Below are 285,694 nucleotides of genomic sequence, written 5' to 3' on the forward strand. Positions count from 1 at the left end.
TTTTCCTAATCCCTGTCTCAGCAGTGGATTCTAACACTGTCAGCACTCACAGGGTGGGCTTCCCGGAGGAAGTGGTCACTGAACTGGGCTCCGGAGTGCAAGAGGATCAGTTTGTGACTTGAGAAACTTCTAGGAGCTTCTAGGAGCCTTCCAGGGGAGGGCAGAGGCTGTGAGTGGAGCAGCTTGGCCCCTTGTTCCCCACGGTCATGCTGACCCACAGATTTTCTTCGGGCACGTGGGAGTGGGGCTGTGGTTTGGGCCGCGGGGAGAAGGCAGGACTAGATTGAGGAGCTCTCTGTCTGTGGGACAAAGAATCTTGTCTGCCTCGTGGGATCTTCAGGCCTGGCCGCTGCCTGGGAACCCAGAGGGCGAGGGGACGGGGGTGGCCCAGAGCGGGAAGGGGGTGAGGCCGCTGCTCCTCACTGCTGTCGCCACCCTGAACATGGGCAGTGTCTGGGGCTCTCTGTAGCCAGGCACCCCTCCTCTCTTTTCCCTGGAGCCCCTGGTAATTTTAGGGTCAGTGGTGCCCACCCCCAAAGGGGCCTTCTCCCCACGTGGTGCTGCAGCAGGAGCCCAGCCACTGGTGCCCTGCGCAGACCCCCGCTGCTTTCGCCAGGTACACTGCGCGAGGGACAGCTGGTCGTCACCGACTTGTGACAGTTACAGTACCATGCGCCTCCCCCACCCTGCCAGTGAGACTGATGACTTCCTGAAAAGGGGTTAAATGGGGGGGCTTGTGACACGGAATATGTGATGTGACCTGGGGACTTCCTGTTCAAATCACCCCTGGGGCCCCTGACTTTGGGAAGTGTCCCACACGGCCGGAATGAGCGCTGGGAGCCCTGCTCTCTAAGCAGAGCTGTTTTCCGGCTGTGTCCACCCCGGGGCACCAGACTCCAGGCTCCCCTACTCAGTGGTCTTGTGTGCGTTGTTGCCACAGTGGTTGCTTGGTGGCCTGGAGGCTCAGGACGTCAACAGGGGAATCCCAATCAAAAGCGGATCTTCCCAGGAGATGTGGTTTCAGTGCCTCGTCCCCCCTCCTCAGGGCTCGTAGGAAAATGGATCCCGAGCAGAGCCCTGGGAGCCCAGGCCCTCCAGGATCCCACATGTGCAACTGGCGAGGACCCCTACTCAGGGCTTGTGGGGGCTCAGAGGGCTCCCTGAGAATGTTTGAGTAAGCCTGCACTCTGCGGGGACTGCTGTGTCCCCCTCCTTCCTTATGTGAGCTGAAGTCCACCCAGCTGCTCCTCTGAACTGTGTGACGATCTGATTTGACCAACCAGTTGGTCAGACCTGGGTTGGCGAAAGCATGAGCTGTCTGCCCGCTGGGCTGCCTGTGAAGCAGTTGGCTGAATCAGGCCTTGACTAGACATTAATGAATACCAGACCTGCGGGCCAGCGCTGGAGGAGGGGGCGGGGGGCTTGAAGGCAGGCTGGCTTCTTGGGAGGAGGGGACGTGGTAATTCACTGTGGGCAAACGCAGAGCAGCTTGTGCAAACGCCCGCCCCCTCCCAGGCAGTGGGAATAAGATGAGCCCTGTGCCCCACAGCGGGGCGGGAGCAGGGAAGCCCGCATGGCCGCCCGGGGCTGGGTACAGCACAGCTGTGTCGGAACTGTGAAGAGGCAAAGCCGGAGTGTTTGATTTCCTGGGAGAAGGCAAATGGAATGGTGACTCAATTGAGAAATATTCCATCAAGTGCTTGCTTTTGGAAGACCAAGGTAATGATCGGAAGACAGGCCAGTTAGGGAGGAGACGAAGGCCTGGAGAGGTCTGAGGGGGCTGTTCTGCCCCCACCCCCCCCACGTGGCTTTGCCTTGCCACCAGGACTCGTTCTGGAGGAAGCCCTGGCTCTGAGCTCCTGCCTCCTGCAAGCCACAGGGGATGGGGAGGCAGTTAAAGGGGAGGTTTATATCCAATGTCCCCCAGACAGAGGTGCCTCATCATTTTCAGCTTCCCTGGCTGATGGGCCAAAGCATCCGTTGTCAACGGCATTGGCTGGCTGCTCTGGCTTTAGGTAACACACGGATTCTCAGGGGATGGGGTCTCCCCGAACATTTCCCAGGAGCCCTGGCAGGCCCCCATTCCTCCTCCTGGTCGAGTTTACGCAGCTGAGAGCCCTCTCCATGCATCTGAAAGGGAAGGAAAAGGCCAGCCGCCATTTATCCTTTGACCACTTCCTAGGGCATCCCAGGCCATTACGGACATAATGGCTCATCTAGGGAAAGTGGGTGGTTAGAAAATCAAGGCTGCGGGTACACCTGTGCACTTAGCCACCTGGCTATCCTTCCTACAGGCTCCGCCTAAACTCAGCTTTTCCATTCCAAATACCTGCTTCTGCCCGCGGTACCCTCTCTCACCAGCCCCCTCCTCCCAGTTCCCAAGCCGGAAATGCAGCACATCCAGAGATTCCTCCCGCGGGCTCCTCATTCTACCCGTTTTTCTTCTAAAGATGCCTCGGTTCCAGCTCTTCCTTTCCGGTCACTTCCAATGTCCCGGTTTAGCGCTTCATCTTTCTTCGTGGAGACTGTGGCAATGGTCTCCCAGCTGGTATCTCTCTCCGGTCTCACACTCTTGGAATCAGTTACGCAGGTGGCACTGACGTTAGGATAAGTTGTGAAGAGTTTGTGAAGATGTGGGCAAGGGGTGGGAAGACCCCTGGAACTAGAGAGGTAGGCCTGCCCCGCGCCGTGGTGGTCCCTAAAGGATGCAGCCAGCTTGTGGGCCCCCTGCAGGGAGGGCTGGGGACTATGGCCTTGAACCTCACTCACTCTTCTCTCTCCCCTGCTCCTCCTGCTGGTCTCCCAGAGGCTGAGTCCCTCTGGCAGTGGGAGGGCAGGGGAGCCCTTTGATGCCGTCCACCAGGTTGGCTTTCCCAGCGCAGGGCAAAGCGGAGAGGGGTGGGGGGAGCATCTGGTGTCCACCTGGTGTCACTCAGATGCTGACGTTCTCCACAGGGTTCCCAGGGAGGTGCTTCTGAAACCCCTGTCTGAACAAGTTCCCACCTAAAAACCTCCAGAATAATCAAAACAATCTTACGAATTAACAAGAGCCGCCGCCTCCCCACCACCCCCACCCACCCACATCTGGCCCTTCTCGCAGGACTTGGCAAGGTCACTGAGGTTCGGAGAGGCGGACCCCTGGGTCTCACCACCAGGGCCTGGGACGCTGGGCCCTGAGCCTGCGGCTGGCCCGGCTGCGACAACACTTCCTCTCCGGGCCCTGACGGCGCCCCTGGCCGTGGCCCCAGCCTCCCTCAATCTTGCCCCAAGCCTGCCCCCACTCCTGGGGCTCCTGGGCTCTGGTCAGTCTTCACAATAACTAGTTCTCTGAAGGGCGGCGCACGCGCGCCTCTCCGCGCCTTTGAGGTGGGGTCAGCAAACCGCGGCCCATGGCCGAATCCCTCCCCGTGCCTGTTGGTGTATGAGCTAAAGACACTTTTTATATGTTACATGGTTAGAAATTTTTAAAGAATATTATTTTGGAAACCATGTAACGTTTCAATGTCCACAAATAAAGTTTTGTTTATACCCCGCCTCCTCTGTGCACATGCCATCCGTGGCTGCTTTGGGCTCCAAGGGTGGAGCTGAGTAGCTGTGACAGAAAAAGTATGGCCCGCAAAGCCTCAACTATTTATCGTCTGGCTCTTTACAGGAGAAGTTTGCCAACTTCTGCATCGGGGGAGTTGCTTTTTAACAGGCTACCCCTCTTTATTGCATTTGTGTGTGCATTTCAGTTTCGCCTGTAATACAGGGGTACAGGAGGTTCCCATGGGGCAGGGTGCGGGGGTACGGGGCCCCGTCCCCACCTCCCCGCTGCGGCTCTCACTGTGGGTGGCCCCCAGCCCGGCAGATCCCGCTCCTCCCTCTGTCCAGGTTGTCCCTTACAGCTTCCTTGACCATCTTCTGTTCACGCCTCCGGCCAGGTGGTCTAGCAAGCTGCCCCGACTGCCCTCCTCAACTCTGCTGCTTCAAAGGCGGCCCCGCGTGGCGGCTAAAGAACGCAGGTGCCCTGTCCTGCTACTTAACGCATTCTCGGGCAAGTTCCTCCGGTCCTCTGTGCTTGGTTTTTCCCTCATCGGCTACAAGGAGGGTCATGACATCATCTACTTCCTGTCTTGCTGTGAAGCCCACGTGACAGAAATGAGGAAACACACACACAGGAGCTGCTGAGAACAGGGCTTGGTACAGGGAAGGTGCTTTGTGGAAGTCAGAGCTCGTCAGCCCAGCAGCCGGGACGGGCCTGCAACCCGGGATGCCTCCCTTGCTCTCTGCCATTTTGTCACGTGCCTATCTCCCCCGTGAAGCCATGCTCCTGAGGGCGGCGAGCGTGTTCTGTTCCCCTCACGCACCAGGAGGGGTCAGGGCAGGGGTCTCGCGTGGCCCTGAGACGATGAGACCCTGGCCTTCTTGCCCAGGCCGGTGTGTGTGGGGGGTCCTATAAGAAACAAACAGGATGCGGTGCCCCAAGCACATGGCCCAGAACTTGGGGCTTTGGAACTTGCGCAGTGACTCTGGGACAAAACAAGGCCCGACTTGTCAGTCAGGAGAAGCCCACCCTTTGTTTACTGCTGAAAAGCCGTTGGGGTCACCGTGGCGCTAGGTGGTGAGGAGGGTCTGGGCAACCCCATTAGGCCTGCCAGGCCCAGGCCTACCTTAGGGCCCGGATGCAGCGAGGTTGGGGGCAGCTCTCTGAGGGGCACCCAGCAAGGCCGACCAACCCCCGCAGATGAGCTCAGACCCCTCATTGGACCAGCAGCAACGGGCCTTTGGGGAATACTGAGAAATAGGAGGGGGGCGGGCGGGGGGTCAAACCTGTCTGTGGCATCTGCCAACCCCCTCCCACCTTCAGAGAAAATGATCTTCTACCCCCAACACCACCTCCCACCTGCACTTTTCAAAATTCTCCAGACTTCTAGGGCAGTGAAGCTGGAACTGAAACGGGTGCAGAGTGTATTTAGGACAAAGGACTTCAGCTCTCCTTTCGACAAACATGTAGAGGCCCAGCCTTGCACAAGGGTGTGGAGACGCGGCCTGGTTGGTCGGCATGTGAGCTCACTACACCTCCCCTCCAGGGAATGGCCGCTCTGAGGGCTGGAGCGGTGGGGAGCGCCTCCGCCTGGAACATGCGAGGGACAGCGGAGGGAGCACGGAGGAGCAAGCTCTCTGGATCTTGTGTGGGGACCCCCTCCCTGGGCAAGCTCCCGCCTCTTCCAGTCCAGCCTGTGACATGCTGTTCCATGGCTGAAGCGGCCAGGGCAGGCTCCGGGGGCACTGTTGGAGAAAACCTCAGTGAGGCTGACCCCGCTGAGCACTGAGGCTGAGGTCTGCACCCGGAGCACACAGGAGCCCCGGGAAAAGGCTCCACGTGCAGGGAGGCTGGGGACGGACATGCGCAGGATGTGAGGGTGACGCCATTCACGACCAGCTGGGCTGTCCCTTGTCCTTCCCAGGGCCATTTCCCCAGCTTCCGGGAGCCTGCCTGGCCCTGCTCCCTGAGTCGCCCCCGAGCTGGCAGGCAGGTGTGGCCACCGTTGTGCAAGGGGTGAGCTCACCTGCCATGCCCGCCCCAGCCTGCACCGGCCTGTCCGCTGCAGTTAATCATTGTTCAAATGTCCTGCCAGGCGAGCAGGCTGGGGAGGAAGAAGTGATGGGCAGGGCTGCCGCTGCCAGGTCTCAGCAAAGCTCCCCAGTGGGCCGGGGGCCGGAGCCGTCCCCTAGGACCCCATGGGGGGGCTGAGACCACCGTCTCCTAATTCTTTAGTGGGAGCTCAGCAGACATTTTTGATTGCATCGAAGAACGTTTCTTTGTCGATTTCCCCCGCTTAGCACAAACCCAAAGCAGTTCAGGGGCGCAGCTTGGAGGGCGGGCACCAACGCCCCGATGCGTTGGTTTGAACAGCAGCTCTGCCACCTCCCAGCTGTGTGGTCTTGGCCCAGCCTCATAATCTGCCCGTGCCTCAGTGTCCTGGGCTATAAAAAGACATTGTTGATAATGATGATGATGATGCTTTCCTCAAAGGGCAATGGTGAGGATTAGGATACACATAAAGTGCTTCCTCTGCTATAATACAGAAACCCGGGTGCTGGGAACCAACACCAAACCACTCACTGCTGGGCCCAGCTAATCCCCTAGAGGAAGACGTGCAGCCACCAGGCCCCCGCCGTGTGTGCGTGTTATGTAATCACCCCCTGACATGGTCCCTTGGGTGTTAGATACAACTGACCGCCCCATTTCCCAGAAGAAGACACCAGGCTCAGGGGAGTGAAGCAACTGTCCAAGGTCACACGGTGTAAGTGACAAAGCTGGGATTCAAGCCCGGTCCGTCTGTGCCAGAATCCTGAGTTCTCTCCCCTACCCAGCTCAGCCAGGCTCTCAGATCAAAGATGCGGATCTGAACTTGTCAAGCAATTACGTTCTGCCCACACTCACTGCCGTCCTCCCAGCGTGGGGGTGGGGTGGGGGTGGGGCCCGGGCTCTTGCGCTGAGTTGTGCTGCGAGACAGAGGTCAGCAGTGCCCAGGCCGGTCCTCGTGCTCAGGGAACCCCAGGCAGAGGAGCAGACAGGAAGGGCCACGCACATGCTTCTGTGGGCTGGGACCTGGGTGGCAGCTGGTGGAAAAGGTCCTTGAAGGCGCCTCCTGGGTTTTTTGCACTATATGTTTATTTGTCAGGGTTTGGGGAACAGGAGCTGTAGAGATTGCTGGAAGCCTGGGACCCCTTTTTTGTCCCACCCCAAGCCTCCCAGGTGCAGCAACCAGCTAGGATGGAGGCGAAAACAGCCCGCACAGCGCTGTGCCCAGATACCGCAGAATAACCCAGCGGAGGAGCGTGGGCCTCCAGGGGGTCTCCGCGCTCTGCAGAGCCTTCTGTCTCCTTCAGGGGCGCACCTGGAGGGAGAGTCCTGGGAGGCAGGGAGCTTGCCCCTGGGCTGTGGGGGCATTTGGGGGACCCCCTGGGAGTCAGCACACCCTGGGGTGAGCAGCTAGGAAGAGTCCATGTCCTGCTTGTCAGACATGTAACGAGAGACCTTGTGAAGGAGAGGGCCACGTGGCCAGCTAAGGCAGCCCAGGGACCTTTGCGTGGGCATGCGTGCGTGCGTGTGCGTATGCGTGTACGCAGCGTTGAGGACCAGCTAGGGTAGCAACCCTCTTCCTCGGAGAGGAGAAGGTAGTGGAGCTTGTCACTCAGAAAGCTGCCTCTGGGTGCCCCCTCGGGGAGCTGGCCTTCTTCCCCTGCAGTGCCCACCTCCCCCCACTCAAAAGCGCAGTGCTGCCTGCTTCACCCTCCCCAGCCAGACCGGCCCTTGGACTAGGCTCTCATAGGCTCGCTTCCCCTGAGCTATTGATGGCTGAAAATAGGGCTTCTTTGGGGGCCCCTCCCAGATGTTCTTGCTGTTCACTGACTATCCCCCTTCCCCGAAATGCATGGCCACTGCCTCTGACAGGGAGCCCGGGTCCGGGCAGGACGTGTGGCACTGAGTGGCCAGGGCCTCTGGCTTTCTAGGACACAGAGGCAGCCTGTTCCTGCCTGGCAGCCGCTGGAGGCTGAGGAGAGGAGGCTGGAAACCGACGTTGGCGGCCATGACAAGTTGCAGCCCCAAAGGCCCGCCCCCAGCCAGGCAGCTCTCCCCCATGTTCGCCGTCATGCTCTGGAGGCCTGGGCACACGCTGCCCGTTCCTGGCTGTGGCTGAAGCCACAGATGTAGGTGTTAGGAGACTGAGTGAGACCCTGGCAGGTGTTGGTGCCAGGGAGCGGTGAGGAAGACCCTGAAGGAAATGAAAAAGTTCAAAGCTCCCTAATGTCTCCTTCACACACACCACGGCATCCTCCTCCTTCTCTCAGCCAGTCTGGCCGTTTAAATGATGATCAAGTTGTTAGGTGAACGCTGGTGTCCCCAAGAATTAGGTGGGGGCTATGAGTCTACCGGGGACACCCTTTTTTCAAGGAGGTAAGTTACAATGAGAGCAAATTTCAGATCAGATGCTGCCACAATGACTTATTTTTAGTAAGAAGTAGGCACAAAAGCCTACTTCTCCTTTTGACCTTTTCCTCCGATCTTGGGGACATCCCCTTCTTTGTCCCCAGGTGTGCTAACCAGCACTCGTGTAGAAGGCTAGTCCCTAAGGTAAGTCGCTCTTCCGTCAGCAGGGCCAGCCCACATTCTGGAGGGACCAGGAGACAGACCGTGTATCAGAGTTGGGGGGTAGCTAGGGCCCAGAAGGGGACTCGGCACCGCGTGGGGACGTGCCCAGAGCACTTGTCCCTGGGTCAGGCAACCAGGTTTGCTGGATTCTTCTCTCTTGCTGCCAGAGTGTGTCTGTGTGTGAGTTCACAGAAATTTATGCTCTAGGGGTGATTAGTTAACACTTAAAAAAATTCACACTCTCCGAGCGGGTCATAAGGGCTTCAAACATAGTTATCTAAATCTACACCCCCAAATGCATTCGTGAGCATAAGAGGTATTCCAGGGAATGGGTCACTGGCAAAGTAAGTGATGTTTTAAAGATGTGTTTACCTGGGAAGGTGGTGTAGGCAGGCACGTATGTCTTCGCTTGAGCAAGACAGCAGAACTGCATGTGGAGAACTGGTTTGTAAATGTTTGCCAGCACCCCGCTGCTTTAAGTCCTGGCTTTGCCAGGTGCTGGCAGGCAACTCTGTTTCAGGTGCGTCTCCTCCCTAAGCCCCAGTGCCACCATCTGTAAAATGCGGACTTAACGTGTGAGACGTGCTGACAGTTTGATAGACCACGAGCATCCATCTCTACCTCCTCTTGTGCCTTCCCGCTTCCTCCAGGTGAGAAAGGTAAGACCCCGCTAATAGGCTCCTTTGCAGCTACAGCTCTGGGGGTAAATTCCATTCCGCCAAGTCATCGCATTCTAGAAAGCAGAAGCGAGGCAGAGCCCTGGTCCTGCTGCTTCCGGCAAGGCGGTGAGGCGGGAGGTCGTGTGGCGGCAGCAGCGTCCTGGCACAGGTTCCTGGCATGCTGAGGGAGGCGTGGTAAGCTTTTCGCTGGCTCTTCTTACAAGCAGTGTTAGTCTGAGACCCCTGGGCTCTCACTGAGCCCCAAGAGAGGACCCCTGGGACACAAACACATTGACTGCAGGGGCACAGATGGGCACAGGTGGGCACAGGTGGGCTCCCAACTCTCGAACTGGCTCCCAGGGCTCCCAGGTCAGCCCAGGCCACACTTGGCACAATAGAGAGCCCACTGTCCTCTCACGGGGCTGCAGTGCCCTCCCAGGCCCTGAATCTGTCTCCCATGGGCAGATGTCCCCTCTCTGGGCACTTTGTCAGCCCTTCAGTCCAGGCCAAGGCTGGCTTCCCTTCTGCCCACTAGACCCTCCCGAGGCCACTGTTGGGTCTGAGGACAAACTTTCCCTCCCCTCTCATACTGGGAATAAAGTCACACTTCAGAAGCTGTCTATGCCAGTCCATAGGGATGTTTTCTTCCCTCGAAGAAGGCCAGCAGTAATCCAGTGCCTTAGCCACCAGTAATGCCACCAAAACCCCCACAGCAACCAAAGAGGAGCCCTGCAAGGTGTCCTTTAAGAGTCCTGGAACATTCCTGCAGGACCCTTACAACGCCCGTACTCAGAGCAGAGCATTTTCATGCCCCCAGAACACACCGCGGCAGGACTGCTGTGCCGCGCCCGCTTACCCGCACTGTGCCGCAAGGGTGTTCAAAAATGAGCCGCACCTGCTGGCACCCGTGTCACCTGCTCCTTCCGCTTCTTGCTTTCCAAAGTGACAAAACACCTGAGGCACCAGCCCAGGGCAGCCTTCCCTCACACCCCACTGGACTGAGCCCCACCTCAAGGTCCTTTCTCCTTCCAATCTGCATCTATTTTGCCAGCTGGGCATGAAGGTAAATAAGCCACTAATGACCTAGGCCTTCATAAAGCTCTTTATTTCAACATAATGAAATGAAACAAAGTTATTTTCAGTTTTGCCTACAACCCCTCTCTCCATACAGCTTCAAAACTTAGGTCAGGGGAAGGGCAGGGGACCGGATGCAATCACATCCTCTGTGGTCTGCAGGGTCTGATGCATGTGTTCCTTTTTCAGGCGTGAGCAGAAGGAAAGGAGGGCGGGGACCCACCATGCTACCCCTCCTGTGTCAAGTGCAGAACCCGAAACCTCCCCTGAGAGGCCTGTTCGTGACTGCCCTGGGGCCTGGCCCAGCGGCCCCCGGGTGGGAGAAGGCTGCTGGCAGCAGGGAAAGGAGTGTGCTTTCTGGGCCTCTCCTTCCGGGCCCCTGGCGTCTGCGCACATCAGTAGCAGGAAGGGAACTTCTTATTTTCCTTTGTGTGGTGTGTATGGGGAGGTGCCCCTGGCTGACAGAGCACCACGTAGACAAGCCCCCAGGCAAGGCCTTCCCCCGACCCTGAGGCTGGCCCCGGGAGAGGCCGCCAGGCTGCTGGGCAGGTGCACGGACAGGAACCTGCCCCTGGCTGCTTACTGGCTGCCTTGGGTGCGGTGGCTGTGCCGGGTGCTGCTGGCGGCCAGGCTTGGTGAGCCCGGCCTTAGGCTTTTGGTTCTATTGTTCTGCCACTCTACCAATACACCAAGATACCTTCAAGCTCAGACATTCTTTCCTCAGCCCTGTCCAGTCTCCAAACATGCCCGAGAAAGGCATTCCTCGTTTCTGTTGGTGTTTCTAATCTCTAGCGTTTCTTCTGGCATCCTTAGAGTTCGCGTCTCTCTGCTCACATCGCCCATCCATTGCTGCCCGCTGTCTGTTTTCTCCACCCGAGCCCCTAGCCTCTAGCGACAGCTGCTTTCCCTTTCCAGGCTGATAACTGCAGCACCCCAGCTAGTTCTGAGCCCCGCTCTAATGCTTGCTCTGTCTCTTCAGACTGCGTTTTTGCCCTTTAATAGCCCTTGTCATTTTTTCTCGGTCATCAGACTTGAGGTACAGGGTAAAAGAAACTGCTGTAAATAGACCTTTCATGGTAAGTGGTCAGATGTGTGGGAAAGGGAAGTGTTCTAGCTCTGTGATTAGCTCTGTGTCTTTCACTGAACCTGTGTCTGTGGGCTGTGAACTTCACGTGTGCTTCTCGGGATTTTCCCCGCTTGGGTGGAAAAGGACGGCCAGCGAGGGCTGGAGCTGGCTATCTCCAGCAGCCCAGGTCAGCTAGGCTCTGGTTAACTAGTTTCTCCTGAGGACAGGACTTGTTAAGAAGAACAGAGGGCTCTGGGCATTTAAAAATGGTTCCTTTTCCCCTCCCCCTCCAAGAAGCGCGAGGGGGGTTTTCTCTGCTATTGACTCTGGGAATCTGGTGAGCTCTTAGACACAGGAGTGTGGGAACCCCTGGTGACGGGGTTCCCCCCGCCCCAGGTTTTCTCTCTCAGCCTTGTTCTCACGGAGCCTCCAGCGGTCCGTCAATGACAGGTCAGGTTTCCCAGCCCAGCCCCGGTTCCCACGGAGGCTTGTGCCGTGGGTTTCTGCTCTGGCAAGCTGAGATTCTCTGCATTCACCTGTTGGTTGGTCTCTCTAATGGGGGTTGTGGTTTGCTCGTGACCCCACCCCTCTGAACAAGAGAAGAAGAGTTGTTTTTTCAGTCAGTCCAGCCTTTCCTTGCTAGGATGACTGGTAGCATCTTAACATACTGGGCCAGAAACAGGAAGTGCCCCTGAAAATTTACAGACACAAATTTTTATGTATTTATTTATTTTTTCTGGGTAAATTATCTGTAGATTTTATCAGATGCTCCAAGGGACCCCGAGCCCTTTGTCACTGAGCCCAGGTGGTGGATTGAAGGAGGCCTGGGCTCAGAGCCAGAAGACGTGGCATGGAGTTCTGGCCTGGCTTGGAATTTCTGCCTGAGCTGGACAGGCTGCTTTACCCTAGGCCCCTGTACAGCGGGGCCAGAGCCCCTGCCTTTTGTGGTGAGTTTGTAACATGTTCACAGTCATGTTCACACATTCTTTGACACACTTCCCAGCAAAAGGCAGACTCTAATTGTCCTCCTCTTATTTGGGCCAGCTTTTGATGAGATGCTTTTAATTAAAAGAGGCAGGAAATTTTTAATTAAAAGATGCCGTGTGACCCCAGATTCTAGGTTCGAAAAGGGGGTACAGCATCTGCCTGGCTTTCTGTCGCCCAGGAGCCCTGTGGCCAGGTGTCAGGCTGGCTACTCCGAAGCCAGGGTGCTGGCGAGAGAGACAGGAGGCGCGGCTGCTGGGAGACAGAGGGAGGTGTGTGAGGAGCCTGGCCATTCCTGTCCCCAGCCGTTGGGTCCTCCCAGGCAGGAGTCAGGTGGGGAGGCAGGGGGTCTTCAGGTGACCATTGCTCTGAGCCGCTGAGCACCAGCTGGGGAAGAGACAAGCTGGCCTTGCTGAGCCCTGCCCACTTTGCATGCCCACAAGCAAAATAAATGTGGCCGTTGTTTTAAGCCACTAAGTTTGGGGTAGTTATTCAGTACCAGATAGTAACACATTGCCCTACCTGCCTTCCAGGGAATTGTAAGCCTCACCTAGCATGATACCTCCACACGGTGGGCACTCAATAAAATGGAGTTCGTGTGACCTGAAAAGTGGGCCCAGGTGAGCGACTGTCGATCACATGACAGGGTAACCCAGCGGCTCCCCGGCAGGAGTTCTGTCTAGCTAGGCTAAATCACTCTGGTTTTCCGCAGGCACAGAGTTTGTCACTCTGCCCAGACAACCGGGTGTGTGTCTTCAGACCAGACACAAGCTCTGGGGGGGAAACTCTGCGAGCGAGGGTATTCTTTTCCCGTTGGCTGTTGGCCACTGTAGGCCTCCCAGGAACGGGTGGGGAGAGCAAGGAGCGCATGGGAGCAGCAGGCTGAGGGGGGCTGGGTGACGGTGGCTCCTATAGGATGCACCACCGGCGCTTCGCGCACACGCCGGCATGAGTTAGGGTCGGAGAGATGTGTGTTGAAGGCTTCTGAGCATCTCACCAAGGAGCGGGGGACCACGGCAGAAGGTGGACATGAGGTGAAGTGGCTCCGCCAGAGCTTGCTGGGCTGGTGGCTGAGGGGCCAGAGCGGGGGCCTCCCCCACCCTCCACATGGGGACAGGAGATCTAGAGAGGCCCTGTTTGGAGGTGTCTGTCCTGTTCTGTGCCCCACAGTCTTTGACCAACCCTCTGGCAGTAACCTGCCCAGCACCGCCAGTCCTGTGGGACAGAGGTCTCATGCCTGGGCTCCCTGACAAAGCCCCGCCCACTCCTGGGATGCCCGCTGCCTGCTAGGCCAGGCGCAGCCCACCCCCCCCCCCCTCACCCCCCACCCCCCCCCCTCGCCCGTCACAGCTGGTGGTGACATCCTCCTCCTGCCAGGCTGGCTGTAGAAGCCACAGTCTGAAACCAGCTCTGACTGCTGTTTTCCCAGAAGGGGGTTTGCCCAGATGCAGAGCTCAGAAACCATGTGAAGATGCTACCAAATAAAAGGCTGAGTCGCTAGAGACTCTTGGACCATAAAGGAAGGAACTCAGGCTGCCCTCCCCCCACGGCCTGCATTTCCTATTAGACACAGAGCTTTACAGCAGGAAGGCCTGCCCGCCAGAGCCTCAGGGCCGGCCCTCCATCCGCCCGCCTGCCCTGGGCCTGGATGTCTGCCCGAGCAGATGTGATTTAACTTGCTGCAGGAGGAATATCTATAAAACATTAACTATCAGCATAAAAGCAGCCTGTCAGAGCCAGGGCTGGGCTGTTGGAGGAGCACCCAGCAGCTCGGTCGGGCCCCACTGTGGAGGTCTTATCTCTAAGAGCCACATGTCCCCTCCTTCCTCCCTCCAACCCCGCCACAAGAAGACATCTTGGCCCCTGATGCCCTGATGGGAAGGCAGGTGAGCCTTGTGCTGTGTGTCATGGCCATGCCTCCTGTCCACGCCCATGTGTCCGCGACCACGCCTCACTGTCCACAGCCATGCCTCTGTGTCCACGCCCACGTGTACACACCCAAGCCTCATGCCCATGCCTTGGTGTCCACGCCCACACCCACGTGTCCATGCCCACGCCGAAAGAGCCCTGCAGTCATGTGCTCCTGAGACAGGAACCACATCTTTGTGGGAACAGGGTGGGATCCGAAGCCAGTGCAGCTGAAGTTCAAGGGGGCTGACTGACCCCGGTGTTCACCCTGGGGCCTCCGAGTGGAAATGGAGATGAGAGAGCAAGGAGGATGGCATTGCTGGCTGCCTGGGGCTTACAGCCGTGCCAGGGCCCTTCTTCTCCTGGCTGCGCCCCGGAGCTGTGAGCACCAGGCCCCGAGGGCAGGGACCTGAAGGTGGACGTTGGCGGGCATCGCAGGGGATCAGCTCCGAGGGGCTCCCCTGTTCCTCTGGGCCTCTGCTCCTGGCCGGCCTGCGCCTGGAATTTCTGCAGCACTTCCAGGAAGGGGGGTGTTGGGTGTGGGGGGAGAATTAGAGGCTGGGGACAAGTCTTCCGGGGCATACTCCTGTTGGAACACGGGACTCGGGCTCAGACCCAGAAGACCAGGCAGGATGAGCGGGGTGGGCTGCTGGGGCCCACCATGGCCAGGTGTCCTTGGTTATTTTCTTTCTTTCCATGTTGCCCACATCCCCCTTTCTGAGGCTGATAAACACCTGTATCCCTGGCAGAGATGGATGCCAAGGTGACACGTGGGGCACTGAACTCAAAGTGAGGAGAGACAGAGATGCTGAGTGAAACCCCTCAGGGGATCTGTGCTGCTGGGTGGGCCATCGTGGGAATGTGAGCGGGCCATTCGTCACTGTGACCCACATCTGTGGGACCTGAAGTCCGACTCCCTCCCTCTGGGAATATTTAGAGAACAGATAAAGAAGAACAGCTGAGCCCTGGCTGGTGCAGTTCAGTGGATCGAATGCTGGCCTGCGAACCACAGTTCGATTCCCAGTCGGGGCACACGCCTGGGTTGCTGGACAGGTCCCCAGTAAGGGGCGCACGAGAGGTAACCACACATTGACGTTTCTCTCCCTCTCTTTCTCCCTCCCTTCCCATCACTAAAAATAAAATAAATAAAATCCTTTAAAAAAAGTAATATATTTTAGAAAGAAAAGAACAGCTGACAACACAAGCCAGTGTTGAGGGACCACATATCAGTGTCCTGCTGGAGAGACAGGAGCGAATGGTCTGAGTGGCCAGAAGAGAGAGGGGACAGAAGAGAGAAGTCTGAGTGACCAGCTGGGGAGGGTGCCCTGAGGGCCCCCTGGAACCAGAGAGGAACGGAGAGGAGGCACCATGGCAGAACCTATCGCCCAGGCCTTGGCGTGGGCGGGTGGACACTACGCTGACATTAAAGGGCTGTTTGTGGGTCGCTGCGGGGCTCTCTGCGTGTGCCTGGCAGACGGACAGTAAGGCGTGCAATAATAGCATGACCGTTAAGAGCAGAGGTGGGCTCGACTGGGGGTGCGGGTTTGTCTGTGCATGTGCGCACCCCCCCACCCCACACACGCACCCTGTTGGAAGGGGATATGCTGGAGAAGCTCTGAACGGGGCAGGCAGCTACCATTATGCCCTTACTGTATCCCCTGGAGCCACACAGGAAGAGCATCTGTCCCACAAAGGGGCTTCCGTCTGTCTGGGCGGGACGCCGAGGGGATAAGAGGTGTGAGTAAGCACTAGACGCTGGCTGTGTCACCCTGGTCTGTGGTGTGAGTAATGGGGTTCAGCAACGCCATGGGACAAGCAGAAGACACACTAGGCTCATGAATCTCTTTCTTCTTGCTGTGGTGTGAATCACAGCCCCCACGTTCCAGACAGGAGCACCCACAGCTTTTTGAGGCCTTTCTCCCTGGAGACAGTGGTACTCTCCTGCTGCCCCAAGGGAGGCCATTTAAACCCAACTCTCCTGCAGTGTAGCTGGAGGTGTGGAAAGTCAAAGTGGGGTCTGTGAGCACAGAGATGCTGCAGGAGAGGGGAGGGCACCAGGTACCCGGGCCTGCACACTGACCACAATGTCTTCCTGCCTGGAGCGGCTGGGTATATTTCTGGGAATGACCAATGAGGTGCTCTGTCATCCCAGAGTTGTGGGTGATTGCTTAAAACTCCTGATTTGAAGATCCACCCGTCTTCCCCAAAAGGGCTGAGTTAGCAAATGGAAGTGATGAGGTATGCTTTGCTGGAGTTAACTCTGCGTGTGCATGTGTGTGCGTGCGTGTGTGTGTGTGTGTGTGTGTGTGTGTGTGAGAGAGAGAGAGAGAGAGAGAGAGAGAGAGAGAGAGAGAGAGAGAGAGAGTCCTGCTCAGCATGGCCAGAGAGGGTGGTGAACGGGAAAAGCGACACATCCAGAGTCCCCCGTGCTTCGGGAGTACATGGGCCAGGCTCAAACCCTTCTATAGACAGGACAGGCTCCCTGGCCTGGCTCAGTATAGACAGGGAGAAGGGTCGGGGCGAGGGAAGGGCAGGTTCAGCCCCAACACTCATAAAACCTCTTCATCTGAGTGTTTATGGGCTCAGGTCCCTGCGGTAAGCCTTTAAAGTCACAGAGCAGACTCCTGTGTGTCCATAAGGTCCTTTCTGTCTCTAATATGCTGCTCCAGCAACACTCCCCTCAGGCCCCCATGGGCCCCTCCCACATCAGAGCCCCTGGAGACGGGGCGCAGGGGACTGCAGAGTCCATCGCTGGGGCGGGGGAGAGGCGAGGCCATTTCGGGCACGGGTTCTCCAGCCTCCCTGATTAGCTTCAGCCTGACTCGCGGGTGCAGGGCAGGCAGCCCTGGTGACATCCCAGGGTCCTCAAGCTGCTTCCCAGCTTGTCCTCATTCCAGGGAAAGCAGGAGAGCGTGTGCGGCCATGATGAATCCTGAGCAGGACAAACAGGGAAGCAGAGAAGCCAAGGCTCACCCACAGGGTGAAGCTCCTCCGTCCCACTCCTGATACACCTTCTACTTCCCAGGTTCCTAGGCCATCCCGCCCCCCGCCCCCCTCATATCCTGGCGACTTCAGAAGCTGCTGGCCAAGCCCGTGGTGCCTGCTGCAGGCCTGCCTCCCACGCTAGGGTGTCGTCCTGCGCCCCAGTACGTGAGGTTCTGGTCTCCTCCATTCTTGGGCCCCTTTGCTGCCCAAGTCAGGCACTGGGTTCTGACCCTGCCCTTCAGGCTCCTCCACACTCACTGCTCACCTTGTCCTCAGGGACTGGTCAGTGGCTTGCCTCCTGTTACCAATCCTGTGGCGTAATGACCCTGTAACCTTCATTTCTCAGGTCAGACCCTTAGACCCACATGCAGCAGAACTTGCACACACAGTCAGGTGGAAGTGGATGGCCTTTTGAGAGGTAAGCTGCACAGTAGTAGGAAACGCAGGGTATGGGTGGAGGGGTCATGTGCTTCAGCTAAGTCTTCTTGTAGCCCTACTGAGAGGGAGGTCAAGGTAAACAAAGCCAAGAGCTGCCTGCTAGGTCTGCACAGCAATTAAGGAGACCCCTGCAGTAGCCCCCACCCCATTCCAAAGCTTTCTGGGAAGTGCTTGGCAATTTGGGAGGGGGGTGGGGGGGGTGGGATGGGGGTGGTGACTGAGGACTTGCATTTGGCCCCAGGCTTCCCTCTCTGAGCTCCAGTTCCTTCTGACATAAAAAGGTCCTTGTGAGTATCCTATGGGAACGCCCATGTGAAAAGGCTTTGTTCCTATTGACCAATTTGAAAATATATGTGAAAAAACAACCTCTTCATACCCTGACTGGTGTAGCTCAGAGAGCTGGGTGTTGTCCTGTAAACCTAAAGGTCACCGGTTCCTTTCCTGGTCAAAGTAGGAGCCAGGCCTGGGGACCAGGTCCCTAGCTGGGGGCGGGCGAGAGGCAATCTCCTACTTGGATGTTTCTCTCACTCTCCCTCCCTTCCCCACGCTCTAAAAATAAATAAATAAAATCTTTAAAAAAAAATCCTCTCCACAGCACAATTAAAACTCACAAAATATTTAAGATGAATCCTAAAAAGAATGTGAGAGACTTATGTGAAGAGAAGCATAAAACTTAATGACAAACGTAAAAACAGACCCAAATAAAAGGAGGTATATACTGGGAAGTCTCAATGTTAAGAAGGTATCCATTGTGGAAATTATTTATAAGTTCAGTGTAACCCCAATGACCATCTTGCTGAGATTTCTAACTAAAATTGACAAGGTGATTATTAATATTCACATAAAAAATGCACAAGAAAGACTATTTTGAAAAAGAAGAACAGCGAAGGGGAACTTATATCCTGCCAGATAGCCGAACATATTTTAAAGCTATAGAATAAAAAACATGGAAAAAAAGTGCTGCTGGCATAAATAAACATTTGATAAAAGAAAAGGTAAGTAAACAAGAAAACAATTAAAACCCCCAACAGCATAGGAATAGAAAAACAGACCAAAGGAACAGAACAGTGAGCGCAGAAACAGACTCTTGAATATATAGGACTTTAGTGTATAATGAAGTTAGAATTTCAGGTAAATGGAAAAGCATTCAATTAAAAATGTTGGGAGATAGGATGGCAAAACTGAAAATCAAGTTTGATCCCTACTTTGCACCATTCATAATACAAAACTGTAGGTTACTTAAAGAGCAAAACATTTTTTAAAAAATATGAAAGAATTAGAAAACACAGGAGATTATTTTTATGGTTCTGTGACAGAGAAAGCTTGTGAAATAAATATTTGTTCACAGATATAGACAAATTATTCTAAAATTTATATGGAAATGTAAAGAAACGAGAATAGGTAAAATAATTTTATTTAAAAAATTAAGTGGAAATTAGTCTACCCAATTTCCCAGACACTCTACAGTGACAGTAATTAAGGCTGTGTGACTTTGGCAGAGGGACAGACACACAGATCAATGGGACAGAAAAGAGAACCCAGCAGGAGCCCCACACAAACATGTGCAGCTGATTTTTGACAAAGGTGCAAAAGCAATTTAGAGGAGGAAGGGGAACCTTGGACATCAATGGTGATGGAACAATGGGACATTCATAGGCAAAAAAAATAAATAAATAAAATGTACTCTGACCTGGACCTCGTACCTTATACAAAAATTAACTGAAAATGCAATACAAACTTAAATATGAAACATAAAACTTAAAAAGAAAATGGAACAAAGGATATGAGAGGAAAGTTCATAAGAGAAATCCAAATGGGCAAGAAACCTCTGAAAAGATGTAACATCTCATGTTCTGTTGGAGAGAGTTTGCACTGGTAGAGTCACTTTGGAGAGCAATTGAAGACTCTATTGAACTTTAAAATGCATTTACCTTATGACCCAACATTCTGCTTCCCAGAACATCTCAGGAGAGTCTTCTGTGCCCAAGGCAGCAGGTAGAGGCCTGACTGCAGCTTCCTTATCAGAGTGAAAACTGGAAACCTGTCACAAGAGGAACGGTCACCTGAAATCCGGGGCCTCAGCTCCATGGCATACTGTGTGTGCAGCACACTGGAAGCTATAAAAACAAATTGCTAAATAATACACGGAGAATGACAGATATCAAGCATGTAAACACACACGCACACAATTCTTGTAGGTAATTTTCCTTTTAAATTCATGACCACAACCTCAAATGATCATGCAACACAACCTAGTACTCCTAAAATATTTCCTTAATAATGCGCATTCTCTTTCTGAAATGCATATTCTTTTTCTAAAATGATTATTTTGTGTCTTTTCTCTCCTTACATCTCCCACATCCCTTCCCTGTTTCACATTCTGTTGATAACTTTGCTTAACACTTCAACTAAAACAACATTTTTTTTAGAACTAGAATTACTGCATGATCCATGAATCCCCCTCCTGTGTATACATCCAAAGGAATTGAAAATAAGATCTCAAAGGGACATTTGCCCACCTCGTTTATAGCAGCATTATTCACAACAGCCAAAAGGTTGAAACAACCCGATTGTCCACCAAAGGATGAATAGATAAACAATATGTAGTGTTTCCACATAATGAAATATTATTTAGCCTTACAAAGGAATGAAATTTTGACACATGATACAATCTGGATAAACTTTGGAAATAGAATGCTAAATGAAAGAAGCCAGACACAAAATGACAAATATTGTATGATTGCACTTACATGAGGTGCTTAGAATAGAGGATTTCATAGAGACAGAAAGTAAAACAGAGGTTACCAGGGGCTGGGGAGAGGAGGACTGGGGAGTTATTCTTTAATGGGCACAAGTTTTCTGATAGGGATGGTTAAAAAGATCCAAAAATGAGATGGTTGCACAATATTGTAAATGTACTTAATATCACTGGATTGTAAAATAAAAAAGGCTCATCATGGTAAATGTTATGCTTTGTATATTTTGCCCTCTCTCACATACGCACAAAAGAGTGAGGGAATTTTATTATTGTCTTTCTTGCTTACAGAGTAGGACCTGCCCAATCTACTAGGGCAAGTTAAAAAACAAACCAACCAACCCTGCTTTGTATTTAAAGACACTCTCTTCCCAGTCTGCACCAAAACAGAGGTGACAAATAAGACATCTGACCCAGGAGCCAGTAGCTGGGTTGGAGGACTGGGGGCCTGAGCCCCAGCGAGCATCCGCAGCCCCCGCCCCCCACACTCTGCATGCTCTGGGCTGCAGTGGGTTCCGCCCATTCCCGGGGGCTCCGTAGGACTCAGAGCCACAGAAGACCCAGGGCTCCCTTGCCCGCCAGCTCCCCAGGAGTGAGCGTGTCCCCATGCGGGCACAGATGACAAAACTTTGGCCAGCAAAGAGGAAGGGGCAGGGTAGTCTGTGGGGGAATTTGTCAACTGACTGCTTGTCCCTGCCCAGCCTCTGGCCTCCACATGTCCCCGTTAAAAGCCTGCCCCACGCAGCTGAGGCTCCCCGCAGGGTCTGCCGGTCCGCCCTGCAAACTCACTCAGGAAAACGAAATGGCCTTTGGCTGCTGAGAAGACTTTAAACACCCTCCTGACTTCCACAGCCCACGTCTTCTGTCCACCAGCGTGGGCTTTAGGAAATGCATGAGCAGTAAATCAAATTAATCTCAGGAAGGTCCCATGACTTAATGGGGCTCATGTTCTCCCTCAAAAACGGCTACACAGTGATGGACTTTTAAAGGAACCGCATTTTCCCACTGGTTTTCATTTTAAAATCAGGAATGTGTCCTCCTGGAGAAAAATAATTGGCCATTTAGACATGATTTTTGTTCCCAGCTTTATTGGGGTATAATTAACAAATAAAATTGTATATATTTAAAGTGTACAACGTGATGATTTGGTATAAATACACATTGTGAAATGATTACCACAATCAAGTTAATTAACACATCTGTCACCTCATAGTTACTATTTTTTTTTTTTTTTGGTGGTGAGAACGCTGAAGACTTACTTTCTTAGCAAATTTCAAGTATACAATACAGTATTGTTAACTATGTTAGGTCTCAGAATTTATTCATTTTATAACCAAAAGTTTGTTGTTTTGACCATATATCTCTTCATTTCTCTCATCAATCTGCTCTCTGTTTCAATGAATTTGACTCTTTTTTTCTTTCTTTCTTTCTTTTTTTTTTTTAAGATTTCATAGACGTTATATCACATAATATTTGCCTTTCTCTGTCTGGGATATTGCACTTAGCATAATGCCCTTCAATTTCATTTACGTTGCTGCAAGTGCCCTCTTTTTAATGTCAGAATAACATTACCTTATAAATATATATTATGTACCATAAATGTATATTATATTATTATATAGCACATTTTCTTTATTCACCTGTCAACAGACACTTAGGTTGATTCCATATCCTGGCTATCGCGACTAGCGCAGCCGTGAACATGTGGGCGCAGATAATCTCTCTGAGATCTTTGTTTCCTTTGGATACACATCCAGAAATAGGATTGCTGCATCCCACGGTAGTTCTATTTTTAGTTTTTTGAGGAATTTCATACAGTTTTTCCACAATGGCCATACCAATTTATATTCCTACCAATAGTGTACAAGGTTTCTTTTCTCCAGATCCTTGCTGACGTTCATTATTTCTTGTTTGTTTCTTTAATAATAATAGCCATCCAGATGATCCCTGTTGATCACCCCTAATAATTAGTGATGTTGAACACATTTTCATGTACCTGTTGGCCATTTAGATGTCTTCTTTGGAAAAATGTCTTTAAATTAAAAAGGGCAGCTCCTTTGCCCATTTAAAAATTGGATTATTCCCCTGGCTGGCATGGCTCAGCAGATTGAGCGCCAACTTGTGAACCAAGGGGTCACCTGTTCAATTCTCAGTCAGGGCACATGCCTACGTTGTGGGCCAGGTTCTCAGTAGGGGGCATGAGAGAGGCAACCACACATTGATGTTTCTCTCCCCTTTCTCTCTCTCTCTAAAAATAAATACAATCTTTTTTTAAAAATCGAATTATTGCTTTTTTCCTCTGTTGATTCCTGACCCACTCTTTTTTCTCAGTTCCTAGGAGTACTTTATTATAAAAGAAGCTCAGAAAGACTGGACCTCCCTAAGCCTTGCACGGCCATTCACTCATCCACCACACATTCACAGAACACCTACACGGCTGCCGTCACGGACAGTTTCGTGGGAAGCAGAGCGTGTGTAGTCTTTGCCATCACAGAGGTCTTGTGGGAGAGTCGGGCATCAGACAAATAACCCCACGAACGTATGTATGCAATAAAGAAGAAGGTAGGCCAGAAGTCGGAGCATTTAATGAGGGGGATGCGACACAGAGGAATCAGAACTGAGGAAATAAGGTGCGAGCTGAAGTTGGAAACATTCTTCATTCTTCATTCTTTCATTATTCATTATTCTTCTTTCCCATATTTTGCCATACATTATTTGGGTGATATGCATTTCCCATGGTCACAAGTTAGCAACAGGAACTGTTAAATCAAGTAAACGACCTTCTCCCAAAGGAACGACACAGAAAAAAAAGTTCTGAGAAGCACTGGCTGGCACTGGGAAGCACTGTATTTTGAAATGCAAAATGCATACATAATGTATTTTACATACATTATGCACATTATACATGGGATTATCATACCCATTATTATACCCATGGTATGTAATCATAATACCCATATATAATGTGCATCCTTATTTTTCCTAAAAAATTTTGGCAAGAAATGTGTATTATACACAGTAAAATATGGTATTTATTGGGTGTTGGCTGTGTCCCAGGCTCTGCCAGACTGTGGAGGTGCCGTGGTGAAGGAGCCAGCTGGAGTCCCTGGCCTCATGGGGCTCCCCGCTCAGTCACAAGCACCGAGTGAAGTTGGGGCCAGGAGAAGGGCAGCCAGAGGGAGAGCAGGTGCCAGGGCCCTGAGGTAGAAAGGAACACAGTGCCTTCAAGGGACGGCCACATACAGTTCGGCCGGCACCCAGATAGGACGGGAAAGGAAGCGACGAATGAATATGGACCAGTAGATAGAGGCCCGGACCAGAGCCTTGTGACTTAGGCTGGCGATAATGTGATCACCAGGACACTTCTGTGCCAGCAGTGCCATTCCCAGGCACGACCCACTGGTGAAGGGGAAACGCTGGGCTTGCCAAAGGGCTGAATGCTTCCAGTGTTGGCTGACGAACTGGGTTTTGCTCTCCCCATACGTGCATAACTTACAGCAGCCTGAGCAAGCCAGCCAGCACAAGATGGACTCATCGGACGTCGGCGTTCCTCAGAAATTTTTTTTATCCTAGCCCAAGGACATTTTTTTTTCATTGTTTTTAGAGAGACAGGGAGGGAGGGAGAAAGCATCGATGAGAGAGACAAGAATCAGGAATTGAACCTACAACCTTTCGGTCACAGGGTGACTCTCCAACTAACTGAGCCACGCCAGCCAGTGCTTCCCAGAATTTTTTTTTCTGTGTCGTTCCTTTGGGAGAAGGTCGTTTACTTGATTTAACAGTTCCTGTTGCTAACCTGTGACCATGGGAAATGCAAATAACCACTCTGAGCCACGGAGGGCTCCTTCGCCGTCCTGGGGGGACAATAATTGGTGTTGTTATTGTGATGCTTGTTGAATGAAATGTGAAAACGGATGTGAAATCGCCCCGCACAGTACCCTGAACTCAGTAGGTGTGCATCACATGTGTTATTTCTGCTCACTTACCCCTTATTCAATTTGGAGTTTTGTTAAGTGAATTTATGTTAAGCAAGGGATGTCTGTTCTCAAGTTACATTAACTGCTAGTTTCCGGGGCAAGAGGTTATTAGCAAGACTTCCTCTTGCAAAGGTTCAGGACCAGCCAGGAGAGATGGTGAAGAGGGTCCTTTTTGAACTACTGGAGTGGGACTTCATTCTGGAACAAAGGAGCAACAATGATAAAAACACAAGCCTTTGTCTTCCCTCTTTCGTGGGGACCAAAGTCATGGGCGCGTCTGTGTTCAAGAGCACATCACGTGACCAAGTCAGAGCTTGAAAGCCGGTGCCTCTGAATGCTGGCCTCACAACAAAATAATTGCATACAGACATTCCTTTTGATCACACTCTCGTACCGATTTACAACTCTGCTTCCCTGTAACCCCAAAGAAAGCCCTAATCATGGAGCACATACCAAAAATTAGAATTCTGGCTGTGGAGGAGTCGCTGTCTTTAAGTATGCATTTGTACAGGGGTGGCGAGCAGCGCTTTCTAATGTTGTGTTCTCCTTTCCCAAATTAAGCTCTCCATGTGGCTCGTGGGATATTTTCATCTGAACAGCGCGGCTGAGCACTGGAGGCAGAAGACAATTTTTTTGTGGTTTGCTCGAGGCCAGGCAGTTTTTCCATTCTGTTCTTTTATTGTGATCATGATTACTTCATTACCTAGCCCTGATGGGCCTTCTTTGGGTCCCAGTCTGTTTTTAATAAGAAGCAGACTAAAAACAAAGTTTCGGTTGTGTTTGAAATCTTCAGCTTTTTCTTTTTTTCTGAAATAATAGGTTCAAGGATTTTATTTGTCTTCTGAGGTTCTGAGGTTGGCTCCTAAATGCTCTGACCCAAGTCTTTTGGGGAACAGGGAAGCGGCACTTGGAATATCACCCCTACATGCAGATTCCTGGGCTCTGCCCCCATCTGTTAAATCTGAAGCTTCAAAGCGAGGCCCAGGAAGCTGCGCTCTGAACAAACATTCTGGGTGATTCTGGTGAATATTGAAGTTTGAGAACAGGGTTAAGGAGGGAAAAACCACCAGCAATATTTCTTTTTAATTGCCATATAATTCAAATACCATAAAATTCATCCTTTTAAAGCACACAGTTCAGTGGTTTTTAGTGTAGTCACAAGGTTGTGCAATCTGCAATCGTCACCGCTATCCAATTGCAGAGCGTTTCTAACCCCCTAAAAAGAAACCCCGTACCTGCTAAGAGCTAGTCCCCCTTTCTCCCTCTCCCTGCCTCTGGCAACCACTGAACTGGTTTCTGTCTCTATGCCTATCCTGGACATTTGATAGAAATGTTATTGTATAATTAGTGGCCTTCTGTGTCTGTCTTGTTTCACTTAGCATAATGTTTCAAGGTTTATCTCTGTTGCGGTATGTATTAGTACTTCATTTTGTTGCTGACGAATATTCCATTATAAGAACATATCCCATTCTGTTTGTCCATTAATCAGTTAGTGTCAGTCAATATATACGGAGTACCATTTCTGTGCCACACAGTTGGATGGGCTGCCCAGGCATTGGAGGTTAGTCGTCCGAGAGACCAGGGAATCAAGAACAGGGGATGGGGAAGACAGCACCGGGCATAAAGCAGAATGACTGACTGACTGACTGAATGAATGGGAGGCCATGCACATAGGAAAAGAAAATTAACTTGGAGGGGCAGCAAGGGGCCTGGCGGGGTGGTGGGTGGTGCTGCCCAAATTCACGGTCAGCAGTGACGGTCGCTCAGCCAGGCGCGGGGACTTTTACTGCAAGCTGGGCCTGGGCCCTGTAGTCCCAGAGATGAATCAGATGTGATCTGCCCCTCGGACCTCACCGACTACAAAGAAGGCGACACACGAACCTAGATTATGGCTCAATGCGGCGTAGCCGTGGAGGGAGAAGGGAGAGAGAATGGAGGGGGAGGCCCCGCCCAGCTCGGGGGTTGGGACGGATGGAGGAGGAGGCAGCAGCATTGGAATTGGGCTTGGCGGCTTGGGTAGGGTTCAAGTGAGCAAGTTCTGGAAAAAGTCAGGGAGAGTACTGTCTGAGACAGGCTCAGGGACAGAGTTCCAGGACACCTGCTTGACTTAGGTCAATTGTTTTCAACCCTGGCTGCATGTGAGAGTCACCTAGGACTTTTAAAAAATCCAACACCTGGGCTCCGTCCCTAGAGAGTCTGTTTTAATGAAATTGCTCTAGGGTGAGCCCAGGCAGGAGTATTTATTGAAAAACTCCCAAGTGATTCTAATGAGCAGCTAGAGCTGAGAACCACTGGCTCGGAGGATTCAGGCAGAGACAGCGGGACACTAGCGCCGAGTGTCAGGTTGGGAGGGGACGGTGGACAGGTTGACCACATCATATAGTGTCCAAACTGGGACACATTTGTGCGTGAGAGGAGTTCTATTATTAATCGTGCCAGGTCAGCAGGTATATACTAGACTGTCGCAGACAAGCAGACCTTAAAATGCAGGCTATGGGATTTGAACTTCACCTCATCAAGAGTGGGAGCCAGTGCAGGGTTGGGAGCAGAACCCTGACACCTCATAAAAGTGGTGCTTTGAGAAGATTAAGGAAGCAGCAGGCTTGGCTAGATTGGCAGGGAGAGGCTGGGGGCCGGAAGGCAGAGGAATCTGGGAGGCCTGAGCTGGGAAAATGAGAAGGCAGCCAGAGCGTGAGAAGTCCGCGCAGCGCCCTGCGCGTTTGCTCACCGTGACGACTCCGGGAAGACTCCGGGCGGGGGTGCCGGGGGACGGCTTCCGCAGGTGGCCCCGTGCCCTGCCCCAGCTGCCCTGGGAGCCTCTCCCTCTTGGGGAGGCCCAGCCCTCCGTCCTCCTCCAGCGTCCAGACCCTTGGGAGGGGCTGCTTCTCTGTGTCGTTTTTCCTCCTTTGCCTCCTGCCTTGAGGAGCTTGTCAGGGGGGGTATACACCTGTCCACCCAGCCTCTGGCCAAAAGCTGGATGTGTTTGGCTTTGAACGTGAGGATTTGGGCTACCTCTTCTTTCCAGGAGCTAGGTGAGCAGGTGGCACCAGGTCTTTGCCTTCTAATATCCCCTGATCCCCAAAACAGAAGGTGTTGGCCCAAGAAATGGAGTGGGAGAGGGAAAATGCAGACCTCCCCCACCCCCAGCACTAGCTGTGCTTCCGAGTAGAATGCAGAGGGGCGCCCTAATGCCAAACACGTGGCCCGCAGCTGGGGCGGGACAGTGGGGAGAGGGGAGGAAGCTGGAGAGCAGAAAGGCCAGTTCCCAAGCACCCTGGCCCCCTTCCAATCTGGGAAAAATATATTTTAAGTTATCTCCAATACTCTCAGAACATCAATACATACAGGCATGCCCACTGCCCACCCTTTGCATTCACAGTAGCCAAGGAAGGCACTGAGCACATGGTCTGTCCCCACCCGGCCCCTGCCATGGCCCTGAGTTGACGAGATGTTTCCCTGGCTCAGGAAGAGGGGGACACAGTGCAGTCATCACTGGCCTGGACAGGAAATCCGCCCTCTCCTTGAAGCTGAGGGGTGATCCCGACTGCACCTGGAGCCCAGGAAGTAGGGCTGGAAGGTCAGCTGTGGTTGCACGGTCCTGGGGTTGGGGTAGAGGAGAGGTTGGTTCCTCCCCGCAAGACAGGGACTCCTGAGAAAAGCTGGTGATAAGATCTTCAGCACTGGAGGCTGGGGCTCTCTCAGGAAGCCAGCGGACGCTTCGTGGTCCTCTCCTGGAGAATGGGCGTGCAGCGGCCTGGTAGGTCAAAACATCCTCTTTTCTTTTTAATGCTAGCTGCTATCCGCAACAGTTTTTGTCAGGACAATTGATAAGAACTTACTTCTTTGTTCAGGGAAGCGGCCCTTGAGTGGCGCCTCTTGGTCACGCCCAGGCTAGGCGGAGCCACCTTGATTCCCCGGGGAAAGGATGGAGCAGGCTCCGAGGGCCTGACAGAGGCAGGCTCCCCTAAGGCCCGCGTGGAGGGGCAGCGAGCTCTTTGGCTTGGGGCCGAGGAACATGAGGGAAGAAAGGGGTGAGGACAAGGCCCTTCACGTTGAAGGTGCAATTCCTGTGATGAAGTTTGGGACGAAGTGCCCCAGCCGGAGAGCCCACAGCCCCCGAGGGATGGCACCAGGAAAAAGTGGGGTCAGAGCCGGTGACCTGGTTCAACCTCAGGGCCTCGATATGCCTGGGCCCAGAGGGTGGCTGAGGGCAGAAGCCTCCCTGGAGTCAGCGGCCTCTGCCACGGCCACCCTCAGCTTGAGGACGTGGCTGAACTTGGAAGTGTGAGGTGTAAGAGCAGTAACCTTGGAGCCCGACTCTGGGCAAGGGGCAGGCCCAGCGAGGCACGATCCCAGCAGGCTCTGCAAGACCGTCTCCATGGCGATACCACAGGGCTGGGCCAGAGCGTGGGAGTCGGGCCCGCCGGGCACTCCAGCTCCTCTCCAGCCGCCACTTGCCATAGAGTCACTCCCCCGGGACCCCGTGTTCTAGAGGCGGGTATGTAACAGTAGGTGTGGGAGGAGGCCCCCTGTTCGTGTGAGCTTTGGAGTGCCAGCGATTACTGAATAAACAGGGGAGGCTGAGTTTGTGTCCCAAACTGGAAAAGTGTGTTTGGTTAGGAAAAAGCCCAGAAAGTTATTCACTGAAAAATCATCAGTCGTTGCCTCTAGTTGGTAAGGTATCAGGGGATACCACTGGAGCCTGGGGCAGGGCCGGCCCAGGGCCCTAACGTGCAGGAATTACGAGGGACAACACGCCAGGCCGGCCGTATGTGGAAGGCCTTTCCAGCACATCCGTGAATGGGTGTCTTAGGAGGAGCTGTAATGAAAGGACCTCGGACTTCAACCGACAGGGTGTCTTGTCTGCTGTGAAGATGCCGTCTTGCACAGGACAGGAGAGTCCCTGGGGGTGGGCAGTAAGGAGAGAAAAGCAGGACAGCTCATCCCGCCAAGGGGCTCCGCAGAGAGCAGACAGCTAGGGCACGCGTGAGGCCGCCAGGCGCGGCCAGTTTGGGAGGGTGGGGTTCCAGCTGGTGCAGGATGAGGCCGCAGTGGGGGTCGGGCTGGTGTAGATGTGGGGAGGGCGGGGGGCATGCGCAGCTCAGAACAGAGGAGCCTCGGGGAAGGAGGAGCGGGACCCTCAAGCACTAGGCCGTACTGTGCATCTGTGCAAATCACGGAAAGGTGCCCCCGCCGGGTGGATGCCTCCTTGCACTAGGAGACACGGGCAACGGAAAAGGGAGCTGGGGCTTCTCCCCGCACTGGCTCCTCGGCCGGCTCGTCGGTAGACAGCCTTTGCACGGAGGCCCCGGGCGGCCGAAGAACAGTTATGGATGGCTGTGTGTCCGCAGACGAGCCGGTCAGCACTGGGAGGGACAACAGCAAGATGTGGCACCCCAGTGAGGAGACCAGCACAGTGCATAACATGGAACAGGGCCCACTGGACTGGCCTGAGGTCCTGGGAGAGTTCTAAGGTCAATGGTGAGCCGGAGCGTGAGGCAGGGAAACTGAGGCAGAATCCTCTTTCTGATACAGGGGCAACGCTGCAGGCAAATGGATGGGGATGTGCCTTTGGGTCTACCCGTGCCCCTAGGGCAGTCTCCAGACCCCTCTGGAATGTCCCGCCTGCTGAAGTCCTGCCCGATTTGGTGGGAGGGGATCACAGCACGGGCAAGCAGAGGGGGCTCGTGGGAGTCTGGGTGAGCCCCACTGGGGTGCCGGGATGGGAGGGCTTGACCAGGTAGCAGACCTACTAATCGCTTTGACTCTTCTTTATTCTTGAGCGCGCATTTGAATCCTCTGCAGGGCTCGCTGGGCCCCACCTCTGAGTGTCTGACTCAGTAGGTCTGGGGCGGGGATAGCAGATTTGCATTTTATAGCTCTACCAAGTTCCCAGGTGGTGCTGACGCTGGTGGATCCACAACCACACTTTGAAAACCACTGCTCCGTGAGCTGTTCCTACCTCCTGAAGCACAGGCATTCTCCCGGGACTGGCCAGCACTTGGCTGCTCCTCTTTGTCAGCCCTCCCTTTGACGGTCCTTGGAACGTCCCCTCGCCCATCATCCCTCCAGGCCTCTGTGATTCTGTGGTACAATCTCCTCTTCCTGGCAGGATTTACACCCTTCCTTCTATTCTCCCCTGTCTCCAAAACAATGATCTCTCTGGGGAAGGACTGGCCACTTCCCCTTGGGGCAGTGGGAAGGGGCTGGGTGATCCTTTGACCTCCTGCTGTCCCTGGGGCCTCAGTGGCCAAGGACAGCCACGCACGGGCACGGTCCGGGGAGTCTGGATCCTGGTTCCCAGACCCCTCTGGGCAGGTGGAAGGGGTCGGAGCCTGGTTACCGGCCGAGCGGCGATTGTTCCCCGACATCCTGATGGAGGCTGAAAGCAGCCCCTTTCAGTCAAAGAGCCAAGTTCTAAATCTGCCACAGCCTTTGAACTGCAACAATCTCCTAGCCCTCCCAGGGTCTCAGTTTCCCTGACTGTAAAGTGAGGCCACTCCAGATACCCCCACGTCTAGAGTCCTTGACTCCGCCGAGGAAGATGGATCAAAGGGAAGAGGAGACTCACAGGGTTTGCTGGGAAGGGGTGGCGGCGAGGGTGATGTCAGCTGTGGTGAGCTGGGCCCGGGAAGGCCGCTGAGTCACTGGGCATGACGGGGAGGATGGGGAGCCAGGGGCAGGCTGTAATGGGGAGACGTGCGGTCAAACCACTGGTGACAAGGCTGGGGCTGGCAGTGGGGCTAGGCTTTGGGGCCAGGGAGGCTGCCCGATGGTGCCATCTAGCCTCTGGCTGAGGGGTGGGGCCCGTGGGCCGCCCGGGCTCTGGCTGGCTGGTCCAGGCGCACGGCTTTGGAGAACTGCGGCCGCTTGTTGGGCGGAGCCATGCCGCAGAGATGGCTGGCGGGGCCCTGACCCGGGGCTGGGACTGGGGCTGGGGCCGGTGCCGCGTGACTGACCTAGGGGAGGCCTCCGTGCGACAGCAAGGGGCCTGCCAGACCCCTTCAGCTCTGGGCTCCAGTCCTGGGGCCACCACCCACCGGGGATACTCCTGCGTCTTTGCTGACGGTCCGTGCCTCATAGCCAGGGACCAGGACCCCCAGCCGCCCCGCCGTGGTAGCCCCCCTGCACAGCTTGGCATAGCATGGCCAGGGGATACAGCGGGGACCCACAGAGAGGCCACTCTCCAGCCCCGCCCAAAGGCTGTTGGAAAGAACGGTGGAGGCCGAGGGCCTGACTGGCCCTCCTCCTCCTCGCCGCCCCTGTCCTCTCTCCGCCCTCGTGGCTTTTGCTGAGACTCTTGGGTCTTCAAGGGCTGGTCCCCGTGCTGAGATGGGTGGGCCACCCCCAGGTGAAAGGCCCACCAGGCTCCAGCAGCTTCAAGGCTGCGCAGCTCTGTGCCCAGGGCCTCTGCCTCCCTCCCAGAGGGGCACCCTGCTCATGGCCGAGCGACTTGTTTACTGTTCTGACACCGCCACACACTAGCTCTGGGCTATTGATGTCCGCCCCCTCCCCCCGCCTTTTTCCTAGCGTTGGTTTCTTCATGAGTAAGTTAGGAGTAATTATCCTTGAGTGGCCAGGCTACCTGTGCAGGGTAGGTGTTCCATCAACGGTTCTATTGTTCCGGGAACTCTGACAGCAGGGGGCCAAGGGTGCCTGCTTTCCCGGATTCCTGGGGGCTGGGCGGAGCTGCACCCAGAGCCCGGGGAGAGGTTTGCGGGGCTTCAGGCCTCTCTGGCCCTTGGGAAAGGAGAGGGGTGTACCTGGAGGGAACTGGAGGTGGGGGATGGGGGCTTTGAGCCCAGTTTGGGCCCTGGCTGGGGGAGGCAGTGCCCAGCTTAGCGGGGGCTTCTGGTCAGGTGAGCGCTGGCTGGGGAGGTTATCTGAGGGCACAGGAAATATCTGGAGTCTATGGGAATGGGAACTCAGGTCAGAGGCCACCTCAAATTAAAATTTAAAAAGCCCTCTGTGTGAAGGGAATCAAAGGAGGTGAAGACATTTGCTCTTCCGGAGTCTCCTGAGCCCAGATGTTAGTGGTTAAAATTCTTGCGGGGCCAGGCAATGGGCACTGAGAGCTACTCCGGGGGCCGGTGGGGCAGGAGCGTTGTGAGGCCGCAGGGGGCCCTTCGGGTCCCCTCCAGGACACCGACCCCAGGGTGCACTGAGCAAAGCCAGGCGCCGTGGGGGACGGGGTGCTCTGGGGGGCCAGGCCTCGCTGGCCCCTCACTTTGGGCCGGCCGCCCCCGGGAATGAAACAGGACCCAGGCCCCCGCAGGCCTGGGGCAGAGCAGCTCGTTAGCTGGAGGCCTGGGTCCTGCAGATTTATGGTCATCTGGGGGAAGGTCTTTGATCTGGGCCCCGGCTGAGGGGCAGGGGGTTCTCGGGCCTTAATTGGCATCAGCCAGGCTGATGCTGACCAGGACCGCGTCCTGACCAACCGCAGCTCCAGCCTCAGTGACTGATGCTGATTGGGGTGCAGAGGTCTGGGGGGAGGACAGAGGGAGTGCGGAGCTTATTCGTGCTCTGGAAGCGGGGGAATTAGCAGCCCCAAGGGGTCCTCCTCCTGGCAGCCACTCCCCAGCCTTGACCCATCCCTGACCTTGACCTCTCCCCCTTCCCACTCTGACCTCACCGGTCCAAGGGTCACATCCTTCCTCTAGGGGTCACCATGGGCCCGGCCCTGTTTCAGGCACTGTGAGGATGTAAATCGAGCAGAGAAGCAGGTTTGGAACCCAACTGCTCATAACAGAGGAACTACTAGCCTGTGCTGTGAAGTCTTAGACTTGCTCAGCCTAGGGGTGTCCATTGTACGAGGGCTTTTTGATGTTTGTCCTTTTCTTTTGTTTTGTGAGTGAAGAGGAAAGACGAGGTGTGTGTGTGTCTGCGGGGGGGGGGGGGGCTTGGAAACAGTTAGAGGGAGAGAGAAAGACAGCAGGGAGAGAAAGGGGGTGGGGAAAGAGGGAGGGAGGGAGGGAGACACCCTGAGCTGGGGAGGGGCAGTGAGAAGCAGGAAGAAAAAGACCGAGAAGCCAGGCTGAAAGAGAGCGGGTGGGGCCGGGGGGAGCTCTAGAGAGGCTCCTGTGGCGGGGCTTGTATCCAGCTGAGTCTAAGTGTAGCCGAAAAGGCCAGGACTGTGTGGTCCTGTGGCCCCACACATTCTCTTTGGGCTGAAACGAGATGGAGCCGGGCCTCCCCCGAGAGTACGAGTGAACCGCAGAGCCAACAGGCATCAGGGAAGCATCGGGGCAGCGTCCCATGCCCATGCCGCCCTGGGCTTTCGTGGGAGGGGACGCCAGAAGGAGAAAAAGTGTGGTCGCTAGGACAAAGCTCCTGCTCTCAAATGTTGATCTTCTGTCTAAGAGCCAACACGTGGAAGTGAACGTTGCTGCAAGGAGCTGCCATTCCTGGGATGGGGAAGGCTGAGGAAGAGGCGGGGGATAGGGTTGCCAGCCGCACAAGGCGGGAGGGTGGCCAGGCCCAGAGCACAGCGGGGACCCCCTGGTCCTTGGTGGCCTGGAGAAGGCTCTGGAGCAGGCCGAAGAGAAGGATACCACCGTGTCCTGGTTGGGGACTCCAGGGACCAGCCGCTTCCCCGTGCTGAGTCAGGGTGCACAGAATGTTATTTTATTAAAGGACAACCTTTTCTTATTCAGGCAGATGGATGAGATTTCTTCAGGCAGAACAAGGAGTGGTGAGGATGCCAGATGAAGAATCAAGGCGGCACTTCAGGCGGAAAAGCAGTTTCAAGGCACTGAGACTTGAGTCTCTTTGTCTGTGGGGTCTACTTAGGGCCAGCAGTTCCCTGATGCCTGGTGCTATATTTCTTCAAATCCACTCTCCTCTTCCCCTGTCACTCAATTTCTTATTTCTGTTAAGTACAGGATGCATCTTAAGAGTTCTCTAAGCAGAATATGAGCCAGCAACATAGAGGCTGCATCTCAGATCCTGTTTTACAAACTCGAAGATCTTTTCCCGCCCAGCTCTATGGAGGTATAATTTACAGACAGTAAAATGCACCCATTTTAAGCATATAGTGGGATAACTTCCACCAAATTAAAATAGCCATGGATCTACTAGCAAATAAGATACTGAATATTTTTGTCGTCCCACACAAGCCCTTCACGCCCTGTTGCCGCCCATCCCCACTCCTGCGTCCCACCTGCGGCACCCACTCCACTGCTTTCTGTAGCTAGTTCGGCCTTTTCTAGAGTTCGCATACATGAATTCACATTGTATGTGGCCTTTCATGTTTGTCTTCTCTCATTTTGCTTCTAAATTGTAGCACAATTCTCTTGAGGTTCCCCCACGTCGTTGGGTGTATCGCTGGTGTGTTCCTTGTCGTTGCTGAGCATCATTCCCTTGTATGGACGCACCCCAGAATGGCCGTTGCCCAGCTGACGAATGTTTGTTTTTCCCAGTTTTGGGAGATGATGAATAAAGCAGCAGGAAGCCAGGGCGTGTGCCTTCCACGGAGGGGCCCTCTTCATTCTCACCCTGCCCAAGATGGGTGGCGCGCGAGAGGACAGAGCCTGACCCCAGAGCATGCAGGAGACAGTGACAACTCTGTGTGACCCCAGGGAAGGACAGGACCTGGTGACCCGAGGGCTGGGGTGTCCTGGGGACTCCCTAGACATCTTCGGTAATCACAGCCAGCTACGTGCGTTCATCTCCGGTCCTCCCTGAGACCATGCGGCGGGGTGGGGCGGTGCAGCCCCCCTTGGCAGCCTGAGGAAGCTCATTCATAAAGGCCAGGTGGCTTGAGATCACAGAGCCAGAGGTGGCCATTGGGGTGCAGGCCTCCACAGCCTCTGCCTCCCCACGCCGTCTTCCTGGAGGAGGTGCGCTTACGCTGGGAGTTCGGGATGGAGGTCCAAGGCCCTGAGGCCGCTGTGTTGGGACGCTGGTAGCAGCCCTCCGAGGTTGGTAAGGGCCCTTCAGGAGCCCCGAGGAACGGCGTGGTGGGAAGGCTGTCTGCGTCCACGGCCTGCCAAGGCGGGTGGGAAGCTCCCCTATCTGCTGGCTGCCCTGGGGTGTCCGAAGTGAGCTCTGAATGGGGGCTGGGGCTTTGGAAGCCCTGGGGCATAGGGTGCTGGGAAGCTGGCCCTGCAGCCCTCTCTCCTCCACTGATCGGGGAGGAGGGGGGTTGGCGACGGGCCATTCCCGGGGGTCTGATGGCCTCAGCCCGAGGCACCGCACGGGGGAGAGTGGCTTCTGCTCTCTCACAGCAGCCAGGGAGGCCCTGAAAATCTCATCTCATTTCCTTCCAGGCTTGTTCCACAGAGGCCCAGGGACATGAAAGGGGCTGGAGTTCGGAAATCTGAGCAACATCTTGGCTCTGCCACTTCCTGACTTTGTGACGGCTCCCTTCCTCTTTCTGGGCCTCAGTTTCCCCATCTGTAAAAGAGAACAGTTTCAGAGACCAGAGGACATCTGATTCTAGAGGGAGTGATTGGTGACTCAAAGGGGCAGAGAGCAGATGCCAAAGGGGGTACAAGGTGCTGTCCCCTCTCTGGACACTGCGGGCCTCCCCTGGGAGAGCCTCACTGGGGAAGGGGCTTTTGGAGGCACCCCTCTCAGCAAACCCCTTTGCTTTCTTTCTGTGGCTCCCTGGGGACTTGGTGAAGGCCTGGCCCCTGCAGAGAGCGCATGGGGAAGGGAGGGGAGCAGAGCAGCAGCAGAGCCGCGCTGCGAGGGAGCCGAAACCAGGTCAGCCTCCCGCAGTTCCTATTATCCCAGCGAAACTGGGAGAGCGCACACCTGGGGCCCTCTGCGCAGCATCAGAGCACCCAGAGGAGGAAAGAATGAGTTCATCCTGCTGCCCCGCCTCTCTGGAGGGCTGGCTCTGGTGGCCCATGCCAAGCCCTCTGGGCTCGCAGCCTGGCCTCGGGCACCACATCCCTGGAATGCAGGAGTGGGCGTCTCCTCAGGCCCAGCCGGCCCCGCCTTGGCCCGTGGGCTGTGGTTAATGGGGAGAGGCTGCCCGCAGTGCCCGCCCTGGTCTAGGGTGGGCTGGGGAGGCCTGTGGAAGTGGCAGGAGAGAAGAGCTCGGTCCCTTCACCCCCCCCCTCCAGGACCTGTCTCAGAGTTGGGGACATGCAAGTCTCCACTTTCTCTCATAGGCTGGGTTATAGTTAGAAATGGGCTACAGGTGATTCCTACCTCTCCTTGTTTCCTGGAGGTTCCTTTGGAAGTCCTTGAACCTTCTGCATTCTCGAAGGTAACCTTCCCTGCCCACCCTCTCCTGTCCCCACCAGGTCACCCTCTCTCTCTGGGCCCTGACTCACTGTTGTTGTACAAAAGCCCCAGAGGACAGTGATGCCACAAGCACAGATAGGCTTCGGGGAAGCGGCGCACAGCAAAGCTTCCTGGAAGCTCTGTGCACATTCTGGCCCCGCAACGCCCTTCTGTTGCCATTGGGGGCTGCCCCTGCCGGAAGGGGCCACGTGTGCTCCCGAAGCTCTGGCTGCACTTGCCCCCAGCCCCCGTCTCGGGGACCAGCTCTGCCCCAACACCTCACAGACTTGTCCTCATACGCCAAGTGCTCTGTCACATACAGAAAGCCTTTCTCCCAGCTGTGCCATAGCCTCTATCTGCTTCTCCATTGTGACTGTTCTCAGGCGCAGTTCCCTCGCGGGGGGCCTGGGAGAGGCTTCTGGACCTGAGGACTCACCCCAGTAGTGGGGAGGGGGCAGCAGCATGAGATGGGAGTTGCGAGAACCCCGGCCGTGGTCGCGGTCCCTTGGGGTGGAGGGCCTGGTAGAATGAAGAAGGGTGGCAGGGCTGCAGGCTAGCGGAACAGCTGGGGTGGTCTCGGAGCCGTGGTCCCAGAATAAGAGAGTGAATCCAGGCAGGACCTGAGGATGGGGAGTAGGGGCCAGCCCCCCTTCGTCCTGCTCCGACCCCGGCCACGTCCCAGAGTCCGTGGGAGCCCAGCTCTCTTCAGCCCTACGTTTTAAGCTGCTGCTTTGGGCTTGAAAATAACTCCCTGCACCCAGCCTCCCTCTCTGCCCTTCCAATAGCATCTGTCTGTCTGTGGCCTTCCTGCATCTTTTGCACATATTTTCTATGTCTGGAGAGTTTTCCACATTGTGAGTCCCTCCCAGTCAAGGTAGAAGCTGGAAGTGCCTCCTTCTCTCTCCTTCCTCTCTCCTGCCTGCATGTTGCCTCCTCCATGCAGCCCACCCTGATCTTTCCCTGCCTCGCTGGCCGATCTTGCTTCAGCCACAGCCTGAGTTCCTCTGGCAGCAGGGCCTCAGACAGCTCACTGTGTGTTCTGGGGCCCCCTGGGCAGAGGGCTGGTTCCCCTGGGGCTGGGGGTGTTTCTGAGGTGGGGGCCACCTCTGCTTCCTTTCTGCCTCCTTTCTGCCTCCGTCACAGCGACTCAGTGCCCCTGCCCGAGGTGCCCAGGTATGGCCCCACGCGGCCTCTCTGATGCTGGGAGACTCCGGGGGAGGATCCGGGCTCCAGGGGAAGGCTTTCTGGCCTGGCTCCAATCTCGCCTAGACAGACATTCGCAATGTCCTGTGGTTGGTGCCGGGATTTGGAAAGTACAGGATGAAGTGGGAGCCCAGAGAGGGTGTGGCTCAGCCACTGGGAGTGGAGAACACAGGGAAATGTCCTGGACGGACAAGAACGCGCAGCTCTCATTCAGGTGGAGGAGGGGCAGAAGTGGGTGGGCCTTTCAGGCCGCACCTCTGCTGGCCCCTGAAGCACCTTCCTGCGAATTAGACCAAGGTGGCCCTTCTGGGCAGAGGTGGCCCCACGCCTGTGGGCTTGGTGGGGAGCTGAGCCCAGCATGGCCTCTTGTCATTTTCCTGCCTATCACAGTGCCAACGTTCACAGGGATAAATGCCCTCACAGGATGTCCACATCCTAATCCCTGGAACCTCTAGATGCGATTGGATGAAGGGTCTTCAGAGGGGAGATGTCCCGGATCAACTGGGTTGGCCCTAAACGCAGTCACGAGGGCCCTGCCAGAGGAAGACAGGAGTGTCAGAGGGGGAAGAAGTGACCGTGGGAGCCCAGGTCAGCAGGGCAGACTGGAAAATGCTGGGTTGCTGGCTTTGGAGGTGGAGGAAGAAGACAAGGACTGAGGACTCAAGTGGCATTTTGAAGCTGGAGAAAGTAAGGGGAAGAATTGCGTCCCAGGGCCTCCACGGGGAACACAGCGCTGCTGGCGTCTTGATCGGAGCCCCTGAACGCCCATGTTGGGCATGGGACGGCCAGAGCTGGGTGACGAGGACTCTGTGCGGTTGGGGCCACTACGTTTGTGGTAGTTTGTTACAGCGGCCATGGGAACTGATATGGGAGTCCAGGTGCTTTCTGGAAATGGCTGTGGGATGTTGTGCCTGGAGCCCAGAGTGAGGTGGGGAGGGGGACAGGTGAGGCTAGACCGGTAGGCTGGGGCGACAAACGGCCTCCTAGGTCATAGAAAACTCTTTACCTTAGTCACAGGCAGCCCAGGCAGAACTATGCACAGATGAGTGGCAGTTCAGAGAGACAGACTGGTGGGAAGTGACTAGAGATAGGGTCAAGAGGGACTGCTGTAGGTGTGGGGGACAGCGACATGACCTGGCCCCGCTAGTGGCAGTTCAGAGAGCCATCGTCTGCTCCCACTGCTGCCTGGAGACCTAGGAACAACACAGGGCAAATTCCTCTTCTCCCAGTCCCGATCCTTTCCTTTTCTGCCTCACCCAGCTCTGGGTCAAAGGCTCCGAAGGGCCCCTGAGATAAGGAAGTGACTTTGGAGGAATGGTAAATACCAGAGAATGTTCCTGAGGGCTCAGTTGGGAAGGGGTAATTGGCACCCCTGTGTGCGCATGCACACCCACGCAGGGGCACATACAGGCACACGGGAGGGGTTCTAGCACGCCCGCGACCTTTCTCCTTGGCAGCCTCCTTTCTTAGACACCCCATTCACAGGTGGCCTAGGTGTGGCCCCGTCGGGCCCGTCTGATGCCAGGTCTCCAAAGGACTGCTTTTGGGGTGGCCAGGCCGAGGAGCCAAGGGGTGAGTGTCAGAGAGCTGAACCCTGGGTGGAGACAAACGAGGGGTACAGAAAAGTCATTTTGTAGTCACACCTGTGATCACTGCCAGGGTGAAACTCTGGTCACTTCATTAGAGAGCTCAAGATGAATCGCATTAATCACACCGCTCAGCGCCTGCGGTGTGCACGCCCTCCCCACCCTGCCTGGCGAGTGAAGCACCAGACCCCGCCCCCACCCACAGCAGTCCTTGGAGAGCCTCCTGCTTCCTCACCTCTCAGACGTCTGGTTCCTTCCCTGGGCACCTTTCCCCGTCCCGGGCTGCCTGGCTGACCCCCCAACCCCCCCCCAGGGGGCACATCCAGAAACATCGCTTCCCCTGTGCTCAGTCTGGATGCCCCCTCCCAGTTGTGGCCTCAGGCAGGCTCTCCTGATGGCAGTGCCAATAAAAGCCCGACCCAAGCGGGCAAAAGCCAGAACGCCACATGTTGGCGTATGACCCTGAGCAACCCAAGGCTGGACTTGCTGCAGGCGAGACTCTAGCTGGGACTTAGACACTGGCCCGGGTGTTCTGCCCTCCTCTCAGGCAGAGTCTGTCCTGTGTCCCAAAGCAGGTACACAAGGTTCTGGGACCACGTGCCTCCTGAAAAATTTTATATATAAATTATGTATATATATACTTCATATTCATATTATTGTATCACTAAATTTTATTTCTATTTAAACTATACATTTAATATACAGATATGAAATTTATATATAATTTGGTACATTAAGCAATACTACATTTAAAAGATAAAGAAGGAAAGAGAAAAGCATTGTAGAATGAAGTGCTGTTCTCATTTGTGCTTCTCCCCTGCTTGCCGGGGTCTTCCGGCCACAGCAGAAGGGCGTTCCGGTAGGACAGGAGCAGAAAAGCTTTGTAAATCTTGGCGGCGTGTTATTAAGAACTAAACGTTAGATGGAGGGTAGCTAAAATTTAAAGCACGCCTACCTTTGACCCAATAATTCCACAGGATATGAACTTATACCGTAAATATATGACACATTCAAAATCACATAAGCACAAGGTTATTCATTGGAGCATTATTTGTAATAGTGAACAGTTAGGAAAAGCATAAATAACTACTGGTATGTGATTAGTTAAGCAAATTATAGTTCATTCATATGATGGAATACTACGACACTTTGCAGTCATTAGCCAAGAACGAGGTATCTCGAGAGTGATATGTTACGTGAAAACAAAAACAAAGAACAAGATGCAAAAGATTGTATAACCATTTATGTAAAAATGGGGTGTGTGTGTGTGTGTGTGTGTGTATGCACATGCGCATGTGCAGACTCATGCATGCAATACAAAGCGTCAGCAAGGTGCCACATACGGGCAAGGACGGACCCTCTAGGCAGGCTCAGAGGTGGGGTGGTATTAGCACCTCTGATGTTGTGTACTGTTTATATTTACCTATTCTAAAACAATAACAATTTACTCTTTTAAGCACTTCAAAAATAATGAAAACAGATGTGTGAAGTGCTTAGAATACAACAATCACTCGTGAATTTATCTGATGTGAGTATTCTCTGTGTTCCCACTGCATGGCACACACCCCCCATGCTTGTATTACATTACTGTGTAATCATTGCCCATTTACATGCCTGTCTGTCCAACTGGACCAAAAACGACTCCAGGGCAGGGATGGTAGTTTTCACTTTACGTCCCTATAATGAACAGAGACAGCAGCCCATAGTAGACTTGTTGAATGACTGACTGACTGAGTTCATAACGAATGTATTCAAGGGAAGATGAAGCCATAGTTCCTGCTCTCTAGAACCTCAAGGTCCGGTAGTGGGACAAGAGTCATACATGGCACATTTAGGCCTCCAATGGCAATGGCCCTATAATCCTGGAGCTCTCGGGGAAAGAGAAGGAAAGCTTCCCCAGAGCGGAGAAGTGATCACAGCTGCAGAGGTGGCATTCGGGCTGGCAGACGATGGGAGCTGGGTAAGAGCTGGGTGCAGCGCGGAGCCTGCAGCAGAGCGATGAAGTCTGCCGCGGCAGAAAGCACGGGGAACCTAGGCGAGGCCGAAGGGGCGGGGCTTGGCCCCGTTGGACCCCTGCACCGCGAACCGGGTTGGGAGGTGGCTCAATCCTCTTGTCCAGTCATACTGCAGGTGTCGATCTCAGAGCCACGCAAGGGTATTGGGACGATACCCGAGCCTTGCCATTCTGCTTCTAGGGTCCGCACCCAGAGACGGAGCTGCGCAGACATCCAGCCTCCCCCACCCCCGCCCCGCTTGGGTCTGCAGCCCTGGGGGACCTGGGTTCTTTGTATCTTTTGGAAGCTCAGTCCTGGAATCTGAGAGCATGTCAGGTCCCCTTCCTGTTTTTGTCCTAAAACTGGCCTGCCCTCTCAGCATGGTTATCAATGTGATTATTCTCTTGTTCATTAACCAAGACCTGGATTACTTAACTATGTCAGGTTTGAGGGCTAGGAGGAAGGTGGCACAAGACTCAGGCATGTCAGCCAATCTTCTCTGCAGGGACATTGCTTTTGTTATCTATCACTGAATAACAAACTTCAGACTCAGTGGCTCTAAAACGACAGCTATTTTACTGTCTCTCGTGGTTCGGTGAGGTGGCTGGGTTCAGCTGGCTAGTTTTTTGCTGGTCCTGCTTGGGGGTCTCTCATGAAGATGCATTTACATAAAGGCTGCGACTGGAGGTTCAGCTACGATAATGGGTCAGTTGGGCCCTTATGGCCTCTCCGCACGATCCTTCCAGCAGGATAGCCAGACATCTTACACAGCGACGACGCAGGGATCTCAAAAGTGAACCTTCCAAGAAAGAGGAAGTAGAAGCTACCGTTCCTCTCGAAGTCTTAGAGGATCACTTCTGCCACTTTCTGTTGAATAGCGTGTGTCACAAGTCAGCCTAGATTCAGCGTGGAAGGGGACTATATCACAGCGTGAGTGCTGGGAGGTGTGCATCCCTGGGGGCCTGTGGTATGTTAGTGGTGGCAGCTCAGACACCAAGGAAAGAAGAGATTCATGGTCACCGAGAGATCCAGGTCTCCAGGTCCCCTCAGCTGGGCTTGGGAGGTCCTGGGCCGGTCTCAGCTCTCCTGGGCACAGAGGAGGCAAGCGAAGGCTGATTTCCTGGCTCAGGGCTTTGGCCCCACTGGCCCCCAAATGGACGCTCACTGGCTGACCACTTTGACACACAGGCTAAAAGGAGCTCTTGGTATGGCAGTGGCTGTCTGCCCATTGCAGGGGAAATGCCAATCTTATATACCGATCTGCTTCCTGGTACCTTCTCCTGGGGTATCCCAGAGGCACCTCAAATTTAGTGCGTCGAGCACCAATCCCGCACCTACTGCCTGTCCCCATTCTGAGGGAACCTCACCCAAGAGCTGCACGGTCATTAGTCCTTCTAAAGGAGATGGTCTGACGGACTCCATGGCGATTCTCTGGAAATCATAGAACAGAAAATTCAAGTTCAATGTCTGTAAGTGCTCCCACTCTGTAGTAAAACAAAGGTGCTAACCATACCTGGCTTAAGATTATTTCCTGATCAGAAAACAGAGTACGTCGTGCAGAATTGTTAAGCATGTGGAGCACTATAATCGAGGGAGGGGGTCATGTTTAAGGCGGGGTATTTGACCTCTGCTGAGTACCCATTCTCTAATTCTTATAACAGAGACCCCCTTTCCCTTAGGAAACCCATTCCATACGGGCTGGGTGGGGCTGGGTCAGTAGTATCACGCTGGCAGAGAACTCCATATCTGTGACCACGAGGGTTGGTTCAGGAGCGGGCGTGTGACCTCCAACGAGGCTGATTAGAATTGTCCAAACCTTTTCTACGAGAGCTCTTGGGGAAGACAGTTCCTGTGCACTCGAATTGATAAGGTCAGTCTGGCTTCCCATGCGGGGAAACCCAGTCGGGAAACATCTACAGAGGGAGACAGAGCCTTGTTGACATCATACTAGCCTCTGGATCCAACACTGCCTGAAGCCAGATCAACCCTGACTTTACAATCCCATGAGTCAATCAGTACATTATCTTCTTTGTAGCCCAAAGAGCCTGACTAATTCAATGTCTTCAAAAAACACAAGAGAACAAAACAAAACACTCTTCTCTTCATCCTCACCATTCCATGACTTTCTTCAAGCCTGGCTCCAATCCTTCTCTTCCAAGAGGCCTCCTTGCATTACCCCATCACACATACATAGCTCAGATTACATTACCTTGTACTGGTTTGTCTGTGATATCATAAACGTTTTGGGGAGAGAATCTTTCTGGAACCCATGTGGTCCTGCCTGGTGGCACAGGAGCTTCCAGAAGGCAGGAGGGCATGTGCACCCTGTGAGTATCTCCAAACTGGGTTCACCGCCTGGGGTGGGTTTGGGTGAGTGTGTGTGGACATACGTGCCTGTATCAGGTCATGAGGGCAAGTGTGGGTGTGTGTATGTGACCAGAGCAGAGGTGACATGCGTGTCTATATGTGCACCGAGGGACTGTGTGAGTGTATGAGCAGTAAGACAGGTTCTTCAGGCAGCAGGACCAGTTCAGGGACAAGTCCCTGCAGGGCTGGCAGGAGTGTCCCTGCTTCAGCCTGGAGGCCCAGGCACGCGTGTGACAGAGGGACCCAGCAATGACCCCGGCACTTGGTGGCTGGGGTCTCAGGGCGTGGTCCTGGGCTGGCACGTCCTCCGCCCTCAGAGCCCAGCTTTGCCCCTTCAGCCACAGAACCCTGAGCCCTTTCATGCCTGCGCCCCCAGCACACAGCTCAGGCCCTGGCACGGGGTAGGGGCCCGGTGGTTAGCGAGAGTGTGGAATAAAGGAAGGATGGAACGCTCCGATCCGGATGAGGGCCTCCCCTCCTGCACGCTGGCCAGAAAGGAAGTAGGACTGCCCTCCTCCAGGCGGGCGGGCCAGGTGGTCTGCAGCTGCTGTTTCGGGAACCCCTCCCTACGCTCTCAGCCACTTCTGGCTCTTTGTCAGGTCAGGTATTCCCGCCGGAGACATCATCCTCTTCCTCCCCTATGCCTGCTTACTGTCTGGTAGGTCTCAACTTGGACATGACTTTCCCAGGAAGCCCGCCCCACACACGCTCACAGCCCCTTCCAGGGGCCCCACAGCGCCAGTCCTGGCATCCCTGCAAGTGCTTATCACATTGTGTCTCCGTTGCGCCTCCAGAGTTGGGCCTGCAGGGCTGGGGCCGTGTTAGATTCTATTTTGCGTTATCCCCGCTGCCTGGTCTCCGTTTGTTCTTTTATCCATCAGCTATTTATTGAAAACCCGCTAATGTAGCAGGCTTAGTGCTGGGTACAGGAGATGCGGCAATGAACACGACTGAGAAGTTCCCTGCTCTCATGGAGTGTCCACCTTAATGGGGAGGGGAAGAGAAAGCGAGCAAGAAGCCGATACATGAAAGACATCATTTTGGTGATGATAAGTTCTATAAATAAAACCAATCAGGCTGACAGAGAGAGAGCCTAGAGGGGTCAGGGAATGCCTCTACGAGGAGGCAGCGTTTGAGCTGAGACAGGCAAAGATCTGGGGGAGAATATTCTAAGCAGGGGGCACTCTGCCCTTCTCTCCAAGTGGGACTACAGGACAAAGGTCAGTGCAGAGGAGAAGAAGGGAGAGCTGAGGTCAGAGTGGCAGGTAGGGACCCTTATTTGTTTTGAAATTTTAGGCCATGGCAAGGCATCTCGGTTTTATTCAAACAATAACAGGAAAGTGACATGATGTTATTTCAAATCTTCAAAGATCACGCTGGCTGCCGTGGTAGAATGGACTGTAGGGGACACGAGGAGGATTGAGAGTGTCTACCAGCCACGTGGGTGAGACGGGCGCAGTGATGGAGACGGAGAGCCAAGTTGGGGTCGGAGGTGCCGAGCTGGGCAGGCAGGACTGGGCGGTGGAGCTCACGGGGCTGGGAAGGGAAGGGGGTGGTCCCGGATGCCTTCTAGTCTTGGGAAACGGAGTGTGTGCTGGCGCCAGTTCTCAAGATGGGAAAGACCAGATTGGGGTGGGGACAGAAATCAAAAGTTTTGTTTTGCCTGTGTGAATTTTGAAATGCCTGGTAGGTGTCCAAACGGAGATGATGAGTAGATATGAGCCTGTAGCTCAGCGGAGAGGCATCAGCCTGTGTTTGATTTTAAAGCCTGATGACATCATCTAGGTAGACACTGTCTACACAACAGTAGGAAGCCTGTGACCAGGCCCTGGCCCACGGCAACATGGAGAGGTTGATTGAAACCAAGAGAGGAGCCTGAGATGGGGTGGGATGGGGCAGGGAGGGAGAGAAGAGGGCGGTTTTCACTGAAGTTGGGAGGACATTCAATGAGGAGACACAGCCAACCATTCCAGTGCTGCTGGGAGACCCACCAAGCAGTCAGAGAAGTGACCACTGGCTTTGGCAACGTGCAGGTTGCTAGAGGCCTGGACAAGAGTAGTTTTGGCGGCGTGGCGGTGATGGAAGCCATGCGGGTGGTGGGTATGCTGGGAGCGGCAGTGGGGAAGGAGACAGAGAGGCATGGGGAGAGCTTCTTAAAGAGATGGCACTGTGGTGGGGGGCGAGCATTTGGAGCAGTAGCTGCTGGAGGAATGGGGCATCAAGAGGGAAGTGTTTTGATTTTTGTTTTTAAAGAGACAGGAACTCCTATAGCTTTTCTGTATGCTAATGGGAAAGATCCCATAGAGAGGGGGAATTATAATAAAGAAGGAAAGATAATAAAATAATTTTTTTTTGATCCTCACCTGAAGACATGCTTATTGATTTTAGAGAGAGGGGAAGGGAAGGGGGAAAGGAGAGGCGGGAGAAAGTGAGAGAGAGAGAGAGAGAGAGAGAGAGAGAGAGAGAGAGAGAGAGAGAGAGACATCTATATGAGAGAGAAACATCAATTTGTTGCTTCTCATAGGTGCCCTGACTTGGGACCGAATCTGCAACCTAGGCCTGTGCCCTGACCAGGAATTGAACTGGCAACTGTTCAGTTTACGGGATGATGCTCCAACCCACTGAGCCACACCCGTCAGGGCAATACAATAATTTCTTAAACAAAGATATCAAGAAGGTAAGAGGGATGGGATCCAGAGCCCAAGGCAGAGTTGGCTTTAGGCAGGCACTGGGGTGGTGGGCAGGCGGGTGGGCACAGATGCGAGTAGATTTATGGTTTTGGTGGTGGGAAAAAAAAGGAATTCCTTCTAATATTTTTAATTTTCTCAATGCAATATGAGGCCAAACGATTAGCTGAGGTGCCAGGGGCACTGGGGGACGTGAAGGGCGGACACCATCTGGGGTGCCCACTCAAGGACTCTGCTGGCTGAGTGAGGTCAGGCAGCCTGGTATGCGTTCCCTCCAGCCACACCCAGCCACGTGGGTGCCGGCACGGTGGGGACAGTTAAAATACGCGGTCCCTGGGCAACCCAGAACTTGGGCCCGACCAGGAGGAGGAATTGTCTCAAGCGTCCTGGCTGACCTGGGCCTCTCCAGCAGAGGAGTCTGTCCCCCACTGCGCGGCTGGCGTCCTCAGCCCTCGGGAAGCATCAGCTCATTCAGTGGCGGGGGAGCCACCTGGGGGTGGGATGTGGGACGGGGTGACATCATTGCACGGGGTGCTCGTGCCTGCTCGCCCAGCCCTCCTCACACCGCCCCCCTAGCATGACGTGGAGCAACGGCTCCCACGTGGCGGACCTGGGCACACAAAGATAACAAAGTGTGGGGCTGGGCCCCTTTCTGGCCCACGGGCTGCCCTGGGACCCAGCCCAGCCACGAGGAGCTTCTCAGCGTTTTATTGGGGTGCGTTTGTCTGCCTCTGCTTCACTGCCAGGCACCCACTTGCCTCCAGAGAAAGGGCTCCTTCATCCCTCACATTAGTCATCCGCCCCTGCACAGACAACCAGTCCTCACCACCCTCCCCAGGCCAGAGCCGAGTGCCGTGGATGCCACAGGGAGACCCTTCATACGTTCTTAGTGAATTAATGACTGTGCGGACACATCGCAACAGCCATCTAGGCAAGGGAAGAAAAGCCTTGCCTTCCCCCTGGCCAGATGGAGCGGGCCCTCCTTCGCCTCCTTCTGGCAGCGCGGCTGGGTGATCTGGACCAACCTGGGCAGAGCCTGAGGTCTCCAGGTTCAAAGAAGTTCCCTCTGGGAGGAGGGGGCAGAGAGTTCTCGGGGGCTGAGGAAAGAGAGCAGGCCTTTGCCTTCCTTGGGTCTCGTACAAAAGGGCCTGGTCTCAGCTCAGCTCTGCACACCCTGGTGGGTACCAGCTGGACTGCCGTTTCTCGTGACCTCCTGGCCATGACCCCTCGGTGGCGTGGGCAGCCCCTCCCCCACAGCAGTGAGGCTCCTGACTGCAGGCGGGGGGCACTCTGCACAGAATGGCCCCTCCAGGGACTGCGGGGCCAGGAGGTCACCCCGTCCGGGGTCGTGCCAAGAAAGCCGGGCCTTTGCCAGCAGGGCTCCCGTTCTGGTTTGGGCTGAAGGGAAGACCTGCCGCTGGGCGTCCAGGCCTGAGGACAGACCGGCCGGCACGCCCATTTTCCCACTCCTCAATCTGCTCCCGCCGCTCCTCGGTGCCCCGGGCCTCCCAAACGCCCTGGGCGGCCAGACCAGGCATAGAAACCCCACTTGGATGCCTGGAAGAAGTCTGAGGGGCCGACCTCAGGGAACACTTGCCGAGCCTTCCCAAGGGGGTTCTCCATCTGGCTGGGAGCAGGAGAAGGAACAGGCTGAGTGGGCTGAAGGCCCAGAAGTGGTGTCTCTGGGTTTGGGGTGCCCACACCCCGCTCTGGGCTCCTGCTGAGGGGCTGACACAGCTCTGCTGGGCTCTGAGTGGCAGGGACGCTTGAGGGGGCCAATGGCCTGGCTGGGGCTGGCCAGGAAGCAGCCCGCCTCTAGGAGATGGGGAGGGTGGCCCCACCGCAGCTGTGGGGTGGGAAGCGCGGCATCCAGCTGGACGGGCCCCCTCACGGGCAGTGTGGAGGAGGAGGCCTGACGCCTCCCTTGCTCCTGGCGGGTCTCCAGGCTCGGCAGTGTCGGTCTAGAAGGCTGCCAGGCCGCTCGGTAGCCACGGGCAGGACGGGGGCAGACATTTGAACACATTTGTATCTGTGGAAGGAATGAAGGAATTCAGGTCCCCAGACAGTTCAAGTCTTCCCTCCCCTGCCCCCCAACGGCGCCCCATCCCACCAGGGGTCTCGGTCAAGGACGGGAGACGCAGGTCATCGGTGCGGGGGCATGGCAGACGCGGCCCCTTTCCGCCAGGCGCTCACGGGGGGGCTCCCTGGATGGGAAGAGACCGCGGGTCTGCCTCAGGCAGTTGCCGTCGTGAGGAGCTCTCCAGGAAATAAAGAGGCATTGATTTGGGAGCCCTCTCAGCAGGTAATTGAAACTGACTGATTCCCCTCAGACCAAACCCTGAGGTGCTCCGGGCTCTGAGCTGGCAGCCGGTGAAAGGCGCTGCCCGGGGCCTGGCCTGGCTCCAGCAGGAGCGGCGTGGGAACGTGGCCTTTAGCCCCCGCTGGGCCCTGCGTGGGGGGAGCTGGGTGTGGGGCCAAGCGCCAGGGCGGCCTCTGATGGACACTTCTGGGCACACCAGGGCCCGCGGCAGCCACTTCCCCTGTGTCGTGCATCCCTCGCTCTGAGGGCTTCCAAGGCTCCATCCTTTGGTGGGCGGCGGTGAGGGCCCACGGAGCTCCCTCGTCCCTGTGAGCGGACCTGGGCTGTGCGGCTGCACCCGGCCGCCCTAGTCTAAGAGTGACGCTGGAGCGGATGGAGTAAGGCCTGCCAAGGGTGGCCAGAGACCCCTGGATCCAGCAGTCCCATCTTTCTTTCTTCTCTTCGGGAGAGGGAGCCTGCTGTTTGGACACCTCAGTGACTATAAGGGTGGGGGACAGGGGTCGTGGGGGTAGGTGCTCCTGTCTAGAGACTCTGAGAGGAGCTGCCGGTCTGTGAGTGGCAGCTTTGGGGGGCAGCGGCAGCGACAAATGGACCTGCTCTGCCAGAAAGTCTTGGTCTGGCCTGGCTGCTCCCGAGCCCGAGGCTGGCAGAAGCCTCGCCTTTCCTGTCCTGGGCTCCCAGCCCCCCGAGTAAGGGCAAGGGGCTCTCCCCATTTCTCACAAAGAGCTCTCCTGGGTTGGGTTCCCCACAAACTAGATCTTGCCCTGTGGGGCCCACTCACTTTTTCCTTCCCTTCTTCCTGGTTCAGCCGAAAATGACAGATGGTCTTGGGTTCAAATTCTGGCTACAGATCTTCCTGACTGAGGCCTCAGGCGAAGCCATTGATGATTCCTAAGCCTGTTTTCCTCACCTCTGAAACCAGCATGGCAGTTGTCAGAACTACCTGAGAAGATGCAGGTGAAAACAGCTGGCCTATTGGAGACAGTCCTTAGTTGGCAGTCCCCACCCTGCCCCGCCTCCCTTGAGTCCTGAGCCCTGGGCGTGTCTGTGCCCAGAGCCTGGCCTGGCCCCGGTCCCCCCGCCAGCTGCTTGGGTGCTCTCCGCGCATCCTGCTGGCCTAAGTCCCACCTCCCAGCCTCATCGGGGCTGGACCCTGCTGACTGGGGCCGCCCTGCTGCCTGCCCTTCCCCCGGACCCTGGTTTGGCTGGATTCCCAGAGCTCTCAGGCTTGGTACTGGGACCACGGGGCGAGGGGCTGGCAGGTGACAGAGGACATTTCCTCGGGCTCCGGCTGACTCAGGAACTTCAAAAGCAAAATCACCTCCTGCTTTTGTCTGCATGAAAAAAGCTGGTGTGGGGAGGGTTTAAGATTTGCCGGCTGTTGGACAGGGTCAAGGGCACACAGGATTTCCAGCCAATGGATCTGTTCCAGAGGTGACCAGGCCTTCCCACTCACATGCCCTGGCAGCTTCGCTGGTCACAGCACGGCTGCAAATTACACGTTGTTAGAACAGTCTGAATGATGAAGTCACCGCTGCCCTAATCCTATTTATTTCAATGACAGCTTTGGCAGAGCAGTTAATCTTGCTTCCAACCATGTCCCTTGTGGCCGATTCCCCGAAGAAGCTATTGTCAGACGTGACTACAGGGAGAGGTCATTGTTAGAGCCTCAATTTACCATTTGCCACTTTTACCCTTCAAATGGAAAGTTCTTCCAGGAAAGCCTGCCATGTGCCCGATTGTACCTTTTCAAAGAAGGTTTATCTTATGTCACATATTCTTCTTGACACTTTCCCACTGAGGAGTAGTCTACGCCCTCTCTCCTTGAACTGGGTGGGACTTTGTAACCATCTTGATGAGAAGTCACTGCAGAAGTGGCACTATTTTAGGTGAGAAAAATGCCCTGCATTTCCACCCTATTTTGGGGAGACTCTTGTTCTGAGAATTCAGCGGCCATGTTGAGAGGAAGTCCAGGCCACATGGAGGAGCCACAGCAGGTGGTCTGGCCCACAGCTCCCCGAGGTCCTAGCTGACCACCAGGATCAGCCACCTGCCAGGTGAGTAGTGAGACCCTGAAGGTGACTCTGGCCCAAGCCAGCATCTTACTGCAACTACATGAAGGACCCCAAGGGAAGTGTGCCTGGCTGAGCCCAGCTGGCCCCCAGAACTGCGAGAGATAGTAATAAAATGGTGACAGTTGTTTTAAGCCACTAAGATTTAGGGTGATTGGTTGCATCGCAATAGATCCCCAGAACAGCCCCGAAGAGCCCAGAGTGATGACAATGGACAATCTTTGGCTCTCAGGCCTCTCTGTTATTGAAAACTGGGAGTGCACTCCTTCCTCTCAAACTGTCTTCCCTGGGTTCTTCGGAAACCTATAAAAACTGGGTGACTCAGTCCCTCCGAGCAGGATGGGGAAGTAGGGATTCCAGTTTCCAGAAGCCGTAAGTAAAGCTGTGAGCTTTCCTACTCACTTTCCCAAGGAAGTTCTCGGGGTGTTCCTGCTGTGAGGGGCTGGAGCGACGTTGTGGGAAGACCGGGACTCAGATGTCAGGCAGCCCTGCGTCTACGTCTGCGCAGGCTGATGGAACAACAGTCCGGGGGCGAGAGGCCTATAAACAGCAGACGTTTACTTCTCACAGTTCCCGCGGCTGGGACAGCCTCAGTCCGGGGGCCACAGACCTGCTGTCTGGCGAGGGGCTGCCGCTGGCTCGGGGATGTGTCCACGCTGCAACCTCACAGATGCAAGAGACAGTGAGCCCTCTGGGGCCTTGTTCACGGGCACTGTCCTGGTTATGAGGGCAGAGCCCTTGTGACCTCATCATTTTCCCCAGGGCCCACTTCCTAATGCCCTGTCTTGCAGGGGTGGAGGGGCAGGGACATTCAGAGCAGAGCACCCAGGTGCAAATCCCGATTCTGCCACCTCCTGGCCCTCGGTCCTCGAGTCAGCCACTTTACTTCTCTGTGCTGCAGGAGCCCGAGCTACAAAGTGGGAAAACTCACATCTTCCTTACTGGGTTGGTAGGACAATTTGAGATCCTTTATAACAAGTCCTATTCTTTAAAAAAAAAAAAAAAAGAAAGAAAAGAAAAAGGATTTTAGACAAGTCATGGAGATGATCCATGTGAATTGCCTTGCACTAGCAATAACAACTGATATTTGTCAAACGCTTACTCAGTGCTTCCTTGACTACTTAAACAGAGTCTTGAACGTCGTTTAGCTTTCTTCGTGACTCAGGGTTAGCCCATGCTGAGCTGTGAAGGGACGTGGGCTTAGAGAACACTGCCTTGTCTAGGTGTGGTCCCCAGGCCGATGTCTCCCAGCTGCTGGGCTCTCTGAGTCCTTATGGGAGCCCTGGATACAGCATCGGGCCCATCCCTCACTGAGGCTGTCAGCTGTCACCTCTCTGAGCTGTCAGAATGTCGGCCAAAACAGTTTAACGACATTGATTTGTTGCTCCTAATCTGTTGCGGATTTGCGGACCAGATGCCTGCCTTTGTTAGAAATGTTCATAAAGGCAGGGATTCCTGAGTATATAGAGCCGAGGGTTGAACTCAGGGTGAAGTGCGTGGGGTTTGTGACACCCTGGCTACTCAGGCCCTGTGGGCTCCCTTCATGGGTTTCGACAGGTCCAGGTCGGGGTGGGGGGTAGTGTTACCGTAGCTGGTGACTTGTCAGCGATCCTCTTTGGTTTAGTTTTTTATTTTTATTTTTTACATAGAACTGTTTCTTTTCCTTCCTGCAGTTGGTGTTTATGGTCATTCACAGTAACCCCAGGGCCACCTCTGCTCGCCCAGGCCCGCAGCCTCGGTCCCTGCCCTTGACCTAGCCTCTGCAGGCTCCACCTGGCAAGCTCTCTCCAAGTGCCTCCACGTGCCCAGCACTCGGCCAGGCGCTCGGGGGGACTGCCAGGGCTCATTCTGGCCAGGGAGGCCAGATCAATGCATGGGAACAGTTAGGGGATGCGCGGGAAGGCTGAAGGTAGAGGCTGGCTATGACCCTGCGTGACCAGTGTGTTCGTGCTTGGGCCGTCGGGAGGGAGGGCTGCTGGGAGTTCTGGGGACGGGTGTTGGGAGACCTGCAGTGACAGACGCTGCAGGGACAGCCGATACTGACCAGGTTCCAAAAATGCTGACAGACGTGAGGTGCGGGCCACGCCAACCCAGGGTCCCCTGAGAGAGGTGAGCAGCGGGGAGGTTGGGAAGCATGCCGGTAGCCCCTCGGGGGTACTGGCCAGTGGAGAACTTGTGGGCAACATGGGCGCCGTCCACAGAGCCCCTCCAGGAGATTTGGGGTTGGGAGTTGGGGCGGGGAAAACACCAGGAAACAAAGAGCAGGAGTGGAGGAGGGCGGGAGAGAGGAGGGCAGAGTCCAGGCTGGCGGAGTCCGGGTGTGGGGAAGGCTCCGTGGGAGGGCGGGAGGGAGCTGTGGGGGGGGGGGCAGGGATGGGGGCGGGTGCCCCAGCTGCCCAGCATCCCGGGGTTCTGGCTGTGGGGCCCATCACTCCAGCTTGTTTTAATAGGTGCTTATCAAGGTGAAGTGTAAACAGGAAGCCTCTCATGCTGTCCCCTTAAAATTGGTTTCAAGCAAAGCTGCTGGGAACGCACACACTCCCTGGCACACCTCATCCACAAACACCACAACAGAAGAAAGTTTTCTTCTTTCCAAATTTATAAGCGGGAGGTGAGGGGCGTGCCTCTTGCAAGGAGGGCGCGAGGCCATCCCTCCTCCAACGAAGCAGCTGGTTTGAGGGCAGAGATGACCCAGGACACAGGGTCGTCAAAGGTCTCAAGGAAGGCCCTGCGAGGGCTTCAGGAGGCGCCTTGCACATTCCAGACTTCGTCGGAGCCCAGATTACCGGTCAGTGCCCCTGAAGCCTGGCCTTCTCGTCACGCCAGGCTCCCCCCACAGCGCTCTGAGAGCCCACCAGGGAGCGCACTGCAAGCGGAGAGTGGTGGCCCCAGTGGGGACTCTGGGAGAGCAGGGACAGCGGGGGTCTCTGGCCTTTGCTTCAGAGACCCACTGCACCCACACACCCTGCACCTTCTATTAAGTCCTCTGGGCAGACAGTTGCATCTCTGCTTTGTTCAAACAAGGCCACCTCGGCCCAGAGTGGTGCAGCCACTTGTCCAAGGTCACACAGATGCTAAATAGCAAAGGGCAGAGTCATGGCAGCTTGCAGGCCCAAGATGAGGTGGAGAGGCCTTCCTGGTGGGGTGAAGGAAGGGGGCGCTTGCCAATGGCTATTCTCACAGTTCAGTTTGGAAATGTCCAAGTACTGCGTTCTAGAAAGCCTCCACAAGATGTGAGGGCCTCTGGTCATCCCGCATGCCCCTCACTGAGCCCTACCCAGGGAGGACTGCTTCCTCAGGGGTCATGCCCGCCCCCCTCCCCTGCTACCCCGCTTTCCGGAGACAGCGCCTTGCCAGGGGAGTGGCCAGGGCAGGCAGGACGCGTGGAGAGGTCAGCCGCCTTGCGGAGCCCGGGGCGGAGCCCGGTGCCCCACCGTGCGGCCGGAGCAGGAACTGCAGCAGCGCGCCCTTACCTCCCGGCGGGCCCCGCAGAGCCCCGGCCGCGCCGGCCTCTTCATTCCACGGACCCCATCTTTACAGAGCACCACTTGACGCCAGGAATCTGGCATCTTTCCTGCTGCGTGCCCTCCGGCATGGGTGCAAACTCGTAGGCACATGGCAGAACGGGCCGCAGAGGGACCGATGCCAAATAGGGGCAGGGGCAGGAGTGTTGGGGTGGGGGGTAGGCCCCAGAAACTCAGGAGGACCTCTCTCCGCGGAACAAGAGCCTTCCTGGAGAGATCAAGAGTGGGTGCAAAGATCCGAGGGGCGAGGCCCAAGGGTCCAGGGCAGGGTGGAGCCTGGGAGGCCCTTCTGCGTGCTGCGGAGGAGCTGGGTCTTTTCCTGGAGATTGTTGTTTCTCCAAAGAAAGGGAGGTGTGGCACCCCACTTCTAGTGACATGCACGTAACATATACTTTGCCATGCCCGGCTGTCTGCAATTGATACTGTGTGAAAGCTGGGAGGGTGTGGTCTTTCGGTGTTCTCAGGGGCCAAGGGTAATTTTGGGGTTGGGGAGCCAGCCTGGGGTGGGGAATTTCACCTGAGCCTCCGCCCTTTAACTACAAAAACATTCCTCTCTGTCTCCATGTCCCAGCCTGGGGGGCAGGGGGAATCTGCCACAGACCAACAATCTCACTTTATGTCACTACACTTCACAAAGGTTCTGAATGTGACGAGTTTGCTTGGCTTGCAGTAGCCCATTAGTTCTTCATATAGTTAAATAAAACGGTCTACAAACTATTTTTCAAACAAACAAAAGGATGGCACGCAAGGAAATCCAAAATTCCCAAGATAAATGTGGCTTGCCTTTCTCAAGTTTACTTGAGTACATAATTAAACACATAAATTTAAACCTTAAAATTTAAAAAATGGCAATGTTATAGAACCTACAATGCAAAATCCCCATGCACTGAAAGCAGAAGCAGGGGACTTCCATGCCACATGCGCTGGGCTGGGCTGCTTCAGGATGTGTCCCAGGGAGGGGACCCATTCTCTCTGCGCTGCAGAGAGATGCCTGGGGAGATGGCAGCAAAGCCCTAGGAAGTGCTGGAGGTGAAAGGGTCAGGGGACCTTTGACAAAGATCCCCCAGGCTTCTCCAATGGAGGAGAAGGCCAGGAGTCGAGGAAAGGAGTTGTGGGGATGTTTTCAGGGCCAGGGACCAGGTAGATGGACGAGGGGCCTCTGTTTTAATCCCAGGGCTCCCTGAAAGGGTCTAGAGGACCCTCAAGAGGTGCAGACCACCTTGAAAACTACTGGATTAAGAGTATGGTCCCATGGGCCATGGACCTGGTTATAAATCTGGAACCTAACTTTTTTTAAAAGGGTTGTCTTTGGAGCTCAGGTCCCTTTTCATTGCTCATTCAAACAGCCCTAGAGACCTGCCCACAGATGGCCAGGGGCCGTGCGCCCGTGGTATTCCTCACGTTGAATCCGGAGACCGTAGCAGGGCTCTCGATCATGGTGGGCAATACTTCTTCAAACGCAGGCAGACAGACAAATGCACAGACGCCATTTTGTCTGAGATCTGTGCCCAGGCCTGTGCTTTGCGTGAACTTATTCTTAATCCAGCAGTTCACAAAGTGGTGTGGGGACCCTGGGGGGTTCCCAAGACCCTTCCCGAGGGTGTCGAGGTCAAACCGTTCTCATTCTAATACTAAGGCAGCGAATGCCCCTTTTGCTCACCCTCTCATGGGCGCCGGTTTTTTCCAGAGGCTGTGCGATGTGGCGAGGCCCTGCATGCGAGCGCTGATAGGAGAATCAAGCCCTCTTCTACAAAGCCAGGCACAAAAAGGATTTGCGGAGGTGTCAAAACAAGGCCACCCGCCACCCTTTTTACTCTTTTCATTTTTAAAAGTTTAGTTATTTTTCATTAAAACATTGTGTTATGATGGGTTTATTATTGCTATTTTAAATGGATTAATACATATTTAAAAAATTCTCAGCTTTAGCTTCTAATATAGTAACAATCAGTGGATAGCACCCACATGAACATACTGGGATCCTCAATAATATTAAGAGTATGACCGTGCGTGGAGTGCAGCAGGACAAAACCTTCAGTCTGGCTACAGGAGCTCTCTCACCTGCCGCCCGCTGCTGCTCTGACCCAGAGGGGCCTCCGCAGCCTCGTGTTTCCCAGAGGACACCAAGTGGTGCGGCAGGTCAGAGGGAAAGACACAAACGTCAAATGCAGGGAGGAGACAAGCACCCTGGGAATTATTACTGCTGCAATAAACCTAGTTGACATTGCACTGTAGTGACACACGAGGGCGCCCTTACCAACCGGCAGATTTCTTGCAAACGGTTCGGTACAGGGATTACCCACATAAATATCAGTTTTATCCACATTTAAAGAAATTTGGTCAAACAGTCAATGGCAAGGATAGAACAAAGACTTTTCCTAATCACTACACCATATACCTGAAACTAATATAATATTGAATATAAACTGTAATTGAAAAAAAGATTTTTCCACATATTCAAGTGCCAAACAATTTGCCTCAAGTGTACCTTTTCTCAGGATGCTACTAGGGAGGCACTCTAACAAAATGTGGGGGCAAAACAAGAGGGGAGGGAGGCAGAGGAGTGCTGACCCAGGAGAGAGGAGCCCCGGGGGAATCTTCTAGAAGAGATCTGGGCTTCAAGGAGGACTCGCAGGAAGATCAAACTTGTAGGGAGCCAGAGGCTTCTGAGTATTTGGAAAGGAGATTTGCATACTTGACAAAAACTTTGAGGTTTAATTAGTGGTAAGTACTTCAAAACCTAAACAAAGCAAACCAACCAAATAAATAAACCAAAAAAGGTTAATTTCAGCAAAAGCATGAAAATAAGCAAGGAAGAAAAACTTACCATAGTACACAATATCATTCAGTTGAGAATATTACTGGACGGTAATAATAATGATGATGATGTACATGCAAAATAATGATCTAACTGAAATTATAATGGAACTACATTGGAAGGGATAGGAAACGTGTTACATAGTGGAACATAGTGGGAAGGCATGAAAGCCTCATCTTCCATAGTGGAAATACAGTGAATGACATTCAAACTCGGAAAATCAAATAGTGGTAATGTAAGTACAATATTTGGAGCTACAGAGGGACACACCGAAAGAAGCGGCTGAAAGCGTGGGAGGAGGGAAGGCTGAGAGCTGGGCCTGGGGACAAGCGTCTTTAAACTACAAGCATGTGCATCCGATCATAACTCAGTCTAAAGTCAAGCACACATCCTACTCTGTCACGCTCTCGATGTTCTTTGTGATTTGGCCACAAGCTGTTTTCCTAAGCTTATTTTCCACTGCCCTTGGCCTTACTCACATCCTTTTGATATTTCAGCCTTCATTGTATCTCCTCTGTCACCTGACGCCTGTCACCTCTGTGTACAATGCATTTCCTTGCCAATCTCCTGTCAGATTCCTTACCAAAGACAGTGTAAACCCAGCCTCGTCCAAGAAGCTTTCTAAGGTCCCATAGGCTCTGCCCTGCCTCCCAAAACAAGAATCGATTTTTCAGACTTCCTTATCCACGAGTTGGCCGTCCTGCCCAGCGCAGCCTGGGAGCGCACGACGCTGCCTCCCCACTGGGCTGCGGGCCCTGAGAGACCCTGGTCCTTGTCGGTCTCTCCTGCAGGGCGCAGCACACTGCATCTGGCCCCCCCGGACTTGTTCAGTCTGAGCACTGGCATCGGGCCCGGATATATGTATATGTGGGGTGATTCAGGCGCTGCAGAAGCCCGAGCTCTGGGCTAGGAGGCTCACTGTGACTTTCTCCTGCCCCTCCTTTCCTTGAACTGACCAACAAGCTCCCCCGCAGGTGCCCCCATCTACTGACCAGTCCCAGCGCCCAGCGCTCCCCCATAGCTCTGGCCCTGCACCTCCAGACTCTCGCCCTCATTAGGAGGCGGGTTGGTAGAGCATGAGGCAGATTTCCCAGGAAAAGAAAGAGGGACAATTCATTGGGCTGTTAGTATGTGTTCGCCTAGCATTTTCTTCTTCCTGTTACAAGCAGGTTGCCAGACCAGTGGTGTGTCCTTCCTTGAGAAAATTTTGCAAAGCAGACCTGAGGTGTCACAAATAACAGCCGAAGCTCGTGGAAGAGATTGCACTGATGTCCTGCAGGGGGCGACCTGAGGGCAGTATCTCCCCTCAGCCTGGGGGACATCAAATGAGGCCTCTGTTAACACAGGGCCGGCCTCAAGGCGCACCAGGCCTCCTGGACCCAGGACTCTGCAGCTCCAGCACTGCCAGGATTCCTGCACCGGGGAGATTGTTCAGAAAGCACAGGGCCGCCTGACCTGAAGGGCCCATGCCGGGCTGCCGAGGTCAGCGGGTGTGTGTCCCAGGGATACACAGCGTGGGCGCGGGACTGCCGCCAGCAGGAAGCTCCCGAGTGCCCACACAGTCCTAGTGGGGGCGTGAGAGTGCCCGGGGTAGATGAAAGCTGATTTGGAGGAATTGAAGATGTGAGTCAGCGGGGCCGTGCGCACCGCATGGACCGCAGGGCCAACCTGCGGGGAGGCCGACGACGGCTGGACCAGGCCGCAGACTGGGTGTCAAGGACTCCCGGGACCATGGTCAAGGGGAAAGGGCTTTCCACAAGTGCTTTAAGCAAATTACGATTCACCTGCTGAGTCTGGGGTGGGGTCCTTGACTTCATGGCCACCTGATGCCTGACCAAGAAAGAAAGGTGGGCAGAGAAGGCTGTCGGATGGGAAGCTGCCATGTCTGCTCACACCGGTTTGCATGCGTTCTACCTGGAGACTTCCTGAAATTGGTTGTATGGTGCCATTTAATCTGGAAGGAAGGGAAGGAAGGAAAGGAGACCAACCTGTTCTTTGTGATTATAAAAGTAACACAGGAGGGAACAGCATGGCTGTCCTCAAGCCGGGGTCAGACGTGCGTGTGCGGGCCTGTCCGGGTCACTGGTAGAGAGGACCCCAGAAATCTGTCTGCCTGGGGGACGGAGGAGCCTCTCGAAAGGACTCAAGTTTGAGATGAAGCACATCCTCAAGAAGACAGCCCAGCCACGACAAGTTTGAGTCAGTCACAGCCCCCCAGTCCTCAAAGAGGAGGTCACCGGAGTTGCTCCGCACCTCCGCTCTCAACAGAGAAGTCAGTCCCAGAGTTAAGTTAGAGTAGGACGCGTGGTCCTGGCTGGTGTGGTTTAGTAGTTGGCTGGAGCGCCGTCCTGTAAACCGAAAGGTCGTGAGTTCCATTTACAGTCAGGGCACATACCTAGGTTGGTCCCCAGTCAGTCGGAGCGCATGCAGGAGGCTGCCATCCATGTTTCTCTCTCCCTCTCTTCCCCTCTCTCTAAAAATCAACAGGCATGTCCTCAGTGAGGATAAAAAAAAAAATTAAAAAAAGAAATACGATGTGTGGCTCAGCGAAGCTCTGAGTAATTGAGGCCTGGGCTTTGACGTCGTGTGGCAAAGTGTAGCCCTTTTCTTCAAATAACGTGGCTTTGAGGGTCCCCGAGAAGATAGGGCTGCATGGCACCTCCGGGAGAGCCCGCTCATTGCCCGCTGGTGTCCTGGAGGAACAGCCGTCCTTCGTGCGGTGGCAGGGGCCTGGCGGAGGCGGCGCAGCCCCCCCCCCCCCCCCCCGCCGCACCCGGGACCTGACCGCGCAGCCCAGGGGTTGCTCCCCAGGGCGCGTCTGCCTGGCCTTGATCGGCTGCGCGGTGCCCTCAGGAGAATTCGAGACAGGCGCCCCATCCGGCACCCCTCCCTTGCTCTGAAGCAGAGCTGCCCAAGTGGGACTCAGGCGGAACCCTGGCCTCGAGGCCGGGCACTTTCGCCCCCGGACGTCAGGGGAACGTCCCAGGAGAGCCAGGCGCGCACAGAAGAGAATGGGGGATGTCATGAGAGGGGTGCGGGCTGGTGAAACACCCTGGTTAGAGCAAAATGTTTGTAAAATTCAGAAGCCTGAAGAAGAACATTGAAATCACCCAGCAGTTCAATATTTGACGTTCAAGCCTCAGAAAATGAGACGCAGAGCTAAACCAGGTCCGGGGGTGGGGGCCCTGTAAGGCCCTTCCTTTGGACAATGATGTTCTGTCTTGGAGCCAAACCAGGGTCTTTGCTGGATGCGGGATCCAGCTATTCCTCCGCCAGCCGGGGCCCAGCCACGGCGACATGCAAGTCACGCCGTAAACGGTTATTGCCTCCCCCGCAGCCCAGACTCCGGAATTCCACTTCTCTTCTTAAGACGCTACGCCTCGGAGTCCTGGGGTTCGCGGCCCCTGGCAATCCCCGGACTTCTGGAAAGGTGTTCATTAATTCATGCGCATTCACGAATATTTCTTGAGCACCTTGTCGGGGCCCCATTTCTACCCTCAGGAAAAGCAATCAGTGTGTAAACCGACCCACTGAGACCCTCCCCTCCGCGTGCGGGGACAGCTGCTCCCCTCCTTGCAGCTGCCGCTCCTGCTCAGCGCCTGGGCTCCCATCAGAGGGAGGATATTTTTGGCTCAGGGGACACGTGGGCAGAGCAGATGGACCCTCGGGACATGCCAGTGTAACCCTGCACAGGGTTTGAACACACTTACGCCGCCTGTGCAAGCTACTATCACACCCCTGCACGCCCACGGCCGCGTACAGGGCTGCTTCTCCCTAGGGCTAAATCCTAACCCTTCAACACTTCTGCAGTGGCCAAGAGATGGAAGGTAGCTTCTGACATCAAAGGTGACAGCTTCAAGTAGCCTTTAGGGTAGATCTTTCTTTCTCCCTTCCCCTTCTCCCTTCCTCGCTTATCCAGAAGAATGAGTCCCACAAATATACTATGACCATTGTTGTTGGGGAAAGCGGTAGTTATTAACTTATAAAGGGTTGCACATGGATGCGTCTGAACTATGTCACCAAAATGCTGGCAATGTGCGTGTGTGTGAAGGGGTGCAGAGGAAGGGAAAAGAAAGTTTCTGGAAGCATGTAGAACAGATGACAACACTGTACCTTGCTTGTTCCCAAGGAAATAGGGGATATATTGTAAGAGATATTCTGTGATCTTTTAGTCTTTATTTTTTTCCCCCAGGGATATAAAAATTCACAATCTATAAACACATGCTAACAGATAGTTGCATAACATTGTTTTGAACTAAAAGAACTGTTTCTAAAAAATAAAAATATCATAGAGGCTGCACCATCCACAAACGTAAGTCAATAGCTGATATGTATATTAGGCGTTTAACCCCACCCCGGGCTGGTGCTGTGGCGCCCCCACGTGCAGATGAGCAGAGGGAAGAGGGGAGGGGCTGCCGTGGACACTGAAGCCCGGCCTCCTCTATGCTGTTTAAATGAGTCAGCCAGGGACCCGCATTAAGAAGAGCGAAAGCTCAGGAAAATGCTTTCGTCTGTGGAAAAAGCACATAACTTATGTGAATCAACACGGTGCTGTAAGAAAAAAAAATATGAAAACTATGTTGGGTACCTTTGCTTTTAATTTAAGAATTAAATCTTATACTGAAAATTCATCCCACTCCAATGCCATCATGTCCTAGGGGGAGCTGTACAGAAAGCCGAGGATGTCAAACATCCATCAGAAAGGCCCTCCCTGTACCCGCGCAGGACACTGCATCCTCAGCCCTGCGCAGCCAGCCCTTCCAGCTGCAGCAGGAATTCCTTTCACCCGAGTAAATTCAGCAAGATCTTTTGGGGAAAAAAAAAAAAAAAAGAAAAGTAAACAAACCCAGGTTATCTGATTCCAAAGCTTGTGTTTTTGTGTGATTTTTTTTCATTGTTACCGCAAGTACCAAATTAGGCAGATCTTTAGTTGTTTAATAACTATGATTAAATTGTTGAACTGTAATCAAAGGATGTAATTTAAAAAGAAAATCATTGGGTTTACATTCCCAAGACTGTGCTGAAGGGAAAGCGTAGAAAGAGAACCTTGTATTCTGGTCGGGGAAAAGGGACACCGGGAGACAGGCAGCAAGTGGGGACAGGCAGCCTGTGATGAAAGGGGCGAACCACAGCCGGGCAGACCGTGGCAGGGCCCTTGGAAAGCCAGGGAAGGTTGATGGGCTGGAGAAGCAGCTTTGGGAATGTCTTTTCTCTGGCCAAGCCTGAAGTTTCCTGTCTGGCCCATGGTGGGGTGGGGTGGGGTGGGGTTGGGGGGGAGTTGTGAACAGATTTCCCTGAGGACTTTTAGCCACCTCCAAATTCCATGACTGCCCAAGGGAACAGCATAAGCAAAGACCCTGAGGCTGGACTGAGCCACAACAGAGCCATTGTTCTCCCAAGAGTCCGGCTCAGAGCAGGGCTGTGTTTGGGAGGGAGAGAGGGGAGGCTCCCTGAATGCCAGAGATTGAAGTTGGTGCTATTGGCAGTGGGAGCATTGTAGGTCCAGAGGGAGCTACATTAATTAAAATTAAGTAAGTCTGGATTAAGTAAAATTAATCCAAAATGCGGAGGATACATGAGAGTGGATAGAAGTCTGCATGTGAGCCACGTTGTATATTTTCTGTCCCTCTGCCCGGATTCATCCTCTGCCCTGCTCTGTGTCAAGGCTCCCCAGAGGACTGCATCAGGGGACCTCCTTGCTAAAGGGAGGAGCAACAGGAGATCAGAGGTGGGGTGTTTACATCTCCCCCCAACCCCTCTGCCCACTCCCTCCTGTCTTGCTGAACGCTGGCGCTGGCTGGCTGCGGCTCTCTGCCTCCCGGAAGCTCCAGCGTCACCAGATCCTGGAAGGGATGGTCCCCCATCGCCAACCGTCCCTCCCACCACCTACAGTCCACAGGTGTCCTTACCTTATTGTTGCCAGAAAAAAAGTTACAGGATACTCAGCTAGATTTGCATGTTAGATAAATAATAAATAACTTTTAGTATAGGTAGGTCCCAAATATTACAGCTAAAAATTGTTTATTGTTTATATGAAATTCAAATGTATCTAGTCATCCTGTATTTTTACGTGCTTCAGCTGGGGAACCCCATTTTTATCTCCCAAATCGCGCTCACACGCGATAATGGGTCTTTCACGAAACCTTTCCAGGGGAAGGCTTTGGCGGGGCCCTCCATTTCCTGCCGTTTCTGGCCCCCACCCAAGCCTTCCCCTTTCCACTGAGGTGGAGCCCCTGCCAGGCTCTGAGCCCCGGTACCCAGGACTGCCAGCAGGCACCCCCTTTTCCTGCTGCATCTTGAAGTGCAGGACGCGTGGAGGCCCTGAGGGAGCCCCACGTGTGACTCAGGCGGCCCCAGCGACTGGCACAGGCGGGGCCCATGCTGGCCTGTGCCTGAGAACAACACCCGGACAACCAGCCTCTCACACAGGACTGGGTGACTGGGAGGAGACCCCATGATGCCTGAAGCATTGTGGCAGGAGGAGGTGCAGGTGGCGGGGTGGGGGCAGCCGGGGGCCTACACTTACTGGCTGGGTGGTCCTGACCGCGCTGAGCTTCAGCGTCCCTCTCTATAGCTTGAAGATATAGTCATCCCTCAGGGTAGTCAGGAGGAATAGAGATACTACATGTAAAAACTTTGGCACATACGAAGCATTCCCCAAATAGTAATTATCGTAATTATCCTTGGCTGTGCACGCCTGCCTCCCCTCCGAGCTTGTGAGCCCTCACCTGCCGCTGTGTTCTCAGCACCCGCCCAGGGCCTGCAGAGGGCAGCGCTGAGAAATGCCAGCGGGTGCGAGTTAGGCTGCACTGCCGTCTGACAAAGGCTGTACGGTCAGCGGGCAGAGCGAGCGTGGCCGCTGTGGGTCAGGCTTCTGAGAGGGGAGAGCTCACAATGAGCTTGGACCTTTCAAGGCCCCAAATCCTATTGTAGAATGAACAGAGTTGTCAGGACTATTTTGATGGTTTTTTCCAACTACCAACGCCCCTCATCCTCTTTGTGTGTGCATGTGACCTAGCTTTGCTGAGGCATTAAGCGCAAGCTTCATGTATGATTATGTGATTCCTGGGAGGCAGGCCTGGGGCAGGGCGTTTCTGGGGCCGGGAGCGCGGGCTCAGGCGGTAGGTAGCCGGGCCCACCCACAGCCCCCTGGCACGGACTGCTTTTCAGCAGAGCTGGGAATTCTCCCCAGGGCCACAGCCTGGCAGCCCCAGGCAGATCTCAGCTGGCTTCTCCTGGGCCACGGTCACTGGCCAGCTCTGGGGTGCCCTGGGACAGCAGCCCAGGGGTTTTGAGGTGGAGCTGAAGGGGTCCATTTAGGAAGCCCAGAAGCACAGCTCATACATGCCTACCCCAGGGGACAGTGGGGCTTCTGAGGACCTGGGGCCCGCCGACTCCTGGTTTGACGCTGGGCTGGGTGTGGGCTCCGTCACAGACCACCCAGCACAGGCCTCGCCTGGGCTTTTCAAAATAAACACCTTAGCAACAGCCGGCCACACAGATGCAGGCCCCTCCTGGACGCAGACCTCCAGAGCTCCCCATGAGCCCCCCTCCCTGAAATCACATGCTGGGAGCCAGGCCAGCCCAGGACAGAGGCAAACCTGTGGACGCCAGGGGGGATCAGAGCCAGCTGGCCCGCCCCAGGGCCCATCCCCCTGCCAGGGGACACAAACCACAGACCCACCCCTGTCCCTGTCCTAGATGCCCTCCTGCAGAGAAGCAGAGGAGGCCGATCACAAGCTGAGGCCCAGCTGCCTGGAGGACACCTCTAGTGGGATGATGTAAAGGCAGGTATCAGACAGACTCCCTGGAATGGATGAAACGCGGTTTGCATTGCTTCCTGCTCCATGGATGGTAGCTTGTTAGGAAGCTTAGGCCTACCCTAGGCAAAATTTACCAAGCTGTTTTCTCTGCAAGCCTGAGCTGAGATATAGGTGTACTATGTACCCTGTGGCAAGGGGAGAAAACCTTTAATAAAGTCGAGAATTAGAGCCAGTAGGCCACCAAGGGAGCTGAGAGTGATTTGAGGACAAGGTTGCGGCTGACCTCCAGGCCGGCGAACTTTACAACTGTTACAAAGTGGGCGTGAGCCATGATATAGAGATCTTCTGACTTCTCCTCACTCAGTTGTTTCAGCGACCAGCTGTCTCTCTATGGCCACATGTCAGGCCCAGGAGCCTGCGCTGTGATTTCCAGTGGCCACCGCTCTGGGGAGGAGGGCACCCGTGTGTGGCTGTAGACCTGCTGCTGACCTGGAAAAGTCTTCAGTTTATGAAGGTCAGCAGAGGGGGTCCCGCTGACCACGGCTGAACCCCTGGACCCGCTTAGGTGTCTGGCAGGACCTTTGAGAGATACACGTCATCCTTTTTCAAAGGATGGGAGGACTTTAGGAGCGCAGCCTCTGGGCTTATTTTAGGAGGGACCTTGGAGATCATGTGGTATCTGGCCCCGTCCTCCACCAATTTGTGAGCTCTCTTACCCAGCAGTGGCTTCTTCTCCCAACCTTCCCCATTCTCTCACTTTTCAATCCCATTTGTCACCCCTTTTCCGCCCTCATCAGCCCTGGAAGGCTGACAAGTAGGATTGTGTCACCTGCGTGCCTTGCTTTTTGGCTTCTACTTGGGTGTGGTCAATGAGCTGGGCTGGAGGAGAGTAAAAACTAGGTATTCATCCCTGTCTACACACACACACACACAGACACACACACACACACAGGCACGCACAGACAGCCCTTCCTTGCAGATGACGCAGCTCTCTCCCCCCCTACCCCGCCCCCCATCCCTTTACTTGCTCTGATGCTGGCCCTAGGGCGCTTCAACATCCTCCGGCTCCCTTACTCCGCCTACACCTCAGGCCCTGGTCCAGCTTCTTAATAATTTCCAGGTAAATATCACTGAGCCGTTTCTGGGAAGACAGCCCCAGAGAGCCCCTCACTGCTCACCTAACACCTCGGACACCCTCTGTAGGGTGTCCAGGTGTGGGCAGTGTCCACGCCCTCTGTAGCAGTTCTCAGCTTCCCCCCTCCCCTCACTGTGGTGGTTTGGAGAAGCTGAGGATCTGGGAAGGCTGGGCAGTTGTTGTCTCTGCCTGGGCCTGTCTGCACACAGAGGCCACCTTCGTTCTAATGCTGGGACCCTCCTGGTCACCGGAGGCTGTTGCAGAAATGCGCACAGTCTTTCTAGGAAACAGACCTGCTGGATCTATCCTAGGACCCTGGGGACATACTACATCACCTTTACAACCACCAGCACCACCGCCACGTCCCAAATATGAGTAGGCCGGCACTGGGGTCAAATCTGGGTCACATGTGGCCGAGGCTAAGGCGCACCAGACTCCAGAACAACTGAGGGAACTTTACACCTTGGGTACCTGCCAATTAGAAGCTGAGACTTTGCTCACTTTCCACTTGACAAAATTATTCTAGATCCAGCTCAGTTCTCAGATGTCGACTCCTCTGTGAGGTCTCCTTCCCTCAGCAGAATTAATTAGAGGTTGCGTTGCCCTGATGGTTGGGTACATGTCACATCGTGCCAGTCGTTTGCCTGCCAGTCCCCCCGCCCAGTGCCAGCCCCAACAAGGCGGGGAGTCCTCAGGGACAGGCCTCATCTCAGTCATTCCTCACTGCCAGTCGAATGAAACAAGGAGTTAATTAATGACTTGTTTCCACTTACGAGATAGAAAAACTTAACCAAGGATACTTAGGACCAGGCAAGTCAACGTTTTCTAGATGGCCACTGGGTAGATATGACCAAACATGCCTCAAATATGATTTTCCCAGGATCAAGAGCAAGAAATTTGCCCCAACAGTTTCATTCGCTTTCCCTGAAGACCGGTGGGAACCAGAAACATCCTAGAGTTTTCAATGGTTGGGAAAGTGATTCACTACACAGCCTTTGCTGAAATGACTTAAGTAAGTGGAAGGAACGCTTCACCTCAAGACAGGAAGCTTCAGCTAAAACCAGGTTCTGTGCTTGTAGCTGGGTAACCCACAGCAATGACCTCAGCTCTCTGCCCCTCAGCCTCCTCATTGCAAGGAGAACCGAACACCTTCATGGATTCAGAACCCCCTTGGCTCTGGCTGGTGTGGCTCAGCGGACTGAGTGCCGGCCTGTGGGCGATTCCCAGTCAGGGCACGTGCCTGGGTTGCAGGCCAGGTCCCCAGTTAGGAGCATGCGAGAGGCAACCGATCGATGTATCTCTCGCATACCGATATTTCTCTCCCTCTCTCTCTCCTCTCCTTCCCCCTCTCTAAAAATAAAAACACACACACAAATAAAAACAAACCCCGGAGTCAGAGAGCGTGCCCGTGAGGAGCCGTGGTGAGGACAGGAGTCCAGTTAAGCAAGTCCCAGTGTTGCACGTGCTGCAGAAGCTGCGAGACTAGAAGGGATTTGTGGTCCTTCAGGAATAAGTTTGGCAAAACAGCAGATGGACTCTTTGTTCTGGTTTTGGACTTGCTGAGTGGTGTGCACAGGCGGCCCTGGATTCAGAGATAGAAGAGTTGAGGAGGGTGCCTGAGCTATTTGGTTTGAGAAGCCAAGAAAGGAGATTTGGGAAGCAGAGAGAGAGCGAGAAAGGAAGAAGGAGCTGCTCTGGGGAGAAGAACTCTGGGGAAAGAATAGACGTCTAGTGGGCTTTTCTGAGTGAGTCAAAGTACCATCGTTTCCCCATGGAGTCTTCAGGGAGCCCTTCCCTGCATGCCGGTGCCTTGGGGGTGGATACGAGGGGCCACGGTGATCACTGAACCCGGTCACAAGGCAGATGCGACGAAGGGCAAGACTGCCCCACAGGGCCCCGCTACATTGGGCCCCACGGGGCTGGCTGGTCTGGGAAGGAGCAGATAACTCAGGGCATGGCCGCCCCCTCCATGTGTTCGAAGCCTGGCCCACTGGACCCGCGTCCTCCCAACGCCTCCGTGGCTGCAGAGTCCTCCTGCATCTAGATTTTTGTGCACCTGGAGGTCCTGCGCAAGCTAATTAAGAATGAACTTCCAGGTGCAGAACTGAGACCCAAGTGTGTAGGTGATAAAAGTTGTTCCGGAAACAGAAGAAGCCAGTTTCAGAAAAAATAGGTCTGATTCCAGATTAATCCAACTGTTGTAGCTCTAGGAGGAGGGAGGATGAAGAAATGTCTTTCTCAGAACGTCCCTAAAACACGAGTTCATAATGGTTGAATAAGTCAGATTATTGCTGATTTAAGTTGCAAGAAAATGATTAACAATATAGATTTAACTTCCATAGGAACTTAGATAAGTGTCTTGACATTTAAATATAAATATACAATATTCATTTTCCTGGGAATGGTCTTGCCTCGGATCAAATAGTGAAGTGACGCAGTGTAGGGCCGACATAGAACGGGCCGTTCTCTAGCACCGTGGCGTCCCATGCGCCTACGTCACGTGGGGCTGGACAGGACCATCTCTCAGATGGGGATTTTTAAAAAAAATATTTTATTTTATTTATTTTTAGAGAAAGGGGAAGGAAGAGAGAAAGAGAGGGAAAGAAGCATTGACGTGAAAGAAAAACATCAGTTGGTTGCCTCTGGTACATGCCCCAGCCAGAGACCAAACCCGCACCCCTGGCATGAGCCCTGACCAGGACTCAAACCAGCGACACCTCACTTAGTGGGACAACACCCAGCCCACTGAGCCGCACCAGCCAGGGATCAGACGGTTGTAACCCTCGTTTCTGATTTCTGTTCACCTGGCTCCTTTCTCCCCTGTGGCTGCTGACTGTCCAAGGAGGTGAGAGGAGCGAAGTGAGAGGCAGCGTGTACAGTATTAAATGTCTTTCCCATGGCCGGCACCGTGCTAGGTAATTTGTACATGTTCCATGTATTGCTTGAGAAGATGGTCTATTGTCGCTGTTGGGTGCAAAGTTCTACGTATCAAGAACTGTGAAGGCTGTAATATTTTATTCTACTTGTAATCTAATAGCTTAGCTTGCTGCAGTTTCATGGCTGCTGACAGACGACATGAGACTCCTGGATCAAAGACAAAGGACTTTATTACTCACAGCACAGTAGGTGGCAGGGTCTTCATCGCTGGGCCGATTCTTCTTGCCTCTCAAGTCCCACAAGGGTGATATGGAGGGCCCAGGTGGCTGCTGGACATGTAGTGGGTTTGTCTCACAGCTGAGGAACCCAAGCTTAAGAAGCCCCCCAATCTTTTATAATGGGCTGCAAGCAAATCTGCTTAAACTTTCCCTGGAGAGACATTTATTCTATTATAGTGGACAGTAAAAAATGTTCCTCTACTCCAGAGTGACACCGTCTCTCTATTCCAAGGTTGTTTTACTACACAAGGGACAAGGGAGGGGCCAGAGTAGATATTGGGAAAAAAAGCTGCACTTTCAAGATGTGCTGAAACATGAAAGATCAATGAAAAATTGTCTCCCGGCCCTGATTGGTGTGACTCAGTTGGTTGGGCGTCATCCCACAAAGCGAAAGGTTGCCAGTTCGATTCCTGGTCAGGGTACCTGCTTGGGTTGTGGGTTTGGCCCAGGCAGCACGCGTATGAGAGGCAACTGATTGATGCTTCTCTCTCACATCCATGTGTTGCTCCCTCTCCTTCTCTCTGCCTTTCTCTCTCTCCCAAAATAAATAAATAAAATCTTAAAAAAAATAAAGGGGGACACAGACAATAGAGAAGTACACAGACATGCTAATTTCTGCATGCGATAAGTAGTGTAAGTAGAGTAAAGAGAGTGATATGGTAGAGAGACTGGGGTCAGGGTGGAGGAAGCGCCTTAAAGGGCACGGCGGGCGCTGCTCATCGGAGCTGAGCTATGCAGGGGGGGAGCTGGTCTCGGGAAGGGCCAGGAGGATGCGAAGAAGGCAGAGCAAGCAGAAGCGACAACGCGCCCAAGCTGAGAGAGGGGAGTAGACCCGGCCTGTTGCGGGCAGAAGGGAGGCACGGTAGCCTCCACTGGGAGGGAATGACGCCAAGAGTGTCCGAGAGCTGAAGGAGGTAAAGATGGAGGGAAGAGAGATCCAGATCGCAGAGGGCTTAGAGGTCATGGGCAGGAATTTAGATTTGAGGAAGACATGCAACATGATCTGATTTTTAAAAAAGTTACCATGTTGTAGAAGAAATTTTGAATAGGGTAAACAACTCATCCCATATTGCTTTTTAGTACTAAACAAGTCCCATGTCCTGGGAAATCCCTTCAGGCCTGAGCAACCTGGCCCAACTGGTCATCCTAAGTGTATCATAGTTGTGAATCTTGGTTTGCATTTGGGTCATCAAGAAACATTATTTTACTTCCAATAGCTCAGCCTAATTCTGCCTTAAGCCCCTTCCTCCCTGACAGGTCACTGTTGAGACCCCGGGCCCTTTCAGGACCACAGAGGACTCAGGAGGCACTCAGAAAGCTGGGCAAGGGTCTCCAGTTGGCATGGTTACAGCAGGTGCCATGACAGTCAAGGGGAGGGTGACCGCCTCAATGACACCCTGCCCCAGTCATGAGTAGAGTGCCCCTTCCTCGGCACCCTGGGCTGCTGAGCTGTCTGACCTGGTTACCTTCTTCCCCAGAACCTTGGCTGGGCCCCTCACTGCTCTCAGGAGCCACAGAACCCTCTCTCTTTCCCCAGTCTGGGGAAATCTCATCGCTGGCTCTGCCGCGGTCTCCAGACACACTCTCCGCACACCCTCCAGGGGCGTCTGCAAAAATCCACCTCTTCTGTAAACACAGAGGCATCATGGGGCTGTTTACAGCCTTTCTACGATTCCAGGACCATCAGATTACAAAGTCTGCCTACCTGCTTGAAATATCAAATGGGGGACAGAGGAGTAAAGCACAGAAGGAAAAAATAGAGAATTGATAGATATTTTTTTTTTCTGCCCCAAGCAAAAGCTAAGAGACAAATCAGAAAGCTAGGGCATATTCCAGGTGACAGAAAACGGTGGCTTGGATTCGAGTGGGGACATTGGAGGTGGAGAGAAGGGGACACATAAAACATATTTGGGAGGTAGGACCACCACTCCATACTATGGAAGGTGGGGGATGAGGGGACAGGGACTCGAGGGTCATGTCTTGAGCAATCCTTCTGGCTGAAGCTTTCAGCATGAATGACTTTTGTCTGATTTGGAGGTTAGGGGCCTGTGTCCACACGCGGGACAGGAGTGTGGAGCAGGCGCCGTGTCTCTGCGTGAGCGGGAAAGCTCTGGCAGAGGTGGTGCAGTGGGGCTGCCCACCCAAGGGACAGCACTGTGGCAGGAACAGAGGGTGGCAGTTGTAGTACCGTGAACAAGCTGCCAATTCAGGTTTATGTCTTGGACGCTCTGGGGGGCCTTAGTCATATGTTTGCCTTTTGGAATGTGGTGCCCGACAGAGATGGTGCAAGATAGTGAAGATGCAAGTTGTCCTTTTCTCAAAGAAACGCATGAAAATGTGCTTAAACATCTTAAAAGAATTCAGGAAATAAATAGGATTTTCATTATAATTTACATTGGGGGAAAAAAAAAAACCCACCATACATTTTTAAAGACAGCTGGCTGAGGACAAACTCCTTTCTTAAACTTTTTCCCTTTGATTTTACTGGGACTTATGGTTGATTCTTGACAGGATCCTGAGCCAGGAAATGCTGGTTTTCTGGAAAGAAGGAAAGGGGAAAAAAGAGAAATCTACTAAAGAATTTCCATCCCCCCACCTCCCAAAAGAGACTCCAACAGAACAAAAACCCAAAACTTTACAATGTGCTCATGAGTCTACTAAGTGGGGAGGTGGGGGTGGGGGTGGGTGTCTGTTCACCGCTTTGAGCACATGTGACAAAGGAGTGGGCCGGGCGGTCAGGATGCGATGGGGAAGTAGCGAATCAAGTCAGCCTAGAGTTTGGGGGGAAACGGGGAAGTGGGGAAGGGGGAAGAGGGGGGTAGGGGGATGGGAGGGGGAGAGAGGGCTGGAGGGGTTTGGAATTGTGTGGCAAATGACAGCACGCCATTAACTACTACCATATGTTGATCATGAATTTGCAACACATGCTGGATTTTTTTTAAAAAGCAAAACCCTATTTTTGTGGAGTCTGAATTTTAAAGAGCTGGTAAAACAGAAAGTTTAAACGTCCATCCCACGCAGGGATTTTTTCCCTCTAGGCCCCCTGTGAGGAGGGGCGTCTCTTTACACAGTTTAGTGATCCCCCAATGTCGAGGCAGAGTCTAGTCTGTAACCAGAAAGAGATTTCTTCAGGGTGGGGTTAAAGGCCCCTGGACCCATGTCATCTTTCCTGTCCTTGGACCAAGAAGTGAGCAGGCCATAATTCACTGCAAAGCAAAAGGCGCTGTGTGTTGGAGCCTGTAGTGCTTCTCGGTGGCTCGGCTTCACCCCGGCTCTCACAGGCGCCCCCAGGCTCCCGCCCTGGCTTCCCCAGCCCCTGGCCGGGGCCATCCATCCCACAGTCGAAGGGTGAACTGCAGCCTTGGATGCTTCCCCTCGGGAGTGCACGCTGGCCTCAGCCCTGCCCACCCCACCTTGCCACCGCTTTTGATCTAAGGCCATCCTGTGCCTGCAACCCCCACCTCACGGGGCAAGGCTGGGACACGTGTCATCCATGGAGCTGGGATTTAAAGCCCAGTGCAGGACATAAAATGTCAACAATAAAAAAGGATATAGACTGAAATAAAAGAGTGAGTCTCCTTTCTTCCCTATTCCTTGACCACTTGGTTCCCTTTTTCAGAGGTGACCTCTTCCTTCTACCTTATACAAATATCTTGTGTGTTCTTTGAGATATATACCATGCACCCACAATAATAAACACATACCTATTTTTAATTTTTTATAATGATAGCATATTTGATATACTGTCTGTGTCTTGATTTTTTCACTTACTATACATATCTTGGAATAAATTTATTTCAGTACATATAGAGCTGCCTTTCCTTTTAAAAAAATTTTATTTTTTTTATCTTTTAGAGAAAGGGGAAGGGAGGGAGAAAGAGAGAGAGAAACAGCGATGTGAGAAAGAAAATCAAACGGTTGCCTCTCACATACGCCCTGACCAGGACTGGGCAGCAGCCTAGGCATGTGCCCTGACTGGGAACTAAACCAGTGACCTTTTGCTTATTTTAGGAAGATGCCCAACCAACTGAGCCATACCAGTCAGGGCATGCCTTCCTTTTCAATGGCTGCATAGTACTCCATTCATACCTGTGATCCTTGATCTTATGAGTCAACGTGGCTGGGCCACAGGGTGCCCAGATAGTTGGCCAAGTGTTATTCTGGATAGTCCTGTGAGAGTATTTTGGGGGTGAGATTTACATTTAAATTGGTGGACCTTGAGGAAGCAGATTACTTTTGTAATGTGAGTGGGCCACATCCAATCAGTTGAAGGCCTGATTAGAACAAAAGCTGGACTACCTGTGAGCAAGAGGGAATTCTGCCAGCCGACTGCTTTGAACTTGAACTGCAACTCTTTCCTGAGTCTCCAGCTTGCTTGTCTCCATCATCAGATTTTTGATTCACCAAACCTCCACAATTATATGAGTCAAGTCCTTAAAAATCTATCTATCTATCTATCTATCTATCTATCTATCTATCTATCTATCCATCTATCCATCCATCCATCCATCCACCCACCCATCCTATGGTTCTGTTTCTCTGGAGAACATGACTGATATGCTAATATAATCTATTTTACCAGGCCTCTGTTAATGGACATGGGTATGTTTTTTATTTTCTTGTTATTACAAATGATGCTACAAGGAATATTCTTGTGTATTGTCATTGTGCACATGCCAAGCCCCGTGTTTTAACCACTATGGTATTTTGCTTCAGTATAAAGGAATTTAGAAAATCCTCACCCCAAACAATAGCCAAGCTAGCTTGGGTAATGTCTTACTACAAATCTTATTTTGAATGTTATTAGTCACTAGAGAAGTGCAAATTGTGTCATATGAAACACCCCTATACACCCGGTAGAACAACTGAAATTCTCATCCCCTGCTGGTGGGAGTATAGAATATTATACTTACTTTGTAAAACAGTTTGACAGTTTCTTGAAAAGTGAAAATACAGTCATGATATGACCCAGCCATTTCACTATTAGGACTTTTCCCAAGAAAAATGGAAGCATATGTGCACAAGGGCTTGGGCACTAACGTTCACAGCGGCCTTATCTGTAACAGCTCAACGCTAGAAACAACCAAATGCTCATCAAGGGGTAAATAAACATATTGTGAGATACGCCTGCCATGAAATATTACTTAGCAATAAAAAGGAATGACCTCTTTTTCATGCAACATCAAGGATGCATCCCAGAATAATATGCAGAGTGAACAAAATCAGGCAAAACACAGGTAAATACTCCACGTATCTAAAATTCTAGGAAATAACAAATTAATCCGTAGTGACAGAAAGTCAGTGGTTACCTGGGAGCTGAGTGGGAAAACAAGGAAACTTTTGGGGTGATGAGTATGACCTCTGTCTTGATTGTGATGACTGTTTCACAGATGTGTACATGGAACAGGAAAAGTTGGCGTTCATGCTGCCTATCACTACTAGAACCAACAAGCAGAGACAAGGATGGAATCTTTATGGGCACTCTATTCAGATGGCCAATGGTGTGAGAAGATGGTGGGTTATGCACCCTCAAAAACCGTCTTCACATCTCATTTCACGCTGATCTTTGGAGAAGAAAAGGTAGGTAAGAGGTTTGGAAAAATGTTAATTGGATAAGAGTTACAGTCCAGTGATTTTCCTAGTCCTTCTTTATCTGTGGATCAGCAATTCTTTTTCTGCATGACTGGCATTCCCTCATAGCTCAGATATGTGCTCCATGGCTTAACGATGCTTGGGGCACAAAGTTTGAATTGCTTGTCGACCCCTTTGGAATCATGTGGCACACATTCCAGTTCCTGAAATAACAGCTTTCCACACGCATTGATCACTTAAGCCTATCAACCACAGCAAAGGCTAAAATCTTTAACTCTCAACTTCCCCTATCATATACATCTGTCAACACTCATAAAACTGTACTCTTTGTGCAGTTATTGTATTTCAATCGTATATCAACAAAGCTATAAAAATCTTATTTTAAATGTCAAAAGGTGAATAATAAGGAGTCTTTTTTCCCTTGTATTCCTTCTAAAATAAGCTTTATCTCCTCCACGTAAATGAATGCGTCAGGAAGACTAGAGGATATCACATACTCAAAAAGGCAAAAAGTAAAAACACATTAATATATTTCCAAAGTATCACCCCAGTGAGTTACAAATTTAAATTGTGATTATACCCCATACCCAACCCCACCCCCCGCCGCCGCTCTTCAGCCCCATCTCTTATCACACCCAAAATGTCAGTTAGGCTACGCCGTACTGAGCTGTCAGTTACATCAGCCGTGGTCACCGTGACCTGTAGAGTGGGCACAGCTGGGGCCAGCTGCAAAGTCTCCAGGGCAGGAGCTCGCTGCTACCTCGAGGGCAGGCCTGAGGATGTCCAGGGGGCCGATGCCCCTCCCTGCTCCGAGCTGAGCCGTGCTTGCCTGGCTGCAAGCTGTGGGAGGAGACAGATGAGTCAGTGCCACAGTGCTGCCTGCGAGAGGCCAGCTGGGAGGCTGGGGCAGCCCCCTCACTTGGCAGCCCTGCCAGGCCTAGATTGGCCCTCAGCAGCTGCCCCAGATCTAGGGCTAGAGGAGGAATCAGCAACTGCTGTGATGAAGCAGCCAGCCCCTCTCACGTGCCAGCACAAGCCAGGAGCAAGAAGAAAATGGATGCACCAAGTGAAGGAGGAAGAGCCGTACGCTGCAGGTAGGGCCCAAGTGTTCAACACTAGCTGGCCCAGCCCTCCTTCGAGGCTGCAGACCAGAGAGGGCCAGTGGCCTTCTGAGTCTCATGGTCGCTGTAGTCCCGAAAGCCCTGCACCACGTAGCCGGGGATTGTCTGAAGGCGGAAGACTCCAGCACACTTTGCTTGTGTCCTGTGTAATTTTCACTGACGTCTGTTGGTTAGTTCAAGGGACCCCTTTACTCCCCATCCCAGCCCCCCAAACCCTGAAAGAAGGGTCTGCTCATATTTCTCTTGGACTTCAGAGGACAATATTCTCCATTTTATGAGCTATGAGACAAAGGTCAACACATCCTGCTCACCTCCTGCTCACTCAGGAGGGACAAACATGAATGGAATCCACATTGTTTTTTAATTTTTTTAATTATAGTCCAGGTGTTTGGCACGTTCATATACGCAGGATGAAGAGAGAGATGATTAAAAGCTCAGTTCTTGAATAAAAAGGCAAAGGACTCAGTCCTTTGGTTTCACTTTTCCAAGGTTCCTTTCCAGCCCTTGGTTCCGCAGGCTCTCGTCCTCTGCTGGATTGCTTTCGCTTAGACACAGCATTCCGTGTTCTCTGGACACTCACAGGCTTAGCTAACTAGGCTGCTTGTCTTCATTTTAGATGTTCAAGAAGAGCTGTTCAATTAAATGGTCAGAGTGGTGGATTCCTCCATCCTCAGGAAGAGGTATTAAGAAGACTCTGCCATTAAAAGTAATACTGGGTAGCCCCGGCTGGGTAGATTCATTGGTTAGAGTGTCATCCAATATGTCAAGGTTGTGGGTTTGATCCCTGGTCAGGGCACGTATAAGAATCAACGAATGAACGCATCAATAATTGGAACAACAAATCTCTCTCTCAGAATCAGTTTTAAAGAAAGTAACCTCAGGTAAATGAAACGTACAAAGAACCCCAAGATCAAGTACTTGTGAGGTAGTAAAAACCCAACAAAGGCAAAAGAGTTCAAGAGCCTCATTTGCCTCAGCTAGAATGTGGCTCTACCTAGGTAGGACATGTTTGACATGCATTATCAAGGTCATGAGGCTCGGGACTAGAGAACTAGGGAGTCAAGTTTCATATTTTTCAGAAATAATCTGGAGATCGTAGGTCAGATCCGAGGTAACATAGAACAGTATATTGGCCAGGATTCAAACAGAGAAACAGAATGACTGGGAAGTACATATTAAGAGATGCATTGAAAGGGACTGGCTTTTGTGACTGTGGGGGCTGGCGGAGCAAATGCGAAGTCTGTAGGCAATGCCAACCAGAAGTGCAGGCTGGAATGCAGGGGCGTGGACAGAAGCTGCTGCCCACAGGTGGAACTTCTTCAGGGAAGCCTCAGCTCTGCTTTCGAGGCCTTTCAACTGATACAGTCAGGCCCACCCAGATCATCTACAACAATCTACTTCACTTCAAGCCTACTAATCATGGACTCGATCACATCTACAAAATACCTTCACTGCAACACTAGATAAAGTTTGAATAAATGGAGACAGTTACTCAATCAAGTTGACACATAAAAAAGCAATTATAACATATCGCACTTATTGGCCTCGACCTCACCCATTTCCATGAAGTCCTCCTGAGAAGTCTGGTGGCCCAGTAGGCGAGTGACAGCTGGGGCATCTGAGGGATGAGGGCCCCTGCGACGGGTGAATGGAGGGTCCCCACCCAGACTGTCCAACACTACCCCGCTGCGTACCACACGGGACTTTTCTCAGGGACTTCCAGGAAGACTAGAGCATCAGAGATGGGCACGCCTTTGGAGACTCTCTGTCAAATTCCTTCATTGCCCATTGAGAAAACTGTGGCTCTGATTATGAAATAGCAAAGGCCAGGCAGGAAAAGAATCGAGATCCCCCATCTGCAAGAGCAGGGAAAGGAGTGTGAAGACTGAGAGGATGAAAAAGGAAGAGTAAGCCTGACAGAGAAGGAAAGGACAGCAGATCCTCTAAGCTCAGAGCTGGGCCTCCCGAAGTCCACCCTCCTCATCGTGCAGAATGGGAACTGAGGCCATTCTGTGACTTAAGAGTGGAACTGGAACTGAAGCCAGACCTCCGCCTCCTGGGAGAGTGCTGGGTCCCCACTGTCCACCTGGCCCTCCGGCCCTCCCAGGGAGCCGGGGACACCAGAGGCTGCCCCTCTCACCCTCAGGCATTTGGAGTTTGGTGGTCTTGGCAAAGAAGAATCAATTCATTATTCTAGGTAATTAGTTGAGAAACCAGAGGGTTTTGGGACTGTGCCAGGAGAAAAATTGCAAACTCAGTCTCTGCCCTAAAAAAAATACAACCAACCCTGTCCCGTGTTCACAGGTGACATCCCCACTTCAGCCATCTAATCCAAGGGCACCGGGGAAGGGCTGAGTGGCTCCATGCAGGCCACCCCTATCCTTCCCTCCCCTGTTCTCATCCTCAGGAAACCCAAGGCTCTGGACAGGTGGCCTGTGGATGGCAGGCCAGAGGCACCTTCCCCTTGTTCCTCTCCTTCAACTTACAAATGGCGACAGGGAACGCAGACATATCGGCTCAAGGACATCCAACAGGCTACTGACTAAGAACTCCAGTCCTCTCATTCTCAAGTCATTGTTTTCCTTCTTGTTTTCTTCCCTCCTCTTTTTCAGTCATTTCAATTGCTTCCAGCAGTGTAGCCCAACAGAGAGGCAATGCCGTGGGAGTGTTCTTACTGCGGGTGAGCGGCCAGATGGAAGGTAGGCAGGCTTGATGGCGCCCAATAAGGTAGAATTTAGCTACTCAAATGCTTACATTAGAGGAGAAGTATTCAAATATGGTTTTGATGACTCATGCTTCCAAACAATCACAGAGAGAAATAGCGTGGGCCTCTGGGAGAAATATGAGCCCCGGCCCGATCTGAGGCTGCATAAACAGTGGTTATGACCGTGACTAATCCAGACCCTGTCCTGGTTTTTGCAGAGTGCGTCAATTCTCCCTGTGGCTCACAAAATCCCTGCTTAAAACGGAACCCTGTTAGGGAATAGGAAAACGTCTCGGTAGCAGGGACAGGAAGCCACCATGGGTCCCGTCACACCACTGCTCAGAGACACCCTGTGTCATGAAAGGTCACATTTCCAAATGACTGATGTAAGCCCCAGATGCCAAAGTGGGGCAGAATCAGGTCTGCCGAGCTCTAAAATAGATGCTCTTACTGGATAAAAGAATCCATTTGTCTGCGATTTGGGGTCAGTGACCCCATTTCTGGATTGCCCATCCATCAGCAAATATTTATCAAGCTGGGCTTGGTGCTAAGTGGGTTTGGTAAATGAAAAGATTTATAAATATGCCCAGGCCCACCAGGAGCTGTCCGGCCAAGGTAGTAAGACAAACTCATACACAGATACCGCAGAGAACCAGCCGGGGCAAGCAGGGAGGGTGCCCTCTGAGGGGGTCAAGGCCGAGTGCTCAGAGGGAGGACAGATCCCAGCGGGCAAGGATAGTCAGGGGAGATGGCTGCCCATTGCCTGCACACCTCCTCTCCCTCCTGCTGGCAGTCACTGGCTGGGCCTTTGGCCAGCGACAGAGGGTGGAGCCCAGGAGGGCACCAGCCAGACGGGAGGCCGGCTGACAAGCCATGTTCTCCTTTCACGCAGGTCTCCTTGTGTTTGTCCACAGCATCAGCCTGTCACAGCCGGCCAGCCTCCGGCCCACTCCTCTGGCCTTTTGGCTGGTGCCCACCTGCAGGCTTCCCCAGGCAGCTCTTCACGGTGTTTATGGAGGCCACTTGCCATTCCCCATTTTTCTAGCCTTCCCAAATACCTCCCCGAATGCCTTTTCAGAGGGGAAGTTTTGCCTACAAATTTTATGAGTGTAATTCTGGCAGAGTTAGGTGGCACCCTTCCCGCTTCCTATTTTGAACATCACTAAGGAGGTGGGGGGACTGAAGTCGTTGTTACCTTGGTGTGAACTGTGTGTTGAGCTTAGCTGTATCAGTAGACACGGGCTCTCCAGAAAGGCAGCTGGTCACCCCGCCGCACCTGTCTGGTCTGGGTCAGGCTGGGAGGCGCACCTTCCTGGAGGCGTTGACCTGCTGCCCTGTGCCCGAAAGAGAAGAAACAGGTGAGGTAGGGAGACTGAAATCTTCCCCTCGGGGGACAGGCTGAAGGAAATTTTGAACCCTGTGAGTGTATTTCCTGATGTAGAAAATTACACCTGAAACTTTTGAGACAAAAGATGTTACCATCACAATGCTGTGATGGTGACTGAACTGTACGAGCACAGCAGGCCCTTCGCAGACAAGAAGGCGTGGGAGCCCGCGGAGGCAGGACAGTGGGACCAGGTCACGTCCCCGTCCTATCACCAGGCTCACGGTAAGATTGACAGGGGGAAGTAAGGATGTTGAAGGGAAGGGCACAGCTCCACCCGAGAGCTGCTGCGAAAATGAGTTTCTCCTTTTTTGGCCCTCCAGACGCACCCTTGGCCTCTGGTTCCCTCAGTACTCTGTCCATTCCGGTCTAATCCACTCCAACAGGTGTACTCAGTGCCATGAAGACCTGGTGGCAAATGATGTGTGTGTCAACAGATGGTTCTAGCTCAGCTTCTCCAGAGGTTTCCCCAAGGCCGCCTCCCACCTCACGGGATGGCGTCGACTCTCACAGCTCAGAGGAGTCCGATTCCACTTGCCAGACACGGGTTTGTAATGCTGAGCTTTTATAACATTACCTCTGCTTTTCAGATGGACTTAGAAGCAGGCAGATCACATCCAGCTGCTTGCCCTTCCTCTAGAGGAAAGTCTAGAATCAGATGCTGACAAATCTCTGATGAAATAAGCTTTCATACTGCGTTTTTATATTTTCAGTTAGGTAATGCATTCACCTCATTCAACCCTCAGAACACCATAAAAGGACCCATTGAAAAGTCCTTCTCCCATCCTTGTTCTCCCCTATGCCTCGCACCCTATGCTCCACCCCCACCCCAGGTTATTAGTTACTAGTTTTTTATGTTTTGCAGAATATACTTATGCAAGTATACATAACAGCAAAGGTATATTTTATTCCTCCTTATTTTTGGTTTACAAAGTGATGTGATACATTGTTCTGTACATTTTTTCTAATATCTTGGAGATCTTTCCACTCAAAGGATGCAGCGCTATTTGGTAAACCAGTGTCTACCGATGGCAAGTTGAAAACAGCTCGGATGGTCTCAAGTGTTGCTATTATTAACACCGCTATGAGGAATAACATTGTTCATATGTCATTTCACACATGTACAAATGCGTCTATACTGTAAGTTCCCAGAAGTTGGATTGCTGAGCGTGAATTCATTTGGATTTCGATGTATTTTGTTAAATTGCGTTCCACAGGGGTTTACTTTCCTCCTAGAAGCACATGAGAGGGGCTGTTTTCCCACAGCCTTGTCAAGAGTGTTATTAACCATGTTTTGAATTTTTGCCAAGCTGTTAAATCAAAAGTGGATTTCAGTTTAATTATTTTTGGGGGGGCTTTTAATTTTGACATAATTTAAAACTGACAAAATTTGTAAGAATATGCAACTTCCTGTATATTCTTGGTTGAGCTTAATTGGCATTTTTTCTAATTGAGAGTGAAACTGTGAGTAAAGCCAAAGAACTGATCGGTGATGTCATCAACAAAACTAGATGCAAGATGTTCCTACGGCTGCCAAAATGCAGGCAGGTGGGACAAATTACTGCGAGCAACAAGACCTGCGTGGTACAGGTTACTGGCGGGAGAGGAGGGGCGAGGGACTGCTGAGGGCCCTGTTGGTTGGACAGCCCACACTTACCAGCAGGTACAGAAACCCTGCCGGCCACCCTGAGGAGAGCACCCAAACTGTGAAGGTGCTTTACAGGCTCCAGGAAAGTGGCTGGTAAGGTTGGATGGTGCTGGTAAAACCTGGGCCCTAGGAATTCTCAGAATTGACCAACCCAAGATCCCTTCCAAGACAAAGCCCCAATTTAAAGAGAACTGTTGGGATAGTATCAGACTGAGCAGAGCAGGGCCACTAGGGGCAGAGGAAGCGTAAGTTCCAATGAAGGGCAGAAACAGAGCCAGCGAAAGGTGTGGGGCCATATTTTTCAGCACTTTGTGTTACTGTTGAAGAGGAAGCCCAAAGACGAACCAGTAAAAACACAAAAAAATGTCTGCAAGGATAGTCACCGTGGCTCTATTTGTAACAGCAAAAACTGGCAACAAATCCAAAAAATCCATCAGTAAGAGGCTGGTTGAATCAACCATGGCACATCCACACAGTGGACACCTAAGCAGCTATGAAAAAAAACAGTGATATCTCTGTTTACTGATTGTGGTCTGTGAATAAACTGCTAACTGAAAAAAGAAAGTGGGAAGAGTTGAGTATGCAACTATTTACTCAATAAATGGGGGTGATGGGAACATAAGTGTGTATGTGCTTAGGTTAAAATTCTTTTTAACTAATATATGTATCTATGAAGGAGAGAGGGGATGGTATATGGGAACAGGAATAAAAGCTGGATACCTAAGAATATATTTTGTTTTGTAGATTTGACCTTGGACACATGACAGTTGTACTTAATTAATTTAAAAAAATCAACACGAAAAAGCAGTTCTTAAATGTTGAAAAAGTCATATGACCCAACAATTTCACTTCTGGGATTTTATCTGAAGAAACCCAAAACACTAATTCAAAAGAATATATGCGTCCCTCTGTTCATTGTAGTGTTATTTACAATAGACAAGATTTGGAAGCCGCCTAAGTGTGTGGCAGTAGAGGAGTGGATAAAACAGCTATGGTACACTTATACAATGGAATGCTACGCAGCCATAAAAGAGAAGAAATTTTTCCTCTTTGCAACAGCATGGATGGACCTGGAGAACACTCTGCTAAGTGAAATAAGCCAGTCAGAGAAAGACAAATGCCACATGATTTCACTCGTATGTGGAATCTAATGAACAAACTGAACTAACAAACAAAATAGAGACAGGCTCATAGATAGAGAGCAGGATGACAGCTACCGGGGGTGGGGATTTGTGGGTGGAGGGATCCAGTGAAAAGGAAAAAGGACTCACAGACATGGTCTACCATGTGGTGATTTCAGGGAGCGGGGGGATGGGTGGAGGTGGAAGAGGGTATAAGGGGGATAAATGGTAATGGGAAAAATACAACAGAAAAGAAATTACTTAAATAAATAAAATAAAAAATAAAAATACTGTTAAAAGATAGTTGAAAAAGTCGATAAATGTAGCTGTACCTTCAGTTGATGACATACTACTCAGAGAAGAATGGCTTCAAGTCCCTTTTAAACAGTAAGTGGACTTGGGAGAGGCCACAGGCAGTCCTTCAGGTTCTAGAGCCTGATGGCTCCCCTCTGCCATTGTATCCACAGGCTGCGGCCTGGACGTATAGTGCTATGGGTTGAAATGTGTATCCCCGAAATTCAAATGTTGAAATCCAAACCTCCAGTGTCTCAGAATGCGAACTTATTTAGAAACAGGGCCATTGCAGATGTAATTATTTAAGTTAACAAGAGATCATTAGGATGTGTCTTCATCCAAAGGGCCCTGCATCTTTATCGAAAGAAGAAATGTGGACACAGACATGCATACACGGAGAGTGCCACGTGAAGATGAAGGCAGAGATTGAGGTGAGGCTTTTATAAGCCAAGAAATGCCAAAGATTGCAGGAAAGCACCAGAAACTAGGCAAAAGTCACGGGACAGATCGCCTCTCACTGCTCTCAGAAGGAACCACCACGGCCAACACTGTCACAAAACTAAAGGAGTTCGTTCACCTGCACCTATCAAAGCCCAATCCAACGGGAACAGGTGTTTTGTGGAAATGGTGCCACACCTGAGTTACAGGTGAGCTAAAGCTCTAAGCCCGGGCTCCTGGAGGGCTTGCAGGGGGATGGGTTATATAGAGAAAAAAATCACTAATCATGATGAGTCAGGATTGTATCTCTGTGGGTGGGTTGGCGCAAGGGTGGGCGGGGGTTGGTCACGTCAGCCATGGTGTAGCTCTGTCTGGTTTTGCAAGGATGTGGTCGGAAGGGTTGGTGAGCTTTCAGGGGCCCGGGGCTGAGACACAACTGAAGTCAAGATGTTATCTTTAGTTTGACCAAAACCGTTTCTGTGGTCAACAGGACGGAGGCTTTGTTCTTTAGACAGGTTGCCATTGACCAGTATCTGATGTCCTAAGGGCTTACTGATCAAGGAAGAGCTTGGAGAGGCAGAAAGGAGAAATGGCATTTGTGAGTGGTTACACCGCCTTGATGTCAGACTTCTGGCCACTGGAAGTGTGAGTCAAATTTCTGTTGCTTAAGCCACCCAGTTTGTGGTACTTAGTTGGGAGCCCTGGCACACCAAAGCCTATGACTTCTCTATTCAACTATTTGTGTAGACCATGTCCTCAACTATACAATAGATCAGGTTCCTGGAGGACTCGCGCCATCCTTCCTGCTCACCAAAATCCATTGACATGAGGAGGCACAGACCCTCCCTTCAAGGTGAGGCCCTCACCTTAGGAAACATGTTTGTTGATACATTTTAGACTCTGCTGCTCCTTGGGCCTTTGTCTCTTCCTCACTTCCTCCTTTATGGCTGCTGTCTAAATCTCAGCTGCTCTTAGCAGCCCCAGTTTGCATTTTGAAGGCCATGGATATCCACTCCCAGTTTTGCTGAACATCAAGTTCACTGACTTGTCATTCTTCATGTTTTTGTAAGATTTAAAGGAGAAGACACAGGGAGATGCTAAACCTATGTTTGCATGTTCATACCAGAAGTCCTTAAGGTTAAAATTTAATTCCACAGTCCAAGCGGTGATTTTAGCCAAAGTGTATGGAAAGTAGTTTTCCCATGGCAATAATTACATAGTACTTTTCCTCTTCAAGATCCTTGGACAACACTTACCAATTACTCCTTCCAAAACCTTGGAAGAATTAAAAATAAAAACCACTTGTTTATTTTGTCTGAAGGAGATAATTATCAATATTAGCAGATAAGAAATACCTTAAGGGACTGGAGATGCATAATTATGGTAGAAATATTTCAAGGCATGATTGCCTTCTGCTTTCATACGAGTAAAGAAATTAAAGCATTAGGAAGCACATCGCATTTCCATTTTAAAGGTGAAAAAACAGATTCTGACAAGAGGCAAACATTGATTAGCCAGTAATCTCAACTGTTCATGTGAGAGTTGTATTAACCTACAGTGTTAAGAATTTTGAAAATCCTAAATACACTTCCCTTTCTGTTAAAAAGAAGTCTGCTGAGGGCAGCTCTTTGTACCTCCAAGTTCCCATTTCAAATATCATAACCATTGTCCACTGTGGTGGTTACAAGGCTTAGGTTAGTGGTTCTCAAACTTTTTAGTCTCAGAACCCTATACACTTTAAAAAATTATAGAGGACATCAAAGAGCTTTTATTTATATGGGTTATAGCTATTAATAATTATCATATTAGAAATCAAAATTGAGCTAGTTTAAAAATACTTATATTTGATTTAAAAATAACAATAGTAAATCCATTATGTTAACATAACATACTCTTATGAAAAATAACTACATTTTCTACAATTTACAAAAGTAATGAGAAGAGTGGCATTTTTTTATATTTACATCAAAATCATGTTTCTATCAAAATCTCTTTAACGTTTGGCTGGATGCAAGTAGCTGGATTCTCACATCTGCTTTTGCATTCAATCTGTTGTGGTATATTCTTTGGTTGAAATAAACTTAGCAGCACAGAGAATTGTAGTTGGAAAAAGGAGTTGTATTTTAATAGCCCTTTTAGATGTTTGTGGCCATTCCTCTTTGATTCTACACGAAAACTTAGTAAATGGTAACTCCTTATAGGTCAGTTACAATGTAGAATATGAACCAGAATACTGCCAGGTTCCCAGTTGGAGGCATGCCACAAGTAACCAATCAGCATGTCCCTAGAATATCTTTCTCTCCTTCTCTTTCTCCCTCTCTTCTCTAAAAATAAATAAAATCTTTAAAAAGAAAAAGTACCTGCCTTATAGGGTTGTTGTTATAAGGCTGAAATGATTCAAAATAAACAGTGATCCATGCACAGAACACAATGAGGGCCATGTAATTTTGTATTGGAGGGGTATTGTAGTCTACACCGTGTTAAGTGGAGAAGCATCCAAGTTCATTATGAGGTAAATTACTGCCACTCGACCCCATCCTTTAGTGTAGCTTCATTTTATAAGGGTCTCCCAAGTATTTTGAAATATCATCCAAACTAGGAAAATTGTCCACAGACAATTCTTTCACTGTTGCAGAAGAAGACAATGTCTCTGCTTTTCCAGAATTCACATTTTAGTAGGTGAGAAAAAATAATCAACAAATCAATATATAATTTCAAGCAGTGTTCACTGAAGCCATGCTAATGCAACAACCTTTACTCTGAATTCATTGTGGTCTCTCCAGCTAAGAATACATTTGGCAGAAGGGAAGGCCTGTCTATTCCCCCCGCCACCCTGCAAAAGTGTATGTACTTCCAAAGTGTTAAACTATAGAGTAGATGAAAAAGGGGTTCTAGAAAGAGTAACCCCAGGATCAGGTCATAAATTTCTTACTGGCAACATGATGATGGGTAATCATGAACAACTTTTTTTAAAGAGAGAAGGAAATCCACTTGCTGTACTACTTATTTATGCTTTATCAATGTGCCCTCACGGGGTATCAAACTCACAACCTTGGTGTATACGGATGGTGCACTAAGCAGCTGAGCTACCCAGCCACGGTCAGCTTGGAGCTTAAGTAAAAGGTTTCTTTTTGCCTTGAGCCCTGTCCATTGTTATCAGGCTCCTAGGTTATTCCACCTTTGAAAGCAGCGAAACTACCCTCAAGAGAACACGTGGTCTTCACTATCCTGTAATCCAATCCCAGCCTTGCTTTCTCCCACCTCCGTGTAATCTCCTTTACATTCCCTCCTTAAGGTCAAAAACAGGAAACTGCAAAACTGTCATTATCAGATCATTTGAGAGCTTGCTTCTCAGCAGTGTCGTTTGCTTCAAATAAAGTATTACAAAGACTCCTTACATGTTGGACATTTCTTCATTCAACAATATACTTTTTTAAAGGAAAAAGTCATAAATATCTTACCAATACAAAATCAACACGTGCCAAAGATTTTATTTACTCATTGAGACCACTAAGATGTAGAACAAGTTTACAGGACAATTTAAGTACCCACTTATTTTCCCTATAAAAATCACTCTGATGATCTGTAAACATCCAGCACCTAAGCAGTTCTCCTTTGTGTTGCTTGTCTTATCCTCAATCCTCTTTCTGCTTAGTTGCTTTTGGCAGTGTTGGATGGTTGTACAGGCTCCCACCAAGGAGGCTCAGGCTGAGGAACAAAGGAAACCTGATCTCTTACCCCTCCAGAAAGTCAATTTCCGCCCCAGCAGAGAGGAGGGCCCAGGAACCAAGCTTAGTCCCGCCCATTCTTCGCCACAGGCACCGCCCCCGGCCAGCCCAATAATGAGCTGCGCGCAAAGGTCACGTGAGCAGCCGCCCTCGCGAAGCCGTACGTGGTAAAGGTGTCACTCAGGAAGACCTTTAAACTCTTCCTGCCAGCTCTGCGTCCTGTCTCTCCCTTTTCCTGTTAAATTTTTGTTTTCTTGCCGCTCTCGACTCGGAGATGGTGACCTACCTGGCTACACCCAACCCCAAACCACCCCAGGCCTCCGTGGCAGCCCTCACCCTCACTTAAGAGCTGAGGCGAGTTGCACTTCTGATTGGGCCTGACGTCTTGTCAATCTCCGAGTTTTTCCAATCAGAGGTCGAGTCCTGCCAGTTTTGAGCTCTTCCATTGGCCTGGGTGCGGGGAAGGTGGAAGAAGAAGGGTAAACCGAGGTCGCGCGAGAGCGGCCGTCGGCCCTCAGTGCGCAGGTGCGAAGTAGCTGGCAGGGGCCCGGGCCGGGGGCGGGCTTGAAGACGCGTCTTTTGGTTTTGGACGCAGTGACAGAGCTAGCTGGGTTCACCCGTTGGGCGCGAAGCCTTTGTCAGGGTCCCAGCCAAGAACAAGGCCCACGAGATTCCCAATGGTGTCCATGACTTTCAAGCGGAGCCGCAGCGACCGGTTCTACAGCACCCGGTGCTGCGGCTGCTGCCATGTCCGCACCGGGACGATCATCCTGGGGACCTGGTACATGGTAAGGACGGGTGGGGCGGGAGGGTAGGGTCCGGGGGGAATGCGCATGAGCGGGAAGTGTGGGATCCCGGTCCTGAAGGAAGGGAGTGTTCCTTGGGAGGGGTGGGACTGAAAACGGGGTGTTGGATGGGGCGGGGAGTCAAAGGGGCGCTTCTTTTTAGGGTGCTCCAACTTGAGGGAGGAGACTGTCCAGGAATCGGAGTGGGGATGGGTGGGACTGGGGAGATGGTTTCTTGGCGAGAATGAGAGGAAAGCGGGGGTTGGGAAAGGCGGAGGCGTTGCGGGCGGAGGGAAATGAGGGTGTTGGGTTTTGGTGGGAAGTTCTGGAAATTACCAGGTTTCAGCTCTTTCCGAATTTCCTGGATCTGAAAGCCCCCTTCCCCTGCAACCCTTCCCTACTCCCTGGATTTTTGTTTTTCTCCTAACGAAACAATTAGAAACGGACAGAAGTAAACGCATCCCAGCTTCGCTGTTCTGTCTTGCCTGGAGGGAAAAGAAAAGGTCCCATTTGCAACGCAATCTGTGGCTTCTTGACATTATTTGTGAGGAGTGCTTGTGGTTTCGGCCGGGGGGCTTCGCCCGGCGGCAGTGCCGTGCGTCGGGATTTACGCTCCATCTGCTTCCCCGCAGCACTCGCTGCCTCGGCGCTTTCCCTAGCAGACCGTTCCGTTTCTTTGAGAGACCTTTTTTGAGAGTATTCGATTCTGGCTCCAGAGGCCAGCATTCCCTGCATTTCAAGAAATGTGTAATTCTGAGTCGTCACCAACTTGGCAGTGTTGCTGATTGATGGTGCATGAGTAATATTTTCGCGATTTCTTACCATCCTCTCCAGTGTAGGCGCACATGTTGCAACTAACTTGCGATTTCGAACTGCGTGGTTTTGTTGAGGCCGTTGGAGGTTGTGATGGATTTACAGAGGCTATGACAAACTCCTTACATTGTCGACCTGGCCACATTCCATAATGCCTTTGTGATTTATTTGTTTTTTTTTTTGTTTTTTGTTTTTTTTTTTTGGTGTGGGAGGTTGTGGCATTAGTGACGCTGCGCAGTTTCTGATGACTTCAGCTTCAGAGGGGGAGAACTTCATCACATTCTTTTTGCCTTTCTCTCTCCTCCTCGGTTCCCCTACCCAGTGCCTTGAAATCATTACTGTTTGGACAAACACCAGATGAGAAACATCTTCAGTTGGGCAGATAGTGTTGCATTCCCCCTCCCTCCCCCCGGGGGACTGTCTGATCTTATTATTTCTTACTGCCCTGTTTTTACAGCCTTGCTTCATTAGCAAACATTAGAAAAAACAACAGAACTTGAATGTGTAGGCTTATTTGCTTGTTTCCAAGTTTAGTATTTGCTGTACTTTTATATTCAGAAATACCATCTTAGTGATGTAGTTATATCATATTTCCCTGAAAAAAAAACCACAACAACTCCCTCCTTGTTCTGTATTTTAACTCATTTGTAATACTGGACATTTATCAGCTAATGACAATAGGAGGATTTGTATTTCTTTTTTTAATTTCTAATCCATTTTTCTAAGGATATGGGTTTTTTATTTCTTTTGTTTCCTCTTAGCTCTGCCTTTGTTCTTCTAAAGGAATGATTCAGGTCTTTAGAGTCCTCAGACCTCTTCCTCAGCCCTGGCTCCCTCATGCCTAGAAGATGATCTTCCTTCCCTCCTGCTTGAACTGAGGAGAGCCCAGTAGTCTAGCACTCTTGCCTGCGAACTCAGTGTTCCTTTTTCTTCTCAGTGTCTTTCCTCCATTCACAGAACAAAGGATTTTGAACTTCTCAAGAAGAAATGACTACCATCCCAGTTTCAGCTGTCTGAATGTAATTGGCTGATTGTCTTTCCAAGGGAGATTTTTTTGATGCTAAGGGCTCAGCTCGTAAAAATGTAAGGAAATAGCAGGGGAAAGTGGGAGTTATAAACAGCAGAACTGAAAATTCAGGGAGGAAAAACTTGATTGAGCGCTTTTATTCTTCCAAAATAGGGAATGAGGTGTTTAAATGTCTTCCCCTCAGAAGCAAATGATGTGGAAACTTTTTACGTATCTCCCCATTTTTTTTCTGTGCTCTAGCTGTAGCTGTTCTTACTTTGCATGGACTTTTTTGGTTCGTAGAATTTATAAGCTGCTTAAATCAGTTAATCTTAAATTAAGAGATTTATTGATCATCTACAGTGGACTAGTCTGTGGTGGATATACAAGAAGAATAAATCACAGGGACCGTGTGTCACCAATATTTTGTACTCTTATTACCTGCCACATAAAGGCTCTCACATGTTTCTCACCTTGAACATGGCACTTGTCCTCAAGATCTTTATGATATGACAAAGAACTTTGGAGCACATACACAAAATTGAATGTGCGCTACATTAACAAAGGGAAAGGAGAAAGCGATCAGATTCTAATCAGATTAAGGACTGGAAAAGGCCATTGTTTTATTATTGGTTGTAATATTGCTGGTGACTTTTAACAGTGGGGCTTCACTACCATGGCAATATAGGGACTAGTTGGGGAGGCATCTAACATTTAGAAAACAAGACCAACAAGAGAAAAGTGTAATATAATCCACTAAGCAAAGGATGTGTCCAAACAGTGCATTTTGTTGCCAGAAGCCTCTTTACTAAGATGAGGAAAAATATGGGAGTGAGGTAAAGTGTTAGCTTCTCTCTCCAACTACCTTGTCATGATAATTCCCTGAATTCCAGGTGGGAGAATATTTATGATTCTCTTTAGATTGCCTCTGTATTTGGAACCTAGAGATGCAGCCCCTCCCACCTGCTGGGCCCAGACAACATATCAGTGACTTTGTATCTGATACAGTGCCGTTGCTTTCTAGCAACTGCTTCTCCAGGTCTAGTGTTAAGGCAACTGTAACATTATATACTAAAGTATTAAGTGTATGGTTCTAAGTAGTGCAGTAGGATATAGAGAAGCCAGAGTCAGTTATATGCACCAGGCTTGAGGTGTTTTTAGTCTTTGCTGTTTTAGATTTGACTGAAGCACGTCTCATGTTTAATACTTGGTTAAGTGATAATATGAAATTTCAGGAGGAGCTCCAGTTTAAATTCTGGTGTTTCTAAAATTGCTTTCTCTACTATTTATTAAAGAACTTGAAGACATTATTAAACAATAGTTTCTTATGTGGTACATTTACCACATAGTGCTGTTTATTGAATGATTGAAACGGGCTTAAAATTCCACTGCAGGTGTCCTCCTTCGTTGTTAATGATGTACTACAAGAAGGCACTTTGAGCATTTCGAATAATTTTAGGTCTTGGGAAGATTTAATATGTGGCTAATTTTTTTTCATTTGGTGACATAATTTATTTTGAAATTACCCATCTTTCTTTGCGAAGGGATGAACCCTATTGTCTGTTTAACACATGGCTAGTATGTTCTGAGTGTCTCAGACATGAGCAATCTAAAGTTAGGTATCAGGGAGAGAAGTGAAGACAGATGTCCCCAAGCTGTGCTCCTTTCCAGCCGGCACCCCCACTCCTTTACACAAGGATAGCTTGTGTCTATTTCAGAGTTACTGTCTTTCCTCAAACACATTGTTCTGTGCCTCCTTGCCTTTGCATATGTTATTTCTTCTCCCTGAAATGGTCTTCTTCCACAGACTCTTAAAAAACTTCATGAAGGAAAATTTCAAATATACAAAAACAATGAAATAGTATAAAAATCTCCCATTTACTCATAACCCAGCTTCAACTGTTAATATTTGCCAATTTTGGTTAAATTTTTTAATGGTTCGTTAAATGGTTAACATTTTTGAAATTGTTTCTTGGTGAAACTTTCCTAGCTTCCCAGCCAGAGGGATCTGGTTTTTTCACTATTACCTGGAAAAGTTTCTACTTATCTCTTACATGAACTTTTAAATAATACTTACTACACATTAGTGTAATTACCTTTTTCTTATTTTTCTCCCCACACAAGATGTTTTCCTTGAAGGAGAAAGGTGGTATGTTTTACTGTATAAAATGTGTATAGTAGCTAACTTGTTAATTAGAACACTTGAAGTATTCACTAGATATTTGTTAAATGAATTGTCTCCTACAAAAAAAACAAACAAGTAGGAATAACTCATTTTTAATTGCACATGAGGGTAAACAACAACAAAAACATACCTATAATATACACTTATTATAATTTAAATTTCATAATTAAACTTTTTGTTTAATGTAATATGTATTTTATTTTTTATTGAATGTATTGGTTTGACACTGGTTAATGAAATTATATAAGTTTCAGGGGTAAAGTTGTGTAATAACATCATTTGTATATTGTATTGTGTGTTCACCACCCCACGTCTGGCCTCCTTCCCTCACCATTTGTCCCCATTTTACCCCCTTCTGGTAATCACCATGCTGTTGTCTGTGGGTGTCCTCCCCCATCCCTTCACTAATTAAAAATTCAAAGAAGTTAATTGTGACCTTCCTGTGACAACGTGGTCTGCCGACCTGCAGGGGGGTGGCCGTGGCTCCCCGTGGGCCCCCCTCTCTTGGCCCACGAGACCCTTGTTGGGGTGCTCCGGAACAGACGCATGGCTTTAATTACGGTCTCCGCGGATCCTGGGCTGTGGCAAAATATGCTGTGGGAAAAGTAAACAATACTAATTAAAAAACAAATCAGTCCACAGAAGAATCTGCCTGGATGATGTGGCAATGAAATGAGAAAGCGAAGAGGAATAACTCTATCAAGGCCTAGGGCTTACATGGATCTGATACTTTTTCTTTGTGACAAGTGAAACCTAATACATCTGGCATTCCATGTTTGTTTGCTTATAGAAGGCATGCAAAAGGCTTTCAGAAATAATGCAAGCCATATTGTTGGACCCACGGAATGTATAGCACCTTCCCACGTTGAGTGGCGTGTCCATTGCTCATGATGTTAACAGACTTGCATAGTTGCCGCATTCTATAACTCTACACGTTACTAGATCTAGAAATTAATTATTTTAATTACATTTTTGTTAGTTTTCTTTGTTAGGTACAATGAAGGGAAAAGTGAATGGGGACTACGTATTCTGGAATTGTACATATTATTTTCAGATCAATTTTATATGGCAAGACTGTAAAATTAGTCTTATGCACTTCTGGGAAAAAATGCTACATGGAACTTAGTAGAAATACCAATTGAAATCAAAAGTGGATAGCACAGGGTCCACATTTGAGCAGAGCATAATTGTGTACTGGTGAATCTTTTAAAGCCACAAGGATGGGTGGTTCAGATTAGTGTTTTAAAATATAAGTTGGGGTCCTAATGAAATATGATTACCTAATGGAGTATAATGAACTCAATGAAGATTTGAAAAATTGCATGAACTTTTAATGAAATTTATTATACCGTTTCTTGGTCCTTTTGATGAGACCTATGATTTGCTTTTTTTTAATTATTCAGGGGTATGACACTGAAATTTGAGGCATCAGAAATACTAGAAGATAATTGTGGATGATTCTGACTTCTCCATGGAAGAGAAGATATTTTGATAAATCCTCTATGTGATAAAAATATTTAAGCAGGGAATAATTAAATGTTTTGGGTGCGTTATTTCCTTCATTTAGTTCATTTAGTGATTGAGTTTGTATGTTTTTCTTGACATGGAAATGTTTCTCTGCTTAGAGCTTTTTAGCTATGACTATATTGTGTTTAGCAGAGAGTTTGCTGATTGATTCCAAGCTTATTTCCTTAAACAATATATAACTTCAGTAGAAGTATCTGATTGTTCAGTAATTAATTCATCTGATCATACTAACTCATACTCTTAAACCACGTACACGGGTCACACCTGTTGCAGTGGCCGTGGGCTATTAAAAAGGCAGCCTGTAACTGGGGAGCCGTCCTTCACAAATGTGATTTTCCCTTGTGAGGCCTTTCAGGAGTTGAGGGGTAAAGTACCCTGCCTTTATTCCTCAGTGCATGTTACTGAACATTTATTTGGAGAGTTAAGTATATGTCTATTATAGCCTTAGATAATGGGATTGCTTTTGGAAAGACCCAAAACAGGAGTTGCTTAGGAATGTCGTGTGAAAAACAGGTTGTCTTCTAAAGTACCAGATTTGTATCCTAGCTGCACCTCTGTCAGCTCAGTGCACTTAAATCATTGTGCTTTTCTGAACCTTAGTTCCCCCATCTGCAAATGGACTTGAGTAATACTTACTTCACTTATACTTAAGTAATATATGTCAGTATACTTGGTATATTCAGAAATATTAGTTGATTCTGTAGTTGATATTGTGGCATTGTTTAGAATGCCTAACCTTATCTTACTTAAAGATAAATACTTGGGTTGCTTGCCTAGAAATGTGCAATGCCTTCCACTGATAAACTGTTATTTATCATTCAGGGTGGACAGGAAAGAGCTACATAATAGAGTTCGTTTACAATACTATTGATAAGGCTCAAACATTCCTTGAAAATATCAAATGTCCAGATTTTCAAAAAAGAGGAAGAGGGGGAGTCTGTGACCTTCGGATAGGGAAGCCTTGCTCCCCAATTCTAGGTGAGCGTTCTCAGTGAGATGATTAACAGCACTGCTCTGAGCACTTAGAGGACACCGCAGGGGCTCAGAGCTAGAGGCAGGAATATTTCCTTTTTAAATGGAGTGACAAACCCTGCCCTCCAGCCCCCCAGATTATTACGGAATTTCAGCTAGGTTTTTTACAAGGTCTCCAGATGTTCCTCTGGATCAGATGAATTGTCTTCACATGTAGCTTTGTCCTCGCCCTGCTCGCGTGCTAGTGACTTGAGGGGAAATACTGATTACATGCTGATTGTATTTTCACCGGCAGGGTGCTGAGAGATGGGAAATCGGCGGAGTGTCGGAATCTAAACGGAAAAATCTGGACAGGCAAGAGTGTGAGGAGATGAAATTGGGTTGCAGATGTATGGGAGGGCTTATGTTTAGACCTTGGAATGCAATAGTGTAGGTACGGGGGGGTAGCTTAGTGGAATTGACCAAGTACGAAAAAGAATTGGGGGTTTTAGGGAGTTACTCTCATTCAAGAAATTTAGGCCAGAGTGATTTCATGCTGTATTAATTGAAGCTGTGAGCCAGGACGGGGGAAACTGAGACCTCCACGTGTTCCCTCCAGGCCCAGTTTAGCTCTCTTTTGAATAGTGTGTCCAACGAACTGGGGTATGTGCATAGATAGGTGAGCAAAGAGGAATTACTGAGGTAGCTGGGCAGTGTGCTAGGGAGAGAAACAGTTTAAGTACCTGGGTGTTTATTCTGGAAGAGACGTATTTGGAGGCACAGGTCAGCTGCGGTTGGGTGTTAGAGGAGCACTTACTCAGGCGGGAGCAGATTATCTCAAAGCTAGAATTAAGGCCAGTAGGTGCAAGTTAAGTGACCAAGTCAAAATCTTCGAGAGTCTCTAAAGCATTTAGTCAGGAGGAAGTAGTTCTCTATCCCTGTGAAGGGGTTTCAGGCTTATCTGATGGATAATTATACAGAGACAGGCAAAAGTAGATTTATGTTTTTAAGTGACATTTTTTGAGTCAATTAAGCTATTACAACGATCACGGCCTGAGTGTCTTTTACCAAAGGAACAACTGTAAACCCACCCCTTTGGCCCACCCCTCCGTGGTTAATCGGGTGGGTGAGTATATTGGGTGAAATAGCTTCTTCAAAACCAGAAATTCTGAGAGTAGTATACAAATACAGGAATACGAACAATTTGTAACGATCCCTTATTTTTAATTTCTCTTTTATTCTATTGTATTGAATCACATCAGTTATCTTTAATCTGAAACAGTTAAGTTTATACTTTATGAAATATGTATTTTAAAACTATTCTTAATAGTGGTATTGCGTATTTTTTCTCACAGTCTCCAGTTTTATGTCTGTCTTCAATGAAAAGTTTTACGTGTGGAAGACATCTAAAGATTGTGCTGAAGACTGGCTGCTTCCTGATTACTAATATAATTGATAAAATAATATCTTTCATAGGTGGTAAACCTGTTGATGGCAATTTTGCTGACTGTGGAGGTAACTCATCCGAACTCGATGCCATCTGTCAACATTCAGTATGAAGTCATTGGCAATTACTATTCAACGGAGAGAATGGCAGGTATGTTTGTAGTTGAAAATATTTTCTGTGAATTACACACGCATGTTATTTAAAAGAGGATTAGTTATGTTTGAGTTAATTGCTGAGGCAGAAAAGTGTGGGTTTTTCAAAGATACTCAGGATTATAATTAAGCTTTTCTAGTAAGGATATGGAACGGACTACTAGAAGATTTTTGAGAAACTGATATTGTATACTTTGACTTCTGTTGGGTGCTGTGGAGATCAGGGCAAAAGAAGGAATTAAAGAGGCTGTGAGCCTTCGACGGTCAGCTGACAAGTGTAGTAGAGGGTGGGAGGGTTCCTCATGGAACAAAAAGACATAATTAAATAGAAAAAGGGATTATGAATACTTGGTGATCTCTTTTGCTTAGGATCACAAGTCTAAATATATTTCTTTTGTTTAGATGAAGAAAAACTTAACATTGGAATTAAAAATAGACTAATCCTAGGACATTCATAGAAATTATCTTTTTAAACCTGTTTATTCCTGATAGCAATATTTTCATTATTTATCTTCTACAATACAGGTATAGAAAAATTGTAGATAAATTTTATATTTTAAATTATTTTTGAAATTTAATATTTGAACAGAAAATTATGCCTCAGACTTCTTAGTGCGAATAATTTCTGTGTTTATTAAAAAAAAAATTTCACTTCAGAAGAATGTCCCCAGTTCACTTGAATATGTTACACACATAATGTTATAGGATCATTTTTAGAATTATTAGCTTTCACTATAGAGTTCTGTGTTTCATCCTATTTATGACCTGCTCTGATCCATTTATGAAGCTGTTTTTTAAAAAATTTTGTTGTTAACTCAAATGAGTCATGGTCCACAGGGCTAACTTTCTGTCTCTAGGAACTCAGTAGCATTTTGTGGGCATCCGTCACATGTTGTGTGAAAACACTAACAATTGTTCACTTTTTTAAAGTGCCTTTAAAAAAAAAAAATGAGCCTGAGCCTCCTGACTGTCTTCTCAAAGATACAGTATAATCTTTTAATTTTGTCATCCACTATGATAGAAGAAATACCAAGAATGCTAGAAACATCCCTTCAGGCATTTGTTTATTTTGGGTAGTCTGTTTTTATTTAAGAAACCAAGATAGAATGATAAATAAAACTGTAGTTTCTGATGGCCATTTTTGGTGTTTATAAAATGTTACTTGAGGCTGTAAAACATGACTGAACCTACTCATGTCAGGCTTCCCCTTGTCATGTGTGTTTCTCTTAAAATCAGTGTAGAGAAAGGTGCTGGGCTGTTGAGATTCTTGTAGGTCTGTGCAAGCGGCTCTGAGCCTTGGCTAGAGCTGCCGGGGTGCAGCCGCCCGGCGTTTGCATGTTGGGTGAGTATTGTGGCTGCTGTCGAGAGGAGCAGATGCATCCGTTATCAATTTTTGTGGATGACATCTCCAAAAGCCCTATTGTTGAGACAATATAAAAGTATGTAGTTTGGGCCATGTGGCTTATGTTTCTTTGGGAGGTGAAATCTGGCTTTCCCACAGAGCCGGCGTTCTAACGGCGAGTTAACTTCTGATGGGTGGCCTGATGATCGATTTTCAATAGCAGGGTTTGTGATTAGTTTTTAATCCACTGAACAGGATGTGTACTCAGTGTATCTGAAATACTTGTGCAACATAACACAAACTGTTTTTCAAATATAAATATCATCCTTATTTTTACTGACCTTGAAAGTGGGTAAACACTTGGCCACCCCCAAAGGAGGTTCCGGAATGTGTTGGTGAGTGGGAGCCTGAGGTTCATATCGGGGCATCTAGCCTTCATATTTGTTTGCTTTATTGATTCACCAATGCTGGAGTATCTCTGGTTCCAGGTGTTAAATGTATTTTCTACCTGCCACCTGACTTCTCCCCATTTTACTGTTTGTTGCTCCAGTGGAAGACCTTGAACTTCACTTTAATAATCTTAATATTAAAGTGAAGAAATAAAATAAGCATGTAGTCTTCCATAACAGAGTCTTAAAAGCTGATTGTTTGAATAATGTTTTCTCTCAAGTTCTTACTGAATTTTTCCCTCTACATGCCATTTTGCAGCTGCAGCAGGGAAGTTCTTTAAATCCTTAACATTTAGCTATCCTGCGTCCTCTAGGAAAAGGTAAAGAGCGGAGTGCTAAATACTGATGACGTTTATACTGCCAGGTGACAGGGGGACATGGAACACTTACCCAGTAACGTGAATATTCAGCAGTTATTCTAGTCATTTGTCACTAGTGCCCTCCAGGTTCTTAATAGCTATCCACAGTCTCAGAATCCACATTAGGTCTGTTGTAAGAAACTCACCAAGTCACGTGTTGTTTAGTATTTTTTGAAACCACTTGGGTGTTTTGTGAGAAAATTCGTGAACATGGATTCATGTAGAGAAAGGGAACGATCTCTGAGGAGGAAAGGAGGATAGAGAGGAAACGGACCTGGTGTAGCGATGAAGCCAAGGCGAAGGAATACAGAGCACTGAGTTTGGGCCTTGGGATGGGGAAGAGGGGATTAATCGGCAGCTTTGAATTTCAGATTATGTATTTTATCTAGGGCAAGAGGGCGCATCTGTAGCCTATTCTTTTTTTGATTCATGTGTCTTTTAAGCAAATACCAGCCTTTCCCTTCTGATGAACCCTGCTCATTTCATAAGACCCAACTTGTGTTACTCATTTTATACATTTCTTTCCTGATTCTCCAGGCAAAGCTAATTGTTTCTGCTTCTGTTGTAGCACTTGCCACATTGGATTATAATTATCTGCTTGCACATCTTAGACTCTGGGCAGAGATCTGTCTCCCTAGCAGGGTGCCTGGTTCATGTGCCAACCTTAATAAGTGTCAGTGAGTTGTAGCAATTTAACAAGAAAACAAAGGTACGAATTTCTTAAACTTCATTACTTAATGCTGAGGCAGATATTTTTTGTTACCCTCTTGGCGTTAGGTTTTTTCATAGACAATTAAAAATTCGATGTTTGTAAATTAGCTTTAAAATGTTACTTTGTCATGAGCTTTGTTCTTTTTATGTAAATAGCTTAATTAGATTTTGGTTTTTGTTTTCTTAGATAATGCCTGTGTTCTTTTTGCCGTCTCTGTTCTTATGTTTATAATCAGTTCAATGCTGGTATATGGAGCAATTTCTGTAAGTATCTTGTGTTTTCAACTTTCAGAGTTTGATCATTACTGAACAGTAGTACATAGTCATTTCATATATTTGATGTGATGTTGTTATTTTTTTCCTTCAGTATCAAGTGGGTTGGCTTATTCCATTCTTCTGTTACCGGCTTTTTGACTTCGTCCTCAGTTGCCTGGTTGCTATCAGTTCTCTCACTTACTTGCCAAGAATCAAAGAATATCTGGATCAGTTGGTAAGTGTGGATGCTAATTAAACTTTTCATTCTGAGTAAAATATTTAAATTGATATTCTGAGTCAGTTTTAGGTTCTTTTCTTTTTTTTATGTTAACTAACCCTAATTATTTTTTAAAGTGTTCTAAAATAATACCACTACTCTTAACTACCATGTTGAAACTAGTAAGTTGAAAATAGAGTATCTTCTTACCGTACCATTTGGATAATTCAGTATTAAAAGTCCCTTAAAATGGTCATTGTGAAATTTAAGAAGTAGTTCAACTTTTGTTTTGAGTGAACTAGAAGTATGATAATTCGACTTGCTTGGCACTCCTTAAAGTATTAGCTTTTTGTTTTTGCAGGTATTCGTAACAAATATTTGAGTGCCTGCTCTATCCTTCATGTTATTCTGGGCAAACGGTCGGTGGATGGTGTAGATGTACAGCTGCCCGCGCTTGGCCCCCGGGCGCGCAGCAGCAGGGTAGCCAGGAGCTGGGGAGTCAGGGCAGGAAGAGGGTCCCTGAGATGGGGACCCGGAGCTGACGCGGCGCAGCAGTAGAGGAGGGGCCTGGGTTAAGGGCCGTGTGCCGGAGCGGCAGCAGCACTCTGGGCCAAGGGGAGGCCTCGAAGGAGCTGTGGGGTCCGGATAAGTGCAAGTCCATTTAAAAAAAATCTGCCTTTCAAGAATGTTCTCCCCACTTCCAATTTTTTTTTTGCCTAGACCATTTTGCAAGCCGCCAAATTTATTGTTCATGAAAAAAAAAAACATTTGTTGGTTGCTATTCATGTGCAGGGCTCTCTGCTGGATCCTAGGGATATATCAGCAGAACTTACTTTCTAGTGAAGGAATTGGGAAATCGACAGTTACTCAATTAAAATTGCGATAAAAGCTGTGAAGGAAAAGTGTAGGCCTCTGTGTAAGTGGCTCTCCCACTAGTGTCAGACCGATGCTGGGGAGTGAGATTAAACTCCCAAGTAGGAACAAAGACAGGGAAAGATCAAGAAATGATCCAGGGAAGAGAGACACCTTGAAGCAGGAGGGAGCGTGCTTCAAGGGGGCTGAAAGACGGCTGTGGCGGCTGGCACACCGCGGTAACGGACGGGTAGAGCATGTGGCGAGGCCGGCGAGGCCGGAGAGGCAGCCAGCGGCAGGACCTGTGGGTCTGGTCAGCAGCTTTCTGACCAGCCTTCTCTCCGATCCCGCCGTCGCTAGCTGAAAGATGGCAGGCCTTCTGCGTGAAATCACAGCATTCCCCCCATGCGCTGGTTCCGTTCGCGCTTGCCCTTTTCATTCATAGATGAAGGCTTCAGCAACAGTTTTGTCCCAGAAGGACACTTAGCTAGGGTTTGGGGTTGGTGTATGGATATTTTTTTCCTTTCTCTCTCTCTTTTTTAAGTCCTTTGGGATTTCTTTGTGCTGCTTTTTAATGAAAATACAAGATTATTTGTGTTGATTTGCCCACTAAAAACATTTAAGTTTAAAACAAATGAGCTATATGGAAGAACATGAAAATGAATTTTTTACTACACCTTTTACAGACTTCTCTGGTTTCTCCCTGTTTTAGTCACTTGGTCTCAGCCTGGAAGGTACTTCCTCTGTTGGCCAGCTTGTAAATCCTAAACTAAAAGGCCCGTGGAACTTAGATATCAGCATCAGCACTTCCTGACTTAGTGACCTAGGGACCAGTTTTGAAGTTCTGTATAGGAGATAGTATTTTTCCAAAGGCAGAAAGATGTTTAAAATAGTGAAAAGAAAGTGAGCTTAATTTAAACCTTTACGGATATTATGAGCATTCAAACAAATGTATTTTAAGTGATCAAAAGCATGCATTAATGATGAGGCTTAACAGTGCTTTGAATTAAATTCTGTTTATAAGTTTGTATTACAGTATCAGTTCTGTCTTTGTTGCCTTTCGTTTGTGTTCATGGCATGCTCTTTAGGTTATCACAAAACGCAAGTGCTGTGTGGCTGAATTATACGTGTGTGTATGTGTTTAGTAAAGTTTATTTTTTAGAGCAGTTTTGAGTTCACAGCAAAATATAACAAAGTACAGAGAGTTCCCGTATGTCCCCTGTCCCTACCCCCATAACCTCCCTCACTAGCCACATTCCAAACCACAGTGTTACCGTCGTGAACGTCATTGTAGGCTAAAATCTGTAGTTTACATTAGGGTTCATTTTTGGTGGACATTCTCTAGATTTGGACACAAGTATAATGACATGTATTCACAGTATTGTACAGAATAGTTTCACTGCCCTTAAAAACCCTCTCTGTTCTGCCTCTTCCCACCCCTCCTTTTTTAATAGCCCGACTTTCCCTATAAAGATGACCTCCTGGCGTTGGACTCCAGCTGCCTCGTGTCCATTGTTCTTTTGTTCCTTGTCTCATTCATCATTTTTAAGGTGAGTTGCTGGCTAACTATTTGGGGGCCGGTTAGACTGTGGCACTGTCCAGCTAAGCCTCCACATTGCCTTATCTCCCAGAGTTCACAGTAAGTGTCCATTCTGACACAGTAGTAGAGAGAACGTCTAGGGAATGTTCTCCCTCTTGTTTTAAGAGAGCGGTTGGAAATGCTGGAATCCTTACTAAGTGAGGGTTATCACGTTTTTAGAAGTGGTTTATGATTTGGATTGAGAATCTGCTAAAAAATTCCCAGGTTTCAGAAACAGACTTGTCTGCAGTACACTGGTTTTCAGTCCTGAAACCCCAACTCTGGTGTTTCTGTAAAGTGATGATGATAAAACTTGTGGCATCAGCCCTCGCTGGTGCAGTTCAGTGAGTGCAGCATCTTCCGGTAACTGAAGGGTCGTGGGTTCCATTGCCAGAGGGCACGTGCCTGGGTTGCAGGTTCACTCCCCAGTCTGGGCTCATCCAGGAGGCAGCCAGTTAGTATTTCCCTCTTACATTGATGTTTCTCTCTCTCCCCCATCCTCCCTTGGATGAGGATTTAAAAAAAAAACAACAAACCCCAAAACTTGTGACATTTAAGTGAGAGCATGTAGGGATAGGGCCTCGCCGGTGTTAGGTCCAAGTCAATGTCAGCTTCCTTCTCCGAAGAGAAAACGGTGGCGGGGTGGGGGCGGGGGGGGGGGCACGGGACTTTGAGGTCCCTTACCTTAGAGCATGCGGTCTATTGAATTCTAGTATATGTAAATTTTGTTTGAATCTTTTAGGCTTATCTAATCAACTGTGTTTGGAACTGCTATAAATACATCAACAACAGAAACACTCCGGAGATTGCTGTGTACCCCGCCTTCGAAGCACCTCCACAGGTGAAGGACCTTCTAATATATTAAAACTTGGCTAGCCATTATTGATTATTCCCAGGAACCTGGGTCTTGATTTTCTTTTTAATGCTATGACTGGTTTAAGGCATGAATAGCTTAAATCCACAAGATTGAGCATTTCCCGGTTGGAATCCTGGGTACATGGCCCAGAGACAGCTTCCACTACTAATCTCACTCAGTTTGGTTGTTAGTTTGATTCCTGAGTGGTTTCCAAGCGAATTGCATTTTGGGAGGAGGTTAGGCAGGAAACAGCAGGGTGACCCATGCCATGTTCGTGACTTCTAGAACTTCTGAGGATGGCTGTACCATCAGTTGTTTTGCTTTCAAAAAACATGCATATGATCCTGAAGAGAAACTGATTTTCTGTGGGGACATGAATAAATGGGTTCCATGAATCTTTGGGGATGGTTAATCCTTGGGCCCCTCTGGTTGCTACTTTACTCTTGCCAGGTTTTCGGCATGTAGAATATACACGGCCCATGTAGGGCTGGCCTGTCACACTTGGAATCAGTTAGGTTGAAATGCTATTCCCCTACATAGATGTGTCCTGTACCTTGGGGGAAATGGTGGAAGCACCGGATCCTGTGCCTGTGGATTATGATGGAATTCAGTGTCCAGCATTTTATTGGAGGTTCCCTTTAGCGTGGTTCAGTGGGGCCCTTAATCTAGATTCACAGCTACCTGAGGTATAGTTGGCACTGGTACATAGTCACCTGGGCGGGGGGCGGGGGGGAAGCAGAGGTACATACTTCCTCTCAAGGTATTTTGGTAGCCCCTCAGGGTCAGTTCAGAAGCAAAATTTTGCCAGCCCTTCCCTCCCTCTCACGCTCCCTCCTTCCCTAGCAGGCTTAGATCAGTTGCCTCACCTGCGAGTGAGGTTCCAGGTTCCTAGTCATCTCTCAGGAACTGCTCAGCTAACAGTTGCGTCAGCTCTTCTCTATGGATTCATATGCCCCCACTTGTAAAATCTGAAAGCTAAATTATTCCAAGTAGAATTTTAAAGGAGAATTAAGTCTGATAATTTTCTTTCTCTCCAGTATGTTTTGCCAACCTATGAAATGGCAGTGAAGATGCCTGAGAAAGAACCACCACCTCCCTACATACCTGCCTGAAGATGTTCTGCCTTTGTCAATAAATCCTATACCAGCTTTTTGTCTTGTTTATTTTACAGAATGCTGCAATACAGGGCTTTTCAAACTTTTGATATAAACTACGTTTTCCTTTGTTTAAGCATTTATTTTCAAACACTAACAAGCTTTTCGGACATCTATTAAAAGTCGGGTTTTTTTCTTAAGTCTATTACATCTTAGTAGGTTTTGAAGACAATCTAGGTTAAGCAAGAGCAAAGTGCCATTGTTTGCCTTTCATTGGGGGGGTGGGAAGGGGTGTTCTCTACACATTGTCTTTTTTAACTTTGCACTTTCTTTATATAATAGTTTGCATTTTGGTTATTTGCTGCCCTGAATACTTTCAGGAGGAATGAATAAGATATTCAGGGTGAGTGAGTTGGGTATAAGATCTGAAGTTTTCAGCTATGAAAACAGGAAAAATATGTAACATTTTAATTTGACTGTGGAAGATGATAGTTGCATGTTTCTAATTTGTATGTGTTTTCATCTTTGTGATAAGATGCTTTAATAAATCTCTTAAAATTAACTGTTGTCATTTTTAAGAAGCCTATTACTCTTTTTTTCGTAGACAAAACCTAACATTTTCCATTGTAATAAACTCAGACTGCCATGGTTTTTGATACTTTGAGACTACAATGCTGGACTTTCCATTAGAAAGCATTTCTTTAATCCAATAACTCAGAAGAATTGTTTAATGTTATAGAATATTACTTGAATCACAGACCAGAAATTAATGGTTTGATAGAAGAATTAAATGGGTAATGTAGCAAGCTGTGTTTTTATGTTGAGATCATTAGTTGGGTAATGAGTTCATCAAGAACAGAGAGTGTTAAAATGCATCATTTGACCTCTAGTGGAGAACCCAAAGAGAAAGCAGAAGCAAACTGCAGCGGAGGCAAACTGCAACTGATGGACTCCACAGCTAAAATTTTCTCTTGAAAATACTCCACTTTGCATCTTGCTAAGAATGCAGCCGTGAGTATGCTTATCTAATATATTGACAAATATATTGTATATATTTTTAAAAGGGAGACCAGACTTGTTTGGCTATAATCTCACTTTCAGGAACAGCCACCACTCTCACCTCCAAAATAAATGTAAACTAGAGTTGTAGCTTCTTTCTGACTAGTCTTAGTATTTCTGTCTCAGAGCTGCTGACAGCAAGATGTCTTCAGGAAGTGCTAAAACTGGGCACCTGTTCCCAACTTCAAAGCTACATCTGTTAGAATAAACGGTCAGATCAAAGATAGCAGCCTGACTACAGAGGAAAAGACGTGGCCTTCCTTTAACCTCTTGACTTCACCTTTGTGTGCCCCATGGAGGTCATTGCTTTCAGTGATAGGGCAGAGTTTAAGAAACTCAACTGCCAAGTGGTTGGTATGTCTGTGGATTCTCTCCTGTCACCTTGCATGGATCAGAACACCTAAGAAATGAGGACTGGGACCCATGAACATGCCTTTGGTGTCGGACGCCAGGCATGCCATTGCTCAGGACTGTGGTGTCTTTAGAGGCTGATGAAAGCATCTCAGTCAGAGGCCTCTTCATCACTGATGATAAAGGTTTCCTTCACCAGATTGCTGTAAATGACGTCACTGTTGGCCGTCCTGTGGATGAGAGACTAGTTCAGGCTTTCCAGTTCGGTGGCAGACGCAGTGGGCATGGGGCATCAAGCTGGCTGAAAACCTGGCAGTGGTACCATCAAACCTGATGAGCAGAACAAGGAATATTTCTTTAAGCAGAAGTGAGCACTGGGCCACTTTAGGGTCATGTGAAAGTGGACTGTCATGAGAACAAAACCTCTTAGGCTTAAAACACACACTCTTTAGCCTGGACGTGGTGTGGGTCGGGACAGGCGTTTCTTCCTCTAGCAGGGGTGTCTACCCTGCGGCCTGCGGGCCATGTGTGAGGACTTCTTTTGCTTATCTGTGGTGGCGGATGTCACGAAAATGATGCTGGGACCTTCTTTTTGCTCATTAGTTTCCATTTGTGTATTTAATGTGTGGCCTGCGAGGAATGTAGGGAGCAGGCCAGCTGATGGGTGCGATAGTGAGGCATCACCTTTTTTGTAGTTTTTATTAAACTTGGGGAAAACTAGAAAAATGTCATAGTATCTGGGAGTATACTCAGTTTTTGGTAGTGGAAGATGTTTCGGTGACTGGTAAAACATTTCAGTATCCTGGATGACTTCCGTGGGCTCGGTCTGGTCTCACTTTGTTTCTGCATAAAAGCTGAAATGGAAGTCTTCAGAAGAGATCCACCAAGTTTTCTTAGTTGTTTTAATTCTGTTGTCCTCAATGGTGGATAGGCTAAGCAGCATTTGGATATGAACCAAACTGTTAGTAATCCTTTCCCCTGACCTCATGGGGGCGCCTTTTTGTGTTGGAGGTGGGAGGGGGAGGGGGAGTAGATACGAAGGAGCTTGCCCACTGCCCACCATCAAGCTCAGAACTGGGCATTATCCTTACCCGTGGGGTGGAAATGATGAGCCATCATTACTTCATTGGAAGCAGATGTATCTTTTGGAAAAGGACACTGGCCTTCAACTTAATAGAGAACAGTCACGACGTTTTAGTCCCAGTCATTTCTTTCAAGGAGGGGAAAAACTGTGATGTTTAGGGGTCATTTTTCCAGTGGAGGAAAATCTGTTGTTACATAAGTTAAATGTACTAGTAAATGTGCCAAAATTGTTCGCCTTGTTAATGTTTTCCCTTCTGCTGGTGCTGGAGGAAATCTTCAGTAGGTTCCTTTGATTCTAAAATTCAGGTACAAGTAATATTCAAGGATAAATGTTTAAATGTTCAGTCCTTTTTCAAAAAATTTTTATTGATTTTAGAGAGAAACATCGATTTGTTTCACTAACTTGTGCGTTCATTGAGTTTTTTAAAAAACTGACTTTATTAGGATAACATCTAAAAATTATATCGGTTTATCCCTGGCTGGTGTGGCTCAGTCAACTGAGTGCCGGCCTAGGCGTCGCTGGTTCGATTTCCAGTCGGGGCACACGCTTGGGTTGCCGGCCAGGTCACCCGTTGGGGGCGTGTGAGAGGCAACCACACACTGATGTTTCTCTCCCTCCGCTCCTCTCTCTAAAATAAACCTACCTATTTTATTATTTTTTTAAAGGTGTACCGTTCTATAAGTCATCATCTGTGTGTTGTGCTGTGTGCTCACCGCCCTGAGTCAGGTCTCCCATCACCATTACCCTTCCTTTACTCTCTCCTGCCTCCCCCGACCCGCATTTCCCTCTGGTAATGACCATACTCTTGTCCAGGAGGGCCTTTTTTTTTTTTTTTTTTTTTTTAATCCCTTCACTTTTTCACCCAACGTCCCTAACCCCCTTCGTTCTGACAGCCATGATTGCATGTCTGTTTTGTTAGTTAGTTTTTGTTCGTTAGAGTCCACATATACGTGGAGTCATATGGTATTCGTCTTTCTCCAACTGGCTCATTTCACTTAGCATAATGTTCTCCAGGTCCATCCATGCTGCCGGAAAGGGTTTAGAGTTCCTTTGTTTTAAGCCATGTGGAATTCCATTGTGTGAAGGTACTGCAGCTTTTTGATCGGCTCATCTACTGAGCGGCACTTGGCTGTTTTATCTTAAGCCCTTCCTTCGTTTTGCCTCTCCCAGCCTTCATAAGCATACTCTCAAAACAACCCTAAATCACCTGGACTGGTAGTGAAATCTTTCCTGCACTAAGTTAAGAACCCACACATTCCAGCCCTTGCCAGCGGCAGACCTGCCTCAGCCTGATCCCTTTCCACGACATTCTGGAGCAGAAAGGACATTGGGAGGGAGGGAGCCTTTGAAGTCTCTGTGGGTACGGGCTGTCCTGCCTGTCCTTCGGCTCGCAGGGCGCTCTCCGGGGAACGCATGTTTGACTTTCTATTCTGGGTAACACACTTACTGTTGCCCGCCCCTGTAAGTTCGGTAGTGTTTGCAGATGTCTGAAGCGGGGATGAAAGCACTGCTATTCATCCTGCTAGAATCTGTGAGCCTTTATTGTTGTTATTATTTTTAACCGAGAGCCCACAGCAAAACGTGGGTTCCTTGGCTGGGGAAAGGAATGTGGTGCGCGGAGCAGGATGAAGGCTTGAGGCGGGCAGAGCCGCATGGAAAGGAAAGGCGGAGCCCGGGCCTCAGCGCTGGGACCCTGGGGACCGGCCAGAGGCGCCCAGGGGAGGGGGCCAGGCTGACCAGGGGCCGGAGGAGAGGGTCGGCCGCGCCGGGGCCCGCCAGGGCTTGGAACGGAAGGCGCGGGCGGAGACCACCTCCGGGCTGCAGGGCGGGGCCCGGGGGCCCCACGGAACCCCGGCCCCGGGCCCCGCCCCCCGGCCCGGCTGCCCAGACCTTGATTTGCACCGCTGGAATGCGCGGGGCAGCTCCGTGTGGCCGGGGGCGGGGCTGCAGGCCGGCGGCCGCTGGGCGGGGCGGGCCCCGGGCCGCGGGACCTTTAAATCGGCCGCACTGGGGCTGTCCCTGGCCCGTAACTGACCCAGCCAGCGAGCGACCACCCTTCGCCGGACACCATGCCGCACCGCCTCCCGGGACTGCTCCTGCTGCTCTGGCCACTGCTGCTGCTGCTGCTGCTGCTGTCGCCTGCAGCCCCGGCTGCACCCGGTCCCCTGGCCGGCCCGGGCTCCCGCAGGCTGGGGACCCGTGGCCCCGGGGGCAGCCCCGGGCGCCGCCCTGCTCCGGCCGCCCCCACCGGTGCGCCCTATTCGGGGGCCGGCCAGCCCGGAGGGACCCGCGGCGCAGGTACGGCCAAGGCTGACAGGAGAGGCGCACCTGGAGGGACACCCGTCAGGGCGCACGGAGGGAGGTAGAGCCTGGCACGGATGGTCTGGGGCATCTGGGCCTCGATGTTTCCCCCTCCGTCCTGGCCTGAGCTACCCGTGGTGCAGGAGAAAGAATCCCCTCCCGGGTGAATCCTGTGGGGAAATTGAGGTTCAGGGAAAGAAGAGAGTCAGAGGGCTAGGATTTGGGTCTCCTGAAGCCCAAGCTTGGATAACGGCCCCCCTGAGATCTGGGTAGGGCAGCTGTGCGAAGGTGGCGCCTCGGCCCCTGCTTTTGCTTCCGCTGAACAAGGGCCTCCTGAGATTATGCCTGGAGTTCTCTGGAAATCGCTCCATCTCTCTTGCCCCAGCTCGGTGAGGGACCACCCTTCCTCCCCTCCCGCCAGCCCACAGGCTGCCTCAGTCTCATCCAGGATCTGGGCTAGAATTTCCACTTTCCAGTCTGGTTTTGGGGTGTGAGACCAGGAAGAAAACTTGGGTTACCCTGTGGGGGCCCCCCACTTATAACCATCCTGACCTCAACTTTTTTTTTTTTAATTAAGATTTTATTTATTTATTTTTAGAGAGAGGGAAAGGGAGGGAAATGGAGAGCAAGAGAAACATGCTTGTGGTTGGTTGCTTCTTACATGCCCCCAACCGTGGGCCTGGCCCGTGACCCAGGCATGTGTCCTGACCTGGGAATCAAACCGGGGACCCTCCGGTTCACCGGCCAGTGCTCCAAATCCACTGAGTCACATTGGCTAGGTCAACTTCTGTTCTGCCCCTGATCACACGTTCTGCTTCAACTGACCGGGCCCCCTGTTCCACCCTGTGCTCCCCTTGGTCCTCAAGCACCCATTTCTTTTTTGAGTCAGTAGTTGGTTCCTGTGGCAGAAAAAGCCCCTAGCACAGCATAGCCAGAAGATCATCTCATGCAACCCCAAGAGCACCTACAGGAAACCGAGGCTTGTCAAGCCGAAGGGCCCCCACCAATCCATGTCAGAGCCCGGACTAAAACTCAGGGCTCTGAAATCCCAGGCAAGGGTCTTTCCACTGTTCTTAATACGGTTTATGTAAGATTGAATCTCCATTGTCAAAACTCCTGCTTCAGTCTCGCTGGAGAGAGGCTGCACCAGACCATTTTGGGGTGTCCAGTGTCGTCTGGCCAGCGATGCTGCATGCCTCGGGTTGACTTGTGTTGTCTCTCCCCTCCTGCCCGTTTCCTGGTGATGTGGAGAGAGACCCCAGGAACTCCTTGCTGCACCAGCCCTGGCGGGCTGGGTTTGAAATGGCGACAGCATTGTCAGTGAGCCAGGTTGTGCCACAGGACGTAATTACGTCTGATCAACAAGACGTAATCCAGCTGGGAACCGGGGGGTTGCTCCCGGCCAGGAGTAGGGAAAAAGCCTTTCTTCTAGGAGTTACTCTTACCCCTGGGCCTCACCCACCTCCCTTGGGAATGGGTCTGGGAGAGGGAAGAAGGATTTCCGTGTAGGGTGGCCACGCCCCTCCTAAGCAGCACTTGTCCTTTATTACCTGGAATCCGAACTGATTTTGAATGATGATCCTTTAATTAGTATCACATTCCACTCTTTTCCTAAGTCCTTCCTTTCCCACTTCCTTTGACATTCCTTAGAAATTCCTAAGCTTTGCAATGGGCTTTTATTTTTAGCATAACTCAGAATTTGGCAATATTGTGCGTATGGAAGCATTTTGGGAAATTCAGATTTTGACCTTCTTGGTTTCCTTTTTTTTTTTTTTTGCAAGGAGGGTGTGTGGTGGGGGGTGCCTGGTAGAGGAGGTGTTGGGTGCTGGGGGTGGAGGGTGGGTGGCACTTTCTTGGTTCCTGAGAATCAAAGTGCTGCTATCCAGACAAGGGGAGCAAGATTCAAAAACAGTGATGGGGCAACTAACAATTTCCAGGGAGATACCGATCGGGAAGTAACCAGATGCTCAGAATTTCCTGCCTTCCCAGGCCAGCCCCCTACGTTGGTTTTCTATGGCCGCTGTAATAAATTACCATCAAATCAGTGGCTTAAAAACAACACATTGTCTAAGAGTTCTGTGGATCAGAAGTCTCACCGGACCAAAATTAAGGTGCCAGCAGGCCTGTGTTCCTTTTGGAAGGATTAGGGGTGAATTTGTTTCCTCGCCTTCGACGTTCTGCGGAGGCTGCCCTCATCTCTTGGCTCATGGCCTTTTCCATCTATTTTCAAAGCCACCGAAGGCAAGTTGAGTCCTCCTCCCATGTCCTCGCTCTGATCTCCTCTTCTGCCTCTCTCCTCCACGGCTAGGGAGCCTTGTAATGGCACTGGACTCCATCTAAGGTCTTTTACTTAATCACACCTGAGCAGTCTCTTTGGTCATATAAAGTAACAGACAGGTTCTGGGGATTGGGATGCAGACATCTGTGTGCGTGGGGGTGTGTGGTTCTGCCCCCCGTACCTTCACATGGAGGATTCCGTGTGAAAAACCAGATGGAGAAGGAAGGAATCAGGCATGTTTGCTTATGAGAACGTAACCTTGATATGGGTAAGGACACCATTTGGGCGGTGTTCACATCACCCTTCAAGTCTCCTTGTACCCCAACTATGCAAAAAGGCCTCCATCCGTCTCTGGGAAGGATTTTCAATGCGGGTCTTCTTCCTTGCTCCTGACCCGTGGTAACCAAGGGGTGAAGTGAAATTCTGGAGTTGTTTTTTTTCTTTAAAAGGTCTTAATTCCTTTTGACTTAACTAAATACATGACATGCAGACTATTTCAGGGTGGTGGCTGAATGTCAACAAGAAGGATGTTTACTAGGTATATGAGATAATGTTGATTTCTGTGGTGGAAAATGTTGCCTCAGAGAGAGGCACCCATATGGGGAGAAGCTCCCTCGGCTGCGAGCTGGGAGACCTTTTATCGAATCCATGTTCTACCACTTTCTCGCTCTTACACCTCCCTGAGACTCAGGCTTTTCTCCTGTAAAATGGGTACAAAAGCAACCTCTGTACCTCCACCTTCACAGAGTCGTGTTGGTACCCTTCAGTCTCTAAGTGTTGATGGCAGGATATTATTTATTTCTTAATTGAATACCTCTAGCAGCAGGATAAAATCAAAAGAACAATTTTCAGTTTTTGAAAGAAAACTATAGAGACACCTAATCCCTGTCCCATGTAGGACCTTTTGCGTCATGAACTGCTTAGTCTAGGGATTTATTGTGAATCCACCTTTCCCCCTACTCACTGGAGTAGATTGCCTTAGAGAAGCATCTATTTCCAGCCCCTATTAGGAAGGGAAAGAACTTCGACAGTTATTGTTCAGGGGTCTTATTTCCATTTAGGACTTAGTGTGTATGAGGAATGTATGTGCCTTTATGTGTTGGGAGAGAAGGAGGAATGACTTGAAAAAAGACATTTGCTAACTAGCTTCTTTCTTAGGCAGTCCTGACTTTTGTACTTGATATTGGCGGCACCGAGAGGGTGGGGTAAAGAATGAGAATGGGCGGAAAGGAGAAAGTATAGATGAGCCCTGGCTGAGTAACTAGATTGGTTGGAGCAAGAAAGTATAGATGAGCCGCCTGGCTGGGTGGCTTCGTTGGTTGGAGCACTGTCCCCGTACACCAAAACGGTGGTGGTTCGATCCCCGGTCAGGGCACTTACCTGGGTTGTGGGTTCAATCCCAGTCAGGGCATGTACGGGAGGTAACTGATTGCATGTTGATGTTCTTCCCTCTCTCTTGTTCCCACTTCCGCTCTCTCTAAAAACAAAAAAACACATCCTTGGGTAAGGATTAGAAAAAAAATGTAGATGAAAACAAAAGTGTATCGTGTTACTATAATGTGCCACAGACTTTTGTGTAGGAAACATGTAGGTTCCGTGAGGGCGGGGAGTATGGTTTCTTTGCTTTTATAGGCCCAGGGCTTAATACTTGGGAAGCCCTCCAAAAGTTTTGGGGAATGAAAAAATGAAAGAGAGGTGACTATGGGTTCGGTCGGGCAGTAGGATAGATACCAAGTTGCAATCAAAAGGGCCACAAAGTTGGAAATGCAATCAACATGGACCAGGTTAAGTTGTTATCCTTCTTTCTACTTTCAGTGTCGCTGGGGCTAGTTGGGCCCTAGAGTTCATGAAACATGAATTACGGCCAGACAGGGAGATTTAGGGCCACTCTGGAGCAGTGTTCACCCCGCGGAAGTGCGTAGAGTAGCGTGCAGTATGGCTGCCCTGACAGTTCACCTTTCACACAGTTCAGGGACACTTGTCCCATTGCCTCAGGTGGCCAAGGTGCCTAGGAAGTCATTCACTCCTGAGAGTCAAGAGAAACCTTGAGAAACAAAACTTGAAGCAGAGGGATGAGGTCCTAAGTGAAATCGCAGGGCTTAGCCAGCCCACAGGTGAGGTGTTTGGGGACAGCTCCCACCTCTGTGAGAATTCTCACGAGGGAATTCTGAAGGCCTAGGTGCTTTCAAAATCTAAAGGGAAATGGTCTTGGGAAAGAGCAGACAGTGGGGCATTTGGTGGTAGGGGATGCTGCTGTGCCTGGCCTCCAGTCCCAGAGCATTCTGGGTGTGAGCAACGGCCCCAGTCCTGACTGTGGTCCGACCACTGCTTAGTCACTTCTGTTCCCCACACCCTTCCCTGCAGGTGTCTGCAAGAGCAGGCCCTTGGACTTGGTGTTCATCATTGATAGTTCTCGCAGTGTACGGCCTTTGGAGTTTACCAAAGTGAAAACCTTTGTCTCCCGGATAATCGACACCCTAGACATTGGGGCGGTGGACACGCGGGTGGCCCTGGTGAACTATGCCAGCACCGTGAAGATCGAGTTTCACCTCCAGACCCACTTGGATAAGCAGTCCCTGAAACAGGCCGTGGCACGAATCACACCGTTGTCGACGGGCACCATGTCGGGCCTGGCCATCCAAACAGCGATGGAGAAAGCCTTCACGGTGGAGGCAGGGGCTCGGGGGCCCAGCTCGAACATCCCTAAGGTGGCCATCATCGTGACAGACGGGCGGCCGCAAGACCAGGTGAACGAGGTGGCGGCGCGGGCGCGGGCAGCGGGTATTGAGCTCTACGCCGTGGGCGTGGACCGCGCAGACATGGAGTCGCTCAAGATGATGGCCAGTGAGCCTCTGGACGAGCACGTGTTCTACGTGGAGACCTACGGGGTCATTGAGAAACTTTCCTCTAGGTTCCAGGAAACCTTTTGTGGTAAGTCTTTGCTTCTAACTAAGAAGGATGTTCTAGTCCAAGATTATGAATCCAAAGAAAAAACAGATTTCTTTTCTCCCCCCACTCCCTGCTTTTTTTTTTTTTTTGGTGGAAATTTTATGGAAAACTTAAACATAAACAATGCTTCTTTTCAGTGTTTAGGAATAGAGAGCTGCCTTATATACAACTTGGTTTGCTCATAAAAATCTCCATGTTTGCATTAGAAGTGGGAAGGTGTGGAAATATCCCGGGTAAATGATCCCACTGTTCCCTGATGGGGTCAGAGAAAAAGAAAAACAAAACATTCAGGATGCTGCTCTTCTCCCCTCTGGCCACCGCTGCAGTTTCCCCAGGCATTTTCTTTCGCTTTCCCACGCCTAGATTTTACAGAACTCCGCGTGTTTTCCTGCGGAGCCCAGGCCCCGCGCCTGTCCACGCGAGGGTCAGTGGCCTGGGCGCCGCTGTGACAGGCAGGCAGGGTGTGCGTGTTGTGACTAGTTTTCGGGTTCGGCTCTTTCTCTGCTTATCCTTTGTGGAGGGACAGGATTCAGAGTCAGGGAGACTGGGATCTCAGCTCCCCTCACAGGTAGAAGGAGCGGGGCTTGTGTGTTTTTTTCAGTCATTCTCTTACTGCCCTTGTAATTTCTTCCTTTAGGACGGAGTTCGAAATTGGAATTTTTAGCACGAATTAGCCAAATCCTGAATACAAATCCATTTGAGGCTGGAGTTTACTATTAGTCACTCATCAGAATTATGAATGTGGGACTTATACTACATTTTTATTTTTATTTATGTTTTCTACCCATTTACATCTACCTATCTATCATCATGCTTTATTTATTTTTTTCTTTTTATCATTGGGAGATAATCTTTTGAAGCCGTGTGATGGAATTCTCCAAACAGGTGTGGACTAACAGATTTTTAGTTTTTAGGTGAATTTTAAAATGTAGATACCTTTTGCTAGATAATCTATTCCGCATTTATTTATTTAACACACATTTCTTGATCACTGAGGATACAAAGATAAAATCAGTCCCTTCCTACCATCAGGCAACAGTTGGGGGAGTGGGGATGAGACAAACACGTGAACCAATAATCACAACTGTATATTTCAAGGAGGAGACTTTATCTAAACTAATGGGAAGCTCAGCAGCCGTCCGTTTATCAGGAAATAGAGATGAAGTCTTGGTCTGGAGCAAAGTCTGGCCCCATGCCTGCCAAACCTGGCTGGGATCCCCTCGTCTGTTCTGTCCCAGGACACCGGGCTTTCACAGCTGCTATTGGCTTTGGGGTATCTGCCTGGCATTCATTAGTTTCCCAGAGGAAAAGGGCTTGCTTTCTCCGAGGGAAAAGCCCCTGTGCCTGCGGGTGAGAGCTTTTCCATAGAGCCGCTGGTCTGCGGCAAAGTCGGGCCCCAAAGCTAGCACCTGGGGCTGGGCTTGAAGGCCATAAAGTAACAAGTGGTGAGTGGCAACCTTTTCCTTCTGGTACAAAAGACCTGCTTGTTCTGGGGGGAAAAGGCCCTCTCTATGGAAAAAAAGGACTGAGGAGCAGCTTGTTGTAGTCCACGGACTGGAAGGATCATTCCATGAAAAGGCTCTTCTTGGGAAAATATTAGCCTTGTCCTGTTGCCAAAGCAGTGGAGCTGGGTTACCTGCCACAGAGGTGCCAGCCTCCCCCAACAGGCTTCCTTGGTTTCTCAGGAATGACTAAATTCATTGATTCTTCTTTCAAAACATCTCACTAGGAAAGAAAAAAAAATCCAATGAGATATAAATGGCTCTAGAAGGGAAAAGATGGAGACGAATTTTAGCTAATAGAGTCTTACTTATGTTGTTCTTTTTACCTGTTTGTGTGTAGCATGAGTTTACTCTCCTTACTGATATCGGAGGCCCTGATGTTGCATATGTTTAAATTTGCTGCATAATTGGAAGGCGGTTTACCTGTTGGACCTTCACCATTTGCAAGTTTACATATGCATTGCTCCACAAGTGTGAGTGAGTTCCAGGCCTAGAGCAATGCGCATGTGTGCGAACTCTTTTTTAGAAACAAACTATAGAACCCGTGGAAGTCAGATTCTGGCTGCGATGGGACAATTAGCTCATAGAACTTCAGGAAATACATTATTGTTCTCCCCATATCTGGCTTTGGGGTAGCAAAGCTTTTTCATGGGTAGGGGGATAAGTCGAATCAGTATCAAATTACCGGCCCCATGTAAGTGTTTGGCTTCAGCTCCAAATTAAAAATACTCTTTCTTTTTTGAGAAAGTAAACAATAAGATCTGCGACTTAAAATTAATACCATGATTAGTTTAAAAGTGATATTTCTAAGAGGCTAACACTTAGAGTGAACTCAAGAAAGAATTGGAAAGAAACCAGAGAGCAATGTCTTCTTGACATGGGAGGCAGTACCTGAAATGTTCACGTGTCACCACTGACTGTTGGCGACTTCCTTTGCGCAGCGGTGGACCCATGCATGCTTGGCACACACGGGTGCCAGCACGTGTGTGTCAGCGACGGGGACGGCAGGCACCACTGCGAGTGCAGCCAAGGGTATTCCCTGAACGCGGATAAGAAGACGTGCTCAGGTGAGGCCCGCTCACCCAATGGGCGCTTCGAGAGCTTCTATTTGGGGACCTACTCTCCCGGTTTTGGACTGGCCTTATGCGTATCTGCTAATTGCTTTTTGGCTGGTTTACTGTTGTTTACCAACAATTTCCCTGAAAAGGAAAAATGAGAAGAAAAGTGAGGTCATACGTGTATCGGCCTGTTATAGTACAAAATTCTGGGTCTTCTTGAGGATTTAGAATTTTTCCTGGATTTTATTTAACGAAACAAAAAGCTACCTTTTCCTCTCTGTGCCCATTGCTGCCCATGGAATCTAGAAGAAGGAGAAAGTCTGGAGAGGTCCTCTTGCGTCTGGCATAGCAATACTCACATACAGTCAATGACGAATGGGAATTAGGCCCATTTTAAAATAAAGTCCTGGAAAAGTATTTTTGAGAGGAGAACTTGGAGGTCATGTAATTCAACCTACTGATTTTATAGACAATGAATTGAGACCCAAAGCAGGGAGGCTTACCCACAGGTGGGGTCTGCCAGTAAAGAGCCAAGACCGGAAAGCCGGCCCTGGCTCCCAGCCCCGCAGCCTTCCTTGTGTGCCAAGCTGCTCTTCACTGCGCGGTCTGTAATTATGTATTTATGTCTCCATGCGTTCACGTTGGTCCTGATCATTTTTTAATTTTTTTTTTTGTCCTGATAATTTTTGATAGCTATCAATAAGTGTGCTCTTAACACTCATGGCTGTGGACACATCTGTGTGAATGACAGAAGCGGCTCTTATCACTGTGAGTGCTACGAAGGCTACACTTTGAATGAAGACAGGAAAACGTGTTCAGGTAAGTGGGAGGGGAGGCTTTGCTATTGCCACCTCTTTCGGCAGCGTTGAAGGCATAGGTCACATCGATGGGAAACTGGATGTTTTCCTCTCTTGCCACCCTTGGCTTTTTCCATTTCTAAGAGAAAAAGGCAAGAAGTGAGAAAAGCTAGAAGTGGCCGCACGTGTGTATCACGGGCCACCTGTGTGAGAGTGTTGTTGTTTCCTTCTCTGTACCCGCCCTAGCAGTCCTTTCCAAATGCGCTAAAGGCAGTTTAATCAGCTTACATCAAGTAACACCCCACAGGATATTTATTACTTACAAAAGGAAAACAGTAACTTCATAGTGGAGAAACCTGGCGCACAGCACTTGAACCAAGTAATCAAAGTTAAGTTCAACAGTAGTGACACGTAGTGACCTCACGCATCTCCTGACACGGTGTCCTGAGGGCACAATGGCGCTTCTGTGGTATCCTTGCTAAAAATTCAGAGTTACAAGGAACCATCAGACAACCCCAGGCGGAGAGATCTCCAACAAAGTAATTTTCCAGTGTTTTTCAGAAGTGTCAAATCCGTGACAGACAAAGAAAGACAGGAAACGCTACAGGTTGGAGGAGACAAAGGACACGTGAGAGTTTAATGCAGTGCGTGATCCTGGGCTGGATCCTGGACCAGGAAAGGGACACTGGTGGAATACCTGGCAAAATTTGAGTGTTAGATTATTTGATTAGTAGTGACCTAATCTGTATATTAGTCAATAATATTGTATCACTGGTAATTTCCTCGTTTTGATAAATACACTATGGTTATATAATATGTTAACATTCAGGGAAACTGGGTGAGGAACAGGACCTCTTTGTGCTATTTTCACAATTTTTTCATATGCCTGAAACTATTTCAAAATGAACAGTTTAAAAAATTTAAAAATCATTTAAAAACATGTCCGTACAGAGAGTAAGTGCGTTGAGTGACGTTTTAGTGCTGTACTGAGTCAGCGGTCTTTGGACTCAGTTTCCTCATTATAACAGGACAGAGTTGAACTACATCTCCTTCAAACTCTATGTCTTTCTGAATCTGGTATAATTAGCCATACAACTTTGGGTATCCTTCTTATTCAGCAAAAATACAAATAAACCTAAAAGGAATACTTTAGGAACTATTTTATGAGATACTTGGATTATAAAAATTCCACATAGATGATTCTGTAACGGAGTTGGGCAAAATAGGAGGATAGGTATTGTGTGCGTAGGATTTTGTTTAACTCTGCGAGGTTCCAGTAAAAGAAGTAGTACTGAGGCCTTTGAAAGGTTTCTAAGGGGTTTTCTTCTTACATATTTTGAGCTGCAAATAAAATTTCTTTTTAAAAAATATTTATTAATTTTTAGAGAGAGGACAAGGGAGGGGGGGAGAGAGAGGGAGAGAAACATGCCTTGCGTTTGGTTGCCTTTAACATGTTCCTCAACCAGGGACCTGGCTGGCAACCCAGGCATGTGCTCTAACTGGAACCGGATCTGCCGCCTTCTGGCTTGTGGGACGATGCTCAACCCACTGAGCCAGACGGGTCAGGGCTGCAAATAAGATTTCTCTGCATAGGCAGTAAAAGACTTCTCCATGTTTCATTGCTTTTCCCCTGGACTTTTGTCTGGCAGCTCAAGATCAATGTGCTGTTGGTACACATGGTTGTGAGCACGTTTGTGTGAGTGACAGAGCTGGGTCTTATCACTGTGAATGCTATGAGGGCTACACTCTGAATCAAGATAAAAAGACCTGCTCAGGTAAGGCACACACAACAAATCCTTTCATACTTGGCTCTTTCTCTTGCAGTGAAACCAGCTTTCAATTCACCGAGAGATTCTTCCAAGTAACTTAAAGAATCAGGCTGTAGACATTCTACTGTGCTTATAGGCTAAGGCATGCATTGCTTAAAGGACCATGAGCTCACTAAAATCTGCAAGCATAGATGACTTCAGAAAATTACTGGGAAATGGGTAGGGGTGGGGGATATGAGAAAAGCTCAGTGAATGTAGGGTCCTTCTCCAGGAAAAATTTATAGCTCCATACACCAGGGGCTTGTAAAGCAAATAGGAAACTTTAGAGGAAGTCTGTTGGACAGTAACTATTTGGTGTGATAGGCTGAACTGATCTTTTTCCAATTAAAACTTGGCCTGGAACTTTTCTGTAGCGTTCATCTTAAAGCTGGATTGTGTTAGTAAAGGAAACTTTGTAAACGACTGAATTAGACCCACACAGATCTTCCAGTAAGCTTGAAGCAAGTTGTTCCCTGACAGTTTCTAGATGATCAATCTTTGATGCATCTGAGGCCATGCCAGAACACGCGTCCTCATTAATTTAGACTCACTGGCAGAACAGGGTGGCATTTATAATCTAGAAACACTCCTACAAGAAATTCTTAGCTCTCCAGGTGGTGTTTAGCTCTGGCATATTCAGCATATATATTTATTTAGATTTTATGTATATTTTTCTCTCCCTCGAGGAGATATATTAGGTAGCTTTTTCAAGAGGAATGAAAGAAAATGACTATTACCAATTTCCTTTATAAAACAATGAGATCAGTGAAAGAGTACTGAGCATCTACTCTGTTCCCAGGACTGTGCTAATCACTATAGGGATACAAAGAGGCAGAAGCTTCTGCCTCTGAGCGACTTACAGGCTGGGTGCAAAGAGAACCAGTGCCTTAAGTAAGCAGAGACTGAGTCGCCAGGGAGAGGGACTGATGGTAACTAAGGGCCAGAGGTGGAGGCGTGTCCACTTGTGTCTAGTGAGCAACGCAGGGAGGGTGGGGCTGGAGGTGGTCCTTTGAGGATGGTGACAGTTTGATGGAGGAGGAGCGGAGAGATGAAGCTGGCAAGGGGCCTGGCATGCGCTGGCTTGCTCAGGGAGGTAGGGCTAAGTTGGTGGGCGGGGGGAGAGGATTTATGGCTGTACTCAAATCGTTACAAGTCTCCATCCCACTCCCTGCTTTAAGCTACCAGGAACACTGGCGTCCTGGGGAAAGGAAAGGAAAACAAATTTACATTTCAACTAATAAATAAGGAATAAAATGCAACAGTTTATGTAAGAAAACCCATAAAACATCAAAGACGATTTTCAATCAAGGCGGACTACTGGAGCAATACTCCTGCTGACGAGAGCCAGCATTCTTCAGTGCCTTCTGTGTGCACGCTTGGTTCTATGCATTTTAGACACAGTCACACATTTGGTGCTCACAGCAACTTTTTATGCGGAAACAGGCGCAGACGGATTAAGTAACTTGCCCCCAGTCGCTCAGGGAATGAGTGGCAGAGCTAGGATTTGAACACAGGCACTTGCTTTCATGGTTACTTGTGTTCTTAAACACTAAGCCGTACTGTTGCGTGGTGCAAAGCACAAGATGACAAAGGGAGATAAAAGAGAAAGACAAGATGGTGGCAAGTTAGGGTTTATGCACTTGAGAATTATGGATACTATCTAAAGCTGGGGTACGTGGGCTAGACCCCCTCTAATGGCCTGCTTTGCCCTAGCTGGGCAGTAGCAGGGTTTGTAAATTAAATGCGGAGGCACACCCAGCTGGTGTCTCTAGAGTTGGCTGCTTAGCTGGGAGGAGGGGAGGCATAAAACTTTCTTTGATTAGGCGTTTTGCTGGAATGCCGAATCGCAGAGCTGGACTTGAGCTGTAATGATGAAGTTGGAAAGACACTTTACAGATAGATCATGAAGAGCCTTGCCCTTCACGCAAAGCAATTATAGAGGCCATAGTGAGCCATGGAAGGTTTTTGAGCGTGAAGTGACACTTCAGAGGAGAGTTAGAGGGGAACAAGTTTGGTCCCGGCAACGGCAGAGGAAGAGCCTATGTCTCTGAGGAGGCCTTTCTGGGTTTGCTAAAGAACTGTAATTTTCACCTCCATGAAATGTATTTACTTGTGACAGATAATAAATACTTCACTGTCCAATCATATATATTATTGTCATCATCATCATTGTTTTTATGTGTGTGTATGTGTATGCAGGTCACTTTTTTTCTGTCCCCTTTGGTAGCTATCAAGGGCAGGCCCTTGGTCATTGGAGTCCTTTTTGTGCAGCATCAAATTTAGCTCCATGGATAGGTAGGTCCCTCATAATAATTTTGGCAGTGGGGAAGAGCCACGTGTAGTTGGAGATGTTGGACGCATTGGTGGTCATCAGGAAAAGCTGAAGGTGAGTTCTGGAATATAATCAAGACTCAGGGCAGCCCCAGTGCTGCGGGTAGGAAAACAGAGGAGGCACCCCCTAGATACCAGCAAGAGATGGAAAGGAAAGGGGTATATGCAGTAAAAGGCGGGGCTCGGGGAGCTGAGACATGGGGCAGGAACATAGGCTTTCTTCTTCCGGAACATGGGAGACTTGTTGCTGATGACTGAAGGATTCGTTCTCAACACTCCTTGGGGCCACAGCTAAGCCTTTTTCCTCCTGGAAGTCTGTTTTTCGTTTCCTGTTGTAATTTGTGACTTTCCTTCCCTGCTGTATGCCCTCCCCACCCACATCAGTTCGTGACAAGTGTGCCCTGGGCTCTCACGGTTGCCAGCACATTTGTGTGAGTGACGGGGCCGCGTCCTACCACTGCGATTGTTACACTGGCTTTACCTTGAATGAAGACAAGAGGACGTGCTCAGGTAAAGCCTGTCCCTTTGCTCTTATTTTATTTGGTAGGTCATCCTAGGGGTAAGCGTTTCTTTCTCCAAGTCGGAAGCCCATTCTTGTGGTCAGAATCCTCCAGGGGTTCCCAGTTGGCATCAGAATAAAACGATTCTCCTCCTACCAGAGAGTTTTCCCTCCTTGATCTGGCTCCATCTTCTCTTTCTCTTTAGTTAGAAAGAAAAATCAGTCTTGGGCATGTTTTCCTACTCGGGGGAGATGGGGATTCAGCCTGATTTATAACGATTTAAGCTCTGACCTCATTTGTTTAGCCATTCACTGGTTTATTTTTTCAGCAAATATTCATGGAGCTACTGTTACCTATTAAGCACTTTAATTAGGTCCTGAGGAAGGGACTGGAGACAGATTGGTGTTTTCTAGTTAGCAGTGTACAAGCCTTGCACTTCTTTTGTTAAATTTATTCCTAAATCTTTTATTCTTTTTGGTGCTATTCTGAATGGATCCATCTGTCAACTTTCAAATGAGCTCTATCGCAGATGGCCAGTTTTCTATAGGGCCTTTAATTAGAACATCCCACTGAGCCTCTGCCCTCACAGAGCTTAGAGCTTATCAGTCAAGATATGCTGAAAAAGCATCCTAGAAACTAACTGACTGATTGAGATGGGATTTGAGCTGGCCATCCCTAAAAGGTTCAATAGGATTTGGATGGGTAGGTAGATTACACTTCATCAAGTGAGTTTTTTTTGGTCCTCCAGCCCTACGCCATATTTTTGTAGAATGTAGGAAAAAATGTAGGAGCAAAGGACCACCCACCCGTCCTCAGGCAGTAGCACTACTCAACCGGAGGATCACACAGCAGTCTTCAGACCTGGGAAGTTACTCTTAATTTTATCAGGCAACTTTAGAGGATACTGAGCTGCCTCACTGAATTAGAGAAAGAAACAGCAGTTAGCATTATCGTTTTCCCAGGTTCTTTGCTTAAAGGTCAATACAACTTTTAGTTCCAAAGTATTTATAGGCAAGAGCTAGAACTCTCAATTTAAACAAGTCAGTAGAATAATTGTCCATATAGGAAATCAGGAATTATCTACTTTTAATCCTTGAAGTATTTTGGCCACACAAATACAGGTTTTCCTCATTTTCATTTTTTAATGAGGGTATAGTATCATAAGGTTGTCTTATCTCTGCATTCCTGGCTTCCTGCTATACTATCTTTTTAAGATTTTACTTGATATCCTGGAAAATTTCAGACAATCACAAAAGTATCGAGAAAATCCAACGAGCTCCCATATAACCGTCACCCAACTTTGGCAATGTCGGCTTGTCCCCAGCATCTCCTAATTCAGTTTCTTCTGTGATAGTAGCATTCTGAGGTATTTTCTCCTCTTTCTGTGTGCTCTTGTATCCTTTTCCTTTCCAGAAAATGCATTCAGGTAAATCTTAAAAAAGAGAACTATCACATCGCAGGTTTCCCGACTTGCTGTGATTTCTAATGAGCTGTAACACTTTGTGTACCGCCATTGTCACCAGCCATTGAAGAAGCACGGAGACTCATCTCCACCGAAGATGCCTGTGGATGTGAAGCCACAGTTGCATTCCAGGAGAAGGTCAGCTCGTACCTGCAGAGACTGAACACGAAAAATATCCTTTCTGGAAGGTTCTCTGCTACTGCTGAAAGCCAGCCTAGGTACTACGGTGAGCCAAACACTTTAGGATATTCCACAGGATAAGGACCCTCCCTGTTCATTAAGTTATAAGATGAGCAATAGTAGTACTCTGTAGCTTTTATTTTTTAAATTTAGGGTTCCTTTTAAACGTTTTAAGGGAACATTTCACCTATTTAATATTTACATGTAAAAGCTACCTATTTATTTCTCCAGTGTTTTTCCATAGCAGTATATGCCCTTAATTGAGCTCTTATGAACGGAGGGAGCGATTATGCTGTGATTTCTTAGTATGGCTTCTCAGTTCAGAATCTGTACCTGCTCACACTGAGGCAGCTGATGCGTGGGCTGTGAGAGCTCAGATGGCACAGACCTGTACAGGCCGGCCGGCCAAGTGGTCAAAAAGCAGATCTGAGGTGTAACATGGTGCCATCTCAGAGACTTTCAAACTCAGGTCTTTAGCCAAAGTTGTAATTCAGGCAAAGTACTTTGTCTTAGCACAGCTCAAGTTAACAATGCTGTTCCTAGGGATCTTTGAGTTGTGGTATTCACATTGTGAGGGGGATCCCTAGGCGTATACAGAGACTTTCCAGGGGGTTGGGGTCTGTATGTGTGTGCCTGGTGGTAGAGGGAGCAGAAAATTTTAAAGGGGTCAGTTTCCAAATCCTTCACTTCCTTACTTTGATCTGCCGAGAATGCCGCTTGGAGTTACCTGGCATCCTCTCTCTCAGTTCAGTGCCACCGTCCCCCTAACTTCACCCAAGAAAGGCGTGCCTCTCACCTGGCCTGAATCTTCCTAAAGTGAATTTCTCGGAAAAGTAAGATTTCAGAGAGCCAAACAAAGGGACAGTTCCGCAGGTTTTTAGGCCAGTGCTTCCCAAACACTTCCCCCCCAGTCCCTTCCACTGAGAGAGAGCTTTTCAATAAAATTTTACCTTTTATTTTTAATGATTTTACGTCAAAATTTGTAACTTATTTGTTGCTTCGATCTATTCTGTGCTCATAATAGTTGTGATTATAACCCAATCCATATGATTAAAATAAATTTGGGCCTTAGAAAATTGGCCAAAGAAAATTAATTGAAAGGTAATTTCAATATAAATGTGTGTGCTTGTTTGTGTAAGTTTACTTCAGGGCAGTATATAGAGTGATCAAGAAAAGATTTCCAAGGTTCAAAGTAGAATAAAATTCTGTGGAGAAAGTATAAAGGAGATACAAATTCTTTTATTTTAAATATTTTATTTTAGAAGAATTATACTAGATATCAATTCAGTATGGGATATATTTGAAAGATGGATTTAAATTTTATTTTAAAGATTTTATTTATTTATTTTTAAGGAGAGGGGAAGGGAGGGAGGAGGACAGGGAGAGAAACATAGGTATGTGAGAGAAACATCGCTCGACTGCACGAGCCTCCCCCGGACACTGGCCCGCAACCCAGGCATGTCCCCTGACCTGGAGTCAAACCAGTGACCTTGTGCTTTGTGGGACAGTGTTCAACCAACTGAGCCATACTGGTCAGGGCTAAATTTTACTTTAGAGAGTCAATATTTATAACAGCAGAAATAGCATATTTTGAAACTAAAACCTATAATGAAAAATGTTCATATAATTTAAATATACATAAGACAAAGTTTATTTGTCAAATTATTTTAGGAGACATATCAGCACAAATGTGTGAAGACTACTGCTTATAGTATGCTTTCTAAAGAAAAGAATTTCTGAATTTTAGACTACATCACACTTTTGATGAGAAAATTGTTTTCTTTATTCCCATTAGAATGTATTTTATTTTGTATTGAAGTGTTTGAAAGTTTGTTTATGTTTTCTAATGTCTAAAAATAAATGGTGTTGGCCTTAACAACTATCTACTTGATGACATTTTGGAGAAGCTGCAAGCAAATGAATATGGACAAATACATCGTTAAATTGCTTAAAATTTTCACCTGGAAATATGGAGAATTTGGTATATTTAATACTTTTGCACATTGCAATGTTTCTGCTAATATTCTGCCATTACAAATGCTTGGGTATTACTGGATAAGTAGTTTGAGAATGTTCTGGAGAATCAGTATGATTCTTCTAAAGAAATAAATATCCAGATCCTTGTTAAAAGCAAACTTTAGTGTCTCTAAGCTATGACTGTGAAAATAGAATGAAAAGTTTAATATTTCTTTCTTTATTTACTAATTGAGCCATTTAATTTTTTCATTTCCTAAGTTCTCATTCTATTCTCAAACACAAGTCTTCTGTTTCTACAATATAATTGTTTATATTATATATTCACTATAGATATTTTTAAATGTATAGAAGTATAAAGAAGTAAATAAAAAATCACCTGTACAAAACTACTAACATTTTGCTTTTTTTAGTGTCATTCCTTTATAAGATAAATGTACATTTTTTTATTCTGTTCTTTTTAAGAAAATTTATTGACTTTATTGGTGTGACATTGGTTAATACATTTATATAGGTTTCAAGTGTACAATTCTATAATACATCATCGTATATTGTAATGTGTTCACCACCCAAAGGCAAGTTTCCTTCTGTCGCCACTGATCCCCCCTTTACCATCTTCTACCTGCCCCCCTCTTCCCTCTGGTAATCACTATATTGTTGTCTGTGAGTTTTTTTTTACCTTAACCTTTTACTTATCTCACCCAGCCCCCAGCCTCCCCTCCCTCTGACAGCTGTCAGTCTGTTCTCTGTCTATGAGTCTGTTTCTATTTTGTTTTTATCCATCAGACTCCATGAATAAGTGAAAACATATGCTATTTGTCTTTCTCTGACTGCCTTATTTCACTTAGCGTAATGCTCTCCAGGTCCATCCGTACTGTCACAAAGGGTAAGATTTCTTTTTTTTTTTAATGGCCCAGTAGTATTCCATTGTGTAAATGGTCCACAGCTTTTTTTATCCACTCATCTACTGATGGGCACTTGGGCTGCTTCCAAATCTTGGCTATTATATAAGTAACGTTGCAATGAACATAGGGGTGCATATATTCTTTCCAATTAGTGTTTCTGGTTTCTTTGGATAAATTCCCAGAAATGGAATCTCTGGGTCCTAAGGCACTTCCATTTTTAGTTTTTTGAGGTATCTCCATACTGCATTCCACAGTGGCTGCACAAATCTGCATTCCCACCAGCAGTTCACAAAGGATCCCTTTTCTCCACATCCTTGCCAATGCTTGTTTGTTGATTTATTGGTGGTAGCCATTCTAACAAATGGGAGGTGATAGCTAATTGTGGTCTTAATTTGCATTTTGTGATGATTAGTGATGTTGAGCATCTTTTCATATGTCTATTGACCATCTGTTATATACTCTTTGGAGAAGTGTCTATTCAGGTCCTTTACCCATTAAATTTTTTTTTAAATTTATTGATTTTGAGAGAGAGAGGGGAGGTGGGAGTGGAAGGGGGGGAGAGAGAGGAGGTGGGAGTGGAAGGGGGGAAGAGAGAGAGAGAAGAGAAGAAGCATTGATTTGTTGTTTCACTTATTTATGCATTCATTGATTGCTTCTTGTATGTGCCCTGACTAGGAGTCCAACCAGCAAACTTGGCATATTGGTATGATGCTCTAACCAATTGAGCTACCTGGCCAGGGTCTTTGCATATTTTTTAATTGTATTTTTTTTTTTTTGGTGTTGTTTTGTAAATACTTCATAAATTTTGGATTTTAATGCTTTATCAGATGTATTATTGGCAAATATGTTCTCCCATTCAGTGGGTCTTCTTTTCATTTTGTTGATGGTTTCTGTTGCCATGCAAAAACTTTTTAGTTTGATGTAGTCCCATTTGTTTATTTTTTTGTTTCTCTTGCCTGAGGCGATATATCAGGAAAAAATATTGCTATGAGAAATGTCTGAGTTTTACTGCCTATGTTTTCTTCTAGGATTTTTATGGTTTCAAGTCTTACATTTAAGTCTAACCCATTTTGAGTTTATTCTTGTGTATGGTGTAAGAGGATGGTCCACTTTGTTTGACATCTATCTGTCCAATTTCCCCAGCACCATTTATTGAATAGACTATCTTTACCCCAGTGTATGTTTTTGCCTCCTTTGTCAAATATCAATTGACCATAAAGGCATGGGTTTATTTCTGGCCTCTATTTTCCATGCAATGGAAACTTTTGATCTTTTTTCTCATGATAGTGATAGTATAGTCTAAACCATTCTTATTGCTGAGAGTATAAATTTTACATAGTATTTACACATTAAGAAGTTCCTTTAATTAAATTGAGATGGATATAATTTTGAACTGTTTCTTTAATACTCTTTGTTTTTTGCTCATTTTTATTATGTATTACTGAAGCTGTGATCAGGGGATTGTAATACACGTATCTAAAATAGTTAACACAACATTACATGCCATTCTTAATTCATTCTGATGTTTGGAAGAAACACAACTAAAGACATTAGTTGTGAATTAAGAGTGTTGTAACTTTTTACTAAGAGCAAAAACCCTAAATTTATTTTCTTTTCCTTTATGAGTCAATACTGAAGTTATGTTTATAAATATTGCTGTAACAGAAGACCCAAATGTTGTCTTTTTCTCTCTAGAAGTCCAATGCGCTACCCATTGCGTCACAGAGCCGATGTTGTCTTTTTAAAATGTTAGTGATAAGCCTAACTTTTTTCACTTACGTATTTGACACATATAACTTTTTTTCAGCTTTCAAGCCTTACTTTTAGAAGAGTCCTTTTTTTTTACTAAATCCTTTTCTTTCTTGGTTTGTTTTTTCTTTAGTATAATAAAAATATCTTTATATATTACTGTCATGCCTTTTTTGGTGGGGGGTGGTGACTCATACCAGTTTTGTCTGTTATCATATTTCCTTAAATTAAGCTGGATTATTTTGAATATATAATAGTTTCTTTTCATAGACATAACGTTGTGACTCTGTATAATTTAAATACGATGCTCTTAAGGTAAAAGTTTAAGTTCAAGTTTACTAGAAAGGCTTTAATCAAGAATGTTGTGGAAGAGGGAATAAAGCAAAATTATTTAAATCTAGGTAAAATAATGATGAGCATATATTAATATATATGCTGAGAAGCAAATATAACAAAAAAGAATAGTCAAAAGCCAGGAACTATAAAAAATCTAGAATATAAGCTTTAAAGGGAATAAATGAAAAATGAATACATCAAAGCAGTATATATTTTATGAAACATATTGTTATTTCTCAACACTTTTGAAAGGACATGACAGAGCAATATTATTTTACAAACTTGGTTGAACACAGAATCAGTAATATATTGTATAGTACTATATCACAGAGCAATGGTGCTATAGAGGGAATATGAGAGGCCATGTTCAAGAATTAGGGAAAGGTATTGAGAGATGGTTTTTCAAGAGTGAGACCATTAGAAACTAGCTTCAATGAATCCTGCCTTAAATTTGACCATTTGGTTGGGATTCCCCTGGCTTATATAATATTCATGTACTTCATGAGTCCAATATAGGGAGCCCATGGGGAGGTGCCAACATACCTTAGGAATTATCAATTTGGTCCGGAAAAAACAAATACACATACATTGGAAAACAAATCCATATATCACCTGAATGGGCTAGGGGTTAAGGTTGGAAAGAATTTCTGAGGGAGACCTGAATGTTGTGTTTGGCTAAGCACAACTGGCCAAGGCGGTAGGAACGTCAAAGTACATATAAAATGGCCTTGGAAGCGGAGAGGAATGGTGTGGTGCACAAAGCATATTGTCTTTCTTAGAGTCGGGACACCACAGTAAAGTCATTATAGGATTGAAGGAGAATCTGATTTCAGCCAGGGTTTCACTTTGATAGGAAAGGCTCCAGGACCATTGTCAATTCTTCAGTGCGCTGAGTGAGGCAACGGGCTCAGGGGAAGGATTTGTACATTATTTGTTTGAGATGGGGAGAGACTCTAGATGGGGAAATTGGCTACTGTCGCATAAAGTACATATTAGATTATACAAATCAACAGTGTTAGCTGTAGAATATGATAAAAGGGAAAACCAGAGAAAAATAAAAAATGAGTGAGACAATAATTTCACGAGTTTTGGCCCTGTGCCTAAAATTGTGGCACTTTGTAACTTTCCAGGAATTCAAAAAGCACACAGGAGAATTGAAGAAAAAGAAGAGAATATAGAACAATGGACTCCAGGCGAGAAAATACGAATTACTAAAATTATTTAAAAATAAAAGGCCATGCCCCAATGGCAATTATATGCTGTAATGGCCCAAAGCTCATACATTATTTTTATAAGGGCCCTTGGGCTCAGTTACAGCTTAAATAAACTGTTAAAAAATCCTAAAACAAACAGAATGAACACAAATGCCAACCCTCACATCGCTCCAGGGAGTTCTCTAATCCCCAAAGGCCCAAGGGAAGGTTTTCAAGGTCTGCAAAGGAATATTTGCAGTTTCATTTGCCCCGAAGGAGCCAACCTATCAAATACAGTTAATGACTTTTCCCTTTCAACAGTGCTGGGGCTTTGGAGCTGCCAAAATACCAAATCATTGCATGGGCGCCTTTCCTCCTAAATGGATACCGACCCCTCCTGCGAGTTTCACAGCGAGGTGTGGCGTGTGCTCCGAGCCCGCTGGGAACTGAGAGCACCTGAGGCTTCGGGGCAGGGCGCTGAGGGTCGCCGACCCAGCCCCGAGTGAAAGCAGACAAGCCCTGAACCAGACACCAAGCCCAACTAGAGCCTCGGCTCTCACTCAGCCAAGGCTACCAGCCCCGCGACGTCTGCACAGGCGCACGACGCACTTTGGTCCTAGCAGGGCCGACGCCGGAAGTGCCCCTTAGCGCCCCGGATGCGACCGGTTGCCAGGGCGACGGGAGCTTCCAAGAGCCGCTGGTACTGGCGATTGGCGCCTTGAGAAAGAGTTCCCAGTTGCGGGCCTTGGCGGCTGGGGTCGTCCTCTCGGGATCTCCAGGATGTTCTTTTACCTCAGCAAGAGAGTGAGTTTCCCAGGGGTTGCCCTCGCTCCTTCTCCGTTAGCTCAGCCAGCCCGCAAAGCCAGCCATGCGGGTCGCGGCTTCTCCATCCCTCCTCCGACCTTCTCGCCTGGTCCAGCATCGCACCTCCTCCACCCAGTCCCCAGCCCCAGACCGTCCTTGGCGGAGCCAGCAGCCTTCTCTTTGAGACTCTCTGCCATCCCTGCCCCTGGCTGGGTTCCTTAGCGGGGCCCGCTGGACAGATCGGTGCGTGCTTCCTCCACTTGTTGCTGATCCAGGTGACTTTAATTCTTTGGAGCATCACTGTCCTCCGGGGAAAAGAAATATAGTTACCAAAAGGTAGTCTGCGTGTCGTGTGTGGAAAGGGAATGTGGACTGATGATGGTATGGGTTCATATTTCCAACTCACCTCTTCTAGAAATCTTTCAGGCGACTCCCCTGTTGGTTTTCTCCGCAGTCACTGCCCTCCTATTTGCGCGCTTCTTTTCCAAGTGGTAGGGCCCGGCGCAGTTCAGGGACTTTTAGGCCCGTTTTCAAAACATCTCACAAGGCTGAGCAAGGCTGACCGTTTTTTCATCTTGGGGGGGGGGGATTTTCTTCAGCTTTTCATCTCCTGTAGACTCACTTCCCAACTTCTTCGTAAAAAGTTGTGAGAGTGGCTGTGGTTGCTTTTCAGATCGCCATTCCCAATAATGTGAAGCTGAAATGTATATCCTGGAACAAGGACCAAGGATTCATAGCATGTGGTGGTGAAGATGGATTACTGAAAGTTTTGAAATTAGAGACACAGACGGGTAGGTGAATAATGCAAGCCCAAATGTTTGCACTTGATGGAACATGAGATTTGCTCATGTTATTGTCAGTATCCAATTTTAGTGTTTTTATTTTTATTTTTTTAAATTAATTAATTTATTTTTTCAAATACATTTGTCTCTGCCTACCCCCCACCACTTTCCCTTGCCCCCTCCCTCCCTCCCTCCATCCTTCCCTCCCTCCCTCCCTCCCTCCCTCAACTCTTCCCCTTTGGTTTTGTCCATGAGTCCTTGCTATATGTTCCTTGACTTTCCCCTTCCCTTCCTTTTCCCCCGTCCCCCCCCCCCCTTCCCTCTTGTCTCTGTTGGTTTCTTTTCCTTTCAGTGTTGCTGGTCTTATTTTCCTTGCATCTTTGTATTGTTGGTTAGGTTCTACTTATAGGTAAGATCCAATTTTAGTGTTTTTAAAGGAAACTCTCCCCCATGCCCAATATGGTGGTGTTTTTCTAGATTATTTCTGCAATAAAGTTCAGAGAATATTGAACGTAAATGTCAGATGGCTTTTGCTGAAGTTACTAATAGAAAGTGAAAAAGAATTAAGAATGAAAACTATGTCACTGTGTTGTCTATGCTATGTCTTTTTTTTTTTTTTTTAAAGACATTTATTTTTAGAGAGAGGGGAAGGGCGAGAGAAAGGGAGAGAAACATCAATGGGTATTTGCCTCTCGCGCGCCCCCTACTGGGGAACCTGGCCCACAACCCAGGCATATGCCCTGCCTGGGAATTAAACCAATGACCCTTTGATTTGCAGGCTGTCACTCAATCCACTGAGCCACACCAGACAGGGCTATATCTGTCTATTGGGCCGTATTATTAGGAGACTAATAAAAATGATGTGAAATAGCTTTTTAGTAAGGTCACAGAATCTTACATTTTGGCAGATTTTTATAGGCCTATGTTGTCCTTTCTGCTTTCAGATGTCTTAATGACTGATTCTGCACCTAGTTCCCAAGAACACAAAACGGGAATTTAAAAAACATTTTTATTAGTAAGGCTCTTGTGTTTACAGCTTGATTCCTCTTTCCATTTGTCTGGAATCATAGCAAACAGTTTTGTTTCACATTTCTTTAGCATCCTCAATGTTGTTCCAGATTGCAGTTCCAGATAATCCCCAATCTAAACTGGAAATCTAGATAAAGAGATTGGAGTTGGACTCTTAGCTGTGTCATAAGACTACTGAATGACGTTCAGGAAGTTCTGATATCTTAGGGCTTTAGTTCACTCTTTTGTAACTAAATTACATTTTGAATTCCTTACAGCATTGTTTCTCAAACTTTAGCAGGCGTAAGATTCATCTGAAGATGTTAAAGTGGATTTCTGGGCTCTATTGCCAGCGTGGATCTGGAACAGGGTTTGAGAATTTGCACTTCTAGAGATACTGGTCTTGCTGGTTCTCAGATCACACTTTGAGTAGCACTGCTTTACAGCTTTAAATGTGGTATTTACAAATATTTACTGAGCACTTTCCATATATGGAGTATTTAACCTTCACTACCTCATCTGAGTTCACAATAATCTTGAGAGGTGGGTGTTCCAGATGAGAGAACTGAGGGCCTGATCGGTTATAATTTAGCAAAGTCACAGCCAGTAGACTCCCAAACAGAGCTGGCGTTTGAAACTGCGTTTGTCTCACTTTCAAGGCCCTGTTTTTGCCCACTGCACAGAGGACCCATGGGCAGCCTAAACAAAGAGAGAATAATTGTTCCAATGTGCTAGATTACTTTTATGAAATAAGAGGCAGGTTTGGAAGGTAGGTACTTATGTACCAATTAGAGTTTGGCTTTTGATGTTTAGTATTTTAATCTCTCAAGTTTTTAGTTTTCTTAACTGTCTTATAAGAACATTTTCCTCTCTGTTATGTTTCTCAGAGGCCCTGCCTCTGTACCCCAGGCCGTTGCAAAGGCTGTTTCCTAGCCTGGAAGTCTCCTCCCTTTTCCCTGTCTCACTTGCCTGTGTCCAGTCTCAGTTTAAATATCCTTTGGTCAGAAAGTCCTCAGTGATGTCCCTCTCTCCAAACTAAATCAACCTCCTCTGTTACTATCTCCTACTATACCTTTACAGTTCATAAAAACACTCATATGTCCCTCAGTAGATTGCAGGTTCTCTGAGGGGAGAGGCCTTAGCTATTTTGTTTTTATCATTTTATATACAGAACCTTCCACATTGCTTAGCACTGTGTAGATATTCAGTAAATATTTGCTAAATGAATGAATAAATACAAGGTTTTGAAAAATCTAGGAAAAATCAGCTTCCAAAGTCTTTGCTTTTTGATCCCACTTATCCTTTAGATTTTTCAATCTATATGTCATAAATATTTCTACTTGTGACCTTTTGAGAAGGAATAAGTAGTAGTAATTACTAATTATTTAATATACTGAGTAAACAAAGCTCTTGTCTACATTTTGCTTTATTTTGCCAGAATAATACCATTATGAGGGTGTATATATTATTGTCCACGTTTCCATCATGAGAAAAATAGATCAGAGTGAGGCATACTTAAAAAAATCCTTCAAATATTATCCAGGAATAGCATCTCCTTTCTAAAAAGCAAGAATGGTGAAAATGTTATAATCTGTCATTTTTATTTTTTCCATAGTGTTTTTTGGTATTATTTTTTGTTTTTCTAGATGATGCAAAATTGAGAGGTCTTGCAGCTCCTAATAACCTTTCTATGAATCAGAATCTTGAAGGTCATAGTGGTAAGTCATGTGATTATTAAATCTTATTTCATCTGTAGGCATTTAGAAACCATCTACTTTCTGCAGAATTATTATTTTCAATAATGGTAATATTTAAAGCTATCATTTCAATTGATCCACAACACAGTCTAGAGTCATTCAACAACTTTTATTTTTTATTTTATTTATTTATTTCCCCCCCCTTTTCCCTGGCCTGTGTGTTCTGGGATTGGGAAAACCATCACCGCATGTTGGTCATTGATTCGCAGCACACACTGCTTCCTGTACAACCAGGCTTTCGAGAGGGATATTGTCCTACTGGCCTCATAACTGAGATTTCAGTAAGCCAGTTCCCCGTTCGATCAGACAGGCTGCTTCTGGGTGATGGAGTGTGTGGGGAGACCATTCACTAACATGGGTGGGGGCCCAGGGCCTGCCTTCTGCGAAATGAGCCCCGTGGTCTAAAGCCTTGTTGAGTGGAGATCAGGACGGTGGATAAGACCCTCTGTGAGGTCACGGGCAGTGGGGCTGGCAGAAGCGTTGTAGACAGGGAAGGCACATCTGGATCCATACTGCATATTATTCTAGGAAGAGCAAGTTGCTGCCCCTTCAATATAATCCACCTGCCCTCAGGCCTCTGGCTGATGCTCCTGGGCTGTGGTGTTGCGCTGGGCGTGGTGTTGCTCTTTCTGCTGTGATGAATTTAGGCACTCAGCCAAGGTGGAGGCCAGGTGGATTTTGTGAGCAAACTCCGTATTTTCTTTTTCTTTTTCTTTTTTTTTTTTAAGATTTAATTTATTTATTTTAGAGAGATGGGAAGGGAGAGAGAAAGAGGGAGAGAAATATTGATGTGTAGCAGATACATTGATTGGTTGCCTCTCGCACACCTCCAGCTGGGGACCTGGCCTGCAACCCAGGCATGTGCCCTGACCAGGAATCGAACCTGTGGCGTTTTGGGTCACAGGCTGGCGCTCAGTCTACTGAGCCACACCAGCCAGGGCTGAACTCTGTAGTTTTAAGCCCACACATAGACTCCATCTCTGTTACCGCAGTCATTTTGTGCAGACTTTTATTGAGCTACCCCTGAGACGGCTGAAGTAAAAAGCAGATGGACACCCACAAAATGTGCCGTGTTGTCCACATGGTTATTGAAAGCCTCCTCTAGAGTGACTGCCCTTTGGTGAGCATTCAAAATCACGTAATATATTTGTACTCTGTGCTCGCTCCAAGAGTTCCATCCGCATGTCCCTTCCCCAGATCTCCTCATCACCATCTTCCAACCTTGTCCTTTCCAAGTCCCCAACCATTTAGTAAAACCATCAACCATGGCCCACAAGTGAATGCAGATCCTTACACCTGGCTGTCCCTCAGTTCAGCCAAAGTGGACCACCAAAGGTGTGCTTGAACTTCCGCCCATGGGGAGGATTTCCCTGAACCACTCCTTAGAGACACTGTGTTGACCAGGGTTCGTCACGTAGCCGTTCACCTCTGCTTGGTGCCTATGTATCGTGCAGAACCACCTGGAAACCGATCTGATTTCTTTCCTTTTCAGTCACCTGGTCAGAAAGGACTCCCTGTGAACCCATCTGCATAGTTCCATCCTTCAAAGGCAGCCACTGTGGTTTGGTTTTGTGCTCTTTGGTGGTCTCTAATATTGTTCTGTCCTCATGTCTTGATTTGTTAATTTTAGCCCTATACCGATCCCCTGCTGTGAAAGATGAAGATTTAGTTTACTCCCCTTTACTCCTCCATCTATATCAACCTATTTTTGGCAATTATATTATGTTTACTTTTTATACTAGTTACCTTAGCAATTTTAGATATTAGGTACTTAGAAGACTCAACCCTTGCGCCCTTCACATGAGCCAGCAGTTCTTGGGTGCGTCCGCCGTAAGGTGAGGCCGGCACTGGGCCTCCTGTCTGTCCCTTCACTCTCTCCCCGGCTCCTCTACCTCCCCAGCTTTCACAGGTCCGGTGCCAAAGTTGATGGCATTTCAGGCTGTTCTTTAGCCACCTGTATGCCACCCATGTTTTATCTGTAGGTTGATCTTTTTTTATATCTATGTGTATATATATTTATAAAATATTTTGATTATGCTATTACCCTTTTGACCAGTTGCCCTAAGATCATAGGGGTTAGGCATGTGATTATATAATCATATTTCATCTTTAGTCATTTAGAAACCATCTACTTACTGCAGAATTATCATTTTTAATAACGGTAATATTTAAAATAATCATGTCTATTGAGCCATAATACAGTTTAGAGTCATTCAACAACTTTTACATTATATGTTAAACAACATCCTCAATAAGTATGAAAAAAATAGCTGTTATTTTATATATTAGAAAATACTGTATCTGTCTTTGGATAGGATATAATCTTTTTGACAGTTTGTCCCATGATTCCAGATTAAAGTAGACTAAGGAGATGTAACAACTGAGTGCATTATGTAACCCTAGGTTGGATCTTGGAATGAGAAAAACAAGTATCTATGAAGGACATTGTTAGATAATTGATAGCATTTGAATGTGGATTTTGGGTTATAGAATAATATTGTATCAGTGTGTTAAATTAATTAAATTGTAATGTGGTTATGAAAGAGAATGTTCTTATTCTTAACAAACGTACACTAAAGTATTTAGGGATTACCAAAACTAAATAAAATAAAATAAAATTAATTGTTCATATAACACAAAGGTTTAAGATAATGCTTGAGTGTGTTAGTAATAGAATGGAAAACAAAGGATGGGGTGGGTGGAGAGAGAGATTAGGGTATATGATCACAAACAACCTCCCACCTCCCCCCAAAAAAAACAACCAAGTACTTAGTATGAAGTCCTTCGAGCATGATAATCCTTGGGAGTCTGGCCCATTCAGTAAATCTTACATTTGTTTTTGTCATCAAGTGTATGGCAGTCGTTGTGGCTGATCATAATAGGTACTTTGCTGGCATGAAATAGCAACAAAAATTAAAAATAATATTATGCATCATTCTAAAAAATGAGTGAGATAATATTAAATATATCCTATGAATATTTTTGACTAATATTAAAGACTGGTAAGTTGGACAAGAACCATATTAATTTTAACATGCTCTTGGTGTTTGTTATAAAAATATGTGTGAAATTAATGATAGCTTCTTTGTAGTTTCTAAATGATTTTATATTTCTTTAGGTTCTGTTCAAGTTGTCACATGGAATGAACAGTATCAAAAGTTGACTACCAGTGATCAAAATGGGCTTATCATTGTTTGGATGTTTTATAAAGGTATGTTAGGAGAGCTTATTTAACCTTTCCACCGATTGGAGTCTGGATTGCAGTATTTCAATGGGGAAATAACATCTTCGAAACAGGCCCCTTATAACCACAACAGGAGTTCATCCTGACTACGCAGGGGCTGTTGCCCCTGCTGAACTGTGACCTTGTACTGGGAAAGTGAATTCGGGAACTCTTGGTTACCTCCAAAAGTAACTTAAACTCTTACAGAACAGTGTCTGCTGAAGTAGCCCTTGTTTTTCCAAGTTTCCAGTAAGAATTAGTTGCTCTGTGGCCAGTGACTAGAGTTAGTTCAGTAGATACCAACATATTTGTTAAGAAGTCGAAGGCAATAATTTATTTCCTTCATTGAATCAGTTAGCTGTTTTTTCTTTCACTGATGCAGACTTTTTCTCAGCTCTGACTTCTGGCTCACAATTTGTGCCTTTTGCCCACAAGAGAGAGTAAGAGAAGGATTAATTTAGGTGCATCACTATTGCCAGAAAACCCCCCCAAACACTTAAACCCTCATAATACATGTTCTTTTGAGGCTTGCAACTGTCATCTTTAAATGGGAAGGGTGCCTTAGTTCACGTGTGTTGTTTTGAAAATGTTCAGGGTATACCATTTTAAAATTCTTAGTTAAAAAAATGTGCCATAGTACATGAAGTTTTTATTTTTTTTTACTCTGTGTGTGTGTGTGTGTGTGTGTGTGTGTGTCTAGCGAGGAGAATGTGAAAGTCTAGGCGGTTTGGATAAACTTTGTCTTTTCCCAAGGCTTGTTCTCCGGGCCGCGGCCCTGACTCTGGTAATACTCTGCTCTGACTTGTTATTCCAAAGAACGTGGTTACTTGCTTGGCTGCAGGCCAGAGTTCCCTCTACCAAATGTGGTAAAGCCTTTTAAAAAGCAAAACAAAACAAAACAAAAACAAAATAGACTTGTGGTTTGCCTCACATTTGGTTATACCTTGAGACAATTTACATCTTACTCCAGACCTGTGCACCGGAACGTTTTTTGTCATTCAGCATCGGCGATGTGATATAAACTGTTTAAAATGTTTTTCAGGTACGTATAGAGTTTTTACCTAATAGGCTTGTTTCATATGCTTATAACTGATCATTGGAGAGTTTATGCATACTTGTAAAGTTACTGTGGTTATTCTACTTTTGCTTGGTTATTATCTGCACTGTGTTCAAGTGGGAAAAGTTAGGCCTTGAGAAAAATCAGTTGTTTTGACCCTTGAAAAGCAAACGAAGTTTTATTTATTTATTTATTTTAAAAAGATTTTATTTCTTTATTTTTAGAGATGGGAAGGGAGGGAGAAAAAGAGGGAGAGAAATATCAATGTGTGGTTGCATCTCATGCGCCCCCTGCTGGGGACCTGGCCTACAACCCAGGCATGTGCCCTGAATGAAAATCGAACCAGTGATCCTTTGGTTCACAGGCCAGCGCTTGATGCACGGAACCACACCAGCCAGGGCTGAAGTTTTATTTTTTAGTTGACTGAAAGGAAGAAACAGAGAGAGAAAAAAAGATGGGAATTTATTGCGTTTTCTGTGGTAATCTTTGAAGCAATTATTAGTCAAGGTCTAAGTTAATATTTCACTTTGTTTATATTGGACTTGAAGGTTTTATAGTTTGATGTCTCAGATGATAGAAAACTTTGCAGTTCTTTGTTTTATATTGTATTTCATGGAAAGTTTTTAAATCTAAGTACCACTTAATAGCTGTGGAAGTTTTGACATGTAATTTTTTTTCTGTTTGTGAAACTAGGGTCTTGGTACGAGGAAATGATCAACAATAGAAATAAATCAGTGGTTCGGAGCATGAGCTGGACGGCCGACGGACAGAAGATCTGCATTGTGTACGAGGACGGGGCCGTGATAGTCGGCTCAGTGGATGGTAACGCCTTACTGCACCCGCAACTGAGATCAGGATTTAACGGGCATTCTTATCGTTAGGGGTTTAAGTTAATTACTATGTTAGTCTTCTGACAGAAAAATAAACATAAAAAGGGAGAACGGTTGGTATATAATTGAGGACATTAAGAATCATTTATTTTTAAGTATACTCAAGTAAAAAAGTATTTTTTAAAAATTTCTTACAGTGGCACTCAAAAAAAGTGAATTAATTATTCAGGATTTTAAAAATATGTCTGCCTAATTATAAAATATATAGACATATAATAATCTCTGGTTATCTTTTTAAGTTGACATAATTGACATGTAACATTAGTTTTGGTATACAACATAATGATTTGTTTTATAGATCATGAAATAATTATTCAGTAATGTTTTAATAGAGCTAGGCATGAAAAACTATGCCTTTCAAATTTTAGTTCATAGAAAATACCCGTTCTGATTTTTAGTTCTGAAAGTCTCTACTTTTGTTTTAATAAGAAACTCTGTATATAGAAAAATAATTTATTTTTAAGTGATTTTCATTTTCCTGGTTTTTAAATTTCTTTTGCGTGTGTCACTGAGCATTCCACAGATGTTTCTGAGAGCCTACAAAATCAGAGCTGTAGTTCTAGGCACTAGGCACAACAAAGAAATTAGTGCAGATTTAGTTCAGGAGAGATGGATAAGTAACCTAGCATTACAGTGCTTGTTGTAAGTGCTAAGACAGGGAAGATACAGCCATATGCAGAAAAAGTGCATTTCTAATCCAGACTTGGAGGGATCAGGGAAGGCATCCTGGGGGAGGTGATGTCTGTGATGAGGCATTAGCCACAAGGAAGGTTTATATGTCAAATGTCCTAGGCCTAAGAAATAGCATTTGAGGAGGTTCAGAGGGTTTGAACTTGGCCACATTTGGGGTATCGAAAATATTCTGAGAATCAGTATAGTATAATACTAGGGAGAAGATTTGTATGTGATGAAATTAGAAAGGTTAGCTGAGGCCATACCGTGAAGATGGTAAGTTATAAAATGAGTTTGGACTTACCTCAAAGAGTACTGGGAACACAATGGGAAGTTTTAAGAACAGGAACAATGTGATCAGATTTGTTCTCTAGAAACATCTCTGTGACTGTAATATGAAGAATGGAGAAAGGAAAGAAAGGAGGCAGGTGTACCAGTTAGGAAACATGATGGTAATTCAGGTGAGAAATGGTGGTGGATAGTGGCCTGAACCAGGGCAATGACAAGGAGGAGGAAGTGAGCAGACACACTCTAGAGATACTTAGGAAGTAGAATAGATAAGACCTTATTATTGAGTGGATTGGGGGTTAGGGGTGGAAGTGTCTAGGGCGATATCCAGGTGTTTAGCTTTGGCATCTGGATGGATGGTGGTGCCTTTCATTGAAATAAGGGATGTGGGAGAAAGACTGGCTTTAAACACGATGATTTTGTCATGCTGTAGGACATCCAAGTAAACATGTCTAGACTGCAGACACGTATGTCTGCATTTCAGAAATATCTGGGCTGAAGGCGTAATTCTGGGAATCACTGGCATAGGGAGGGTGACTTAAACCATTGGAATAGATGGAAAACCTAAGGGCCATCTGTGGGCCAAGAACCAGCATCATTTAATGGGTGGCAGAAGAGGAGAATTCCATAAAGGGTGCTAAGAAGTAGAAGCCTTGGAGATAAAGGAGTACAAGGACTCCTAGAAACCAAGAAGGAGGGAAGGAAGAGGTGGTGGAAAGAAAAGTGTCCTTGGATTGAGCAGCAGGCCGTTAGCGACCCTAAGGAAGGCAGCTGGGGTGGAGTTGTGGGGCAGAAGCCAGGCTGCCCTGGGCTGAGGGCTGAGTGGGAGCTGAGGAAGTGGAGACTGCAGGTGTGGATAACGCCTTCGGGAATTTTGGCTGGGAAACAACTGCTAGAAATAGGATGGTAGCTAGAGGGAAATTTGGATTTGAGGAAGTGTTTTTTGTTTTGTTTTGTTTGCTTTTATTGCAGGCGATAGTTTTGAAGAGGAACAGATCTCAATATGTTTAAATGCTTATGAGAAAGAGCCTGGAGAGGAGTTTAAAGAGAAAGAGGAGGTGTGAATTATCAGCAGAGGGAGATCTTTACAAAGCTAGGAAGGGGCTAGACCTGAGAGTAGGTGGAGGGCTGGCCTCAGATGGGTGTCTGCTTGGGCACATACCGAAGGGAAAAGCAGAATGGCTGAATGTGAATTTAGTTATGTTCTGGGTGTTCGAAAGTGGGAATGAAGGATTTCTTTTTTGAAAGCTTTTATTTTCTTTCCAAAGTAGAAGATGAATTCATCTGCTAATTGGGAGTCAGGTCCTGGGTCAGAATTTAGAAGAGAAGGGAAAAAGTTGGAAACAGCTGCTATTTCAAATGTTTGTTAGGCTGTTTAGCACATAGTAGTTGCTCAACAAATATTTATTGACTGAATAAGCTGAAAAAAAATGTATGAATGCTCTTTAGCAAAACAAAGATTTTTAGAGCAGTTGTGGAGATCCATAATCTTGAACTCTTAATGAAATAATTATGATGCATGTCCTGTTTTAGGGAATCGCATTTGGGGAAAGGACCTGAAGGGTGTACAGTTATGGCATGTCGCATGGTCCGCAGACAGTAAAGTCTTACTCTTTGGAATGGCAAATGGAGAAATACACATTTATGACAGTCAAGGGAATTTTATAGTAAGTATATATCCATATATTCATTCGTTTTATTTACATATTTTTATGTGACTATTTTATATATCATTCATATATGTATACACTTTTTTTCTGATGGTTTGTGTAATCAAGAAAGTCTTCTATTCAGGTTTAAATCGACTAAAAATTTTTTTTAATTAAAAGAACTTCTGGGTTGATTCAAGGTAAAAAAAAAAATGCTTTAGTTTCAATTTTCTGGTGTCTGGACAGGACCAGATTTCCTTGTACCGAAGCTACGGGAGGAGGAGTAGGACAACATGCAGTTAAATCCTTGTGTCTTCTAATCCCTGAAGACAGAGTTCACATGAGATACCACAGATATTTTTGTAGCAAGATACTAAAAGTTGTTTGTAAAAAGAATGCAAGACTTAAACAGTACGGGACAAAAATCAGGACCTGTAAAGAAGGCAAAATGAATAGGCTCAGGTAGCATCATCTCAGGAAAGGCTCCGGCTTTGCAAGATTTAGCTGCGATGGATCTGATTGGTCAGTTCTCGTTTTTGGCCGGGTGAGGACGTTACATAAATACGCTCATTAATGGAAGAGATAATAGCCGCTTTTACAGGACACTTTGCTATTATGTACTTCTTGTCATTTGAGTCTCAGGAAAACTCTGCTTTTAAGTCCTCATTTTGCACATGGGGAACATGTGCAAACTCAGGTGGTGTGTTTTGTGCAGGATCGGGAAAGCAGTAAGTGATGGAGCTTGTGTTTGAAACCAGATATTTAAACCCTATTTTCTGTGTTCTTTCTCTACAATACTCTGTTCTTACTGATCTGTTTTAAAATATAGAGGAGTGACCTGACTGCTTTTGTTTAGATGAAAATGAAACTGAACTGCTTGGTGAACGTCACCGGGGCCATCAGCATCGCCGGGATTCAGTGGTACCACGGCGCGGAGGGCTACCTGGAGCCCGACTGCCCCTGCCTCGCTATTTGTTTTGACAATGGGAGGTGCCAAATAATGAGACACGAGAATGACCAAAGTATGTGCTTTTTAAAAACAATTTAATGCGAGGAACTAAAAAAAATATTTCAAGTTTTCTAGCCTCCGTGTTTTATGGCAATTGCCTCATTCTTTCTTTTCGACTAGACCCCGTTTTAATCGACACCAACATGTACGTGGTAAGCATCCAGTGGAACCACACGGGCAGCGTGCTGGCGGTGGCGGGCTCCCAGAAGGCCGCCGCTCAGGACAGCGACGCCAGCATCGTGCAGTTCTACACCCCGTTTGGGGAGGTAAAGGCAGGGACGACGTCGCCTTCTTTCTTTCCAGCTAAATATACAGCAAGTAAGGTGGGGAAGAGAGAAGGGAGGAAAAGGTGTATACTTTTCACATTTTTTATAAGGGACAACTTCAGTAAAACTGTCAGGTATATGTTTTTGAACGAACTACATTATAAGTCTTCACAGTTATATTTTATGGAATTTATTTTATAATCTGTGCATTTAGAAAACCAGATGTTTTACATAAGAATATCACCATGGAATAGTTATTTAAAATATATTCTCTGTGATCTGAATATGCATGTGTTTTCACAGCTGGTTTTTGAGTTGTTTTTGGTGTAATTTTTCTGTTTTGGATTAATTATTATTTTTTTATGTAATATATTAAATGTGCTTAGATAGTAAACGTATGTATCTGTGTCCTTCCCCCAATTTTAATACTTTTAATTTGTTATGGAATAATTGGTAATTTAAGAAAGTCTACGTTAATAATTAATCTTATATGATTCAATGTGAAACATAAGCATTGTTTTCATACATGCATATTAGCCTTTTCAATAGTATTATTTCTAAATTTAATTTTTAAAGACAGATTTCTTGAAGTGATGGAAAATATCAAATAGAATGAATACATTGTGAATTTTAAAAAATTTAAAAAATGAGAACTTAGTAGTAAGTAAGCTTCATAAATTCTTCCCTATTTTATTTTCTAACTTTGGCATATATTCATTCCCTTTTGGATATCCTGATGGTTTTTATAAATTCACCATAGACTTCAAAAATATGTATTTTTGCTACACAAAGCCTCCATCAGTTATTTGATACTTTAATATTAACATTTTTACATACTTTAATAATTTCTCTAAGAATAAAAAATGGTGTCAGCTGATGCTTTTAAATCACTATCTTAAAGTCACCCAGTGATCTCTGTTCTAGAGGCTGGCTGCTGCCTGTGCAGTGCCGGTTATTAGTGCTCCTGACAGATGTGTCAGCTGAGGAAAAACACAGGCGTCGTTCTCAAGGTTCCTAAAGAATTAAGAACCTGATGTTTATTTTGATGTTTCTAGACTTTCTCTTAGTTCCCATTCTTTATTGGTTATTTTTGTTCATTGCCATAGGCTTATTTATCATTAAATTGTTTTATCTGCTTATTTTGTTAGTTCAGCCTTATCCAAGTAGAAAAACATGGGTTCTTAGTCCTGTTTGCTTTTGCTTTATTTTATGGAACAATGTGTTATGTGTTAAATTGTGAACATGTAGAAGGGGCCCATGGACAAAGCCAAAGGGGGGTAGGATTGAGGGTGGGAGGTGAGGGTGGGTGGGGCGGGGGAGAGTGGTGGGGGAAAACAGGAGACAGCCATACTTGAACAACAATTAAAAAAAGAAGAGTCTACTAAAAAAAAGAGAAAGAACCGTGAGTGTATTTTGCTATAGTTGTAATTGAAAGTAGCATAGTTCCTCAAGGTATATTAGTCACTTAATATTTTTTGAAAGCATGAATATATGGGAGACTTATTTTTGGAAAATTTTTTTTTTTATTAAGATAGGGAAGATAACTTGGAAGTTATCAAAAGATTTAAACTTCAGGATAACCGCAGGGAAGAACTGAATTTTGACCCTGAGGACGTGGGTCGTCCAGTGTCTGACCAGTGGCCTCAGCCACCGGAGGGGATAACAGCATGGGGTCTGTAGAGCTCCTGGGCTCCGTCTCCGCAGTGCAGTTCCCCTTAGAGAAGTTATTTACCCTCTGAGCCTCAGTTTGCTTATTTCCTGAAATAAAGATGGTGCCACATGGTGCTGTTGTAAAAACTGAGGGAGATGAGGAGAAAATGCTTACCCCAGCGCTGAGCGAGCGCTTCCCAAGGCCCGGTCTCTCTCCTTGCCGCTGCGGGCTCCAGCTGGCTGGTCCGCAGGGTGAGGAGGTGGCCTCCTTCTCCTCCCGCGTGGCTGCCGGCACCGGCACCGAGGGGACTGTCGTGAGCACCTGCTTGTTCCCTGTGATCTCATGCAGGCGGCAGGGCACATAGAGGGGACCCTCCTAGGTTAAGGCTTTTTTCCCTACTTGTTTTCCCTGGCAAATGAAGTTTCAAAGTTTAATACATTAAATTTGACTTCAAAGTGTATGTGCTTAACAACAAGGGATACCAGTATAATTTATTCAAACACTGTTCTGTCAAACAAGCATAGATTTGAAATGTTTTCTTTTTATGGCCCCATTTTAAAAAGTCTCTATGTTCATTTGTTCACTCACTAATTTAGCCATAAAATGTACTGTGTTAGAAGAAATTAACTTGAATTTACTATGCATTTATTTACTTAATAAATATTTATTGAGTACCTATTTACCGAGCAGTCTGTTCGGTAAATAAAGGGATAGAGAAATAAATGTGAATATGATAAAGTTAGTGCGCTCAGGTAGCTAGCTCACTGTCTAAATTCTCCAGAGCCATAGAGGGAGAAAAGAAAGCAGGAAACGAAAGTTAAGTTCTATCTAAAGGGATGAATAGAGGTACTGAGGAAGGATGAGGAATAGTAGTGGAGGAGGGGAAGGAAAAGAAGATTTTAGGTAGAGGAGGTACTGTATGGGCTAAAGGTGTGGTGGTATAGGCCTTTCCTCATGAGTGAGAACCCAGTAATTATGGCTAAATCATGGGGTATTGAGCCAAAGAGTGTAGCTTTCTTTCAGAAGGGAAAAGGCATTGTACACTGTGCTAAAGAATGTGATGATGGGGAGCTATTGTTGGTTTTTAAAAATTATTCAACATTTAAAAAAGCAGGGTAGGATATGATCAGATTTGTGTTCCAGAAAGGTAATTATGACAGTAGAGTGGATATTGAATTTGTGGGGCACAGGGTGAGAATGAGGAAAGAGATGAAAGGTAAAAAGTACAGTCAGGAGGCCATTGCTGTAGTTCATTCAAGAAAGGAGGCAGTTGAAGCGGACGATAGAGAGGCATGGACGCGGCAGGCCCTGGGACTGGTTGGCTGTGGGGGATGAAAGAGAGGCGCGACTTGAGGACTGAATTTACCGTTACAACAATTCGTTGATTTTTGAGAAGCACAATTTCTTACAACTCTAAACTTGGGATGCATCTTATAGTCAAAGTTGCCCTATTATAACTAGCAATGTGTTTTTTCTTTCCTTAGTTGTACCTAAAAATGAAGATTCATGTTTAAAGCTCTGGCATCTTAGAGTTGATACAATTTGATACGGAACTCTTTGGCTGTAGTTTGTAAATTTCTCCTATGGTCCCTATAGTTTGCATTATAAAAATTCAAGGAAAATGATTTTGAAATGAGTAGCAACCTTTCACAAAATAATTTTCATGCCAGTTTTGATCCCTGTCAGGTGATTAGTGATAATTTGTATTTTATTTAACTGTGATACTTCAGGTTAAATATAATTTTTTTTTTCAGTCTCTAGGTGCTTTGAAGGTTTCTGGGAAGCAGATATCTGCACTATCTTGGGAAGGAGGTGGACTGAAAATTGCACTAGCAGTTGATTATTTTATATACTTTGCAAATATTCGACCTGATTATAAGGTGAGGATTATGAGCATTTGTAAAAAAAAAAGAATGCTGTTTTTTACAAACTTTGTTAGAGCTCGGAGTAGAATATAAGATATGTTTCTTGCTTCTATTCACAACCTCTTTTAAAAACCAGCTGAAAGGAGGCTTTTAGTATGAAGACGTTAGAACTAGTAAGCTTTTCTAGGATACTGTATGTACTTGGTCACATTACTCCAGCAGTCAGCGTCTCAGCTGGAAATAGATGGCACCCTCAAAGGGGCCTTGAAAGGGGCTGATGAAGGGTTTATCACGGGGGTATGGGCAGCGTTAGGGAGACTGATAAGTGCTGCACCGCAAGCACTTCGAGACTTAGCGACAGTGGGCAAATTAGGAAGCTCGGTTCCCGGCACCCATCAGAGCTGTGGCTGCGCAAGGGAGGCCGCTCTGCTTGGAGGAGTAAAAACGCAACGCTTCCTCCACCTGCTGGTGTCTCCTGTTGGCCAAACCAGGAGGCAAGGTGGCCCAGGGAATGCCGTTCGTAGACGTCAGCCCCCAGGGCACGAGGCAGGGAAGAGAAGGGCAGAGAGTGGATCAGAGAGGAAAACGGTAATAAGCAGCAGAGTAACTAACGAGCATTTTATTTTATCTTAAATTTAATGTTCGATCCAAAGCAAGCTCTGAAGTACATGATTGGGCTGGCAGACTACTAAGAGTATTTGTTATTAGAAGAACTTATATATCTAATTTTTAAAGGGCCTTGGAGAAATGGCTGATCCTAGGACTAGTATGGGGAAAGTGCAAGATGAGCCAGGAGCATCTTCCAGTGTCAGAAAGTAGGAAGTGCTCAAAAAACGGAGGCTGGGGTGAGCCGCAGAGACAACGGAGCCCCTGGAAGGAGCTCTCAGTGGCCAAGGGTGGTTTGATTTCAGCAACAAAATAAATGACCTAACATTGGGTCCCAAAGCAAATTATTAAACAAGTGTCCAGGAATACACAGTCCTATAAATAAATAATTTAAATAAATAAATGGAGGAGACAAAACAAATCTTCCTTAATGAAGTATTTGAACTTCTTCAGGAGGTGGACTGTGGCTCCCCCTTCTTCCCCGATTTGAGTGTGGGTTGCGTTTAATGACTCACTTTGGAAGAGTACAGAATGGAAAGGGAACTAAAAGGAAGGAACTTTACAGTGGAGAAGACTGGCAAACACTGCCTTGTCCAGGGGATCGAGGGGTGTCACATGGATGCTACATACCCTGTGATGTGACGTAACAGAGGGCTCTTCGCTTCTGTGGTGGTGCCCTAACACTGATAATCCTAATCTGAGCAGGGGAAAAATGTCAGACAAACCCAAATCCAAGGACGTTCTTCAGAATATCTGACCAGTATGTCTCAAAACTCTCAGGGTCATCAAAAACTAGGAAGACTGAGAACCCATCACAGCGGGGGAAGCCGAGGGAGACGATGACTCAACACATCCTTAGTAGGGTTCTGGAAGAGAATAGGACAGGAGGGAAAAACTGATGGAATCCAACTAAGGACGGGGCTTAGTTAACAGTACTTCATCTGTGTTGGTTCTTGGTTCTCATCACAGAGGTACCATGGTGATGCAAGATGTTACCAATAGGGGACAATGGGAGAGGAGTATAAGGAACTGCATACTTCCTTTGCAACTTTTGTAGAAATCTAAAATTATTTTAAAGTAAAAAAAATTTAAATAATCATGGTATAAAAAGTAAACATGGCTTAGCTGTGTATAATAAACACAGTCATAAAAATGTCAACTCTGAATATTGATTTGTTCAAAATTATGTATAAATATATTGGGAGAGTTAGCGGGAAGGGTAAGCGCTAAGTGTCTAAGTTCCGTAATGGATGCATACATGATAGGGAAGTAAATAACCAAAACCAACAAGCAGCCAGGAAAAACCAGGAAGAGCTGGGGAGGGGGCAAGGGAAAGAGGTGGGGGAAAGAGAAGTTTAAAAGTAAATAAATTAATTTAAAAAAAAAAATAACCAAAACCATTACAGCTACCAGAGTTGTAAATGGCCCCCCTAGGAGGAAATTAGGATGGAGTCTGCATTTGTTTTTGTTTTAAATAAGCCACGTAGAACTATTTGACTCTAAACTTTGTGCATATGCTACTCTGATAAAAAGATATAAAAAATGTGGAAGGGGTGGGGAGGCAAAGCATCAGCCCTTGAATTTGTCTTGGGGAGCAGGACTTAACCTTGTGACAGGCATCGCTCTTCCTATTGTCCCCTTTGCAGCTATTATTGACCACTGAAAAATCTGAAATTTTCACTGAAGTTTACATCTTACAAATTAAAATAAGGAAAGTTAAACTGATTTATTTTTGCAGTATATTACTTGTTTTATAACTATCTCTATTACTCTTAGATTTTTTTGTTATTTTAATGAGAAAAGGTATGAAGCTGAATGTTCAGTCCGTCATCCATTTCTGAAGACTGTATTTTGTTAGAACTGATGAACCACATATCTGCAATATTTCTAGAGTAAAAATTTAATAGTTTTTCTTTTCCAATGTTAAAAGCTCTTTCTCCCTTTTCCTGTTTTCCTTCCCTCTTCCCTCCTTCTGTTCCCTCCCTTTCTTCCTTTGGCTTTTTCCTAGTGGGGTTATTGCTCAAATACAGTCGTTTATGCTTATACCAGACCTGATCGTCCAGAGTACTGTGTTATATTTTGGGATACGAAAAACAATGAGAAATACATTAAATATGTGAAGAGTCTCATTTCTATTACTACCTGTGGAGATTTCTGCATTTTGGCTACGAAAGCTGATGAAAATCATCCTCAGGTAGGTGTTCCTTGATATTGTTGAACTCAGGTGGGTCAGTTACTTTGCAGAACTGGGCTATAATTAACCACCTTATCAAGCATGGCCTCTATACTGGCAGGTGTTGTGAAGTATTGGGTCTGTTGGTCATGTCTGGCTAGACCTCTGTTTTGGAAAAACTATATGACCACATTGGTTCTATGTCTCTTGATTTTTTTTTCCCAATCAGCTAATCCTCTGACATTTTATATTGACCAGTTTAGTACTGAAGCTTTTTGTCTCTGAAATATATTTAAAATACCACAATCCGTTTCCAAGTTAAAATTTCATAAGCAAAAATGGATATCCAGATGTCTAGTATAAATGCTCAAGAAATTATGTAACAGTGACCACTGTAATACTTTGGAGAGCTTTGACATTGAGAAATGTACTTTTATTTAGAGCTATAGTGATTTAAAAATCATTGTATTGTAGCACAAAATAAAAAGTACAACTAATGCCTTTTTAAAAGGTATGCTAACAGTTGCAATATTTGCAGAAACATGTACATTTTTCAAAAAAGGACTGCCATTGTCTTTGGCTATGTTATTGTAAAAAAAATATTTTTTTTTATCCCATTAAAAAGTATAGAGTTTTTGGTTTAAAGTGGCCATTTGAACAGGCACATTTGGCTGTTTGCCCCTGAAAGGCACCAAAATAAGGTATTTTTTAAGAAGTTGTAAGTCCATAGGGACCAGGAGGGGAGAGGAAATGGCAACATAGTTCTGGAGGTCAGAGAGCAGTTGGAGCGGTGGTAATCACCTTAGCAGACCTAGGGAAGCAGAATCCTAACCCATCAGCAGAGAAAGCAAAGAAGCAACCAGTTTACATCACAGAATCCTGAAGAGACACAGCACTTGGTAGTACCAGACGGGAGACAGAAACAAACAAAAAGTACTTTGGAAGTACCAGAGATTATGCAGGAAGGAGAAAACTTAAAAACAAAAACAAAAACAAAGAAGCAGGTTCCTACACCTTTTCCCTCTTCTGAGCCCATAGGCAGCTGCCCGTTATCACACAGGGACTGGAGCTTACCCTTCAGAGAGGATGAAAAGAGTTGCTGCCCTGAAGGGCACCAAGTATAGGTAAGGGGCGGGGGACCTGCTGAGAGGCAGGCAATTAAATCAAACGTTTACTACTCTGTTTCCTCTAGTCACCTTTTCCCACTTGGTTCCCAGAACTCAGGCAGCTACACAGAGCTTCCAGGTAGGATATTGGAAGAGTCCTCCCAGGAGAACTGGACCAGTTCTGGAGAAAAGACCTCTAAAAGCACCCCCGTTGGGAGTCCCCAAGGAAATTTGTCCCTGCCCAGTCACCTTACTGTGAGGACCAGAGTCAGTGAGGCTCACCCATTATAAACAGATTCCAAACAGCTTTTTAGTGTCACATTCCTAGATATAAGCAGATAGGCAAGGGTCATCAGAGATTTAAGGAAAGCATCTGATTTAACAGATACAAAAAATAAACACAAGGAGAGAAGAACTGGGAGGAAGCAGAGGCCATGCAGAAAGAACACTTCAAAAGAATCATTTCAGATACTTCAGAGAAGTAAGAGCTATCACGTACATCTGTAAAGCAAGAAAAGGCTAGTTTAGGAAAGGAAGCTTTTGGAAATTGTAAATGTGATAACAACAATGAAAAATTTGAAAGAAGGGTTAGGAAAGAAAATGAAGGAGAACTACAAAGTGGAGCAAAAAGATAAGGAAAAGGAGGATGGAAGTGAAAATATAAGAAAATTAGAAGACTGGTCCTCAAAGTTTAACATTTGAACAATATTTCTAAAAAGAGTCAACAGGCAAAATGGCGGCTAATAATTCTGAAAAAATTTCAAGAAAATTTCCCTGAGTAAATATATTTTCATATCAAGTCACATCATTGTGATATTTCAGAATAGTGAGGATAAAAAAGAAGATCCTACAAACTTTCTGAGAGGAAAAATACACTTTATAGGATCAGGTAACATACTTGCATTCAACTTGTCAGCAGCAATACTTTGGAGAATTGCTTCCAGAATTCTGAGGGAAAATGATCTCCCATCTTGAATTCCATGTCTTGAGTGAAGTATTACTTAAAATGAAAGTAAAATAAAGACATTTTTAGATATATATGCTCTCCGAAAGTTTACCCTATGAGCTTCCTGATCTTAGAAAGTTACTTCAGGATATGGTCTACCGAAATGAGAATGAACCAAGAAAGAGGAAGAAGCAGGCTAACCTGACAACAGTGGCGAAGCGCGGTCCCGGCGGACAGTTGTGCAGCGTGCCCTCGGGAGTCATCACGTGAGAGCTGGTCACACGGTTCCGGAGGAAATTCAAGATGAAATTAATATAATTTGTAATGTGGTTGAACCCTTGAGAGGAGACGTGTATAACTGGGAGGTAACTGGGGACTTGAGTGAGCAATAATTAGAGAAAACTAAGCAAAGAGAAAAATAAAGACGATTACCAACTATAGGGAAAGCAAAATGTGCTTGAAAGAATAGATCATGATATACTTGACTCAGTGGTGAATTGCATTTAGATAGTCGAAATGATGCACTCACTGGATTCTTTAATTAAAAAACTTATTTGAAGTATAATAAACTTATGAAACCCTAAATTCTGATCTAACAAAATTTTAAGTGGAAAAATGGAAGGATGAAGTATGTTCCTGTGTGGTGGGAGCCACACAGAGACGGGGGTGTCTTTGATGGTGAGGAGTCAATAGACAGTGTCCCAATCAAAACCAAACAAAACAGGAAGAACTATTATAAACATAGTAGTACTTAGGTTCACTGAGGTAAATATCAAGAAGATGAGTTTAAGGATCCGAAAGTATGTAATTACTCGAGGGAGCAAGAATGGGGAAGTTAGGGGAGGCTTGTGTTTTTAGGAAGAAGTTTCGTGGAACTATTTGAGTCTGTGAGCATGTAAATGATAAGCAAATTGAAAAATACAAGTTATTTGTGTCATTTTGTGGCAATAAGTAAGCTTATTTTAAGTAGCAGAAGAGTAAATTATATTTTATTATGATTTTTGTCATTTAGATGATATTTATGAAAGTAAACAAGAATAAATTATATTTTAGTATAATTTGTGTCATTTAGATTATCTTTGTGAAATCAAACAACTTGTACTTGAAATGCTGGGAAAAGAAAGACAAAGTCTGTGTGTAATAGTATATAGAGAACTGGTTAATTTAAAATCATTACCTTAATCAGGAGAACGTCTAAGTAAAGTAGTATTCTTAGTACAAGATACAGAAAAGGTGACTAACAGTAAAAATAAAAAAAATGAAATATGATGTAAAGTGTGCAGCATGCTTGATTATCTCCCAGTATGAATCGATAATTGTTTGCATATGTGTTAACTAATGGGTATTTTAAGTCCCTTTCACTAGGCTGGACTATGTTTCTGAATTAACTGAAATTTTCTGAATTTTTCATGTTATTTATATATTGCTTCCAAGGAGGAGAGCGAGATGGAAACATTTGGTGCAACGGTAACAAATTCAATGAGCTCTTATAGCTGATGATAGAATAAAAATGGACACGGAGGTTATAGCTGATCAGGAATGTTAGAAGCATAAATAATGAAAAGTAGCCAGTGTATCTGTGTTTCTTAAGAGGACTCTTAATAACCACAGTGTTCTTTTATTGAGAAGTCAGCCTTGGTTTAATTTTAATTCATATTTCTGTATTTTAAATGCTGTAGATTTTATTTATTTGCTATTCTTTGACTTAACAATTGTATCCATTACTTCTCAGTTAGTGATAATTGAAAAAGAGACAAGCATGATATGTTAAGCATGATTTCTTTTGTTGTACTTTAGCAGGAGTTCTGATACCTTTTGTTGTGTTTGTTCACAGTATGTGCTAGTTCTTTGTAATTCCATTGGTACACCCTTGGATCCCAAATACATTGATATTGGTAAGGAAATGTTAACATTTATTCCCTCTTTAATCAAGGTTTATTTGTAAAACTAATTCAAAAACGTTTCAGTGGTAATTTAAAATTAGAATGGTGTTCTCCAAAACAAAGATGAGCATACTTCCTGGTGTGCCAGGTCCAGTTTATGCCTGTTATCATGGTACAATTACTAATAATGCTCCATTTCACTGAATTCACCAGAAGCATCCTGGTTAATACAATCAATTATAAGGTTATTTTTATCTAAAATCCATAATAATCTCACAACTGCTACGTTGCCGTTGTTTGCTTTAAATGGGAAATATGGTTGTATAGGAATTGGTATGCAACGTAATGATTAGTATGTAATAAACTTAAGAATTACAGAAAGAATTTTGCCCTTAAACCACTTTTATTATTAATAAACTGCCTGTAAATACTTCTCTTCCATAAAAAACACTTAGCTGCTTGTAAAAGTGAATTTGCTCTTTTTCCAGAATTTTCCAATGAAACATGTCTATTAATAGGGACAACTTAAAAATGCCTGACTTTTTGTTTTCAGATATTTGTTACTTCAGATATACCATTCCCTGTATCCAATATCTATGAAAGTAACCAATAAAATTTTTCAAATCTTATTCTAAGTATTTTGTTAAAAACCATCACCAAATATTTTGTTGCTTTTTCACTATAACTACCAGTAATAATGGTTTTCTTTTAAAATATATGTCAGTTATTATATATGGTATTAGAAAAATTACTAGATTTCAAAAACTGAAAACCTTCAAATTATGTTCTGAATCTGAGAACTAGGTTTTTTTCCTTCAGCTTTCACATTTAGCCTTAACAATCAAGTGATAGTGTCTGTCTTTTAAGTGTTTTATTTTGCTGAGCCCTTTGGTAATACAGGCAAATGAGAGAAATATTTACTGGCCTCAGAGATTTTATGCTTTATGTTTAGGGTCTTGGGAACTCACTTTTATATCTTGAAACTTTTCAACTTCATGTCTTATATTTGTTGTTACATATGTGCTTATATATACACACATGTATGTATAGATATTTAGTGTTCCTTGTTAAAAGGCTTAGCTTAAAATTATTACAGACTTGTAACATGAATATCTTCTATTTATTAGAAACAAAAGTCTAAAGGGTGAATTCTGTCAATCTTCAGAGTATATGCTTTTTCTTTTAATATCAAGTTTAACATAGAATCATAATGATGATAGGGTTAGCTTCAAAGTAATTTTGATTGCAGATATTCTATTTTTAAATAAAGCCAGATGTAAATTCTTCACTTTCATAATGGCAAATGCTTGAGGGCATGATTATTTGTAGTTTTGAGTCTAGAAACTTTTTTTTTCTTCGCACTCTCTGTGGCTGAAATTTTAACAAACAGTTCTTTCAATGGTTTACTGCCAAAGTAAACTCAGCCAAGGTGCAAGGTTTTTTTTTTTTTTCATACTGTAAAATTCCTTTTTTAAGTTTCTTTGCCAAATTTTCATGACTAGAGGCTAAAGAAAAACAAGTATGTAACTCATACTGTTTTAGAAAGTGTAATTTCTGTTTTGTCACTTACTCTTCCTCCTGACAATTCCTGTAGAAACTTTCAAAAAGAGCATGTGCATCATCATGGAAGTTCAGTCGGTGGGCCTCTGCTGGGCTGCGCGTGAAGCAGTCAGGCGCCGTGTGTTGTTGCTCTTCCTTCGAGCCCCAGAACACCTTTGGCGTGTGTTTCTATTCAAAGAACTTAGTCTGCACGGCGATAGTTGATTTTCTTGTCTCTCTTCCCCATAAGAGCTTGAGCTTCTTAAAGATCTGCATCTATCCATTTCTGTACCCTCATTGCCCAGGACTGTCCTTGCCCCGTAACAACTGTTTTTTGAATGTATGAAAAGGTTTAACAGAGAATCCATTTATTTAGTAAACCATCAATGAGTATATATTGTTTGAGGTACTATAGTGTGTAGAGGGAGGGATAGGAAATTAATAATGATACTTGCTGTAGGATGTCTAAGTAAATGATTAAAAAGTAGTTAGTCCATTGAACACTGACTCGCTCCCCTACTGTGTGTGAGAGGTGCCGTGCTCGGTGCTGGAGGAGTGGACACCAGCGCAGAAGGATGTCAGGGACATCTTCCCTACTTCGAGAAGGTTTCATTGAAGTGAGTTTGAAAGGCATTTCTTCAGGTGACATTTTAAGGAGAGAAAAGAGCCTTTGTAGAGGATCAAAGGCATACAAATTGCCTGAAAAGCATCAGGTGCCTGTGCTGCAGCAGCGCGTTGGTGGGAGCAAGTAGGAGCTTTCTCATGATGGTCTGTAGTACGTGCACTTGAGTCTTTGTATATTCCACAGGGAGGCCATTTGATGAGAACATTTCAGAACAACTTCAGTGTATCAGCTCTTCAAAGGGCTGAGAAGTGAGGGAGTAGGAAAGTCGGGGAACATTACCGATGTAGACATTTAATTCAGTCCTCAGCATTTAAATATTATTGTACAAGCAGGTTTTGCTTATATGTGAATTCATGGACTTTAAAAAATCATTTAAAATCCCTGCTTGGCTAGTGATTACTATCAACTGGCATTATAAGCTTTAAGTAATGAAAGCATAATTATTTTCTTAATTTTTTCCCCCCAATAATTGTTGTAGATAGTTTGAGTTTCTCTTTCCAGATATTGAATAGCTGAGCAGGATATGCAGTGCTTTTATCTTGGTTGTGTTTTCTTCCTAAAATATCCTGTTAAAATTTGCTCTTCTAACTATTTCCGAAAGGTTAGGTCTAGGAAACTAAGTACTAATCTACAAGGATGGGGTGGATCTTTTAATAAAGATCTAGCATAATTTATCTAGATAGGGTTAACTACCCATGTGAATTTGCTGAAATTACTGCCATATTGATTCAAAAGAACAGGTGTTTCAGATATATTTGTATTTGTTTTTTTGTATTGACCAGAGAATCTGTATATGGTTTCATTATACAAACCTATGTAGGTAATACAACTTAAAACAATAATAACTACCATACCTAACACACATTAACCCTTTCTGAGAGGCCATGTGCTGAGGTGGCTAAGGACATAGATTAGGAGCCAGGTTACCTGGGTTTGCATCTTGGCTTCTAGCTGTGCAGCTTCAGCAAGTTACTCAACCATTTATTTCATCCTTACGTTTCCACGTCTGCTAAATGAGAATCATAATAACAATGTCTACCTGAGAGGGTGGTTGTGAGTTCATACATGTAATATATTAATTATATATTAATATAATTATATGATATATATTATAATTATATAATTATAATTAATATAATTATATTAAAATATATGCCTGACATAATTTTGAAAAATTCAATAAATATTGGCTTTAAAAATTATCTAGCATTTATTCTATGCCAGGCATTGTACTATGCTTTTTATTTATTGTTTCTTTTAATCTTTAAAGCAGCTCTATAAGGTTGGTATTATCTTCAATTTACAGTAAGTAGACTAAGGTTCAGAGAGAATATGTAATTTACCTAAGGCCATGGAGTTAGCAAGTGACTGTGATTTGAATCCAAGTCTGACTTTTATTGTGAACCATTAACATTTCAATTTTGAATTAATTGGGCTAATGTTAAATTGTTGTGATTAGTTAGAATGTATCAAAATAAGGGGACATGAGTATAATTTGTAATTGTAGGTAAACACTGGTTAGAAAAAATTCTTTAATATGCTCAGGAAAAACGATATTTTATTAGAAAGCAGTTATGCTTTGTGAGCTTTGCATCACATTAAGGGCATAATAGTTACCAGCATCAGAGTCTCCGTGATAGAATTTGCTAAGAATTTTGCAAAGGCCTTAGGATTCAGTGAAGACGGAGTCAGCGAGAGCGAGAGCGAGCGAGGTGGAGCTGGGCCTGGTGTGCAGCTGTTCCCTGCGGTGTCTGCCGCGCGCTTTGCTCTGCCGCGCGCTTTGCTCTGCTGCCCCGCCTCTGGATGCCTTCAATGGGAGGTTCCCCGCAGGAAAGGCTTCTGTCTCCCCCTAGAGTTAGGTGGTAGCACACATTTTTAATAGAAAAATCTTGACAGTTGTAAGGAAAAACATTTTAAATAACATTCACCATACCGAGTTAGTGTATAAAAGTTCTTGAATTTGAATCCCCAGTTGTTAATCTCTTCAACTGACTTTATACCATCAGTAGTTTCTAATTCTTTGTTCCATTTCTAAGTTTCTTGCTGCCTTAACTATCTCTTATTTGGCCTGTGGCAAGAGCTCCGTAAATGGTAGTTGCAATTAACACTATTTGTTTATTCTGGTGTGATAAATGGTGACTTTTTGTAATATTTATGAGTAGAAGAGTAATTTTTGTACCATTTTAATCATGAATTTAGAAATTAGGTACTAAAATGATCTTTTATTAAGAAGTTTTTTTGTAAATAATATTTTGTGTGAATTTGTGTCTAATTTTATGTTACTTATTTTTGTGAGTTTGTGAGTTTGGACAAGTTATTGTACTTCTTTAATTCTCCATTTCTTTATCAGTAGGATGGATTTGATAAGACTTTCACGAAAGGCTACATAGTAGGAATTTAATTAATGTTTTCGAAGAAGCAGAACATATGCAAAAAAGTTATATGTTTAGGAAAATATATTTCTAAGTTAGGAAGGACTGCTGGAGAATTTTCTTTTCTAAATTAATGAGGAAATATAACACATATGAGATCAGAGGGAAGGCTAAAAGCCGGAACAAAGCCATAATGGTAGTGGGGATGGGAGGAAGGAATGGGATTTTATTTATCCATTCATTAGTTAATGGACATTTGGGCTGTTTCTACTTTTTGGCTAGCATAAATAATGATGTTAGGAACAATTGTGTATGAGTTTTTACGTGGACATATTAAATATGCTTTGATTTCTCTTGGGTATACCTAAGAGTGGAATTGCTGGGACATACGGTGATTCTATGTTTAACATTTTAAGGAACTGCTAAGTTGTTTTTCAAAGTGAATGCACCACCGTACGTTCCTACTATTTCGCCACATCCTTGCCAATGCTCAGGTCTTGTGTGACTGCCTGATTCTAGCAAATGTAGTGGCTGTGAAGTGGTATCTCATTGTGGCGTTTGCCTGGTAGTTAATGCTGTTGAGCATCTTTTCATCTGCTTGGTGGTCATTTTTATATCTTTGCAAACTTTTATTTTTATTTTTTAATTGTTGTTCAATTACAGTTGTCCCAGTGTTCCCCGCAGTGCGCTCTGCTGCCCTGCCCACTACCCCACCTCCACCCTGCTCCCTAATGTTTTCTGTCTTCATTGGAGAAATTTTTATTCTGATCCTTTGCCTATTTTTCTTTTCCTTTTTTTTTTAAAAGATTTTTATTTATTTATTTTTAGAGGGAGGGGGAGGGAGGGAGAGAAGAAGAGCAACATTGATGTGAGAGAGAACATGGATTGGTTGCCTCTCGTATGTGCCCTGACTGGGACTGAACCCACAACCCAAGCACGTGCCCTGACCAGGAATTGAACTAGTGACCTTCCGCTTTGTGGGTCTGTACCCAACCAACAGAGCCCCACCAGTCAGGGCTGCCCATTTGTCAATTAGGTTATTTGTCTCTGAGTTATAAGAGTTCTTTACATATTCTAGATATAATTCTTTATCATGTATATGATTTGAAAAGATATTCGTTTTGTGGATTGTCTTTTCAGTTTTTTGGTGGTGTCCTTTGAAGCACAAATGTCTTTGATTTTGATGAAGCCCAGTTTATCTACTTTTTCTTTTGTTGCTTGTGCTTTTGGTGTCACATTTAAGAAACCATTGTGTGACCCAAAGCCACCAAGACTTAACTACTGTGTTTTTCTCCTAGGAGTTCTATAGTTAGGTCTTAGATCCATTTTGAATTAATATTTTTGTATGGTTTTACAAGCTTTTAACTCTTATCTGATTTCCCAGACTATGTGTAGGGTATACTGTCTGTAAAATGAGGGGTTGAGCTCAGTGATCACTGAAGTCATTTGCAGCATGTTCTATGATTCTGTGTAACGATAACCTAATTATCTCCATGTTCTTTTTAATAGTACCATTATATGTTGCAATGACCAAAACCCATGTGATAGCAGCTTCAAAAGAAGCATTTTATATCTGGCAATATCGCGTGGCAAAGAAGCTCACAGCTTTGGAAATTAATCAGATGATGCGATCTCGAAAAGAAGGGAGAGAAAGGTATGCCTTTTGATGTATATTTTTAAGAAGCTCAACCATTTCAAATTTATTCTCCTTTTTATTTTTCAAAACCTATAGAGAATCTGTATGAGTTTATTTGAGCCAAACTGACAACATGCCGGGGAGCAAGAGCTCGAATGCTCCCCTCAACCACATCACATTTAAATTAGACATAGTTTTACATTTTCATGCTTGAGAACTGTAAATTGTTTTGATTAATAGAAATAATATTTTCCAGTTAATTTGAATATCTTTAAAATATATCTGTTTAAATTTATCAAAATAAAAGAGATGTAAGCATGGCACAGTAAAAGAAGGCCTTGAGAGATAAGGTCTGGAAGTCTATGTTTTCATGAGGCCACAGCTGTTCTCAGTCACCCACTTTCACCAGATCAGATGTTCTCCTGAGATGCGGCTCTTCAGTGAGGCCTGCGTGTCCCCGGGCAGGTCTCTCCCCGGCCGGGCGGGGGGCGGTTCCCCTGCTGCTCACCACGGGGGAGGCAGGCCCGCGGACACGGAGGGGCCTCAGGAGGGTCCTCAGGTGCGGCGCGGGCCCCGCGGCTCCTTTCGCTTCCCTGGGATTCCGGGGAGCCTGGGTTTGGAACTGTCTCTGGGAATGGGGATAAAGGGAGCAGCGCCACACAGAGAAGTATCACAGAGAAGCCCGGAGGGAGGATTCTCTGCAGCAAGTGTCAAGGTGCAGGTGCAGTTACTGTGTTTCGGAAGTTCTCTCTCAGTGATACTCTGTGTGCGTTGCCCTTTGGGTCTTATCCTCAGCCATTAAGGAAGGCGTTTTGTTGAATGTTTTAGCCCAGTGATTCTTAATGGGGGCAGGGGCCTGTGTTGGGGGGAGAGCGGCAGTCAGGTCAGGAATCCCCGGCCGCTCTTTCACATCGTCTCCTCCCTCCCTTTGAGACTCGCTCCTGTACTAAGAGGGGGGTATGTCCCCAGTAGAAGTATTTTGGATCAGTGAGTTCACATGGAAGCAGGAACAAAAAAACAGTTGAAAGTACTGTATCTTGGCTTCTTGGTACTTGTGAGAGACTCAGCGGGAAGAACCCTCGGCCTCCGAAAGGACAGCATGCGGCTGTGGCAGACCTGCGGTCTGTGGGCGGAAGGCAGGAGTCGGGACGAGGCTGGGCGGAGAAGTCTAGCCTCTCCACGGAGGCGAGGGGGCGTCCTCCGCGAGCCCGCCCAGGAGATTCTGGCTTTGTTTAAATAAAGACGGTGGCATTTCCTTGTGTCCCTGTCTGGAATACATTTACTAGTTTTAATGACTTTGGGCTGGTTCTCCCTGGACCTCAGTTTCCTCATCTGTAAAATACAGTTGATGATGGTGATAACAGTTAACTGCGATAACGTTTTATGTGCCAGACGCTGTGGGAAGTCTGTATTCCTATTAATCAATATTCCCATTGTTCCTCTTTCACAGAGAGGAAACCCAGGCACAACAAGCTTAGGTTATTTGCCACAGGTCCAAAGGTCACGAGGCGATAAGCAGAGACTGGACACAGGCAATTGATCTGACCTCAGAGCCACTTCCCCGGATTGGCCTTTCCTGTCACACCTGCTTGTTTTAAGAGAGAGAGGGTCAGATCTCTCGAGATACCTATTCTGACTTTTATTTGTGATAATTAAGTAGAAATAGAAACTGTGTATACTTAAGAGAAATGTGTTAAAATGCAGAAACATGGTACCTCTAAATTGGTCCACCTTTCTACATTTAATATATTTCTATTGAATTTAAATTTGATCTCCTTGTTACATTGATGGAAGTACAATTATGATTTCAATTAAACAATGATAAAATTTCATGATATTTTAAAGATGGAAAACGACTTGGTTTTCCTGTGATTATATTACGGCTATAATTTCTTGAATTTTTTAAATAAAATTATATTACAACTGTAATTTCTTGAATCATTTTTTATAAAATGTATGAATATACTTTATAAACACAATTTTTTCATTTTATTTATTTATGTTTTTTGTTGTTCAATTACAGTTGTCCCACTTTCTCCCCCATTACTCTTCCCTGCTCTGCCCACCTCTCCTACATTCAATCCTCCCCTGCATTGTCCTTGTCTGTGGGTCCTTTGGACGTGCTCCTTGACTTGCCCCTTCCCCGTCTTTCCCCGATTTCCCCTCCCCATCCCCTCTGGTTACTGTCAGTTTGTTCTTTATTTCCATGTCTCTGGCTCTATTTTGCTTGTTTGTTTGCTTTGTTGATTAGATTCCACTTATAGGTGAGATCATATGATATATTTCTTTCACTGCCTGGCTTATTTCACTTAGCATAACGCTCTCCAGTTCTATCCATGCTGTCATGAAGGGTAGGAGTTCCTTCTTTCTTTCTGCTGTGTAGTATTCCATCCTGTAAATGTACCACAGGTTTTTGATCCACTCATTTATTGATGGGTACTTAGGCTGTTTCCAGTACTTTGATATTATAAATAATGGTGCTGTGAACATTGGGGTGCATAGGTTCTTTTGAACTGGTGTTTCAGGATTCTTAGGGTATAATCCCAGCAGTGGAATTGCCAGGTTATAAACACAATTTTATCTGTGCCTCTCAGAAACCCTCTAAAGGGGGAATTGTTATCCTTTTTTACAGATGGAGAAATTGAGGTTCAGAGGAGTTAAAGTAACTTGCCCTGGGCCTTCTAGATACTCTGTGATGTATCTCCTCTATTTACCTCTATTCATTTGAATATTTTTTTCATCAGATGTTATCAAGCACCTGACAATGTGTGGTAATGTGCTACACACTGGACACCCAGTCTTTGTCTCCCGAAAACTCACCGCCTGTTGGGAGAGATGAGTAAACTAGCAGTGACCGTGCAGTGTGAATGAGTATTAAAATAAAGGTGCCAGAGAGGCGATAGAATCCCGAAGGGGAGCATCTTCATAACACAGGAAGCGTAGGGAAGGATTCTTTACTTCAGATCAAAAATTCCAAATACATTTAAGTTTCATTTTTATTAAGTACATCGATACAAGGGAAGTTATGGAGAAACAACAGGGAGACTTAGTGTATTAGAATTTACTCCGGACTGATGTTCACTTGGAGAATAAGGAAAATATCTCTTGGGGCTTAATGAAATTCATTGGAAATATGTGATTCAGTGTTCAAACACATTTTTGGCACAGCTTTCAGGAACATGTCACTTGTATAACTAGTAATACCTGGTAGATGATATCTGTCTTTAAAGGACTGAGCTTTGTCAAGAACTATTTAAAATAATAAGCACATTTATATTAACAAAATTCATTGGTGCCATCCAGTCCTTTCACTGTTTCAGAGATTATGAAATAGTATCACCTTTATACTATCTTTGAAGTTCTAATTTTTTTTTTACAGAATTTATCATGTTGATGATACTCCTTCTGGATCAGTGGATGGGGTGCTTGATTATAGTAAAGCCATTCAAGTAGGTGATTTTATTATTGCCATCAAATGTTAATATCTGTAAATTTGAAAATACTGTGATTTTATTTTGAGACCTAAAAAAATTTGTTTCCAGTGATAATATATTATTCTAGTAATTTTTAAAAGAATTTTCTATTCTGAAGACATTTTTCTAGATCTGCTATTTTTTTCTTCTTTTGATTTTAAAAAACATTTTATTTTGAAATAATTCTAGGCTCACAGGAAGTTGCAAAACAGCACATAGAACCTCTTTACCCAGCTTCCATCAGTGGTGACATTTTATGTAACTGTAGTATAATATCAAAATCAAGAAATTGACATCAGTAATATTGCTATTAAACTATGACCTGATTCCTTATTGTTCACACTAGTTTTCACATGTGTGTGTGCGTGCACATGGTTTTACGTGATTTTACCATGAAGGAACTAGCCTTGTGCTACTTCTTCATTTTCACACCCGCTCTCCGCCCGATCCCTGTTCCCTGGGAATCACTCGTTTGTTTCCATCTGTGGAGTTTTGGGACCCCGGGGATGCTGTGTGAATGCAGTCATGTAGCAGGAAGCCGGTGAAGATGCGCTGCGTTTCACTAAGCGTAAGCTCTTGAGGGCCGTCCAGGCCGTGGCAGTGCCGGGCCGTCTCTCCCCGCTCCTTTGGCATGGCTGGCCCTCCTGCTGTCTGTTCGTCTTTTATGACTAAGCTCACGTTTGCCACCGTGCCCGTGTCCGTGTAAGTTAGATGCTCCTTCCCCGACGCTCTCATAAGGCCTGTATGGGCTTTTTTTTTTTTTTTCATACTGTACTGTAGTTAGGTGTTTGGTTCGCTGTCTTCCCTGGCAGACTTTTGACTAATCCCTGAGGGTGAAGATTTCATCCGTGTATCTCCAGGGCTTAGTTCAGTGCCCAGCACATAGTAGGTGCTCAGTTGGTAAATGTTTGTTAGTAAATGTATTGTTGAACTTCATACTGCCTTATACCAGACTTGTCATTCAATAAATATTTGTTAAAGAATAACAATTGATTTATTTTTAGGGCACAAGGGATCCAATTTGTGCCATAACTGCATCTGATAAGATGTTGATTGTGGTAAGTTGTGAAAAAATTTGTTTTATGAATAATAGTTGTTTAAATTGTAAAAACAGAGTAAAGCAATATATTTTGGATTTAAATATCATCTTATGGGGCACTTGCACTTCACCAAGTCCAACATAAGAAATGAAAAAGTCTTAAAGATGGCCTCACAAACTGTTCATCTTTTGCAGAAAGAGCTGTTCATAGAAGCAGTGAATGGGGGCCGGCTGGGGAGAGCTGGACACGGGGCCGAGTGGGCCCTCGAAGGGCTGGCAGGCTGGATGGTAGCAGCAGGTCTTAGGGAGGCCCCTCCTCTGTGTGGCCTGCTCTTTGATATTGGAGACAGTGCTTTGGCTCAGCTACTCTGGAAAGACTTCTTTCGCATGAAGAGGTGGTGTGTTTGCTAGCCAGTAGAATGAAGAAGTACAAGGCAACTTTTTGCTGAATTTTTCACGTAACATCAGTATGCAGTGTCTTCTTTTGAGTTCTGACACTTGAAAATACTGATTTTAGAGATAAATGTATACTTCAATATAGTAATGCTGGTAGAGTCATTGAGTTTGAATTATGTAAACAAAGCCTTCATAGTGTCTGTTTCCACTTCTAGTTACGTTCTTTAGTCATTAGTTAATTTGAGGGGGAAATTTTTTTAAGAGCATAGTAGTATTCATTTTTCCTCACCAAATCATCTTGGTGTATGTTTTAAGCAGTGAGCAGTCGCACAAACTGACCTGATTCCTAAATGACAGAGCCTGCCCATGAGGAACGCACTTGAATAGTCCATACCAGCCAGAAGTGTTAGTGGGGAAGGCAGCCTCTGCGTCGGAACTGCCTGCCACTGTGGCAATGCAGACAGTTTTTACAACTATTACTTTTTCAAACTTTGTAAACCTTAGGACCCCCTTTTTCAAAAGTGAAATCTTATTTCATCACTGTATGAAACCTTTTCTAGCCCGAACGTCCCTTTTCTGCATTAAGCAATATCCTCCCCCTTCAGCTCCCCCAGCCTTCCCCAGCCTTTCTCATGGGCCCCGCTCGAGAATCGTGCTGCACAGGCAGCGCCGCCCTGTCGGGGGCGGCGGGGGGATTGGCTGCCGAGTGGGCCTCCGCTGTCCGTTCGCCACAGTTCAAGGCACAGGTGGTTTGAAACCACAGTTCTCTCCTTCAGGTCTGCACAGGTTTGCATAGGAGCTTATATTCTATTTTACTTTTAAACACATTAAAACTCCTACTCATTGTGTCTCTGCTTTCCGATCATCTTCCTTCGCTGCAAGCTCGTATCGGAAAGACGGCTGGTAACAGATAGACTTGTATGAGGTAGACTTTCAGTAACACCTGTTTCATATGGTGATCTTGTATTGATTTTTCATATATATGAAATTTAGTGAATTTATTATATGTTAGCTTTTACTGTACCCTGAATATTACCCTAGACAACACCTATAGATAACACTATATTATTGAAGAACTAGATTTTTGACTTTTTTGAATGCTGCATGAAAAAAACAATTGAGTCCCCTACAGCCACTTTTAAAAGGTTTTAATTAACTTGGGAGATAAATGTGTACTCACATTCAAGGGAATTCACTATGATACCATCACTTTGATTTTGAAACAAATATATGAACATCTAGTGAGACCTGTAGTTGTAATGTAATCTTATTATGGGAAATTTGCTTTAGTAATCATAAATAATTTCCATAGGGTCGTGAATCTGGCACCATTCAGAGATACAGCCTTCCTAATGTTGGCTTGACTAAAAAATATTTCCTTAAGTGTCGAGCAAACCAGTTATCACTGAATTGCAACTCTAGGTAAGTCTGAAAACTCTCCTCCAGCAGATGTCTGATGTAGAGGTCAGTTTGGATTGTTGGATTTATATAGTAAACACAAAGATAGGTGTTTGCTTAAACTTTTCTGTAGTTAAATGTAGTTTTACTGTATTTGTATTTAAATATATATTTTTTGGTATTTGGTTTAGGTGTCTTTCTCTAGTTGGGCAAAATTGAAATTCTAGTATAATGTTTTAAGTTATTTGTATACCAGTTGCTTTAATCCACTGGGTACCTTTTCCTCACAAGGAAGCAAAATGAAGAGTAGTCCATGTCTTCTATCAAATTTATAAATTTTTTTAAAAAAACCAGTTATTATTTAAAGCCATTTCTACTATATTCCCAGGTTCTGATGAGCTGATTTGGAAGGAGACTGGTGAGAGGTGATTGTACTCATGATTGCTGGTAGTGATTTTACACCTTTCCCCTTCTCCGATTTCATTATTTGCAGTCGCCTTGCTATCATAGACGGCTCAGGAGTCCTCACTTTCTTTGACTTGGATGCTCGGGTGACAGACAGCACGGGACAGCAAGTCACTGGCGAGCTGTTAAAACTGGAGCGAAAAGATGTCTGGGATATGAAGTGGGCCAAAGATAATCCTGATTTGTTTGCAATGATGGAGAAAACAAGAATGTACGTTTTCAGAAACTTGGATCCCGAGGTAAAAAGAAGAAATGAGCATTAACGGTGCATAAGTAATGAGGCATGTATTAAGACCTGGATATTTCCCATGTGTTTCTTCAAGAGGTTTGTTGGTGTTGGCTGCATGGATTTCTGCAAGTAAACAGAAACGTTTCTGTGGAGTTTTAAAATATTTGGTCTTTGGGGGGATACTACTTATCCTTTAAATATTCTCTACTTTCTCTGAAAGACAATTCCTAAGCATTTTATCTGTTCTTGGAATGATGATTACTAACTATGTAGTTTTCATTTTTTTCTGTTAAAGTTAAAAAAAAACCTCCCAGAAAATTAGTAGTCCTATTTACCGTAATTGCTTAAAACAGCTGAATGAAAAAAAATGGGGATTTGAAATTGCCTTGTGCTTTCATCCTCTTTTGCCTGTGTATCCTCCTTATTCTGTGCTCACCTTGTCTCATTTATTACACATGCACTGTCGGCCATGAATCCATGTTCTTTCTCATCTCGATAATCTTATGAATGTGCAAGTGCAGACTGTGATTTATCTGATCTCTCCAGGGTACCAGGAAGCCCCTTTCTCACTAATTTTAAAGTTACATTTTGATTTTCTACCTGCGGTTCACATCAGGTAATTTTTAGGCTCTGAATTTTCCTGTCAGTTAGACTGCTGTCTGGATCAACTGTTAACTGTAGTGTTTAGGAAATTCAAAATAATTTGAGTGGTACCCATCATGAAGAAGATAAAATTTTAAATAGTTAATGGAGTGTCAATTTGGAATTTTCTGTACTCCACTGATGTAAATAATAAGAGATGAGTTAATGAATGTTTTAGGTTATGAATTGATGTTTATTTGGACCTGTGGTTTTCTACTTGGGAAGAAGTTGCATGCTTGGGCCCCTGAGTGGCTGACGATCTTCTGTAGTAATTAATTTAGTGGTAAACTCTTTGCCTCTCTAATAGCCTAAATTATTTTTCCATTTCCCCATTTAAGCCCTACAGGGTCCTTGGGTTGGTAAATGACCTGCAGTAAATTGCTCTCAAAGGTTTTGTTAAAGCTGTTAGCAGTCTTAAGGATCTTTGTGTGTAATTTTTAGACCCTGAATAATGATTCAAAGGAAGGACATTCATCTGACCTGTAAGCGTAGTTTTTTCTGAGGGCCCCAGGGAAATTCAACCCTTGCCACAAAGCAAGTGTGGGAATTTCACAGGTAACTACAGGATAACCTGGAAGATGGAGGTAGAATACCTTGTGAATGTTAGAGTCCTTTTTCACATCCTTGGAAATTGCAACTAATTACAGCTTGTGCTAATTTAGAAATCGTTTGCCTGGAGAAGTGAGAGTATTGTGCCTGACTTTGCAGAATGTGTGTGTAGCACACGTGGAGAATGTAGCACCAAATGAAATCTGCCTGGTGGAAAGTGTTTCTTAAGTAGTTTTAACAGAACAGTCTTCTTCTTTTTAAGTTTGAGTTTGTTGTCTGGCTTGGCAAGTACTTCAATTTCTATTAGACTTATGGCTAGAGGAATTTTTACAGCCTTACCACTGACTGGATTTCTTCATAAACCATGCTATTTTCATCCATGAGGACACTGGCCGGCTGTGGTCCCCGCGTGGGCACTCGCTCTGCTGTTCCTCCCCCCGGCTGTGTGATTGATCGCATAGGACGTGCTCTTCCGAACAGAACTTACTGGAGCCCCTTCAGGACATAGCATTCAGTATTATTATTCAGGAGAGAGCTATTATTTGACAGTTAATACTGAATATAATTTTATCCATTTGAGTGTTGTCATGAATTCCAAATTTATACCTTTCTTTAAGTTGTAAACTATTCTTCAAATTATAAGTGAGAAAGGGTGCCTTTTGTGTGCAGAGTTCTAATTCGCTGATAAGGCACATTTCCTTTTAGAATTAGGAAGTGAGAATGTTAATATTGGTATTTCCTGCTTGATCATTTTCATCTCCAGGGACCTTCTCTGGGTACTAAGGCAGCCCTTTATTCTTTTCTTGGATCTTCCCTCTTGTTGGTACTCCTATTCATATTCACATTTCTTTCATAGCTCCTATTTTTATCCATCAGGTTGTCATTTTTGTACAGTTACTTCTTTTCCGAACAAGGGATTTCCAAACTTTTGAATACATACTTTTTTATTGAATACATTATCTTTATGTAAAACAACCTTTTTTTTTGAGAAAATAAAAGGATTTCATAGTTTTCCTCATGTAATTTGACTATTTTAATCAATAATTTATACTTTTTAAAATAAAATATATATTTTAAAACCCAATTAACACATATAACATGCATTTCAGGGCCTCATTCTTAAACCTAGATGTACTAAACTCAAACTAAATATGATTCAGATTTTGCTCAACTAAATATGATTCTCATTTTCATCTTTTTGGTATCTTCCTATTAAAAATGTTTGTAGTTTCTATCATATATGAAGGACTAACTTTCAGAGTTATAGACTTGATATGTAATTTCATTTGGATTTCAGTTACTTTCTATTTCATTATGATATACATATACACACATATTTTTAAAAATTACATTCTGGTACTCTTTCCATTACCAGCCAACCTTATCGATTCTTTTTACAGTGTTGTTGGAGGTAGTAAGTATATTGGGAATTTGTTTCTTTTGGTTTGTATATTCATACCTATTATTTCTGCCAGGGATTTAGGGCAGCTACTTTACATTGCAATGTTCATTTACTATAGCTTATTTCTACAAGCCTTATAACACCGGGATAAGAGGCAGACACAGAACAGACTCATGTATTTACATATTGGCAAGTACTTTGCAGGTTTTTTAGCTTCACTGGGATTAATTTTTGCCTATTTTTTTTATTATGGTGTGAGATTTTGATGTGTGTACTTAAATACAAATGTAGTGTTTGTCAATTTTATTAAGAATTAACTTTAATGTCAAATTCCATGAATAATAATTGTCAAGTTTTCTAAGGCATTTTGGATTAATTGGAAAATTTGGACTGATAATAGATGTTACTAGGACATTAATATTGATTTTATGAGGTGTGGTACTGCTAATGGGGCCATGTGAGAGAGTGTCTTTTAGAGACATATACTGACATATACATATAGAGACATATACATATAATGACATATATATATATACACACACACACACACACACACACACATATATACACTGAAACATTCAGGGATAAAATGTCATAATGTTTGTAAATTTACATTAAAATGCTTCAGCCAAAAAATTGAAGTTTATTTACCAAAATGTTAATAATTGTTTAGATGATGGGTGTATGGGTGTTAATGACATCCTTTCTACTTTTCTTTTGGTTTGAAAATTTTGATAATAAAATTAAAAATCATGATATATTAAGGAAGGAAAATTTTATATAATTAAATATAACATTTGTTTTTGTCTTTAAAGGAACCCATTCAGACTTCTGGATATATTTGTAACTTTGAGGATTTAGAAATTAAATCTGTTTTATTGGATGAGATATTAAAGGTAATTCTTTTCTTTTTTTAAATAAGATTTTATTTATTCATTTTTAGAGAGGGAAAGGGAGGGAGAAGGAGGAGAAAAACATCAATGTGTGGTTGCCTTTTCCATGCCCCCTACTGGGAACCTGGCCTGCACCCCGGGCGTGTGCCCTGTCTGGGAATTGAACCAGAGATCCTTTGGTTTGCAGGCTGGCAACTCAATCTATTGAGCCACACCAGCCAGGGCGCTTTTTTTTTTTTTTTTTAAATGAGTCATTTTTCCAAAGGTATTTCTTTAAAAAAAATTGTATTTCTGCTGCTCTCTTGACTGGGATTACTTTTCACACCAAGCAGCACGGTGTCCTGGTTAGGAGTGTGGATGGAGGAGTCAGACATACCTGGCTTCCCGCCTGCTCTGTCAGTTGCGCACACCTTAGACACGTTCCTTCATCTTTTTGAGCTTCACTTTCCTGTTTACAAGCGTCAATTTTCAGCTTCTATGAAAAATGGATAATGATAGTACCTATCTTATAGGATTATTATTTTATAATGTGTACAAAGCACTTAGCACAGTGCTAAGATGAAGAACTAAAAAAAAATGGTAGCTAGTTGTCATTGTTTTTACATTATTAACAAAGAGGTTCTGAAGAAATATTTGACAACTTAGTCTTTTTCTAGTTCTAGGATGCCTGGGTAACTTTTTTTTTGAAAGTTTACTATCTTCATTTTTTTTTTTGGTTTTAAAAAATAATCCATTTCTGGTTTCTGATATCCTTTTAAACTTTACTTTGGCCTTCATTAATTATCTTTTGAGAATCTTTTTTTTTCTAAGACTATACTTAGTGAAGTTTTAGCTTCATTTTATCCAAAACATTTAATTTTTTATATGTACTTCACATATTTTTTGGTATTAGGATAGTAGATTTTAAATTTCCAGAAGATAGTTGCAGTTTATGGCATGTTTTCATAGGTAAGTTACAGCCATTTTCATATGAAGTAGTTTTTCCCCCTGTATCATGACCACCTACAGTGGCAGGATGGGTCCCCGTCTGAAGTTTGGTTTGAGGGTCAAGAGTGATGAGCCTGCAGACACTGAGAATGTGTGAAAAGGTGGTTGCCTAATGAGGCTTTGCGGGGAGAAAGGGCAGGCTTGTCAAGCTGGTCTGAAAATGGCCTGAGAGAGCAGGGAAAGGAGACTGGCCTGAGGTTTTTGGTAGTTAGAGGGTAGTTGTTCAGTAAATCTTTTGGGAAAGAGGACAAGCAGAAGGCCTGATATCTTCATTCATAAGAGAGGCAAAGGGGAAAAATATACTTTCTGATGTTATGGGTACAATTTAAATAGGACAATACCTGCGGATGAAACAAGTTCAGTTCTTTCCAAGTCGAGTACCTTAAACAGGGACGGGTCTTTTTCTTTATTCTTTGCAGACGTGCTGTCCACACAGAGGAAAGCCAAGTGCTCCGGTTGGGAGGTTATGTAATCCCAGGCCGCAGTAATGCCGTGGGCTTCATTTTTGAGGTCCGACTGCTGACAGCTTTTAAGCTTCACCCCTCACCCTTCTCCCTTCCCCCGCTGCCTCACATCTCGACAAGCTGGCAAGGAAGCCCAGGCGCTCCAGCCTTTGTCCATGGCCGATAGATTTGATAGAAGAGATATGTGAACAGAAGTAATTTTATAAAAAGGACATCGTTGTACAATCTTCCTTTGTACTGCAAATTTAATAACTGGAAAGTGAACTTGAGAGAATTGTAGTACTTTAGATAATTTTTTCAGTACAAACAATACCATTTTTATGGGTTAAGAAAAATTTATAAAAAACTAAGAGGTCATCACTTTTAAGCTACATTTTAATTTTTTAAAAGTAATATTGACTGTCCATTTTAAAAGATGACATTCTTACATTTTCTCCCTTTTTCTCTTCTTTTTTTTTGTTAGCCATATTATTGTTTTTACATTGTCAAGATTTAGAAAATTTACATTTTGTTTTGTAACCCTAATTTCTAGTTGTTGTCATGTTAGTTAAATTTATTATCAGTCTGTTTACTACATTTTCTCTGTAAATGACTCCTTAATTTTGATTAATCTTTTAGTTGGCTGCATTTAATTTTTTTGTAGTTTTTCTTTTCCAAGAAAGGCTCATAGTTGCTGATTACCTTAAGTTCTAGAATGTTTGAAAACACCTATGGTGTCATTGTTCTAACTGATGGTTGTATTGACTTTTATGAAGGATTTTAAAAATACATGTATTTAAATTGGTTAGGTGTACTTTAAGATTCTTGATGCACTGGGCACATTTTATGTATGGATATTAGGATAAGTAACACGTACAGTACCATTGCTCAGTTTCCTGGCAGGAGCTGTGAACATGTAAGAGACACCAAGTTCTCTGCGACAGTTTCGTTACGTATCTGACTTACTACATGCAAAACCTTAAAGGAAAGAATATTGTTGTACTTTATTCTGGGGCCTTGTTGACCCAGGAGGTATTTAGCTGAACTATGGATTCCTTAACAAATACAATTTTAAGAAACAATATGACTGTTGTACACCTAAAACTAATGCAATGTTATATACCCATTATGTCTCAGTGAAGCAAGGGGAAATAAAAAAAGAAATAACAAGAGAAATTTCTTGGAGGACTAGAGAAGAAGGAATGCAAAAGGAAAGGAAGGGAATAAACATTTACTAAACTACTTTCATATGAAATGTCCCTTACATATTGCATATTGCCTTCATTTGTTATTATAGCCATGGTATATTGACACAGACCTCAATTTTAGATGAGGAAGACTCCTAGTGGGTAAAATGATTTACCTAAAATTTATCTGTTCATTGACTCAGCGGATGCATATTGACAGGAAGGCATAGCTCCTGGCCTCAAGCAGACAAGGAATGCAGCAACCAGAAAGGGTTGGGCATGCTGTGGACCAGTCAGTAGGTGGACCTCTTCAAAGGTCTGAAGCAAGGGAGCATTGTTGGGTCAGTTCTGAGATCGTGAATAACGTGAACAGCACAGCCAGGCATTGTGCTAAATATTTGATATGTGTTATCTTCTTGAATCCTCATAACGCAAGGAAGTAAGTTTGATTATCTCCATTTGTTCAGATGAACAATCTGAGGCTTGGAGGGAAAAACTGATTTGCCAGTGACACCCTGTTAGCAGTAGGTAAAGACGTGATTGACTCCATGCTGTCTGTCTGGCTTTGAAGCTGGTGAATGTAACTGGCACAGATGAGGAAGGGGAGAGGTAATGGGGGAGGGCATTACCTCTCAGGTGAGGGGCCCGTGTGCTCTGGTGTTTGGGCTTCAGCCTGGAGTCAGTGGGGGAGGGAAGCAGGAAAGTGACGTCATGGGGTTTCTATTTTGGGAAGATGGTTTTGGCTTTTTGGGTGGGAAGGGAGGCAGGTAGGGCCGGTTCTAGAAAGAGTTGTCACATAACCAGGAAGCAGTGGAATTAGAGTTTGGGCCTAGGTCTGTGTGAATCCCAACCCCATGCTCCTTTTCATACCACTTTCTACTTTGTATGTGGGAGTCCCCAAGAACTTTTCAGTTTCTAGACATGGCAGTTTAGTGGCAGGGTGAGCAGGGGATGCACGTGGCTCAGGTCACCTTTTCAGAGAACTGTGGTCCCTGGGAGCCATTGCTGTCTATACCTGGGGGCTCTGATTTCCTCTGTGCTTCACTTTTCATTACTTGGAATATGTAGAATATTGCTGAGTTCATTATAACTGCTCGTTTCCTTTTTTGGACATTAGCTCTTTTCTCAAACTTCAAGACTGGCCTTCAGGATTTTTTTTTGTTGTTCCAAGAAAAGTGGTGATGAACACTAGCTCTTTTTCTTCTGTTTGCCGTTGCTCAGCAGCATGGGGAGCAGCGCTTCATGGCCCGGGCAGGGAGGGAGGAGGAGGAGTGAGGCGCAGGGGCCCGCTCTGTTTGCCAGGGTGCTGCGGGCGAGGAGCGAGCGGTGCCCGAGGAGCAGATGGTTGGAGCAGAGGGAAACAAGGCCCATAAGTTTGTCTCCCAGATGGGGACCTCTTCTACCACTGTCCCCTCTTCCTCATACGGCAGCCTGGTGACCTCAGGAGGGATGTTCTCTAGATAACTCAAAAGGCCCACACATGGGACTTTCTTTTCTCCCAAGTTTTGCTTGCAATGTGGTGTACTTTTTTGTTAAACTGTAAAAAAGAAGCATAGAGTCCAAAGGCAACTATTTGAATATTACCTTTCTTTTCATCTTTCCTTTTAGAATCCAGAACATCCAAACAAGGATTATATCGTTAACTTTGAGATTCGGTCCCTGCGAGATAGTCGAGCACTGATCGAGAAGGTTGGAATTGAGGATGCATCTCAATTCATAGAGGACAACCCGCACCCCCGGCTTTGGTATGTGAGAACAGGAGCTCCTCCTCAGGAGTCTAGTGCGTGCTTTTAAAGCCTCCGCTCTGTCCTGCGCCTCTCATGCTGGCCTTCCATGGGGACGGCCTTGCTGTTCCTGCTTTCCTTTTTAAGATAAATGCACTTTAGATTTGGGAGAGCTCAAAATAAGCATAATACTCAATGAAGCATGTATAAAAACGTGTTAAAATAATCACTTCCCACCATGGTTCCCTGGAAACCATTGTTATAGTAGTTGAATTCTAGATCCAGACTTGTATATCAGTGATTTGCAATAGACTTTTCTGATTCTTTCCTATGAAGGCGCCTACTGGCTGAAGCAGCTCTTCAGAAACTGGATTTGCACAAGGCAGAGCAAGCGTTTGTGCACTGCAAAGATTACCAGGGCATCAAGTTCGTGAAGCGCCTGGGCAATCTACAGAGTGAGTCCATGAAGCAGGCGGAGGTCGCTGCCTACTTTGGCCGGTTCGAAGAGGCTGAGAGAATGTATCTTGATATGGACAGGAGGTCAGTAATGGAGGTGCAGGCATCCCAGAGTGCTTCGGGAGTTGGCAATGTTTTCAAGAATGAAGAATGTAAAATAGGCTAACTGTACCATACCATTTCTTTTAGGAAATAATTTTAGTTTGGATTATATCCTAGACATTCCACATGCTCCTCATTAATTAATGGTTTGTAATTTGGGGGACAGTTTTCTTCTCAGTTTTTACGCATATGAATAGCTGGCCATGGGGGATTGTTTCAGTTGATAGGAAAAGTAATCATGTGAGTACAGAGACTGGGGGCTTTTTGTCATTAATCACACAGTTCATTATTTGGCTGTAGGCCATTATTTAATTTTATGTTGTCAAGGAGCATGAAATAAAAATCAAATGTGTTTAGGGGTTGAGTTTTATTCTTTATATTTCATTTTAGATTTATATAAACTAATGTATAAACTTCATTTCAGCTGTAAACATTTTGTCTAATTTTATTAATATCATTTGTACTTCCAGGAGATCCTTAATACACTTAAGCCCTGACTGGAAAGACAAAACTAAACATGGTTTTGTATGTTTGGTTTTTAAATAAGCCTTATCATGTCTTAAGAAACTGATGAAAAGAAGTGATTATTATTTAAATCATTATTTCGCTAAGCAAATTGGAAGTCCAGGGAAGCAAAAGGCGGGAAATTGTTTCCTTTTCTCTATTCCAGGTTCTCCCCATTGCTTCTTCCTTGGTCAGGTTAAGTTTCTGAAATGTTGGAGAGTTACCTTGTCTGTCTTTCATTGCTGTGTATTCTCAGTGCCCCAGAATTGGACCTAGCACAAAGGCACTTGATAAATATTTGTCAAATGAATAAACGAACGAATGAATGCCATTGTTTGCAGAGATCTTGCGATCGGCCTCCGGCTGAAATTGGGAGACTGGTTCAGGGTCCTCCAGCTCCTGAAGACTGGATCCGGGGATGCAGATGACAGCCTCCTGGAACAAGCCCACAATGCCATCGGAGACTACTTTGCTGACCGACAAAAGTGGTGAGTAACCTGTCTGCGCCCGCTCATCCACTCACCAGCACTAGAAATGGAGCCGCCTGCATACTTAGCTATGAAACAAGGCATGGGAAATGCAGACCGCCCTCCTGGGTCCTAAACTCCAAGTGCTCTAATGCACATGGAGGGGCACGAGATGCTTGAGGTTGTTAGATAAGCACAGTACAACCTTGGAGTTTCCAAACTTACAGAACTTCCATGATTTATTTCCAAAAAAATAAAAACAATATTTTATATTGGCTTATTTTGTCATTGTAGATTATTTTCAGAAATCAGTGGCTTTTATTCTTAAGTTTTCATTTTGATCAAATATGCTTTTTTATTTATGTCAGTGTTTGGAAGTACCACTGTGTATCAGATGAAAGCAATGTTAAGACTATTCAGAGAATGTTGTAACTAAAATATGCTTCACAATTTTAGATTTTTTTCTCCCCAATTTATATGCTTCAGAGACGTTTTGTAACTGAAGATGATGATTGGAATTTACTAGTAACTCTAATGAAGGAACATGCTTTGGTGAAAGTGCTATTTACCAAGAGATTCACATTAGCTTAAAAAGTTTTCTTTTTTTTTCTTTATAGGTTGAATGCTGTACAATATTATGTACAAGGCCGAAACCAGGAACGCTTAGCTGAATGTTATTACATGCTAGAGGATTATGAGGGCTTGGAGAATCTTGCCAACTCGCTTCCAGAAAACCACAAGTTGCTTCCAGTAGGTATTGGAAATTTTGGTTTTGACGTTTACTTTATAAGGTTTTTATGGTTTTTAAAAATTTATCGATTTTAGGAGAAAGAGGAAAAGGGGAAGGGAGGGAGTGGGAGAGAGAGAAACTGAGAGAAAGAAACATCCATGTATTGTTCCACTTATTTATGCATTCACTGGATAATTCTTGCATGTGTCCTGCCTGGGGTTTGAACCCACAGCCTTGGCATATCAGGACAATGCTCTAACCAACTGAGTTTCTTAGCCAGGGCCAAGGTTTTTATGTTATAACCAGGAAATATCCTCTGTAAACAAAGGACAATTTTAAATTAATCTATAATCTTACTGTTTCTTGGATGTGGAATTATGCTTTTAATTGTTAAAATACTATACCAGTATTACAGACTACTTGAAAATGAAGGGAAAATTAATCATATTCTTACTATTTTAACATGATTGCAGTTTTTGTGTAGTCTTGCTAGTTTTTAAAAATAGCTTATTTTTATTGTATTTTTTTCCATTACCATTTTTTTCCTTATATCCTTTTCAATCTCCACCCACCGGTCTTGCCAGTTTTATAATATTGCTTTTAAAAGTTAGTTGAACACATGCCATATTTACAGGTGAAATGATATGTTGTCAGAGATCTGCTTCAAAATAATCCATGTTGGGTCTGGCAATTATAGTGTGTGTACATATGTTTGAAATTTGGTATAACAAGAGTTTTTCAAGATCGCTTGACTTTTATTAGTTTATATAACAGTAGAGTATTTAATGTTAAAAAAGAAAAACCAAAGCAGAGTTCTTTGGAACTTTGTTCTTTTTAACGTAGTTGAATGATGTTAATGACTTTGTATTTTATTTGTTTTACCTAAAATGTAAATCACTGAGCTGTATGATAACCTACAGAGTTAGCAGCTCTCAACTGCAGGGTCCGCACGTGTGTCAGTTGTGAGTTCTGCTGTGAAAATCTTGTCTGTTAACTAAGAGATGCGTGTAGAATACGGATAATTCGGTTTTCTATGTTGTGAATTCGAGCAGTTATCTCTGTGATAATGGCGTTTCACACACCCTTATCCTCCATCCTGCGTGTTTTCTGGAGCGGGAAAGAAATTAAAATTACTTACAACCCTGGGTAGAGGGACAGTGTAGCCCACATGCGTGTTGCCTCTTAGGTGCATCTCACGATGCAGTAAAGAAGTATCGCTGTAGAGGATCCAAAATAGTAATATCATTAAGTAAATACTAAGTAATTATAGCTATAATCATTAAATAATTAAAGTAATTAAAAATGTTAAACAGTACCGCACATTTTAAATCAAGTTTGAGAGTAATTTTTAATAATATGGTAAACTCTACATAGTATTTGGGTGGGAAATGCACGATAGAAAGCTGTATACGGGGTGGGACAAAAGTAGGCTTACAGTTGTTCATATGAGAAATAATACAATAACTAACAAATAATAATACAAGAATAACCTGTTTCGTGTACTCACAACTATAAACCTGTTTTTGCCCCGCCCCGTATGGTATGGTCAGAGCACATGCCCCGCCTTCCACACACATATGCATTCAGAGGATAAAGATGTTAGGAAATTACGTCAGCCTGTAGAGAGAGGTGTCCTATGGGTAATAAGATTGAGTCACTACATTTTTGTGGGTTCTTTTTTTTTACCATAAGGATGTATTATTTTATAATCAGAAAAAATATAACTATTACTTTAAAAAAGACAGTTGGATACAAAATGTACTTTCATGATATTTCCCAAAATATTTTAAAAGTAGAGGTGGGGAGAGAAAAACTCTGGCCATGTAGATATTCAGAGAGATAAAAATAAAATTGACCTTCTGGAAATGGAAAGTCTAGCCACACGGGTAGGACAGGCTTCGGCTGTGGCTCTCTCCTGGACGCCGCCCTCCGAGCAGCTCTGTTTGGGGTCCGAGTCCTGGTGAGCAGCCGGCTTGCCTGGGGCATTCTCTGTAGAGGGATTGGAGAGCTCGAGGAGTGAGATTTCCCTGAAGCCTCACGTTAACAGTCACCTTTGACTGTACCATCTGTTGCCTTAAAGGTTTTTCTTACCCACTCGTGGGGGCGTTTATTTTAGAGCTTAATGTATCTGTAAAGTAGCTTCTAAGCTGAGGAGGAAAAGAGTGCAGTATCTGCAGTCCTGGTTAGAAGGCAGCTCCACAGCGGAGTGGAGCGAAGCAACGGTTTTACAGAAGGTGATGCCCTAGCACCCGTTCTGGTCTGTGGCCTCTGTCCCTGTGTCTAAGTGCAAAGTTACTGTAACCACCAGTACATTTCATACTCACATGTCCCCGAGGAGTTTCATAAATTAAAATATAAGTGATTTCCTTGGTCTGTGAAATCTGATAGTATTGTTTTGTCCTTACAGGAAATAGCACAAATGTTTGAGAGAGTTGGAATGTGTGAACAAGCAGTGACTGCATTTTTGAAATGTAATCAACCAAAGGCAGCTGTAGATACCTGCGTTCATCTCAACCAAGTAAGGAACGGAACATGGAAGTCACCCTGGCCACCCCTGAAAGGCTGTTGCCAGCATAAGGGTTGGAGAGCGGGAGGTGAATTTTGTGAAAGGAGACAGGTAGTCTCTTACCTAGTTGAGGACTGAGAAAATGTGGGCATTCCCTCCCTTTATGAAGTGTCACCATTAGGGGCGACCCAGTCATAACAAAGTCAGTATGGGAACATAGACGAACCCTGTGCTTTTAGCCTGACAAGTTTTTATACATTTCATTAGGATTGGGTTTTGTTTCTAAAGAAGGGCCAGGTAAGGTCATTGCAGGAAAGAATTGAGTTACTTTATCAGTATTTATTTTGGCAAGTCTCTATTCTCTTTCCTTTATTTTTTAACTTTTACTTATTTAGTTTTAGAGAGAGGGGAAGGGAGGGAGAAAGAGAGGGAGAGAAACATCAGTGTGTGAGTTTTAACTATCGGTTGCCTCTCACATGATCTCCACTGGGGACCTGGCCCACAACCCAGGCACATGCCCTGCCTGGGAATCGAACTGGTGATCTTTCGGTTCAAAGGCCAGTGCTCAGTCCACTGAGCCACACCAGCCTGAGCAGTATATTCTTTTCCCTTTAAAGAAAATATATACTTGATGTTTTTAAGAGCTGGAATTTTAACTAAAATTAGAATGAAGAATTTTTGTTGACATTGTTGACTATCAGTGCATTTCTTGTAAGTATTTTATAAAGCTTCATTTGCTTTATAAAAATAACTTTTACAAGTTAAATCTGATAGGACATTTTCTTACCTGAAATTGCCTATTTTGTTTTACTATACACATATCTTTCTGTCATAGTTTGTGCAGAATTAGAATTTTAAGAGTCATGTGATTATAAATTTGGAGGCTTTCTTTTTCAAATATGCTTATTAAGCAAGTCAAAATCTTTGATCCTTTAATCATTTTGTTGCATGTTTATCTTATAAAACTTATAACTGCTCTGATTTTAAGTGATTTTTAAAAACATATACCAGTTTATAATTTTAATATACTGTTATTATTATAAACTTAAAGCTTTACTGTGTGAATTTTATGACATATGTGACCATAAATGCTTGGGTCACTGAATAGTGTATTTTTTTCTCTTAGTGGAACAAAGCTGTTGAATTGGCTAAAAATCATAGTATGAAAGAAATTGGACCTCTGTTAGCGAGGTATGCAGCTCATTTATTAGAAAAGAATAAAATTCTTGATGCCATAGAACTCTACCGGAAAGCCAGTTACTTTTATGATGCTGCTAAACTGATGTTTAAGGTATGTAACATTAGTGGTGAGTATTTGGTTTGTTCTAGTTAGCAGTGTTTTCTTAGATATTAAAGGATACATTTTCCATTTTGTTTGGAAACAACTATTTTTTATAGAAAAGTACCTCTGGTTTTGTTACTACTATAAGTAGCTATGTATTTTCTTAGTATTATCATCTTTACTAAAAAGGCTATTTATTAATATTAGCATCTTATGGATACCTAAGCAAGTATGTATTTACTTAATACTGATGTTGAAGAATTATAGAATTTTTAGGAACCATAAAATACAAATTTCCTTAACTGGGAATTAAATCCTGTTGATAATAGAATTTTGAGCCCTTTCTAATGCATAAGTCCTAAAGGCATTACATTTTTTGTAATATGCATTTGGCAGGAAGGTGACTAGTCCAGTATTAATGTTTGTAAATTTTACATTCTATTCTTTTCCCATTTGCTATAATGAAAAAATGAAAAATTTCCATCAGAATCATTTAAATAAATAAAAATAAAAATTGCTGAAGGCTATACCACGTTAAAATTATTTTATCTTTGTGTACTTGGAACATTATTTAAAAAATCTTTTTGTTATGAAAATACAATCCAGTCCATGAAAGCTTTCTTATTCTGACTTATTTGACAGCATCTGTTATTTTCTAAGTATGTTATAAGTTCTAACTCCAAGGGCTAAATACTAAGAAAGAACTGAATATTTATCAGCGCTAGGGAAAAGAACGTGGGTTTTAAAGTGTCTATCATAAATGAGGGGTATTTATATTCCACCCTAATGACTTTCCTACTTATTAGAGAATTGAATTTAGAGATGATTATATCTGTGCAAATAAAGATTAAACATATCTTCCCCCAATTCTTTAAATGTTAAAGATTGCAGACGAAGAGGCAAAGAAAAGAACTAAACCTTTGCGTGTTAAGAAGCTCTACGTACTGTCGGCCTTACTGATAGAGCAGCACCACGAGCAAATGAAAAATGCCCAGCGAGGGAAAGTTAAAGGGAGGAGTTCAGAGGTGAGGTCCCACACTGAGTAAGACTAAACCATCTGCAGAGTTTAAGGAGGAAAACTGCTGAACTTCTCTTTCGGGGCAGGCCATTTAATTTGCTTATTTGCATTTTCTTAAATGATATGAAGAAAATGAATGGCTGATTTGGAATTAGTACTCACATTTTAGAAGTTTCTACTTGGAAATATTGAAAACTATTTTTTTCTACAAGGTTAACTTGTAGTCTTTGCTTTAATTCCTTACTTACTTATCTGTTGAGTTCTAAAAAACTTTCCTAGATTATGTACATTACTTTAACGTGCAAATGAATCTCTTATTAAAGTTTAATCAATTTTCTTAACATTTGATCAGCCCTTTCACAATGTATATGTATAGCAAATCACCACAAAGTACACTTTAAATATCTTACATTTATTTGTCAGTTATACTTTAATATAGCAGAAGAAAATTTGATCATACTAGTTTAACAAAATATGAATTATAATGAAAAAATTAAGTCTGTAGTGACAGTTTTGTAACGATAAAATCTGCTACTTTAAATATTTTAATGTATAGCAATCTCAGAAGTTACCTTCCTTGGCAGGACGATTGTTGTGGTTGTACTGACAGGAACTGTCGTCTGCTTCACTTGTAGGCCACCTCGGCTTTGGCTGGTTTGCTGGAGGAAGACGTTCTGTCTACAACGAGCCGGTTCACAGATAACGCTTGGAGAGGGGCCGAGGCCTACCACTTCTTCATACTCGCGCAGAGGCAGCTCTACGAGGGCTATGTGGACACTGCGTTAAAGACAGGTGGGCCTACCACCTAGTGTACAGAGTCCGTCTAAAATTAGAAATGGGATAGAAAGGGCCGGCCCCCTCAATTTACCCTTATATTGGTTTCAATAACACCTTTCTTCCTATAGATTTTCGCATGTTTGAGATTTGCTCTCTATAATTTGTTTCGTGCATTCCACTTTTTGAAGCTCTTTTTATTTTTTAATACATAGAAAGCAATATATATGGCTTACAGAAAAACAAAAAGTTTGAGGTAAGGGCGAAGAACATTTATAGCATTCACTATTGTATTCATTCAAAGATAAACACTGATACCTTTTATATATCTGTGTTTCTCTCTAAAGTTCTGTAATTTTCTTGTATGCACTGAACATTTCTTTTGCAGTTTATTCCAATTTTTGTTGTCATTAGCAATGGGACTAAATTTTTTTTCTAATTGCTTATCAGTTATATATAGACATCATTTTCATTTTGATGTTTACTTTATAACTGACTTTTAATTCTAACTGATTAATACGTGATATAAATTACACACTATTTAAAATAGTGTGTATTTTATATATTTTATGCACAATTTCTAGATTTATTATAAGAAGAATTAGACCTTTAGCTTGAGATTCTTCATCTATTGAGTGAAGATATCTACTTTAATATTTTTGTCTTTCAGTGATAAAATGATCTGAGGAAATATATGCTTTGTGAAATTAAAGGTTATTCTTTATTATAACTGAATGAATTTATTTTTTGTAAGTTTCTTCCTGTGAACTTGGATGTAAACATTTGATCCCCAAACTAGTTTATAAGAACCTAACAGTAAAATACATGAACATATTGCTTTAAATTGTTTTATGAAATTTCTAATATTATACTATAATGAGATATTTTTAAGGTTGGAAAGTAGAGAAGAAAAAAGAACATACAATTTGGTTACCAATCTGATACTAATTCTACAGTGCTTTTTTAAGAAAGAGATTATATCTCCAGTATAGAAAAATTGAAAATAAGATATGATAGCCGTCAAAATATATGGTCTCTACTGGCAACTTAGAGGCTCATTTTTACTTTTCTTCTCCTCAAAGTTCTATTGTTTCAATAAGACAAACAGAAAAGCAATAATCTGTTCAAAGAAATACAAAGAGGAAATGTTTCACTGTTTCTGGAATGCCATAAAAATTTCTAACATATTTATATGGAACAGAAAATGTTCGTTTTGACACCAGATACTTTTGTTTGTGTGTATCTTTCTCGATGGCCACGCGCACTGTTTGGTGAGGGTGTGTTTCCCGGACCTGGGCTGTTAGCCAGCGTTGCAAGGCCCCGGAGATCACCCGGCCTCCTCCCTTCTGCCGGTGCCCTGACCTCCCACCGCTGTTTTATTCAGCTTTGCTGAAGCTCGTGTAGCTGAAACAGCTTAACACAGAGTCTTTCCCATGCCGAATCGTGATCACTTGGCAAAATCCAAATTGTCCTTGCTTTCCTAGCTCTCCATCTGCGAGACTACGAAGACGTTATTCCGGCCGTTGAAATCTACTCTCTGTTGGCGCTCTGCGCCTGCGCCAGTAGAGCTTTTGGTGCTTGTTCGAAGGCTTTTATTAAGCTTGAGTCTTTAGAGAGCCTCAGCTCAGAACAGAAACAGCAATATGAAGACCTCGCTCTAGAAATCTTCACCAAACATACGCCAAAGGATAACAGAAAATCGGAACTGGACAGCCTTCTTGAAGGGTAAGGCTAGTTGTAACTAGTAAGTGTCATTCTACCTTCTCAAAAGCTTGGATTTGTAGATGTGTAATCATGTGATTAATAATTAGAGCACTAAATTTTTAAGTGGTTTACCTTAACATTATACCCTATTTTATTTAGTCTTATAAGTGTATGAATGCTTTATTTTCTCATTGTAAAAAATGTTTTTAAGTTTACTTTGAAATATTTTTTATACCCCAGTTTTTTAAAAGTAATAAATAAACTTTTAAGTGATTAGAAGTTTTAAAGTATAATTATTTGTTTTTCCTCTTATTTTTACAGAGGGGAAGGGAAACTTCCGACATGCGTTGCCACAGGAAGCCCAATCACGGAATATCAGTTCTGGATGTGCAGCGTGTGCAAGCACTGTGTTCTGGCTCAGGAAATAAGTAACTACAGCTTCTGCCCCTTATGCCACAGTTCAGTGGGATAAAGAAAGGACAAACTGTGTGAAACTGTGAAATATATGTAGCATATATGCATAGCTATAACTATGTACATATAATATTTCATATAATTTTGTGTCATACTATGATTATGAAATAACGATGCTGATTTTCATATAATGTATGGAAGTCAACCTTATATCTGTCTCTCTGTGTATCTATCTATCTATCTATCTAGTGGTTGATTATATAATCCTATGGAAGTACTCTGAATAAGAAATATTTTCTCACGGTATCAAGGTTCCTCATTTACTAAAACATCTTGGTAAGGGGGATAGAGATAGCATGGCAGTGGAGCAAAGTTGTATTACAAGAAGTTTAAACAATTTGCTTCAAGTCCAAAATTAGCTGTTGACTTCTTAAGCCTTTCCTAACACACCGACTGGGAAGCCTCTTTTGGAGTCTTCATTTGCCACTGATTTCATGATACCTGAGTGCTAGAATTTTCCCTCTAGCTATTTCAGATAGGGCCCGAGTTGCTGTCAATAATTCTTGTTCAGCATAATATGGAAATCAAAATCTCTAAAAATAACCCCTCATACATTATAGACAATGATCACATATGTCAGGCATATCTTTGCTACCATTGTAAAAGGTTGTGACTGCGGTGTGGGATTTTTATCTGAAAGTTTCAGTGATCTGTCATGTCTTGGGGACCCTGTCTGTCTTGAAAACAATACTAGAGAAAGACCCAGTGTATGAGGTGACCCAACTGGTTTTATGCAACATGAAGGAAATTTCAGAATAACGACACCAAGAGACTCTCCCGTGGTGAAAGGGGCAAAGGGAAGCAGCTACTTGGAGAGATGTTGGAAAGGGGCAATGTACCGAACGCAGTATATGAAACAGTTCCCTTGAAATAAACATGAACTGATTCCCTTTAAGTAATGCTGAGCTGTTCTTTATCATAAAACTTGGTCTGAATTGTGTTAAGTTTCAAAACCATGGTAGGCCAAACTACTGAGATGACAGAGCCTGCTGTTAAAGCTATACAAGTAGTGCTGTGCCTGACAAGGAGCACAGCATTGTCCACCCACCTGCTATCATCAGGCACAAATGCTGACTTTAGGAAAAAATCATACATTTTTTTCTAAAGTGCACTTTGAAATTACATTTTTATATTTCAGTGGATGAGATCTTAGGTTTTATGTGGCATGAAGTGAAATAATATGAAAATAACATATTGAAGTAAAAAAAAAAGACTTGTATTTATCCTGTTTCCTTTATTTAGAACTTAAGGATAACATGGTATTTATTTTGTTGATTTAAATATTTTGGTGAGGGTTGGTTAGGAGGGTGTTGGGCCGTAAAGTGGGTAAGGAAAGAAAGGGCCAGGAGCTACAGTGGACGTAAAATAGCACTTTTGCTACCAAACAGGAAAAACCACCACCACCACCACCTATAAAGGTGCTAGGCCCATGCCAGGTGACTAGGGTTGAGTGAATTACTCTGTAGAGGTCACCCAGAGTTCTCATTTAGAAATGGGGGAAAACTGTTACTTGACTTTTAAGAGAAAACCAAGACTATTTAATTTGATGATCATATAGCTCCAAAATATTGCTACCAAGCTTCTAAAATGCAAATACCAATATTATGCTTCCCCCTTCTATGTATTCTTATTTTCTCAATTGAGTTTTTAAAGAAATTAATACCCACTATACTAATTAAAACTGACAAATGTTGGTGAGGATATGGAGCAATTGAAACCCCGATACATTGCTGGTGGAAATGCAGAGTAGTATACCAACTTCAGAGATGTTGAGATTTAGAAGTCGTCCATATATTCTGGAAATATACCTATGTACCTGTGTATGTGTATGTATATGCATATATATGTATGTATAGTTTAAAATATTATTTTTAATTTACTTTATTTTTTGCTGTTCCGGTGAACAAAATGGAAGTTTTATTAAGGCCCCAGGGCCCTGGGGCTCAGGTAGGAGGCTACCCTGTGAGGGAAGAAGGGCCTATTTGACTTTCTTTTGGGGGCTCTGGGTGTTGGTGTGGCCACACTTCCTCCTGTGGCAGTCAAGAGCATGGGGTTGCGGGCAAGCACAGCACTTTCAGCAGATCACCTTGTTTCAGTTTTATTTCGGGGTGAGCTGGTGGAGGGAAGTCTTGATGATGCCATTTTCAGGCAAAATGCCAAGTGTTAGGTGGACTCAGTGGGAGATGGGTATGTGAGTTGGAGGGACAGCCACTGAACCTGGTCCCGGTACTTCAGTCACATATACACCAGAGCTTTTCAAGGGTGATGGGAACACCATGTATGTTCAATGAGCAGATGGACATACCAGCCTAGCCTGCCCCACAGACCCTCCGTCTGCATTTCCCACTCTTATCAGACACTCGATTTGAACATATTTTCTCTATTCTCTGGGTTGTCTTTTTATTCTGTTGATAGTCTTTTTGTTGCACAAAAGTTTTTAATTTCTGTGAAGTCCAGTTAGTCTATTTTTTATTTCATTGCCTGTGCCTTTGGTGTGACATCCAAAAAAACATTGTTAAATACAGTGTCCTGAGGCTTTTGCCTTGTTTTATTCTAAGAATTTTGTATTTTTAGCTCTTATATGTAGGTCTTTAGTCCATTTTGAGTAAATTTTTAAATATGATGTTACATTAGGATCCAACTTCATTTTTTTTTTTTTTACATGTAGATATCCAGTTTTCTCGGAACCATTTATTGAGAAAACTGCCTCTATGCTATAACTGTTCTCTTTTGATTACTGTAGCTTTGTACTAAGTTTTGAAATCAGGAAGCATTAGTCCTTCAACTTTGTTCTTTTTCAAGATTGTTTTGGCTACTTTGGATCCCTTAAAATTCCATATAAATTTTAGAATGGATTTTTCTATTGCTATAAAAACATTATTGGAGTTTTGAGAGATTCCATTTAATCTGTGAAGTGCTTTAAGTAGTAGTGACATCTTTAAGATACTGAGTTTTATAATCCATGAACATGGGATGTCATTCTAGTTATGTCTTTGCTTTCAGCCATGTTTCACTGCATGTCTTTCACCTCCTTGGTTAATTCGTATTTTATTATTTTTAATGTTATTGTAAATGGAATTTTTAAAAAATTTCCTCTATAGATTGTTCATTTTACATAATTTTAAACTGAATTAAACATATTGTTTAAATTACTATCTGGGTTTTTTTTGGCATAAACAGCCAAGGAATGTAAAGTAACATCCATAGACCACAGACTGTTGACACATACTACTATTAATCTTTACACTATTCCAAAGGTTCAAAAAGATTGAGAAGTTTGCAAATCTAGAGTCTTGGAGCTAATAAACAGTTTGAATTAGGACTCCGGACCATGGGACAACGAAGTTCATGCAATTCTGACACAAAGCGTCTCGGAGTTATCAGAGCCTACCCAGAATAGGGTGTTTTGCCAAGGGTGGACACGAACCGGTTAGGTGCTACGATCACCCACACTTAAAACAAACCAAGGTTTCTTCCGCTTCCGGCATGCCCCCTCCCGCAATTGTACAAAAGGCAAGCTCCTTGCAACATCAGAGCACGGATTTGTAAACTAGTTTGGTATACTGCTTTTCTGGGAAACAAGACTGGTAGGCTGAGCAGCCACGACAACGGAACTGCACTTCCCAAGGGTCCATCCAAGCTTTCTGGGCAGCCTGAACTCTCCGCTAGCAGATGAGTACACATCTGGCCAAACGACGGGTCCTCGGAAGGCACAAACTGCCCCCTCTGCTACCGCGGAAGGTTAAATTCTAAGGTGCGGAAGAGGCTTTGCATTTGCCTCTGAAATCAAGCCCCGTCCTACACTGAAAGCCGGACCTCAGACAGCTATGGAAGAGCAGCAGTGGCAAGACAGCCGAGCAACCCTTGCACGGGCCCAGGCTCATTTTCAGAAGGGCGAGTACACGGAGGCCGAGACGCTGTACTCCGCTTACATTCGCCAGTGCGCCTGCGCTGCTTCTGCTGGAGCGCCTCCCGGGAGGTAACTATCGCGAGAAGTGGGGTCAGCCTGTCTTCACGATGTGGGGAGGCCGGGTCCTGCAGCCTCTTTGCTCCTCAACCTGAGCGGAACGGTTGCAGACCCAGGGCGGCGGGGGGCGGGGCATAAGCTTGTTTTCTCAGAAAGGCGAGCGGAGTGTCTTGGGGTGCAGCCCCTGCGCCTTGCTACTAGACACCTAGGAGTGTATGGGGACTCGGGCTCTTCCGCTGCCTTTCGCTTCGCCGTCTCGCTCTCCTGTTACCCTAGATCAAGGGACTCAGGGCGGGTAGGGCTTCCCCTTCTGATCTTTTAACAGGGGAGTATCGTAGACCTGGTGAGGGCCAGGGGACAGGTGCTGCGATAGCACCCAGTACCGCGATCCACATTTTCACAGCAAGGGTGTTTTGTATTTTACTTACTGTGAAAACAAAATTAAATATATGGGAAGTAGCATAATGAACCTCCAGGTAACTATGATTCGGCTTCAGCATTATCACTTTACCTAGACTTCAAATTATTTATGGATGTTGCAAATGTATTTCTGAGTAGGAAGGATTCTTAAAAAGACCTAGCCATAATACCATTATCACATAATTTGTCAATATCAAATATCCAGTAATTGTTGAAACTTCACTGATCAGTGAAGTTATTATTTTTCACTTGTTGACTTCAGAGAGAGACAGGCAGGGGCGGGGGGCTAGGGGGAGAGAGAAGGCGAAATATCGATTTGTTGTTCTACTTATTTATACATTCATCGGTTGATTCTTCTGTGTGCCCAGACCAGAGATCGAACCCTCAACCTTGACTATCAGGGCCACGCTCTAACCAACTGAGCTACCCAGCCAGGGCAATAAAGTTTTTTTTTTGTTTTATTGTTTGGTTGGTTGGTTTTAATTAGATAGTTCAAGTCGGGATGCACACCAGGTCTCTTAATCTATAGGCTCACCTTTTTTTTTTTCCCCCTTCGTGAACCCTGAGAAAGAAGACACTTACTAAGAAAGGCTCCTGGTGGATAAGGGGACGCAAATTAAAAACAAACAGAGCCCCCCCCGCCCCCCCGCCAAAAAAAAAAACAAACCCCAAACAACCCGATAACAACAACCCTGGCAGCCACTTCTGCACAGGGCCTCTTCTGCAAGCTGCCGTTCAGGAAGAGGTCGGCACTGAAGTGCCAGCTTGCAGTGTTTCTGCCATCTGAGCCAGGTCCTGGAATCCTATTTCAACCAATAGGACTGAGGCTTTCCCAGTCCCATTGGAGATGCGCAGCTCTGACCAACCAGAGTGGCTCTGTTCTGACCAATCAGGTCAGTGCCTTTTGGGCCAAACTGCTGGGGTTTGGAGCCCTCCTTTGCATGAAGACTGACCAATCAGGGACCAATGGCAGGGCCCTCTATCGGTTCACCCCGCGCCCCTCTGGCTCTGGGAGTGGTTTTCCTGTCCGTGGAATGTTGTGTTTCACTGGCTGAGCTGAGGCACTGAAGATGTCTCACCAGGGCAGACCAGCAGCAGGGCAAAGCAGACCATGCAGGAGCTGACCGTCCTGGCCCTGGGGCTGCCTCACAGCCGTCCTGCATCACAGTTGAGCTGTTTTGCAGCGAATGAAGTTTGCTTTTTCACCACACTCCAAGTTGGGGATTCCTGTTGGCATTGAATTGGCACCAACGACCATTGGTTCACACCTTGCAGTTAGTTTGTTGACGAAACCGTGTCACGTGTCCTGAGAGTTACCCGTATATTGGATTTGCGGGACCCACCTCCCTGATGTTATTTAACATAGTCCTCTGTCTCCTACATTGTTTGCAAGTTGGTAGTTACATCTTAGGGTTTATCCAGTTCAGTTTCAGTATGTCAAGAATATAGGCGGTGGTGTGTATATCTAACAGAAAGTAGGTAGTGTCTGGTTGTCTCTGTTTTTGGAACGTTAGCAACCTCAACTACTAATAATGGCTTGCCCAAGGCTGCTCCAGTTTGTGCCTGAATGTACAGCATTCATTAGTCCAAATTTTGCCTTAGTTGTTCTTGATGACGTGGAGGCAACCAGGAAGAGAAAAGAGAGAACAGGGGTTGAATGAACAGCTTTTTTGACAGTTTGAGTTGTCTGCCCTCTTCTTCCCTCAAGGATTTGTTTTTATTCTTGAGAGGATGCAAGCCTGTCGTTTGTATGTGGTTTAAGATTAGTCTCTTGGCCCTGGCTGGTATGGCTCAGTGGATTGAGTGTTGGCCTATGAACCATAACGGTCGCTGGTTCGATTCCCAGTCAGGGCACATGTCTGAGTTGCGGGCCAGGCCCCTGGCGGCAGTGGGGGGTGGGGGCAGCATGACAACCACATATTGATGTTTCTCTCCCTCTCTCCCTCCGTTCTTCTCTCGCTAAAAATAAATAAGTAAAATCTTAAAAAAAAAAAAGATTAGTATGTTTGTTAACTCATATGTATTAAGCTGGGAAAATAAGATTGCTTTCATTGCTTTCTCTGTCAATAATACAACAGAATAATAGTTAATACAACAGAATAATAGTTAATCAAAATTTCTGAATAGACAAGAAGATGGTACCAGCTCCCCCCATCCAATCGTTAGTAAACATAGACAACAGTTTTATTCTCGTTTCAAGCTCTAAGAATAGACTTACCTAGTAGGTTTCAAATAGTACTCATCAGCAACAAGTACCTTGATGCCATGTAGCCTTGTTCCTCTTCTTCCTTTGCATGTCTGAGCCTGAGAGCACAGTGTGTGTTGGTAGGAAATGCAGTTGCTACCCCTGCCTAGTTTAAGGAAGAAAATCTGCATGGCTTAGTAGAAGGGCGGTCAGTGTGCTTGAATTCCAATCCTGCCTCTGCCAGTTGCTTATCCCTTTTCTCAGCCTCAGTTTCTCGTCTGTAAAATGAGCCTTCAGTTTCCTTGGAGTTCTGAAATTTTAGGAACTCATGGATTGAAATGGAATTCTTCAGCTTTTTCCCTTACATGTATCTTTTAGAGCTTAAATTTATTTTAAAAATAGTGGGTTACTGAGTCATTTTGAAATAGTATTTGCAAACTTTGAATGCCTTTCACTCTGAAAGGTTTAATGCATTTCCTTTTACTATCCAAAAGTACAGTGTTAGCTATAACCAAATTTCCAAATGTTTTTTCTTTGCTGAAGCTAACAAATGCTAAAAATCAACATTTGGATTAGGTAATCTGGTTAAACAACATTACCATAAGTACTATTACTGTAAAAATATCAATATTACAGAAAACATTTTTGGGCTCCAACTGTGAGCCCATGTCTTTAAAATATGAAACAACTTCTACACAAAAAGAGGGCTTTTAGAATTTATTGTAATGAGATCTAATTCTAAATCAAACATTCTAAGATCCTCTGAATATAAGAAATTTATAAGAAAGCTTTGAGGCTCAGAAATTTAATGGCCAAACCTTTACTGGACGCCTGAGGCTGCATTTTCCTTAAAACTCTTTACAGGGTAGCAGTTAACCTAGCGTCATAACAGACTGATGAAGGGACTGAGCCCTCTTGTTCTCTCGGTTTCCACAGTGCTGTTAGTAGCATCCAGAAGTCTCTCAATCAAAGCTCGTAGAAACAGGCATTTTCTAAAACTGCAGTGTTCCTCTCCATTGTTAGCAAACTTGGACTTGAAGGAGACCCCTAGGCTGTGAGTACCTCTCGTGGCGGCAGCAGTTACGGTCCCTGTCTGACATGTCATGGATCAAAATTAAGGGAAGTAACTTTTAATAACACTGACGACAGTCACAAATATTTTTTGAGGACTATGAGGTGTAGCAAAGAAATGGCAGATGAGTTTAGGTTGCATCTTTCCTGTTTGGTTCAAACTTGAGAATCCCTTTGGAAAAAAAGGAGAAAACAGAATCCCCTCTGACAGGGAGCAGAGCGCACGCATGCGGTCCGTGCAGAGGATTTGTGCAGCCAGGCCTCCGTGGAGGGTGCGGGGTGGGAGGGCCGTAGGACCTGTTGCGCTGGTGGCCGGCAGAGCGGCCCGGAGCCCTCCGATGCAGAGCTGATTCTGCACAGAGGAGCCAGAGGGGACCCAAGCCTTGTTCTTCTAGGATCTCAGTTTGGGGCAATTCCCTCCCCAGAAAGCACCCCTTGGGGATCCACGTGGTGACTTTTCCCTGAGGGTTAACTTTTATTGGTGCAAAGTGATTTCAAAACTCGTTGTGGGATCACTTAAAATGTTGAGGACAGGATTGATGATTCACTTTGGGACATGGAACTTTGGGCTGGCTTTCCCTTCTTGCTCAGCTTGAATTTGATCAGTCCTCTTTGCCCTGCTGGCATGCGCTTAGAAAATGAGCAGTAATTTTGATACTATATTCAGCCAAACAAGCTGGCAAGGAACAGGGGCTTTGAGCGCACTATGAAATGAATGTGCTTTTCTGATTTGATGTAATGTTATATACAGGTAGACACCGAGATTAAGCAAAAATTGATCCATTGCTTTAATTTCTTTGCACTTTGTCTCATCACCTCGGTTTTTCAGTGTGGATACTGCATGCTATAGCCTATGAAGTTTGCCAATATCCCAAAGAGAAGGAAAGTGGAAGTGGGAGGAGTTTGGTCATGCGGTGTTTTTAATGTGGACTTTTTGTTTAAAGCGAATGCAGCCCTAAGGACTTGGCTACTGCATATAACAACAGGGGGCAAATCAAGTACTTCAGGGTTGATTTTTATGAAGCCATGGATGACTACACATCTGCCATAGAAGTCCAACCCAATTTTGAAGTTCCGTATTACAACAGAGGGTTGATATTGTATAGGCTGGGTAAGAGTATTTTTTTCCTCCCTTCTCCTTAGTTATTAAATTCGCTGAAGTAAGAGCTCTTGAATGTTGTAACAGTAATGGAGTGATCATCAAGTCTTAAAAGTGATGTGAAATTTAGGTTTAGAGCCTGGAACAAAGGCGTCGTTCCTGAGTCTATTTTAAGGCTTTCAAAAGACATTACAGACCACAGCGCAGCGCGGGGGCGGCCGCTGCAGGCACGGCGACCCCCTTCCTTCGCGCCTGTATGTTGCCAAGTGCAAAACAAGGGTAATGCTGACGGTCGCCTGTGAGACTTTGCTGAATTAAAATCGTTGAAGTCACACGAGGCGATGTGAAGTGAAGGAGTTTTATAGATCGTTGGCATCCGGGAGCGTAGGTACTAGTTCATATTTAAAGTATTAAAAAAATTATTTCCTGTTTCCTAATCGTACTGTAATTATCTAAAATAGGTGATATAATTTTGTTGAAATGCCATGATGATGTATGTTATTTACCTACTACATCTCAATAAATAAACCCCTAACTAATTTTAAATATATTATTCTGAAGGGCCGACCGAATTACTTTGATATAGGCACCCCTAGATCCTCCTAAAGAAAAATTTCCTTCAGTAGGAGTGGTTGAAAGCTCATAAATATAAAAGCAAAAGTGTGTGTATCCAAACTTTGTTATGAATTATATAAGGAAATACTCAGCTTCTTTTCTCTTTTCCATTTTTTTGGATTCTGGTGCAGGGTACTTTGATGATGCTGTGGAAGACTTCAAGAAAGTATTAGACTTAAATCCTGGATTTCAAGATGCTACTTTGAGCTTAAAACAGACTATGCTAGACAAAGAAGAAAAGCAAAGAAGAAATTATTGAAAAATTTAACTTTGAAATATTAATTCATGATTCTTATACCTGGCATCTTATTGTCTCTAATTTAAAGTGGGTATTGAGCTATTTTGATTTATATTTAAGATAAAGAGGTTCATACATCATCATTGAAAGTTAAATAATTGAAGGTAGTTAATTTATGTTGAGTGTTTATGTTAAATAGGTGTGCTTTTTATAAAGCATAAACAAGTAATAACAATGTATAATTGTATATTATTACAGTAAAATATTTAAAGAAATGTGTGGTGTTTTCAGTAAAACAAAATTTTTGCTATATTTTTACTCCCAATTTTTAAAAAGGTTGTATCTATTTAATTTTAGAGAGAGGGGGGAAGGGAGAGAGCAAAAGAGGGAGAGGAACATCAATGTGAGAGAGAAACATCGATCAGCTACCCCTTACATGCGCCCTGACTAGGGACCGAACCTGTGCTCTTGGCCAAATTCAAACTGGCTGCCTTTCGCTTCGTAGGACCACACCCACCCGACTGAGCCACATCACTCAGGACCCCTATTTTTTATTAAAAACACTTACATCTCTAGAAGAGTTGAAGTGGAATATGGTAAACACTTATAAACTCTTCACTTAGATTCACCAGTTGTTAACATTGTTTCTTTCACATTTGCTTTCTCTCTATATTTGAATAAATAAAATTTGGCCGAACCATTTGAAAATAGGTTGCAGATACCATAATACTTCACCACTAAATATGTTAGCCTGTGTCTTCTAAGAATAGAGACATTCCTCTTTATAGCCACAATACCATTATAATACCTAATAAAATTAACAGTTCAATAATATAATCCATGCCCAGCCCATATTCTAACTTTTCCGATTGTTTCCAAGATGTGTTGTGTAGATTTGTATTCCTGGGTCTGGAGTCAATCAAGTTACATTGCATTTCGCTATGTCTGAGTTCGTTTAATCCAGAACAGGCCCCTGCCCATTGTCTCCCCATGGCGTTTGCTTTGAGAGCACAGCTATCTTATGTGGTGAGACAAGTGAGATGTAACACTTGGGGTCAAAAATAAATGTCCTGCATGAGAGCCATTTGAGAGAATTCAACCGACAACAATTTTCTCTAGAAATCATTGATAAAGGTAGGTTAGGATTTAAATTTTGAGCTTCATTTTCTGTCTGCAGATAATGACAATAATTCTTGTCATCATTACCTTTTACTGAATACTTAACTCTTAAGTCAAGCGCTGTTCAAATGCGGCATAAAATAAGTTGGGAGTGGAATGGGGGTGGATAGAGAGACGAGGAACTGATGAAAAGCACTTAGTGAATATAAAACTTAAAAGAATCTATTTTATTTGGGTGCTGCCAACAAACGATTAGGGTATGATGAAGCGGTTAGAACTGGGAAGAAGTGAAGGGAGAGCAAGCCAAAGCCAGTATCTTCCCTACACTTTTTTTTTGTTTTTATTGTTGCGGTTTGGCTTTCAAAGGTACAGATCCTGCACCCTGGGATCTCCCAAACTCGTTTATTCTTGCTGTGGAAAAACTGTTCTGGTGTGGAAATACCCTGACCGGGAGGCCCTCCTGAGTGCAGGGGGCTCCTGGGGCTTTCTCAGAGGCGCTCACCATCAGCAGCAGCCGGGGCAGCTGGGTGTTTTAGAAATTTCTTTAGTTTTCTGAGTTTCAGTGATCTGAGAAGCAGAAGTAATCACCCAGCTTGTAGTTAATAAATAATATCTAGCAAAACGCAGGGAGAGTTCAGGTTGCAGGTGAGTGAATATTAAAAGGAAATGAAGTTTGAAAGGAAACGAAAAGTCTCCATATTTCTGGAATTATTCACATTTTCCAAAATGACTTTCCATTTGTTGGAAATGTCTTTAAAAGAATGTGTAAAGTTGCATTAAAATGTACAAAAATCCCTCAAGAAAACTGTTACTTAAAAAGCAAGGTTCTTGGGGGAGCTTCACACCATTCTACCCGGAACATCAAATACTTAAATAATGCTTCAGTAACTTTATTTTCTCTAGGCTTATATTCTGTTTTCCTTGCTCTTGACTGGGATCAGGTAGAATATGGGAAAAAAAGAAACTTATTAAGAAATTTCATTTGGTTCGTGAGGTTTATTATTCAGTGTTTCTCCATTCTTTATCAGAAAACAAAATTCCAAGTTCACAATCAGCACTTCCTGATTAGAACCCAGGCACTTATTTTTCTGTTATTTTTGTCTCAAGTTACTGGCAATAACTAAAGAATAATGTATTTTCATAGTTTAACTTCTTCAAAATTTTAGGCATTACACATTCAGATTCTAAATTTCTGATTGACTAAGTAATACCTTAGATATATGCCTTAAAGATATTTTTCTGTGTTTGCTGGTGTTCAGATTGTCCATATTTCCTTTTTCTACTAGAAAGGTAGCCAAAGTATTTTGTTTTCCAGCTTTTCTGTCAGCAAAAAAAAACAAAGCAGAAAATTCTGATTTGGTATAAATTTTGTCTTTCACAAAGTAAGAGACTAAATGGATTTAAGTTGCTTTTGAGCTTAGAAAATTTCTCTTTTAACTCTTAAGTATGCAGCTATGTTTTGCCCCTCTGAAATCTGGAGCTGAATAAAGCCAATGGACTTTGTGATAGTAAACAACCCGCAGGCTGGTGAGATAGCAAACTACGTTTCCAGGTCAGCTTTTTTTAGTCAATTATCCAATTGCCCTTTTCTGTATCTTTTCCTGGTTTTCCCGTCTTTCACGGGCCCCTCTGCCCTCCCGACACTGCGCGTGGTCCTGGCTCCCGGCCAGCTTGCCGGTCCCATGTCTTACTTAGCAGACAGAATACATTTCAGCTCTGCTGCTCAGGGCGAATCAATTCATCATTTACACTGCTACTCATCTCAACATCAAATTTAACTCTACATTTCAATAATAATTACTTAATAATTTAATTTGTCCCTGAAAATACTTGTGCTAAGGGAAAAGCCATTAAGTGAAAAAATATTTCCAATAATTTTTAATTGGAAAGATGATGAATTTCATTTAGCCCGAGATACCCAAATACTTTTTTTACAGACATAAAAAGATTAATTGTGAGCAATGAAAACAGTTATATATAAGTAATAACTGTTTGAAATTATAATATTTATAACAATCATGTAAGCTACAATGACATGAATGTTTACTCGTCTCTTTTTCCTTTCACTACCATTAAAATAGTTTTACTGAGGTATAATTCACATATCATACAGTTCATGCATTTAAAGTGTATAATACAATGGTTTTGAATAAATACAGTTTCTGCACCATTTTTAAAACTAAATATCCAAGCTTTTTGGGTCTTGTAGTCTTCTTGCATGCAAATGTATTTAAAGAAGCTATTTTGGGCAAATTAAAGACTAAATGTGAGAATCCCTCAGAACACCTAAAACACACACACACACACACACACACACATACACACACACACCCACCCACTCACCCCCCACCCCCCAGCTGGAAGAGCCCCTAAAACGTGGTGCCTTTTTTGGTTTCATCTCAATAAGCATCATGATTCCAGTTCGGTTCATGTGATATGCTCTGGTTAGAAACTCGAGTTCGGAAAAGGGGAGGGCACATCTCTTTCTGAAGCTATGATGCTGTAATACTTCTTATAGCTTTTTTTTTAATGTGTTTGAATGAACAGTTTGTTTAAAAAACGAACGATTGACTAACGCATCTAAAGAACTAATTGAACAGTTGGCCATGTGAGCTAAGTGTGTAGTTTTAATAGCTCCTAGATAAAGTTATGTTTTGGTATTTTCCATATTTCTAAAAAAGGCGACAGTAAATTCTGGAAGCAGATTACAGTTTTAAATGGCATTAAGTCAGAGAGAGAGAAGGAGGTTTGTTAAATGCCATATCTAATGTTAAGGGTCATCAAAAGACCATTTTATTCTTTACAAAAAAGGAAAGGAAGATGAGAAATACAATGGAATATTTTTTGGAAAAAGCAATTAGATTTTTTAAAAAAATAGCTTATTTTTAAAATCACAAGAAGATAAAGTACATATCAGTGTAGCAAAAGACAAATGATAAAAAAGAAACTTGCAAGGCAGTCCCAAAAGCAGAAATTAAGACCTGTGAAAGTGCATGTAGCAGAGTGAAATAAGAGCACAGAAGTATAATCCCAGTTTTCAATCTGTCAGCATCCAATTTTGCATGCAACAGTGCAGCAAAGAAGCGCTTATTTTTCACAGAGGAGGAAGCCGAGGCTAAGAAATTCAGTAATGTGCCCAGTTACCTCCTAAGTCCATAGAAACATTTGAAACTGCAGTTAGTATTAACTGGATTTTTTTCTTTCTTTTTTTTTTTTGCTAGCGTCCACTCAAAACAGATATGTGGACTTTATATTTTTTTTGGTCCTGATACAAAGTTTAAATTGCCCATAAAATGTTTTAGTGTCCATCAAGACGGGTATCAAAATCATATTAAAACACATTTAATTTTTATAATGGAACATAATTGCAATCCCAGAACTGTTTATTGGTCTTTTTCTTTCCTGATTGAAAACAGACAGGAAAGATGGTGAAAAGTAGATTAATATTAAGAGCAAATTGCATTTGGGAAATTGAAGGCCACAGCTGCCAATATGTAAATTTGTATCTTATGTTAAGAGAACTCTCCAACATTTATAAATAAGGCAAAGGGAGGATTGCGCTTCCTTTCAGCACTGTAAGAGCTCAGCCTAACAGAGCCACCCAGGGAGATATCCATTCTCGGGGCGCCACTTCCTCTCTGTCTTCCGTTTACTCTCGAGTAGGGCCCAGGCTCTGGGAGATGACATGGAACTGCTAGATTTTTGCCCAGATGAGATGCAAAAATGATTTTTTTGTCTGCTAGCAACAATAACCCTAAGGATTATGGTTTTATTGTCCTGAAGGACATTGGCCAGTTTTACTTCTAACCGAGTAACTTCATTCCCCAATTTTTTCTTCATTGACCATAAACACTCAGTTCCCAAATGCTCTTTTTCCTTCCTGGTGGTTCTCTTATTCATGAGCTAAATCAACATCTGTCATGTGTTCATTCCGTATTCTTATAAGAGTCATGCCTAACTTTAAAAAAAAAATATGTATGTTGACACTGTCACGGAGAAAACAAGTTTAATAGAGTTTATCGGCAATGTAGTCAGTTATTCCTTGCAGGAATGAAGGGGAAGGGGGACTGGAAAGTTTCTACTGCCTATTGGTTTAAAATATGCAATAATTCTGGTTCGGATTATGTGGAGGTCTAACTGAGCTCTGACTGAAGGAAAGCATAGGGGAGGCCGTAACCTTAAATTAAAACACATGTAAGTACTTTTAAAAGTCGGCAAGAACTGCCGAGGAATATACTTAAAAAGTGAAAGTTCCCTGTTCTCACTCTTGGGGGTGGGGTAACCGCTGTGAAGATATACTTGTCCTTCTAGACCTTTTCCTCTATACAAATACATACACACATGTATGCAGATACGTGCACAGAATTATGGTCTCCACAACATTATTGCAGTAACTTAAATCATTTATTATCTTGGGCATTCCTCTATGTAAGAACATAGAAATCTACTTCATTCTGCTTAGTCTCATGATTTCTAAAACCGCATTAGAATTGCTAGCCAATTTTTGGTTATAAAATTATTAAGGCATAGTGTAATAAAAATTAAAACAGGGCAGGAGGCATAAATGAAGAATGAGACCCCCTCCGCCTCCGCATTCCCCTCCAGAACGAACCGCTTTTAACCAGAGCAACTGGACACAAAGGGTTAAACGGCTCATTTTTCCTGTTCCCGCTGGTCACACCTTTAAAAAATTAGTTTTCATTCCTTTCACCACCTTCGTGGCTCTATGCCCTCTAGTCAATTTTGACCAGTTTGTACCAAGAATACCTCTGAATAAGATCCACATTTATTTGAGCCTGTTTCCACCTCATCAAGAGCGCTCTTTTTAAGATTACAGAGTGGCGATAACACAAGCTCAGAGAGTCCCTAACCGAGCTCTTGGGCTCCTACCCGGCTGATGGTGTCCCCAGTCTCCAGCTTCTTCTCGGGCCAGACCCCTGCCCCCCTGGACCCCCAGCTGCGGACGCGTGGGCCGGACCTCAGCCCAGACCCAGAGTCCAGCAATTTCCACCTCCCCCTCGGCACCCCAGGCCCAGATGTTGCCCCTGCTTTATTTTGCAGGTCTCCCCACTAGTCTCCTGCCTTGGTCCTCACCCCCAGGCCTGCATCCACACAGCCGTCAGAGTGGGGGTTTGAAAAGAGGCCGTGGCGCGCTCAGCACAGAGAGGGAGAAGCAGAGTTCTCACAAAGGCCTGCGGGAGGACTTCAAGCTCGCTGGGCCCGCTCTGCAGGGCGCTCCCCCATCCCCCGCCCCCTCCACCCTGCAGCCAGGCCCATCCCGCCTTCAGGCCCCTGCCTGTCACCGTATGGTGGCCCTGCTTTGACCACCCTGTTTAAGACTGCAAGCCCCAAGCATACTCCTCACCTCACTTTCTTTTGCTCTCCCTGCCCATCTTGCGTATGTCCTCGAGTGTCTGCCCGTTCTCTCTGGAAGGTAAGCTGTGTCAGGGCGGGATTTTTGTCTGTTTTGTTCTCTGCTGTGTTGTCGGCACTGAGAACAGAGGATGGCATTCAGAAGGGTCTCAAATATGTTGAATGAATAATGAATTAGTCATCTAACCTGCTATTTGACTTGCTATTCAGATTTTGCAGACTTACCACTGGCTATTAAGTGTGGCGTGGATAAGAGTCCCATCCCTTGTTTCTCAGTTGATCTTGAGAATATAGCCTGGTCTATAGTTCAGTTTTCATTTTATTTAAAAGAACTTACTGTTCTATTTCAATTTAGAGAAAGCAAGCCCTCCAAAAGTCAAGGTCAAATTCAGCAGGGGCTCTGTGTTTTAATATGGCTTTATAACACATACCTGTTATGAATTGAATTATGTCCCCCAACAGGTACGTTGAAGTCTTAACCACTGATGTTCCAGGATGTGGCCCTATTTAGGGATGGATTGCTGCGGATGCCTTTTAAGATAAGCTCATACCAGAGTAGGGTGGGCCCCTAATCCAGTAGGTCCAGTGTCCTTTCACGATACCGTGTTACATGGCTAATGTCCTTATGGGGGAAGACAGCGTGTGACGGTGGAGGCAGAGGTTGAAGTGATGCTGCCACAAGCCAAGGAACCCTGGGGCCACCAGAAGCTGGCAGACGCGCGGCAGGATCCGGCCACAGAGGCTTTGGAGGGAGCCTGGCCCTGCCGACACTTTGATTTCAGACGCCTGGTCTCCGGAACTGCGGGAGAGTACTTCTCTGTCCTTACCAGCCACCCGCTTCATGGTGTTTTGTTATGGTGGCCCAAGGAAACTAAGACAGTATCTGATAAATATTAGTTCCATTTCCCAATGGAAGACCTTCCGCATACATGCTTTTTGTGTTTCTTGCACCCGCATATGCAGCTCTGTGGAAAAGAAGGCGGACGTTTTGTTAGAATAAGTCCATACACTGAAGATTTCCAGGGGAGGGGAGAGGGAGGGCTCTTATTGCCTTATTTGGTCATGACCTTAAATCAGGAGGGGGCTCACGGCTAAGCACCCGACAAAGCATGCTGGTTTGCTCTGGCTGCCTGCTGAGAACTTCATCACCACCCTGTGTGCCTTCAAGACACTCAACTCTTAGAAGACTGACACTCCTCTGGCTTTAGTCGGGAAAGGAAAAGTGGGAGTCAGTTCAGGCTGCCAAACAACAAGCCATTATAACAAGCCAGGTGAGACACCATCCAAGTTGGCTGAGCAGGCAGCATTGGGAGCTGTCAGTGGGGCTCGCCAAACAAGAGTCATTTCCATTACGAAGACTGGCTGCCAGTAGACTTATTGGAATTGGAGCCGCTTCTTGAATGAGGAAGGGGGTTGAAGAGCAAATAGAGTGAGGCGCCTGCGTGTGGAGCCCCGAGCTTCCATCTGTCATTGATGTCAGCACGAGACAGTGGTGACAATGGCCGGTGTCTACTGCTCTGCCCTTGTTATTCCCACTCCCACCTCCCTGCCTCTGCACAAGGTGTTCTCTCCCAGAATGCCCTCTTTCCCCCTTTTCTTTAAGTTGCCCCCGTTCTCCAAGTCCAACAACCACCATTAACCCTTCGCTACCAATGTCAGGGCAAACTCATTTTCTTCTTTGCCAATTTTCCATTATAGTCCAGAAGGACCCCCTTTGCCACTGAATGTGGGCCGCAGGCCAGCAGCATTGGCATCACCTGGGAGCTTGTTAGGCATGTAGACTCTCAGTCCAATGCCAGACCCACTGAAAGAGAACTTGCATTTCCACCAACTGCGCCGGTGGTCCACCTGCACCCTACGGTGTGGGAAGCACTGGTCTGTGACGCGGACCCTCACAGTGTGGCATCTGGACCCGTGACACCAGCGTCACTGGGGAACTTGTTGGAATGCAGCATTGGGGCCTGACCCAGGCCCACTGAACTTGACCCCTTGGCAGTAGGGCCCAGGCTTCAGTGTGGAGAGCCCTCCAGGAGACTCCGATGCGTCCTTGAGTTTGAGAACCACTTGTCTGTATCATTCGGCCACGTGTCTAGTTATGCTCTTCCTTTCCTTCAAGCTGGGGACCCCGGGGTCAGGAGCCGTGTTTGTGGGTGCCGCTGGCCCTTAGCCCAGGTCTAATTAAGCATGGGGTGACCCATGTCCAGGGCAGCAGATTGGGGTCTCCTCCCTGTCTGTTCTGTTCTTTCAGGCATGTGGGGCGGGGAGAAGGGGAGAGGACAGGGCAGAGGAAGGGACATTTTCCTTTGTTCTTAGTCTTACAAGGACTTGAGTTTCTTGGGGGCGGCATTGTTTCCTCGCTCAAATCAGAGACTAAATCAGTCCCATGTAATTTTGCATCATAGGTGATACTGAGTTACCACGCTGGGGCCTGACGTGATCCAGACTTCTGTTTCCAATAGTTTTATGTAGGTTTTCCTCCCTGGGGGGCAGAGGGGGCGGTGGAAGAATCATTGCTATTGAACAAATAAAGCAATGCTGGCAAACTGTTCCTTTTCCTGGATCAATAAGTCCTTCATCTGGGCAAGTGGCAGTGGCTAGCTCTCCTGGCTGACGACGCCAGCGAGAAGGATTTTCAGACATGACTAATGGAGGCCTCTCTGGGTTTCCTCCTCACGGCTCCCATGAAACACTGCTCCGTTCCATCCTCGGCAGTTAACACCCCCGCCAGCAGCCCCGGCTGGGGGCAGAATGTTCCTGCCTGAAGTGCTCTTCCTCCTCGGGCCGGCCGCTGGCTTTCAGATTTCTAGACATCATTCCTTTTGAATTGCTTTGGGGCGTATAATTTTAATCAGTGTCATATGACACTTGAGTTGGAGGGCACTTGAGAAATCATCTGTTCCTTTATTTTTAATTTATTACTACTTACTTAAAGAAAACTTTATTTTTAGAGGGGTGCTAGGGTTACCAGGGCGTGAGAGGAAGGTACAGAGGTTACGCACGTACCCTCTAGCCTCACACGCGCATCGGTGTCAATATCACTCACCAAAATGGTACTTTTTTTTTTTTTAACCAACCTCTATGGCCACATTGTGATCCCCCGAAGTCCATAGTTTACGTCAGGGTTCACTCTCAGGGTTTCACATTCTATGGGTTTGGATAAATGTATGATGACATGTATCCACCATGAGAATACCATCCAGAGTAATTTCACGGCCCTAAAGATCCTCGGTGCTGTGGCCATTCATCATCTCCCACCCCGTACTCCTTTATTGTCCGGTTTAAAGGCCGGACCAGCCCTCTGAACCCCCAGGTTAAGACTAACAGTGACTTCCAGTTAATGAAGCACCTCAGTTTATACTTGCTTCCGTGAGACCCGACACCAAACCTAGACCTGCTTCAGCGTCTTTACCCAGGACCACCCTGCAGAGTGGGAGCCCCGCAGGCCCCCCCCGCCGCCGTGATGAGTTGTGCCAAGGCCCGGAAACCTAATGCAGAGAAGCATTATGTGTATAGACACCAAAGCACGCCCCTGAGCAGCGAGGACGTGCCAAGGCACAGGTGAGTTGGGGGCCGCAGGAAAGGAAGCCGGGATGAAGAACTTTGGGAGAGAAAGGAGATGGGCTTGTAGATCCAATGTTGTTTTCACCCACTTAAATACTGGTTATAATTTGACTTGTGAGTATGGGAAGAACAATGGTAAATTCACGTGAAACCCAAGATCCAGAGGAAGGCAAGCTAGGGTTAGGGGAGAGTTAGAGAAACTTCCAAGAAGTTAGATGCCTCCCAGTTTCCATGTGTTCTCATTTAAGCTTCCTGATATTCCTCCTAAATGGACATTGTTTCTACTTTACCAAAAGGGACGAGTTCTGGCTTAAATTAGCCTTAAACTAGACTGGAGTCAAAGTGCATAGGGAGACCCACATCCTGTTTTTCCTTGTACCTAAGCTTCTTCTAGGGTGACCAACTTGTCCTGGTTTGCCCAGGACTTTCCTGGTTTTTTTCTTTTTTCTTTTTAAAAAAGATTTTTATTTATTTATTTTTAGAGAAAGTGAGGGAGAAGGAGCGGGAGAGAAACATCAATGTGTGGTTGCCTCTCGCACACCCCCAACTCAGGATCTGGCCCACAACCCAGGCATGTGCCCTGAGTGGGAATCAAATCAGCGACCCTTCGGTTCACAGGCTGGCACTCGGTCCATTGAGCCATACCAGCCAGAGCACTTTCCTGGTTTTGAGACTGGCCTTGCAGCATCAGTTGGGATAACTTAGCTCCTCCCTCTTTTTGTCCCCTGGGGGACCGGAGTTCTTGCCCAAAGCCACACTGGCCCCCACAGGGCCTGCTTTGCTCAGCTGATGGGCACCGGCTCCAGGGCAGGCGGCCGGCTTCCCGGCTCCGTGGTGGAGAGGGGTGGAGCCCACAGCTCCCGGCCAGCTGTGTGGCCAGTCCATGTCACATAGCATTTGACTGGGGAGGACTGGTCACCACCAGGAGAGCACTGTCTGCCTTGACAGAGAGAGGTTGACACAGAGGAAGACAAGTGACTCAGCTCTTGGGAAAGCCGATTCCTGCGGCTTCTGCCTCAGGACAAATTCAGTGCAAGGATCAAAAACTTACTCAGAGTCGGCTCCAGTCAAAGTGGACTTCGCCTTAAGGATACAAGTTTCGGGGCAACGAGAGCGAGCCCATGGGCAGGCGTGGGAGCGGCGGGTGGGAGCGGCCGCCCTGCCAGCCCTCCCCGCCCGGGCTCCCTGGTGTCTCGAGGGGCCTGGTTCATGGTGCTGGGCTTGAACCGACCGAATGCACACAGGCAGATCTAGAGGGGATGCTGGGCTTCTTGGGAGGAGAGCTCGGTTGGACCCCCATTGCTTAGAGGGGGTGGAACACTTTTCCAACAACAGAGCCTCCGAATTAGGACAACTCGCCCACAAACTTGCCACTGCCACGTGGAAGGGGGCGGGGTGAAGGGGAGGGCGGGCCTTGCGGCTGCGGTCAGGAGGACACAAAGGAGAGAAACGCAGACGCGCACGCAGGCGACGCAGGCGACGCGATGCCCAGGAGAGGAAAGGAAGTGAGCATGTGGCCCAGGCACGAAGCCCAGTTCTTAACCTGCGGCTCGGGGAAGTCACTCCCCAGGGCGGGGGATGGAGGCAGGTGAGGGGTAGAGAGAGATTGGGTGTCACGGAAGGAGGTTTCGGGGGTGGGGAAATAAGCCTCCACCCCCCCCCGCGCCCCCGCCCCTTAGTAGTCCAGCTGCAGCAGCCTCGGTTCATGGCCACCGTCCACATTACAGGCATGTTGCACCTTCCGTTCCCCAAACTTACAGGCCCCAAGAAGGCACTGGACTCCTTGCTGAAGGCCTCCTCATGTTCCTCGGAGCCGTTCTTCCTTCTCCGAGTACTTACACCAACCAGTTACACCCCCTAGTTGGGGCCTTTGGCTTCTTAGAGCAAGTTCAAGTTTTAGTCACTGAATACAGGCAGATCCTATCTTCTGAGGGGCCCTTTAACAGTCTCCTTTTGCAAGTCAACATTTAAACTGTGTTCTTCCTCTTCTTTGATGTCCTTGTTTCTAAAAATTCTCATTATGAACTGGGGGCCTGAGGTCTTCAGTGGGGAGAAGCCAGCGTCTTAAAGCCTTTATGGCTCAGCAGGGGCCAGGGCTACCCCCCTCCCACCCCCTCCTGGCCCTGGGAGCCAACCAACCCATGACGCTCAGCTGGTTAACACGATGGGCCACCCATTTCTGGAGTGAGAGAAACTGCCCCTCAGAGACAGCTGCCTGGGCCAGGAAGGAGGGTGTGGGCTAGGCGAGGGCTCTGCTGTTACAGCAGGGCCTGGAAAGGCATCAAACTCTAACTGGGCCCGAGGGACATGCTCCGACCACTCTCCCCAGAGGCTGCTTCAGGGCTGGCCAGGAAGGGTCCCACGACCATGGACCTACATCGAGGGTCACGGTGTCCTGTGCGGAGGAAGAAGGAACCGAGCCAAAGCTAATCTCTGGCCTCAGCAGGTGTTCTCTGAGCTTCCCGGAGCAGAAGTAAACACTGACCCTTGTGGGTGAAGACGGCCCGTGGGCCTCGCTGGAGAGCGCGCTCATGTGCAGGAGCGGGTAGCTGGGCTTCCCCCGCAGCACCGCACAGAACACGGCGGCGGGCCCTGCTCCCGTGGGCCGGGCAAACACGGAGCGATGGCGGGGCGCGCTGCGTGGGGCCCTGGAACGTGCCCATCGAGAACTCAGTTTCCGGGGTCGTCATCTCTGCTCAAGGGTTCTGGGAGGTGGTAGCTCTCCTTGTCCCTATGTTTCTTCCTTGTTAATAGGAAACAAGACAGCATGGCTGAAATCGTTCATCTCATTGCACAGAAGAAAATCTAAGGCAACGCACCTGAAGAGTCTTTGCTGAAGGGCTCTGGGGAGTCTCTCTTGTCCGAGGAAGGGGACGAGGTCCCTGAAACAGAGCACTGTTTCCTGACGGGACAGTGGGCTCGACATGTGCTGGATTCGATGCCTCCATTGTATTTGACATCAGCTGCCACTCATGAAATGACTCCCCCGCCTTCCTGGGTAGTGTCAGCACAGCGGCGGCCACTGTGACGAGGCCCACGGCCAGGACCTTTTGGGTGCTGTTCCTTGAGGAGGAAAAAATTCTGGGTTCTCAGAGTTGCTGGGGTCTCAGGTGACATACTTTCTACAGTTCCCCCTCACGTCAGGCTCGTCTGGCCAGCAGGCTCACAATCCCCACAGTCACTGAACCCAGGCCAGATGGTCAAGGACACGCACCTCCCACCGCCCCGGCCAGAGTTCAAGGTGGATGTTGGGCGGGGGAGTCACTGAGACAGGAAGACTAAGATTTTTGGGCCCGCGTGCAATTTCTTCTAGAACTTCCTGCTTTTAGAAGGATAACCAGACTTGTTAAACATCTCATAAAATGCCTGAAAATTAGCAAAGCTAGACACCAGACAAGCTTGATGGGTGGGGGCCAGGGGGTTGCGGCCAAAGAGGCTTTCAAGCTCACCCAGGTCTGCGTGCCAGGCCTCTTCAGGCAGGAGCGCCACAGGCTGAGACAACAGAAGGGGACCCCCAAGATGTAGCCGTGACACGCAGAGGGCCGGTTCACAGTTAGGTCCGGTCTCGGGGAAGGTTGGGTTCATTTGGAGCAATGGAAGGGAGAGGTGGAGATGTTTATGGGCAGGACTTCCGAGTGTCACTACAGCGTGGCAGGGGCGGGCCCTCACCAGCTCCTCCCTCCTCCCCAGGACAGCGCTGGCCTGAGCGATGCCCATCAGGGTCCGAGCGTAGGCAGACTCGGGTCAGGCAGTGTTGCTGCACCTGAGGACTGAAGTGGGGAAAGAGGAGACGGTCTCACAGGAAGTCTATGGATTAGATGCTTTATCCACACTTTGAAAGTCTTCAATGAGCTTAACGAAGCACAAGTCCCCTTTTTGCAGAAAAGGGGGTGAGGTTCAAAGAAGAGAAATGACCGGTCCAGGAAGTGGTTACACAGAGGATCGCCTAGAGCTCCAGCTTACGCCAGGCTGCCACCACCATGCTTCATCTGAGTTGTTAGTTACCATCAGCTGGACTTGACTTCTGGACATTGAGGCCAAGTCTCCACGTATGCGTGAACCAGATTTCTTCCGAAACACTGAGGAAGTACTCAGAGCCTGGGGCTCCTGGGGACCTGGTGCCGTGTCCCCAGAAGGTCTGTATAACTGGAGTCCAGATCCATGTTTGGCTCTGCTCTGAGAGCTCACCTCCTTGGGTCCAGAAGTCACAGGCTTCCCCACTGGTCTCTTGACCAAGGAGGACACAGGACTCTCTCACTCTGGGAGATGGGTGACCGTCTGCTTCCAATGGGTTATTCCTCCCTTTCCTGGAGCTGCCAGGAGGAATGTGGTGACAAACCAAGGGTGAGGTGCTCTGGAGAAACTCTGTGTCCATCAGCGTCTCCCCACGGTTTGCCCCGATCCTTCTTACCCACGAGAAAGCCAGCGCTGGGCTGGAGGGCGCTGCCTGGAGGCCGCTGCCTGGAGGCAGGGGCGATCCTGACAGAGGAACTGCCTGGAAGGGACGGGGTCCTCCTTCAGAAGGCGCAGAGGACACTAGGATCCCCTGGGAGATTGGGGCTCCCACTTCCGGGGTCTTGCTCTGGCATAGGAGGTGTCCCTATCGAATCTTGGGCTATCACTTCTGGTAGGATGAGGGTCTTGGTTCTGCCCTCTCAGCCTCTAGCTGAGGGCACTTGCCCATTTACTGTGAGGTCCCACTGGGCGCTGCCGTCACATTCTGGTGACACTGACACTCAGCGCTTGTCCAGGAGTAATTCTGCTGTGGCATCTGCAAAGTTCATCGGTTCTACCTTGAAGGACACCAGCTCCAATAGCTGACTCAGGGTGGTCATTTCCATATGGTGGAATTCAGTGAGGGATTCCTCGCAGGAAGGGAAGCATTTGGGAATTTCCTTTTGCTCACCCACCCCAAGAATACTCTTTTTTTTAGAAAAAAGATTTTATTTATTTATTTTTAGAGAGAGGGGAAGGGAGGGAGAAAGAGGGAGAGAAACCTCAATGTGCAAGAGATACGTTGATCTGTTGCCTCTTGCACGCCCCCAAGGGGGCACCTGGCCTGTGACCCAGGCATGTGCTCTGCCTGGGAATTGACCTGGCAACCTCTCAGTGTGTAGGCCAGCACTCACACCGCAGGTTGGACACCCCTGATAGGATACTCTTAGCTGTAGCTCCCCTTGCCTGGCTCTCCCGTGTTTGTCTGCCTCTCCTCAGCCCTGCGGGGGGGGGGGGGTGGGGGGGGGGGAGAATGTCAAGCCTAGGGCAACGAGGTAGAAAGACTCAAGGGAAACTCTCCCTCAGTCCTCCAGTCACCCACTGCCAGAGGCAAGGATCATGGGCCTTGCCTTCAGAGAAATACATTACAAGGGAAATAAGGACAAACAGTCAGGGACAAATAACCAGTCCAAGGTAGAATGTAGTTATGACTGGGATTACGAGAGTCTAAGGAAGAAGAGGGAAGGGAGAACGAGAAACTTTGTAGAAGAGGCAGCATTTGAAATGGGCTTGGAGTCTGAACATTCAAATAGGAAGAGATGGAGAAAATTGTCACGAAGAAGGTATGGAAGTATTATGAGGAGAATTGGAGTTTCAGTCCCACGTTCTCTCTCATTCATCTTCCCCGGACGGGCAGAGGGACCAGGGAGTCTGGAAAGAGATTCCACCGAGGCAGATGCCCCCAGCCTTCCCGATTCAGGATGGAAGCAGAAGCTGCGGCTTTACGAGAACTGCCCGTGGGCCCGAAGACAGGGCTGAAGGACGGGATGAGTCCTTCGGGGCCCAGCAGGACACAAGGCTGTTGGGGGCCGAGGAGATGTTCTGAAACGCCAAGCAGGAGACCACGTGTCTCGTCACCAGGGAAGCCTGAAGAGGGGTAAATGTGTTGCATGGAGGAGGTTGTTAGGGCTCCTGGTGTATCTGCCTTCCTCTGAGCCACCTCAGACTGGGCTCGTGTCAGCTGGCTTCAGCGTCCTTGACGGAAGCTGAGCCCTGCGGTCCCCACCACAGAGGCAGATTTGGCAACTCAGGCCTGCTGGGTCCAAGATCTTCCGGAGGAGCCTGCTTTCCTGGCGGCCTATGATCTGTAAGCCACGCCTTTCTAGTTCCAGGGGTTAGGATGGCATGCTATCACCTAGCCAGGGATGTCCAACCTTGTGGCATCTCTGGGCCACACTGGAAGAAGAAGAGTAAATATACTGTGACATATAATCACAAAAAAATCTCATCATGTTTTCAGTAAATTTACGATTTTGTGTTGGGCCTCCTTCACAGCCGTCCTGGGCTGCCTGTGGCCTGTGGGCCGCAGATGGGCCACCCCCGAGAGGCCATTGCTCATGAGCCCTGCTCTCAGCTTGTCTTAGGGACACAGGACGTTCCCTCCATGCGGGCACCCAGCGAGAGCTCTCTCCAGCCGGAACCTCACTGTTGGCCGTACGCCTGTGGGTGCAGAGCTTCAACCGCCCCTGCTCAGGGTCCTGGGCTATAGAGACCACAGGCATGGGGCTCGTCACAGATACCTGTCACCAAGTCTCACTCCTTAATGGTAGGCACACACAAGGGGGTGACTCTTCTACCTCTGCCCAGACCGTCCTAAGGGCTGAGAGCCTGGTTGGGGCACAAGGTATGACACTACTTCTGTGATCAAGTTCAACATTGCATACAGCCTACCTACCTTTTGTCCTGTGTTTCTTCACCTTTAATACTCTGTTTTCTTCCCTGTCACCTAATCAGATATTGCTTCCAGGAAAGGATCTAGTTCATGGCGGGTAAGGACTAAGTGTAAAGGGACTGTGTACCATGAAAGCGTCACGTTTGGCCTACATTCATAAAAGGAGGGAATGAGTGAATGGAGTGGTTTCAGTGCCTGGAGACCCCGCATTCGGGCCGGTGTTCTTTATGCCCCCGGCGCCCCTTTCGGAGCGCTTGCCTCCACGTGAGATAGGCAGAGAACACGGAAGAGCTCTGGGTGGTCCCTTCCCCAGGTTCTGACAACCCCAACACCTTTATGTCCACATGGAGGGAGAACCACTTTTGGGTCCTGCTAGAAGGACATGAAAACTCTCAAGCCCTAAAGAAGACGTGGTAACAGTCGACAGAGAGGCTGGGCCAAGCCCCACAGGCACCGGTGGGCCCGAGGCACACGTTAGTGGACAGACAGGTGCAGGTGTGGGGAAGGAGCAGAGGACAGAACGGAGCGGGCCGGCGCGCATTGAAGGGGTTCAGGGTTTAGAGATCTGATGTCTCATCTCATCTGTTTTGTTCAAAAACTCCCAGCAGCTCTGTATACCCTCAAGTCCCCTAACCCCAGGGCTTGAGTCACGCTGGGGCTTCTGTCTGGCTGTCCGCCCACTTGCACTGCAGCCGGGCCAACGGCTGTGCCATCGCTCTGGGCTCCTTCCCTGATCTCGCTCACCTGACATCCTCACTCTGCCTCAAACCTCACCTGGGCGCAAGGCTCCTGGGGGCTGCGTCATCTAAGCTCCTGGGCCTCTGGCCTTCAACCAGTCACAGGGCAGTAGCGGGGGCGAGCCAGGAAGGAGGTGAGGGCTTCCGGCTCTGGTCTTGTTTTCCCAGCTGTGGAGGCCACAGCCGCTGTAAGTGGGCTGCAGCTTTTCTTTGTCCACCCTACAGGGCTGCTCTGCTCCTTAAGGCTCGGCAGGTCAGCCCGGGCAGCGCACAGGTGTGGGACTGTGTTCTCCACCCTTAAAGCTTGAGAGAACTCCGCAGCTGGGAAGGAGCATCACCAAGTCGGGCAGAAGATGCCGAGGAGCTAGTGCTGGGTTCTCTCATGGTCTTGGTGCAGGGCTGGGCTTGGGTGCTCATGTGCACTGTTATTGCTGTGGCTATTGTATGAATGTGGGGCATTGAACAAGGGTCCCTCTGAAGCCTTCTCTTCTGGTTAACCACGTGACAGCCCAGCGCCGAGGCCCCAACGCAGGGATTCCCCAGATGCCTCCCCCCAGCACGTATCCACAGTCGGAGGCTGAGAAGGGTGTGAAGCGGGAGGAGGAGGGTCGCCCTCTGGCCTGTGGCAGCCTCGGTGTCCCTGGCATCAGGCTCACTTAGGGCAGTGCTGCGGGCTGATCCCAGGGTGGAGGGCGGAGGCCGGGGCGGACGTAGACAACCGGGCGCGGCTCACTGGACCGCAGCCTGTGGGGGCCACCTGCCCCTCAGATCACTCTCTCTCCTATCTCTCGCCAGTGGCCGGTTGCTCAGGGTGGCAGAGAACTCAGCAGGGGCGGGAACAGGAGGCTGTGCTGGGGACATGGGGCTGTAAGAACCCAAAGGCCTGGCCCTCTCACCAGCAAGGCCTAGGAGGAAGGATTTGATTTTCGGAAGCTCTCGCTCGCACTTGCCCGGGAGACCCTGGTGAGGCAGCCTCTCTCCACGAAGCCTGGGGAGGTGCCGAGGGGGGTCAGTTAGAAACGGTGGAGGCCTCCCTGCGACCCTGTGTGAAACTTCACTGACGGGCGGTGGCGGGGCAGGGGGGGGTGCGGGATGCAGTGAGGTGGTGGCTTGGGCGACTCACGGCTGGAGCCATGGCACCAGGAGCAGCGAGAACCTGCGCAGAGGACAGGTGGGTCAGGGACAAGCAGGGAGGGAGCGGGGAGCCGGGTCGCCCACCTGCAGAGCATGGTGACCTGGGTGGGTGGCTGGAGGGCTGGTGCGGGCCAGGGGCTGTAAGGGCTGTGCCCCACGCAGCTGCTGCGCCTCCGGTCCGCTCCAGGTGAGCAAGGCGGGCTGAGCAGGGGCGCCTGTGCAGGGTGGCCGCCCCCGGGGCATTGTGCTGGGTGGGGAGGCACAGAAGCCTGTCGGGGCCTGTGACCCCGGCCTTCTCAGGGAAACCTGAGGTTGTGGGAACCGGAGACAGAGAAGTTAAGCCCAGGCGTGAGCTCTGAGCCAAGCCTATGGGAACTCGGGCCCCGGTTCAGGCTCTGGTGCTTACTGACCCTGCGGGCTGGACCTGCGGCTTCCCTGTGGGCTTTGCTGCCACCCAGCTGCCTGGCTGGCAGCTCGATGGGCCCCGCGCATCTGTGAGGCGTGCAGACTGGCTTTGTCCCACCCTTCGTTACAAGTGTTGACTCTCTGGGGGAGTGGCTACTTGCTCAGAGTTCGCACCTCATTTTTCTTCCTACTCTGTGGATACTGCGTTGGATGCTTTGTCTATCACTACACCCCTGGATCAGTGGGAGGGATTTGGGACACATGCTGGGCCCTATAGTGTATGGAGTCCAAAGACACCGAGTGCTTGGTTAGCGCAGGAAGTAACCACCTGGATTTGCGCGGCTGTGCCTCTGGGTGCGGCTCATTTAAGAATTAGGCAAAATAACCAGAATGGCATTGTCCCATTTGGAAGACACTAGCAGGTGTGGCTACTGAACACTTGAAATGTCACTGGTGCCGTGAGGAGCTGGATTTCTAATTTTATTTAAATTAATTTACATTTTCAAAACTTGATTCAGCGATTGGAAAAATGTAAAGGGTGTCTGGAACCACAAATTCACATTTGAAATATGTGACTCTCCTTTTCCAATGGCAAAGTTTTTAAAATATAAATACAGATTAAGTAGTGTTGATGAAAGTTTAGTGTCCAAATCAAGAAGTGCTGTGTTAAATATATACCAGCTCTTGAAGACTGAGTGCCAATAAAAGAATATTAAATAATTTTTTATATTGACTGTGTGTTAAAATGATAACGTATTTGGATACATTATGTCTAATGAAATATAATTTACCTTAATTGCAGCAGCTTCTGCCACTCACAGGCTCCTGGCGCTGGGGCATTATCCTAAGCCCTGGGCCTCTGTTTTCCTTTATCTGATGTCACTGAGTTGAAGAACCCCTTGGGCTGGTCGCAGGCTGTGGCCAGCCCCGAGGTTGGCAGCAGGGGTGGGAGGGAGTTAGAGGGTGGGAGAGGTGGGGCTGACGATGACATTTGGCGGGAGGGTGGTCTCCAGTCGCCCTGGGAAGCTGGGCCTTGGGCAGGGTTGGAGCCCCCAGCCCCACAGCAATACCCCGCCCCCCAGAAGTGTTCAGCAGGGGCTCCCCAGCGATTGAAACTCAGATTTGCTTGGTACCCGCTGCTTCAGGAAGCTCCTCCTTCCTCTGCTCTGAGTGCCTCTGACGCTGGCTGTGGCTGGCCCCCCACCCCCCTTCCTGTTCCCGGTCCCCTGCCCCTGGGCTTCAGGGCTCTGCCTTGGATCGGCAAGGGAGGAGAGGGCAGAGGGCCTGCTCTGCTTCCCTCTGGGCTTTCCCCGCCTTCTCAGATGGAGAAGGAGAGGTGGGGAGGAGGGCGGTGGTGCGGAGATTTCAGGAGGAATAATAATTGGGGCTCCTGCCTGGCATGCTAGGCAAGATCAACAAGGACTTGACCTTGAGGTAGCCGTGAGTGGCCTGGGGTAGCTTGGGCGAAGGTGCGTGATTAGGGCTGTGTGGGGTCCATGGCCAGGAGGCTCTGAGGAAGGGCAGAGGAAGAGATGCCTTCCCTGCGTTGTGAAAACTGAACTCCACATTGAGCCACCTAACCCATGGGTGGTAGGGTGGAGGCTGAAATAAGAGCCCGCCACTTGTGAGCACCTGTTGTGGGAAAGGTATGGTATGGGGTGCTTTTGTATGTGGTATCATCAAATCTTCTTGGTGACCCTGTGAGGCACGTTCTTTGAAAAACCCATTTCAGATAAGGAGAAACAGGCCCATAGGAGTTACCTGTGTTGCCCAAGAGCGCAGAGCTGGTTGAGGGCCGAGGCAGGATTTGAACCCAGCTCTGATGCCAAGGGTCAGGGTCCTGAAGGTGAGCTGTTCACTGGCCCAGAAGGCACATGAGCCATGGATGTCCTCAGAATTGGTTCAGTGTAAGCCCGTTGTTCCTCCAACTTCAGGGACGGGGAGTGTGTGTCCAGGCAGGAGTGAGGGCTTGTCCGGGTCCTGGTGCGGAGCCTGGCCTGGCAGCCAGATTGCGGCTGAGTTCCTTCTACTTCCTGACACTGGGCCTGCTGGGGGCCGGGGGGCGGGTAGGGGGGTGCGCCTGGGAGCCCTGCTGGGTGTGCTCCTCCCAGAGGGAACCCTGTTCACGAGGCAGCTCCACTGTTCGCTGGTGGCGTGAGCGACCTGAACTCGAGGGCTCAGCTGCCGGATTCTGGGGCATGGTTTTGTCCTCTCACAGAGCTGTTCAGGCAGTCAGATGGCCCTGTAAGGGGAGGAGGCCTTGCTGTCCCTTCTAGGACCTGGAGTCTCATCTTGGAGTGCAGAGGATGTGGACCTCAAATGCAACACAGCCACTTATGTGGCTGTGGGCCCATTGGGTGACTTCTCTTCACCTGTGGGCTCAGGGCCTGAGGGTGCCATTTTCTAGATGACCACTGAGTGTCGCCCTTGCTCCACCAGAGGGCCTCCCTTCCTGCAGCCTGAGGCTCCTTGCAGGCTCAGTGTGTGTTGGCCTGCGGTAGGTGTGAGACACTGCCGCTGCCATGGTGCCTGTCCTCATGGTCCCTTTTAACAGGCTGGGGCAGCTGGAAAAGCCCGCCATCCCCATGCCATAGACTGAGAGTCTGAGGAGGAGTGTCCTGCTCAAGGTCAACCTGGCTTAGCTCTCTCCTGTGGAAAACTTCTACCCAGAAAAGGTGCCGGTTATGGGTTGGATTATGGCCTCCCTTCCCCCAAAATTCATGTGTTGAAGTCATAACCCCCAGTAGCTGAGCATGCGACCTTATTTGACATGTGGCTGTTGCAGTTGTAATTAGTTAGATGAAGTTATACTGAACTAGATGGGCCCTCATCCAATAGGATGGTGTTCTTACGAAAAGGGGAGGGGCGATGTGGACACAGGCAAGCGTGCAGAGAGAATGCCAGCTGAGAATGAAGGCAGAGAGAGGCTGCTGTTTCTACACGCCAGCGACCCACCCCGGAGACGACCAGCACACACAGACCTGCCCTGCAGCCTCGGGAGGAAGAGATCTTTGGAGCCTTGACCTTGGACATTTGAACTCCAGAGCTGGGAGACAGTAACTTCTGTTGTTAAGCCACACAGCACGTGGCACTTCGTTATGGTCGCCCTGGCATGTTAACACAGGCTCAAGTCTGAGAGGCTGTATCGGAGCCTTAATTCTTCTGTCCAGGGCTCCGTGATCAGCTGGTTCCCCTCCTCCATCCCTGTTCACCCCTCCCCTCTCTCTCTCTCACAGAATCCATTCTTTCAGGAAGTTGGATTTGACCAGAAAGCATCAGGAAAGCCAGCTGATTAAACTGATTCTTACTAAGGGGTGAGTGACTAACACCTAAGGAGTGTGATTCCAGGGAGAGGCCTCACTTAGCTCTCCCAGGAACACTTGCACGTTCGAGACGAGTTTGTTAATTCCTGAAGAGGACCCTTTGTGGAGTGAAGGATATGTTTGTCCTGGGGGTGCTTGCCTCTAAGTAATTCATTAAACATGGCGCGTGTTTTCCTTGTGACAAGGGGCCGAGTCCTAGAGGTGGTGTCTGAGCTGCTGACCTGGAGGCCGGGACTGGTTCTGGCTTCTTTGCAGTCAGAGGCCTCCTGTGCGGGCCTGCCTGTCACCCAGACCAGCAGAAGCAAGAGCTCACCTCCCAGCCCCCCTCCTCAGGGAGAAGGACCAAGACCAGCGCTCCGCCCAGCCCTCCCGCCTCCTCTCTCTGCTTCCCCAGGTCCCTGGCCTCGTAAACCTTGGATTGCTCTCTGGGGTAGGGCTGTTTTCAGCCGCTCTGACCAGGCAAGTTGCCCCTGGGGATGGATGGCGCTGGCAGCAGGACCTAGTGGGCCTCCTGGGAGTGGGGCTGGCTGGACGTAACCGTGCCCAGAGAGTGTTGGCACCAGGCGGGCCCACTGCCTGGCTCTAATGAGTGGTGACCTCTGGTCTTCAGCTGCGCAGGGCTGGTGAGGTGGGGGGCCTGAGGGGCTCTGCGGGGAGGCGCGGAAGGCAGAGCTGCCTTTTGGGCCTGGTGGAGGAGCTTTTTCCTTCAGGAGCCTTGAAGATGCAGGTAGAAGTCCTGGTACCTGGGCCGAGGGCTGGGGGGGATGAGCAGAGTCCCTGGCGGGCAGGGCCTGGGCTGGTTGGCTGGCTGCCCCTCCCGTGCCAGTGTCCCTCAGGACTGGCGTGTCCCTCCCTGCAGTCCTGGTGCAGCGGGCCTGGGACAAGCTGTGCTGGGGGCAGGGAGGCACTCATGGTGTGGAAAGTGGTCCCTCCTCCACAAGGGCACCTTCCACTATGGGGATACTGAGCACTTCGAAATGCACACTGTCCCTTGTCACAGCTCCGAACTGATGGCTGGCCTGGGCAGAAGAGACGAAAGCAGCAGAAACTGGAGCCGGTGAGGACAGAGGGCGCTACTGCGCATCGAGGAGTTCAGGGGAAGCTACCTGGAGGAGGCGGGTGTCTGAGCAGGGCCTTGAGGGTGGATGGGTTTGTGGTAGAGGAAAGGGCCGGGAGGCCATCCTGGCTGAGGAGGCCCGGCAGGCAGAGGCGCCCAGGGAGGGGCATGCGTGGGACGCGAGGGCAGCCTGCTGCTCTGCCAGGCCCTTGAGCTCCGCGGTCCTACTACCCTGTCCAGACCCAAGTCCACCTGGTTTGTTACACGGTCCCTGGTCCCCCTCAGCCCTTCCTCTGCACTGGAAGCATTCCACCCTTGCCCCCAGAGTCATTTGAAAAAGCCTCCCTCGGTCATCACTCAGCAAACACTGGTTCGAGCTCCAGCTTGCTGGGCGTTGTGGACCTGCATCCTGCAGAAGGTCCTAGTGGGGGGCAGGCGGACACTCACACCGGTCCCTGCGTCGTGTGGCCAGGGCCAGCTCATACTGGATACAAATGTAGCTTCCAAGAAGCTGGGGTCCTTGCTGGCGCCGTGGCCCCCTCTCTCAGCGTCTCGGATGTGTTCGGCCCTTCCTGTCACAGCGGGGCAGCAGCAGGGGAGCCTGTGTCCTGGATGTGATCAGCAGGTTCCCCTGGCTGGGGAGCGTTTCCTGCACTGTTAGGTCATGCGGGTTTTAGCAGCGCCTGATTGGCGAGCCGGGCTTCCTAGCACGAAGCAGGAAACCGAGGAGCATCCGAGCTACTGGCCTCAGGGGCAGCGCCATCAGAAACAGGACCGCGGTTCCGCCTCCCCGCAACCTGGCACCTGAAGTGTGTACGGAAATGCAATTCATAAATCCATGGACTTGACTTCCACTCTTCCCAGGCTTTAATGTCCAGGCACCAAATGCCAGGGTTATGGCTGAAATTCTCTTAGTTTTAGGAAACCCATTGTAACCCGGAATTGCTTATGCAGAGGTCTTGTATTAGATGGTGAGAGGGGCTTTGAGAGTAAGAAAGGTCATGGCATTGTGGTCGTACTGAAACAGGATGATCTGAGCGTGGGGATCAGTTCTTTACAGCCTTTAGATCCCAAAGCCTGCCCTTTGCTCCCCCCCAGGAAGGACCGAGGGAGCCGTGGTGCTTCTGGAAGCCAAGGCTGCCGGCAAGCAGAGCCAGCGTGCGCCAGGGACTGTCACTCACAGAGACGTGGGTGTGTCTGAGCGTGAGTATGTGTGAGTGTGTGCATGAGTGTGAGCCTGTGAGGATGCGTGTAGGTCTGCGTGAGTGTGTGGGAATGTGTCTGCGTGTACGAGTGTGTTTGAATGTGAAAGTGCATGAGTGTGAATGTGGATATGTGTGTATGTGTGTATGAGTCTGCGTGTGCATGAGTGTATGTAGATGTGAGTCTGTGCGTGTGAGCATGTATGTGAGTATGAGTGTGAGTCTGTGCGAGTGTGTGTGCACGCACATGTGCTCCGTGTGAGGAAGGAGATGGCAGAGCCGGGAGAAGAGGGCTCTCGTCCTGCCCCGTTGCCTCCCGCCCGCGTGGCCCCCTCACCTCAGTCCCTCATCAGGAACCTGGGGTGTAATGACGGGTCCTCGAAGTCTCCTGAGGTTTCCGTGATCTGCCTGTATGGGGAACAGAGGCGAAGGGTGCCAGGCCTACCTGCGGATTCTGGAAGTGCTTCCTGGGAGTTCAGGCGTGTCAGGCGCCCCATGGGGGGGGGTCCTTGAATCTTTCAAATCACACTACGGATTCTGGGCTTCCTCAGGCATAGGGGCTCTTTACTTACCTTTCTTCCTTCACCCCGATTTTCGGGAAGCCGCTGTGGTGCCCGGTGTCCAGGCTGGGAAGGGGAGCGGACGCTGCTGTTATCTCTGCTCCTGGTGTGAGACTGCCGGACAGACAGCCATTCGGGGCCGCCTTGACAGCCCCCTTATGTGCAGAACACCAGTTTTGTCCCTTTTTTTTTTTTTTAACATGATGCCCCTAAATCCACAATGAGCATCGGCTCAGTTCATTTCAGGAGAACACGCAGCCTTGCTGCATGCCCTTGTGAGGAGGCAAACCCACGGTCACTTCTAGAAACAGCTCCGAGGACCGCTGCTCAGGAAATCCGGACCCCGTAGCTGAGGGGGTGCTCCCTTCCCAAGGCTCCGGGCAGGAACGGCGGGGCCTGCGGGCAGAGTGGCCCTGGGCAGTGACGGAGGGGGCTGGGCACGGCCGGCCAGGCCGCCCCCCGCAGGCGCAGCCCTCAGTTCATCGGCCCCTGCTGGGCTCCCAACTCCCTTTTCAGGGTCCTGCCCCTTTTCAGACCCCAAACAAATTTTCAAAGGGCAGAAGCACTGAAGGCCATAATTTGGATCATGTGGACTTAGTTTTTGCTCTCACTTAACCAGAACCCTGCGTCTACCTCCTCGGTGGAACGTCGCCCCCGTCCCTGAGACGGTGCGTGGGCCACTTTTGGGGGAGGCCAGGGCTGCTCTTCTGGAGGGCGGCTTCTGTTGATGCCTGCACATCCCCTTTCACGTGGCACCCCTGTGACCCTGCCTTTGGAAAAGCCTCTTTCTGCTACAGAAAGAACCCCAGGGACTCAACTCTTCAGAAACAGAAGAGGAGACCTTCTAATTGCATGGATCTGCCTTGGCCTCTGGCCATGGTGCTCTGGATGTGGCTGCTTGACACGCCTCGGTTCCTTCCAGACCCGTGTCCCACCCCACCGCCACATGTGCCCACCCTTTGGTGCCCGAGGCCTGGCAGGAGCGGCTGGCTGGGGCAGGCAGAGGGTCCGTGCTCGTTCTGAGCGCTCCCCTCCTCTGCTCATCACCGGCCGACTGGGAACGTCATTGGAAAACAACACGTCTGAAGGCCCGACCCTTGAGTCCCTGCCTGTGCAGCAGACTGGCGGGGGGAGGAAGAAGACGAGGAGAGGCTTGGAAGTAAGTCACCAGGCTGCCTCTCCAGTCCCGCGGGCCCCACACTTGGCGACTGGGGGGTCCCCGCTTTGACCAGCCAACCGTGAGTTCCATCTTTGCACACAGAACAGGCATGGAGAGTCTCTCCCTTTCCAGATGCATCAGCGGCTCCGTGTCTGCCTGGGCACAGGCATGGCTTTCTCCTTCGAGAAGGATGAAAGGGCCGTTCTCCCAGTGAAACGTGCTTCATTTGTCTTGTGAGTAACCGTGCGTCCCACTCTGAAAACCACTTCGTTCCGCGGCCAGGGCCTGCTGTGCGGAGCGCGGCAGTGTACGCCCAGCCAGGCACGCTCCGCTCGTAAGGGCTGAAATATCCTGCACGATTAGGCAGCCCGAGAAACTCGGGCGTTGTTTCTGAAGACAGCAGTCCATGTTTGGGCCGTTTTGATTTACTGTTCATTTGGGGAGTCTGGCTAGTCCTTGAAAAGCGTGGAATGTGCACGTTTTTATAATTGCAGTCAAGCCTTGCCCTGACAGGCGCTTTCTGGTTCCCCGGACATTGGGTAGGAATAGTGTGGGGTCTGGAGACATTCACTCGGCAAAACATTTTCCCAAAACGTTTTTTTCAGCTGATTCTCCCGCTCTTGCCGGGAGCAGGGGCGCACTGCTTCCCACCCTGGGGTTTTCTTCTTCATTGTCTTTTAAGACTCCCCGGGGTCTGCAGGAGGGAGATGGGGGCTAGGTGTTGTGTCGGGACAGGAAGCCTGGTCTGACCACAGGGCAGTGTTGCCGGTCTTGTTCTTCCGGGGTTTTTTCTAGCCGGAGTGAACGGGAGACAGACAACGGAAGGTGGAGGCACATCTGTATTCTATGAAAACTGACCCCGGGCTCCTCACGCAGCAGGGTCTGCCTTGACTTCCCTCTTGCGGTTGAAATTGATAAAGTGGGTTCTTGAGTCACTCTCCTGATGGGGCCCCCGGTGTCGGAATCTGTCCAGGGGCCAGGAGGTGACCCAAGACAGGATGCGCGCTCGACCCCCTTTGACTGTGGAAACCGGGCGCTGTGCAGACTGAGGGGACGTCGGTCTCGGGGCTGCATGGTTTCAGGCTGAATTGTTTGGGGAGTAAAGTGAGACTCAAGAACCAGTATTTTTGAAAGTTAATGCTGGGAGAGGAGACACGAAGACAAGGATTCTTTTTCATTTTGCCTTACAAGGTAATTTGGGGGAAAAAAAAAATTCTCCTTTGAAATGTTGCCAGTGGTGAATGAGTGAAAGCTGGTGAGTTCAGAAGTCCGAGTCCTACTCCGGTTTCAAACAAGGTGCTTAACGGTCCTTTCCTATCATTCAGCACAAATACGTATCCCCGAAATTTCTCCAAAATTTGATTTTGTTCTCCATTGCAAGGAAAAAAAAGTATTGAGAGTGGCCTGGGCCTGGTTTTTCTGTCCTTGACAATCTCTCAGGAAACCAGAGCATAGGAACTGGATTTTCCAAGCCACCTTCAAAAGGGCCATGTGTCCCTGAGGTGGTAGGGACTCCCCCTGATGTGGGCTTTTTCGGGGGGGGGGGGGGACGGGGCGGGTGGCGTGGGAGGAGCTGTGTACAAATTGGATGTGAATATAATTGATATTTAAGTCTCCCTCTGGAAACTTAAACTTTAATCGTTTACATCTTCGCATAATAGCATATTAAATCATTTTATAACCCTTAACAATTGTTTAATCTTTTCATTGTTGAAAAATGAGGTAATCGATCTAAGCTGTGTCCGAATATGCCAGGAAAAACTTATTTACATGTACCACCCTTCACCATAGCATGGAGGGGACTTGAGCGACCTGTGTGTGCGTTACGGGGACCTGCCTCCCCCACAATGGGGTCTCACCCTGAATGGGGGCAGAGACAAGGAGTCCTCAGCAGTGGAGGCCGGGGGAGGCCAGTGGGGGAAAGGCTGCAGCCTGGGATTTGGCCCTCAGGCTCTGCTATTGCCGCCATCTAGGACTTTGGCTCCTAGTTGGGCATCGTTGCAAACATGCTTTTCTGGCCGACAGAATGTCCTAGGATCTCTCACTGCGTCCACTTCGGCAAGGTTGTTTGTGTACCATTGCAATTAGTGCTCGTGGCAGAGAGAGAGCAGGAGCGAGAGAGCGAGAGCGAGTGAGCACTCTGTTATTCCAAAAACAAGTATGCCTCTCCTTGGGAATGACACCAAAGAATACCTTCTAAATGAAGTATGTTTCCCTTCAGAGATTACAGCATCAGTTGATCAAAGTCCCCTGGAAATAGCTTTTGGCAACCCTGAGGTTCTCTGTAACTCCTCTTTGACGTGCGCGGGCCGGCCCTGCCCTGGGAGCAGCAGCCACCCTGCTTCGGAGGCCGAGGAGCCGGGGGTGGGGACAGACGGGTGCCCCATGTGCCTGCAGACCGTTGTATGCCCTGCGGTCTCACGTTGATGTGGGGTTGGTTTGGTTGGAAATGGTTTTGTTTCTCTGGAAAATTGATCGTGGTGCACAGGCTGGCTACCCCTGTCCAAGTAATGCAGTACAGGCATCTTCTGAACTTAAACAAGGCTTTGGCCATCCTGGTGAAATGTATTGTCGTCGGCTCCGTGTCCTGACGGCCTCCGTAGACTTGAGGAATGTTTGGACCTCAGCCCCTGGGGTTTAAGTTTAACAAATGTCCGGACAATCCAAACGTGTACCTGGCAGCAGGGAAGCGACCCCTCACGTTAATTATCGCTAAGCTTGTCTGTCTCCTTCCCAGCCTTATATACAACCCTACACATTTGTGTACATTTTATATGGTCTATTTCCATTATAAATTGCCCATAAATTAAATACAGATTTTCTTGGGAACATCTTTGGGAAGAAAAAATAAAAAGGAAAAGATCCGAGTGATACATGTTTCTAGTATTGGAGGTGACGCGGATGCAAAGGGGGAGGGTGGCCCCGTACGCTGACTCCCCAACATGGAGGTCACGCGTCTGGGTTAAGGCAACCTGAGTTGTGTGTGAACGGATACGCAGCGTGCCTTTTCTCCATCGTTTGCGTTGCGAGCGGCTCATCATGATTTAAAGAAAGGTGGAGAATGATTGATTGGCAGAGACAGGCTGGAGCGGGTCCAGAGGAGGACCGGAGGACAGTGAGGGAGGCTAGCGCTCGCTCCTCTTCTCCAAAGCAAGGCTGGGTCAGTGCGTCCCGGAGGAGAGAGCTCTCAGCACCGTGTGGCCAGGCCCTGGGGAGTCGTCTTCACTGTGAGGTAGGTTGTCAACATAATCTGTTGCTAATAAGAAAGTACTTGTGTACGTTAACAAAGAAATTAGAGCAGCTTCAAGGTTCATCTCTAAAATATCCTTCTCCCTCGCCTTCGTTCCCAAGTCTTTATGAAGGGGAGAGCTAAGGGTAGAGTTTACTTGGACCATAGAAGCGGGCCCATCTTGAAGCCCTTGCCATCTGCGTCCCAGCCTTTGCTGCCCCAGGGCCTTTGTACCCCCTGTTCACTCTGGATGGCTTGCTGGCTCCTTCCCCCCTTTGAGGTCTCTACTCAAGGAAGCCTTCCCTGACCTCTCCGTTAGAAAACATAGCTCTCTCTTCCCTGCTTTATTTATTTTTCTACTTATTTCCATTTGATATGCTGTGTAGTTTTCTTCTTATTATTATAAGCAATAATAAATGTAGGATCTATGAGGCAGGCGTTTTTGTCTCTTTAGCGCTGTATTCTGCTCTCAGGCCTGGCGCCTAGTAGGTGCTCAGTAAAATGTATCGAATGACTGCATGAATGAATGACCACGGGTGTGCATTGGGAGGTCATCAGCTACATCTTATGGAGGAAAAAATGTTGGAAAAGCTGCTTTAAGAGACTAGACTTGAGCCAGTTACAAGTACAGAAAGGCAAATTCTAGTCTAATTAAAAACAAAACTTTTGAGATACAAATTTCAACCAAAGAGTCAGCTGACTTCTAAGGGCGTGAATGCGCGCGGAGCCAGTATTTAAGCTACGTGCGGGAGGCTACAGACAGGACCCCTGGCCTGGCACGGGAGGATTTTGTCCTCTGAGGTAGACTCTCTCTTCCTCTCTGTGAGTCTCTTTAAGGCCACACAATGTTCTATCCCGGGCTGTCCTCAAGTTCAGTATCCCCAGAATTCTGGGTGCTTTGTGGGTTCACATGATTCCAGTCCTTGCCCCAGACCGCACGGCTCTGGCTGGGCCAGGCATGGAAGGCGCAGGTGTCACCCTGCCATCCCCGGAGGCCTGCGCACCTGCAGCAGGTGGCCTGGCCTCGACGGCCTCCTGGCTGCCTTTCTCGGGGGCCTGCTGGACCGTTTCCCCAGGGCCCGATGGTGCTGCACATCAATTTGTCCCCGAGCGGGGTCCTTATATCCTTTTTCTCCATTCAAGCAACCACTGTGTGGGGTGCTCCCCGCTTGAGTCTGCTCTGGCCGTTAGGACTCCCTCCCCCAGGAGCCAGACTCACAACCTTCCCCTGCTCTCTCCCCGTGTCCCACCGGCCCGCGCTCAGGCCCTCTCTATGAGGAGCCAGGAGCAGGGGCCTGCAGGCGGGTGCGGTGCCTGACACCAGGCCGCACGCCTGCACCGGAAGGACAAGAAGCCATTTCTGTTGACATCTTTCTTTAGGGCGGGCAGTGCATCAAGACATGCATGGGGATCAGGAGGAGATGGGGGGCACTTGGACTTCCCAACACTAGGATGTGGCAAATGCCATTCTGAGGGACCGTTGCCTCCTGTGGTCAGAGGGCCTGGGCTCCATTACAGACCAGCCGGGGGCCTTGGACTAGCCACCTGACCTCTCCTCCTGCAATTTCCACATCTGTAGAGTGGGGACTAGACTCTGTTCACGAGTTGATTCTTCACTGTTAGATGCAGGCCTTTCCACTGTGTAACTGTGCATGCCATTTGATTTTATCCCTCTATACAGGCAGCACGTGTTTTACGGCAGGTACCTGCTGAGCAGAGAACATTTCCAGGTGGGGTGGGGAGGTTGCTGGCTGGGATGGGGCAGGGTGGGATTGACCTCCTGAGACCATGAACTTGGCAAAGCGCCCCCGGCAGCTGCCAGGCATTGCTTTCTGTGGAAACAATTCATGAAGTGCTGTGTGAGCATGTGAGTCTTTGCTCCATCCTGCGGGCAGCGACGGTGAAAAGTGGATCCGGAAGCTCCGGCCCATGTCCTCATTCAGAGGCAGTGACGCCCTCCCCTTCACAGAAAGGCCTGCAGGGACGTGAGGCAGCCCCTCTGTGCGGAGCCTGGAAGCACGTGTGTGGGGCTCCTCTGTTCCAGCCCGGGGCCTGCCGGGCACTGGGCAACCACTAGGAGACCCTTGGCTTTACAGCCCAGGCGCTGGATGAAGTCTTCCTCACTTGGGCTTTGTAAATTATTCCGTGGGGTCTGTTAAAGCTGGGTGGGGAGGAAGAGAGTGATTTTTATGGGTGATTTACACATGGCCCTTGTCCGAGAGTCCACACCATGCCAGCTGGACAGCGCTTCTGGCTGCGTCCATGGCGAAGCCCTCGCCTGCAGTGGCCCCCGTGGCATGAAATTACACCGCAGCAACCTGGGCAGAGTGGCCTGGAACCCCCAGGGAGGCTGGCTCCAGAAAATCCCGGAAGGAGGTAAAGTCATGCAGCCTTGTCTCTCATCCATTCTCAGGAGGACTTGAAGTCCAGTCTTGTGGCTGATGTGACTTGTCCCACTCAAGTGGGAGTCCTTTCAGGAAGAATCATGATGTTTTGAGATTGTACAACCCAGCTTTGGATTTTACTGTGAAAGAAACAGGCTGGGTAAGAGAGGGGTGTTTTTCTGCGGGTCACACAGTAGGTCAGTGGTGGGTCTGAGACCAGACCCCTTTTTCCCATCTTATGTTGCCTCTTTGGACCTTTGGTGGCAGGAGCAGGAATGGGATAGAGAGGTGTCTCTTCATGCCCAGCAGGGTGGTCTTCTAGAAACCCTGAGCTTGTGGAATGTGGTCCGCCTGCCTGTGCAGGGTGCCTGAGCCACCGGTCACCTTCCTAGCCTGTGACTTCCCTTCCTGCTCCCCCAGCACCTGAGCCTGATGCTGCTGAGATGTTCTGGTACCTCGCCTGATGCTGCCTGGTGCCCTGGGGCCACCAGAGAGCTCGGCGCTCGTGGACTGTCTCTGCATGGGTGTGTAGGGAAGCTCAACCCCCATACATTCGTACAGCGGAAGGTGGGTGTTGGGTCCCAACCTCCTGCCTGGACCTCCTGGACCACCTGAGGGTGGAGCTCACGACTTCAGCTCCACCAAAGTCCCATCGGACTCTGGGTGAGGGGGGAGGCCTGGCCTCAAGGGTGCACATGAGTTACTCACAGGCTGTATGGTCCGTTGGATTTTTCCAGGAGCTACTGCTTGTCCTGGGGGCAGTTGAGGGACAGAGAGCTCTGACTCAGCTGTGGTGGCTCAGAGACTCCGCAGGATGCTCTCGCTCTGGCCTGTGCCTGTCTGTTGTCTCCCCACTTCATGATGGTCCATGCTTAGAGGGACCTTACACTATGCCATCTGGAAACATTTTGTAGATTTTGATCAAGAGGACCTACATTTTCAGTCTGCCCTGGGACCCCTGAATTGTGTGGCCGGTCCTGTCCCCTTTCACCTAGCCTTCCCTAGTCTCTCATGCACCTCGGATGGCTGACTGGGGGTGGGGCGGGGAGGTTGCTGAGCAGAGCGCATTTCCAGGTGGGGTGGGGAGGTTGCTGGCTGGGACGGGGCAGGGTGGGATTGACCTCCTTAGACCGTGAACTTGGCAAAGCGCCCCTGGCAGCTGCCAGGCATTGCTTTCTGTGGCTTTTCTTCCTGTGTTTTCTACATTCTACTCATTTCAGACTCCTTTCCCCAAAACTCCTGATTCAGGGACAGATTTCATGGGGTTGGCCATTATAGTAGTCAGGATAGGCTAGGTTAGGTAGAAAATTAACCTGGAAATCTTGGTGATTTAACATGGTGTTTTATTTCGTGCTCATGCTTCCTGTCCATCACAGGCCAGGGGACAGCGGTTCTGCTCCAAGCAGTCACTCAAGGCCCTAAGCTGATGGAGGCTCTGTCACTTGTAGCTGTACCAGTGATTGCTGTGGTAGACGAAAGAAATGAAGGAAGGCCCCCAAACTTGTCCTTATGCTTTGATTTTGTGGTTACACACATCAGCGCATAGTCCATGGGCCAGAATTAGTTCTGGGGTCCCAGCTAACTGCAAGGGGGCGGGAACATGGGGCCTTCTACTTCCAGGAAGAAGGAAAGCAACAGCTACTGGTGAGCACTGGCTATGTTGAGCACGTGGCCCCAGAACTTTAATGGCTCACAGAATAAAAGGAAGGAAGAAAAAATGCCACGTCCACATCTATCCAGGGAGAGTTGTATTTAATCTTTACCTGAGGTATTTTTTAGGTGTTTGTTGATTGCTTCCTAAATGCAAAGCCCCCAGCCAGCGCCCCCCTTTTCCTTGGATCAGAGAGCCTCCACTCCTCCCCTGCTGTGGGGTCGGAAGAGCCAGTGAGCCAGGCCTGGCTCGGGCTTACAGGGCGTCTGCTGGGGTCAAGCGGATCACAGCAGAGGGGGTGCTTAGTGTCTGGGTATGGCCTGCTGACAAATTTTAAGTTTGATAAACTTAAAAAACACATGGAACCAATATGAATTTGATCCATGTCATTTGGGTGTACGTAATGTCACGTTGTTTTCCTAAATCCAATTTGGCTCAGTCCCCAGTCCCCTGGCTGCTGGGAGGTCCGACCTCCGTCACCTGCGTCCTCCTCATCTTTCCTTTCTCTTCACTTCTGCAGTGATGACTAAGAATGGGCAAAGTAGGCTGAGGTCTCCTCTTGGCCATTTCTCCTTGCCCAGGACTGTGTGGTCCACTTGGGGATGGGAAGGCCTCAGGCAGCACATTCCCTGTGTGCTACACTCAGACTGGGGGTCCCAATGTCACTCAGCAGATGGCGAGTCTCCTGACACTCAGCAGCAAGTCCCGCAGCCTCCAGCGAGGGTGGATCCTGTCCCACTTCCCCGAGACTCCCCGTCCCAGACCTCTGCTTTGAGCCCCCTGATCTGTGGAACACGCTGGCTCCCAGCCCCATGGCCACTTGACTGGGTGTTTGTCTGCCTGCAGTCCCTGCCGATCCCGCCGCCACGCAGAGGCACTAGCCATCAGCCACAATTTAGCCAGAAGATTTAATTGCGAGTTACCTCATTTTGTTCGCGTTTTCATGGCCAAAGCCCATCGCAGACAAAACACCAATAAAAGCTCGGCCCGAAGAAAAGCAGGGCCGTAGAGCAGAGGAAGCGGGGTTGCTCTCGAGGCCCAAAACTTGTGTCATTTTTTTCCCCTTATTTGGCAAAGGAGAAAATGAAATAAGTTTAAAAACAATGTACAGTCCACATTTGATGGCTGTAGAATGTGTATGGCCTTCAGTTGCTTCCAGCAAATTATTCATGATCTATTTGAGCATTAGCTAGACGCTGACACCATGTCTCCTCCTTGAACTGACTCAGCCCCCGCTGGGCCCTGTCCGAGGCTTCTGGCCTGGGGCCTTGAAGGATTCCATACCTGAGCCAGGTAACTCCCCTAAGGATCAACTCTCTGCTCAAGGCCCATGGATGGGCTCTGGAAAATGATGCATTTGCAGGGCCTTTGTAGTGGCCCCTACGTGGGGCTTGATGATGTGGGGTCCTGGAAACCATCCAGCTCCGGTACCTGTCCGGGTCCCCGGCGCCCTGGCCAAGCCTGGACTGCGTGTGGTTTCCATTCATGGAAAAAAAGCTGATCTATTTGCATTTCTTGTGATTCACAATTAGCGAGTAATTACCCCTCACCTCTCGCTTTCAATATTCCTCTGTAGCACCTTTTGCCCTAAAGTAGTCCTCAAGTTTGGATGAATTGGATGAAATGAACTCTGGCAGGACAGTCAGATCCCATTCTGTGGCCTTTGCCAATTCCCTTCCCTCCTTGGGCCCTGGTTTTATTTTCTCTATTAAAAAGCAAGGGGTATCCAAAAAATCTTTTAAAAAAAAGATCTATGGGGAGCATTTATGCAATCAAAACGCCCCATACGCAGAATAGATTAGAACCACTCTTCCGGGAGGGCGGGGCGGGCCCTGGCCCCACCTAGCCCTAGAGTCCACGCCCTGCTCCCCTGAAAGGGCCGGCACCACCGGAAGGGCTCCATCGAGCGGAGTTTGGAGACCACTCGGGCAGGTTATCTGTGAGGACCCGGTGATGCTTGACATTCTCATTCACCCTCCACCCTCGTGCGACAAAACAGAATAACACCAGAATCACTTCAGAGCTGCCGCAGACCCAGGAGCTGAGGCAGAGAAGAGGGGCCAGTGTCTCCATGAGGGCTCCCTCGTTTTCCTCGGGGCTTCGGAGCCCCCTTTGTGGGTCACTGTGGCGTCTCCCCTGCCTGGGCCTTCCCTAGTCAGCCAAGGGGCGTTTGTGCAAACTCCCGAGGCCCACACTTTCCTGGTCACCCCTTCAGTGGCCTGAGGAGGGATGTGGCAGAGAACCCTGTGACCTGGGGGACCCTGGTCCCTGAAACCCTCAGGACAGGATACTTTGAGAATGTTACTGTGGTTCCCACCTCCTCCACAGAGACCTCTGAACCACTTCATCGCAGGAGTAGCCAGGGGGTGAGGGCAGGTGGGGTGACTGGCTGCTGGGGAATTGGGAGGGCCGAGTCGTTCTTTTCCAAGTGTGCTTGGGCGGGGACCATCTGCTCATTTCATAGTAGATGATTAATAAATATTTGTGGGGTAAATGGAGGTGTGGTGGGGGAAGAGTAGGAAGGCAGATTTCAACACACGGAAGAATGCTTCTAGACTGCAGTCACTCACGAGTCCTGGGCCCTGGCGGTGTTGGTTCAGCGGTCATCGGTCCTGTGACAGAGGCTCAAGGGTCAGACCCTGAATGGGGCTTAAACTAGAATGGCCTCCAGTGCCCCTTCTTATCTAGTCCCCGCCCTGGCACGGAAGTCTCAGAGCTCAGGGAACAGAGTTGGCCCACTTTGGCTCTGGCAAATTCCTGGACAAAGTGACTTTCTCTGTCCAGGGAAAGCTACCTTCCTCCTGCCCAATGAGCCTGGCGAGGACCAGCCTAGGGAAATCTTGGCTTGTTAATGGTGTGGAGACTGAGCCGACAGAGATGTGTGTGTCCTGGGAGGCTTAGCCTGGAATGCTTCACTGCAGGTGCCAATCACAGGTAGCCCCCCACCGCCCGCCCCCACTGGGTGGCCTACTTCCCTCACTGGGTCAGTGCAGTAAGCTCATGTTGCAAGTGAGTTTCCAACTTCTGGTCGGGGAGGGAGGCCTGGCATTTTAGCTTGGATTTTCCTGACTGAGGAGCTCCAGCTAAGTTGTTGGATATACCTGGCTAGGAGGTATCCTTTCTGAACTCCATCAGTGCCCTGAACTTTTGATGGAGTTGAACTCTAATCTTCCGGTGGCCTCGCAGACACTTGGGGCTGGGAAGGACCCCAAAGCCATCTCCTTCCTTCCTTCCTTTCTTCCTTCCACACTAGAGAAATTCCTAGTGTGATCTTTGGCAGGTGGTCATCCTTTGCTAGGATTCATCTTGAAGTCAGCAGCTTTTGAGGTGGCTCATTATGCTCTGAGCTGAGAAGTTACCTAGGGAACATCTTGTAACCTGAGAAGTGGTATAGATGTGGCAGGTTTGATACCCCTCCCAGTCACCTGTAGCTGCCCTTGGGTCCTGGCTCTGCCTTCTGGGGTCTTAAAGCCCGCCTCCTCTGGCTCAGGAAAGACCTTCGGGATCTGCAGGCACCAAGGGCCCTGCCTGTCTGCTCAGCCACACCTGGGGCTATATGATGCTGCAAATGAGGATTCCTCCCTCCTTTCTCAGGGGGGACCACCGAGAGAGGAGGGTCTGCTCTCTTGGAACTGCAGTTGTGACAGGATGGGCACACAAGGGCACGGGGAAGCAGGCTTTGGGCTCTAACTGGAGGGCGTGGCTCTTCCTATAGTTGCCGGAACCTTGGGCTGCAGCTGGCACTGGCCCTGGCCCTGGCCTTGGGAGGGGCTGAGCGGACATGCTCCCATCCACGGGGACAGTCTTTTCAATTTGGGCCAGATCTCCAAAGCATCATCTAATCAAATGACTGGGAAGCTGTGCTCAGAGCAACAAGGGGAAGAACTTGGCATTTATTAAGCTCCTTCTGTGTGCGGGACTCTTAGGTGGTGTCCCATTTACAGCGCACCTAACTCTGTGGGCTAGTGGTGTTGTTTTACCAGCAAGGATGCTATCTTAGAGAAGCTGGTGTTGACCCTTGGCCACAGTGGCATTTGGATTGGTCTCAGGACCTGCTGTCTCTACATCCTGTGTTCTCGGTCGCTGTAACAGCCTGGTTTAATGGTCCAGCTCTGCATGCTGTGGATAGGTCTGTTCTCTCTGGACCTCATTTCCCATTTGGAGAATGAAGTGTTGGATTACACCCCCTTCCAGAGACATCATCTGTGATTCCCACCTTGGAATGTTCCTGAAAGTAAGTGTAGCTGGGAGGTGTTTTGGGAAACAGTGGGTCCTTTCTGACTAGGCAGCAGCATGTTCTAGAACTTTCTGATCTGGGGAACAGCCAGTTGCTGGGTTTGACTCTTTGTTACAGTTGGTATGTTTCCCAATCATAGAATGAGCCTGAGCATCCCTGTTGGCACAGTGCCCCTTCCTCTAAGCCAGGGATGGGGCCTCGTCCCTTGGTCTGCCTGGTAAGCTGGCCCTTTGGGCTCTCATGGTGGGTCCCCGGGCTGGCAGTGTTGGTTAGAGACTGAGAGCTCCAGCAGTCTTCGCCAGCCAGGCCGAGCCCAGCACAGCGTCGACATGCTGACTTCTAGCCTGAGAGCGGCAGTGTGCAGAGCCTGGGCACCTGGGGCGCAGGCACTCCTGTCTGGCAAAGAGGACACACTCAGGCAGGGCTTGGCTCAGAAACCAGGACACATGGCCGCTGAGCGACTGTCTGCAAAGAATGTTCTTGTGAGGATCCTTTGTTGGGAAAATGCGTTTCAGTGCTAGACCCTGATTGGGTTTATGTCTTTGCTGGCTTCAAGATAACACTTAGGAATAAAAGCCACCAGTGGAGAGAGGAGCCCCCAGGAGCCACTGGGGCCCAGCTCCTCCTTTTGCTCTTTCCTGCCCTCCATTAGCCAACTCCAGACGGAACCTGCCGCAGCCCTCAAGTGACACTTGCTTCTTTCTGTGTGTCTGAGGCTTTGGTGTTTCCTGGGCACAGGCTTTTTGTTTCAGACACGTACCTGCAGCATAGGTGCCACAGTACAGGGCGTCAGTGAACACAGAGCCCCTCCTGCAGCAGCTGACTTGTGCGGAACAGATGTACCTGCGTGGACTTTGCACCTGGATTGGGAAGCGGGAAGAAGGGTGTTAACGCCGGCATAGCTGAAGTGCCTTTTCACGATGATGGACTGCTCAGGAGTGAGCGTGCATGTGTGTCCACGCACGGATTCAGCACCCCATTCACAGGTGGCTGGGAAGTCAGAGGTGCCCAGCTGCAGGCAGAGACTGAGCTTGCAGGGACGGCTGCCCGTGTGTGTGTGAGCTGGTGCATGGGGAGGTGGCACGCGTGGGGCAGAGCGGTTGTGTGTGGTGCTGCCTGTGTTGTCCTCCATACTCATATTCAGGCACACACGTGCCCATCACCCCTGGGCTCAGTCCCAAGGCTGGGCTCCACATGACATTTGCCACCACATCTCATCCTGTATGATCCTCTGCAGAGCTTTCCGGCTCCGTGGGGGATGATCCCCGACAGGAGCAACTTCCCCGGGGGCTGCTACAGGCTCCTGCCTGGGGGCCTCTCTCCAGCCACCGGCCAGCCCTGGTTAGAGGGGAAGGGGCCCTGAACGTCTCTCCCCTGTTGGCCATCCAATACGCCTGAAAGGACACCAGCCTGATGAGTGAAGTTGTAACAAATCAAGACCATGTGGTCGGCTCCCCCTTGAGATGTTCCCAGTTACAGAAATTGGGGGGCAGGGAATGTTTTTGGCAATCAGCCCTGAAGCTTCTCTTATATTCTCTTTCTTTTTGCTCTTCAACTCCCAAATCTGAAAAAGTCATACAATTTATTTTTAAGACAAAAACAGCCTTGAACTTCCATGTCTCTGGGGCCAAGAACATCTCTTCCCATCAGTGGGGTCTAGCCTGGGAACAGATCACAGCTGGAGAATTTGGTGTCATGAGGACTGGGGTCGGGAAAGGGGGAGGGGAGGGCATCTTTTGTGCTTAAAGTAGGTCAGGTGATGCAGTAAGCCCTGGCATTTGCGTGCGATGGCAGTGGGAAGGGCAAACTGAAGCCCAGGAGGAGGAGGACCTCACTCAATGTCACCAAGGGAAGCAGTCCCAGGGTTGGCTTCTACCTTCTGGTCTTCTGCTTCCAATTCAGGCTTCTTACTATTGAGCAGTCTGAGATTTGAAGGTTGGGCTAGAGTTTGGTTTGAAGAAGAAAAACCTTAGAAGTGGGGGGAAAGCCATTAGCTCATGGAAATGGGTAAAGGAATTCTAGGAGGATGGGAGGGAGGGACAATCTAAATGAACACAGGAATTCGCTAGAGTCACAGGGGATGGCTGAAGTGAGGGTGTGTGTCAGGAAGTATTTGGCTCAAGCCTGGGGCAAAAGGATCCCATTTTTACTCCATGAAATGGCTCTTTCCCAGGGGAGGAGGCTGCAGTTGGTTGGGACCCTGTCCGATGGCAGTTTACAGCCTGGGGCGCCTGGGATCCTGGTGCTCATGTTGGGGGGATGCTGGGTTGCTAAAGAGTCCATGTCCTTGTCCCACTGTTCAGGAATGCACTTAAACTTGACAGTGGATTAGAATGAACTGGCGTGTGAGCTTGTAACTATTCCTCGCTCTTTCTAAAGTGTGCCCAGCTCTCCAGAAAGGTAGTTAGCAGGTGAGCAGAGGGAGCACCCTGCACCCTGGGGCTTGACTTTAAGCTTCGCAACTCCCTCCCCAACAACTGTGGGCACATGTCCCCGCTTCCCTAGGCCGCCATTTCCTCATCAGTTGGTGATGATGGCCCTCCTTGCCCATGGCAGACCCCATTGTCCTGTCTGTGCAGCTCTCCTTCCCCAGTTCTTGTGGTAATGGTTCTCTCGTCTTCATGGATGGCCTCCCCTCCATGTTAATTGAGTGGTCTTAGTGGAAGCTGCCAACTGTATTCACTCTCCTTCAACCTTTGCCCACGATCATTATGAGGTCAGCTGGTTTAACCTGACCTCTGGCCACAGTCATTGGACAAGAGTACGTTATAAAAGAACATATCCAGAACGCTTCCTGAATGTATGTGAGACACCCACTGGGAAATCCCCACCGAGAGATAACTGAGGGAGCCTTGGGGTGGGGGGTATTGAGTCCCTGTAGCTTTGGTACAGGTGGAAGCTAAGAGCCACTAGACTGTTATTATGTGACCAGATGTCTGCCTCGGACTGGTGAAATCTGAGATGAGATTAATCTGTGATTGGGTTGTAGCCATTTTAGGCATTGTGCTTTCCAGGGAAGAGAAATCCTAACTCAAACCAATGTAAGTTAAAAGAGAACTTTTCAGCACCTCTCTGAAAAGAGCAGAGGTTGGGCTGGTTTCAGGTGTATCTTCAGGCAGAACCTCACTCAACTAACATAATCAGGATCTAGTCTCTTTCCCCCATCTCCCTTAACTCTGCTTCCTTTGGGCTGACTCCATTCAAAAGCGGGATTCCTCCCTCAGGATACTAAATGGCTGCCTTAGCTCCCAACTCTATATTCATTCAGGTGCAAGTCCAGCAGGAAATAGCAGCAATTTTTTTCAAGAAACTTTAGCCAAGATCTCAGAGAGGGTCTTGTATCTTTCCCCAAATTGATCACTGTGACCAGGGTTGTGAAGATCTTGGCTTAAGCTTAAACCTTCGAGTATAGGCTCAAGTCTTGATCTGAAGCAAAACTCACCCAAAACCCAGGATCTAAGAGCTGGTGAGAGGATACAATTACCAGTAGGAGGATGAAAAGATGCCAGGTGGCAAAATGCACAGATGTCTCCACTGTAGACCATTAGCACCCAGAAGGTTGCCTGGAACATCTTCGAGAAGTTCTCACATCCTCTGTTTATTATCGTGGACACTAAGTGTCAGGTGTAAGACACCCCTTGTGAGGTGATTAAAAACTTGGTTTCCATGTGAAAAATAATGACTGCTAAAGAATGCCAGAAGCTGCTGCTGGTGACAGACATGTAGAGAAACTGAAGTGGTTAAGAAAATGAGTATTCTTAGAAGTTTTGGACAACTTAGAAGGTGGAATATTGAATCCAGCAGAGGCTCGCATCAATGGTGTAAATGAAGTCACCATGTGTTTTATATGAAAAGAACAGACACTACTGAAAACCATCTCAGCAGCTTCTCTAACTGGTTCAAAATAACTCACTAAGTGGGAGAAAACAAATGAGAATTGGAAAAACCATGACCTATGACTTAGGAGGAATCCAGGACCCAGTACAAATGTTTTTGTAGCTCCTTGACCCTGGGGGTTCCCAAACATCGAAGGATGCTTTCTTGTGTGTGTGTGTCAAGGGTCCACCCTTCCTTCTGCCATGCTCACTAAAGAACCATCCCTGCCTTCACACGGGGAGATAAATGCTGCTGTCTTGTAGTAGACTCTGCTGTCTTTGCCTGTCCAGCATTCAGTTCCCCTACTTGGAGTTTCCGCTAAGCCCCCCCGTGTTGGTCAGGTCATCCTGTAGATGTGGATGACACCTAGGGACTTAGGTTGGTAGAGATGATTGTTCACCTGATAGTGAAGACTTGATGACTGAGCAGTGAGAGGGAGTGGTAGAGGGTGGATTGCTTGAAGGTATGATCCTTTAAGGAGCCAAGATTTGCACAGAGTGAAGAAGTATCTCTCTGGAAGAGCCTTAGATCAAAGAAGATGTCAACCCCAACTCTTGATCTTGAAGATAAGCAGCTTCCTCTGGAGGGCAGAGCAGGGGAAATGTTATTCTTGGGGGTGGGGAACCATATTCCCTGTGACTTTTCCCAGATGACCACAGCCTTGGAACTAAACACACTTGCTGGACAGCAAGTCTGGCCAAGTGTGGTCAGCCCTTTGAACATCTGCCATGGATACACTGTTCCCAGCACCTGCCCGAGGTCCCTGCACAATGTTTCTTACATGTTTGATGTCCCTGAAAGAAGAGGGAACGCATAAGCATGATTTTAAAATAAACAGCAGAAAACAAAGTAGTTTGGTTCTTGGCTCTACCCTCTGCTGGTGAAGTCATTGCTATGAGCTGACTCTTGCCACAGTGCACTTGGAGGCCTTTGAGGTTTGGCAGCGATTGGGTTTTGTCGGTAGAAGGCCGGGCCTGTTCACAGATGACAGTCTCCATTTCAACCATAGTCATGATGAGCTGGGGCAAGACCCTGAGCTGGCAGAGCCCTGCCATGGGCTGTCCCCTCGCTGGCCTGGCTGCCACTCTGTTTTCCTATCTTTTCTCTCTTTTTCTGATGGGACAGAGCAGCTTCACTATGAACCAGGGAAGTACTCCAGTGGGTTTGCCCTCCGACACAAGCCAAACCTATGCTGAGTACTTGGTGGTTCTTTGGGATAATGTAACAAATGCACAAAGGCAGAGGAATCAGTTCCAATGCGAATACTGAACTTTCAAATATGTATCACCTTTGAAAAGCAGGAGCCTTGGAATGGATGCTCATGCAGATGGCTTCTGTCATGCCTCAGTAAGGGTTTGGGAGTCAAGAGAAAAAGCTGGCAGTGTGAAAAGTATAGAGGCAAGAGACTCAGTGTCATCAGAAGACTTTAATCAATATTTCATTCTACCCAGAGCCTAGATCATTGCTCTCGGAGGGAAGGTTGCATTATTTTTGGGCTGTTTAGGAGTATATGGATCTAAAATATTTAACCACTTAATCAGAAAAACCCTGTATAGTTTCCTAATGTGTAAATTTTCCTTAAAACTGAAAAACTTCTGCCTTGTGAAAGTCAGGTTGAGATTTAAAACCAGAGGACAATTTGGGACAGACATTTGCAACATTTCTGGTGGGGTTAATAAGCCCAATGTACACAAAGGGCTTATAAAGCAAAAGGAGAAAGAAAAACAACCCACTTAGACAAATGGACCAATAAATTGAATAGGCAGTTACAAAAAGAAGAACTAAAGTGTTCAGAGCATTAATAAGATGTTCAGCCCTGCTAATGATGAAAAATGTTAATTAAAAATTTAAGTATCATGTTCTGTCTATTGGTGAATGTAAACAGGCTAAAGAAATTAATGGTATTAGTCAAGATCTTGAAAAATTCTTAATTCAGAAGAGTATAAATTAGTTCAACCTGTTTGTAAGACAGTTTGACCACAAATATTAAAACATAAAATGTTCATATCCTATGACCCAGTGATCCTACTTTGAAAAAAGAAAAGGAAACTGTCCAAGTGGGGGAAGATGTATGAGCATGCACATGAATATTCATTCATTCCTGATTAGTGGAGAACTGGAAAAACCATTCAATGCTCATTTTTAAGGGGCCAGTTAACTGAGTACAGCTCATTCTACAAAGGAAAACTATGCAGTCATAAAAAATGATAAAGTATCTTCAAATCAGTTGGAAAGAAAATATTCATGATATGTTTTTGAGTGAAAAAAATAACCCCAAATAAAACCACCTCAATGATGTAACCACTCTTGTAGGTAGATCTTGCGCCAGTGTAGGTATATCCATCGGCTCACAAAACCATCCTGCGATGCTGTGGGCCAGGGGAGCAGTGGATTTTTTAGAAAGAGTGGTGTCTCTAAAGGATGTTCTCAGAGACCCAGGGGCAGAGGGGTGCTGGGCAGTGTCAGACTTCAGTGCCCTGTAGAAGGTGACGCTCTGAGTGAGGTGAGCAGGGTGAGAAAACTCTGGCTCTTGACTTAGTTCATCCATTGTGGGGGCAAAAACCAAGTGTGTCTCCTGTGTTTCGGTCCTGTGACTTTGGAAATGCAACTGTTTTAAAGGACCTCAGGGTCAATTTGAACAGTGTCTCCCTGAGTCTCTGGAGCCAACATACGCAGGTTGAGAGGCCAGCTGGGCCAGCTGCTAATCACAGGGCCTTGGGTAAGTCATTCCACCTCCTGTGCCTCAGCTTCTCCCCCTGTCAAACAGATGGGAGCAATCGTCCCTAATTGTAAAGACTGAATGAGTTAATACATGTAACTTACTTAGAACAGTACCTGCCATATCTTAAGTGCTACGTAAATGTTTTCTATCATTTTTTTGCTGTTTTCTAATATCTTTTGTTTAACTGTTCCTAAGCGCAATTCATTTTAGGCACTGGATTTTAAAGGAGGAATTGCATTCTCTTCAAAGTGAAAACTGATTATGCAAAATCTCTAATATTTTTTTCTGTTTTAAAGCTTTACCTTTAAAAAGAATGAGACTTTCATGGTCCTTGAGCACTTCCTTCTCTGTGGATGCTTATTTTGCATTCTCATTCAGCTCCCACTCACCTTTCACTCAGCACCTCAGCAGCATTTGAGGGAGTTGACCACTGCCTCTCACTTATTTTTAAATTCTCTTTTTCTATTACACTTTACACTCAATGTTATTTTGTATTCGTTTCAGTTGTACTGCATAGCAGGTAAACTTTACAAAGTGGTCCCCCTGATATTTCCAGTGCCCACCTGACACCATCCATAATTATTACAATATTATGGACTCTATTTCCAGCGTTGTAGTTTACATCTCCAGGACTTTTTTATGGCTACCAATGTGTAGTTCTTAATCTCTTTATGTTGTTCCCCCAGCCCCCCAAACTCCTCCCATCTAGCAACTATCCATTTGTTCTCTGTATCTATGAGTCTGTCTCTACTTTGTTCATTTATTTCGCTCTTTAGATTCCACAAATAAGTGAAGTCCTATGGTATTTGTCAGTCTCTCTCTGACTTATTTCTGAGCACAATACCCCATAGGTCCATCCATGCTGTTGCAAATGGTAAGATTTCATTCTTTTTTATGGCTGAGTAATATTCCATTGTATATATGTATCATGCCTTTTATACCCACTCATGTATTGATGGGTATTTGAGTTGCTTCCATATCTTGGCTATTGTAAATAATGCAGCAATGAATATAGGAGTGCATATATTCTTTCATATTAGTATTTTGGATTTCTTCGGGTATATAACCAAATGTGAACTCACTGGGTAATAAGGCAGTTCCATTTTTAATTTTTTGAGCAACCTCTAGACTCTTTTCCATAGTGGAGCACTGCTTCTTATTTAAAAAAAGCCTTTCTTCACTTGGCCTCTGGGAAAGCAGTCTGCCAGTCCTTCTGCCCACTGGTCTCGCAGTGTCTTTGCTGGTTAGTCCTCATCTTCTGACTTCTGCGCATTGGAGTGCTTCTCTTCCCCATCTGCCCTCACTGCCCCGAGGACCTCACCCAGTCATGGCTTTAACCCCTTCTGTTGGCAGGATGACCATACCTCCCGGTTTGCCTGGGAGAGCTCTGTTTTTTGCCGTATTGCTTGGAATAATAAGTACCACTGTTAATTTTTTAAAAGAAGCGCCAGTTTGATGTCCCCTCAGGTTTATATCTTGAGTCCTGACCTCTGCCCCTGCATTCTAGATTTGTATACTCAGCTGTATATTCAGAATCTCCACTTGAAGAGCTAATTGACACCCCAAAAGGAACAAATCCAAATCTACTTTTTGATTTTCTATTCCAAACATGCACTTCCTACATTCTCAGAGATGATGACTTCAGTATTCTGGTTGCTCAGCCAAAATTCTTGACTTTTCTATTTCTCTAAAACCCCCACATCTGATTCATTAGCAAATCCTCTGCGCTGTATCTCTGGTATGTACTCAGAACCCAAGTAACACCTTTCTCTGTCACCTGTGCTACACTCTAGTCTAGCCATTGATGTCTCTCACCAGAATATTGAGGAGCCTCTTGCCTCCCTCTTCCAACTCTTGCCATCCTGTACTTAATTCTTCCCACAACAGCAAAGAGATCCCTTGCAAATGTGCTGGATCATGGCATTCTCTTTCTCAAAATTCTCCTGTGGTTTTGCATCATGTTTTCGGTAAAATCCCTGTGTGATTCAAGTCCCTGAAGCATGACCCCTCTTTGCCCTCATTTACTCTTCCTCTTGCTCACTGAACTGCACTCCAGTTATACTTCTTCTTATGCTGTTTTTTATAGTTGATGGGTGTTGCATTCTATGAGTGTCAATTTGGTTAGGGTGTTGGATAATGTTGTTCAGATCTATATGTGCGCTAATCTTCTGTTTAATAGTTCTATCAGTGATGAAACCTTCAACTCTGGTCATGGCTTTGCTTATTTTTCCCTTCTTTGGGTCAAGTTTTGGTTTATGTTTTTTGAAGCTTTGTTATCAACTGCAGCTATATTTAAGTTTGTTTTGTGGAATTGAAATTTTTATCATTATAAAATGTCCCTCCTTGTCTCTGCTAATACTCCGTGTCTTGAAGTCTATTTTCCCTGATGTGACTGTAGCCACTCCAGCATTTTTATGCTGTGTGTTGGCATGGTTTTCCTTTTTCTTTCTTTTTGTTTTCAACCTATTTGTGTCTTGGTGTTTCAGGTATATCTTGTACAGAGCCTGTAATTGAGACTTACTTTTTAAAATCAATTTGAACTATCTTGATCTTTGAATTGTAGTGTTTAGTACATTGGTACTCAATGTAATTATTGAGTTGCAAGTGGTAAGATAATACCATTATTTGGTAAGATAATACCAAATAGTTGGATGTAGGCATGACAGTCTGCCATTTGTTTTGTATTTGTCACCTCTTTTTTAAGTTCCACTTTTTTTCCTTTTGGGTTAACTGAATATTTTTTAGTATTCCATTTTGATTTCTCTATTGAATTTTTGGCTATAGATTTTGCGTTATTATTTTATTGGTTACTCTAGGGAACACAATATTCATTGTCGGCATATTACTTTGTAGTTAGAATGAGTAATATATGAGTTCTTATACAGAGGAGGCCCCTTGCTTAGTATGCTTCTATGTACTCAGCTCCCTTTCCAGACAGACAAAACACCTGCCTTTTTTGGGCAGCTTGCAGGATGCTTTTGCTTCCTGATGTGACTAAGGACAACAGGACTTCTGGTCTTGGGTAGTGGTGGGGAATATCATTTGGTACACCAGCCAGTGATGCTCTGGCAAGTGCCTTGGCCTGCGAGATACACAAAGTCTGCCAGGCCACAAATCAGTGGGGTCGCTGGAAAATGAGGGAAATTATATGTTAGGTTTACGTGAACCATGTGTAGACAATAGTGACTGAGAAATTCTGCTGTACAGTGAATAAGAATGAATCCGGATATTCTTTCAAGATTTTTTTTTTCATGTACTTTTGCTGTCAGTTATTAACTACTGACTGTATTGCCTGGTAATGCTTTGAAAAATTTTTTTGTTGTGACATACTCCCTCTGGAACAATGAGTTCAAAACCCCAAAATGCATGCTTCCTACAAAATTCAGTACTGATGTTTTTCTTTCAAGAAAGTCAATGATTAATATGTAAGTTGTAAAAGGTGTCTGTTGAGACCATGGCTATAGTAATACCACCAACTATGTGGAAACGAGAAGACACAAGTGTGTCTGGGGAAGAGGCATCAGCATCTCAAAGGATTGTGGTTAGGTCTGTACCCAAGGATCATTAGGATGAATAGCTACATAAGATGTGTTCACATATCATTTTATTACTTGTTTAGACTAAATGGCTGTTTTACTAAGTTAATTTCCTGATTTTTAATCCCACATTTTTCTGGGCTTGGATGGAAAGTGAAGTGACAGCCATGGGTGAGTTGGTTCCACGAGCATGAGAAGAACTTCCCAAACAGTTGTAAGAAGCCAGCATTACATCAGTGTCATAAGAGGCGGCAGGTAGACTATCCATTAGGTTAACTTTCACGCTCGTGCAATTTTTCATCCAATTTTGGAAATCAAATAAAGCTTTTGGAAGTTAATTCTGTCAAAGATGAAACAGCTGAAATGCATGCATATGTAACTTGTTTAGAAGTTGAACACTGAAGTGTTATTATTTTTTTTTGCAGTGATAACAAAAATACAAATTTTGGTGGAACACAGTGTTTGTAGACCAGGAATGTACTTGGAATTTGTTGGGTACACATGTAATGAATAACTGTGTTGTTTTATCGGTTGAATTAGAAGCCATAATTCCAAAAATTAAAAGATTTTATGCATACTCTGAAAAACTTCACTCCAAAAATTGTGTGGCAAAACTGATTTTTGAGCATGAAACATTAATTCAGTGTGGTGGTATATGTACTTTTTCTTTTTGCTACTTATCATTAATTGGATATTAGGAATCTTTGAACCTTTAAAGAATTGTTTTATGAATCAACTTAGGGGTTCTAAAAATGTTGCTGAAATTTTGTGTAAGCAATTCCTCTAAGTTTTGGTTCATTTTGTTCAAAACCAGCTGTAAATATTTAATCAAAATTAAGTGAATGGTTCATCCTCTGATATCATTTGTGAATCTTTTACTGAATTGCCATGATTGACAACAAAGGCTGTATGCTTTGTCTCTACCAAAGCAAGGAAGATTTGTCTCTGAAAGCAAGGGAGGAACTGAAAAAGTGAAATGATAGAGCTTAAATAACGTGTAACATTTGATACTTGAATTCTGCAGGAGTGCCTGGAATATATCTTGGTTTATGGGAAGAGTCTCATGATGATGCTCTCGTGGTCACACAGTGACCTTACACTCTGCCCTGCAATGGACCAAAATTGAGTAGTCCTATGATTTTGCAACACCTAAAAGTTGTGAACCATTCAAAAGAATCATGAATGGAGACAACTTCTTCGACATGTTTTGTCAAGGAAACTACTCTGAGCAAAAGGAAAGCATCTGTGAAAATATTTGAAGTAAAATATTTACTCATTTCAATATGAAAAATAATTGAAATTGACAGTATCCTCCACTTAGCCAAATTTCTCCAAGCTTACCAAGATATCTGGGCAGCAGGAAGCAAGATGTTTTCTCAATTAGAGAACTGTGGTGTTCAAAGAAGGGTCAGTTGAAAAAGTCAACAATTTCAAATTTATTTCTCATAACTTATAGCTCTGAAGAAAACTGCACACAATTTTATAGGAAAATCTAAAATAATTAAGTGATATTAAAGAAATTACATTCTTTAAAAAATTCACTATACACTATAAAAGAGTGGTATGTCTAAGAAACTGATTAAAATATGTGAATTGCACCAGGAATAAAGTATTTTGTTTAATTAATTTGAATGTTTAGATTATCATTATAAAGAAGATGTTTTTGGTTTGATGTATGAATATATATTGTAGTATTAGAAAGAATTAGTTTTTGAGTAGAGAAATTTTATAGTCTGTTAATAAAATAAAATCAATCTGTTAGTCAATACATAAATATTTAAAAAAAATTATATAATGTTTATTACTTGTAGCTTCTTTGTTTCACTCTAAATGTGTCCCAATTTGGATAGCACATTGCTCTTTAAGACCCAATACATGATTTATCCTCTTTCTCCAGATGCAGTCACCGTGGAAGCGTGGGCCAGGTAAGGGCTTCCCAGGTTGTATCTCTGCATAATGATGGCCAGGGGCATCTTCGTGGCCAGACTGCATAGAGCAATCTGGCCTGCAGCAGTCCATATAAGACAACAACAAGCTTTAAGATGCTATAGATATAAAATAGTACCTATAAAATGCTTAGTAAAAACCTTAGACAAAAATGGGACACCGTGTCAACTATTGGACAACTTCCTTCCCTAAGTGAATCTGAGTGTTTCACACGATTCATTTCTCCATTCTCAGTGCAAGCGGAGGATATGACGGCAATGTTCAGTCCAGGAAAAATGGGGGTGATGTGAAAGGTGATGGTCAAGGTGATGGATGAAAAGCTCTCGATCGCCTGGCCTAATCCAACATGAGCTTTATAGAATCTGCAGCTTGAGTGCTTATCTTTTGGTCAGCCCTTTAAGAAATATTTCTGTTGGCTTGAGAGCTCTTTTAATAAAAATTGTGTAGAATGGATGTTGGTTATATTTTCTGGCAAGGTCCTTGAATGGAGCCAGACCTGGTTCCTATCCTATGGAAGCATCTACTCCAGGGACAGGGCAAGATATATAAATAAACACCCCCAGGGTAGAATGTGTTAATTGTAGAAAAACCTGTACAAAGAGTGCGCCCTGGTAGCCCCCAGAAAGAGTGGTAGCTCTCCTAAGTGATGACCAAGTTATGCTCCAAGAGGGGCATGATTGGCACTGGTGGTCTGTACCTTGGTTGCTATTTGAAGTGCTGGGCTGGTCAGCATCAGTGTCTCTGAATAGCTTCATACCCAAAGGCCACTGGAAAGGCCTGAAAAAGAAACATGCTCTATTGAATCGAGCCACGATGTCAACAAGCTGGCTGTGCCCAAGCAGCCATAGTGCTGAGCTCAGAGGGAAGAACCTCAGCCAGTGCTGGACAAAGCCTATGAACTGATGACCCAAAGACTGGAATGTTTGTAAGAGTCTATTTCTGTTTTTGATAAAACTGGAAATGGGGCCACTTGGGGAGCCAACCTCATGGAGATTAATGATGAAGGAGTGAGCTGAAGGTCACAGGGGAAGTATGTGGGGCTCTGAGATTACCAATGTATTTCCCTGCAAAGCAAAAGTTTGGAGATGAAGAATAGGAAAGAAAAATCCAGGCCAGGGCAAGGTAGGGTCTGCAGAGCCAGGGCCCCTTTCCATCCATCTGTCTGTGTCTGCCCAGCCATCCTGGGCTTCACCAAGCACCCTGTTGGTGTCCCGACCTGTTCTTGGCAAGGAGGATGGGGCAGGAGAAGGTATAATCCCTTTTCTCTGGTCCAGAGAAAACCTACTGACAGAATTCAATCGAGGAAAGCAACTGTCCCATTTCAGAAGTGATTTAAAGCTCAGGGTCCTGGGATTTCTTCTGTTGTTAACCCACCAGCCAATGAAAAAGCTGGAAACCTTTTTAGAAATCTTTTCTCACTTGGTCAATCCAAGATCAATTGATGGAGAGATTCGTGTGCTGGGCCGTGGCCTCAGTTTGTGCTGTCGGGAGTGCGAGGTGGGCAGTGGGTGGGGGCATCTCCCCAACTCGAGACTCTTGCATCCATTACTTCAATGAGAATTAGAGCCCTGACTCTAGAGGCGGAAACCCAGACACCATTTAATCACCAGAGGATAACTACTTGTTCTCCAGGATGACAGGGACCAGGACATCCCAGGACTTTGCTGGGAGTCACCCAGCTGATTAGAGGCAGCTCTGACTCCAGGCTTGTATTCCTTCCCCTGCACCAGTGAGGGGCAAGGCTAGTTCCCTCCATCACCAGAGCCCAGAGATCTGGGTGGTGGGGAGGTGCCCCTTCTCTTTCAGGACCTTCCTTAACCAGCTCCTTCCCTTCCTCCTTGGCCTTGTGATTCCTCGGTCCTATCCCTAGCTCCTGTTGAATAACCCTTGAATCTGGAGGTTTTGAAGGCTCTCAGCAAAGAGGTCTGGACTTCACTGGGGAAACCTGGCTTTCCCCTGCTGTGAACGCCAGGAAGGAGCAGGCTGGACTCCGGATGTCCCTGGCTGATGGCCACGTTGCTGTGTATGTCATGCTGTGTATGCTCCCCTCCCCCGAGCCTGTCTGAGAATCAGGACATGAGGAGGCTCGGTTCACAGTGGGACCCGCTGGCATGAGCTACATTGTCTGGGGAAGCCAGCCAGTGACTTGGCAGGACTGGAAACCGTGGGAACCCTCTGTGAATGGCTCCCTGCACGGGCCATTTCTGATTGCAAGGGTGCGGTTTGGGAGTCTGATGTGTTTAATGTGTGTGATCATCAGAAATAAAAGCATTTCTCTAGGAAAGGGATGGCCTTGGTGAGAGAAGGTTGAAGAAGCTTCTGAAAATCCCAGAACCATGGACAAGCCAGTTGTGGGTCCAAGTGAAAAAAATTAAAAGAAAAACCAAAGTCAAATGAGCAGGCGACAAAGAACATTAAGATTTGAGAAAGCTGAGCCCTTCATAATTCCGAGACCTAAAGTAGCCCAAGATAACTACATCAATTCATTTTTGTTTTTGCTTTTCTTAAAGCTTATACTACCATACTTTTAAGTATATAATGTTAAAATAGCTTAGTATATTTGCCCAGCTTCCTAATTGTATCGCTAATTTTTCAGTAGAAAAATCATCAAGAGAATGGAAAGTTTATCCATCTTTTGCTCTGTTGAGCCCAGGCAGAAGGATGACTTTTGGGTGTCCTCCTGCCCATGTCGTCTTCTGTGGTTTGCTGTGGTTCCTATAACTTCCAGATTCCGAAAGCTAGAAAGGGTGGTCTTCCCTGATCTAGTTCCTTTTAACCCTTCTAACAGTTTCAAACATCCACATCTATGAGCATGTATAAAACACCTTCCTGCTTGATGTACGTAGAGCTATTTCTGTTTTCCGATTGGCTCCTGACTCATTTAGCACTTGACTTTACAAGAGCTTCCTGGAAACAGAGCTTCAAAGATGGGAAGATGGGTTGATTATCTGTGCACCTTTGGTTTGGAGCTGGTGATGGCTTCCTGGTCAGTAGAAAGTGAATATTGATGATGCATGGCTTACAGTAGCAAAGAAGGTTTTAAACAATTACCCAAAGTTGCCTGGAATTAAAATACTTCTGGAGGACAAGGCTTCGGCAGATTAAATGGCTGCTGCTACAGAAGGTTATGGTGGAAATGCGGAGTATAAAGTCTGTTGGGATGTTGGGGGTGGGGGTGGTGCTGGCTATTTCTGATTGCTCCGGGGACAAAGAAGTGAATAATCTTATACAGTTTTACCTTATCAGCTCAAGTCATGGTTAGAGAATCAGAGTGCTTCTGTAACTGCCCTAAACTAATTGCTTTTCAATGGCCTTGTAACTTAATGTATCATGAAGTTTGATCGTAAAGTTGTAGATAACAGCACAGTCTAATTCACAGCTGTACTGGGTTTCTTGTGGAAAAGTAAGAAGGTTTTTCAGGAAAGAGTGAGATCTGAGAATTGGTATGGGGACAATTGAGCAGGTTCAGCTGGATCAGATTTGGCCTGCTCCCGAAATCTGTCTGCACTTACTTGGCCATTAGAAGCAGCCTTCTCCACTACTGTCTGAGGGAGCTTCTTTCTACCTGATCAAAGACCATGTAGTGCTGAATCTTCTTAAGACTTATTTTCGCCATCCCACACTTCCTTGCTTCCAGATCCACCATGAAGGCAGATTTTAGCATGTCTAAGAGGGGAGGATGAAGTATGACCCAGGAGGAGAAAGCATAGATCCCAGAAGAATTGTAAGGTAACAGATTAGGGAGGAAGCTATGTAATTTTGGACTGAGCCAAACTGATCAAGATGTATGTACTTACCAAGATTCCTGACTTACGATGTTAGCTTGCTTGGAGTGATTCCAGAAGTTTCCTTTTTTCTTTTTTCTTTTTTTTTTTGGACTTAAACTTGGGCACAATTGTGGCCTGAGCTAAATGAAACAGATGCGAGAACTTCCTTGGTATAATACATACAGAGAAATCCAAAGGCTTAAAGAGACTGAGATGTTGGAATGGGTTTATTGTGGGCAACCCACTCACACATCTCCCTGTAGGAGGGGTCACCTGGACATCACTTTTTACAAAGTCATTGAGAAGTACATTGGTGTTGAAAGTACCAAACCCCTGAGGGCTGCAGGCAGTGGGTTATGGGGGAAGAGGTCACCAGTGCAAAGGTTTTCTTGATCTAGCTGGGGAGGGTGAGATTCCAGAGTGGCAAATGCCAAAGGTCAGTAGTTAACTTCCAGAAAGTAGGTGATTGTGCTTCGTGAATCTGAGAGCGGGACTGGAGGAGTAGTCAGGACCCTATGGTTTTCTGCCTTATCATGCCATCACTAGGGGCGAATAGATAGGTAGCCAAGGAAAGTTTACTTGATCTGTGGAATTTCAAGAGATTTGAGATCGAGTGAACCAAGTCTTGTATTGGGATACCACAAATGGGATGTTACCATCTCTAATTCAGTTCCCAGACCTATGAGAATGATGGTTTTTAAAAATAAATGGTTAATCATATAGCCCTCCCAACTACGAGTATTACATCTAAATGGCAGGTGGACATGCGTAGACAACTCACATTGGATCTGCAAAGCCAATCCTTTAGAGTAGCCAATGAGTCCATAGATCAAGTACTGGGCACAGATAAGTGCTTACTGCTGCTCAAGGCTTAAACTTGGATGCATTTATGGATCTGTTGGAATCATTGTGAAGTCCTGAAGGCTTCTTGGTGGCAATCTTATCCACAGGTTGAGAATTTTTAAAGTTCACGGGCCCTTGGAAAATTTGATAAAAACAATGAACACATTCTTTAGGAAAATGAATGAGGACTTATGCAACATGTACATCCAATTTTCGGAGGTTTATGGACCCTCTGAAGTTCCAGGTTAAAGCTGCTAAAATACTAACAATCCAGTGACTCAGTTAAACAATGGATGGATATTATGAACAGATAGATAGGAAACACACATGGTCACAAAAATCTGAAAAGATTTTCATACCCACTAAAAGCAAGAGTAATACAAATTATACTGAGCTATAACTTTTCACTTGCATTTGGCAATGATCAACATGTTATATTATAAACTGTGTTTTTGAGACTTGCCCAAAACTTACAACTGGTGAGTGGTGGTGGAGCTGAGGCTTGACCTTAAGTCCTCTGACTTCAAATCCCTTTTTCTTTTCATTCATTGGCATGGCCTGCATGAGACAGGCCTTGAAGAGTTGATTTCGTGTGTGGCCTGTAGCCTGGTCAAACTCCCACATTTTTTTTCTGGAGCTTTCTGGAGGAAGCCCTGAGGCGTAATAACATCACACGGAAGAGAAGATAAGCCCTCTGTGGCCTGCAGGCTGTTCCGGTCATCTTGTGTCTTTTAGAGGGAGCCATTGTCATCTGATAGCCAGTTCCATACCCTCAACCTGTGCCCAGATGTTGACTAGATCAGCATCTGCCAGGAGGATGAGGCAGGGACTATTTTTAACTCGGGGGAATTTATGGGCCTTAAAGAGGAGGGTCTGGTCATAAGTACTTCAGGCTCCAGTGTCCTGCCTCTGATTCATGAGCCCCAAGCCTGAGGAGAGTCAAGGTCAAATGTGAAAGATAGAAGGAGGCAGAGAGAAGCCAGAGGAATAGGAGCCTTGGTCCTTGGACAGCAGTCATAACCCAGGTTTAGCTTGGGCTCCTGGGGGCAAGTGAAAAATAAGGAGGGAAAAGAGGGAAAGGAAGAGAGGGAGGGGGAGAGAGAGAGAGGAAGGAGGAGGAGGAGGAGGAAGAGGAGGAGGAGGAGGAGAAGGAGAAGAAGAAGGAGGAGAAGAAAAGAGAAGCGGGGAGGGGGGAAGGAGAGAGAGATTCTATATTTGTGTGTATAAAGCAAGGGGGTTCCCCTTTGAAATCGCTCTTCTTCTGGGTTAGGACAGATATAGAGCAGACATTCTCTCTGTTTCCTCTAGTGCAGAATGGGGCATATAATTATTTCACCGTGTGTACAGGATTTCTACTTACATAATGACTAAAAGCAGATAAAGACCTAGCCAAGAGAACAGCAAACCATGGACATGATGCTCATAAAAGTCCTCAGCCAGTCTCAGGGCTTGGCTGCCAACCTGCTGTGGGACGATAGGAGTGGAGAGAGCCAGGAGTGAGGAGCCCTCCAAGAGCCCCAAGGAGGAGGAGGTAGGGGGTGGAAACAGCAAGGAAGGCCAGCCCTTGACTGCCAAGAACAGCAGGTTGCAATGCTTCATGTCCATGCTCATGCCAGTGTGCTTAGGAACTGTTGTTATTTTTATGAGAAAAATGCAGAGAGGCTAATCTGTCTATTTATGTCTGTCTGGAATCGTGTAATTACTGAAGGATGCTCTGGTGCCAGGACCCAGCCATGGCTCTTCCTCTCCCATGATGTCTTTGGGAGGTTGGGCCCAATGCCCTAGCTCAGGTCCACTAAGGAGCCTACCAAGAGTTTTAGGTACCAATAGAATGGAGAGAAAAATAGAGGGAAGGAGACCTGGGAAAACTGAGATAATTGGGTCACATACTCATACATTTTAGAGTTTTGGTGAGTGGTAACTTTAGGATATGTTCATGAAGTCTATGGCTGCTGTGGATTGGGGGTCTTTTATATGGATTCTGATTGTTCAGAGCAGGATTTATCATCCATCCCTCTGTTCATCCATCCTTCTGTCTGTCCATCCATCCACCTATCCATTCATCCATACATGCATCCTTTGAGTAAACATGCCATACTAGTCATTCTGCTGGGCTCTAGAGATAGAGCAATAAATAGGACATGGTCTTTTCACTTGAAAGACTTAAGGCTTGGGGACAGAGAAATACCAACCTTCAGGCACTGTGAGTGTCACAGGTGCTATAATATACTCTACGTATGTCTGCGGGGTCAAGGAAAGGGCTGGGAAATAGGAAAAAGCTTCATAGCAGGTGACCCCTGAGCTGAGGTCTGAAAGCTGAAGGCATTGGCCACATAGGCCCAGAAAGCATCTACAACCTCACCAGGACTCCAGGGAATGCCCTGGGTTAGCCTCATGTTCTCTGAGAATAGCCTAAGCTCTAACCCAAACCTATGCTTGGCAAGGGCTCGGGTGGGTGATTCTCAGCCAGGTATTACACACTCTTGGTGATGTGACCTCATGCTACTATTTTCATTCCATCTCCTGCTGCTCCCCTATGCCCTGGCTACCCTGGGCACGTCTTGCTGTTCCCTGAGCGTGCCCAGCATGTCCCTGCCTCCCTGCCTGTGACAAGGTTGGTTTGTCTCCTTTAGTGACCTAGGATGTTGCCTTCCTGGGGGCTCAGTGAATGTGCTGAATTTGTGAAGATGTGAACAGGGGACTGGATACTGAGGGGGTTCCTCTGAGTGCAGCTGTGTACTGAGGAGGTGTGAGCCTTAAAGCTTGGGGTTTGGCGGTAGGTGCAGGCTGAGGCAGGAATCATCAGCTATAGGACAGTGGGCCTGAAAAGGTCATGTGGCTTTCTGCCTTCTACAGCCTCAGGGTTTCTGAACCTGAAGTTCTGCTATTTCCCCAAGTTTCAGAGGAATCACTTTTTCACAGTGTCACTCCTGAGCTAAGGGAAGTGGGAACCGGTGGTTCTGAGGGGCTTACTGAATGGATTGAGCTAGCTGTTTGGTAGCATGGTTCAGCAGGGGACAGACGTTGGCTATGGAGGGCAGTTTGCTCCCCAGTTGGGGCCAGCTGGGCTGTGACAGTCAGCTCTGGGCCAAGCCCCGTGCGGCTCACCACAGCCCGATGTGCAGCTGGCAGGGCCAGGCATTGTCCGGAGCTGCAGATGCAGTGACCGAAGCTGCCATGGACGTTCCTGTACACACTGGATGTGCCGCATTGGCACTGAGCAAGGGTGCAGCACAGAGCCGCAGGGGCAGGAGAACGGAGTAAGTTTTCTGTTAGTACTTGGAGTAAACAGGGCGAGGCCCTCCCCTGCCTCGGGCCTCTGTTCCCCTATGTGCAGAGGTGAGGTTGACTAGATGCCCTCTGAGCATCTTTCCAGCTCTGCTGTGACTTGGCCATAGGCTTCTGGGAAGCCAAGGGTTCACACAGTGGTGCCAGGGCTAGTTCAGGGTGGACGGTAAGACATGTGGGAGTTAGAAGGTCATGGCCATTACTCCTCTGTTCAGTGTCTGAAAGTTCACATCTAGCTGCTGGTTGGTTCACAGGCTCAGGGTACCCCTTGGATACTGCACTTCTCTGGGACACCCTCGGCCTCCATTGTTTATGTCCCCTGTGTGTCCCGCTCTGTGCCAGCCATGCCAAGTGGGACCAAGATGCTGCACTGAGAAGGGGTAGACCAGTCACTGTTACCAGGTGGCCCAGGACTGAGACGAGCTGGGCTTTGAGCATTGATGGGCACCCCAGTGGGTGAAATAGGCTGAGAAAGCTTCCAGGAAGAGGTGGGACCAGCGCAGGGCCTTGAGCTGTAGGATTTGAAGGTAAACGGGCAGAGGGGCCTGGCAGGGGAGAGGGCATAGCCGTTTGTCTCTGGTCTTCATGGGAAGGATCGCGCTGGGCACTGCTTTGCACATTTGTTCCTCTGTGGACTTGGGGTGGCTGGAGGTCCATCTGGAAATGTGCTCTAATCAACTGTCTCTTAGTGGCTTGAAAGGGGAGACTCTGTGGGTAATAAACCAGGCAGCCCAATACCTGCATTGGGGTCCAGACTCCTCAGGTTCTCACCTAGCACATATCGCCTGGAAAGCCAGCACCAGAATATTATGATTATTATTTTTACAGTGGCTGCTGGGCCAGAGTTAGCCCTGTATCCAGGCATTGGACCAGGCTGTGCTATTGTTGTGTGCTTCCTGAGAGCTGGGGTCCTTTCCCCAAGTTTTCACTTAGGGCTTATTCTTATTAGGGGTTAGGTGTTCACTGAGGTCAAGAAGCATGAGAGGCAGGGAAATGACAGGAACGTGGCCTTTAGATTGGGAGTTTTGCCATGTTCATCTGCCACCCACCCTCTCACTATTCATGCTACCTGTGTCTGGGCACTCAGTCTTTCAAGCCTCAGTTTCCTCATCTGTTAAATGGGAATTCTTTCTGGAAGCCTTGTTGTCAGACTTAAATGATGGCACATGGTTGACCGTCAGTGGTAACTTACTGTTATTGTCATTCTCATTTTCTGGAACAGTTTCTTGGCCTTGTTAAGGGGAAATCGTTCTTAGAAGTCAAGCCACCTTCTTCCATGGGGGGGGGGGGTGTGGGTCTGGGTTTTCTTTCCCAATTGCAGGTGCGTGTGGGGAAAAGAACAGGACAGTTCCTGCCTGCTGGCCTGTGTCCAACGCTTATTTCATGAAGAAGGGGCTGTGAGAGAGTCACTGGGCCTTCACGACGCCCTGGCTGGGGGCCGTGTTGGAAAGCCTACGCTGTGTCTGCAAGCACCCAGCTTCCCTGATCACTCTCGGATCATGGGAATTGTTATTCCGTATGTATCTTTTTTCCTTCAGAGAGAGAAGGAACGCCAGGCGCGCCAGAGCGCTGTCATGGGTAGGTGGGATTTATTGCCCGCTCTGTTTGGGGTTTCCTGTCCTCCCTTGTCCAGCCCCCGAGAGGAGTGTGGGGCTGTGGAGCTGCCCACAGTTGGTGGGTTTGCAAAGGACAGAGGCAACCCTCTTGGCTTTGGGGCAGGCGCAGCCCGGAGTGTTTGGACCTCCTTTTCCCCAAGCTCTGTTTACGCATTCACCGAGCTCAGCTGGTCTGGCACTTGGGACCAGGCATTGTGTCCTCGGTGACTCACTCACACCAACTCCCCTGGAAATTCTGGATCAAGCGGGTTCCAGGGACATTTTCAGTGTTATTCCAGTGGTAAAACATTTGCTGTTTGTCTCATGGTTTGCTCAGATCCCTGGCTCTTGGTGGAAGGTGCCTTCTGCTGGCTCCTTCTCTCCCTGGCTCCCATGAACCCACGCACCAGGAATTCCCTGGGTCTGCAGGGCCTGCTTCATCTCTGTCCCTGCACCCGAGAGGCGTCCCAGTGGCTTGGTGGACAGGCACTGCCAGCTGAGCACCTAGGGCTGCTCCCATCCTCTCTGGGACCCTGGAGGAAGGACAAAGCTGGCAAAGGTCTCAGGCAAGGGGTGGGGTGGGAAGCAGGGAGGCAGGCAGCAGGGGCACCGTGGGGTGGAGACGACAGAGGATGCGGGAGACCCAGGACGGAGGAGGGTCTTGCCGCCTGTCCCTGGGGTGCACCCATCTTTTTCTGGGCAACATCTCACTTGCGTTCCCACCACCTGGAGGGAGAAGGTGGCTGGGGCCAGGCCTGGATGCCCTGACGGGCCCCCTGCTGGGAGCTTGCTTGGCTGGCCCTTTATTCTCTCTCACTCCTCTGACCCAGCAGCCAGAGGGCTGCTCACTGGCTCCTCAAGGCATCTGGCGTGCACGTGAGCCAGCCCTGGGCACGTCTCCTTAGCCCCTTCCGCCAGCCTGAGCACCCTCGAGAGCCGGGCACCGTCTGGATCGACTCCCGCTCTAGCCCCTTTTCTTCCCCAGGCATCCATGTTTCAGACCCCTTTTTTGCTAAATAAGGTCCCAGGGGCCATGCGGCATGAGGACCAAGTTGAGTGGACTAGGCCTAGAGAGGGCCTGGGGACAGCAGCTGCTATTGTTGGTGACTTTGACACAAAGAAAGTCCTTCCTGCTCCTAAGCAGATGCCCGGCCCCAGCGCTGACCCGTGGCTGGCTCTCCTGTTCCCTGACACTCTGAGCAAGTACCATCCACCTCTCTGTGCAGGCAGCTGCCGGCTGGGGCTCCAGTTCCCAGGGGAGGGCCCTGGCGAGCTCCTTGTTCTTGGGGGTCTGGGAGGGACACAGACACTCCTTCTTGGCTTCTTACATGCTTGAGAATTGCTGGTCTCACACGCTGGCGGACAGTGTCCGATAAACCCTCTGAGCTGACGTGGAGGCGGCCAGGGCCTGCTCGTGGGAGTCCTCTTCTCCTGCTGCCCATGCGGCCTTCCCGCGGGAGGGCTGGTGGCCGGAGGGGCCTGGCTCCCGGACACCGGCCCCCAGCCTCCCGCTGCATTCTGTGAATTCTCACTCCCACTTCATCTCTGTGACAGCCCCATGAGTTGAGGACACTTGGCCCAGGGCCGGGACAGGCCGATCCAAGGCTGCAGAGGCAGTGTGTAGGGCAGTGAGGTCAGACCTCTGCTCTGGATGCTCAGCCCAGGGCACTTCTTTCCCGCCTCCTCAAGATGACCTCACCTTCTCCAGTTTCTCATCTCTGCCTACAGCCGAGTGACAGTGGAGGCCATAGAAGATGAACCCCTCTCTGCCAGGCCTAGGGTGGGACAGGGGTCGGGGGAGTTCCCTGACTGACCTCATGTTGATGTGAAGCCAGACCACATCTGGTTTCATCCTCGGCTTCTCTTGCCACTGAACTTCCTTTCTCATTCTTGTCTCTCTTTGACATCTTGGTTCCCTGCTGCCCCACCAGCCTCACTTCATCAGGTTTCAAGGTCTGGAGAGATAAACCCAGTGAATAGGTGGTTTGACAGTGATGTAGGATGCATGTAGCCTGAACCAGACACCCCCTCCCAGCTCAAGCTCCGCATGACCCCCGGCTTGTGCTTAAATGCTCTGATCAGCGGGAATTTGGGACAACATCTCCTATGACCCTTCAGCTCGGCCAGAGCCCCAGGAAGGGCCCATCACAGGGGCTGCTGGCCAGGAGCACATGCCCCCACCCCAGGGGGTCCTGGGCCAGTCTGTCCTCCCTAAGACCCTTCTTATCAGGAAGCACCTGTTAATATGTTCCATTTCATGTATCGAGCAACCGTCTTGCAAATAGTCGTGCTGGTAACTCATGGGAATATCTGTTGGCATTGGAGGCTGGCTGGTGCCTATAAAGAGCAGCCTAACACCTGAGGCATTTCTTTCTTTTTCAGCTATGCTCATATTACTGTGAAAATTACAGATAAATATTTGGCTCATCATTTTTAATATATATGGCCGATTCCCTGTCTTTGTGTTAATCCTAGTAAAATAAACCTTTGGCATCTCGCAGACTTTCCCCTGGTGGAGGGGAACATGGGTCCCCATGGGAATTAAAAGCCATTTAATGTCTTTCCATGTAGTATTGGGCTTAGCAAGATCCAGGCATGATTAATTGGACTGGGTCAGTCTTAAACATTGTCATGTCTCAGTTGTGACTGAGTGTTGGGGTGTGGTGAAGCTGTGTAGTTTTCAGGGACTGGGACATTGAGACAGCTGACAGCCTGAAGGCCCAGGTTTGAGCTGGAATGGGGGCCCTGGCCGAGCTGAATGCACCTGGACTTATGCAGGAAGATAGGGGTCCGGCCTGGATGACAGAGAAGATGCAAGGAACGTCGGCGATAACGAAGTCCCATGGGGCTGGCATGCCTGCCCCAGAGCACGCTTATGAAGTGGTTTCCCTGAAACCGTGAAGGAGTTTCTTATTCTTTCTTTCCCAGGAGCCTGTGAGCTGAGCAGGACAGACAGGACAAAAGCGACTGTGTCCATTTCATGGATGAGAACATAGAGGCCCAGGCCAGCGCAATGACTTCTGCAAACCACAGAGAAACTTGGAGGTAAAGCAGGGACTAGAATGGAGGCCTTAGGGTATCGAGGGCCACCTTCTGTCCTCTTCACATGGCTGCCCTGTCCTTCTTCCACCCTTATCTGTGTGACTGACTGTCCCTTCTTTGATGTTTTGCTCCACTGTCTCCGCTCTTGAAGGCTCCAGCAGACAGCTGCGTCCTGGTTCAGGTGACTGTCCCAGCAGGTACCACCGCTCTCCTTTTAGCCCCTGCTCTGCCTGACCTGTTGTTTTCCTTCTGTGACAGGTGTCTGCCATTGCCGGAGCCTGGGGGCGGGGAGCTTGGCCCCCTGCAGCCTGCAACCCAGCTGTCCCCTGGTGCAGCCGGAAACATAACTCTTATTTCCTGGCTTCAGGGCCTGCCCCTTTGAAGGCAACTTTGCTGCTTTCCTCTTTGAGAGTCATCTGAACCAAAGCAGTATTTCAGTTTATTGACTTGGCGTGGACATAAAACCACAGGTTGGGAAAGTACAGCCCTCCCAGCTCAGGGACCATTTCTTTGGGAAAGTGGGGAAGGAAAAACATGTCTTTTAATGGTCACTGTCCTTCTGCCATCAAGGAAGATAGTGCCAGGTCTGCGAGCTAACCCAGACTTTCCTTGGAGCTATTTGTGGCTCACGAAGTTGCAAGAGTTTCCTTCAATTGGTTGTAATGTTCCTTGGAATTTACAGTCTTAGAGGTCCCCTCCCCTGCCCCCCGCCCGGCAGGGCACTGTTCTCTCGCAGATCCCCGCATGTGATCTCCACAGTGTCCAGGGGTGTGGTGCCAATGGAGGCAGGAGCGGGCCCCCTGGTCCCCTCCCGCGTTTTCATGGGATGGTGTGGGGTCAGCGCTGCGTGTTCTTAAGGATCTGGGAGTTCTGAACTTGGCTCCCAATCAGCTGGTCATTCCCAAATTAGTTTTATTCTTGTGGCAGCGGGCAGAGCTCGTTCACTGAGTTAGAGAGAGGCTTCGTGGTGGGGAATGAAGACTGCTTGGGGAACATCTGTTTGTTTTTAATTCGGCTCTCTGTGATTGCGTATGAATTCACTCATTCTAGCTCATCTTTGTTTCTTTTCTTCCTTTGTCTATCTATGAATCACCTGTCTATCCATCTATTCATCCATATAGTTCTCTTTCCTCCCATCCACCCATCCATATCTTCATTTTCAAGAGCTATTTCCAACCAGCTGGCATAGATACGCACTAGTTCGCAGACTACGTACACTCAACAATATCTACGATTTAAACAACTTAAAAAGATGTGAGCTGTGGTTTTTTTTTTTTGTTTTTTTTTCTTTCTTTTCAGGTCTCACTTTTCTGGAGCGCCGATTTGAACCCAGAAATGAGTTGGCCCTGTCGTCCTCTGGTTAAGAAGGCTACTTGGTCTTTGAGCAGAGCCTTACACATGGGTCTTGGCGGATGTGATCATTTATGGTTTGGTTTATAGGAGCTCTTGTGCTTCCTTCTGAATTATGAGCATGGCTTTGGCCTTGGCCTTGGCCTCCCTCTCTAGCCCAATGACCATTCATCTGATGACTGGATGGTGTGCAGATGCCAGAGTGGCTGCTGAGCGGCCTGTCGAGTGGAGGGTTCTATGGCTCTTGCAGGAGCTGTGTCCCCAGGGCTGGGTTTTGGCCGAGCGCCCACTTCCCCATCCATATTGCAAGCTCCAGTCCTAACGCCAAGGTGATGGCACAAGAGCACGACATATTTTCCCGTGCTTCCATACCTTTGCACATGCTGCTCCCACAGCCTGAAATGCTCGGTTTCCATGACTGTAAAGTGGGGGTAGTGATTCTGACTTTGCAAGCTTATTGTAAAGATAGAAGGAGAGACACCGGCACATAACGTACATGTGGTGGAGAATGGTAGCTACTCACAGGAAGTGCTCGCTCAAGCCGATGTGACCGCCTGACCTGTGCTTGCCTTGATCCATGGTCTCCCTGAAGCATTTTCACTCTGGCCCTCCCTCCCCCTGAGTGAGTGACCTTGGGAGAAACTAAGGCAGCTCAAGGGTTATGAAAATGTTCAGGACCTAAAATGGACTTGTTTTTCACATTCGCGCAAGGCAGACTTACTAGGAAAAGTTGCGGAAAATTCGATGCTCAGTTTACAGCCCCAGGAACATGAAAAAACTCCTTTGCCAGGTTTCCAAAAAAAAAAAAAAAAAAAAAAAAAGATGGATGTTGTTTCTGGGAGATGGAATGTCATACAGTGGCTCAGGCAGGAGACGGTGAGTCAGACGTGCTGAGAGCCGGGCCAGGCTGGCCCCTCCGGCCCCTCTGTGAGTCAGCGCTGTCCACGAGGCTGGGTGGGCAGCTGGCCTGGCGGGCCGTGCAGCCAGGTGTGGTCTTCCTCTCATGAAACTGCAGCTGCACTGTCCCATCACCCTCTCGGGGACGTTGGAGAATGTGTTCCACTGTGGGTGTCGTCAGCCATGGCCGGTGTGGGCCGTTGCTGATGCGGCTGCTCCGCCTCTCCCTTTTTCTTGTAACATTTATCCACTTCTGGGTGAAACCCTCAGGCCCCCTGCCCAGCCACGCACACCTGCGGCTGACCCAGAAGGTCTTCCCCTGCTGTCCGTCTCCAGATCTGTTGGTGGTGGTAGTATTTGGTCTGCAGAGCTAGAGTCGAAGGGAATGTCCTGTTTGAGGGGATCTGACGGCGAACAGTGAATGTTTCTGGAGCTGCGGGGCTGTCCTCGCAGCTGCCCCACAGGGTTCCAGGCTGTAGAAAACCAGACATTTAGGTCACGAGAGGAGGAAGCCCCCATGGCTGGCAAGAAGCTCTGGGGAGCTTTGACAAGAAGCATGCCCCCGCTGGGAGGGGTGGTGGGCGAGGGAGGTGGGTGGAGCTGGGCATGCAGGGACTGCCTCCGAGCTCTGGTTCCAGCCCAGACTCCTCCCTGACTTGAATAAAGGATGGCTTCTCCTTTCCCTTTATTCTTTATCTGCAAAACTGGGGAGAGAGTTCCTATCTCACAGGGGTTGGAGAGGATTAAATTGAGATTATGAAAAAGCACATTGAGATCTACACCTTTAAAGAGTAAATGTAGGATGCCACTACTATTATATAAGGAAAGAAAGGATCAGAGAGGTTAAGTAACTTGGCTGAGGTCACACAGCTAATATCGTTACAGCCAGGATGTGAATTCCAGTCTCCTTTTACTATTGTTCTCTTTTGTCTTGTTTTTCATTTTTGGGTATATTAACTGGTTGGTTCTTTGAAGCTTAGGGTACAGGTCCCTGGTTAGCTGGGGACCTTGGCCTCTCTGGCTGGCAACCTCTGGATGGCGTGCAGATGCCAGAGTGGCTGCTGAGCGGCCTGTCGAGTGGAGGGTTCTATGGCTCTCGCAGGAGCTGTGTCCCCAGGGCTGGGTTTTGGCCGAGCGCCCACTTCCACCTTCCCGCTCGTGTTCTGGCTCTTCTGTGGCAGAGTTTGTCTTGTCCCCAGCACTCTCTGTCCCCTCCTCTCAGCGTTTACCACACTGTTTGTCTCCCTTATCAGCCTGTGAGCTCCAAGGGGCCGGGACAGGTCCTTGTCTTCCCACCTCTGTGGGTGGTCACTTGGCACAGGCCTGAAGGAAGTGTTGGAGCAGCTGGCTGAGCCTCTGGTAGGGGCCGCAGCCCACCGCAGAGGCTGGTTAGGTGGGGACGGCAGCTCAAGGCATGGATGTCTGGGGCTGGAGTCTTGTGAGGTGTAGAAAACATCTACCACTGCGCATATTTGATGCGTACCTGGGAGGGTACAAGTGTGAGAGTGACTTCATTCCTGCCAGCTGGGGTCAGCTGTGTAGGTCAGGAGAGGCCATGTTGCCAGCCCCTTCTCTTCTGTGAAAACGTCCTCCAGGAGCTGAGCTTCCGGCCAGCCCCTGGGCCACGGATGATCCCAGCACCCAGTGGGCAGAATGGGGCACCTTGGAATCTGGATGATCTTTTTCCTCAAGGCCTTCAGCGGAAGAGAGGGAGCTGAGTGGGGTGGTCTTCAGCCCCACCCCCGCCCCTGGTTTGTAATGGGACTGGAAGCTCTGTATGACTAAGGCTAGAGATCCAGGACACCACGTGTCAGAAAGCTGGGACCAGTGTGAAACCACGCGTGACAAATTAGCACAGGGCCGGACTTAGAATCCTGGTCGCTCAGCTCCAATCAGATATATCATCTCTTATTTCTCCAGCCTTTCGATTCCCTTCCTAGCAGATGGGGCTAGATGGCTCAAACATCCAGGTGAACAGAGGCACAGAAGGGTTTCCAGGTGACGCAGGCTGGGGGTCGGGTGGTCCCTGGTGCATACAGTGCGATTCCTCTGGACCACAAATGAAGACTCTCGTTTCTCTCCTCATACTGTTTTGGTTCAGTCCCATGCACAATGCGGGGGGTGGGGGCTTGCAGGCCGGGAGGTGAGGGGGCTGGACTTGTGTTTCAGGAACGTCACCCCACATGGAGCAGGTAGTGGTGTGGTGCAGAGGAAGGGACTCTAGCGGGGCCCTGGGTGCGGAGGACGGGCTGCCCCATGCCCTGTGTGGGTGTTGCTGGCCTGTTCCGCAGCTGGTCCTGCTCTCACTGGTGCTGGGGAGGACCTTCTTTGGCTTAGTTCCCAGAGGAAGGGGCATCGCCAAGGCCAACATGCCTTACCGGCTGGGGTCACGACATTGCTACCCTCAGACTCCGGCGGGGCTGCTGGCATTTCCCTCAACCTCTCCTCCTGCCAGGACAGACTGAGCTTGGCCTGTAGTGGCAGCTCCGTTCCATGAAGGTACGGACACGGAGTGCTGCTCTGGTCCCCAGGGGGGCCCCTGGTGGTCTGGAAATGGCGTTCAGGCATGGGGGGCAGGAGGCCAAAGGCAGCTCCAATTTTACCCCCGACAGGCTGGAAGCCCTTGGGTCCAGTTTCCTCACCAGCAGCACTCAACGCTCACCTGGCCTTAGTTAAGGGACATGCCCCAGGCCGGCTCTCTACACATTGCAGGTGGGGCTCAGATGATGTAAGAGGCCATCTCTGCCCTCGAAGAGAGTTGCCCTCTTTGGGCAGATTTGAAGCGAACACCAGTTCCTGTGGTAGAAACCGTCATTGCCTGGTGGCCTGCCAGAGAAGTAGAAAGGTGGCCTTTTGGGTTCCCGGAGATGGGGGAAGTCTTCACAGAATACATTATGGCGGGGGCGACAGGTTGATTATGGCAGACAGGGTGCACTGTGAGTCCCCTGACCCCAAGCTACCATTTATAAGGGAGCTGCAGCTTATGGAGCGCTTCCTAGGACAGGGTGATGAGCTCGGCATTATCTCCGTGGACTCTGATGATGACTCTGCGATGCACTCAGCGTTGCCTCTGTTTGGCAGCCAGCTTAACTTGCCCAGCATACCGTGACTGCTAATCTGCCAAACTTGGATTCTAACCCAGGTTGATTCGATTCCAAGTCTTATCTTCTTAACCACGCTCTCTGAAGTCCCTCGTAGTTTTAAAAGCCTTCCTTCTTTATTTTATTTTTATTTTATTCTATTCTATTTTATTTTTATTGTTACACTATTATGGATGTCCCCATTCACCCCCACTTTGTCCACTCTCTCGCCCCCCCTTCCCCCCTTTCCCTCTGGCTGTCACCACACTGTTGTCTGTGTGCACAGGTTCTGCATACATGTCCTTTGGCTAATCCCTTCACCGCCTTTCATCCAGTCCCTCCGTCTCCCCTCCCCCTCCCTGACAGCTGTCGGTCTCTTCCATGCATCTGTGCCTCTGTTCCTATTTTGTTCGTCAGTTAACTTTGTTAGATGTATCCACGGTCCTTTGAAACCTGTTTCTTGCTAGTTTTCTACGATGCCTTCCTTTGCTTTGCTACAAACACACTCTGGTCCTAAACAGCATCTGCGGCCCTCCCTCCAGCTTTTTGCACATCCCTGGGGCGAAGCACATAGATGTGAGGAAGAGCAAAAGTCAACGGGACTCATGTCCCCGCAATGGGCCTTGGTTCGATGTCCAGCTGCTGCGGGATGGCTGGGCGCTGTGCCTCTCGTCCAGCCCCCAGCCTTCCCTGAGGCTGCGAATCCATTCAGGCCTCCAGGGATCATCGTACACAGATGGGTTCAAGAGGCCACTTCTGTCAGCGGTGTCCCAGCCACGTCCTGGTCCACGGCTGGGAACGCAGTTTCTCCTCAGTCGGTAAGCGTTGGGCGAATGAGTGACCGGGGGGTAACTTGACTGCCGGCAGTGCTGCCTTCAGCAGGGTTCCTGGACTGGAAATAGAAACGTTTTATTTCTTCTGGCTTCCTGCATAGTGAATGGCATGTTTTGGGTTAGTCTCATATTTCCTGGAACAGCTAGGGGCCCCCCTGAGATGATCCTTTTTTTCATTAATTACATTTAATTAATCATCCAATTTATCTGACAGATATTTATGATGCCCACCATGTGCCATGACTCTTTTTTGGTATAAATAGATAGAGTGGTGAACAAACTATGCCCCTGCCCGCATGGGACTTAAGTAGGTGGTATTAAGGCCCACGTCGATGCTCTGTGGATCTATAATTGTCTGCTGGCTGATTTATCCTTCTGTTGTACGTTAATTTAGAAAACATTTGAAACTTTATTGTATCCATAACCTTTCAACTATCAGGTTACGGCTCCATTTTAGGGAGAATATTTATCCAACTCTTAAATCATCAAAACTCTGCAGGGAGACTTGTCTTATTCAGAAATACTCCTGCAACATCTGTGATGCATGCTGCTGGTTTCATGTGAAGCAGGCACTCCTGCTGAAGCTTACAAGGTGGTTAGGCTGGGCACTGACTGATGTACAAGTCAGGGCTGCAACATCAATACTGCAAAGCAAGGCCATGGCAGGGAGAAGCCGTCAGCATAGTCCTGTGTCTTCTGTTAATAGGTCTAGCATCAGAGTTACTGATGTTTTAGCTTTCGAGAAACCTTCTACTTTCGTCAAGGTTCCTCCTATGAGGTAGGAATGTACAAAATCCAAAGTTACCTTTGTGATTCTTAGATACTAATATTTTCAGAAAAGCTAGGCATTCTTTTTTTTTTTTTAATGATTTATTTATTTTTGGAGAGAGGGGAAGGGAGGGAGAAAGAGAGGGAGAGAAACATCAATGTGCAAGAGAAACATCAATTGGTTGCCTCTCACACGCCTGCAGCTGGGGACCTGGCTGGCAACCCAGGCATGTTCCCTGACTGGGAATCGAACTGGCGACCTTTCAGTTTTCAGGCTGGCACTCAATCCACTGAGCCACACCAGCCAGGACAAGCTAGGCATTCTTAAAACTGGCAAAAGAGCCCTGACCTGGTGACTCAGTTGGTTGGAGTGTTATACCATATACCAAAAAAAAAAGGCTGCAGGTTTGATTTCTGGTCAAGGCATATGCCTAGGTTGAGGGTTCAGTCCTTGGTTGAGGTGCATATGGGAGGCAACCGATTGATGTTTCTCTCTCACATTGATCTCTCTCTCTCTCAAATCAGTAAACACATCCTTGTGTGAGAATTTTAAAAAGTCGGTGAAAGATTGCTGGGACACTGAAATCCAGACTCATGAATTTGCTGCTTATTGTTCCCTCCCACTTTTCAAAGGCTTGCATTCCGTCCTCAGTCACGGAGGACTGAGGTGTGACTATGTAACCAGGGTTCTGTGTTTCATGTGTGGCTTGGGTCAACTTCCTTCTGATGTAAAGTCATTATATTTCTCATTTCATTGGTCTCCCCCCAACCCCACCCCAGCCCCAGGCAGCTAAGAGGAGGAAGGAGAGGCCTCCAAGTTTTGTTTTAGAGGTGTGAACAGCTTTGGGCCTTGGTAGCAGTGAAGGGTCCAAACAGCTAGATGCTTTCCCCTTTTTTGGTTTGCGTTGTGAAATGTTTCAACAGGCTCTATGTTTAACATGGGGGATCCTTTTTAAAAGGAACCAAAAGAGCCCCTCCTCCCCTCCACTTTTACTAGTTTGGTTTGCCTGTGAATTGCACATGCCCACCCAGGCGCTGGGGGAGCTCGCTCAGGTGGGGCCTTCCCTCCCACCCTCCGGCTCTTGGCTCTGAGCAGATCTGGCCTTCTTGCTCTTTCTTTGAGTGGAGCTCCAACATCTTGCAGCTGATGTGTTTGGAGTAAAAATGTTTACAGGCCCAGAGGAACATTCGCAACATTGCCAATGCTTTTTAATAAGACCAAAAAATGAAGCGGAATTATAATGGGTGGATAGGAGAGAGCAGAAGCCTTTATCCCCACAGTCGTGAGGGCTCAGGTCTTCCTGGTTTGCTTTCTAGATGACTGGAAGCAGGGGCTTCATTTCTGATTAGGGAAATGGCAGATGGTACAATCTGATGTTTATTGAGCATCAGAGCAATCAGACAGGGTCGGAAGAAACTCTGAGAGTTTTGAGGAGGAGATGATCACGACAGATCAGGAGATGAAGAAGGCCTCTCAGGGGAAGCTTTGGACGAATTTGGAGGACGGCTGTGAGCTCAGTAATCGTCAAAGTGGGCGGTTCGGTGCAGGAAGAAAGCTTCCGTCTGCAGGACAGGGAGGAAGAGCCTGGTGTGACTGTAGGACAGAGTAAATGGCGGGGAGCAAGCGGGACAGAGGCTGGAAGGAGAGTTGAGCTGAGATTGTGGCAAGACTTTCAAATGACATTTGTAATGGTCGCAGAGAGCCTTTAGAATTTTCTAGGAGCTTCGCAGTCCCCTCCTATATCTTGAAACGATGATTTATTGGCTATCCCTGGACAATGTTGCCATGTGAATTAGCCCTTTATTGGGACCTGGAATATGAAGTACACAGGGGACATGCCATACTCAACATCAGGTGGTCTCTGCTGAGACTCTGAGGTTGGGCCCAAATGGTCCGTTGAGTCCATCGAAGAGTTTCTACAATAACAACATCTGAGTGATGTTCTTCACCACTCTTATCCTAGAAGGATAAGAGAGACAATCCAAGCCATTCCTGGGGGTGGTGTATTTAGAGTCATTTAACAACATCGACATCTTTGTGGTTTCCTGTGATGTGCGGGTACAGTGCGTCACCCAGTGGTGGCTGTCGGCCCTCCCTGCCTGGGGAGTCTGGAGGCAGAGTCTCAGCCTGCACTCCTGTGTTCTTTTCCAGACTTACCACCTCTTGGGGTGTACATCTGCCTACACAACTGGCTGGAGTCTTCCATAGGCTCTGCCTACTCTTCTCTGGGCCTTGCTTTTCTGTCATATTAATGTTTGGGTAAATGCAGGAAGCAGAAGAGAGGTCTACAGGGCAGGCAGGCAGGCAGGCAGATGTGCTGGCCAGCTGCAGATTTGCAGGAGAACCTCTCAGCTTCAGCTGCTTGAGGACCCTTAGAGCCCACGCAGTGGCCCTGGAGAGATGCCACCCTCTCTGCCGCTGATGGGAAAGCCGACCCTCCTCCTGGTTTCCACACCTCAGTGGGCTGCTTGGTGTGGAACTAAGTCATTGGGTTGCCAGTCCTTTCATTCTCAGGCCACAAAAGCTCTGCAGCTACGTCATTGGCATACTCAATAGCAGTCATATCACTGAGCAATAATCCCAGGACATAAGGTTTCTCTTCTGGATTCCAGGCTACATGAAGCAGGTAGAACCATGGATGTCTGGGTAGGATGTCCGAAGGGGAGTCGATTCCAACCTGGGTTTTGTTTAGCTTAGTGAAACTCTGAGATGCATCATTGAATAAAAAAGTGTTCACTGCGCTATATATGTCAGAAAAGTGCCTGGGTGAGATCTTTATGTTTTAAAGTAAACTGTAATGTGGGGAAAGGCGGCTGTTCCCGCCATGATATAATCAACCTTGGCATAGTGGAAAGGTCACTAGAGCAGGGGTCCAAACTCCTGAGTTTGTGTCCCACTGTCACTCAGTGACAGTGACCTTGGAAGAATCTCTCTTCATCAACAGGTTTCAGTTTTCACATCAGTAGATGCAGATGAGCTTCCTGGTCCCCTCCAGCTTTGGGAGGTAGAGTATTCCCATCAACTTGGGAACAGCAGGGGACATCTTCAATGCACCCTCCCCTACTGGAGGCTCTGACTTGGAGGTGGTGATCAGGCAACCTGGTTTCAAATACTCTGTCCCTAGCCAGACCTCATGTGAGAAAACGTGTTTCTACCGCTGGTTCTGGAAAACATACACTGATTTTCAAGTTTGTATAAAGCAACCCAAGCAATTTCTTTTGGAAATGGAAGTGAGATTATTCCAACTTTCTGTTTTATAAAGGAAGGAGAGCAGAGGGAACTTTATTTAACAAGCTCAACCAATATTTTAGAATTACACTCCAGTCGTCTAATAGATGTTTAAGGGAGGAAGACAGGGGACAGGAAAAAAAGGAGAGGGTCATAGAGAAGAGAGAGGCTCAGAGGGGGAGTGAGAGGGAGACACCTAGTTCTGACAACAGATCCCTTCTGAGGACGGAGAGGATGACTTCCACAGAGCAACAGAAGAGGTGTGAGCGTGCGCGCACTCTGGGCAACTACATGCTTTCTTCGAGGACACCAGCCCAAAAACTAGTTTTCTCTTGGACCAGGGCCACCCTCTGCTGGCACACAATTTGTGATGGAGCGTGGCCACAAGTTCTGCTGAGGTCCCTCAGACTTCATGGGGCAGCCATGACAAATGTTCGTCACTGCTGGACAAGTAATCAAGTGCTGTGTGCTGCAAGAGGCGGGGAGTGGGGGGGGCTACTCTCTCTGGCCCCTCTTCCTATCTCCTCCTCAGTTTAGTGTTTTCTCTTGTCTTGCCTTTTGTTCAATGAACCACTACGCCCTTCTTAGGCACCCAAGCTAAACCCTGATGTTCTCTTCGACTGCTTTCTCTCCCTGGCTCCCGTGTCCAGAATGAAGCCCTAGCTCTTACCTCTCTGTTTCTCTTACCTGTCTGTTTCTGCTGACAGGTAAGTTCTCTTACCTGTCTGTTTCTGCTGCCACCATCCTAGCTCATATTCCACCAGGGCCACCCCAAAGCTCTCTCTGCCTTTGGCTTCCTTCCCCTCTATCCGTCCTCTACCGGATTTGCCACTTTGGCTTTGTCTTTGCTCCTCCATGACCAGTAGCTCTTTTGTTGACATGCTCCAGGTGAAGGCCAGCTTCTGGTCCCCTTAGTCTCCTGCCCCCCTTCTCTACCTCCTCTCACGGGATCGGGTGTTCTGGCAGTGGGCCCACCATGCCTTGTCGATGCTGCTGGCTGTCCTGCTTCCCGGCTCTGGTCCCTTAAAGAATAACCTTTGCTGGGGAAACCTTCATGCTGCCCTCCCTGCCTCCCTTCTCCAGGCTCCTCCCCTCATGTTTGGTCCTGACTTCCAGGCTCTTCTGCCCTTCCCTGCACTCACTCATTTACCTACTGGCCTACTCGCTGCATAGGGTTCCTTGAGGGCAGGACTGAGTGCAACTTCAGGCACTGGGGCAGACATGGGCTGGACACTCAGCTTAGGTGCAATGAATCAATGGGAGAATCAGATCCTATCAGCCTAGTAGTATTTCTCAGAGTCTGCTGGCCACTGGGCAATGAGCCCTGCCAGAAGCTCCAGGCCTCTATCCTGACCCCCCGGCCAGCCCTGAGAGCCCATATTTGGGTTAGGAAGGCACAGGTCTGGTCATTGACTGGACAAGGGTGGGCTGCGTGCTGGTTGTGGATTAGGGGACTGCAGACTACCGACCGTCTGCCTCAGGGGAGCTGTGCCCCCAAACGAAGTCACAATTATCTTGGCAGAATGATTTTATGAGCTGGGAGTATCCTGAAGAAGCAGCAGTCCATTCATTCAGCCAGAAACAGACCAGTATTAACCCCAATGGAAACAAACCCTTACCTCTCACAGGAGCACCGTCTTCCATCGATGGCAGGTAGAGCAGTTTTAGCCCATTTCTCAGGCTAGGAGACTAAGGCTGAGCAGTGGGAAGGGCCTTGCTGGGGAATAGTAGGTAAACGAGAACCCCTGCTCTGTGCCTCCCAGGACTTCCTGGAGACATGATCCTGGTGGGCGTGGTATCTTGATGGGCACCCTGGGATTGGGGTGGGCCCACAGCAGGGAAGGTCATCCCTCTGCTCTCAGAGGAGGTGTGAGCGTGTGTGGGAGGAGGAGGGAGAGGAGGAAGGGTCCTCTGCAGATGCTTTGGGGTTTGAGCAGCGCCCTGCAGCCAGACGTGGAGGCTTTACATCTGTGGGCATCATCTCTGCCTCGCAGAATCCAGGCGTGTTTACTGAGTACCTGCTGAGCGCCAGGTATGACGGTTAGGAAGCGGGTCTGGCTGTTATGCAAAAAGAAAAGTGGGCCTTTGCTAAGGAAATAGGGCTTGTTTTCCTCAGTGAACAAGCAGCCCAGAGGTAGAGCGCAGGGCTCTGCAGTGGTCCATGGCATTGCTAGTGTTCCAGCACCTTCCATGCTCAGATATGCCCTTCCCTGTGAAACCTATTGTCACCTGACAGACAGAATTAATCACTTCCGTTTTGGGGTTTTCACGGCACTTTTGAAAATTATACCTTTATTGCAACTATTTGTTTGTATCACTGTTGAGCTGGCTGGCAGGAATGTCTTCCCGCCAGGCTCCTTGAGGTCAACGCCCTGTCTTTTCATCTCCCTCTCCTTGGGACCTAGCCCGGGGCCTGGCACAGAGGAGGCTCTCAGAGGACGATGCGGCCTGTCCCAGAATCTCACATTACTGCCAGGAGTCTGTTAGCTTTTCCTTCACCTAGAGTCCCGGGGCTGCAGTGCAGCTGAGAGCTACTCTGACCACATCACACTCGCTGCCTGCAGCCTCGGACTTGCTGTCACCACAGAGCAGAGCTCTGAGTTGCTAATGGCCCCGGCCTGCAGCAGGGCCGTGCCCCCGGGGGCGGAAGCCTGCGTGCTCAGCTCCGGAGGCTTCATGGTACCATCACAGACCCAGCCTCCTTAGCCCACATGCGCTGTTCCCCACTGCCCTCTATGTGAACCTGGCACAGTATTTTAGTGTGTCCTATAGAATAATATTGAGAGAACGAACAAATCAGTGGCAGAACCTTCTGAGATTTGCCTAATTGCAACTCAAATTGTTCCCATATTGGAAATTACATGGCTAAGATGCCTTTTGGGGAACTGAATATTAGGAGCCCAGGAAGGTCAGCCAACAATGAGTTGCTGGGTTTTTTTTTCTCCTCCATGAACTCTTACCGAAACATTTTCCTGCAATGAGACATGTATAGGTTGACTCAAAACAGATTTCACAATCGCTTTATCCAATTTTGGACGACTTAATTCGGCAATTCACGTAACCCTCTTTAATCAGCCTCACGTCCACGTGGAGGCGGTGGTGGACTCACGCACTGTGGTGTGGCTGTCACTCAGGCCAGCGCCACTCCGTGCGGAGGCTGTGGTCAGTCCCTGCATGGCTCTGGGAGCTGGGACCGTGTGTGGGGCTTTTAGGGGTCCTGGAGAGCTGCGAGGGCTCCAGCGAGGCAGGAGACCTGTGATTCCCATTCCTGGGCCTGCGGCCGCCTCCTGCCCCGGCAGCATTACGCCCGGGACAAATGGAAGTGAAAGTGATTTGTGTGTTAAGGTTGCTCTAGTTTTGTCTCCGGTGTGAAGGAGGTGGAGGCCTTAGGATTTTTGACTCTGATATTCAATAAAAATATATTGGCTACATGCTTAGCTCAGAGTCCTTAGGGGAAAACTAATTTCCGTTCTTTTTCACTTTATGGCCCTGGGGGAACCATTTCCCTGAAGTTAGATGGGGAAGTAAGTCCAGCTGGTGGGCATCTACATTGTCACCTCTCAGGGGCTGAGGAAGATGCAAAGGCCCTCACCGGGAGACTTGATTTGTCTGGCCTGTGCATGTCCTTTGCCCTTAGTTGCTGATTCTCACTCATCCTGTGAGAAGGCCTGGGGGAAGGGTATCCCCATTTTACAGCAGAGGCAACGGAGGCCTGAAGCACCCAAGTGACTTGTCCAAGGCATTCAGGGAGTTAATAGCAAAGCCCGGTTAGAACCAGTCCAGAGGTTGGTTTTTCTTCTCTTCTCTTCTCTTCTCTTCTCTTCTCTTCTCTTCTCTTCTCTTCTTTTCTTTCTTTTTGGTTGTGGCTGTTAAGGACCTGCCTCTCATTCACTTAGATAAAAACTATCAAGCAGTTGAGGCCACACTTGCTGGGAAGCATGAAGCATAAGCGCAGGGTGCGTGGCACCATCACGCCCAGTTCAGACAGTGCGTTGTTCGGTGTGTTCTCGGTTACCCAGAGTACGGTCATTTACTTCAGGTGCTTTGCATGTATCATTTTATTTAGAGAGCAGCAGAGTCAGTGCTGAGGGCTTTCTGGGAAAAGAGAAATCAATGTTGCCGGGATGGCAAGAGGGGGGTGTGTGTGTGTGTGCACGCGTGTGTGCAAATGTGTGCATGCATGTGCCTACACGTGCGTGGCCAGGGAAGTCTTCCTGGGAGGCCCGTGGCCAGAGCTGTGTGGCACCCTGACCGTGGGGCTGATTTAGGTGGGGGCAGGAGAACATCCTGGGCAGGGCTGTGGGTGCGGAGGAGGGAGGGCACCAGGGCAGTGGGAGGGCAGAGGAGGCTGCCAGTTGGTGGGCACTGAGGGGACGTGTCAGAAGACTAAGTCAGAGCCGTGAGCGGCTGTTGTCCGGACCGAGCCCTCTCCAGGTCCTTGGCTCTGCATTCGAGCGCCAGAGCCAGATCTTTTGGCAAATATTCTTCCTCTAAACACTGCCTCCCTCCAGAGACAGCAACCTGATCTCCAATGTTTGCTGAAGCGAGGAAACCAGAGAAGAGCAAATGTGGACAGATACGGACATCAGTCTTGGAAAATAGGAATGACAAGGAGCTGTGGGGCGGGGGAGGGGGGGTGCTATTTACAGCAATTAGAATGAGAGTGATCATTATGATATATGTGGTATATGTCATGCACAGAGAGAGACGGTGGAGGTGAGCAATGTGTGTGCTCGTGTTTATCCCCAGTGATGGGAGTTCAGGATATGTGTGTCCAACAGAAGTTCACGAGGCTCCCAGTGATCCCCAGAATAAGCCCTTGGGTTTCTGCTGCAGTTGCCAAGTTTGTGGTGCTGTGTACTTGCTACACTCTGGGAGACATTTAACAGAGGAAGGGACAGTTTACCGCACAGAAGCCTGCAATCTGGGCGGTAAGACCGAATCTGCTAACACAGAAAGTTTGACAATCACACCGTTAATTTCCATGACGCTCATTTCTTGTATTAGAATCCTGCACTGGACACCTTGATTTGTCAGATGATGTCTCCAAGACTTTTCTCCATGGCTCTTAAGGATGAGGGATGAGCTGAGAGCAATTTGTACCCCCATTTACATCTTCACTCAGTCAGTATGCGTTAAGTATGACCATGTGCCAGGCATTGGCAGCGAAACAGTGAGCAAACCAGACCCAAGTCTCCCCTTAGGGTGCGTGCCGTGTGGCCAGGAGGACGGCCTGAGGGAGCAATCCCAGAGTGCGATGGTGCAGGGGACAGTGGGACCACTTGAGAGCACACCTGACCTAATCCAGGAGGCCATGAGAAGATAGTATGTCTCCAGAGAGCCAGGATGAGAGGCAGGGCAAAGTGTCTGTGGCAATGGGAACAGCAGATGCCACAGTGCCCAGGCCTGGTGGGTTCATGGTGGGTTCAAGGAACTGAAAGAAGTTTATGCAGCTGGAGCCGTGGGTGCCAGGGAGAGAGTGGTGTTAGGCACTGCATGTCTGTGTCCCCAAAATCCATATTTTGAAACCCTAACCCCCAATGGGATGGTATTCAGAGGAGGGGCCTCTGGGAGGCGAGTAGCATTCAACAGGGTCCTGCGGGGTCCTGCGGGTGAGACCTTCATGATGGGAGGTGCTCAGGAGACAGTGCTCACGAGCGGCTTTGCCCCTGCTCAGCAGTAAGAGGCCAGGGCTCCAGCTCACACAGGCCCCAGAGAGCCCTCCATGCCCCCTGGAGGAGCTGGCGGCCAGGGACTGTCACCCTAGTCCCTTGTATTTGAATGGCCAAGCACTGGGTCCCCTGAATGCCTCAGGGGCCAAGAGTCCCAGGGAGTGAGCTCAGCCCAGGTTCACATATATTTGAGCGGCCACTCCCATCTTTGGGTCAGGAAAGTAAGGCCGCAGGAGGCTGATCAGGGCCTTCCGAAGGAGCAGCCCACCCCCCATGCCTTTTCTTTATCTTAGGACTTGAGATCAGCTTTCCAATGTGTGTGTACAAAGCCACACTAAAACTCGTATTCTGAATCTACTGCCCCTGGCCCCCCATCTGTTTATAAGGTCTTGATTCCCTTGCAAAGTTCCCACTGAATATTTCTGCATCCTCAGCATGTCTCGTGGTGCTCAAAATCATGTCTGGCTGCTACTTCGTGCCCCTCCTGCTTCTAGGAACTGCTGCCTGTCTTGCCAAGCTTCCCTGTCACCAGAGGGCCCTGGCATGCTGCCGGAGCATGGCTTCTTACTACTGTCATCTTCAGTAGGTCACTCAAGCATCCCTGCCGCCTTTCTCTCTCCCATCAGGAACTGTGGTGCTACCAGCCACAGCACAAGGTGCAGGTGCCCTCACGGTATGGGTACGGAGCACTGGTCTGTGCGCTTTTCAGATACCAGCTTGTCTTAAAGATTTAAAGACTATAGACAGGACCCCATATCACTGGATAGAGGAGAGACTGCAGGGGCAGAACCCTCCTTTGCTAAGATGCAGAAACCTTACAGCCAGGTCTACACTGCTGAGACAAGTTCCTTCCCTGAAGGCAGTTCAGCTCCTTATGCAGTTAGGTTTCTGGGAACTTAGCCTCAAGCATGTCTGGATCCCCACGTAGGCTTGACCTGGGACCTGTGTTATTCACCACTGTGGTCTGGGAGGAACTGAGCTCAGTGGTCCTGGGACATTGAGAAACTGGCCCTGCCCACCCTCTGTCTGCGGGGAGACATCATGCAATGAGGGAAATGCTGGTTCCTCTGTAAATCTTTCTGCTTGGATCATGCTGCTGGAAATGACCCGAGGAATGGGATTCCAGTGATCCTGGTTTCTTCCCTTCACAAATATGGGTTTTGCATTTTTTCATGTCCAATCATCTTCTGGCCCACCCTTAGGATTTCTCACCTGGACGCGCAAGATGCAGGAAAATCAAATATTCCAAAGTTTGGGTTGGAATGTCCTCGGGAAGCCACAGGATTCCAAGGACACGTCATGGATTTTTGTCCTAAGTAGATTACAGCCTGAGAGCCCTCCAAGTTGTCTCTGGAACTTGAGCTATAAACATCTCTGAGACGCGGACCGTCGGCATCTGCAGGGGAGCCCAGACTGGAGTAATGATTGGCAGACAGCTTTGGGTCTGGTGGGAATTTTGGGACCTGGCTCCCCCAGTCGAACAGGGGGCCCTGATTAAGTAGCTGGTTCAATGGGCAGATGGCTTGGCACTGACAGGTGTATGGTCATGCCTGAGAGAAAATCACCTGCAGCAGCTGGCACCATGTCCCCAAGCTCCTTCCCCAGGCTGGAGGCACCTTCGCTTAGCTCACTTTCATTGGCAGAGTTGAGGCACATGGAATGCTTCCTTCAGAGTGAAAGGCTGTTATCTTGCTAGGAGACAGCCAAGAGTTTTCTCTCGGTTTCCAGCCCACGAGGGAGGCATCGCTTCCACCCTGCTGAAATCATCCTGGGCTGGGGCTACTAATTCAGTTCAACGTGCATGGGGCTTCCTGCTCTGTGACAGACACCAAGTGAGATGATGGGAAAGCGGAGGTGGTCCAGACATAATTCCTGCTCTCAAGGTCATCTTGGTCAGAACACAGAACACAAAGCAGTGGTGCAGGAAAGTCGTTTGGCAGTATGGTGGGCGGTGTCTATTCCCTTCTCTTGGACAGTAAACCTTTTGAGATTCCAATGGAAGTAGTGGATCCACTTGTGAAAATGCACAAATCCCCCTCCGTACCGTGTGTTCTGTACCAGGGCTGGAGAGCCCTAAAGTCACATGGTGAAGGGAAGGGGAGGAAGGGAGACTCTGAACTGTCTAATCTGGATGACCAGATGGAAAGGGCGCACTCACCCAGGAGACACGCAGACTTCCCTTCCCCACTGAGTGACCAGGAGAGGGAATGTACTAATGGACAGGCCAGTGCCATGGGGCACAGACAAGGGTAGGGGGCCCTGGGAGTCGCAGAAAGGGAGACAGGCGAAGGACACCTCTGTCTCCAGCCTAGCTGTGGTGGCCTAGGCAGAGGTGGCGGTGGTCCCACTGGATGCTTAGCCTGGGGGCAGAACATGGTTTTATCTCTGATGTGCAGGCTGGCCTTGGCCATAGCTAAGCACTGTGACCAGGCTGGTGTCAGGGAACAAACTTGTCTTCCGTGTCCTGCTGTGGCCACATTTTTACCTGGAGCAGAGTGCTATGTTGTGGACCCGGAACTTACAGGCTGTTGGGGAGCATAGAAGTAGCTGGGGAACTTCTCTAACTTACCATGCCCAGGCCACCTAAGATCTGATGAGTGACATGGTCCGGGGGTAGGGTCATATTTATAAAAAGCTCTGGAGTTGATTCTGATGCGTGCTTCAGAACCTCCAATTTAGATCATCCTTCTGCTTTTTCAAACAAAAGATGTGGGGTCTTCGGAGGGATAGGGTCTCGGCCCTGGGCCTCAGCAGGTGGCAGGGCTTGGCCCAGCGTCCCGGGACCCTGACCTAATACTGCCCTCAGTCCTCAAGTGCCTCAGCCAGGGCTTAGGCCGTGGCCCCGGGCTCCGCCACCCAGGCTTAGACCTCTGACATTTTTGCAGATGGAATCTTCCAACCTGCTTTCTTCTTCCCCAGAAGGCCCTGGGCATATGTGTCCCCCATCCCAGAAGGTTGCACGGCATGAAGGAAATAGTACACAGAACTCTTCATGAGGGGCATTCCAGGAAACAGAGGCGGCATTCGCTCTTTTTTGTGGCCCCTACAGGACACTCGAGTCCCATCATAACTCATGGCCCTCAAATTAGTCCCTGACGATATTACTGGAGTTGGTTTTTCCTGATTTGGACCCTGGCAGCCTGGGTTTCCCAGACGGATCCTTTCTTCCCTGCCTGTGGTTTAGTTTGGCCCCCACACTGGGGCTGCCAATGCCCAGGGAGGCTGCCTGGGGGCTGGAAGGAGAGGGCTGCTGGAGACAGGGATCATGGCCTCACCCTGGGTGACACTCAGGGTCGCTTCGGCAAGTCCTCTCTAGGGGATTTGCAAGGCTGACCCTGTGCACATGGCTCGGGCTGGCCCGCTGGCCCTCCGGGTCAGCCTGCAGCACGCAGCTTTTATCAGGGCTCTGAAACAGAAGGGTCGTTCAGTGTAGGGCAGCCAGTGACATTTACAGACGGATTTGGCATCTTCTGCATCTTTCCGTCCCTACACGGGAAGGGAGAAGTTAGTTACGGAATTGTGGAAATGGCACGATTACAGAGAAAAACCAAAGAGGCAACTCTTAATAGGAGAAGGGGTGTCTCGAGGTGGAAGAGGAAATAGCTCCAAAGGAAGGGGGTTCTGGAGAGCAGGAGAGGGCATGTCGGGCACTGTGAACTGCAGACGCTTTTCCTGAGGGGCGTGGGTAGAGCGAGTTTGTGTGTGGGAGAGCCCCACCTGGACAGCGGCGATTGGTGTCCAGTTACAGAGCGCTGGCACAGCCCAGATGCAGACTGGCAGGCTGGGGAGCTGGGGAAGGAAGGTTTTGTGCTTTCAGAACTGAACCCAGGGGAATGACAGATGGGCCGAGGACCCAGTCCAATAATTAGATCAGCCCTGATACAGTGAAGTGACCAGGCTGGTTTAGTGCAGCCAGCCAGACACATGGGTCAGCATGAGACAGGACGGGACAGGGATGTGCAGGGACACAGAGGGGATACAGGAGACCAGAGACGGTGAAGGAGGAGCAGAAAGGAGGCAGAGGGTCAGGCCTGGGCAGACACAGAGAAGGCACCCCTGCCTGGCCTTGGCCTTGGCTTTCAGTTTAATGACAGAGCCACCTGGGGATTGCAGCATGCCCTTGTAGATTTAACAGTTACAGTTTCCACAAGAGGGCCAAGGCATGTGGCCATTTATGGTCCTTCTGAGACAAGATTTTGAATGGGACTCAGTGCGAGGCTGGAGTGGACCATGATCTGTGTCATCCACGGGTCAGGCGGTGCGGAGCTGGCTGCCCGCATCCACACCTCCACACAGTGTGCATTTGGTGCTCAGAACACAGTGAGTTCTGAGGACAAGTATGAAAGAGTGTGTGTGAGTGTGTGAGAGAGAGAGAGAAAGAGAGAGAGACAATCACTCACGTTGTGTTCTAAGTGAATAGTCCCTCCTAGAATTATGCAATGTAGAATCTGCACAGCTGAATGTATGGGCTCTGACTTGGTTAAAAAAATAGAATTTTGAAAAACAATGGAAGAGTAGATGATTGAGCTTAGCACTGGCTCAGCTCTGAGATGTGGAAGAGCCCATCATATACTTTATCTGGCAAATGGAAAAGGAATTTGAGAGGCTTTTGCAAATAATTCTCCAGCTAGTATGAAAACCTCTCCCTGTCCTCTTTTTTGTATGTTGCAAACCTGTCTCTTATCAAGTGAGAGATAAAACTTCAGTGAAAGTCAAAAGGACGGTTAATCAAGGTGTGAAGAGAGGGCACAGAAAACATGAGCTCTTCTTGGAACTGAGATAAGGAGAGAATTGGGAACTTGTTCAAATATGTCTGCATTTGTGGATTTGTGATTCACTGAAGGTTTCTGGGAATGCATTGTAATGTTATTTACAAATTTCTACTGTATATGACATGTGTAGACATGTGTGCCTATGAAAAAATTCACTTGATCTCAAGTTGTTCATAGTGGACTTTCATTTTACGTACATTAATGTTGTGTGCTGACTTTACCAAGGAATCCCATTTTAAAGTGCAGCTTCCTGTCACCGTCAGACGTCACCACAACAAATTTGTTGACATGCACCAAGGTTCTAGTTAGAAGCTTAGCCCAGAAGGGCAGGAGCTCTTTAGAGAAGCAGGTGCTCGCTGTCCCATTTCCAAACACCTTTACGTGTCTGATGGCCGACGGCATTGGGTGATACTGACATCCAACCAACATTAAGTGTTTCAATCCGCGAACACAGATGTCTTAGCATTTATTTCCTATCACTTTACATCTTCCACTTGACTCAGGGTTTGCTGGACTGCTGTAATGCTTTGACTGTCTTCCAGAGCTCTGACAAGTCAGCTCTAACAGCATTTCAGAGTTTCTGTGGAGGGACAGGCATTTTGAGCCAGCTGCTCGGCCATTTTGCTGATGTCACTTGCAACTGTATGAAGCTGTTTTGAACCCAACTAGAACGAATTTCTCCCTTCCTCTGCTCCCCCAGTGGGCTCTCCGTGTAGTTTTTAAGGGCTCCCAGTTTGCCTTATTAATAGATTAAATCCCCTTTATCCATAGTAGAATGGCAATGACTTTAGAATTGGATCTCGTTTATTTTTTAAGAGCCTCTTTCACTGAAACTTGTTCACAGGAGACATCTGGAAATGTTGGTCAGTTATATTAATGCTTATCTTGATCCCAGGCTTTGGTCTTCCCCGGATACCTGGCAGTGCCTGGCTTTGTCCCCATAATGGCCTAGACAAGTTTGTTTGCAGTGACAATGGGTCTTGGGGGAGGAACCCACTGGTCTTGTCTCAGAGACCACGGTGGGCCCAAGGCTGTGGGGGAGCGTGGCGATGCTCTTCCTGTCTCTCTCCCAACCCTCTTCTGTTTCTGTCCATGGAGCCTTCCCTCCTGGAGAGAGTCTGACTCACAAGACGGCTGAGGGCTGGGCGCTGGCTGGGCCCGAGGCCCTCCACTGCCACAGTGATCCCAGCAGCACTTCTGCTGCTTGGTGTCTGCGCCAGCCAGTGTGTTTAATGAATAAAAAACATAATGACTTTAATTAGGTTTTAGTGTAAATAATGAACACAATTACAGAGCAGGCCCTTTGTCACCCTCATGGAATTTATGGTTGTTTGAAAAGTCAACATCCACTTCTAGCCTCTTGCATCCTTACTTCTTGGTCAACCCAGCAGCCCATTAATCAATAGGGTTGGTTCTGATGTCATGTGGAAAGTCTGAGCTGGTCTTTCCTGGCTTGCAGTGACAACTCACCCTCCCTCACCTTGATGTCCATCTGGGGTTCCCATCTCAGCCTGGACTCCCACCCCTGAGGGACTTGCTTTGAGAAAACGCTGAGCAGGGGCAACTATAAGGCTGGTGATGTTGGAGGCGGTCCCTGTCCTAGAGGAAAAGAGGGAGAGTTCTGGCCCCCACCTGAGTCCAGTTCCACTTCGTACTGTGCACCTACCTATTATAGTTGAGGTGCTGTGCTGGGCACAGAAGCCCAAAGCCTATGACTGCTTGCAGTAGGCCAGCCAGACCCACCGCAGTGAAGCCTTGGAGGATGCAAGCCAGAAGCCAGCACCTGAGTAAAGTCTGGTGTGGGCCAGCAGCCTGGGGCCTTCCACAGGTCACAAGAGAATCCACAGCCATTAGGGCAATGAGTGTGAGGCGAGCCTTGGGAGATGAGCCACATGAACTCCTGGGCCCTAGTGGAGGAGCTAAAGTAGCCCCCTGGGTTACGTTCTCTTGCCTCTTAGTGTAACTCATTTCCCTGTTGTCAGCATCTCGTTTGCTAGCCTGTCACCTCAGAGTTCCAAGCAGCTCTCTCTCCCCTGACGACCCATCCTGGACCAGCCCCCACATGGCTCAGAGATGCTGAGAAAGGGCCCTGTGCCTCTCTTCTTTGACCCACCACAAGGTAGGTTTCCTTTCCAGCTCTGATGGAAGCTTCCTGAGGGCAGGGCCTGTGTCTTGGCCTGGGTGTCTCCATGATGACCGAGTCCCCTCTTCCCTGAGCATAGATGTCATTGTCCCATGAGAGAGCTACCCTCTTCCCTGAGCCCAATGCAATGAGAGCTGCCCAACTGTCCATCTCCTGTCTCCTCCAGGAGGGTGAGAAGGGCCTCTTTCTGTCTATGGACATGAGGGCTTGGCTTCCAGCTCCCAACATGTGCTCTGTCCTCAGGAGGAAAGGACATGTTCTAATGAGCTCCCTGCTCCCTGGCCCCGCTGTCTCCAGACAGGCGTCATGTGTGGGGCTGGCTAGGCCTGGGCTTCCCAGAATACCCCATTCCCACTGCAGCTGTGCTTTGGAGGCGTCGAGAGCACCCAGTGGAGGGGCAGGCAGCAACCCAGTATGCTCAGGGGGTGGCAGCAGGCTGTTGCGCTGTGCCCCACTGTGGTGCTGCAGCCTGGTGGTCATCATGATCTCCTAGTTATTTATTGTCATAACATTAATCACGCTGAACTCACTTGGCATTAATGAGGATGTAATGTGTACTTGGATGGGAATTTTTATTGTAGTGCAGCATTAACTAACTGGCCTATTATTTAAAGTGTTACCAGACCTGGTATGTACAAATGGTTTACTTTGCCGTCTCCAAGTGTTGAAACTTTGTATGGTTTGTGTCAAGAAAGTATGAATACGAAGCACAAAGGAGGCAGGGCTGAACTAATGTGGTGCCGTCGCTGGCTGGCAGGGAGACAGAGCCGACCCGGGAAAGGGCACCCACTGAACAGCCTGGGCGGCCCACCGCATCCGGGCCTGTGCAGGTCTAACGTCTGCCTCTGAGCGAGATGCAGAATGGGAGAAACTTGGGGTGTTTTTTAGGGACTTTCTGAGTCACTACCTTGGGGCAAGGAGAAACAGAATCACAGGATTTCAAAGGGGTGAACACACTGCCGCCCAGGCTGAAGATCAAGGTTTCCAGGTTCTCCTCTCTGTGATTGGTCGGGGGCAGCTGAGCCCTTGTTTCCCTGCACCTGCCCATCTGCAGGTGTCCCCACTTCTCTCCCATCAGCCCACCCTGCCCACCCTCGCTGAGCTTCCTCCCTTGCTCTGTGCCATGCATCCTGGCCTTCGCATAGGCTGTCATCTTGTGTGGTTCGTGTCTAACAATTTTTTTGAAACTCTACTCTGGTAACACCTCCTTTCTGAGGCCTCCTAGCTTCCCCCAGTCAAAAGGTGTGTGTTTAGGTTCTTTTTCTGTAAACCCTTGTTCTGGACCAGGCACGTACACACACACACCCCCCGACACACACCCCTCAATAGGCAACAGGATTTGAGAGCTATCACCGCCTTAGAGATAGAGCCATGTCATGCCTACAGGGAGACAGAAGGAAACAAATGGAGCACTGGGACAATAGTTAGAAGAGGAAGAAATCGGTCTGTGGTGAGTCTTGAAGAAGAGGTGGGGAATAGAAGGACCTGTAAGGCTGGGGCAGGGGGCACACCAGGGTGGGGAAGAAACCCAGTGAGGCCCTCATGTTGAATGTGTCCACAGCTCTGCTGGATTATATCCTGTGCTTCCACATTCTAAGCTTATACTACATAGCCTTTGCATTTTTCCTTTTGGTTTTGACTGACTTTGGATTTCTTTTTTTTTCCATTGCTTCCTGCTGCCCCTTTTGAGTAAGATGCAGCCTGTGGTTCTGACCCCTGCCCTCAGCTGTGAGGAATTTCCAGGGGCTGGTCGAGGCCAGCAGGTATAGAGAAGGGTAGGGTGGGGAGGCAGCAGCCTGTCCTTCAGCACATGGCTCTTGAATTGGCAGGAAGTCTGGCCCAATGGCCAAAGGACTGTTAACAGTGGCCTGTAGAAGAGAGAAAAGGGTCAGGCCTCACAGAGATGCTTCTCGAAGCTAGACTGAGGGTCAGAGCTTCACCAAAATTAGGAGTTAGCCAGAACATGGCTCCAGTCTTTGTGGAGTCTGCTCAGGAAACCGCGGTTAAGGGCCAGGCATGTTGGTTAGGGGAAGTAATATTAGTGCTTGTGCCAAACAAATATCCAAATCTCAGTCACTTGCTATGTAGTACAGGCTTATTTCTCATCACACACAGTTCAACGTGATGTTCCCAGTGTGTTTCCAGGTGGCATCAGACATGTTCATTTTGGGGAGTTAACTTCTCTGTTGTGTGGTTTTTGCCTTCCCCTGGGGCTGGGGATGCTCTGCTGGGTTTTCTGTGTCTGGCTTACAGATGGGGGAAGAGGGAAGATTACGCATGGAGGTTTTTAATGGGCCAGGCCTAGAGGTGGAGCAGAGCCCTCGGCCCACATTCCACAGGCCAGCACACAAACACACGACCCCCTGCCGCAAACTGCGGAGGAGTTGGTGTGACCAGGAGGGAGAGGAAACGAGGCTGCAGATAGTCATAACTGTAAATAGTCATAAATACCAGGTAGTGAGCCCCTACTGTGTGCCAGGTGCTGTGCGAGCCTTTGTACTTATATTATTTGAATCCTGGTAGATACTTGAAATCAGGACCTACCCAGACCCACTGGATACCAGGCACAGGACAGAATGACCTTACTTTTTGGTGGGATAGAGACCTTATCATACACAGCTTTGTCTGTTTCTCATTAGTTCAGGGCCTGGGCAAAGTCTTCGTGAAGTTGGTGGATTTTAGGACCATGGGTGCCTGTGGACTGGTAGAAGTTAGATGGGGGAGCTTGGGGTCAGTGGGCCTGGCATTGCTGGCATTGAAGCATTGTTGCTGGGCCAGCTTCCCCCTAGGACCCTTCCTCCAGGTTTACTGGTCCAACTGGGGCAGGGTGGGTTTGGGGTTTCACCATCAGAAGACATTGGCTGGACCCCAAGCTCCCAGGTTTTCACCGTGAGACAGCCTCTGAAGTCTTTTCCTCCCTGTTGTTCCCCCCTCTGCATCTCTGTTTTCTTTTTCTCACTGTTTCTCCTGACATCCTTTTATTTCCCTCCTAATTGACATTGTGGACGAGGTCTGCTGGTAAGTTAAAAGAGTTTATCCAAGCTGACATTCTGTTTATAATTTCTAATTTACATTCCAACTTTAGCGAGATCCTTCCATTTGTTGACTGTGGCCAGCATGTTCTCTCTGCGTGCTTGGCGCTGGATTGGACAGAGTGAGGAAAGCAAAGGTCAGGCCTTCCAATGCTGGGATGTTGATGAAACCTGGGGTTTCAAAGTGACAGATGTGTGGATGCCATATGAGAATGTTTACTCATCACTTACAAGTAGCAGCATCCTTACAATGTTCACAGAAATCCCCATGCCGTGGGGCTTGGGGCATGCAGGATCGGAATGCTGGGTGCTTGCCCCCGATCACTACCCACAGCCCCTTGGTATGAACAGCCCCTTCCCCATCCATGATCTTGCTGTTGGTTAAGATGCTCTACTGGGGTGTCCGACTTGTGGCCCGTGGGCTGCATGCAGCTCAGGATGGCTTTGAATGCAGCCCAACACAAAACCGTAAATTTACTTAAAATGATATGAGATATTTTTGTGATTATGTGTTGCGATATATTTAATGTGTTGTCCAAGACAACTCTTCTTCTTCCAGTGTGGCCCAGAGACGTCAAAAGGTTGGACACCCCTGCAAATTATGATGGAACTGGGGGCCACAGTGCACACACAGCATTCTCTTGGGAGCTCTGTGCAAATTTGAGTAAGTCACTTCTCTCCCATTGACCTCAGGTTCACCAACTGAGAGATAAGGAGATTGGAAAAGAAGTTCATGAATCTTAATTATAATTATCTTTCATAATCTTGGCAGCTCTGCTCTCCTCTCACACTGGGAGGCAGTGTGGAGGAATGGAAAGAGTATGTTCTCTGAGCCTCAGTTTTCTCATTTTAAAAATGGGGGTAAGATCCATTACTTTGTAGGAATTTGTGAGGATCGAAGATGTGAAGACGTGAAGTCTTTAGCATGGTACCTGACTCATGGTGCTGACAGAGGATATGTCTTCTGTGCTGTAGACCCAGAGCTTAGTATGGCCTGTGCTCTCTGGGGAAGCCTAGCCAGCCCTCGGCATAGACAGAGAAACTGCATGTAGGAGATGGTTGATATGGCATGTGGGGCAGAAGCCCAAGCTCTGGGAACTGGGAAGAGGAGAGACCTTATCTCTGGAGCAAGCACCTGCCTTCACTGTTTGGAACATGGGAGAAAAACCACATGGGCCACGGAGAGGGCAGCTCTCCTTGCAGAAAGACATGCAAATGTGTTTGTCATTAGGCCTTCCACGCCAATAATCCCTATCTTCTCCTTTTTCCTTTGTTGTGTTTCTCTCCGGTGGCCAGGAGCCAGATAAAACACACTGTCTCATAGGCTTCCACAGCCAATTCTGCCTCCCCAGGCTGGAGCGGGGCTGTGGGCAGTGGCCTCTGCTGCCGGTGCTGGCCCCCCTCCGAGGGTTCTGGCAGTCCAGGTGCTTTGTGAAGTCAAGTTTGGGCTTCTGGCTGGTCCCCGAGAGCTGGCCGGCCATGCCCTCCACCTTGCCCTTTACTAACACACATCATGGCCCAGGGACACTTCACAGTGCCAGTGGTCAGACCTGGACAAGGAGAGCAAACAGGGTGAGGACTGGGATGCCAGCAGTCACCAGAGGCTGAGGCAGGAGATTGGCTTTATGAGGACAGAGGAGGTGGATCCATCCCACTTGGCTTAGCACTGATGAATCCTCCTGGGAGGCCCCATCTTCCTTCTCCCATGTCTTCCCTGTAGTTCTCCTATCCAGAATAGTTGATCCCTTGTCCTGACCAGTGTGGCTCAGTGGGTTGGGTGTCATCCTGCAAGGCAAAAAGTAGCAGATTCGGTTCCTGGTCAGAGCACATGCCTATGTTGTGGGTTTAGTCCCTGGTCAGGTGTGTACGAGAGGCAACCAATCAATGTTCGTCTGGCACATTGATGTTTTTCTCCCTTGATTTCTCCCTCTCTTCCTGTCTCTCTCTAAAAAGAAAATACGCTATATCAAAGTAGTTGATCCCCTGTCCCCAAGGACCTGATCCCTCCCACCTCTGTGTCTTAACACTCACCATCTACTGTTTCCAGAATGGACACTCACTAGTCCTTCACATGCACCAACCCAGTGCCAAGCCCTTGCCAGTCATTTCATCAAGAAAGACATCAGTCCCCCATGCCTCTTCCTTCTCCACCTACCCGAGGACCCTCCTCACATTTGAGGTTCTGTTCAGCTGTGCCTGACCATGTTTCTCTCGACTCTCCTGGTCCAGGTGATCTTCGGGCCTCCTCTGATGCCCAGGTACCTCACCTGCCCCATCGCCTCCATGAAAAGCCACATGAGATCATTATTCATCACTTTATGTACAAGTAACTGTCTTAGTGAGGGGTCTCCCCTCATCCAGTTTTACCGTGTAATGGTTTTTATTTTATTTTTTTCCAATTTTCATTTTCAGTGAAACTCTTGGAATCATCTTTTCACACAAGGTTGTGGCAAGATCTAGCCCCAATGGCATAACTTTTCTGCTACATTTAGTTATTAGAACAATCTTATTTTTTGATTTAATATGTAGTCCCGATAATTAAGAAAGAAACCCTCCAGTCTCAAATTTGATTCACAACTCTATTTTTTCTCAGCAGTGTCTAGAGACACTGTCCGGCTCTAGTGGTTTTAAGAGAGCATATGTGTGTGTTCATGGGTGGTGTTCCGTTCCTCAGATATCCTGAGGCAGGGAGAAGGGAGCCTAGTGAGAGCAAGCATCTCCCTTACCTGGGTGAGGTGTGGTCTTCTTCAGTTGGCTGTAACTTCCCTTCTAGTTCATGAACCATGAGTTCTGAGGGGAAGGGTGTAGCTCCAATGTGCCCTGCTGGCAGGGGCTCATTTCTAGGAGACCCCACTAGGCCCTGATGGTCCCTTCAAGACTTGGCCAGCCTTTCTGGACCACTCCCAGGTGATTGTATTCAGACTATGTCCCATTGATTGTGTGCCTTTCTGCCTTCTATGTGGGGTGGCCCTAGAATACATCTACTCTCTGCAGCCAACCCCAGGGTGGCAGGCAGCTTCTCTACCTCTTGGAACTCAGAAAGTCAGGCAGAGAGTTCTGGTCCCTCCTTTCTCCCTAGTGTCTTCCCACCAGTTCTCTCCAATTTTCTTTCTCCTTGCTTAGGTAGCAAAGGGGTAGGCAGTAAGTCTAATGCCAAAGCAGGCTTTGAACAGGTGGATAGGATGTATGTCTCGTGTTCTTGACTATACCTCTGTATTAGGTTCCCAGGGTGGCTCTAACAAAGCACCACAAATCAGGTGTCTTAGAACAACAAAGCTTATTGTCTCACAGTTCTGGAGGCCAGAAGTCCAACATCGGGGTTCTGGCAGCATGTTCTCTCTGGAGGTCTTAAGAAAGAATCTGTTCCAAGCCTTTTTTCCTACCTTCTGGTAGTTCCCTGGCTTGTGGTAGCATAACTCCAACCTTCATATGGTGTTCTTTGCATGTGTGTGGGTGTGTGTGTGTCTGTTCTTTTTATAAGGAGACCAATCATTGGATTAGGGACCACCAACTCCAGTATGACCTCATCTTAACTAATTGTATCTGCAATGACCCTATTTCCAAATAAGGTCACCTTGTGATAGATTCAGCATTAGAGCTTCAACAGATGAATTTGGAGGGGATCACAGTTCAGCCTATTAGAACTTCTAATCTTTACGAGTGATTCTTGGAACCTTTCCTTTCTCATGTTTTGGGTTGAGGACATGGCATTCCTCCCTGAACATTGCACCCTAAATATGCAGGCCGCCTTTTTCTGTCTCTCCGATTCTCTTTTATGTTGACTGAGGCTGGTAGTTTGTGGTGTAGGGCTGGTTTTCATACCTTGGAGCAAATAGTGAGGAGAGATGGTGACTCTCTGAGTTTAGGCTATGGGGTGATGAGCATCTCGGACCATCACCTTAGGTCTTAGCCACAATTCCAAGACAACAGGTAAAGTGCCACACTCCATCTGTTGATACCCATTTTGCCTTTTTCACAAAATTGTGA

The 285,694-nt window shown here is 47.4% G+C and overlaps 4 protein-coding genes and 1 pseudogene across 6 annotated transcripts; all 5 read left to right on the forward strand.

The window, feature by feature from the left end:
- The first annotated feature begins 87,383 nt into the window (after positions 1-87,383).
- Positions 87,384-104,016, forward strand: LAPTM4A (lysosomal protein transmembrane 4 alpha). The gene is made up of 7 exons (XM_054569333.1): positions 87,384-87,662; positions 95,618-95,738; positions 98,789-98,865; positions 98,969-99,091; positions 101,380-101,475; positions 102,247-102,345; positions 103,398-104,016. Exons 1-7 carry the CDS (start codon positions 87,552-87,554, stop codon positions 103,470-103,472), a joined length of 702 nt encoding a protein of 233 aa, XP_054425308.1. The 5' UTR covers positions 87,384-87,551; the 3' UTR covers positions 103,473-104,016.
- A 639-nt stretch (positions 104,017-104,655) lies between these two features.
- Positions 104,656-105,235, forward strand: LOC129065212 (peroxiredoxin-1-like; annotated as a pseudogene).
- A 2,740-nt stretch (positions 105,236-107,975) lies between these two features.
- On the forward strand, positions 107,976-125,477 carry MATN3 (matrilin 3). 3 transcript variants are annotated; one of them, XM_054569348.1, is made up of 8 exons: positions 107,976-108,246; positions 112,892-113,458; positions 115,920-116,045; positions 116,730-116,855; positions 118,483-118,608; positions 121,357-121,482; positions 122,996-123,106; positions 125,002-125,477. In XM_054569348.1, the coding sequence occupies exons 1-8, from the start codon at positions 108,018-108,020 to the stop codon at positions 125,055-125,057; spliced, it is 1,467 nt and encodes a 488-aa protein (XP_054425323.1). In that variant the 5' UTR covers positions 107,976-108,017; the 3' UTR covers positions 125,058-125,477. The 3 variants fall into 3 exon arrangements, with proteins under 3 accessions (XP_054425323.1, XP_054425340.1, XP_054425331.1); XM_054569365.1 differs by lacking the exon at positions 118,483-118,608; XM_054569356.1 differs by lacking the exon at positions 115,920-116,045.
- A 4,454-nt stretch (positions 125,478-129,931) lies between these two features.
- On the forward strand, positions 129,932-184,025 carry WDR35 (WD repeat domain 35). The gene is made up of 27 exons (XM_054569374.1): positions 129,932-130,075; positions 130,749-130,866; positions 133,512-133,583; positions 136,741-136,833; positions 138,596-138,724; positions 141,286-141,419; positions 142,258-142,423; positions 142,531-142,676; positions 146,082-146,207; positions 148,807-148,992; positions 152,858-152,918; positions 158,952-159,096; positions 162,458-162,527; positions 163,556-163,609; positions 165,299-165,408; positions 165,878-166,088; positions 169,487-169,567; positions 173,790-173,926; positions 174,242-174,445; positions 175,309-175,455; positions 176,052-176,184; positions 178,572-178,682; positions 179,797-179,961; positions 180,837-180,977; positions 181,606-181,762; positions 183,229-183,469; positions 183,770-184,025. The coding sequence occupies exons 1-27, from the start codon at positions 130,052-130,054 to the stop codon at positions 183,918-183,920; spliced, it is 3,513 nt and encodes a 1,170-aa protein (XP_054425349.1). The 5' UTR covers positions 129,932-130,051; the 3' UTR covers positions 183,921-184,025.
- Positions 184,026-187,354: 3,329 nt separating this feature from the next.
- Positions 187,355-193,737, forward strand: TTC32 (tetratricopeptide repeat domain 32). The gene is made up of 3 exons (XM_054566472.1): positions 187,355-187,901; positions 192,510-192,676; positions 193,411-193,737. Exons 1-3 carry the CDS (start codon positions 187,750-187,752, stop codon positions 193,536-193,538), a joined length of 447 nt encoding a protein of 148 aa, XP_054422447.1. The 5' UTR covers positions 187,355-187,749; the 3' UTR covers positions 193,539-193,737.
- The last annotated feature ends 91,957 nt before the right edge of the window (positions 193,738-285,694 follow it).

The sequence above is a fragment of the Pteronotus mesoamericanus genome, unplaced genomic scaffold (genome assembly GCF_021234165.1).
Source record: "Pteronotus mesoamericanus isolate MK-2021 breed Mesoamerican mustached bat unplaced genomic scaffold, CSHL_Meso_final contig_101, whole genome shotgun sequence".
Classification (NCBI taxonomy): Eukaryota; Metazoa; Chordata; class Mammalia; order Chiroptera; family Mormoopidae; genus Pteronotus; species Pteronotus mesoamericanus.

Coding starts and splice junctions, on each gene's coding strand:
- TTC32 (XM_054566472.1), top strand. CDS start 187,750: ATGGAAGAGCAGCAGTGGCAAGACAGCCGAGCAACCCTTGCACGGGCC. Junction 187,902..192,509: donor GCTGGAGCGCCTCCCGGGAG/GTAACTATCGCG, acceptor TTTTGTTTAAAG/CGAATGCAGCCCTAAGGACT. Junction 192,677..193,410: donor GTTGATATTGTATAGGCTGG/GTAAGAGTATTT, acceptor ATTCTGGTGCAG/GGTACTTTGATGATGCTGTG.
- LAPTM4A (XM_054569333.1), top strand. CDS start 87,552: ATGGTGTCCATGACTTTCAAGCGGAGCCGCAGCGACCGGTTCTACAGC. Junction 87,663..95,617: donor TCCTGGGGACCTGGTACATG/GTAAGGACGGGT, acceptor TATCTTTCATAG/GTGGTAAACCTGTTGATGGC. Junction 99,092..101,379: donor AAGAATATCTGGATCAGTTG/GTAAGTGTGGAT, acceptor CTTTTTTAATAG/CCCGACTTTCCCTATAAAGA.
- WDR35 (XM_054569374.1), top strand. CDS start 130,052: ATGTTCTTTTACCTCAGCAAGAGA. Junction 138,725..141,285: donor GATAGTCGGCTCAGTGGATG/GTAACGCCTTAC, acceptor GTCCTGTTTTAG/GGAATCGCATTTGGGGAAAG. Junction 159,097..162,457: donor CGAAAAGAAGGGAGAGAAAG/GTATGCCTTTTG, acceptor TTTTTTTTACAG/AATTTATCATGTTGATGATA.
- MATN3 (XM_054569348.1), top strand. CDS start 108,018: ATGCCGCACCGCCTCCCGGGACTGCTCCTGCTGCTCTGGCCACTGCTG. Junction 118,609..121,356: donor AGATAAAAAGACCTGCTCAG/GTAAGGCACACA, acceptor CACCCACATCAG/TTCGTGACAAGTGTGCCCTG. Junction 121,483..122,995: donor AGACAAGAGGACGTGCTCAG/GTAAAGCCTGTC, acceptor CATTGTCACCAG/CCATTGAAGAAGCACGGAGA.